Source organism: Galleria mellonella, unplaced genomic scaffold (assembly GCF_026898425.1).
Source record: "Galleria mellonella isolate WM207_F2 unplaced genomic scaffold, CSIRO_AGI_GalMel_v1 utg32, whole genome shotgun sequence".
Taxonomy (NCBI): domain Eukaryota; kingdom Metazoa; phylum Arthropoda; class Insecta; order Lepidoptera; family Pyralidae; genus Galleria; species Galleria mellonella.
In genome coordinates, this window is record NW_026442075.1 from 7,475,627 (window position 1) to 7,684,053 (window position 208,427).

General features: G+C 31.4%; 10 protein-coding genes across 16 annotated transcripts; 5 read left to right on the forward strand and 5 right to left on the reverse strand.

Annotated features, from left to right (window-relative positions):
• Nucleotides 1-39,484: 39,484 nt before the first annotated feature.
• Nucleotides 39,485-42,176, reverse strand: LOC116413704 (uncharacterized). Its single transcript, XM_031914220.2, has 2 exons — nt 41,955-42,176; nt 39,485-41,666 (listed from the first exon to the last, which is right to left on the reverse strand). The coding sequence occupies exon 2, from the start codon at nt 41,652-41,654 to the stop codon at nt 39,654-39,656; it is 2,001 nt and encodes a 666-aa protein (XP_031770080.2). The 5' UTR covers nt 41,655-41,666; nt 41,955-42,176; the 3' UTR covers nt 39,485-39,653.
• An 11,675-nt stretch (nt 42,177-53,851) lies between these two features.
• On the forward strand, nt 53,852-65,231 carry LOC113510716 (regulator of nonsense transcripts 1). The gene is made up of 10 exons (XM_026894224.3): nt 53,852-54,210; nt 54,316-54,503; nt 55,323-55,523; nt 55,991-56,061; nt 56,336-56,403; nt 57,306-57,421; nt 58,020-58,229; nt 58,806-58,976; nt 59,717-59,876; nt 59,968-65,231. Exons 1-10 carry the CDS (start codon nt 54,031-54,033, stop codon nt 61,720-61,722), a joined length of 3,120 nt encoding a protein of 1,039 aa, XP_026750025.2. The 5' UTR covers nt 53,852-54,030; the 3' UTR covers nt 61,723-65,231.
• LOC113510717 (arrestin domain-containing protein 17) lies at nt 65,226-73,608 on the reverse strand. Its single transcript, XM_026894225.3, has 8 exons — nt 73,338-73,608; nt 73,076-73,231; nt 72,533-72,744; nt 70,182-70,364; nt 69,610-69,798; nt 69,157-69,342; nt 68,288-68,387; nt 65,226-66,107 (listed from the first exon to the last, which is right to left on the reverse strand). The coding sequence occupies exons 1-8, from the start codon at nt 73,450-73,452 to the stop codon at nt 65,959-65,961; spliced, it is 1,290 nt and encodes a 429-aa protein (XP_026750026.1). The 5' UTR covers nt 73,453-73,608; the 3' UTR covers nt 65,226-65,958.
• Nucleotides 73,609-73,708: 100 nt separating this feature from the next.
• On the forward strand, nt 73,709-75,584 carry LOC113510697 (UDP-GlcNAc:betaGal beta-1,3-N-acetylglucosaminyltransferase-like protein 1). Of its 2 annotated transcripts, none has more exons than XM_031907210.2 (2): nt 73,709-73,829; nt 74,170-75,584. In XM_031907210.2, the coding sequence occupies exon 2, from the start codon at nt 74,499-74,501 to the stop codon at nt 75,537-75,539; it is 1,041 nt and encodes a 346-aa protein (XP_031763070.1). In that variant the 5' UTR covers nt 73,709-73,829; nt 74,170-74,498; the 3' UTR covers nt 75,540-75,584. The 2 variants fall into 2 exon arrangements, with proteins under 2 accessions (XP_031763070.1, XP_026750001.1); XM_026894200.3 differs by lacking the exon at nt 73,709-73,829 and adding an exon at nt 73,836-74,031.
• On the forward strand, nt 75,213-84,292 carry LOC113510641 (small glutamine-rich tetratricopeptide repeat-containing protein alpha-like). The gene is made up of 6 exons (XM_052896311.1): nt 75,213-75,351; nt 78,582-78,825; nt 79,537-79,690; nt 80,391-80,491; nt 80,868-80,991; nt 82,200-84,292. Exons 2-6 carry the CDS (start codon nt 78,589-78,591, stop codon nt 82,298-82,300), a joined length of 717 nt encoding a protein of 238 aa, XP_052752271.1. The 5' UTR covers nt 75,213-75,351; nt 78,582-78,588; the 3' UTR covers nt 82,301-84,292.
• A 45-nt stretch (nt 84,293-84,337) lies between these two features.
• On the reverse strand, nt 84,338-96,424 carry LOC113510646 (integrator complex subunit 3 homolog). The gene is made up of 5 exons (XM_026894120.3): nt 96,209-96,424; nt 93,423-96,035; nt 92,408-92,533; nt 91,226-91,354; nt 84,338-85,035 (listed from the first exon to the last, which is right to left on the reverse strand). The coding sequence occupies exons 1-5, from the start codon at nt 96,281-96,283 to the stop codon at nt 84,970-84,972; spliced, it is 3,009 nt and encodes a 1,002-aa protein (XP_026749921.2). The 5' UTR covers nt 96,284-96,424; the 3' UTR covers nt 84,338-84,969.
• Nucleotides 96,425-98,658: 2,234 nt separating this feature from the next.
• LOC113510647 (myelin expression factor 2) lies at nt 98,659-109,864 on the forward strand. Of its 6 annotated transcripts, XR_008252986.1 has the most exons (16): nt 98,659-98,809; nt 99,011-99,205; nt 99,695-99,857; nt 100,213-100,312; nt 100,407-100,524; nt 102,651-102,797; nt 103,519-103,860; nt 104,391-104,610; nt 104,727-104,839; nt 105,342-105,477; nt 106,326-106,395; nt 107,956-108,342; nt 108,757-108,909; nt 109,385-109,492; nt 109,574-109,653; nt 109,738-109,864. XR_008252986.1 is itself a non-coding variant. In XM_026894121.3 (12 exons), exons 2-11 carry the CDS (start codon nt 99,023-99,025, stop codon nt 106,379-106,381), a joined length of 1,578 nt encoding a protein of 525 aa, XP_026749922.1. In that variant the 5' UTR covers nt 98,659-98,809; nt 99,011-99,022; the 3' UTR covers nt 106,382-106,395; nt 107,956-109,430. The 6 variants fall into 6 exon arrangements, 1 of the variants encoding a protein (XP_026749922.1); XR_008252985.1 differs by having other exon boundaries at nt 107,956-108,909; XR_008252987.1 differs by having other exon boundaries at nt 107,956-108,909; nt 109,574-109,648.
• A 51-nt stretch (nt 109,865-109,915) lies between these two features.
• On the reverse strand, nt 109,916-122,416 carry LOC113510800 (sodium channel protein Nach-like). The gene is made up of 10 exons (XM_052896387.1): nt 122,247-122,416; nt 120,713-120,791; nt 120,201-120,319; nt 119,700-119,811; nt 118,642-118,814; nt 117,636-117,741; nt 111,334-111,485; nt 111,142-111,266; nt 110,565-110,888; nt 109,916-110,045 (listed from the first exon to the last, which is right to left on the reverse strand). The coding sequence occupies exons 1-10, from the start codon at nt 122,414-122,416 to the stop codon at nt 109,918-109,920; spliced, it is 1,488 nt and encodes a 495-aa protein (XP_052752347.1). The 3' UTR covers nt 109,916-109,917.
• A 26,012-nt stretch (nt 122,417-148,428) lies between these two features.
• LOC113510748 (uncharacterized) lies at nt 148,429-155,889 on the forward strand. The gene is made up of 6 exons (XM_052896319.1): nt 148,429-148,882; nt 151,308-151,614; nt 151,919-152,015; nt 153,024-153,134; nt 153,596-153,766; nt 155,734-155,889. Exons 1-6 carry the CDS (start codon nt 148,429-148,431, stop codon nt 155,785-155,787), a joined length of 1,194 nt encoding a protein of 397 aa, XP_052752279.1. The 3' UTR covers nt 155,788-155,889.
• Nucleotides 155,890-171,531: 15,642 nt separating this feature from the next.
• Nucleotides 171,532-187,646, reverse strand: LOC116412663 (odorant receptor 46a). The gene is made up of 9 exons (XM_031907124.2): nt 187,318-187,646; nt 186,947-187,158; nt 185,583-185,695; nt 183,938-184,013; nt 182,079-182,247; nt 178,461-178,560; nt 172,529-172,642; nt 171,843-171,998; nt 171,532-171,708 (listed from the first exon to the last, which is right to left on the reverse strand). The coding sequence occupies exons 1-9, from the start codon at nt 187,611-187,613 to the stop codon at nt 171,655-171,657; spliced, it is 1,290 nt and encodes a 429-aa protein (XP_031762984.2). The 5' UTR covers nt 187,614-187,646; the 3' UTR covers nt 171,532-171,654.
• Between the last annotated feature and the right edge of the window lie 20,781 nt (nt 187,647-208,427).

Consider the following 208,427-nt stretch of genomic DNA (forward strand, 5'->3'; position numbering starts at 1 on the left):
ATAGTGTAAAGAGATTTTTTTTATACAGCCCAGCACTATAATACAGTATTTAAAATTTTTTGATAAATATGAGAAATATAATAATAATAATACAATTAGTAGTCGTTGATCTTTTTAAAATCACGAATTAGGCCGGTCAATCACATCTGTCAATTGAAAAAAAAAATTAATTAAACAATTTTCAATATTTCTGAACTGTTTTCAGCTAACTAAACCGACTATCATAAAACATGTTTTTTTTCTAAAATCTTAAATTTTCAAGTCTAAAATATCAGTGATAATTTCATAAGAATTTTATAGCATTTATTATTTTTGAAAATTGACAGTTATTATAGAGTTTGTTGGCATATTTAAGGTTATTTTTTATAGAGGAGCCCCTTCCCCATACCCTTGCTTGTCTCTAGAAAAGGCACATGTACTCTCAGACATGACATGAGTTAAGAGTGTGTGCGCATAGTTGAAAGTTGCTGCTCGCTACCTAGGATAGATACCAGACAAATACCTCAACCAGACTCCATAAATACACCTATACTAGAATCTGATCAAACTCAGATTCGGAGATTTAATCATTGTCAATCAAAATGTAATTTGTATCTCTCCATTTTTAATATTGTGTTTTAAAGAAATTATTTTAATTTATTTTTTTCCAAAATCAAAATATTAAGAATATTTAATAGTCGTAATTGTCGAAACTTGATAGTACTTTATATACTTATTGATATTATAAAAAATATGTTTGTACACTTTCACAAAAAAAGGTATTTCAAATTATGCTATAAAGTAGCTTTTTTATGTATAACTATAGTGGCAAAGAAGCATACAAACTCGTCTACACTTTACATTAATGAAAAATATGATTTGCGATGAATGTAAATAAAAAAAATAAGAATAGAATTTAACGAATTTATAGAGAATAAATTCAAAATGAAATAATAAAGAGATTGCTATTTTTTTTTTTTTTTTATTAAAAATACTTGATAACTTGTAACACTATTTCTATTTTCTAATAAAATAAATATAAAATAGATCAATTGGTTTTTAGATGTTTACAATCCATAGAGTGTATATGTCCTAAATATAAATTGATATACCTATACCAATATCCATTGGAGTATATATCAATTTATTATTATTGAAAGTGAGGTAGTAGTGATAAGTATATATCATTTCGCAAAAATAAAAAATATAGAGTGAAGACAAAAGTAAGAGAGTGCCTCTTCATTGTAAATATAAAGAATCTGTATAAAGAATGTATATATATTCTCTTATAGAATAAAAGTAGCTTAAAAAGAAAATGTCTAAGTGAACACACATATGTATTATCAACTTTAATATTCTTTTGATCAGAAAGAGTATTTAGATCAGTACCGACAAAATGATGACCCTTTGAATTATCAAGAAACAATGTGACCTATTATCACCACACCACTTAATAAATATAAAACAAAAAAGTAGCTTCTCTTTATTATACCTAAACGACGTAGACATGTGTTGTGCGTATCTATAATAAAATAAAAAGATCTTGCATGTAACAGTTATAAGAATAAATACTAAAGCGAATCAATACTTTTGTTATATTTATTCAGAAATTATTTAATCTTAATGATGAACAAAATGCAAATTGACTCCTTTCGGTCCTTCTACAATTATATCTATATGTTAATGTCAAGTCTGATACCATAATAAGAATTGGTATATACTATTATGGTGGTAAGCAAACATACAGCCCGTCTGATAGTTATCGGTTACCGTAGTCTATGGACGCCTGCAACACCAGAAATCTCACATGTGCGTTATTGACCCTTAAGAAGCATTATTTCGCTCGTTTTTGAAGAACTCTATGCTGTTGTCTTAAGTGAAAACCACGTCAGGAAAGTCATTCTGTAACCTGAGTATTCACGAAAATTAAGAATACAAAAATATATACATTTATAAATTTACGAATTACAGATTACTGATAATAATGTTTTGTTTGTTTGCAGATTAGATGAATAGCATTGCGCAGCTCTTTATGCACACATATTAACATTCACATATTCAACAAATATGAAACCAAGAGACTTATCTAAAATAACAATTTATAAGTTATTAAACAGTAAGAAAAATATGGTGAACAAAACCTCAGCTGTTTCTCTTGGAGATTATTTATCGCAGAAAAGTCACAAACTCAAATAAAAAAATATTTATTTAAGTTTGAATACATTTTCCTTAATATTATCTACCACTATTTGCATTAGCATCTCTGACATCGACATATCGTGATGTTCGTTTTGATAATTATATCAGAGACGAAACAAAATCTATCATTTTTATAGAGGTTAACAATATTAGAGTCTAAGTCTGTATGATAGGCACTAAGAAATATCGCCGTGAGAATATTCTGGTACATTAATGTTTTGGAATGTTAAGGTAACATTCTGTTCTTAAAAGGTTGGCGGTAAAATAGTATTTTTTCAAAAGGTTATAACACATTATGCGTGTTTGCACTTGAGCCATACTTAGCTTATATGGTACGGGCAACTATAGATTACCGTAAACTGCAAATAGACTACTGGAACTATAAGTTTGTAGTCAATACAATAGATTAATACTCAATACGTATATGTAGAATTAACTATACCAGCGAAATATTTTATATTGTATAAATTACATGTTATTTATTAAGGAACATGAAAACAGTTGTGCTCACAAAATGATAAGATATTATTATTGCTTTAATAATGCATTTCATTGCATTATCGAACACATCTGCGGTCTACTCTACGTAATAATAATACAGTACACTTCAGATAAGTACATATTTATATGAAGAATCGATTTATTCACTTTATAGTTGTTCGCGATCTTTAAAAATATGTATCTATATAAATAATATATAATATAAAATCGTAAAAACCTAATAGTATAGTAATATATATGATTGCGTAAAAGTTAATTTATACATTTCTTTTTTTTTAAATAAGCTAGCGATTAAATGACTGGATAAGTTAATGGCTTTTCTCGTAATAAAGTGGATTTTTAAAATCATTGTATTGAGTCTGATAGAATAACGTTTTTCTATATTTAAGAAAAATAAAATATTTATAAATTTATTATAAACTAACTGTATCCCACGGTTTAGCCCATTTTATACAACCACAGAATCATTAGGTATATAAAATACCTATCTTACATTTAAGGTTATATATACTATCCATGTACCAAATTTCAAATATTTTTGTGTGAAAGGGTAACAAATATTTGTCTAGTGAATCTCTTCTTTTTTAAGTCGGTTAAAATCCGTTATATTACATTATATCTCTAAACTACCTCCACCTTATTTGATGTGATTCATCCGTATAATATATAATACTTACAAGGTACTTCTAAGCCTACCAATATAGGGTGTGATATAACTAATATAATAATTGTTCTAACAAGTGTAAGTACCTTCGCTACAAATGATTCCCATAAACTAATTATAACACTTGAAAACATCTCTATGTGTGGTAGACATGAATTTATAGGGCTATTAGCCAGAAGGTCATTCACAGCCGCTGATGTCACCAATCTCCATTGCGACTGATTTACTGACACCACTTGGGATCAGGGCCTCAGACTGATGATATATCATGTCAGCCTGGTCCTTCAAATATACGCCAAAATAATTAGTTATCGTTAAAATTTCGTAAATACATACACGTATAAATGCCCATATCTTAATTTATGCTATAATTTTTTCTCATCAAATATGTCGAAGTGTAAAGCAATGATATATCCTTACCAATATATGAAAGTGAGTTTGTTTGTTTACTACCTTATACTTTAATGGCTTAATTCATCACTATGAAATTAGATATTATACGTGTTATATGGGATGGAATGGGATATAAGCTACTCAATCAATTAACATATCCCGGTCACGCGAACGAAATCGCGGGTAAAAGCTAGTGGTATATAATAATATGATTGTAATTATAAAAATAATGTAATTAGTAAGCTTATAATCGGACCCGTCTACAAAATTTTTATTGATTTATAATAGTCCCAGATGATCTCGAAATTATTCAAGTATTCTAAATTGAAATTTAAAAGTACAAAATATGTTTCTGGTTAATTTCAACTTCAAAATGTATGACCCGGCATAGGGCCACCCCCTCTTTTCTCATGGGTGTCGTAAGAGGCGACTAAGGAAAGGCGAGGGATGGGCAGCAGCGTCCCTTTTAAATCATCTCTAAAAGTCTGACTGCGGTTGCCAACTGGCTTGCAAAGCAACTACTACAACTACTGACAAAACTCCCCTTATGGGAAAGGCCTATGTCCAGCAATGGACAGTTAACAGCTAAAATAATAGATAACAATAAAAACAAAAATTATCAAGACGATTAAATATTGTTTGGGATTTTTTATTTATATTTTTTTTTTCTTGTTAAAGAATACGACTGAATAAATAAAAATCGCTTAATAATTGGAATATCTCTTAAATTACACGAAAAATATCATAGGAACGAGCGACCACTGTACTAATAAATTAATAATATTATTATATTTGTCAACATCTAATAAATTTAGTCAGAAGTGGCGCCAGCAATAAATGGATTCACCGAATTTTATCTCTTTGTAACTATTATAACTTTACAGAAATCTGGGACCGTAATTAATCGATACAGACATTGAACTTACTAAGAAGATATTTTTCATAATATAAGAAATTATCTCGATTTATTTATTTCATAAAACATCATTTACACATCCCTGGTGAACTCTGCTAGAGCTCAAACCTGGACCTGTCAAGTGAGAGCATTTAGACTCAGCTTGAGTGAAAGATACTTAACGGTTCTGCACTTGGCATACATCTCCTGATGGAAACATATAAGAAATACAAGAAATACGCATGGCCACCACCATTAGTAAAATTAGTTCATTGTATATTTTCATAATAACTTATATATAAAGGAATTGTTTAATTTTTAGCATTTAGCTTATAATCTTCAATGATACTAAGTAATACTAATGTATACTAATTTACATACTAATTTACATAAACTTTATAATAACCGATGATATCAAATGTCATTACTATTATTATGAAAAATTCAGAACATTATGCGACAGTAAAAAGTAAAAAATTAAAGGCACTTTTTTAAAATCATAGTAAAACAATCAAAGTAATAACAGAGAAGCAATAATTTAAATTATTTCAAGTACTATATGCATTTCAGTAGGTAGTTTATTTTAAAAAGTGATTTTATTTGTATAAACATACGAATAAATAAGTTAAAATGTATTGTTAAAATTTTTCATCTGTCAGGTTTTGGTGTAGATAGTCCATCCAGCTGGTACACGTAGGTGGCGATGAGAATAGATGAAAACATGCTAAAATTGGATATCTAATTTTAATCCCAATACAAACTTTTTTTTTTTTTATTTTTTCATATCTTTTTTTTTTTAATTAGATAATCAATAACATATTAGCCCCCATTTTTCATTGTTTAGATTTAATATGCCTCCTTTTAATCAAATACTCTTAAAACAGATTCTTTCTCCTTAAAACATCACCAAAGCCTAACTGTGGTTGCTAACATACCTGCCAAGCGTAGCAACTACTGGCAAAATCCCCTAAGTGGGAGACCTATGTTTAGGAGTAGACAGTCAATGGCTGATATGATTATTATCATCACATTAAATAAATAAGTGAGTAAAATAGGTATGTTATCTAAAAAAACGTGATTATGACGCCCAGCGAAGCCTTACATAAAACCTTATACCCTACAATGTTTCAAAGGGAAGTAATTGATGTTATAGTATCAAATAAGCACCTTAATAACCCATTAATGTTCCACTATCACTATGTGAAAATATATTAACTCTAAAAAGAATCTAGCAACTGAGTATTTCTTGGTATACGTACTTTAACCAAATATAAAAGAGAAACAAAAAATATTTTTATTCTTTATGTTTATCTTGTTTTGTTTTATGTGCCATTTCAGTTACAAAGACATCTACTCTGTACGTCGTTGAAACAATAAAAATGTATGTATAGTATTCGCCAGGGCAAAATTCCAAGATAAATTCATTTTCCATCTCATCATAAAAGCACTGTAACTGAAATTATTATCATCATTATTATCTTTACGCTTGGATGTAGAATATTTTGTTCTTATGCGTTGCGTGCTTTATATTTAATAAACTTTATAAAATAATTAAAAATATACATCGTAACATAATACTTGACAAGTCCTCATTTTATTCTTCGTCTAAAAAAAATTGAATGTAAAATTAAAATGGCAATTTGCAAATTTTCCACAATATCTATACATATGTGTAAAACAATAAAATAAAATTTCGCTTTATGCCTGACATTACATTAACGCAAAATTTAGTGCAAACAGTGATATCCCTCCAACTGTGGCTACATAATAAATACAGTTGGCTCTGGTGCTTACGTACGGATGAGTCTTTTTCGGTTCTGTTATTCATCATGTATAGTTCCGAAGTTTCATAAAAAGTAGGTGTCACTTTCAGTGATGTCATGTGCGTGACAACTTTGATCCGGCGACGTCTCGTCGATGCTCGGAAATTTAGTACTTGTAATGTTATCAGATAGAACGAGAAAGTAAAATGCATTACTTGTTCAATATTTGAAATATAATACTTTTTAAATCTAATGTGCAATAAAGTGTAATAATAATAAACTATTATAATTATTACACTTTAATATAATATAAATAAACTATTTTTTTTTGTGAATCAATTATCTTCAATTTTCTATAAATATGACAGTGTGTGGTCTAATGAAGCTATCAACGGGATGTCGGATAATATCAATTCTCATCAGATGCGATCACGGGTACTTATTACAGCATGACCAATCGGACTAGTTAGACTATTGTATATTTCATCACCAATTATTTCTATGTGAGTACATACCTACGTCTCTTAACCTGTATTAATAATATCAAAGTGTATCTACATCACCCGTCATATACCACGTTACGTTAAATTTATCACATTAAATAATCTCTGAAACAGGTTATCAGAGTATCATCGTCTTAACGTATTAAACATTATACCATCTTTATTCCATTTATGGACTCTATCTAATACGTCTTCCTCTTTCACTGATCCCTATATAAACTATAATACCAGAACAGACTTCTCTTTTTCTCCTTTTGCAGAATTTCATCTTTCATATAGTCCAAAGAAAAAAAGCACGAAAAATTATTAATTCACTCTTGCGCCACCTGCCCATTTCTATCTGTTCTCCTTTAACCAAAAATTGTCTGTAAGAGATTGCCCTAACGATAAACTTTATGTGTATATTTCAATCTGTATTTATGGTACTATATTTCACTTGAATTATTCACTTGTCATTGTATATTTTTATATTTATGGTGCAATAAAGAGTTAAATAAATTTTTAGCAACTAACGAATACATTCCTTCGCGTGAAAAGTATATAGAAATTATTAGAAAGTGGAAATCAGGTAAATAGAATGTACAGATAAATAGACGCATACTTCACCTGCCTCCTGACCATAATCTTTATGATTACTAATATTGTAAATGTGAGTGAGATCATTTTTACATCTTTTTTCACATTTACATTTTTCTTACTAAAATATCTATCTACTCCGACATAAAATTTTGTTGAGAAAAACGAAATAAGTTAGAAGACTTTGTCTGTAGTGCTCAAAGAAATAGGCCAATTTCAACGTAACTTTTTATTTAAAGACTAACCAACTAGAAACTAGAATCTAAGGTACCTAATTAACTATCTGCAACTAGATACGATTATTTAATTTTGGAACTAAAACTGGCCAATGACACTGCAGTAACGTAGCAGCCTTAATCTGATGCTGTCAGCAAGAAGACAAGATACGGACGTGGTTATCAAAAGCGTGATATATTGCAACACAACTCTTTTGGAAAGTAGCAAGATAACATTAACCGGCTTTTAATTACACTCAGCCAGACGGGTCATAGAGTGAATATTTTCGCAACTGAAACAATAGGTAGTCTGGTAGTTCTAAAAACAGTGAGCACTCATTTGCGGGCGCAGTCTGTCATAACATCCCATCGGTTAACAGTCGGCTGAGGCCTGAGACCACTTCAAACAAACTGTAATAACTGACCGCCGATACTACGACTGCTCCAGGAATATGCTCGCTTTTTTTTTTTCTTTTATTATTTACCTATCTATTTATAAACTTGAACACGTTCTTGGCCGCAGGAGATACTGTTGAACGGTTAATCTAAATGTCTAAGTACTTTATTTATATGTTTTGACAATAAATGAGTCTACCATACATTAAGCGCATCTTACACATGTTTTCTATACCATATATTGATTACATATATTAAATATATACAAGATAGATTTATCAATTGACAATATATCAACCTGAAATATTTTTTTCTATTTATCTTTTGAAATCACAATAGAATAAAAAATATAAATTTATGGTATTTATATATTTTATTTTATTCGTGATATGAAAAACTTTTGTTCTATGTTATTAAATTTTACAAATTAATAAACATTATTAACAATTTCTATATTTTGCAGTTACTTCTTTAAACAATTTGTGAAAATACCACTTTCAGCTTAACGAAATTCTTAAGTTACCAACTCATAGAGATCGCCATTAACAATTCATTAGTGAATAATTATTCAAATGAGTAAAAGTTGTGCAAGACACGTCATTTCTATTAGGTATATCTAATATAAAGCGAATTGAGTCAAGACCGGCCTATGACCTATTTCAGTAAGCAAATAATATTTATTGCTTCCGCGTTGCGAGCCAAATAAAACCAATCAACAAGATAACCATATTATTAAAAAATATACTCGCGAAATGTCCTACGCCTGCTACTGTAAAGTGCTTGAATTATATTCGTCGGTTATTGCACCGCTAATTTTGAACTAGCGTCTCGTCTTAGCATCGTATCAGTGTTTCTCAAAGTGAATAATAATAACTAAAATCTATATAGTGAATACAACACTGAATTAGGGTGCTATCTACAACACTTTTTTGTTAATACTCGTATTATAATGATAGAGTTAATATCTATTAATTCGTATCACCACCATTTGATATTCTTGTTATAACAATAATATATAAAATAAATAATTTTGATTGTAATAAAACGAATACAAAGTAAATTTCAAAACTTCTGTATTATCTAGGTCACTATATTTATACTGAATACGTAATAGTTATTATAACGATATTTAGATTTAATAGCCGACAAATGTCTCTGAATACCCCAACGAGGATTACAGCTGTGAACATTATTAACACGTTTATTTTATTTATTAGCACTGGGTATTGATGTTATAATAGGAGATTATACAAAATAAATTACGGAATAAAATAAAATTTAGAAAACATAAATGCTTCTGTAAAAAAAATTGTAATAAATGACCAAACAACAATAATGGTAATAACATAAAATAGATAATGGAATACTATTTAAATGGAAGAATAAATTCTATTTCACTGTGCTTAGTAGTAGTTTCATGAGTTTTCTGTTTATTTAGATACCGCCTAATCTTTGTCAGGCTCTTTGCCAAATTGTATGATTTACAGATTAGTTCGAACGGCGGACGGGAGTGGCGGCGGCCTCAGGCGCCACTTTCATGACTGGCCCGACGTTTTTCAGAGTATGTCAAATGCTCAAAATGTTTTTATTTAACGTCCAATCTGGTCTGCACTGCGGAAACATGGTAGTTGTAATCAAAACTGCGACAATTTAATAGAATAACGTAACGTTTAACATGTCATCCGTACTCTATGTTGGCTGCACAGCAACAACTATAAATAATGTTATGGATCATTTTGGTTAACGAAACCGACATTGAGCGATCATACGGATAATATGGGTTACTCAACCTATTATAAGTATTTATTTCTGAGTATTATTATTACATATTGATAACCTACTTCATGTTTATTTAAATATCTTGCCGAACAGACGTTTTCCTATAAAAATTTTAATGCGGTCCCCATACTTTGAGGTTCATACTATTGGGTCCTTCACCGTGTTTATATATTAATAATAGTGTTCCTACTGTTTTCTACAACCGTGTTATTTTGGTGGCATTGTGATCAATTAATAAAATCGCTTTGAAACACTTATGTTACTCTTAATCTATATTTTAGGTACATATTAAAGGCACGATTTGCAACGTGTTTTATATACTTCGACGTTATAAGTCATAAAGAAATATAAAGTCTAAAAAATAACGAACTAGTAAGCCGGTAAATCAGAGTATTGTACCAACACGTGTATTCAACTCGCACATGGTAACAGAAGTAAGAATTGCAATCCTGTTGTAAATAGCACTTCTAGTATCGTAGTGCATTCGTGATTGGAGTGGCAGACGGCGCCTATCAATTTCATCAATGAGTCAGATTGATGTCGCGCAATTTATCAACGACCCTGCATAACTAATATCGACGGTAATAAATGACAATTGTCAAAATATAAATATCACTGCAGCCCTAACACTGATACCTGTTATAAATAAACTATTTAAGATTTATAATAAAAAATATTTGAAACACTATTGGATTAAACAATTTTTAAGAAAACTATAGTAATAAATATAATTTAGTCAGTTTAATAGCATTTATTTAAAATTTTATGTGCCATTTATAAATTATTATAATAAAATTTATTACTTTAAACACTTTTTATTTTAAATTATATAGACCTTCTTTTGTATAGACATTCTTTTATATAGACATAAACAAATGTTACATACGTTTTTGTAGTAAATCGTCTAAATATTTTTTGAACACCTATTTTTTGCAAGTTTAATTTTTTTTATGGTATTTTTTTTTGCCCCATAATTTTTAACAATAATATTAAGTAGCATGATAATTTAAATTCGTCTAAATATGTCGCTTTTTTATGCAACTTAGAATGGCAAACAAGCTGATGACCCACCTGATGGAAAGTGGTAACCGTTACCTATAGACATGAGCAGAACCATGAACATAACAGAGTATACTGTTTCGCCCATGATACCCCCATGCGTTGCCATCCCTGAGGATACAGGTGTTATTCCTCTATAGCCTGTAAATTCACTGCCATGTCTCATCCTTCAAACCGAAATACAACCATTCAACAAACACAATTGTTTCACTGATAGAAACACGAAGGGGACAGAGGTGCCCAAGCAAACGACTTTTGTACAAAGTCAACCTCTGGTGATAGTTGACATCACTGCTAGATATTTAGGCATCTACAGATTAAATGGCTCTTATTTGGACAGGCTTACATGTGTCTGAATAATTTTAACTTAAATTGATGGTAATAGCACTTTCAGTCGGAATTAAAATAGATATATTTTATTTCCGACAGTGACACAAACTAGTGAAAAAAAAATTTCGATCCAACCACCAAATATTATTAATATTGATAATAAGTAGGTATAACATTAGGTTAATAGAACTCCTTTCCAAGTATATGACTATTACACACATGAGTGTGTAATAGTCGTGCTTAAAATGTTGTGTGTAAAATACATACATACATACATACATATCTGTCACGCCTGTCTCCCATTAGGGTAGGCAGAAACAATGGAACGCCAAATGCTTCGATTCAAACAAACCTCTTTCGCTTCTTCCACATTCATCAATCTTGTCATACACGCTCGTCGGTTTATTAATTTGGCCCTTCTTCAACGTCGCCTCATTTGGTCGACATACGTCCGAAACCGACATCTCCATTCATTCTTGATCGATAAATCTTTCGTAATTCTTCTTTCATCCATAATGACCAAACCAACGCAACATTCCTTTTTCAATTTTTGTCACTACATCGTCTTTCAGTCCACACTTCTCTCTAATCACACTGTTTCTTACTCTATCTTTTAAAGTAATACCACACATACTTCTCAAAGCTCTCATCTGTACAGCATATATATCTTACTTTCATGCTTCTTCTGCCATACCCACGATTCGCTTCCATACATGAGTGTTGGTGTCAATATACCTTGAATTATAGCAAGGCGAGCTTTGCTCGATACATTTTTACTTGACATAATCGAGAGCAGTGCACCGTTAACACTGTTTCCCGCTTTTACTCTCCTCTCAATATCTCTGTCACACTTCCCATCCCTCGTAAACAAAGAACCTAAATATAGAAACTAAAACTCACTTGCTCTACTTTTTCATCTCCTATCATAATCTGGCATGCCGTTAAACTTTCATTCCTCTCAAAACCATTACCTTCGTCTTCAGCATTTATTTTCATACCTTTTCTTGCATACGCTTCATTCATTATAGTCACCATTTGTTTTTCATTCCGACGATGCAAAAAGCACTTGGTCGTCGGCGTATAAAAGAGTCTTAAACAGAGACTCATTCATCCTGAATCCACAATTAGATCCTTTCAAAAAGCAACTGTCCATAAAAGGTTGAACAGCCAAGGAGACGCTACACAGCCCTGTCTAACACCGCGTTCAATGCCAAACCAGTCTGTATAGACTCCATTTATTCTGACACAGGCATTTGAATCCTTATATAAAGATTTGAATGCCCGTATCAAATGGCTGCTCACCCCATACATTGCCAGTGTTGACCACAGTTCATTCCTCTCCACTCTATCATAAGCCTTTTCAAGGTCAATGAAGGCGCAGAAAACCTTCTGATGTTGAGCTAAGGTTTTCTCTGTTATTCATAAGGAAAAATTGATCCGTACATCCCATACCCTTTCGAAACTCTGCTTGCACATCCCAAATTTTACTTTCCGTCTCATTCATCACTCTTTTAATCAAAATCCAATACAATTTTACAACACTAGTTATTCCGCGGAAATTTTGTCTGCTGTGACCCGCTGCCTTTATATAGTGGCACAATAACAGCTTTGCTCCAGTCACCTGGAACACAACCGGACCGCCAACATTTATTGAACAGCAGACACAGCAGGTTTACAATGATTTCTCCTTTTTCTTTGAGCATTTCGGCAGATATTCTATCGAATCCCGCTGCTTTACCAAATTTCATAATCTTCATTGTTCATTCATTACTTCATCCATACTTATATCACTTTCACTGTCAACTTCTTCGTCCATTATTTCATTTTCAACATTCTTTCTTTCACTTCCACGTTCAAATAAACTTTCAAAATATCTCTTCCAATGATCTAAGATTCCTTTTGTTCCGTGATAACATTACCATCCATATCCCTTATCACGCCCATTTTCGGATCTCTTTTTATATATGTTCGAACTAAATGCCAGAAAAGCTTTTGATTAAATATATAAATTTCTAGAGAATTTCCATTCATACTCATCCTTACATTCCTCTTTCTTTTTGCTTACTAATTCTTTAACTTTCTTTTTCATTACATCATACTTCTCTTTTGCAATTTTTTCAATATCACTTACATTACCTTGCATTCTCTTATTAGCTTTGGTAGCTAACAAATCCATCCATGCCTTTTTCTTTAGAGCCACCATTTCTTTCACTTCGCCATCCCACCATACATTCATTCTCATCTTAACATCCTTCCTCTTACTTACACCACAAACTTGAGTAGCTATATCAAAGATTCCGCATTTAAATTCCTTCCAAAATTCTTCTATCTCATAGTTATCTTTCTTCAGTAGCTCTCTAAATCTTTCATTCAATCTTTCTTGATACTGATTTCGAACCTGTTCTTCTGTCAGTCTCTCTACTCTTACTCTTTCTATTTCTGACATACGAACACGTGGACGATGTCGCCATTTATTGAATAAATATTTCGATATCACCAAAAAGTGATCGGTTCCGACATTCGTACCACGATAGACTCTTGTATCGTTTTTCGCTCTCAATCGTTCATCCACAATTACAAAATCAATCATACTTCTCTCAGTTTGCCTTTGCCATGTATACATATGAATCAGTTTGTGACTAAACAAAGTATTAGTCACCACCAGATTTTTCTCCAGGCATACTTCTAATAAACTTTCACCATTTTCATTCACTCTTTTATCTCCAAACATTCCTAAATTCCTTTCATATCCATCGCGACGGATTCCCACCCAGCCATTAAAATCACCTATCAAAATAATTCTTTCATTCTCCTTACATTTAGTCATAATCTCTCTTACACTATCCCAGAAATCCTCTCTGACCTTTGGTGGCTTGGACATATCCGGGGCATAAGCGCAAAGGAGAAAAATACGGGTCAAACCAACTTTCAGTCGTATCCAGAGGAGTCTAGGACTTACAAATTCAAAATCTTTAACAGATGCATTCATTCTCTCTGACAAAATAACTCCCACTCCTTGGCTGCTTCTTTCAGAGTCATTAACTCCAGAAAAGTATATCGGTCATAAGTAGTAATAGAGCAGCCTTTCTTTTTTGTTTCATCTAATTAATACATCAATTCTTCTTTCACTCATCATTAAATATTTTATTTTACTATTCATACCTCCACAAACATTCATCGTTGCAATTTGGCATTTTTGCCCTTTTTTGCCATTTAAAAAAACATTATACATGACATGAAAAATATTTTAACGCATCGCCGTCGATGAGAAATTTGTCCCCCCAGATACGAAAAAGTGAGTTGCACTCGGACGGATTCTCCGGCATAAAATTTGTAGTTGCGTTTTAAATTCTCTTATCATTTTGAAAAAGAACTGCTCTTAACATCGGATAGGGAAAGGAAATAGGTTACATTGGGAAAGGAATAGGTTATAACAAGCTGACGGCCCACCTGATGGAAAGTGGTAACCGTCGCCTATAGACATGAGCAGTACCATGGACATAACAGAGTATACTGTTTCGCCCATGTTACCTCCCATGCGTTGCCATTCCTGAGGACTCAGGTGTTATTCCTCTGTACCCAGTAAATTCACGCCATATCCCACCCTGTCATGGGATGTCCACCCTGGTCATGGGATGTCCTCTCTATTAATCTGTGTGTAAAATGTTACAACAATATGTAACATTTCAAAAAATCTACATGATATAACAACTACAAAAAATAATTGTGTTTATTACAGGATAAAGTGATCATTCTATGACTAGTGAAAGAATATAAATAATTATAAATAATTTAAGTATATACGTACGTATATAAATAATTTAAGAAAGTCCTTACGTTTAAATTTTTTTACTAATTAGGTTACCTTACCTAGTTAGTGAAGAAGGTTATATTTTGCATGTGTACATATATATTTTTGTGCAATTTTTATGCAACATCGTAAAGTGTTTAATATACCAATAACGGATCTGCAATTCACGTTACATTACAGAAATGCCTATCGTTGTTCTATAACGGTGCATGTGTTATAAGCTACAAGACGACAGCCTAAAATAAATATAAAAAAATATAACTAAAAACATTCATCAAAAGCCTGCAAAATTTAACAGATTCAGATTTTTTACTATGTTTTGCCACATTTATATTTTATTAATAAAAGCCCGAAGAGAAGAATAACAACCAACATTAAAAAAAGACGACAAAAATAATACAATATTAAGTAAATTTATAACGTATAGACAGTTTATAACCACTATATTTATTTAATACTGTCGACATATTCCTACAAATAAGACGTATCTAACGGTACTTTATTAATTTGAAATTCCATTATTAACAGCAATACAATGAGTAGGTACCGATATTCATAATAAATTGAATTCATTCCCTCGAAACTCTAAATTATTGCTGTAGACATAGTAGCCTGTTTACAAACAATTTTAAATAGTTTTATTTTGTCTAGCGCCAGATAAGAAGGTTATTTTCGACCGAAAATCTCGGTATTCGAATTGATACTGTTAATTTTTTCTTTTTATTTCACTCGCACAAATATTTGAGAACTGCAATTATTGTACTTTGTCGTTTTTTTATTATTGAACTGAGATATTTCATTATTCAAGTCAACTTTGAAAGTTTTCCATTGTGTAAAAACTGTAAAATCATCCTTATTAATAAATAAATATACAGACTTTTCTCTACAAATATGTAGATAGATAATACAATTTATTTTAATGTATATATGTATATTAATGGTAAAATCCTTACTAAATATATAAATGGTAAAATGAGTTTGCGTATTTGTTTTTTTTTATGTTTTGATTGTTATATTTTTATATGTTATCCGAGCATGTTGTAATACAATTGTACCTCTATGGGTTAAGTACATGATAATAAAGAATATTGTTATTATTATTATTATCCCTTGGCGCCTTACCGGTTCAAATACTAGTCGTGAAATTTTATACACACGTTGTAGGTATTTGAGATGAAGAAAGGCATTAGCTACTTTTTATTCCAGTCATCCAACATATCCCGGTCTTAGTCCATATGGACTAAGCCGCGGGTAAAAACTAGTCTAAAGAAAACTATTTTGACGATATTTTTATTAGTTAAGTTATTAGTTAATAAGTATAATATTATTATAATTTATAATAAATATTTATATTTTTTTTTTTTGGTAAGGGTTATCATAGCATCTACAGAATCAAATATCGTTTTTTATAGATGTATCATAACATGCATAAAACTTGATATACCTAATCATTATATGTGGGGTAAAGGGATTGTTAGTAATAAGTTTTAACAGCCCCATTGCTAGCAATACACCCTATCAGGTCGACCTCTACACGGTTCTCCCTGGGAACCATAGTGGTTAATTCTTGTTCAATTGGTCACTACGGGCGAACTGACCTGCCTTCATCCTTACCTGTCACTCTTCTTTGGTACCCCGCCAGCGTATACCGATAGCGCAGGCGGGGCTACCATTCCATCTTCACATAAAAATCATTCAATGTATACCTATAATACAAAATCTAGATATATGTTTAGAGATAACCCGCTGTAGAAATAATCGAAAATAAAAATCCAAAATGAGGTATGAATTCTATGAATACAACTTATTTTCTATTCAAATAATTTTTTATTTCCCTAATAAGTTACACTGTTCACTGAAACCACAAATACAAATGCAAGTATACAAATTAAAATTCATTTCATAGCCTCACTCTCAACCCATTAATGTCATGGTGGTGCTGTCCTAGCGACCCCTTTCCGAAAAAATGGTTCTGTCGTCGGTCATTCACCTAATGATCTCATCGTCCCAGAATACATCGTCCCAGAATAAAAATCGTTCATTTAGATCAATTGACTATGTTTATAGAACGCTTTCTCAGGCGAAACTAAATGCTCTACTTTTGCCTAGGTAATGTTAAAAATCCTTCCGCTATAATATATTTTTATCCAGATTTATAATAACCTAAACGCGCGCACTAGTGTCTATTGTCGACATTTATTTATGTTAACATCGCTTTACGACTACATACCTAAAAATTATAATTATTCAATGTCTACTTCTTAAAAGACTCATTAAATATGAATACATGCAGTGTATTAGTATTGTGTATAGTGTTTATAGTACATTTCGTGAGCAAAAGGTGACACCATTAGACATCAGGTTGATTCATATTCCAAGTCATACCTAATGAAAAATATTATTAGATATATTTATATAAAAAAGATGGATTCTATTATTGATTTATATATACTTGTATTTAGATAATTTCTTATAAACATAAATATTAATAAGCACATAAACATTTTCCCCTATTTTAAGATACAATTATCCAAAGCAGAAGATAATTTCCTATCGAACAGTAAAAAAGTCCTCAGTGCAAGTAACACTGAGTCTAAATAGACATGTAATACGTAGGAGATTACTTGTACTTTTTAATAGGGCTATAAAAAAATATAACCTTCTTACTAGTATTTAGCAAATTGCAAAATGTTTTATAATTAATTCCATCAGAATTCGTGCCTACACATTTATTGCCAAATTGGTACAGTCTGTTCCACCATAACTTACTAAACATGTTAATCTTGACAATTAGCTAAATTAGTACCACGGCAGTGATATCATGAGGCTCACACTTTATAAAATCATTCTATTGTTACTCTTTATGGATATATGTAACAAAGTATACAAAGAAAAATCATAAAGCCCCGAATATCAAACCAATTTAATGATATTGCAATTTAATGCACATGAATTATGATATTCTTTTTTGTATTTTATCTTTTGTGTTCTATTCTTATAATTATTTGACTGTAAATTTACGTGTGTCAACAGATGACTCAAATCAGATTTTTATCTATTTTTTTATCACTGCAGTACTATAAATTATAACATATCTCCACCTGTAATCAATTGGTTTAACTCTTATCTTCGAGGTAGACTGCAGTGTGTTCGCCATGGTGAGAATACGTCGGATTAGTGTGCGGTTACTACAGAAGTCCCTCAAGGTGACGTATTATCTCCTTTTCTCTTCTTTGCATTTATAAATGCTATAACTCATGTAATTTTTTCTTCCTACCATCTCTATGCAGACGATTTGCAATTATATTTTCATTTTAATCTTTGCAACATATCTAAAGCAATTGACAATATGAATTTTCACCTCCTTAAAGTATCGGAATGGGCTAGATCCTTTGGGCTTCTAGTTAACCCGCGAAAATCCCAAGCTCTCATTATAGGTGATCATCGTAATTATAATGAAAATGAGTTAATTACATATGCCAAGAAAACAAAAATCCTAGGTGTTATAATTGATTGCAATTTATCCTGGAATGAACCCATTAATGGGGTGAGCAAATAGCTATGTTTTTCATGTCATTCTTTTAAACGATTGCGAAAATTCTTACCATTTAAGACAATGCTTACTTTGGCTCAAGTCCTACTGTTACCTCTTCTTGATTATGCTGACATATTCTACCTTGATGCAACTGAAGAGCTTTTGAACAAATTAGAGAGATTGCAGAATTTGTGCATACGCTTTATATATGGTCTGTCAAAATTAAGTTGGCTACCAATTCGAAGGCGTCGAGATTTTCATATAATGTCGTTTTTATATTCCGTTCTATATAACCCTTCTTTTCCCTCCTGTCTTCGTGAACGATTTGATTTTCTAGTTCCCCATGACGTGTCCTCCCGTTCGACGAAATTTCTTATCCTCAAAATCCCTTCACACTCATTTACGCGCTATAGTGGATCTTTTACCGTCCATGCTGCTAGATTATGGAATTCTCTTCCCATAACTATCCGTGAGAGTCAATCCCTAAATATTTTTAAGAGTAGACTTTAAGAGCATTTTCTATCTCTATGAACATATATTTATTTATCTATATATGTAGGTATATTATATGTATATGTGTGTGTAAATATATGCATAGATGTAGGTATATGTGTATTTGTATGATTAAATATAATATATTTAATTTAATTATGTTTGTTTAAAAATTGTCACAGTATTATACACTGCTCTATTCGCTGAGATTGATACATTGGGTTTGCTGGAAGCTCGAGTTTGTACATTTGATTACCTCTGTCATATTCTTATAACTGGTGTGTACAATAAAGAATAAAAAAAATAATAAATAAATTACGAGTATTTTATTAATTAAGAATTAGACTAGATATCTTAATTAATTTGTATTTAATTAAGAATTAGACATTTGCCTAGTATTTATTTAAATCATGTTTGCATAGCTGTTTGGATATTTGTTACTGAACTACAAACGGTTGAACAGATTTTAATGAAATAATATTGTTGTACGTATTACCTTTTTAACTTAGGTATGCAAGCAAATCGGGATGCATTCACAAATGTTCTATAAATAATTTACTAATAAGTAGGTAATATTGTATATGCACAGAATTATTTATCAGTAGTCAATATAATGAATGGTTATTAATATTGATGTATGAAGATTGGCAACATCTTCTGACTAAAAGTATAATTTATATTCCGATATAGAATTAACGGTATGTAACTAGTTTGCAACAATATTTTCAGGTGTAAAAATTAAACAATGAATAAAATTTAAATACGACATTAATAAAAGGATGGCATGTTAATGCCAATGAACTGATGCTACGTCATTGACGTCAATCTATGTATGTCAATAATACTATAATCTGTGCCATAACGTCTGATATATAATAGTAAATATAAGCAGATGGTTATGAAGAAGCATATAATATATCTAAAGTTCAAATGGAACAAAACATTTGTAGCCTACAAAATCCAGGTTATCGCTAAAATCCAAACGTTTTTGACCATGAAGAGTGATGTTCCTTTCAACGTTAAAGACGAGCGTGGGTTAACTGGCTATCCCTCTTAATTATAGTTGTATTTAGTTATATAAGTATAACTAAGAGTTATAGTTATACTATATATAATTAGGGGGCAAGGGATTGTTAGCAATGGAGGTTGACAGCCCCATTGCTAGCAATATGCGTTATTAGGTCGACCTCCACGTGGTCCCCCCTGGAAACCATCGTAAACAATTCTTGTTGAATTCGTCACGATGGGCTAACTGACCTACTTCATCCTCAGCTATCATCCTTCACTGAGTGCCCCTCCGGTGTATACCGATAGCGCGGGTGGGGTAACCATTTCATTATCATTCATTAAATATATATATATATATATATATATATATATATATATATATATAATATTTATATTTTATATTCCGGCGCCTATGTTTCCAACACAGGCGCTGGAATCACTTTTTTTATACCACTTTAACATGAAGGGTGGGGGGGTCTGTCAATACTACAGTGAATAAGTCACTATTGCCACAAGAAAATTGGAAAATTTTATTTATATTTGAAAATTTGTAATAATAATATAAGCAGTTTCTAATTTGCTTAATTTATGCCTTAAATCAGAAGTTATATTAATTCGTACATTCATATGCGAGTATATATATAAAATATACAATGTGCCCCAAAAGCCGACGTCAAGCCGGAATCGGATAACTCACTAAGTTATAATATCAGACAAATAAAAAAAATCTAAATTTCTTAATAACTAAATTCACTACTTTTTTAGTTTATTAAAAATGTCGTCTACAAACCCTGTGACGGTTTTTTCACTCCTATTACTAAAGATACTTTCTTTTGACTTTTTTTATGTAACCCCGAATATTTCTTCTTTAAACTCGATTCTAAATAAAAGATAACTGATCTAGCTTGGAAATAAATATCACTTTTTGCCCAACAAAAAAATCAAAATTAACCAGTTTTAACTAGCCATATTGAAAAAAAAGTACTAGGTGAGTTTGGTAAATAACTTTAAAACTTGGCGTATTTAATAAAGATTCCAAAATGGAATAACACTTGCTAATTTATATCTTAAATTATGTACATTTTTTCTTTTCCTATAAAAACCAGTTTTGAACAAATTTTTTTTCTTCCTTATTTATTATATTCTAGTATGATTAAGATAACGTAACACATTAGTTTTCGAAATATCGTCGTTACAGACTAGTTCTGTTGATATAAGAGCTGCGTGCTTTCAGCATAAACACATAAGTACTTCAAAGTTCGATGTGAGTACGTCTGACCTTTAGGTGGATAGATATTATAATGTAATATACGCCAGTGCACTGATATTACCTATAATAAAAATAATGGTACTTAATATAGTTAAAGTTATATATATACATATATACTAATTTATAGTATTATTTTATAATTATTTAAAAAAAATTGGGAGATTAAAAGTTTGATCTTAGATTTTTAATTATAGTATCGGTTAATAAATGTAAACATTAAGTTTTTTTTGTTACTTTTTTGGATATAGTTGGTACTTAGGAGAATTTGGAATTAAGGCGGAAGAAAGAAGGTTTATATATAATTATATAATTATGTGTTTAACATATTAAAATATGTACTTTCCTATTATAATACTTACACACCTGTTAGTAATATAATTTATAGATATCTACATTCATTAAAAGATAAGATGAACGAGATGAATATTACAATTTATTATTAGTTTATTTAATAATGAATCTATTTAAATATTGAACATGAAGGTCAAGTTCGCGGAACCAGTAGGGAAACACGATTTACTCCGTGGCTCTGAACTAAAACAAGAAACACTGTTTATGCTTCTCTGAAATAACATCGCTCCAGTAGCAGTGTTCCATAGCATCCAATGTGGTTATCGATGATACAATTACCTAGAAACAGCCTAGGTGTTACCTTGACCACTTATAACTTTTTTATATAGATGACTAGATTTTTGCCCGATATTCCTATGCAGAAATAAGCAAACCAATGAAACAGACTACTTTTAGATAGCGTATCAAGAGAAAACATATACCAGATTTTAAGTTAGTAGACCTTTAAGATTATAACTGTGAAAACCATATCCAATTTAGATAAAATTTCTGAGAAATATTGTTTTGGCATCTATTGTTCTTTTTTTTTTTTTTTGAATAGTGAAAATGATATGGTAACCCGGCCTGCGATAACGGGATACGCCGGCGGAGCACCAGTGAAGGGTGATAGATGAGAATGTAAACAGGCCAGTTATTCATCAGGAATTAACCATGATAGTTTCCAAGGAGAACCGCGAGGAGGTCGACCTGGTCGGGTATATTGCTAGCAATGGGATTCTCAGTCTCCATTACTAACAATCCCCTTCCCCGCCAACCAACCATATTAATTTTTGTTAAATATCTGCCATGTACATTATCTGATTAAATTTTAACTAGACAATGATATTATATCAGCAAAATTATGGAATAGTAAACCGGCAAGGTATGGTATACGCTAATGAAGCGTCAGTGGAGGATACTAGGTGAGGAAGGAAACAGTTCAATCGTCAACCTATCGTTACGAACTTGTCAATAGTTTTCCATCACCTATGGTTTCTAGGAAGAATCGGGTGGAGGTTGACCTGACAATGTATATTGAAAGCGTCTAGACTAAACATTTAGTATATATGTATATGATTAAACTATGTATGTATACAAGTATATAGCAGAGAAATGAGAATATTAGGAATATAATTAAATCATGGAAAATGTGTAATAATTACATCTATTTCTCATTTGTTTTTAGTGTTAATGCTGAAAAAATCTAGTGACATTACAAAATCCTACAATACTTACGTACTATGTCTGTGTGTCAGTTTACTAAAGAAAATGTAGGAGAATCTGTATATATATATATATATATATATATATATATATATATATATATATATATATATATATATATATATATATATATATATATATATATATATATATATATTAGATTATTTTCATATAATATTATACGATTTTTTTTAATAACTTGGTATTATGCTCTCATAGCAACAGTTTACGTTTAGTTATGTATTTAATACTGTATTAATTAGCTTTATGGCCTAATATAGAGAAGACCTATGTTCAGTTATTGACTATATGGATAGTTTGAAGTTAGACATAAAGAATCCTTGAACAAACCAAATACCTATAACAATTTGCGCTCAAATTAAATGACTAACAGTTAGAATGTTTCAAATTTGGCACGTAATGCTGAAGTTATTTTATAATAGGCTTGTTAGTGTCGAGGTGTTGCTTGTGCAATCCGTCCCTACACCAGATTTGTACAAGGTATCCATAAGTTATATGTATCAATAATACGTGCCCAAATATTTTACGGTATCGAAGATATTTTTAAATAACACCAGGAATGAAAACATTAATGTGTATTTGAGTAATTTATTCTTTAGTACAGGGAACAATCCCTATATTTATATGTATATATATACAAAGGCAGACATATTGCTAAAAACATTCTCTACCAGTCTATCAGTGGGAGTCGTACCGAGTCAGTTTAGAAATGTCGCCTCGATCGATTAATCGATTTTAATAAATTTGTTTGCAGTCGATAGAATTTACTTCCATGTATTCTTACTCTTTCACCACACCAACCAGAACATAAACACATTGATCTGAATAAAAATAAACAAACAATGCAAATGACAACGCGCGTGAGGGCTGACATTGGATGTCACAGTATAATATATGGTGTGATTGATGTCCGTGGTGTCATTCATATTTAAAGGAGGTTACTAGTTATCACTTTCAATGTGCCTGTCACCCGACTACACAAAAAAAGAGGATATCATTTAACGAGAGTGTGAATGTCCGCTAATGTATGTATATCCGGGTGTTTGATGCAACGTATAATCTAAACGGTATTAGGTATAACTTTTTATACACGGAGTGTCATAGATGTTTTAGAAAAAACCTCAACAATTAAGATAAATTTAATAAAATAAATGTGGAATATAATAAATATAGCGGTCATAAATCTTAATTAAAAACTTATTTAACAACTTTTTCAACTCTACCCTCTACTTTAATTTAGGCATGAGTAAAATCTGTACAATTCTGATATCTATATACTCGTATTAGGCTCCTCTTTTTTTATATAACACAGCGGGCAAACGAACATGCAGCTCACCTGAAGATAAGTGACTACCGCCGCCCATGATCACCCACAACACCAAAGGCATTGCAGGTGTGCTGCCGACCTTTTAAAAAGGAATATGCTCTTTTCTTGAAGGTTATGATGTCGTATCGTTTCGAAAATACTACTCGTGAAATTTCATTCCAAAGAGTGGTTGTGCGTGGAAGAAAGTGCCTTGAAAAACGCATGGTGGAAGATCGGCATTCATCCAGATAGTTGGAATGAAACTTTAATTTAATTTAATTTATTGTAAAAATCAGCAGCAGGTATCAATCCGAATAATTTCTCAGAGCACTCCCCATAATAAATTTGGTAGAAGATACACAGACATGTAACAGCTCTGTGTATTGTGCATATGCATCCTCTAGACTAGACATTAATGGCAGAAAAAAAGGTTTACTCATTTCAATATCACCCATACTAGTTGGATAGATATTTATATTCATTTTGATCTGATTCACTACAATATTATATATTAGATAACCGATATTTTGATATATCTGTTATTGGGTCATTATCTATATATTGTAACTAAATATATACATATATTGTTATATATTATCTAACCCGATTTCAAACGTTTTAGAAATAATCACCCAAAATTTCAATAACCGTGTTGATAAAACAAACTGATCTATACTTATAATAAATCTGTAGAGAGGTCAATTCTGCAATGCAATGCAAAAAAAAATGCAATCAGTAAAATTTTTGTCTGTCTGTCTGTATGTTCGTTATAGAAACAAAAACTACTCGACGGATTTTAACGAAACTTGGTACAATTATTCTACGTACTCCTGGGCAGGTTATAGTATACTTTTCATCACGCTACTATCAATAGGAGCAGAGCAGTGAAGGGAAATGTAGGGAAAATGGGAGAAGTTACTCCATTTTTAAGCTTTCGTCGCGTGTGCAGCCTTAATGGCCACTTTTTAAAATATAAAAATGTCCACCCGTGCGAAGCCGGGGCGGGCCTCTAGTGTAACTAATAGATACCTATATTTATTTATAAACTAGATTGATTACATGGGCCCCTATTTATTTCGACAATCCAATATACATTAGAAGTCAGTTCTGTATGTTACAATGACGTCAGGCCAAATGTTCGTGAAGTATAATTTATTGTACTAGACATTAGTGTATTTAGCTACTTAGCTATTACATAAATAGATACATATAACATGTATACATAATTCTATTTTGCTAAATACAATGTATAATAATTCATTATAATATAAAAATGAAGTAAACTCTGAACCAAGTTTTACATATTTTAATGGCGTGAAAATTGAATGTTAACTCCAACTGCATTATTGATATACGTATATGGAATACCAGTAAATGATGATGGGTAAGGATAAAATCAGGCCAGTGGGTTGATCGTGATGAGTTTACCAAAAGTTAAGCACGTGGTTTACAGGAAGGATAATGCGAAAGTTTAGCTGAATATAAGATATATATATATATTTGTAACAATAAGGCAGTAAGACCTTTTTATTAACAATCCCTTTACCCCAATTTTACACATTAAATATCAAAATTTTATCTATGTCTGTACATTACATATTATTTCATATTAAAGTAAATTAGTTAACATTTAAAATGTATATCAAGCAAAAACTATTATAGTACCAATAACCTTCAGATTTGGACATAAGTGACGTGACCTTTGGCAACGTAGTTACCTACTTTATTCGTTCATTCATTTCAATCATAGCCCATCCTATTCATACTGGTACTTATCCCACTACTAGTATGTAGGTATACAAAGATCATCGTCAGGTATTCATAACATTTTCGATCAACTGTAAGGGTCGTTTAAATAATAATAATATCAACTTATTAAACTATTCAGGATATACTGATTATATCATCATAGTGAAGTAGGGCACGCGTCGCGTCTAAGTTCCGGAGACACCTGCGACGTGTATGTTATATTAACCAAATATTTATTTTCGGAACTTTTCATCGCGAATTCAGTAGCCTTACAACGTGAGCGTAACAATAAAGTATGACATATTAATAAAATTCGGCTACAGACGCCTTTCCGTCGAGTGATTTGCGACAGATCGTTTACAGAATATTAAACAAGATTGAAATTTATAGTCTGGGAACTGCTTCACGTGTGACTCAACTTCCTCGGAACGCATATTGGCATATCGCTCTCGAACCCACTAGATTCCTGAATTTCGTGTCGCGTATCTATTAGACTCAAAACAAACTTTTTGCGTGCGTTTTTAAAACTTCCATGAGGAAAGATTTCAATTCAAATATTTTTTTTAATTTTTTTGGGAATGCCCTTCAATATTATTTGACAATTGCTATAATATTAATAAACAATGTGTTGCAGGTCCAAGTAACATTACAAAGATTATAATTAACATACGTTTCAAATTGTCAGCATCTACAACATGTTAATATTTTGTGTTAAATACCCCTGTAATATGTACCATCATCACCATCCTCATTTCAACCGCTATTTTGCTCAATTATAGGGGGTTTTATGAACGTAACAGAACCCAGAACCATGATTTTTAGAAATGTTGTCTGTACGTTTGTGCACGCTAATCTCAGAAATAGCTTAACCGATTTGAATGCGATTTTCATTAATGCGTTGCGGTTTGCTCCACTTAACGTTTAGTTATGTTTTATTTCAATCGGTTCATAAATTAAAAATGTTATACCAATCTAAAGAACATATAAAATAACCGATTAGTTGAATTGGCTGAAACTTTATGAAGATATTAGGTACGTAATTATCATTTAAGTATTTAATACAATATAAAACCGTATTTATGAAGAGTTACAATAGGAATGCTATACGGGAACTACATAGTTAAAAGCGAGCAACGCCGTGGGAAACGGCTAATTGGTAATATTTTCACTTTGAGTAGGTATGTTGTATTGACGAATTCAATGAGCCTATTAAAAACTTCGTAGGGTGAGCGAGAATTCGAAGCATAATTTTAAGAATCTAGTCCATGTAGCTCTAGCACAAATTAGATATACTCGTAAATGGCTCTAGTGCTACAATCGCGAAAGACACTGACACCCACTAGTAAATCAGACATTCCACACTTAGAAGCTTAGATACATGTTATCGATACGTCAATCATCTATTGTAATGCAAAACAATTCGTCTGATTGACATTTGAAACAATTGAAGCGACATTATATTATTTCCTTTCACCTTATATAGGTGTCTTATCTTAACAAGCTCGTGATTTCCAATTTCAAACATTTACTTTCGTACATGTAATCACAATTATACTTTATATTGTACTTTAATATAATTTCTGCAATTCAGTGCAGAAATCGTTTTGTACATTATGTCGGTTTTAAGTTTGTTTAAAACACCAACGCTCGCATTATGCAAGCACGCCTTCACTTTAATGTACATATGTGTACTGATTTCAGAGGTCTTCAGTTCAATGGGGATTGGCTGAGTAGCTCATTGTATCCATGCTAATGTTATACGATTCATTGCACTTAGATGTAACGTCATTAGGTACTTATACCTACATATGGACATTGCTATAGGTAGGTACTTTATAACTAAGTTTTCGAGAAAGAATTTATTAATTATAAATGAGAAACTTTGTAAGTTTGTAAAAAATTTTAGATGTTAACGTTTGTAAAGATTTTTATATATTTTTTTCTTAATCAAATTTAAACGACTGGGTGCATTTGAATGAAATTTATAGTACATTAAATTTCAAAATAAAAATCTATCCTTTATTAAAAAAATTAAAATGTGATATTTTAAATTGTAATTAATACGAAAACAGCAGGAAATAGCTAAGATTACATATAGGCATTTAATAGTGCTAATACTCATAAATACACTGTACCTGTTGCAAGTACTTAAATATTGTCCCTTGCCATAACACATGAATTTACGTGCAGTGAATATATATGGAGGCTTATACACCAGTAGGTTGAGACCACACACTAAGTAACTGTAAAATATTGACTACAATATCTCTTTGTAATAAAAATAAAGAAAAAACATGCATTATCCCTAACACATATATATTTTCATGTAAATGTTTATGAGTTTATCCATTTTAAACAATAACATCAAATATATACCTACTCTTTATTAATCTTCTTTAATGCCCGTTTTATTTTTTTTTCTCTATCTGATATCTGTTATCTGTTGATAGTCTAAACTCCAAAATGTTATATATCTACAGAAATATACAGGTAGTTATATATAGACTGAAAGTAATATATATATATATATATATATATATATATATATATATATATATATATATATATATATATATATATATATATACACAACTTAGAATGGCAAACAGGTTGACGGCCCACCTGATGGAAAGTGGTAACCGTCGCCTATAGACATGAGCAGTACCATGGACATAACAGAGTATACTGTTTCGCCCATGATACCCCTCATGCGTTGCCATTCCTGAGGACTCAGGTGTTATTCCTATGTACCCAGTAAATTCACGCCATATCCCACCTTTCAAACCGAAACACAGCCATGCAAACACAACTGCTTCACGTTTGAAACACGAATAGGACAGAGGTACTCAAGCAATCGACTTTTATACAAAGTCTCCCTCTGGTAAATATATATATATATATATATATATATATATATATATATATATATATATATTACTTTCAGTCTTATGAAAGGATACCTATTTCCAAAATTTTATTTTTTTATTTTATGTGCATTATAATTTAATAAAGTTATAATTATGGATTAATTATTTATATCCAAAATTTTTTTTATTATTATTTCAAGTGTTAACTGTCCACTGCTGAACATAAACCTTTCCCATAAGGGGAGTTTTGCCAGTAGTTGCCACGGCAGGCGGGCTGGCAACCACAATTAGGTTTATACAGATGTTTTAAGAGGGGCGCTGCTGCCCATCCTTCGCCCTCCATTAGAGTCGCCTCTTACGACACCCACGAGAATGTATGTTAAGTGGTGGCCCATTCTATGCCGGGGTACACATGGTGACGACATCCAACATAATATAATATAAAAATTTTGCTGTAATATCAAAGTGATATCGATTTTCTAAACTCTTATCGCTAAATTGAAATTTCAATTTTAGAGATAAATTTAGAGAATCGGCGTCTTAGAATTTATTCCATTGTCACTTTAAAATAAAAGATATATAATTCAAGATTTTGCTCTTAAAATAAAATTAAATAACTCAACATAAAAATAAACCCTTTAAATTTTAAGAATAAGACGAGAAAAATTAAAAATACAATTGAAAAAGAAGTACCTACGCGACCTGCAGACGACATTCAATAGTCTTCTTGTGTTATATATAAATCAATTTAAATTTAAAAATTTATCTTTATTTGTCGTCATAACTAATAAAGACGTAATTTGAATGTAATCGAGCGTATAATGGCGGTATCATTGAGCGTGGGTAGGGCAGACAACATTCAGATCAACGACTGTGCGCCCATCAATAAGATATACTCCATTGAACATACTTAGGGAAGCCAAATAATATTCTTTAGAGACGTAAATTTTTGTTACATTTGAGTTTAATTTTAATGAGACAATATTAAATAAACAATAATACATCCAAATAGATTGTTGTATACTCGTATACCATTCATTTACTGATGATTATCCTACATAAATATCCTGCTCGGAATAATTTTCATCGGAGACCTTTTAGCAGCTATCAAAAGTAACAGCGTTTTCCTTGGAACATGTTGAATTCATTCACTGATGATGATGATGTAAATTCATTTATAAAATACTAGCGACCCGCCCCGGCTTCGCATGGGTGCAATGCTTATACATTTTTTTTTTTATACAACTTTAAATGGCAAACAAGCTAACGGCCCACCTGGTGGAAAGTAGTAAGCGTCACCTATAGATGTGATATACCTGCCTACTACAGAATGTCCTTATAAACAACGTTTACAGCTTTTTTGTCATTAGATAATACAAACATGATAAAGTGTTAAAGGGCGAAGCGCGGGCTTCGACGCGCTATTATATAGGCACGCGTCGCCGGCCGGGCCGGTACCGCCGCACCGCTATTTCCCTGCATTTTAAATCTGTAATATCTTTGGAAATATTCATTTAGATTACATGCTGTAAAGGGCCATATTAAATTATCCAGGTATTTAAAGTACTTAATTGGATACAAATTAATGTTGTATTGCTGAAAATCATTGCTTTAAAGCCATTTTTTCCCGTAAAATGTAAAGGATAAAAAATGGTTATTGTGGATTATCCTTAACCCTTTCAGACCCAAGATTTTTTTTCTTTTAGATTAAATATATTTTCGTGTTTTGGAGCCAAGCCATCTTGCCGGCACGCACGGCATGCACCAACTAACCGCTAAAATGATTTCTTGGTTTAGAATCTCACTATCATGTTCTTTCAGCTTCGTGCGTAAAAATGAATTGCGCGCGGTTTTAGAATTTTTTTATGTATTTTTTTATGTATGTATTATACATATAATCTTGAATCACTCTATGTATTAAAAAAACCGCTTCAAACTCCGTTGCGTAGTTTTAAAGATTTAAGCATACATAGGGACGGACAGACAGCGACAGCGACAGCGACTTTGTTTTATACTATGTAGTGATAGTGATGATGATTTTTTCTCTAATCTATCTCTATTATTAATCTCTTTGTCTCTAACTTGATCGTTGACTGATATAGTTATACAGCAAGTGGGGATTTTGGATGATAGACGCTGGGGCGATTGCTGGATGCAGTCCGCTCACAGGATTTCAATAAATAAAAATGCGCTGTATTTACTTATTCTTTATGTAGACAACATTACAAAAAAATATTCGGTACAAAAAGGGGACTTGTTCTAAGTCAATCTTTCTTAGACACCTTTGGAAAAATAGAAATGTAATTATGCAGTGTAAAAGTATTGTGGGTAAATAATTACAGACATATAAAAGCAAATTTAACAGACACTCGTTTTATGTTAATAGATAGCGTATTCCATAGTTGTGCGCCCTCAAGAGTGAAGGAGTTAGAAAGAAAAGTTGAACGATGTTGTGGAATAGAGAGAACAAGAGAGTTGTTAAAGCGAAGTCCGAAGTGTATGTTGGGATCACAGAGAATAGAAAAAATGAAATTTGAAGAATTCCCTCTACGCGAAGTGTAAGAACACTCCCAGGCCAATTATCCAGTGACCTATTATTCCCCGCATTATATTATATTAAGAAAATGTACCCACCATGGGGTTTTAAGTGCTAAGAAGTTGGGGTATCTTCCATGGAACAATTCCATAATAACATTCTTTACATAAAAGATATTTACCGGTCACCATATCTTTTCACATCTGCATCGTATATCCGGTTTATCATCCGAAATTATTTCATTTTCACAAATTACTGTAGCGTGTCTTTCCTTATTTTTACATAAAAGTACCAATACATTGTTGGATAATAAGAAATCACGCACAATTATATATTACAGATACAATTAGTGAATATGTATATATATACTATCTATATTTTTATTGTATCCCTACACAGGTATACATTAAAAATATAGTTTATTTTTCCATACAATTTAGAAATTCAGTAAAATAAGAGATCAGATAATATCATCTCCGTGAACACATTTATCCATCAATTGGTAGCCGATAAGGTCAAACTTCCGCTGACCCTGACTCAACCAGCGACCATCTACCGTATCATTCATACAAACTCATTGATAGTATTTATTTATTAATTCAATTAGTATACAAACAGAATAAGCAAAATAGCCGAAATGAGCTTAGATATAAAAAGCGGCGAAGTAATTTGGATTCTTAAACCTAGTGTACATTACGTCATCTACTTGCAAGCTCTATTATTTATAAGAATAAATGGTATAATTTTATGTTAAATGTAATACTCTAAATGTAAATTAGACAGTATACTTTACCTCTAATACTTATATATTCTCTATAAACGATTATTAAAAAGGAATGATAATGAATTTTATCTATACGTCCCCTATGAACTTGATCTCTTACAAAATACGTGATTGTATCATAATCCCAGTCCTATGAACGAGTAATATAGAAGTTAAAGTTTATAAAATATTTAATCTGATAAGACGACAAGGTCAGAAATTGATTAAGTGGATATACTCAATTAGCGACAAGTGACGCACTAAGGATAAGTATAGTGTTCAGTGCTTCAGGATATTATGGACCCATTTTAGTACCTTTATTATATGTCGTAACAATCACATTAAATCCAATGACGTCTTAAGTATAAATTTGGATGATTCCCACGTCACTACTTGTAATGAATTACGAACTATATACATTTAATATTATCTCCAATATGGATAGATAACCGAGGTCGCATCAAACTAAAAAGGAACCTACTATATACTAATACGGCTAAACAAGACATGAACAATGTATGAACGAGGAAAAAAAAGTTGTTACCAAGCACTAACATTTATTAATTTAATGTTACACGATTATATACTAGTTGTTCGAACTAGTGATTTAATAGCGTCACCGCCTCCGTAAAAAATATATTTATTATCTACCTATCAATACTATACTTTGTTCGTAGACAATAGCTAATATTCAACGATTAGATATTTTATTCTTATAGCATTAAATAATGGAATCGTGATTAAAGTTGGAATGCTTGTAGTTATGGGAGCTCGTAGGTAAAAAACAATTATCTGATACCAACGTTGAATAGGGCGGTAACGCGGTATGAATGCGTCGAGACGGGACTCGGGATCTATGGCGCCTTTGTTTTACACTATACTTGCCATACCAGATACCAGAATGTTACCCTTACTAATCTTTACTGACGTTATAAACATAAAAGTGAGTTTGTTTATGGGACAAACTCCACTTTGTATTTATAAATATAATAAAGATAGTAAGGATACCATGTAATTAGCTGACACCTAAGATTTTTTTTTATTATTTATGGCAGAGGTTTTTTTATACAACTTAGAATGGCAACCAAGCTGATGGCCCACTTAACGGAAAGTGGTAACCGTCGCCTATAGACATGAGCAGTACCATGGACATAACAGAGTATACTGTTTTGCCCATGATACACCCCCATGCGTTGCCATTCCTAAGGACTCAGATGTTATTCCTCTGTACCCTGTAAATTCATGCCATATCCCATCTTTCAAACCGAAACACAGCCATGCAAACACAACTGCTGCTTCATGGTAGAAACACGAATAGGACAGAGGTACCCAAGCAATCGACTTTTGTACAAAGTCTCCGTCTGGTCTCTCTCTAAAAAGTTATAGCAAAATTAACTAATTTACTGACTGCTGAAGAGTAATGCATGTAAAGAACAAATGACAACTTAACAATTGAATAAAATTTGTCAAATTAAATATATTCTTCTTACAAATAGTGAGAAACATTGGGTGCGTTAAATTGACCGAGCGCACGTTGCTTGCATGTGTGCAGATGCCTTTTATGAAGTAGTTTTTTTTTCTACAATCCATTGGAAAACAGCAAATAACACTGGGATATAATAACTTCTATACCAGGGGGGGAAAAATTGTTAGTAATGCGAACCACAAATCCTATTGCTAGCAAATATACCCTGTCAGGTCGACCTCTCCGTGGTCTCCCCTGGAAATCATCGTGCTGAATCCCAGGTGTATTCATCACGACGGGCTGTCTTTGCATTCTCACTTGTCATCCTTTACTGGTGCCCCGCCAGTGTATAATACCTTTAGCGCGGGCAGGGTTACCATTCCATTTTCACCCATTAAAAAACAACTTCTATGCCACTCAACCCACCGTATGAAAATAGGTATTATATAGATATTTGAGCATAAGTGCATAAATTTGTACACTTTCTTAATGTCTTACAGTAAATTAAATATTAAAAAAAAATTGTATTATATTTCACTTAATAATTTGTAATTTTGACAAAATATATTTAGAACCAGCACAGGGAATATACCCTTTCGAAAAAAAAATCATCAAAGTCCGTTTATAATTGACGCAGATATACACACAAAAAAATAGACATGAATTTAGAACCTCTCCATTTTGAAGTCGATTTAAAACTTAAAACAGCTTCAGAGTCCTCTTGATTTGTCTAGTCTAAAAGACAAATATATTAAGCTCAATATTCTTACATGTATTAAAATTCCCGTGTCCCGAGGACATTCATTTACCTCAAATCCCGATTTCGCCTAATTTCACATTCATTATTGCACTCATACTATAATTTTCGTTTATTATACCTATCTACATACCCATAAGTCATAATCATCATTACGATCCATCCGTCGTCTACTGCTGAAAGTAGGTCTCTCTCTCACATACAATACACAAAGGGTCATTATTTTGTGTGGAATCTGCACTACTGTATGTTTTAAAAGTATCGATAGGAAGCCTACGGAAAAAAATAAAACCACAGAATATAATAAATTAAAAGATACTATGTAGTAGTAGCTATTTGAATAACTGGAATGTAGTATGTATATATATCTTGAGTTAGCGGTTACAGAACCTCATAGTTGCCAATGAGCCGTGAACTAAATTGTCTGCAAACATAAAATAACCATCTCGTAAATTGTTCTTAATTTAGTCTAGGTAAATACAAATACTGAGTCTAGTCTTGAATCTAGATACAGTTTGTTAACGACAGAGTGCACACGATAAATTGCATAATGTTATTATTACTCGTATCATTCACATTAATGGCCTTGTAGGCTTAGTTTCGGCTAGTCATATAAATATAAATATGTATCTCCTATATTCCTATACTGCAGTGAAAATGAAATACTTTATTTTCAATGGATAAAACAGAATATATTATGATGTCCATACTAATCCTCATACGTTGCTACTCGTCGAGGACTAATATTTTAAACCTCTTTAAATCACTACAATTTCACTGCCGTATCCTGCCCTTTAACGCCCTGAAACGTATCTGCACAATCGCGAGAGAAATGCAAGTGAAACAAAAGCCCCCATACAGACAACTTTTGTAGAGGATCCCTCTGGAATTACACTTGTCAAGTTAAGATTATTATACACATAAACTATGGACTAATAGAGTACACACGCTATCAATGTAATTACAGCTAATTATATGACAGCTCTAATAAACAACGACAAGATAATGTAACTAAATTTCTAACAGTTTTTTTTTTTGTTTTACAAACTTTCACATTTATAAGCACGACTGTCCATACTATAATCATAAATATCCTCCTAAGTTACTCAGTCACACGCAGCAGTAGCAGCAAAGTATACAGAACGCGGTATGCCATGAATGTATTATGAGTTAAGGCGCCGACCTGTATTAATTAATATGACAGTCGCGTAACTAATTATTTCTACGTGTCTACTCTTAATTCCTATTCAAGTTATTCTGTAAGTATTCCGAGAAAAACATATTTTGATTGAAAGGTACAAATAAGTAGAAACAATGGAGTACGTTAATACACCAACGGCTTTTTTAAATACTCACTTACTCAATAATTATTATATATTATATAACAGATTATTATTAATAATTAATAGTTTACATGCTGGCCATTCCCAACACAATTTCTCCTTGTTAACTTATTTAACCTTTATACACATTCATCATATCATCATATCAACCTTTAACTGTCCACCGCTGAACATAAGCCTCCCCCTTACGGGGTTTTGCCAGTAGTTGTCACGCTTGGCAGGCGGGTTGACAACCGCAGTCAGGTTTTAGAGATGTTTTAAGAGGGACGCTGCTGCCCATCCCTCGCCCTCCCTTAGTCGGCTCTTACGACACCCACGGGAAAGGAAGGGGTGGCCTATTCTATGCCGGGACCACACAGCCATATATTTATACACATTATGTAGTCTAAAATACCTATATACCGTGAAGGACCAAAGGAAAGGAATTCTTGGTAATTGAAAATAATAACCCCTTTATTAGTAATAAATTTTATAAGGACAACTTCCTCGTGGTCTCTCTAGAAACCATTGTGCTTAATTCCAGGTAAATTCATTGATATAGCTAACTGACCAGCCATTTCATCTTCAACTATTATCTTTCAGGAGTTACTATTCCATTATCATGAACAATGGACGACTAATCTTAATAATATATATTCTTAATCTCTACTAGTTGATCATAAGTAGTAAAGAAAATATTATCGATGATAGAAAAAAAAAATTAACAGTTTTCTCATCACATATCACGTCAGCCATTATCTGTTCACTGCTAAACATAGGCTTCTCTCATAGACTGCCATAAGGAACGGTTTAGAGCTACCCGCATCTAACATAACATTATGTAACGTTATGTTATATATGTATATAAATGATAATACACATACACAAAAGTCAATATATCCTACAAGAAACTGCATTCAATCACTTGAATATCTATAGTATATATAGTATCATATAGTACTTGAATGGATACATTTAATTAATCAGTCCTAAAGGACTTTAAAAAGTAGAAATTATATTTATATCACTTTTTTTTTTATTTTATTCAAAATTTTATTGATTGATGCTCACTTAACAGATATTTCATTTAAAAACTTGTAGCCTAGAAAAAAGTGAGTTCTTAATTATGAAAATGACTCCAATATACGAGTATATAATTTTTGATATGCAATTATATAAAATTCAAAAAAATTGGTCTGATGCGATCAGTTGGAATCATAATATGTATTGTTCATCGTCATGATGTCATTTATTATATTTTATTTCTAACGCATAATAAGTTATTGTTGAGAAACCATTTTGTTCAGATTTACATACAAATTATATTGACTGTAACATCTATATAAAAATAAATTTGTACGCATGGACAGTTGCTGGTGACACCCTTTATGTGCCTATTTTTATTTGAATCTTTTCCGTAATTACATCATACTCGTATCTACATAGAGTTGAATCACTTTTAACGTATGTCACCATCATCGCAATCATCAGACATGTAAGTTTATGAAGCCATATTGCCTAATATTGCGCTTGTTAACAATTTTTAATATGTTAATAAATAAATCAAATTAAATTGTAATACGTAAAAGATTAAAAATTTTGTTAAAATATGTGTCGACATGTTTCTCTTATTTTGGAGTGTAGTCTCTTCTATGGGAATTGACATAATCATCAAATTCATGACAACGCCTATGGTTTAGTCTACCGCCAATAAAATGATTTGCTAAAATCAAATTATATTATCGATAAAACTGTGAATTCTTTCAGTCATATATCTTTCTCAATATTTTGTGTCTCATCACCATAAGCAATTGTAGAGACAAGACATACACACTTGAAGACACAAAATTAAGAGATTACATTTTCATATCCTTTCCCCTCAGATTACAGCTTTCCAGATTAAATATGAACTATAGCTTATAGATCCTCTGTCTTTGTGGGACTCCAGCTTTACTGGTGACATCACGACTGGCGCCTCTTGTCGCCACCAATTGTCGACAATTGTCTCGTGCTAGTTCCACAGCAATAGCAAACGTAGGTATAATTTACTGCTTAAGTACTTAATAAAATCATTGTGTGTTAATAATCGTATTGGTTTGTATTGAATAAACGACATCGTAAAATTAATGTAGTTTTACTGCCGTAATAAAATCGGCCTCTTCGAAATTTCTTTTTAGAACACACTTTTCTTAACACAAAAGTACAAAGTGACTGAAGGGCATCGTTCTCATCAATCAAGATGTTTGCATCAATTAGCTAAAGTCTTCAGTGGGCTGCAGCAAGGGTGAAATCTGATACTGTTCGAATTGAATCGACCACAGTCGTCTGGCAGTCCCTTTAATTGGAAGTACACACATGTGACATGTCAGCCAACAAAGATCAAGATGATAGCATTAGCCTTCGTGATTTATTAAACTTTACATGTTTGTGTACGTGCAAGTAAGTATACATATGCATATACATAACGTGGTGAATGTCTGAAAACAATAAAAATTTAAATTTGAAATAGTAAATAATTCATCAGTCTAACTTATGTTATATGTTGTATCAACATAGACTACTTAAATTAATTTCTAGAAAAAAAGGAATCTTTATTACTTCATAGGTCGGTCTGTGATACCGAATTGTAGATACCAAAAATTAAATTAAAATGTTTGACTGAAATTTTCGTTAGATGTAAATACAACGTTCTCCTAATCTTAAGAATACGGGGGGAAGAGATTGTTAGTAATGGATTCAAACAGCTCCATTACTACAATATACCCTATCAGGTCGACCTCCACGCGGATTCCTCTGGTTTATTCTTGTTGAATTCTTCACGTTTTCATACTCACGTATCATCTATCACAGGTGCCCCGCCAATGCAGGCGGGCTTATTATATCATTATAATCTACTAGCGGCCCGTTCATACAACATTTAAAAAAGTGGTTATTGTAACATAACGATAATAGTTGGACATATAGTATCGCGAAGTTTTTTGTAGTTATTGATATTTTCTTCAATATTGTGGAACATACTTTTGTTCTATCACCAATAATTTCCGCAGGTCACGCGACGAAAGATATTTTATAGAATTTTTTACACCTTGAGTTACGTTACTAATGTTTTAATAAGTATTCCTTGCAATAAATATAGCCTATGTTACTTAGGGCGAATGTAGCTTTCTAATGGTGAAAGAATTTTGAAATCGACAAAGTAGTTTTTGAGTTTATTCATTCTCTTTATAATATTAGTGTAGATGTAAGGTACCGGTGGCAATTAAGGCCCACCTAAAATAATATTGCTTTAAATCCGAGTGTAATGCGTATAGGACGTCAAAAACATATTGTTTACATAGCTTGTACATGTTGCTGTAATAAATGGTGTAAAACTATTAAGAAAAGCATATTTTTTAATAAGAAAATACACTTTTTAAAAACCCTTCTCAGGGGCCTTATTATACTACGGTAGTATATTAAAGCCCATATAAAATTTGCTTTATTTTCACAGTAAATCGTCTTAAATTTACCTAGAAATAAGTTTAAATAAAAGTAAATTGTTGTTTTTTACTTATTTAATCATTTTCCTTTATTTATTAAACGTGGGCCTTGTTGCCCACTTTATAATTATCGTAGACAATTTAGTTTCAAGGAACTAGTTAGTCTTAATTAAGGTACTTAGTACAATCAGAACATGTTTTGTAACTTTGAAAACTTAAATAATCAGTTCTTTTCTTATTAAACAAACAATATAATTACTTTTATATAAATTTTTAAGACTTAAAATCAGACTCTAATTAAAGGTACCTAATTCAGTTCTTTAGTATCACAATCATATTCCTAAAATAAAAAAATAGACTCTCAAAACAAACAAAAAAAAAATTTTCTACAAGCAAAATAAAAATAAAAACGATTAACAAACAAATTATTTATACTGAGACGGTAAGATATAGTTAAGTATCTTGTTTAATCACAGTCACAGCAATAAAACATATCTTTATCGTCGGTTGACAGTCCGACACACTCTTCATGGTACCATTTAAAACATTGGACACATTGTCGCATGTCCGAAACACGTCCTTCTTTGCAAGCATGGCAGAACCATTCAGATTCAATTATTTTTGACTTCTTAACCTTACTGCTATCTTTTCCAGACTTATTCTTACGATCTTTAGTTTTTTGATTGGCTTTTTTTGATTTTTTCACCTTTATCATCTTATTTTCTTTTAGCTCTTCTCGTTTCTTAAAAAGGTCCCTAGTGATCCGTTGACCCCTATAATTGATGGCTTTTCTTCTTGGTTTCTCTTTGATTACAGCATAGTTTGGAGTTGGCATAAGTTCTTGAAACGGGGATTTAGTTTCCTTTGTTTTAAGACTGGCTAGCTGAGTATCATCGTCTGAGTCTTCTTCGTAGGTATATATATTGATTCTGGAGTGATCATTTCTACTCAACATCTTCTGTACAGCGTCAGGCTCAATATCAGTCTCTGAGTCTGAACTTAGAATAAGAGGACGTTTTGTCATAATACCAGATGTTGATGGTTTTGGCGATAGAGTTGAAGCATTGCAATTTGTATTTTTGCTTTGTGGTACTTTTACGGGAAAGGTTGATGTAGCAATATCAGTTAAAGCCTTTACAGCAATTTGCTTTTCTGGGGTAACAATGTCAGCAATAGTACATTCTTCGTTGTTAAGTATTGATGGTGAAACAGTGTCATAACGTGACGTTACTTCAGGGTACTCTACGTTCGCCTCAATAATAGTTGAAGTTTGTGGAGGAGGATGTTCGGTCAAGATCGCTGGTGCAAATGCTTCATCTGGTAATACATCAGGGTTAAATGGAAACAATCCAGTAGCTCGGAATCCATTTATTATATTTTCATGAATCAATGCCCTTGACCAAGTTTTTGAGAATATTTTGTTGAAGTTCGATTTCGTCAAGCGTCTGTCAGGATTTTGATACATGTATGTCATAGCTTCTTGATCCCAGTGATGCTCAAAAGACTTATTAACGGATTTATCGAGGGGTTGAAGTTCATGGGTTGTGTTACTAGGCAAACAATAAAGCACAATATCATGCTTATCTGCTTCTTCAACAATTGTATAATCCAGGTGCGAGGACGCTCCATCAAATATTAACAAGACTTTCCCCTGCGTTTTATACTTCCCCAAATGCTTGATGAATTCTATAAATAACTCCGTGGTCATACTTCCTTTTGGAGCCATCTTTACGAGAGATCCAGCTGGTAAGTTATCACTATATTCTGATTTTTGTCTTTGGCCTTTAAAGATGATCATTGGTGGGATAGCGGTACCAACAGCATTAACACACATTGCTATGGTAACATTTTCGGCGTGCTCAGGTGCAATCAAATGGACTCGACGAGCTCCTTTTTGCGCCAAAACAGTTTGTTGATGATGAATAGTGAGTCTACACCCCTTTTCATCCATATTATAGAGGCGTTGCGGGTTCTGTAGAATGTCTAATTCCTCATATAGGTCTTTCACTTCTTGGAAATGTTGAGCAACAATAGGACGGTTTAATTTTTGTGCTCTGCCTGGATTCATAAACTGGGCTTTTCTTTTGGAAATTTCTGGGTTCCTTTTCAAAAACATTTTAAGCCAGTCTTTGCCCGCAATGCCAGAGTCTTTATTAAAATTATGCTTAATATCATAATTCTCGCAAAATAAAAATGCTTGTCTCCGTATGACTTTTGGAGTGACAGGTACACCAATGTTAGCAAATCGTATAATGCGTTGTACAAGATCTTTTTCTTGGTCTATTGTTAGTATAGACCTACGACCTAAGCGCTTAATAATACTTTTTGATTTTACATGGTTTCGGAGAGTTCGTCTTGGAATGTTGTAACGTTCAGCTGCAGCTCGTTGCGTCAGCTGCCCTCGTTCTATTGCCGCCAAAGCGGCCCGTAAATTCTCTTCTGTCCACTGAGCTCTCTTTGGAGGCATTTTAATCAAAATCTGTAACAATGTTACACATATATTGTCAGTAAAATTCACATAGTAAATTGACCTAGAACACAAAAAAATCCAATCTGATACTCAAATATAAAGAGGCCAATAAGGCCCAAGTACCGTTATAATGGGCCTTATTAACCTCATGCCACATTTTTACAAAATAACCTAATAAACCTTATAACACTTTCTCTGGATAGGGAAAACCATATTCTTTGTTTTGTACAACACATACTTAAGATAATAAATACAGCATTATTAGTCAATTATTGAATTAAACGTAAAAATACTTACAGTTTCTTGTTATAAAAATTATAAAATTGCACAGTAGCCGACCATTTCATCAACGCATCGCACGTGACTGGCAAGATGGCGGCGCTAGCGACTGCGGACCAATACGGAAACATTCACACCGACATTTTGCACGTGTGCGTAAACTGTGAAGTGTCATAGAAATGTTTTTCCGCAAAATTTTAAATGTGGGCTTTATTACCCCCTGGGCCTTATTTACCTCAGGTACCTTAGATAAAAAAAAAATTAATCATACGTTTGTACACTTTGTATATGAAATTGAAACCAAATTCTACTAATACTATAATTATAAAAAAATGTAAAAAGATACAAAAAGTTGTTTTTCTTGCGGAGCGAAATTTTAAATCATAAAAATTTTTTTTTGTACTTAGCATATCTACCGTCCTAAACATGTATTTTACTACTGTAAAAATATACTATATTTGAGTATGTGAAAATATACGGAGCCTTGTCTAGGAGTTGTCTATAAAAATAACTTTTTCCATTCCCCATCAAGTGCTTGAAAATAATAATCTTTTGCTCATGGTTCTACAAGCAGACCTCCGAGTACTTACTTACCATACGTAATTAATTTTTTCCGTGATAATATTATTGGACTATGACATCCGTGATAATTTTATTTAAAATCGACGAGATGAAAGCCTGTCGACCACCAATGTAACTAGTTGTTCTGTTATAACAATGTATAACAAATAAACATAAATTTTATTTTAAATTAAGTACATCATAATATACGTATGTACACAAAAATAATATGATGAATTACAATCATAATACATAAATAGGTATTGTAGTTGACTTAATCTCAACCAAATAAATCATATTCCATTTTAAAAGGCCCGCAGCATACCTGCAATGCCATTGGTGTTGTGGGTGATCATGAGCGGCAATAGTCACTTACCATCAGGTAAGCCGCATGCTCGTATGCCCCTGTGTTGTAAAAAAAAAAAACAAGTAAATAAAGTCTAAAATAAGATAATGAAATAGTAATAAAAAATAAATAATACATAAGTTTTAAAAATAATATAGTCGATAATTGTTCAATTAAATTTTATCCATTTTAAATATCTACTCTCGCCCTGAATATAAACTTTTTTTTGTAGTATGTGTACTGTGTCTACAAAACAAATTATACCTGATTCCGACTCACACTTGATCTTCTTTTATTATTATTGCCTACATGCAATGCATCAACGAACCATAAAATATGATGAAGATCCAGATCGTTTTATGGAGTTACAGGCGCCTATGTGGCGATTGTGATTGATGTTTTTAGCAGTGTACTGTATGCAGTAATAAACCAAAGCTTTATGATTTTATAAAATTGATTTATGAGAAACAGGGTTTGAACATCTAAATGCTAAAACATATCCTTAAACCTTTTAAATCTGTATATGATGTAAGGACACTGTTCATTTGCCAAAGGTAAATACATAAATTCTATGCAATAACAACAAACACACCTACAAACATACCTACACCTAAATAAGGTAATATCCATTTTTTTAACTATTTTTATTTATTTATTTACTCCAAAAGATTACAATAATAAACTTATTATAAATATAAACAATTACAAGAAATAATTATAATGAGAAAACAATGGGCGACCTTATGGCTAAAAGCGATTTCTTCCATGCAACCTTTGGATGAAGAGGAGTTACAACACAGTTTAAACAGTTTGATCGGAGGCACAATAAAATTCTATTATTTTTTAATATAGAGACATGATACATGTAATAATGTAAAATATATGTTAGTGTATAAGACGGATTTAATGCTAAAAGCATTTTCTTTCAAACAACCTTAAGGGAGTGCTAGAATATTCGAATGCGGTACTAGTAATAATTAATACACATATATATATTAAAATTTACATATATGAACAAGATATAATAAATATTATTGATTTGGTTTATTAAGCGGGCACACACCGATGAGTGCCGGAACAGACTTGTATTTGAAATCGAAACTTCACTAGATCCAGTTTCGATCTGGGGCAAACACAATCTTATCCAATTCAACCCTAAGAAGACACATCTGCGCGTTCACCGCAAAAAGACACCGTTTGTCATATTTACTTACTTTCAAGGCACTTCCTTTGATAATAAGACGAGGGATCCTTGGCGTTGATATATCCAGCGACGTCCAGTTTTGCGGTCATCTGGAGAAAAGGTTAAGACGCCTTCCAAAAAGTTAGAAGACGGTATTTCACGCCAAAACGTTTGCCCCCTATGTTATAAAAAAAGTAGATATATATATATATATATATATATATAGATTATAATAATAAAATTTGAAAAAATACAAATATTCTCTAAATTCTCTTATACTTCCCCATAAAAACCTTTAACTTAATAAATCACTAGTACAGGAATGTTTGTGCATATAAAATTTGGCTATTTGACCTAAAAATTTGCAGATATGGTTAAATAATGTATATTATAGAACTCACAGGAAAAACCACCCAATAAACTGAAACTCTTTGATGATATTTATTTTAAACTGGCTACCTGCCAAGCCGCGGGCATCTAAATGAGAAATTTAGAAGAAAATGCATGGTGTCCAACCTATTTACATTCAATTCAATTCGTTGCCAGATGCGAATTTTTATTTTTAACCAAATTAAAAATATTTATCATCAAAATTATATGATTTCCTTAACTTTATCTTATTAAATTTTGTCGGTTTTCGGTCGACTTTTTATAAAAATCCATCCAAAAATTTTATAAAAGAAATTGTTTTAAAGGTGGTTACATTTTCTTTTTACATTAAAGTAACTGGATCCTTTATGGTATCTTCCGATATCGATATTTTGGACAGAATTTTATTAAATACTCGTAAATATAAGTAGTTGTGTAACACTAGAAATATTTATTTACTAACTCTATACCACAACTTCGTTTACTTGAATAAGAACAAAAAATATCATGAGTAAGTCATTAAGAAATAATAATTTTCTAATTACTAGATTGGTCATTTTCTTATTAAAAATAAGTCATGTATTTAAAAATAAGCAACTTTACTTAGCAATAAAATTTGGCGTCTTGTCAAACCAAGATACAACGGTCGATTCTGCCATTTGACGGTCGAAAGGTGACCTATTTTTTTCTAAAATCAGTGTCCGATGTTTTGGGATCATACGAAAATAACTACCTACTCGTCAAGAGTGCGGATGTTCCAATAGCCGCATTTGGCTAAGCGGAAGGTATTGCGAATTTTATTACCGAACTTGCGGGTAATATCTCTTTTGGTTAAATATGCAACTACAGAGAATATAAATAAATCTGTGACAGTTGATATGCTCTCCTTGATTTATTTAAAATTATTTTCTAGTGAAAACTTAGCCCCTTGAAAAAGGCACATAATGTACTTTCAGACATATCTTTGCATGCCTGACAAGACAAGGCACCCCAGTATTCAAGCGGTACATTCATTCTGTTCAAATGCTGGGCTGATCATCCTGACACCAGATAATTTTGGGGGAGGAAAAGGAATTGTTAGTAATGGGGTCAAATAGCTCCATTACTAGCAGCATATCTTATCATGTCGATCTCCACGCGGTTTCCCCTGGAAATCATTGTTATTAATTCTAGTTAAATTTGTCAGGATGGGCTGCTTTCAACCATATCTGTCATCTCTCTGATGCCCCGCCAGTTTATGCCAATAGCGTAAACAGGGTTACCATTCCACTATCACCCATTAAAAAAACAGACAATCTTAAGGCGAACATGGCCCACTTGATCCGCCCTTAAATGCGCCTGTGCAATATACAATAATGTTTAATAATACGCACGAATGAGTAGAATATACAACTTTAGATCATTTTTATACACCTTAATATAAAGTATCGAGGGCCAAATTGAGAATAGTGATATTTACCGATATTATCAATATGCCGATCTTAAAACCAAAATGTCTTGGTTATTGGGTTTACCATATCATTTGGTGTAATGGGTTGACACTCATAATCTTCTTCTTCTTCTTCTTTTCATTAATGGCAATCGGTCGCTATTTTTACGACCATTTCTGCCGGCGTCATGTATAAGAGGCTCGTACTGGAGATAGAAATTATAACTAAATAATTGGTCTAATTTTGAACTTTTTGGTATAAAGCTGAAAAAGACAACACAATATGAGCCAGTAATAAATATCAATACAAAAATCTTAAATATATGTTTTCTATGAATATATAAAATAAATACATAATATAGAGTTTATAGTTTGATATTATTGTTTTTGATAAAATTTACCATAATCCATAAAATATTGGGGTTTTCAGTAAAAGAAATAATTAAAAGATTACTTAAGTTAGTAGGCTGGGGAATTTGTTCTTTGACAAGTTGTGGGTATAATGGGCTTATACTATTTAAAGGGCAGGCAAAAAAAATATGGTTTACATCACCATCTTCTTGACCACATTCACAAATGGAGTTATCTCTAATTCTAAGTTTGTGCAAAAATACTGGTGAACAACAATGACCAACACGTAGTCTACATAAAATAGAAATGATAGACTTAGGCAACCTTTTGTGTCTAAAGAACCAAGGTTTAATAGGGATAATTGATTGGATCGAAGCGTAAAATCGGCCAGTGTTTTTAGACGAATCTCGCCAACTATTCGTCCACGCATCTCGGAGGTCTTTTAATGGGCATGCTATAAGGTCATTGCAGACGATTTTATCGTGTTTCTGATCTCCACCATTATTGGCTGCAAATTTAGCAAGGGAATCCACGCACTCATTACCTAAGATCCCTACATGAGCAGGGATCCACATCAAAACTATCTCCAGACCTTTATCTGAACACTTTCTTAATTTTGATTTAATATCTAAAATAACGGTACTTCGAAATCGATTTTTAAATTGGTTTCCGCTCAGTAATTGCAAACAACTTAAGGCGTCTGAGAATATGATACTTTTAGAAATGTTGTGCGCTTCTATAAAGTTGCACGCCTCTAAAACAGCCAAACATTCACCGGTAAATACCGAGCAAACCGAAGGGCACTGATATTGCATAGATATTTTCGAATTTTGATAATACACTGCAAAACCGGTAAAACGTGAGTTTGTTTGTTTGGAAGCATCTGTAAAAAACCGGTGGTAATTTGGCCAGAATTTTCCAATATATGAATTAAACTCCGAATTTGCTTCAATAGTATTTTTATGTATACCAGTGTCTATTACGATGTTTGGTTTAAGTATAATTGCTTGAAAAGAGCATTCAAATAGCGGCCACTTAGAAACCCTATTTATGGGGGCCACTTCTGTTAATTCCTTCATTCGTCTATAACTTTTGATAATTGGGGGAGGGTTATGAGAATTGAGAAGAAGGTTGTCTAATTCTGCTACAGTAGCCGATATGGGATGAGTATTAATGAAATATGTTTTATATAAAAATTTGTCAGATAAATATTGTTGACGTAGTAGAATAGGGGGGTCTACACACTCTACCTGAAGGGCATTGCGAGGTGATGATTTCATACATCCCGTTATGATACGCAGGCATTTAGATTGAATAGTCTCTAGCTTACGTATAGCTGTTTTGTTACACGGTAACAGGAGAAATGTCGCATAATCCATCACACTTCTTATAAGGGCGTTGTATACGAGTTTCAGACTGTATGGATGAGCACCCCACCAGACGCCAGAAAGTGCTCTTAATATATTCACATTTTTTTCGCATTTGGTTATAATATATTCCAAGTGAGGCACACCTGTTAGTCTTGAGTCCAAATACGTGCCTAAAAATTTAACTTTTTTGCTTGTAGGGATAAGGACGCCGGCAACTTCCAAGGAGGGTTCAGGAATAGAGCGTTTTTTCGAGAACACAACTACGGCACTTTTGGTTGGGGATAGTTTCAAACCGTGAAGTTCGAGCCATGTATTTAAAGATTCAAGGGAGATTTGCATGGAGGATATGGCGGCTATAATGTCATTGTCAGAGACATATAGTGCTAAGTCGTCTGCATATTGGAGAACACGACAATTATCGTTCAATGAAAGGTGTAAATCATGTGTGTAGATGTTAAATAATAGAGGGCTTAAAACAGATCCCTGCGGTAAGCCCATCCAGACGGTTCTCGTCTGTTGGGGGCCATCGGTTCGTAGAGTAACCTGACGTTCCATTAAAATACTACATATAACATGGATCATCCTTGCTGGAATGTTCAGCTTTTGCAACTTTTGCCTGAGCACCGAAAGAAGAACGCTGTCATATGCTGCTGAAATATCTAGGAATACCCCTATTACGGACTGATTTTTAACAAATGAAGTCCTTATGTCTGTTATTAATATCCCCACACTGTCCAGTGTACTAAGCCCTTTACGAAATCCGAACTGGGATTTTGGGAGAACATCATTATTTTCCACCAACCATTCGAGCCTATTTTTGATCAGGTGTTCTAAAATTTTTAAAAGCGTGGATGATAGGGCGATGGGGCGGTAATTCTCTGCATTATTTGGGTGTTTGCCTGGTTTCAAAAGAGGAATGATAACTTGTGTTTTCCAACTACCAGGAAGCTCACTAGACGTATAAATAGCATTCAATAAATTAAGAAAATATTGTTTTAATGTTGGACCAGCATTTTTAATAAATGAGTAGGGAATCCCGTCAATCCCTGGTGCAGAATCTTGAACGCTAGATAGTACAATATTTAATTCTTCCATGGTAAATGATTCCTCTATGACGTCAATCCCGGTTGGAGGACTGCTCAGACCGCTTAGACACTCCTCCTGAGCTGGGGCTGTTGAGGGAGCCAATCTGTCAAATAGCTTCTCAGCTGTTTCTACTGAGATAGCTGGCGAACCTCGAGGTGCACACGCCCTACGATAGCGATTGACATTTTGCCAAACCAGATTTGAAGGTGTATTTGGCGAAAGGCTATCGCAGAATCGTTTCCAACCTTCCTGCTTCTTCCTATGAAACAGACGCTTTACTTTGGCTGTTATGTGTCGAAAGCTAAGCAGGTTGACAGTCGTCATGTTTGTATTATATGTGCGTTCTGCTTCATTACGTGTCGTTATCATTTGTGTGCAGTCCTTATCCCACCAGGGGGGAGAGGATTTTTTGAAACTAGGTTTTTTAAGTGGGATATTTTCATTAGCGCTCTTTTCAATCATTTCTATCAATTTGGAATAGGCATCTAAAATGTTCTTTTTATTTATTGTTGGTAAAATAGTAGATCTGTCCTCTACCGATTTGTAATATGATTCCCAATTAGCCGCAGATGTACGATATTTCAATAATGGAGCAAGATTTTTTTGCGGGAGCAGTCTAGAAGGTAAGGTTAAAAGTATGGGAAAATGGTCGCTACTGTGCGACAAAGGGAGACATGACCAATGGAAGAGAGATGCTATATCTGGTGAACACAAAGAGATATCGACACAGCTTTTGTGTTGATTCGGAGGTGTTCTGCGGGTTGGGGAACCATCATTAAGAACGCACAGGTTAAGTTCATCTACTAGCTCTGCCAGCAGTGATCCAAAGTTGTCACACATTTCAGAGCTCCATAAGAAATGGTGTCCATTAAAGTCACCCAGAGCGAGAATAGGGGGTGGTACATTCAAAAGTATTTGCTTTAAGTAGGAAATCAGGGAGGGACGGGGGTCAGCTATGTAAATAGAAATAACAGAAATATCCAAAACTCTAACTGCAACAACATTGATATTTTCATCATGAGAGGGGAGATCAATAGGGGAGCAAGGGTGATTGTTATCAACTAAGATGACAGATCCAGCATAGCCATCATGTCTGTCATCTCGGTAGCTGGAGAATCCAGCAAGATTAAAAACTGAACCAGGCTTTAGCCATGATTCAGTTATGGATAGGATTGTAGGGTGGTATTTATTAGTGAGATAAGATAGTTAATGTTTCTTGTTGCGAAGACTTCTAGCATTCCATTGAAGAACTGATAGAGCCATTTTGATAGTTTATATTAATAAGAGACATAATTTTATTTGCAACGTGGTCTGGCATAGAGATATTATTATTAGTAATAAATGCGGTTAACATATTAATTATTAGTTCTAAAGTATCAAGTGGAGTTTCTCGAGGCGATTTTCTAGTGGAAGGAGAGGGGGGAAGGGAGTTATTAGTAAGAGCACTGCCATTTTGCATGAAAGAGGGAAACACATAGCTATTAACAATTTCATTATGTGATTGGCGGTCATATCCAGGTGACAAGGTAGGGCGGGATTTAGCTTTTGACATAACAGTTTTTCTATATGATGTTGTAGTGGGAATTTGCATAGATTGTTCTGATCTGGTTTTAGAAGCAGATTGTATCTGAGAAGAGATTCTTGAAGAAGACTGACTATGGGGAGGATGGGCTATTACATCTGCATATGACCGAGTAACTGCAGGGATTTTTTTACAGGCTTCATCATAATAAATTGCTTGTTCTGCCATCATAGCTTTCACTCATAATCTCTGATAACTTTATCTATGTCAGGCAGTCATTGTAACGTCATTCATTCAACAGTATCAACCCAACATAAACTTCCTTTGTACACACATCAAAAAAGTCAAAGCAACATATACAAATTTCAATTTTACAATGTGTTTTCGCATTAAATCCTTAGTATTTTCTTATTTATATTATTTTTTAATGCTTTTTTTTTTTATTAAACAATAATTTTTTTTATTCCTTTTTTAATAATCTTAATTAACAATCATTACGATTAAGTACTGTATGTACGTAGTACAAAGTAAGGTGCCTAATCAACTAAACTTAAACTAAAATTAAATTGTTGTACAAAAATTGCATAAAAATAAAGTGTGGCCTCCTCTGTTATGGAGAACTTGCTGGCACCGATTATTCATAGAATCGATGATACTGTTAATGTTATCCTGCAGCAATAGCTCCCAATGAAATGAAACATGTCCCATGCATGCTCGATGGGGTTGAGGTTTGGCGATTGTGCAGGCCAAGGCAATTCCAGGATGTTTTGCCTTGCCAAGTACTTCCGTGTGTGCAAAGCTGTATGCCAATGCGCATTGTCATGCATCAACGTGAATTCAGAGCCAAGCGTTTGTGCGAATGAACGGACATAAGGCCTTAGAACACCCTTAAACGTAATTTACAGCGTTCATGTTCTCATTCACAAAAACGAGCTCTGTTCGTCTGTTCTTCATAATACCCGCCCATACCGTAACTGTTGAGCCGTTGTATGGATGCACTTCCTGAACGCACCTCAGTCTTTCAGTATTTCCAGGACGACGGTACACTCTTACCCTTCTAGTAACAGGCTTGAACCCAAATCGAGACTCATCGCAAAATAAAATTTGATCCCATTATTTCCGGGTCCATGTAATGTGTTCCCTACACCATTCATTTCGACGAACGCGATTTCCGTGACGTATCGGTGAGCACCTAATTGGCCGTCGTGCTCGTAGGCCATACTCATGCAGTTGATTTCGCACAGTTTGGCAGCAAACAACAACACTTGAATTTTGTAGCCTTAAACTTATCTCTCGGACGGTTAACATCGGCTGGCGTCTTGCAGTTAGTTGTATGTATCGATCTTGCCGTGTGGTTATACACCTTTCTCGACCTGGGTGCTGCTCAGCAGGATCTCCTGTATTAGTGACACGCTGATGAAGACGGCAAATAACGCTTCTGTTGACACCAAAATACCGAGATACCTGAGATTGATTCCTTCCCGTTTGCAACATCCCTACAGCTCTTTGTATTTCATCTGTATTCAAATGACGTCGCTCCATGACGTAAAAAATGTCTCAAAATTCAAATCTGTTTAAAAACTTTTTTCAAATTATTGTTTAAGTTATAAAATTGATACAGAATACTAAATTTTATTAAGCAAAGAAAACACTATAAAATTCGAACAAATGCATTCGCTTTTGAATTTGTGAAAAAAAAAAAACAAATGATACTCGATTTTGTTTTATAACCAGCCGATACGTCCTCTAGATTAAAAAAGTTTACATAGGTATTACCTACTTGGTAAGAAATTATATAATAATTGATTAATAATTTAAAATAGTATGTGTTGCTTAGACTTTTTTCATGTGTATATTTTTTAACATTAGATAATTGTTTTAATAAATAAAAATTAATCAATTAATTGTTCATAATTCATTTAACACTTGTATTTCTTAAACCTTTTTGGTACGAAGCCCTAAAAACAGTTTCAGAGTGCGCAATTGAAGCATTTGTATATTATACCCCATTTGGACTAATGTAGAGGGTCACAGTGAAAAATAATATTCTTTAGAACAACAATATATATAATACGTATAGATACAAGACGAGACAACCATTTGAATAGAAACAAAACCATATAGAAAAATAATATCAACATATATATGTGGCCAGACTTAAATTTACATCATGGCTACAAAGAAGCTTTCAATAACTGATAAGTCTATTATGAATATTTTTTGGACTTTTTATCAAAATATCATATTAAAAAAAAAAAAACATTTATTTCCCGAGTTCATTTAGACCAAAATATTTCAAACTCTTCCAATAGCATCGATAACTTTTCGATAGCGTTAATAATTATTTAAGATTTAGCACTGTGACAAACAAATGAACAGAGGGGGGAAAGGGATTGTTAGTTATGGAGACTGAGAATCCTATTGCTAGCAATATACCCAACCAGGTCGACCTCCTCGCGGTTCCCCCTGGAAACTATCATGGTTAATTCCTGATGAATTCGTCATGCCATCATCAAGCTAACTGGCCTGTTTTCATTCTCATCTACCTTCCCTTCACTGGTACTCCGCCAGCGTATCCCGTTAGCGCAGGCGGGGTTACCATACCATTTTCACACATAAAAAAAAAAAACAAATGAACAGACAAGTCGCGTCATAAGAGTTCCTTTGTAACATTTGATACGGAACTGGAGAAATCAGAGAAACTATTCGGATTATTACCAACTACTGAATTTCACCGTACTTAATGTAATTTGGATGAGTGACGATCCTCCACTATGTGTTTCTGTAGACATTTTTTTCTATCACCAACCAAAGTACGGAACCAACTTCCAGCACTGCTGCACAAGTCGACCTCCATCCTGTTTACCTAAAAATCACCGTAGTTATTTTTTTATGAATTCATCACGATGGGCCAACTGATCTGCTTCATCGTCATCTATCATACTCTACTTGTGTCCCGTCAAGGTATACCCATAACGTAAGCGGGGTTACCGTTCCACTTACATCTATCATCAAAAAATTCTAAACAGCAGTATTTGGAACAGATACGACATTAAAACCTTCAAAAAAAGAGCATTTTCCTTCTTAAAATGCCGGTAGCACACATAATTTCTTTGATGTTGTACATGACTATGAGCGCGGTAATCATTTACCATTAGGCGTGCGGCATGCTCGTTTGCCCTCTATGGGGTCAATTTTGGAGCACCATTACTCTAAACCTTTATTTAGTTTAGAGAAAAAGCTCCTCAAAATCGACCCCTATGTCAGAAACGAAGAAAAACGGTTAAACAATAGTGTAAAAGTACTATTCTTAGTCTATGCCTAAAAGTGATGTTTGATTACATACCATGATAGCGTATCGTACAATTTTACAATTGTTCTGTTGTTGCTGTCAATCATTATATTTACATTGTTTGTATTACCTGAACAATTACCAAGCAAACAACGTTTCTATTATATTTGATACGTCCTTCAATTGTTTGAATATTATTTTAAGGCATTTTTATATGAAATAACCTATATTCATTTTAATTAATTTTTTTAGTAAAAGTCTTCTTGCTAGACTCTAATCTGTGAATTAAATATCTATGGCGTTCCTCTTTCTGTAACTTTATACTACTTGCATATAGTTTTTTATTGGTAAATTACACGAAACTCACTTTTGATTGGTTTGTTTTACGTCAAATAAAAATATCACCAATGAGCAATGTTTGTAAATGGAAACAAACCATGTGCTAACATGGCGAATTTCTATCGTCCTTCACGAGTCGTTTGTTAAATATTGCGTGGTTGTTATGGAAGTTTCTTTTAACTGGCCTGTATTTATTCTTTTTGACATATTTTCTTTGTTTTATTCTTAAAATTATACATTGTAAAGATGAGTGTCGACGCTTATGGACCAAGTTCTCAAACACTCACGTTTTTGGACACTGAAGAAGCAGATCTTATTGGAGCTGACACACAGGGCTCGGAATTTGAGTTCACCGACTTTACTCTTCCATCTCAAAGCCAGACACAGGCGTCACAACATGAGCATGGTCTGACAACATCCAACCAGGCAAGTTACAACTTACGTGTACTTAAATGGTACACACTTTGTTTGCTTGTTTAACCTTAGTTCAGTTTGATATAACTTTGTCATACGTTGATAATCTTCTTTTAGGTAAATGGCTTGAGTCGTTCCGAGTTGATTTCCAAGGTTTCAAGCGTAACAAATACAATAGCTGAACTACAATTTGAAGAAGAAGATGAAGCTCTATATAGCAGCAAAGAACTGCCTGATCATGCTTGCAAATATTGTGGTATTCATGACCCGGCTACAGTTGTCATGTGTAATATATGCAATAAATGGTGAGTCATAAACACTAATTCTTACAACCAAAGCTTATTTTTATTTAAACTATATAAAAACAAAACTATTGTTAAAAAAATTAGATTTATTGATAATTATCTAAGATACTATATAAGTCAGACTTTTGCTTCTGAGGTCTTCACTGCAAATTCAACCTTTATTTTTATAGACTACGATTTAAAGTTTTCAAAATAAAATATATTTAAATACTAGAAAAATTTGCCATGCATCAACATTGAATATCAGAATTATAGCTTTAATTGCACTTAATTTATTTTAAGTAAAATTTCATAGTTTACCTAAATGATTGTGTTAATTCCCATTGCTTATAAAACATGAAATGTGTAGCATGAAAGTCTAAAAGTTATTATTTAATTGCGCTTCATGCAATAATAATAACAATTACATTTTCCTGATAAATGGCTAAATTCTAATGCAGTATTACTTAAAAACCAGTTCTATGTAAATTAATACTGCACAGTTATACCATATTTTGCTGTTTTTATCTAATTTTCTTGTATTAATTAAGCATATGATTTTGTTATCCATGACTTCAAGCATGAATTAATTATTTACATAAAAAATATCTAGTGTTTGATATCTTTTATATTTTTAGGTTAGAATAAAATATTATGCAACAAATTTATTGAAACATCAAAGTAATATGGAAATATTCAGAATATAAATTAGTTTAAATGTATTGATACTTAATATATGTATATTACATTTTTCAACTCTAGATATTGTATATAGTATTTTTTAAATAATTTTTAAAATCATATTAAGCCCATATAACATGTGTTAAAACTTTGTTCTAGGTTTTGCAATGGCCGTGGTAATACTTCAGGCTCTCATATCATCAACCATCTTGTGAGAGCAAAACACAAAGAAGCAGCTTTGCATCGTGATGGTCCTCTTGGAGAGACACTCTTGGAGTGCTACTCTTGTGGTGCTCGCAATGTGTTTGTCCTCGGTTTCATACCTGCTAAAGCTGATTCTGTTGTTGTACTTCTATGTCGGTAAGCATATATTTAGTATTTATTTTTTTCTACTGAAAGATGATAAGCGATTTCAATCTACTTATAAGCTTAGAAGCCTTGAAAGATGTAAAATTACTTATCATTATACTATAAGAGGAAAAAGTAATAAACTTTAAAAAGCATTACATTTATTAGTCCTCAGAAATGGTAATGCATGACAGATATCACTTATTATATGGTGGAAATCCACTTGTTTGACTATTTGTTTTGAACAACCAAAATGGCAAGGCAATAAATGGCAAATTTAGGCTGAGCAAAGAACAAATTTCAGTGATGATAAATTGTAATAAGTTGAGTTAAAAATACAGTTTGATATAGATAAAGAATATTATGCTTAAAAAATAAACCTTTTAAAATAATAGCAAACAATTTGGTACAGTAAATTTTCTACTAAATAAATTATTGAAAAATAAGAATATGTAATATAATGCTTTTATTAATTACAGTCAACCATGTGCTGCACAGAGCTCTTTGAAAGATATGAACTGGGATCAAGAACAATGGAAACCATTGATATGTAAGTAAGATTTTTTTACTGGTTAACTGTATTCTGTAAATTAGCTGTATAATTATTTTTAATAAATAACAATGGAATTATGATGTCTTACATATTTACTTATACCTGAGTACTAATTATATCTGTATACAAGTCTCATTCAATTTTAACAACATGAATTATTAAATTATCATTGAATACAGTTATCTAAATAACTTAGTAATTTATGGTAATTTAAATACAAGCTTTTTTACATCATCACAAAATATTAAGGTTTGGTTTCAATTTTCCACAGCTGATCGTGCTTTCCTATCATGGCTCGTAAAAGTTCCATCAGAAGCAGAACAAATGAGGGCACGTCAGGTAAGATATAGATTATAAAAGTATATTATCCCAAATAAATTTAAACATAAGTTTTAAAACATACTTTCTATTGAAGGATCTTAACAAAAACATTAAAAAGTAACTAAATTGCATTGATAGCTGATTGATTATCACTTACAATATATCTAACTTTCATAATTTCTACCTATGCATCAAAAACCTAAGTTATTATTTTCTAGGTTTAAAGTCATAGAAGGAGAGGGGTATTTACCCAAAGCACAAAAATAAAATTTAGGCCTCTTGATGGCAAGACGTTTTTTTTTACTAAATATTATATTTGCCTAGAGTCTCAAAATAGCAAATAAAAAGTTATATTGGGTGCTATTTGTCAATATTGCACAAGGAGTAATTACCCCATATATATAATTCTGTTTTAAAGGCTTTATTTACGTCTCTGACCTGAGATAAATAACATAGCAATAACTATATGTTAATAATGTGTTAAAATATTTAGTATTATTATTTACTTATTATTCACCAGAGGGAGACTGTACAAAAGTCGATTGCTTGGGTACCTCTGTCCCCTTCGTGTTTCAACCATGAAGCAGTTGTGTTTGCATGGGATATGGTGTGAATTTACAGGGTACAGAGGAATAACACCTGAGTCCTCAGGAATGGCAACGCATGGGGGGTATCATGGGCAAAACAGTATACTCTGCTATGTCCATGGTACTGCTCATGTCTATAGGCGACGGTTACCACTTTCCATCAGGTGGGCCGTCAGCTTGTTTGCCATTCTAAGTCGTATAAAAAAAAAACTTTATAATATTTCTTGTATTTAACACATTTAAATTGAAAAGGAGAAACAATCTAATAGTAATTTGGTCTGTCATTTCACCCATATCAAGTTACATACATCATCCAATTCACAATGTTTGCAGGTGACACCGCAGCAGATAGGACGTCTTGAAGAGCTCTGGCGTGACAATGTAGATGCTACTTTCCAGGACTTGGAAAAACCTGGTGTTGATGAAGAACCACAGCAAGTTTTACTGAGGTAGTATTTAATACAACCAAAAATTATCTACAAAGTGCCTCTATTCAAATATTACTAAAGGTTACATCTCTGTGAAATTATGTATAGAAAAAACTTTGCGAAATTGAATCTAGTAATTATCTTTTATGCATATATTTCCACAACAAACTTATTTTTCAACGTGACAACATTACTTATTATAACACTGTGTATTATCAGTGATATGTAAAACTAACCATGGTATAGAATATGTAAGGACAGAAATTTGGTAAAAAAAATTAAATAAACAAAAATTTTACCTCTTACTATTTAACAACTGGATACCCTGTGTTATCCATTGGGAGCTCAAAATTTTTTGTTGTTTATCAATCAATGTTGTTTTGTTGGGTAGCAATTTTTATTTTACTGTACTATATTGAAATGATAAAGTTACCATTTTGATTTTTATATCTATACCACTTTTTCTTTATAATAATACTCACATAACTTATCACATTTCATCATTATGGTTCACACCTATTATGTACTGTATTTGAATTCGATAAATTTAAATCCAAGGATAAATATCAACAAATTATTTTATTTTGAATATCTGAAAGTTTATTGGTCTTAATTTTAGATATGAAGATGGTTACCAGTACCAAAATATATTTGGCCCACTGGTTAAATTGGAGGCTGATTATGATAAGCGGCTAAAAGAATCACAAACCCAAGAAGGAATTGAGGTCCGCTGGGATGTAGGTCTTAACAAGAAGACTATTGCTTACTTCACACTTGCTAAAACTGATAGTGATATGAAATTAATGCATGGAGATGAATTGAGATTGAGGTAATGTATTTCCCTTAAATTATAACATACATTATAGAACATTGTGTGGCAACTAATATTTCTTTAAACATATGAATATTTCTAAAAACATATAAATTTAACTGACAGTAATAACCAAATAATGAAGTTAGTGAATCTAAATTTATACGAGTTTTACAAGGTGATTTGAAGCCATCATAATTTTTATTTTATTTTATTATCTTAACCCTGCTTTGCATAATGGTGGAAATTTCCATCGTAATATTGAATGCCCAAAAATTATACAATAAAACAAGTTCACTTTAAGTTGATTGTGTCAGGATCCCTTTTTAATGTCCATTGCAGAAAAAAAACAGCTGTCAAATTTATTTTTTTTAACCATTTTTCCTTTAACTTTGAACATGAATTATATGACCTTGATTTATTTCACTAATAAAAAAAAATAATGTAAAGAAGGGTTAAGTAGTCTGGTATCCAAGAAAACAGATATATTTTTAGTATAGAGGACATTATTTACCTGATATCTATCTGATAGCATGTATGATATCTTTAGAAATATTAAGTATACTTATTAATCGATTAATTTAAATATTTTAGATATGTTGGTGAACTGCACAAGGCATGGGCTGGTGTTGGCCACGTGATCAAAGTGCCTGACAACTATGGCGACGATGTGGGCCTTGAGTTAAAGAGTGGTGCTGGCGCTCCTCTCGACTGCACTTCTAATTTCGTTGTTGATTTTATATGGAAGAGCACTTCTTTCGACAGGTTTCTTTATTTTTATTCTTTATTATCTACTAGCAATCCACCCTGGCTTCACACTAGGGCAATATTTGTATGTGTAACTTTTAAACTGTTGAACACATTTTAGTGGGGCTAATTTTTTACATGTGTGAAAGTACTGCACTAATATTCTCTAAAATATTAAAATAAAAAGCCTATTTAACAATTTGATCTACACACGTTTATACACTTAAGGATAATATACTTTTCTAACTGAAGTTTTCTAAGTAAAAGAATTTTCAAAATCAGATCAGTAGTACTGGAGATTACATCCGAACTTACAAATTTATCTCTTTACAATATTAGTGTAGATATATATTTAACAAGACCCAGATAATTATGAACAAATACAAAATGATAGCTCAATGTTTCTGAAATTAGAGATAGATAACAACAATTATTGGAGACAATATAATTGAGAGTGATAAACACACTAATGATCTATATATACATATATATACATACCACATTGCAGATATCTGTTTATATATATATATATATATATATATATATATATATATATATATATATATATATATATATATATATATATATATATATATATATATATATATATATATATATATATATTGTAATAATAATAATACTCTTTTTTACCTATTAATTTTGTTGTCAAACAAAATGTATAAAAAATAATATATGGAAGATGTTTCCAATAATGTTTTGCAAAGATGTGTTTTATTCCCTTACATTTTATATTTCAGAATGCAATTGGCTCTACGAAAGTTCGCTGTTGATGATTCATCAGTATCCGGCTATATATATCGCCGTTTATTAGGTCATGAAGTAGAGGAAGTTTTGTTTCGCGTCCATCTGCCGAAACACTTCAGTGCACCGAATTTACCTGATCTCAATAGATCACAGGTACTATTTTCGTTTATTTTTATTCCTATTGTATACATATATAAAACCATTAATTATTAGATTGTTGTTTTCATGCTCGTTCTAATTTCAGGTATATGCAGTAAAACACGCTTTACAGCGTCCCTTGTCCTTGATTCAAGGACCGCCAGGAACAGGTAAAACTGTAACATCAGCGACAATCGTCTATCAATTAGTAAGGCAGAATGGCGGACCTGTCTTGGTCTGCGCACCATCTAATACTGCTGTTGACCAACTTACTGAAAAGATACATAGAACTGGATTGAAAGTTGTAAGATTATGTGCAAAATCAAGAGAAGCTATGGAATCATCTGTATCATTTTTAGCGCTACATGAACAAGCTCGCGCACTTGGATCTGTTGATAGCGAGTTACGTAAGTTGACTAGACTCAAGGAAGAAGCTGGTGAATTATCAGCTGCTGATGAAAGAAGATACCGCGCATTACGTCGCGCTGCTGAAAGACGTCTTTTAGATGCTGCAGATGTAGTGTGTACTACTTGCGTTGGTGCTGGAGACCCAAGAGTTGCTCGCATGCGTTTCCAATCTATACTTATTGATGAGGGCATGCAATCTACAGAGCCCGAATGCATGGTACCAGTCGTACTGGGAGCCAGGCAACTGATCCTCGTAGGAGATCATTGTCAGCTAGGACCCGTTGTCATGTGCAAAAAAGCTGCTAAAGCAGGCCTTAGTCAGAGTCTTTTTGAACGGTTAGTTGTGTTAGGTATCCGTCCTTTCCGTCTAGAAGTACAATACCGTATGCACCCAGAACTCTCTCGTTTCCCATCCGATTTCTTTTATGAGGGTTCCTTACAAAATGGGGTTAGCGCTGAAGAGCGTCGCCTGCACAAGATCGATTTTCCTTGGCCGAGACCAGACCGTCCAATGTTCTTCTACGTAACTCAAGGTCAAGAAGAAATTGCCGGATCAGGAACATCTTACTTAAATAGAACTGAGGCGGCTAATGTTGAAAAACTTACAACTCGTTTTTTGAAGGCTGGAGTGCGTCCTGAACAAATTGGTATTATTACTCCCTATGAAGGTCAACGATCTTACCTCGTGCAGCATATGCAATATCAGGGTAGTTTGCACGCGAAATTGTATCAGGAAATAGAAGTTGCTAGCGTAGACGCTTTTCAAGGCAGAGAAAAAGACATAATTATTATGTCATGCGTACGCTCCAACGAACATCAGGGAATCGGCTTTTTAAGCGATCCACGTCGTCTTAACGTCGCACTGACGCGTGCAAAATATGGTCTTATCGTCGTCGGAAATCCTAAAGTACTGAGTAAACAACCACTGTGGAATCACCTCCTGGCATTTTACAAGGAACGACGCGTGTTAACAGAGGGGCCACTATCAAACTTGAAAGAGTCTGCTATCCAATTTGCGAAGCCCAAAAAATTGGTAAATGCCCAAAATCCGGGGTCGCACTTTATGTCGACATCAATGTTCGACGCCCGCGAAGCCATGGTTCCCGGCTCGGTATACGACCGCGCTCGTCCGCTGCGTGATCCATTGGCATACGTGGGGCCGGAGCGGGCCGCAATGCTTCACGCTCCCGTACCGCCCGCGGCCTTCTCGGCCCACCGACCTTTACAACGCCTACCTATAGGCGCCAACCAGCGTAGCGGTAGGAAACGGCCGCCGCGTCTGTCACAAGAACCTCTGTCACAACAACCACCATTGTCGCTATCACAAGGCGCCTCTCAGCCGGACTTCAGCCAGGAGTCGACGGCTCCGGACTGCCCGTCGCAGCCCGACGGCCTGCTGTCGCAGGACTCCACGTACCAGGGCGGATTCCGAGCGCGCTGCAGCCAGTATTGAGAGCGCCGGCCGGACCGCCGCGGGGCCGCACCAGCCGACCGCACTCCTCAGGGGTGGCAGCAGACATGGTTTTGACGAGATACGCCGATGCGCATCGTACGCCTGACCGAAGACGAACCAAATTTGGGTGTAGCAGCAGATAGAGGATCCTGTATTCCACGTCTCGTTAGCAGGGGATTCTTCAGCTTGCGCCGGCGGCGGAATCCGACCGTGACGATAACTACGTCTTCGGCCATTGACCATAATGAGTGTAAACTCGAAACTTAGAAAATGTGTCATGGCAACCTGTTACCATGCGCGGAACGCATTTACGCACCGAGTACCGGTGGGTAAAGTAAATTCATTGTTACATTACAGGGATAGAAAATTACGTAGCACATCAAAAATGCAGCATAACTCAGTGAGTTAAAATTCCTCAATTGAATGAAATTATATTTTCTAAAACATTACTCCAAGGACTTCCATAACTGCACAAACATCAACATTTTACATGTACTTGTAAACATCACAGGTTAATTTGTTTTATGGATTTAAAAATGAATAAACAAGCCTTTTCCTGTTTAAAACATCCATTATTTTCTTGTTAGAAGGTATTTTAAAAGTATTTATTGTATTATTTACAATACAGAGAAACTATTGACATCCCTTTATTGCAATAGACCTGACTCAAGGCCTGCATGTTCATTTTTACGTCTAAATTAATATAAAGTGCTACCTAGAATCAAATGAGACTAAATATTTAACCATCTCCATTCGCCTTTGAAATCATAATTTCTTTAATTTTACTTTGACATAAAGGTAAACTAAGTGTATTAGTAAATATTTTGTTTATTAGGCGATATCTATGTAATATTATGTATATTATACATTATACACTTCATCATTTCTTTTCATTAAAGGGAGGTTCACAACATCTTCATTAATATCATTATGGTATCAAAAAGTGTCAGATCTAAAGTTGTAGACAAAAAATAAGGCTACTTATTGTTTTTCCTTCCTACAAAGTGGCACCTCTGATTAGTACATCGAATTTTATATAACGATTTTTATAAATTTCAACATACATGTATTACCCATTGAGCCTGCAAGAATAACTAATAAGTCCAACAGCAATTTGCATTTTAAATTTGAGGATAATTATGAGTTTCAATATAATATAATGTTATAATTTACAATGTACTTGTTACATTTAGGATATGATTTAAAATTAATGTCCTTTAAAACTGATCAATATGTCACATTTTACAGTGAACAGACGTTAATGAATATAAGTTCAGATTTTATTTATGATTTCCAAAATGTACGATTTTCTAATTCGTTGATTCTGATTTGGAATCGAAAAGTTACCATGAACATGTTCATCGAAACAACCTAATAGATGTGTAAATTCCACCTATTAGCATGTCTATATTTAACATTACAATGAATGAGTACATTAATTTTGGTTGAGCACTCGTAACTATATGACTAGTTACGAATATACATCATTTCATTATAATCTATACTAGTATCCCCGCGACTTTATCCGGTTTAGCGGAACAGTTACTTATTTATTTAGGTACTAGGGTAAAAGTAGCCCATGCTACGTAGCATAAGCTAAATACTAATATAAATACTTACCAATTTTTTTTCATACATACGGCTCACAGTAAACAGTTACCGTAGCCTATGAACACCTGCAATACCAGGAGCATTACGCGCGCGTTGCCGATCTCGAATAAACCCCTTTTTTTTAACTCCATGCTGTAGTATCATGGGTAGTAAAACCTCAATAGGGAGCTCATTCTATAATCTGAGCGTTCTTGGGAGAACCGCGCTGTCGCGACCATCTAGGCTCTAAGCTATAAGGGTGAATTCCTCGTCATTGAGACGAGGTGTACGATGGTAGAAAATAGCTGTGGGCATTATGTTAAACATTTCCTCTGAGCACAATCCATTGTATAACAGATAGAAAACGCAGTGAGGTAAAATCTCTCGAAAGTCTTAAGGCTTCGTATTCATTTAATTTCATGCTGGATCATTTAATTATTAATTAAAGTGTCAAGTGCTAATAACAAACTTACCTACTTGTAAATTAGCATAAAAATTATTATCTATGTAATCCTATTTTAACGCTAGAACGTAACGGAGGATATGTTTAAGATTAGTAATGATTCAATTTAGAAGTGACAAACAAGCTCACCCCTATTCGTACCATCTTAAAAACGCTCACAAGGCATGTTTTCAATAAACATGCAAAGTGGTATCTTCATATGATACACCAGTTGGAGATCGGTTTCCAACAGATGCAACGCCGGCGCTCTTTTAAGGTTTATATATTGATTTACACAAGATTTTTTTTATACGAGCACTGGACATAGTATCTACAGCGCCGACGCCAGCTTGATGTGATAACGATGAGTATTTGGAACATTTGGTAAATTTAATTTTAGAATGTCCTTTTATTGAATTCTCTCACTTTTGACCTACCTCTAGCCCTCTTTTTATTTTCTTTTCTCAAAGCAGCTGTTTTACTGTTTTACTTTGGTGCTTATTATCACTTTCCTCCAGCTGGACAGTCTGTTTGTCATTCTATATTGCATATACACTTGTTACTTCGATAAAAAAGATATGCCAAGATGGTTTACTAATTGTGGCAAATATTGAAAACCAGGTTATAATTCACAAATACATGGAAAAATAAATCATTGAATGATTATGTCAGAGTCCTATGCTATTGCTGTAATTTATTCGTTCGTGAAAATTATTGACTATAGCTTCATAGTCAGTGATTTTATATGTTCATTGGCTCTTTATTTCTCTAATAAAAGAAACAAAATTTACTTTTGTCGTTCGCCAGTGCAACCATTTAGTCTATATTTTGTTCTATATAGATAGATGGATAGATTTATGAAATGATATCCTTTGTGTTATAGTTATAACACGAAATTTATTTAATAAACACGATGGAGTTTGAGACCGAAATTAAAACAATTGAATGTCGATTAATATTGAATGGACGAACCGAAGCCATATGCTTCCAAAGTAATTTTAAAAAGAGGTGCCCGCCTTGTATTTATGTATTGTCCCAACAAAGATTAGTTAAGTACATTTCTCCTTTTTGCGATGAAACGATAAACAATTCTGGGAAAGAAAGATTAATAAATTCATATTAGTTTATACAGTTAAAAAATTGTTTTAACAGTACGAATGTGAACTACAATTTTTATTTCATATATTTGATGCCAATAATAAAAGAAAGCGTGTCAAACAACTCATGATTGTCCTATTAAAAAGCAATTTAAGTTTTTAATAATGAAACTAATATCGACAAGAGAAAATTTTCCCTGTTAATTTATAAGTTCACAAATAATGAAAAAATATATTGTTAAATATTTATTTGAGGCATTATATACATGTATTGACTTAACAATAACAATATCTTCATACTGTCGCTTCGTTGTTATTTTGAAATGTCATTTTTATTTTATATTTTTGTGAAGGAAAATCAATAAAAAACTGTCTTATAACTTTTCGTTTTATTATAAAATAACATGATTATGATTAATAAAATATAGAAGACTTATATAACATCATAATATCTGAATACAAAATTTAATGTCAGTTACAATTTCAATAGTAAATAAAATCTAATTGCAAAAGTACAAAAAACCACTGGCCCCTTGCCTTACCACACAAGTTGGCTAAAAAGATCAAAACTCGAGTGATTTAATCTGCTTTAATTTTACTACAACATTCCAAAGTATCTCGCTAATGACTACCTGCTTAACTACAACTTATAAGAATGAGCTTATCATTTGATCAAACATTGGCTTAGCAACTGTTTTTAATTATCAAGTATATCATTACTCCTATGGCAGAATAAAATTTGCATATTACCTTGAGCAAGCAAATAAAACCCTTAGCTGAATAATATATAAGGTCATTCTATTTTTGTTAGCTTCAATTTCATGCACAATTAGGTACTTTTATCGCTTCTTAAAATGGTTTTCATCTGTTATATCAAATCGCGATTTGATATAACAAATAAGTCATTAAACTGTTATTCCAATCGTAATATTATATTAAACATATACCAAAATATTAGCACCGTATTAAATATAATAATATACTAAAATAAAAATGGTAAGGCAAGCCACAATCACCCTTGTGCTTTTCATTACAAGTACAATATAAAGTGTTTATAGCTTAAATCAAAATATATATCTGGTACATGTTAATAAAGCTTCAAAGTAATTATTGAGGTAGAGGCGGAGGTTGTACGGCAGCGTAAGTTGGGTAATAAGGAGCAAAATTATTAGGCCCAGTTATCTGGGTGTGGTTATTATCGCCTCTGTCCTGGATAGTCCTTGCCATGTATTGAGATTCTTTATATACTGGTTCCGCTGTAAGGAAACAAAATATAGATCCATGTTGTTGAAAATTCACAAAGTTAGCAAAAAGTTATACAACTTCTAATAATTTATGATCACTGTAGTCTATGGACGCCTGCAACACCAAGAACTTCACGTGTGTATTCAACATATCCATTCTTAAATAGCTAATATAATAATAATTTATGTTATGTTTTACGTTAGTATGACAGGTGTGGCCTTTATTAATTGTTACGGCATTCATGAAGAACACATTCTTCATTTTCTATGTATGCTTTTTTGAATTCGCACGAACTAGAGACTACAGTATGAAGTTCTTCAAATTGGATGTATTTGTTTCTTCAAAGTGGGCAACGCACAGGTGACATCCCTAGAGTTGGAACTACATAATAAGCTACAATAACCATTTACCATCAAACGGGATATAAGCTTACTTGCCACCTTCGTAGTATAAGAAAACTTTTACTGTGAAGGCCTTGATAGTAGTCTACATACCAAAGAAAGCAAAGGAGGTGCTTCGTGAGTTCGCACCTCCTTTTTTTCGCACGTATGTTAATTAATACAACAACCATACGTAATATACGAATTGGAATTGATAAAATTTTGAAATTGAAACGAAATTGAATTGACTTATTACACAAGTAACAAATCTAATAAGTAATTACTAGCTGAGAGCGTTTATAATTTTTAAAAACTTCGCTGGTAATGCCACTTGTAAATTTTATATTAGGTCCTTACATATTAAATTAGCTTTTTGTCGTACTGACCACTCTGATCTAAATTATCTCCTCTTTAGTTATGAATTCCAAATTCAAATTTATAAATTCATTTAGCTGATACATTTGAGTTTTGAAAACAGTTATTCATTTGTTTTTTTTTTCCTCATTATTTTTTTCTTTGGCGTCGCCTATTACCGCACAATGGAAAACATGAAATATCGGTATATTTACGAGTATGAGTTCTACCGTGGCACCAGTGCTACAGAAACAGCTCGAAGGATTGATGATGTTAACGGAGCTAGTAGTGCTAAAGAAAGCACGGTACGTTTTTGGTTTTAAAGTTTTCGTTTTGGAAATTTCGACCTTCAAAACCAACCCCGTGGATGGCCGGAAACCAAAGTAGAAAATAAAGAAGAAAAGGTATTGTGGAATCGGATTCATCACAAAGCACTTCAGAGATAGCTGCAGGCTTCGAGGTAAGTGATAAAACTGTATTAATTCATTTGAAGCAAATCTGGAAAGTAAAAAAAAAACTTGAACGATGGGTACCTCATGGAATATTACTTGTGATGAAAAGTGGATACTGTACCCTGTACCCCGTAGTACTGTGTACCCTGGAGACCCAGCCAAATCCTGCCCTAAACTAAAATTGACTCAGAAAAAGTTACTTGTGAGTGTTTGATAGTCCATCAAAGCGCCGGTGTCGTTCACTACAGCTTTCTAAAATGACCAGATTTTACGATTACGGCAGATATCTATTGTTAGCAACTGCAGACCATGAAGGAAAAACTAGCTGCTTAACAACCGAGATTGGTTAATCGCTTTAGAGCACTGCTGCCTCACGACATCGCAAGACCACATACTGTACAATAAACAACCACTAAGTTAGATGAGATGATGAAATGTTTGCGACATTCACCGTATTCCCCGAACCTTGTTCCAACAGATTACCACTTTTTTCCGGAATTTGGACAACTTCTTACAAGGAATAAAATTCAACTCCGATTCGACAGTCCAAACCGCCTTTTAAAGACTTTATTGATTCTCGTCCCCATGATTTTTAATAAAGGGATCAATGAACTACCTATGAGTTGGCAAAAGTGTATAGATAACAACGGTGTATACTTTGATTAATTAATTATATTTTACAAAAAAAAACTCACTTTATATTCCTCCCGTACAAAACACCAATTTCATATGTAAGGACCTAATATTTACTGTTACTTTTACTACTGATTTCACTGTATACCGTACAAGAAAAATGTTACAGCAACATACCACGAAGTTTCGACTTATAAGATTACAGCAGAGTGACAGCAAATAAATTGTCATTTAAAAACGCACTTCCTCTAAATTGACAAGAACGAAAGAAAGTCGTTCTTAGCCAAACAGCCAATTTAATGGTCTTCGCTGCCACTCCATGGATAGCAACCCAATATACGAATATAAAGTCTGTTGTAAATCAATACTCACTAAGTGTGGGATAGAGAGTTTGATAAGGCGGCTGTGCCGGTGCTGTCCCCGGCACTACCCACCCTCCAGGTGTTGGTTCGCCACTAGGTGCTGATGGCGCCTATAAATGAAAGCTCAAATTATTTTATAAGCACTATTAATATTATATAGACTTACACAATAGAATGACTTACTGGAAAGGCAAATGCCTTAAAATATTAATCTCAATTTCGTATATAATTTTATATATGTGTAAGAATATTTGTTATTTATATATATTTATTTGTTTATATATGTAATTTTAGTATGTATATATATCAATAATTACTAGTACCGCCATCGAGTATTCTGACAGTTCCCTATGGTTGGCTGGGGGAAAATGCTTTTAGCATTAAGTCCGACATATACACATATATGTACTAATTAATAAATAAATATTAAGACATTAACCGTGAATTAGGATGATAATTGAATAAATTACACTACAATATGAACATATAGTGTTTATATAAAAATAAAAAAAATATAAAATAAAATTCCACTAGAATTGTTATTAATAATTACAACAATATTAAAATAACAATTTATTTTTCTATACTATACTAATAGGACACTCATACTCGACATTACGTCTCAAGCTTTAAGATTAAGGAATAGCCACAAATTTGACAACTTTGCAACAGCCATCTCTATGGAAAGACTACCATACTATTAACATATAAATAATATACTACTATTTGTATATTAGCCAAACTTAAAAGAAAACAAAAAAAGAAAATAATTCTATAATTCGATCGTGCAACAAAGAACTTCTACTAATGTAAATCATATACTCATTTTCCGCGAGACTTACATTTCATTTCAACACAGTAATAGGTAAAACTACTTACAGTGGGTTGAGCAGGTTGACCCGGTCCCACGGGTAGCACAGCAGGCTGGCTTGGAGAGTACTGGCCGGTGGGTTGCGTCGGCGTTGGTGTAGTTTGACGCGCTAACCCTACTAGTGGCACGGTACCAATGGTCACATATTTCTTATCTTTCATATTCATATGCATACCAGACACGACACATTCCACCTGGGTAATAACAAGTATATAAAATTAGTATTAATACAATTAGTTGTTTAGGAATCAACAATAGTACTCATAATTTTCTCATAATACTATTGTATCACAAAGCCCCCCCCTCCTCGATAATTTTTTCTAAGCTAAAAGCACAAAACGGATCAAGCGTTTTAATATTACTTATTACAGTTTCTTTTAAATATAACATAAAGTTGTTTTTTTATGTCACCATAATAAAAATAATTTTTATTTTTTATATGAGAAAGATGAAAATTATACCTTGAAATCGTAATCTAAATCAATGATGTTGCAGTTCACCAAATTTGATGGAGGTATAGGTGGAATTTCAAGTTGCAAATTCCAATTCTTAGTCGTCCCAGCTGGTGCGGGACCTTCCTGAATAGTTACTATAACATCCTTTGTTTTTTTGGTTGCTGTAGATGGTGACGTGGCTCTGTATGTAACAACCTGCAAAACACTTAGATTTTAATTACAAAAGAAATCCTTTTATCTATTCCTAGCTAGCTAGCAAATAGACGAAGTAATGGAATAGGAGTAAGGAATAGAATTTATTTCAATTGCTATGAATCTCAACAGTTTTCTTTTTGGTAAAAAGTTTTAAGGAAAGATTAATAAATCTTAGGGAACAAAAAACAAATAGGTGATTACAAAGATGGATTGAATAGAATTGCTATCACAAAATTGCTCGCACCATATAAATAGGCCTTAAATGGCACAATTAAAATCAACTTTCACTACGATTAAAAGAAAGCTTTAAAAGTATACCAACATACAAAGTAGAACATTCAGATACAATATAATATAAGCTATTAAAATATATTAATTCGTACCTTTCTCAAAAATATTTTGACAAGATGTACTTGAACATTACTCTTGTTTTCGACATCAACCCGTATAGGTATCACTTGCCCTGGACAATATCCTGTAACCGGAGCTTGTACATCAAGGGACAAAGGGGCAGAAGCACAGCAAAAGCAACAAAATGTCTTTTCCAATTGTATATGTATTGGTTCCTGGTTGCACAAAAAAGAAAAAATATATTTTAAAATACTATATTAATACCTATATTAATATAAAAAAGCAGAAGTTTGTTTGTTTGACGCGCTAATCTCTAAAGCTACTAGTTGGATTCGAAAAATTCGTTTTACATTTGACAGCTCATTTCTTGAGGTTATTCAACATCATGACATGATTATGAGCAAAGTTGCGGGACACAACTATTTTAAATATATCAATAAACAAAAAATTTAAATATTCGTGCTTCACTGTTCGTATGTAAAAGCATAAAAATAATAAATCTATATAACAAATATTTTTTCAAAGAAAGAAAAAGAAATATAATTTTTATATCATTTAGATAAATTATTAATGAAGAACCAATTTTTATGAAATCCTGAATAACTGGTTAATCATAAATGTGTGAAAAATCATATCCACATCAAATCAATATGACAATTCCCATTAATCTGTGACTGAGACCTTATCCCATTATTTAAGTTTTTACGTAGTCCATAAAACATGTTTGTCATCATATTGTATAATAATTTTTCAACATTCATTGTATAACAAGTAATTGTAATGTTAAGATATATTATTTATTTCACATACATAATCATTTTTTTTTCTGATAGTAAACATTAATACCTTCTAAACTAGCTAATTATAAATTTCATAATCATCATAATGACAGTTCGCACCGCACGGCGGTCAGACCAGAACTGAAGCATTGTTAGGGACATAAGGAAGGGGTCCTGCTTTATTACCTTCTAAACTAGCTAATTATAAATTTCATAATCATCATAATGACCTTTATTAACATACTATTAAAATAATTGTGTTAACTTACATTAACCATTTAAATAACGCAAATATATAATACTTAATTTATATACCTACTAACTAAACAAGAATGAACAAAGAATTTTTACCTTTTAGATAGTTTTAAATAAGCATTATTTATTACCAAGATCTACATTATTAAATTTCAAAACAAACAATTTTAGACACTTTTGTATGACTGATTATATAAAAAGTAATTTTCTACTACTTTAAACTGCCTCAAAATTCAAAATGATTGCTTTGAAATATGTGTTAATATAAAATCTATATTTACATTGCACATAAAATATGTTTTTCTATATTTAGTATAATTAGTACAGAAAATTACTGTCTTCTTCTCTCTATTGAAATTAAAAAGGTTTTATTATAGTATTTTTTTTTAATTCATTTTTCAATAAAGACTAAGCTTAAACATACCAGTCTAATATACATTTATTTTCATAAGCAAAATAAGCATCTTAAATTTTATTTTACATATACATATTTATAATATTGTAATATTATAGCAAACTATCCCATATTTCATGGGACACCTATATTTCTTACAAAAATCCATGCAATTCAATTTGAAAATCTGACTGATCTCAATAACAAATGCAAGCCAAATTTAATTAAAATTAAATTATGTTATTAATAAAATTAAATAAACCAAATTTAACTACTATTATGTTTCTAACGAAAAAACCAAAAGATGTTGCATATAAGTAATTTTGAATTTACTGCCATTGCCAATAGCATTATAAATTTACTGATTGCATCATTTGATATAGCTTTCTTTCACCATTACTTTCATATACATTTCATTCACACACTTCTTTCCATTTGCCTTCTTTTGCAAAATGACACAATACTTTTTTTAAAAACACAGGGGGCAAACACCAAACCCACAACACCAACAGCATTGCAGGTGTGCTGCTGGTCTTTTAAAAAGGAATATCTTGTACAAATAGTATCAATGACAATGTATACTTAGTATTATATGCCTACCATTATTCATGTATTAGTTAGGGTGACCTAGTAACTTGTGACACAAGTTCTTTGGATACCTAGTACAAGTGCCAGTTCACCACAAAATTGGATTGTTTTATAACTTAAAGATTTTTGTTATTATGTGAAACATTGAGGAGAAAACAAACAATATTATTATTTATTCAATTAAGTATTATAGAACCAACTTCATTTTTTTTACTTTTTATTAAAAAAGCTATAATTACATTGGATACTAAAATATAATCTGTCTGTCATCCACATTGCACTATAATGTTCCCACCTATAATAATAATTATTTTATTCATTAAAATTTATAACTATTTACTCATGTAAATAAGCTTTTAATACTTACTCTATAAGATGGATTGAGATTTAGATCAAGTGCATTAATAACTGTGAAGGCCATTTTTGTTTCCTGGTCAAATTTCCAAGGCCTGTCTAAAGTTACTTTCACTGTGTACCTGATATATCCAAATTCACCTTCAAATGATGAAGGTAACACAGGAGGCAGTGTACAGGTAAAGTTGTATACTTGCTTGCCAGATGGAATTTCTATCTCATTACCTGAACATAAATATATAACTCATTAAATATTGAAAAAAATTAAATATATTTTGCTTCTACTAAAATACTGTAAAGCCTACTACTATAATCATCCCAGATAAAATTATTATTAGTATTTTTTTTACCAATGTTTACATTATCAATTCTGCAAAAATTGTAAATCCAATCCTTAAGTGACCATAAAAGTTGATAGAACTAAAATATGATGATGATAGTGACAAATAACTAAAATATGATCTCAGTTACATAAAAAACGGTATATATAATGATGGATGATGTCATTCACCCATTATTCATACAGCACTTATTTACAATGATTTTTTATACTAACCAGTATTGCTGCCAAGTAAATAGTATGAAATTTGAAAATATTCTTCATTCCCTGTGTGCATTGTATCTGTAGATTCAGTTTTGCCTTGATCATTTTCTTGTTGCTTACTCTCATACCACTCAGTATGTGCTTCGCCTTTAAATTTTACATGTATACCTTAAACGAAAATTCAATATATATACATATATATATTCTTAATATTTTGCAATACTTAAATACTTGCTACCTTCTTGAATGAAAATAACTTGAACAATACACCTACCTCTGACTTTTTTTGGACTATCAAATACGTATTCAATTCTACCATTAATAGTTTGGCCGGCGTAATAAGTATTGAGTTGGTTATCTAAATAGATATTTGCTTCTTTGATGCCCATTTTGAACAAGCACCAATCAATTTAAAATTCAAAATTCAGTTTTACGTTCTCGTAGGTAAATAGCGCGAATTGAAATTTTATAATATAACACAGATTTTTATAATAATATTATTAAAACGATAAGTCTGTCAAGAAATCACTAAGTGTCACAGAGTAACGACTAACTACCTACGTTAAGAAAATAAATGAATGTCCATTCCATAGTCATAGTAGTGTAGTGTGTACTATCTATCTATATATAAATATGTGTATATTAGACCAAAGATTGTGCCAACTCATAACGTAATGATTCTTTAGACATAAACTCTTTAATCTGTGCTTTATACATAGTCTCTCTCTGATCTATAATCTGTGGTAACTTGACTATTTGCTCTGTGGTAAGTAGTTAAAATGCTCTCACGAATATTCATGACAAATATTTAATATTATAATGTATTAATTAGATAAGTATTTAAATACCTTATTTATTAGATTTTTACCTTAATTAGTGTGTAAATAAACTAAATGTATAACTAAATACCTAGTATTAGATGATTGAAATTAGACAGCCAGATTCTCTGACTCTGAAATTAAATTGAGGTAAAATATTGACTTATAATTAAAAAAAAAAATTGCAGGTTATGTCTTAAGGCCATACACATTTGTTAATCATATCGATCTTTTCAAAACAGAAACGGTCATGTAATGTTATTAAACTATGGTTTTATATTTGTTTAGGTACAAGAGAAGCAAAAACAAAACTGGAATGATAGACTAAAGGCATTTATTACATTGAAAATAATATTCTTATTATTTTACCCATTTATTTCTGCAAATGGGAACAATTAGACGATTTGCCTTAAAGCAAATTATATTTTAAATCTCATTATATAATTGAAATCTTATATTTTAAAGTACCTGAGTATACCTGTCTCTGTTAATTTACATATTAATAACTAGTATTAAATTGTTTATTGTGAAAAGTTACTAAAACGACCGATATCCAGGATAGATGGCTCATTCTAATTATAATGAAAAATGATATGTAATATATTTCATTATATAAAATGGCTGATATTTCTATTATTATTCCAATACATAATGGTGAAAAATGGATAAATAGTTGTATGAAATCCATAAGTGCTCAATCTATATTAAAAACAAAGTTAAAAATAGAAATAGCTGTTTTCAATGATGGTAGTAATGATGGTACAAAACAATTACTTGATGAATGGGCTAAATATTTTAATTCTAATGGAATAAAGTTCATTTTGACCAATTCACCAACATCAAGAGGTGTTGGAGCTGCCAAAAATGGTGCTGTCAAGAGTAGTGTGGGTACTTTTCTTTGTTTTCAAGATATAGATGATATTATGCATGAAAACAGAATACTTCTACAGTGGAGGGCTGCATATTCTAATCATAATGCTCTTATTGGCAGTCAAATATCTCGAATACCTGCATCATCTACACCACGTTTTGTTCATTGGGCAAACACTATTAATTCACTGCAACAGAAACTACAAATATACACATCCAATGGACCAACATTACTTATGCCAACATGGTTTTGTCACAGATCTATTTTTGAAAAAGTTGGAGGTTTTGATGAAACAGGTCATGGCACACCAGAAGATCTCATATTTTTTTATAAACATTTGGATTTAGGAGGAGATGTTCATAGGATTGATGAAAAGTTGGTAATATATAGATACCATGAAGGAGCCACAACATTTTCTATAGATCAGAAAAAAATTAAGAAAATTCAGTTGGAACAATTAGAAAAATGCGTTTTCCCACATTGGGAAAGGTTCACTGTTTGGAATGCAGGTAAATCAGGAAGAAAATTTGTAAGATCCCTAAGTCAGACAACACGTAATAAAGTTATAGCATTCTGTGATGTTGATAAAAAGAAAATAGGTAAGTCTGTTGAATTATACTGTCCTATCAAAAGAGAAGTATTAAAAATATTACCTGTGGTCCATTTTAAAGATGCTAAATTGCCTTTATTAATTTGTGTTAAATTAGATCTCACTAATGGTGAATTTGAAAAAAATCTCAGGAGTCTGAATCTTATTGAAGGTATTGATTATATTTTGTTTAGTTAATTTATTGTTATTAATTAACAATATAATAATAATACATGGTATGTAGTATGTGTGTATTATTTTGTACTGCCATTGACATAGTGTTGCTGTTTTAAGGAATGGATTTTATTAAATAACATACTGTGGTACTGTGTACTGTACTGTGATTAATCAACAAACCTAAATAAAGTTTTAAGTATCCATATTCTACGACTAAGATAAAAATATATTAATCTATCTAAGATATGAATTGTTTATATACCAATTAATATATAAAAATCATTTAGGTATTTAAGCATATAATAGAATTTCTTAGTAATGAGATTCAACAGCCCCATTGCTAGCAATACACCCTACCAGGTCGACCTCCATGCGGTTCTCCCTGGAAACCATAGTGGTTAATTCTTGTTCAATTGGTCACTATGGGCCAACTAACCTGCCTTCATCGTCACCTGTCACCCTACACTGGTACCCCGCCAGCGTATACCGATAGTGCAGATGGGGTTACCGTTCCATCTTCATTCATTAAAAAAAATACCCTTGGGGTGGGGAGGGGAAGGGATTGTTAGTAATGGAGACTGAGAATCCCATTGCTATCAATATACCCAACCAGGTCGACCTCCTCGGGTTCCCCCTGGAAACTATCATGGTTAATTCCTGATGAATTTATCATGATGGGCTAACTGACCTGTTTTCATTCTCATCTATCACCCTTAACTGGTGCTCCGCCAGCGTACCCCATTAGCGCAGGCGGAGTTATCGTTACCATACCATTTTCACCCATAAAGAGAATACCCTTAGGGAGTGCCGTCACTTTCGCAACGGCTCCTAGTCTGAGACCGGGGTCCGCCAATTGTGGCGTCTTTAAAAAAAATACCCTAGAGAGTAACAACATATAAAGATTTTTTACAAATTTTCTATTTTAAATATTAATAGAATTTAAAACACAAAATATGCACTACAAAAAATATATGCAAAATAAGTAAATGATAAAAAAAATATGCCATAGATTAATGAGACTATGTCTAAAGCATAGACACAAGAAACTTGCACAAACAGTGTGACCAGATTTCATTTGACGAATCTACTGCTTGTGGAGGTTAAAAAGCGAAATTCTACCATTAGAGAAAATACTTAAAATTATATTTTTTTTATATCGTCTTACAACTTAAAAACATGAATGTTTTCTTGATTAAACGGTAAAATAATAAAAATAACAAAGAAACCACCATTTATTAAAGAAACCATTTTTTTTTTAATTCTAAATAAAAATATAATTAAAAAAATAATAAAACTTAAAGACTCTTCGTCTTTATGTTAGGAAACATTGTCATAAAGGTGTTTTGAGTCCATTAATTTGATGATACTTCTGTCAGGATCTAATCTGCTACATCCTCTTTCCAACTGTCGTAGTCCCTCTTTTTCATGCATTATTGCCACAACATTCATATTATTAAATCGATTTCGATCTTGATTTTTAATCCTATTAATATCGGAAAATATTTTTTTACTGTGGTGTTTGACAAATGTCGTCATTTGCTTCACAAATCAGGACAAATTGCCATACTTTGGTTTGCTATTCGCATCACAGACTTGGCTAACTTTACTCTAAAATTTATCCACCGTAAAAGTTTCAAACAACGAACTAGTAGTTGACAATAAATTAGACACAGAAACATATAATTTTAATTCTCTATATTCATTATCAACAATTTGCATGTTTTTTGTTGCAACTAAGTTAGGAAACCTTTGGAATATTCTTATCAGAGTTCAAGAATCACTTACACAGCCTTTTGATGATTGATAAATGACAAATCCTGCAAAAAATTATCTTGTACAGGCAGAGATTATCTTGTACCAGAGGTAGACTTTGTACAAAAGTCGATTGCTTGGGTACCTCTGTCCCATTCGTGTTTCAACCGTGAAGCAGTTATGTTTGCATGGCTGTGTTTCGGTTTGAAGGGTGGGATATGGCGTGAATTTACAGGGTACAGAGGAATAACATCTGAGTCCTCAGGAATGGCAACGCATGGGGGGTACAAACATTATGGGCGAAACAGTATACTCTGTTATGTCCATGGTACTGCTCATGTCTATAGGCGACGATGACCACTTTCCATCAGGTGGGCCGTCAGCTTGTTTGCCATTCTAAGTTGTATAAAAAAAAAAAAAAGTCTTTACAGAAATTAGTTACTCAGCTCGTTCAAAAATGATTGACATCTGTTAAGGGATTCTTCAATTTTTGATTCCCATTCTAACGTCATCTTTTAATGATTCCAATGTCATTGCTACGTTTGTAACCAGATATATGTTTTATTTAGGAAGGAGATGCATTCTTGAACTTGGATCTATTGACTGAAGTGGAGTAGTATTTATATAACTTCATAAAGCAACTCAAAATAGAACTCATCATGTTTTGTATGTCTGTTTCAATTTTATTAATAAATGTCTAATCACTTTGAAAAATAACGTTAAACTTGATAATTATGGGTATTATAAAATCTAAAAAGTATTGTCTCATCGCTGTTAAGGTGTTATATTTGACAAAGAAAATGTTATATAGCCGTATAAACTTACCAAATTAGACACAACCTGCTGGCATACTTTCTACAGAAACTATGTCGAATATATAATCTAGTAATGTAAAATTTGTTATTTATTATCTAGTAATGTAAAATAATTGACATATCATATATACTAACCTGCTATGAATTAAGAAAACTAGCAACTGATGGTGTATCTTTTGTACTCTTTTTACTAATTATATTTGCGTAAGAAAAAAAGAGACAACCATATGATTTACAGTTTTTATGTTATCATTCCTTCTATGTAATTTCTTGCTCTTAGGGTACAGATTCCTAACAGATTCATTTAAACATAGTCTCTCTTATCTGTGTCTGATTATTTAGATTTTCAAAAAGTATTCTATTGTGGTTATTCTCTTAAAATATTACTATTATCTTAAAATATTCTTTTCTTTATTATTAAAAATTAATTTAATTAAAACATAATATATAATCAGTTAGATGCAGGTGATTCATTGTTAAAAAGATTTTAATTTAGGAAAATCATGGATGATCAAAAAAAGGGGACCAGTGTCGAAGAACTAAAAACCAAAGGAAATGAGTGTGTTAAAGAAGGAAAATTCATTGAAGCCGTTCTTCACTATACTCATGCAATTAAAATGGATCCTAGCAACTACGTTTTATACAGCAACAGATCATTTGCTTTCTTGAAATTGGATCAACATTACTTGTCTCTTCAGGATGCTAACGAGACTGTTAGGATACAGCCTCAATGGGCCAAGGTAGATTAATTTTAAAAATTCAAAAATTATCTAGATTTCCTTAAAAGTTTTTATCCAACCATAATATCATATTTGTTATTAGAAAAGCACTTAAGTTCTTATGTTTTTAAAATCTAAAGCTCAATTTGATACAACTCCTGTTCATGGTTATGTTTTTCTTCTTAAATAAGTATTACTATATTATTAGTAGTAAAATTTTAGTAGTCTTTGTTAGGTTACATGGAGCCTTTAACTTATGTCTAAATAAACAGTAATATACTGATATTATTTGTGTATTATACCATACTATTATATATATTATTGTAGATATTGTATTATAATATTCATTATGAAACAAAGAGGTTAAAATTATAAGAAAAATTATTTGTTGCGTTATCTCTTGTCATCTTAACAATTTAACCAATTGTCATGAAATTTTTACATAACAAAGTTAGCATTTTTAAATTTTGATTAAATTTAACTAATACTTTATGTATGCACACCTGATTTTTTATGCTTATTTAAAATACTCATATATAAATTTCATAGTAAAAGTTAATACAGATTTTCTTGTTCACAAAATTATTTATATGAATTTACAATGTTTTACATTAAGGGAAAAATGTAGTTCTTAGTTAAAGAGTTAACCTAAATGAAATCCTAAAATAATTGTTTAAAAGTATAATTTGCCATTGACATAAAATGACCATGAATACAATTTCTGTTTTATAGGGGTATTTTCGGCGAGCTGAAGTGGAAGCGGCAAGTGGTCTATATGATGAGGCTATTATATCATATACTAGAGCTTTACAGCTTGAACCACACAACCCTAAGTTAATGGATTCAATAAAAAACATTACTGACATGCAAAAACAGAAACAAAAAGGTAGGATAGTTCTCTTTCAGGCTTTTGGCTTTTTTTTGATGGATGATAATGGAATGGTAACCCCACCTGCATTAACGGTATATGCTGACCAAGCACCAGTGATAGATAACAAGTGAGAATAAAAAGTTAGATCAGTTAGCCTATTGTGATGAATACACCTGAAATTCAGCTTGATGGTTTCCAGAGGGATCATGTGTGGGTCAATCTGATTGGATATATTACTAGCAATAGGACTGTTAGTCTGCATTACTAACAATCCCTCCCTTCCTCGGCTTTTGGCCACTACAGAATGTCAATGTTTTTCTCTTTTGAGAGCAAAGCAACAAACTGAGTTTTGCCTATTTTGTGTAACTGTGGCACATTAACAAAAAAGAATGTTACCTCTTTTAAGTATTTTCTTTTATTTTCTGTTATTTGTGTGGTGTAATGTAAATAAATTATATATCTATCTTTATTTAGTCAATATTGTACTTCACTTTAGTAGAAAAGTATTCCCTTTTGTTCTGCAGGATAGTGTATCTATGTCAGTGATTTTGTCTGCTTTACCTGTATTTATGTCCATCATCCCCAACAATACGTATATACCTAATTTAAAAATACAATTAAAACTTACTGTTTGAATGTTTATTATATTTATTGTTTTGAGTATTATAAATACTTCAACAATATGTGTATAAATCAGCACTGTTTTTTCTTATAGACAATCAAAATATTATATGGATATGCACATGTCTGGGTTTGGCTGCTGGTATAGGTGTTGTTCTCCTAGATTACACATTGACTACAAATCCTACATTAACTGTAAGTTTATTGTTTCACTATTTACATATTTAGTATGTATCTTATATATATATATATATATATATATATATATATATATATATATATATATATATATATATATATATATATATATATATATATATATATTACATAATCTTTATAAATTTGATATAAATAGAATATAGGCAAGATGTTTCAATATAACTTTATGAAAATGTAAAAAAAAATATATTGATCCAAAGATCAGACTGCCTGCTGATTCATAAATGATGATTGATGAATGTTTAATTAATTTAATTTATAACTAATTTGAGTTAAAGTGTATAATAACACATGTCAAACTCATGAATTTATAAAATTTATTATTAATAATCATTATACAAACTTTTTACAGCATCCCCTTAGCATGGTAGCATTCGCGTTCGCCCTCTCAGCTGTAGGTTGGGCGATAGGAAAAGCTGTCACTTTAATGAATACATGGAGTGCAGGCAAATCTTTACAACCTCCTGAGGAATTAGGTATACATATTTTTTAATCCTATACAAATTTAAAATATATATAAAACAAACCACTGAATAGACATATGTGTGCCTACAGGGCCGAGACTAATAGCACTGTATATCAGACTGTGATTTAACCAAATTTAGGTAGATTATGAAGCAATAATAAGTTAAAATTAGATGACTATTCACATGGTGCCAAGTGACTACATATAATCAAATACTCATAGCCGTTAGCGACAGCTATTACACTGTTAGTACAGCATTTCCCATCACATCACTTCTCAGAGAAGCACGCAGCTCAGATGTGACTTATCGATTGACAATTTAAGTTTTCAATTCCTTTGTATTTTTTTATGTGTGTTATCTCATAACTATGTCAGTTCTAAGCCAATTTGGAAAATTATTTTTTTTATCTGATAATACTTACATATTGGTTGCATAGAAATTTTAATCGGTTTAGAAGTTTAGTTTAAAAAAAAGGTTTTATCACAATTGAAGTTAGTTTTTTTTGTTGGTATTTAATTATTAGTTAAAAAAATTATTCTGTTACTGTTTAATTGTTGTGTTTTTAATTGTGGATTTATCTAATTGAACTAACGTGTCTCCATTGGATTTTGGCGTATTCGAGATTAGTTAACTGGATTAACCAAGTCTCTAGTGATAGCTTTTTTAAGCGAAAAATGATATCATCTATTTTATCATTGTCATAGACCAACTGACCTGATTTCATTTTCACCTGTCATACCTTACTGATACCCTGTTAGTTGAGAGTGATAGGGTAAGTTAACATTCTGTATTCATCCATTAAAAAAATCTGCAACTAGTGCTTCTTTTCTAAATCATATTGATACAAGTTCATCACCTGTAACAATCTTCAAATTATGTGAGGATAATTCTGCTTTAGATTTAGCATAATCATGTCAACTCATAACACTATTCCCCTTGAGACTGCAACGCACCATTGAAGTTATGCCGTACCAATGTGAAACTAAACTTCTCACGCGAGCCTTCACTATGTTACCATTCAACTATCATGCATTAAATAAATGTAAAATATAAGGCATAAACCTTTATATATAATTCGCTTATTCTTTTCAATTCAGAATATATTATCACTATTAGCCATTATATACTGATACATGGCAAAGTTCAATTTTAATAGAAAAAAAAATTATGCTTGTACCTAATAAATGTGTAAACATAATAATTTATTATTATTTCAGGTGTAAAAGGGGTTTCAGATGAAAGAGAGTTTATTCCTGAAAAAAAGAATAAATACAGCAAAGCACAAGCAAGACAGAGATATAAACAAGGAAAACTTTAGTTATAAGAATGTATTATATTTAAAATTATTCCTACATGATGTATAATCAGGTTTATATAACTGTGGTTACATTTTAGTAATTATTACTGTGATGTGTTCATGTTTTGAGGGAAAACAATTAAGACTTTATTTAGAAATAAAAGACAATTATTTATCTATCTTTTCACCAGGTCTCTGTAAGGGATGTGATGATAAGATAGATACACGTACCTAAGTATGTATAAAAGACAATTTCTGTTCTATTTACTGCCTATCTACTTTTGTAGATTGTATAACATATCTAACAGTTTTCAATTTCTACATTTCTGCTATTGATCTCTTTTTAGATATTGTTTTAGATTGGCGACAGATATACAGGACTAATTGTATTGAATAATAATACTTGATATACCAGTCTGGAATCCGGTAATACTATTCATTAAAAAAGAATAATTTGCTCAAGAAGCATTAGATGATATCTCGTAATAATTTTTGAATTTTTCATACCAAATCAATAATATAATATGTTTGAAAAATTCGAAAATTATTTTGAAATTGCTATTATGCTTTTTATAGAAAGTTGTGCTGTTTTCGACTCGGTATTGAGAATCATTATGACTAATCTTGCTATGGATAGCAAAATTAAATATTTAGATAGGTATTGAGTATTGTTTATATTGAATGGTAAGGAATTTGATGGCCCACACCTAAAAGTGGCAACTGTTTTAACAAAACAGTATACTGTGCCACTCATAGCACCCCTTATGAGTCGGTATATAATTGAATAGGTAATACCTGAAAACTATTTAATTATAATGAAAACAAAACCGTTGTTTACTGGCTAATTCTTAGTAAGTAGACAATAGAATTACTTGGGAACTTGAAAATTTTCGCAAAATACCATTTACAGGGTACATATATGTATAGATTGAAACCTTTGGGAATTTGGTATTGATGTTGTTGATTGTTGGTACTTTGTTTATAGTCAATGTAAGAAACACTTGTACTATTTCATAATTTTTATTCTTTGGGAATTTGTTAAGAACTATAAAGGGAAGGAAAGCCCTTTTAAAAAAGACAGCATCGCTCTTTGTAATGTCCCCAGGGTTGTGTTATATATATGTATGGTCTATACTTTTTATGTTACTGTGCTATTAATTTTCAATATAGTATAGCTATTCATTAAAGTTTTCCTTTTTTTAGAGATCTAATGTACATATATCGGGACTAATTGCTTGGTGTTACGTATTAATTATAAATGTGGACACTAATTGTGCAGTGAAAACTTACTCTAGAGCCGTATTTATTCCTTTTTATTATTCTAATTTAACAACGCGAGTGTTCTTGAAACACTGTAATTACCAATTGTAATAATGTTGTTTATATGCATTTATATTTTATATAAGACCTGCAGTCTTGTCGGAGAAATTCTTGCCACTTCAATAAGTCTGTTTGCCTCTTTATACGACACGACACAATTTTGATTTTAATTGTTTGCAAAATTTGATATTCCAAAATGCTCGACCTAGTATGGTAATTCATATGTGAAAATTTCGTGTAGTAATGTGCACTCGGTTGATAGTGGATCCCAATTGCATTTAGCCTTTTATTATTCGAGATGTTATGTAATCGGGCATGACCATGAATTTGTATAAAGCACCTTATGTCTTGATATATGGTCGATGTCGTGGAATGTCGCAAACTTCCATAAGGATCGTAAACTACACTTGCCTGTATGTAGTTTTTTTTACGTTCAATATTTCATTCTTTTCTCTTGGAGAATGCTCTCCTCCATGAATGTCAGTTTTTATATTAGAATGTATTTTTCCAAAAATATGTAATTTGTAATTAAATCGGATCTTTTATACATCCTATTTACTTGTTTCTATATATCTGGTTTTGTACTTAAGCCAAAATAATTATATAAGCAGTGTTGATTAATGAAAGATTTATAAAAACGTGTTTATAACTTTTACATAATTTAAAAGAAAATTAAATAAAAAATATCTAAAATTTGTTTTTTTTTTTATATATATATATAAAAGTGAAACTACGAACAAAGGGGAAATACTTTATTGATCTTAGTGTAAAATGTATTTCAAAATCGCAATATGCTTCGAATAAAATTCTTGGTCACCTTATGCTTAAAAGTCGACACGGTAATTAGGATAAAAAAAAACTGTACAATATTAAGGTACCTAACTTTACACATAATAATAATTATTATTTTACGGTGCTAAAATTTACAGTGCATGACCAGTGACTTACTTTTTTATCTGTTATTGGCAAAAGATATGTACATAACCAAACCACTGTGTTTCAAAGGAAATTAATATTTCCTGTTATTTATACACTAATTAAATTAAACACGCGTATTGCAAGAATAGGTATCTTTTACAACAAAAGTTTGGTTTTGCACGCTAAGATGTCACGTCATGCCGAATCATAGATTTACTACTTATTAGTTTGCAGTGCATAAAAATATTAAATTTTAGCAGTACTATCATGGGGCGATTGCAACACAAGACTAACATATGAGCCACGAATTAAGGTACCATTCTTGGAATTGCACCTGATCAATATGATAACATAGGGTAACAATTATACTGTTTTTTACAATACTAATATTTATTGTATTGTAGAGTTGCACTTTGGTGTCTAAAATTACCATTCTTTTTACATGAGATATGTCAATCGCTATCCGAAATGGCCTTCTTTCGACGTTTTGCTTGTTTAGGCTTGACAATTTCATCCTCCTAAAAAGAAAAAAAAAATAACTAGGTTGTTGTGAAACCTCTTTGTATTTTTTATTATTATTTTTTGTCAATGACAATATATATACGCTATTGTTTTTCTTCGCCTGCTTCCATCGTTATCTAATTTTATTTTATTTTATTTATATATTATTCGGAATACTCACATTTTGGCGACCGTGATCAGCGTAAAAATGAAACAGGCATTATTACAAAGAAAAGTAGTACGTCGTCGTTTTACTATGTGTGCTAAACGTATAGAAGATTTTCTAGAGAAGAATGATAAAACAGGTATGAGCGCGGAAATATTAAATATCACCAAAATTTTCGACGAATTAACATTCCTCCAAAACAAATTAATGGATTTGTGGTTGAACATGGAGGAACGGGACGAAAATTTTTTCGATGATGATTTAGAACTGTCCGAGGCTTACACCAGTAAATTCTATTTGTTGAAACACAAAGTCAGCGAGAACTGCAGTCCTGCGGTAGCCCGCTCTTCGGCCTCTGATACTGTAATTAAAGCAGATAGAGAGAGTGGAGAGACTTCCCAAAGGCATCGTCGCCACTTTCGTCTTCCGAAGTTACAGCTTACTTTATTGAACGAAGAGATAAAAAGTTGGATTCCATTCTGGACACAGTTCAAGAAGATTGACTGCGACAGCGACATAGATGATGAAGATAAATTTCAATATCTCCTACAAAGTATTGAGAAAGGTTGTAACGCCAGGAGTTAGTGGAAAGTTTTCCACCCTCAGCAGAAAACTACCCAAAGGTAATGCAACAGCTCAAACAAAGGTATGGAAAAGATGAACTTATAATAGAATATTACGTTAGAGAACTCTTAAAGTTAACAATCGTCCAAAGGAACGATAATTCTAAGATGGCCACTCGTATCCTATATGATAAACTAATGACTCAGATTCTTGCTTTAGAATCTCTCGGCGTGACGCAAGATAAGTATGCCGCCTTTTTATTTCCAATGGTGGAATCTGCACTGCCGGAAGACATATTACGCGCATGGAACAGATGTCAGGCGAACGTCGCGACTAACGATAAAGAAAAGAGTCAGCTGACACAATTGTTACATTTTGTTCGTAAGGAAGTTGAATCTGAAGAAAAAATTAATTTATCACGAGGAGGTTTTTCTAGCGTGGATCCAAATCCTGTAATTCCGTCAGCAAGTTTTTTAAGTACAGCTGTCAGAAACAAAGAGAAAAATGTCGTGCATACTAAAAATGAAATAAGAGAATGTGTATGGTGCGATAAACCCACGCATAATAGTTCTGAATGTAAAAGGCCTATTAAATGGGATTTAGAAGAAAAGAAAGATTTTCTGAAAAAGAAGAATACATGTTTGATATGTCTAAAAATTGGACATCATGCAAAAAAATGTAGAAAATATCCCAAATGCATTGTTTGTGAAAAAAGACATTATCCCATTATGTGTGCCGAATTACCTAAGATTTCAAAGAAGGCAGAAGATCAAGTACTTAAACAGTCTATAAAACCGAGTACAGTTTTATTGCAAACTGTCAAACTAAATTTAGTATACAAAGAGAAAACCATTACAGTGAGAGCCCTTTTGGATTCAGGTGCTCAACGCTCTTTTATAAGGTCAGATGCAATCGAGAAATTGAATATTAAACCTACAGGTAATGAACACTTAAGGCACAATTTGTTCGGCGGAGTAGTGACTAAATTAAAAAATCATAGATTATTTATATTAAATTGCAAAAGCCTCAATAGTAAGTATGAAATTCAAATAGAGGCACTTGAGCAGAGGAAAATATGCGATAATTTGCCAAAGATAAAGTCAGGCTCACTTTTGTCACAACTACAGGATAAAGGTATTGACATCACTGATTGTATTAATGAAGTGACAGAGATTTCTTTACTAATTGGTTCTGATGTTTTAGGTTCGTTGTACACTGGGCGATCAGAACATGTAAGTGACAATTTGGTGGCGATCGAGACAAAATTTGGTTGGGTAATTCAGGGACCTACTTCTGGTACGTATTGTAATTTTACTTCAATACACGCTTGTTCATTTGATATTGATGACCTGTGGAAACTTGAATCAATAGGTATAAAAGATGAGGCGCAGGTTAAAAGTTCTCGGAAGCGTGAGGAAGAAGTTGAGAATTTTTTTAGAGAAACTGTAAACATAAATGGTGAGAATAGGTATGAAATTAGTTTACCATGGAAGGATACAGCAGACATTTTATCTTCTAACTTTAATTTAGCAATAAAACGTCTTCACTCAACTACTAATAAGCTTACAAAATTAGGCTTATTGAACGCTTATGATGAGGTGTTCAACGAATGGTTAAATAGTAACGTAATTGAGGAGGTTATGGGTGATAATATTCAAACCGGACATTATTTGCCTCATCACGCTGTTGTTAAAGAATCTAGCCTTACGACTAAAATTCGCCCTGTGTTTGATGCATCTGCTACGACTAAAGAAGGTGTCAGTCTTAATTCTTGTCTAGAAAAAGGAAGCAATCTTATAGAATTAATACCAAAATTACTTATTCAATTTAGAAAAGGCAAGATAGGTATTATCGCCGATATAAAAAAGGCCTTTTTACAAATATCTATCCATCCAAATGATCGCAAGTTTCTCAAATTTTTATGGTGGGACAACCCTAGCAGCTCAGATAGAAAATTAAAAGTTTTTAGACACCGTCGTGTAGTGTTTGGTGTTAAAACGAGTCCATACCTTCTATCAGCTACTATTCTATACCACCTCGAGAAATATGTAGGCGATACTGCCAGTCAATTGAGAAAGAGCTTTTATGTTGATAATTGTATAGTCAGTGTTAACAATGAAACTGAAATGAAAAAATTCATGAATGAAGCTTTGCACATAATGAACGAAGGTAAGTTTGAATTAAGATGTTGGGTGACTGGCCCTACTTTAGATAAAAATCAAGCAGATACCTCTGTATTAGGAGTTACTTGGGATGCTCAAAATGATGAACTCTATTGTAAAGTTCCTTTTTTCAAACAAGTTACAGATAAGCTTACAAAAAGGACATTGTTATCAATGGCGCAAAGTATTTTCGATCCAATCGGGTTTCTCTGTCCTACCACACTGATACCGAAACTATTAATACAAAAGTGCTGGGAAATGTCTATGGACTGGGACAAAGAACTTACCTTAGAATTGGGAAAATCAGCAAGAGAATGGCTTCATCATGTAAATGCTATCGAAAAATGTCGTATTCCAAGAAGATTGAGTGTATCAAATTTATCTGGTAGCAATAACACCATTCATGTTTTTAGTGATGCAAGCCAATACGCTTATTCTGGATGCGTCTTTCTGCGATCGGAACATGATAATATGGTAACAGTACAACTTGTTCTTGCTAAAAGTAGAGTTACTCCATTGAAACCAGTTACAATGCCGAGACTTGAATTAATTGCAGCTTTGTTAGCCACACGATTGGCTACAGAAGCCAAATTTTCATTGCAGCTGAATTGCAAAGAATACTACTGGACTGATTCTAGCATTGTGTTAGCATGGATAAGACGGCAATCAGGTCTAAATGTTTTTGTTCACAATAGAGTGAAAGAGATTACAGAAAGAAGTAACAGAGATGCTTGGCGTCATGTACCTGGTGAACTTAACCCAGCTGATCTTCCATCAAGAGGATGCAATGCTCAAAATTTATTGAAAAGTCGATGGTGGGAGGGTCCAGCTTGGCTTCATAATTCACAATCAGCGTGGCCCAATTCTGATGTTGCTCCAGATGAAAATGAAGTCAACAAGGAAGTAAAGAAAAGCTGTTTAACTGTGCAAGAAGGTACCAAATTTTCTGACAGACTTCTTCATTTTGGGAAGTATTCAAAAATTGTTAGAACCGTTGCATGGTGCTTGAGATTTTCCAAGTTCTATCGACAGTATAGAAGTTATAAAGATTTTATTGCACGAAGAGGTAGGCCTAGGATTATATACAGCGATAACGCTACTAATTTTCGAGGAGCGAATAATGTCTTAAATTCAATTAATTGGGACGACGTTTCTTTCAAAACCTAAGTTCAAAAGATATCATGGCACTTTATTCCACCACAAGCGCCATGGTGGGGTGGATGGTGGGAGCGAATGATTCGTACTATTAAAGAAATTCTGAGAAGAGTTTTAGGTAAAGCTGCTCTATTAGAAAAAGAATTGATGACTGTACTGTGCGAAACAGAAGCACTTATTAATTCACGTCCTTTAACTTACATAGCAGACAGCACTGAAAATTTTACAGCTCTTACTCCTGCAATGTTTCTTAAGGTAGGCAGTACTTATACAAGTGATTTAGACCAAGCTTATTCATCTAATCTTGCTACTCGTTATCGTTATATTGAAAAAATCAATAGGGATTTAAAACAAAGATTTAGATCAGAATATTTATCGTTATTAACGCAAAAGTATGGCAAAAATAAGAACAATCTGAAACCTGGAGATATTGTACTTATTGGTTCAGATGATTTAAAACGCGTAAATTGGCCCTTGGGTCTCATTTTACAGATATGTCCTGGTGTTGATAACATTGGTAGGGTAGCTCGTATTAAAACGGCTAAAGGCGAACGTCTTCGACCTTTGCAACGTTTATACCCTCTAGAGGTGTCACAATTAGAGGATATTCAGTTTCCACGGCCATCGGGATCAAATGATAAAGTTATTGATTCTAAAGTTGAGGTTGAAAATTGTCCAGCCAAGATTACACGTTCTGGTCGTCCTGTGAAACTTCCTCATCGACTTGACATATAATTTTGTATTTTGTTATTGCGCTGTAGTAATGCGTATGCACAAGGTGGGGTGTATGTTGTGAAACCTCTTTGTATTTTTTATTATTATTTTTTGTCAATGACAATATATATACGCTATTGTTTTTCTTCGCCTGCTTCCATCGTTATCTAATTTTATTTTATTTTATTTATATATTATTCGGAATACTCACATAGGTAAATAAAATTATTAGTTGTGATTATAAATTATTGTAAACGTAATATTGAATACTCGACATCGATATTGCCTTTGTCTCATTCAATATAATAATGACTATAAAAAACAGAATGGGAAATCATATGGATAACAAATTTTAGACAATATTGATCGCTATCTCCGGAAAATGGTAATTACAAGAACTCAACCTTTTTCTTATTTTTTCAAAATAAAAAAGCTTATTTTTGTAGGTTGTTGGCGAGTTAGTCTATTTTTTACTGTCCATTAAATCCATTAAAATTGGTTTAGAAAATTCAGATAAAATTTAAAAAATATTTCTCTTGAAGGTTATGATGTCGTATTGACTCGGAAATACTGCTGCTGAAAGTTGATTCCAAAGAATGATTGTGCGTGGAAGAAAGTCCCTTGAAAAATGCACAGTGTAAGACCGCCACTCATCCAGATGGTTGGGATGAAATTTAAGTTTATTTTAGGTTGTACGATTGTGAAAACCAGAAGCAGGAATCAATCCGAACGATTCCTCAGAACATTCACCATGATAAATTCGGTAAAACATACAAAGCAAGTATAAGTAGCAACGTCTTTACGCAGTTTCTTAGGAAAAGGAAATCTTAGACTTTTTCTAAGATAACCGCAAAACGGGATGTCGCTGGATATATCAACGCTAAGGATCCGTTGACTTATTATCTACAGAAGTGCTTTGAAAGTGAGGAGATATGACAAACGGCGTCTTTTTTGCGAAGAACGCGCTTCTTAGTGTTGAATTGAACAAGATTGTGTTCGCCCCAGATCGAAACTTCCGAGTAAAGAACACAAGTCTATTCTGGCACTCATCAATATGTACTCGCGAGATGTTTGCATGACCGGTATATAATGCATCCCCTGTACTGTCATCCGCATAGCAATGAATATTATTGATCTATTTATAATTACTCTTTGTCATCTAAAGATTGCCTGGAAGAGGTCGCTCTTAGCGATAAGGCCGTTCATTGTTTTCTCAGTGTATTTTTTTGTAATTGTATTTATAATAAGTTTACTAATGTAATCTTTTGGAGGAAACAATAAAGAGTATCTATTTATCTATGAAGTAAGGGCAAAATGTTTAGTGGTAGATCTTTGTGCCATTTATTCTATGATTAAAGTTTTAATTTCTAATCACACAATTATTTAAATCAATTGGAATTATTGAAAATTGTTCAATTGTTTTTGAAATTATAAAAGGTTACGTACCTCACTGTCTTCATTAGATGAATGCAAGTTTTGATTGATAGGCAGCGAATTTGAAATTAACTTTCGAGCTCGCCTTGATATTGGTAATTCGTCTTCCAAAGCTAGACAGAATAAATCACTATATTGTCTCTGAAAATTAAAATTAATATTTAAGTAAAAAATGCAAGTAAAACGTATATATATATATATATATATATATATATATATATATATATATATATATATATATATATATATATATTCAATATTATTTATTAGCAAAAGAAATCACAAAAATTTATGAGGATTTGGCGAAGATATCGTGGTGTAAGATCTAATTGATAATCTAATGATAAGTATTAAATTTCTTTTTTAAGGATTAAAATGGAATTGTAACCTCCCCTGCGCTATCGATATATGCTGACGAACCACCAGCGAGATGATATTTGAGGATGAAAGCAAGTCAGTTAGTTCACGTGAAGAACTCAACAAAACTACGATGGGTTTGCCGCGTGAAGGTTCACCTAATTGGGTTTTTGCTAGCGATGGGGCTGCTTTTACTAACACCCCCTTTTCCTCCAGTATTAACTATTAGATGGATTAACGAACAACAGAAATTGCTCGATCTAGAAACTTGAAATTTTGCAGTTTTCTTAAGTATAAAATGTGATCACTAAAAAGAGCTTTTAGCTTATGAAAATGGAAGGTACTTTAAACTCAGTACTAAATATACTAGTTTCGTATAGACGGCCATTCGACATACGAAACGAGTGTTTGAATGACCTCTATTTAAAATTGTGTTGACATACTTTGGGGCGCTTAACTTGTAGACTTACTAATTAATACACACGAATTTTTTTTTTTGTTCATTATTATATGTGCGTTTTGTAATTTGTTACGATAAACTGAAATTGCGTCACTTTGTAGGAAGTACCTATACTTTTTTTCAATAGAACGTAATGAAAAGATTACAAAGTTTTGTTGCAGTTATTACAGAAACTCTAAATGAAATTAGTAACAAATCGAAACGGTCAATTTACCTATTTTCAATTTGTACTACAACTGGACATCAGCAGATTCGACTTATGGTCCGTTAAATTATTATTTTGTTTCAATTTTCATTAAGATCGATTGAAATAGAATAGGCATACAATTCGGCATTTATACAGTATGTTTATATGAATTTTAATATCAACATCTTACCCTTATACTATCGCTACTATTCGATTGTGCTTGCTGCAGAGCTTTTTGCATACACTGCATATTGAAAATTGACATGTCGTCTTGTTCTACACAACATACCCGCAGTTGCTCCAAGTGGCCTAGTACCTAGAAAATTAATAATTATTTTAAATTAATATTTAATATTAAGTACAATTTGAAATTGACCCCAGAAATAATGTCTAACAAGGAAGAATGGAACAAGAAAACATTTAGCATTGACGCGAAGAGATAATTTGTATTTTACAATTATAAAACTTTTCTGTAGTTATTATACTCTTAACAAATTTAATCTCTTTCTTATATTCGGCTACAATGGATTCTAGATGAAATGTAGGTAAGTCACGAATATTTTTAGTGGGGTGTAAATAGAATAGTAATCTCGCCTGCGCCTTTGGTATACATTGGGGGATAAGTGATAATAAAGATGAAGAATCACGACTGTTTTCAGGATGACTGCGTTGACCTAAACTTGACAGGATATATTGTAAGCAATAAAGATTAGCTATTCTCTAGTCGAGAATGTGAAGATTTATGATACTGAAAAAATATCTTTATCTTGAGCATATTGTTTAATTATTATAAGTAGATAATTTTACTGGCTAGATCAGGCTAGAATTATAGGTAAGTATAATATTAGATACTTATTCGGATTTTGATTCTTAAATCTTAAAGAAGACTACTATCTTATCGAAAATATAGTTTTTTTTCAATGTGTATCATCATCATCATCATATCAGGCATTATCAGTCCACTGTTGAACATATGCCTCCCCTATAGTCTCTCATATGGAAAGGTCCTGTGATCCTTACGTCCACAGACTTCTTATTATATATTTGAAGTTGTCACTCTATTTAGTGGAGGATCGTCCTACACCGCATTTGTCCGCGTACGGAGTCGTCACTTAAGGACCTTTCTTTCCCATCGGCCGATGGTGGTTGTTTTTCGAAATGTGTGTATGGTTCTAAACAAATTATAAGGTAAGTAAAGTATTTACCAGTTCAGCAGACGGAGGAGCATTCGGCGGTATGCTGTGTTTGCTTGGCCGTTTTCTTTTGTTGGGGCTAGTGCCTGGATATCTTGTACTCAACAAAACTGATACCAAATCACCTACTTTGTCCTCATAGTCTTGACACCAATACATTACTGTGGATACAACAAAAGTGTCTTCTTCGTCTATGGATCTGCAGAACAATTGCCGCAAGACATCGGTATTAGGTTTTTCTTGTTTCAACATAAGCAAAACAGATGTGAGAGCCTCAGCATGGTCTTTATAGGACAGCTTAGGAATTATCGGTAAAACATCTTCAACTGAAATATCATGTGCAGTCAAAAGTTGCCAAAGGCAATATTGCTCAAATGTCTCCCAGCCCAGACTAGTAGACAGCATTGTGGTAATGTCGTCAGATTTAAACATCATTAAATTCCCTTGTAATGTAAGACACACTAAGCGTTGTAACTGGCCAGCATCTAATGTCGAAACTATAGCATGCAGCAATCTTATATGATTTTGTGATTGTTCTTTAAATTCTCGGTAAACATCTGGTATCAACCAAACTAGAACGTTCGCGTCACACTCCTGGCATTTTTCAAAATCATCTGCTAAACTGTCACCTAATTTTAATTCTAAGAAATTACAATATTCGCTATACATTTCCGCTTTGAATTTCACCTCTCGTCTTCGTCCCAAATCACGTTCGGCGCGACACTCACGTTCATAGCATACTTTTAAATAAAACAATAAATATAGTCCTACAGAAAGAAATGAATTCTGACTATGGATTTCTTTGAAAGTTTCCAATATGAGCTTTCGTTTGGCTTCAGTCCAGTCTCCAGTCACGGAAAGATATGGGAACATAGAGAATATTGGTGAATTCAATGCGGAATCAAGTTCTGTAGGGGTAGGATTACGACTGACGCGCAAAGGAGGCGCATCTTGGACTGCTGCAGTGAATAGGTCAGCGAGAGCAGCCGGTGTTGGCATTGGCGAGCCACAAGCGTTAAGTAGAGTGGTAGCGGCTGTAGACGACCTTTCATCTAATAGTGTCTCTGCCAATGGTCTTAAAACTAAAGGCAAAGCAGCAGCCAATTCTGGTCGTTCACGTGCACGGACCTCAGATAATGGTAAGTCATCATCATCAGTATCTTCTGCTATATTTGCAGGAGTATCATCTTCATCATCTGAGAATGCGGGTTCATCTGGACCTCCTCTAAGTATGGGACCTCCTTCTTCATTGCCTTCTTCACGGATCCCTGATACACCTTCACCATTTCCATTGCTGCAAAATTCCTTGAAAGTTTCTCTGACAGTTGTACGTAATTCCCTATCTAATTTAGGCGAATCAAACAGTGGTTGTAAATTAGGTAATACTCTTTTTTCTATAATTTGTTGTAGTGAATTAAATATGCCTTGCCTTACTTTATCAGCATATGGAGGATAAAAATTTGGAATTATTCGACATAAAAAATCCAATAAAGTTGCTGTTACAGCTGGATGTGATCTCATAGAATGATGCATGACAAGAATAGCAGGTTCAATGTTCATTATATTATCTTTTTCAGGATCATAAAATAACCAGTCATAAAATAGAGCAAGTTTTGCATTTGATGCGGCTACATTTGATGTACATGTTGTGAGGAGCCATCCTATGACAGCCCACCTCGGAATGATATCAGAACACAGGAGTTCATTTGTAGGATGTATAACACCAACAATGAATCGAATCATGTCACTTCTGAGAGACTGTGATTCTGGAGTAGCAAGATATTGCCGCTGAAACCACTCCTGATACTTTTTATGATGGCCAAATCTTACTTGGGATGTTAGAAAGACTAATTTTCTTTCCATATCAGGCGTAAGTCTTGACTGTAAATATCTTCGAGATGTTCTTGACTGCAGCAGCTGCAGAACATTTGTAAAACTCGGACATAATGATTTAGGGTTCATCAAAATATCTTGCCAGAGTTGGCTAAACTCTGGTATGCGAGCAACATTCTGGAGTAAACGCACCAAATCTCTACCGAGGTTCAATACATCAGCAAAGCGTTCTCTTATTAAAGCAATCACAAAATTAACTTCTTTTTGTCTCAAGTTCATAAGTTGTGGTATGTTATGATCTTCAATTAATCTCAAGTATGTATACACCACCATGCAGATAAGTACTGGAAATTTATCTAACCATACCCGATTTTCAATATAAATATCCAATAGAGATTCTACTAAGATTATATTTTTAGGTGTATTGTCACCTCCTGAAGCATACCGCATTAGATTCCAACAAACACTGTCTACTCCAGTAACAGCATTTCTTATCATCTCCTTTATCAGCCACAGAAGTTGATTGCGAGTAGTGTCTTGAAATTTTAAATATCTGTCTAGTATCAAAGTGGATAGATTGTTGAGTATGCAGGTTAATCCATCTCTAGTGATAAGAGTAAGGTCTCTGTAGCATTTGGTAGCGTTGTGCGGCTCTGTGAGAATAGACATAAGCATTCCCAGTGAAACCTCTTCATGATTTTTGCACACAGCATTATTCAATGCATCATGAGCTTCTTTCTCACTACAATCAGCGACCAACGATTGAAAGTAGTTGTAAGCTCTTTCGTATCTCTGTAAATGTAAAAGTAAAACGTAAAGATAACGGGAAAAGTTTAACAAATAATATATAAATTAAATTTCGCGCCAAGTATACATCAGCGCCACTGTCGTCAATATCAGAAAGTAGTTGTACATGGCTGACTAAACGATTCTTTGTTGGGAAACTGCGAAATTGTACACGGTACCTCCTCTATATCGTCCTTATTTTCTATGGCGGTGCACACAAATAGTTTGGGTGAATTAGATTTGCTCTGCTCCATAATTTGTAATATAATAAAACTACTTAATTTATTAAAATTCTAACGCAGGTTGCCTCCTGCATGGCTATCGTAGGCGAAAAATATTTATGAAGCAATACAATCAAAAACATGAATGTGTGCGTGTGTCACCGTGGAACAAACAAAAAGTTAAGACTTCCCGATAGATAGCGCTTGACGTAAACCGTGTGAACCATAGAACGTTCCATTTCATGAAAATTTTGACACAAATTAATTTCATACGACTAACGAGTATATTTAATTGTGTTGAAAAAGTACTTAAATAATATTCATATAATAAATATATATTACCTGTTTTATAATAAACACAAAACATGAATACTGTTTGAGTTAATATTAGTTCACGTTTATACAAGCAACAGCGGCGGCATCAGGGGGTGGTGAACAGTGCAATCTCCCGGGACCTCGCACTTGTAGGGGCCTCAAGTCAAAACACAAGCATATTTTAAACTAGTTACATTTTGTCTAGTGGCAAGTTGCTAAAACTTCCCAATTTAGGCATTATAATCGCGAATGATCAACCAACACTAAAATAAACAAATAAAAAAAAATGTGAAAAAAAATATAAAATAAGACAGTTTTTTTGAGTCAGCGGAAATTTATTAATAATTTAAAACTCAAATTTAATTTTTTTGTATAACTTGTAACATTTCTCGTTAAACATGACAAATACCTAAATAAAACAACCAGATCTAGTTTCGCATTACATATTTTTTACGAAGGATAAGAGCCGCGCAAAGACCTACCACCCGGAGCCTCGTAATGAGTAAGACCGCCACTGACAAACAATTACTTTGTAAATATCATGCGACTATCGACTACGTGCATATAGTATATTTGTATATAATAATTTGTGTTGTAAATAATTGAATGTCAAATTAGAAACACCAAAGACTTTTTTTAATGGATGATAATGGAATGGTAACCCCGCCTGCGCTAACGGTATACGCTGGCGGGGCATCAGTGATAGATAACTGATGAGGATAATAAAAAGGCACGTCAGCTAGCCCATTGTGATGAATACACTTGAAATTCAGCACGATGGTTTCCAGGAGGGACCACGGGGAGGTCAATCTGGTTGGCTATATTGCTAGAAATAGAGCTCTTAGTCACCATTACTAACAATTCCTTTCCCCCCTAACAGAAAGGACTGTTAAGAACCTCCTTGGTTCAATGGCAGGTGATAAGCATCCTAAACACGCCTGTAAATGTTGATGGATATAGTCTTGCGAGTGACTATATATTCATTATTATTTTATGTTTAAATATTTTATTATAGAGAATATATTCCGTGATAAGTTAAACGTATTTTCTTTTTCCAATTTGTTGATCAGTAGGTTTATGATTGTGTTTAGTACACGACGACTTCAATACGACCTCTTTTCTACACTGAGCCCATAACCTGTAACCATAATAATTGAAGTTTTGCGAGAGACTAATTCATCATCGTTATCATTATCATCATCATATCAGTAATTATCCGTTCTCTGATGTACATAACCCTCCCATATACACTATTATAAGGTATGGTCTTGAGTTACCTACCTAACTGCATACACTGACTCCCGGCAACGCATTTTAGGACGTCGCTCCATCTAGTAGTCGCCACTTAAAAACCTTTTTTCTTTATTGGTTGTCGGTTCTTCGATCTATGTGACCAACCCATTGCCACTTTAGTTTGCTTATCCTTTGGGCTATAGCGTTGCTCTAGTTTTTTCGCGGATGTCCTCGTTTCGGATTCTATCATGCAAAGAAATTCTAAGCTTGATCCTCTCCTAATTAATTACTAAATATTTAGTAGTTTAGTAGAAGGGAGATAATTATTAAATATTATTTTATGTTTAAATATTTACATATGTACGATGTTACAGAAAAAGTATATCGTGACGTTAAGTGAAGTTAAATGAAATTTCTCTTTCTAATTTATTCAACATTTAGTCTATGACCGTGTATGACGTCTTTCCAACAAATTTAAGTAAAAAATATTACAAGAACACAAAAATGACTGATTACTTTTTATCTTAGATAGTATGAACATTGACTGAACACGATAACTGACTGATATTAACTAGTCTAAATAACCAAAATCCTGATCCTGGTCTTCTTTGATACTGGTGACTGGTACAACCAAATGAATATATGTCAATAATAATAAATATAAGTCCTGTGTTAATATAAGTAAGTAACTGTATAAGTGAAATCTACCGACAATTCTGCTAATTCTTACTACCAATCTTTGAAGAGTTCCCTTACTGTTCAAGGAACAAGGTTCAAAGTACGAATATCTTTAAGTATGACCACAGATATATATTAAATTTCTTTTTTTACGTTCCCAGGTTGGTCATCGACATAGATAAAGAATAATACATAAAAGAAAAAAAACATGCCGTACGTCACAAACGGCCATTTTGTTTCCTTTATTATCAGCGTTTCCAAACTTTACCGCGTTCCTTTATTAAATTTATTTTCAATATTTATAGGTATCCTGTTTGTACTATTTAACAAAAGGTAATTTATTTAATTCCTATATCGTGTGTTAAAAAATCCCCTACATGTACTATTTTTATATTTGTCCATATGCCGATTAGTCGAAGCCGGTTAAGAATAACGTTTGATTACTGTTAAAAAATCTTTATTCTACGAAGTAATAATACTTTTATTTTTAATTTTATGGTAAATATTGAATAAGAACTTAAGTTGTATTTTTAGGATTGTCTTGTAATGGAAAACCAAAGAGAAAAAGAGCGGGATAGATCTAGACGAGGGGATAGGCCTTCTAGGTTTTCAGATGTGACCCGAGACCGCTCAAACGACCGGGATCGTCCAGAAGGGAAACGATTGTTCGTTTCTAATATTCCTTACGAATTTCGTTGGACTGAGTTGAAAGATTTGTTTAAGGAAAAGGTTTGTTTTAATCTATTTATACTGTTAATTTCACATACTCGAGATCAAAGTATTTTGTGTGTGTTTATGAGGCTAATAGAAAAACATTTATTATATTTTATTGTTTAAGGGCATTATAGTTTAGAAAGGCATAACATCTGTAACACAAGGATTCCCTAGCACAGATATTATGATACACCATATCTTGTAACTGAAGTAATAAATAAATAAATAAATAAATAATTATAAATAAATAAATAATTATATATATATATATATATATATATATATATATATATATATATATATATATATAAGTGAATAATGAATGTTAATATTATGTAACAATTAATTTATATGTTTTAATTGACTTATTGTACAATTAATAAAACTTACACAATTTTCTTAATTTATTATAATTAGTTGTTATAATTATAATGAGACTAAATAGTTAATAAAAGCATCAAGAGATTCTTTAGCAGCTACCGAATTCATATTTATGTTCTTCAGGTTGGTGATGTTGCCTATGTTGAGTTATTCAATGATGAAAATGGAAAACCAAGAGGGTGTGGGGTTGTTGAATTTACAAATTCTGAAGCAATGAAAAAAGCACTCTTTGTTATGCATAGATATGAATTAAATGGCAGGAAACTGGTATTAAAAGAGGAGACAGGTAAATACAGTAAAATATTACAGTTAAGACTAGCAGTGGTAGTAACAGCTTGGTTTTGAGGTTGACTTTGTGCTTTAGGACTCAACAAGAATATTTATGTATGAATATTGTGTGTTTTACACAAGTGTGTTATAAGTGTCGTGAAATATATATAAGTTCATATTATATTTTTATTTATAAATACTTTTTCATTTTTATATTTATGTCATAATAAATAACATTTTTTCAGCAGTAAAGTTTATGGTTTAAAATTTAAAAAATGCAAATTACTGTAGGTGTGGTTGACAAAATTCATTTAGCCACAATTTGCACATTTGAATTTAAAATCCTAGTATAATACTTTAACTTGTTCTAGGCAATGAAAGAAACAGATTAAATTCTACACGATCTGGGGGTGCAGGTGGCAGTGGCAGTGTTGGTGGGGGCAGCAGGAATCCTAGGGATGATAAAGATGGGTAAGATTGTTTTCTGTGTATGTAATATCTGAATCAAAATATAACTATTATTATTTATTGTTATCATTACTTTTCAATTTATTATTTCTTCTAGATGGGGTATCAACAAACCTAGAGAACCAGAAAATTTCAATACATATGGTCTAAGTTTACAATTTCTTGATTCCATTAATGTGCAACCACCACTTGTAAAAAAAGTTTTTGTTGCAAATGTAAGTAGTAAGTTGTACTTAATTTATTAAATCATGAAAACATATATTTTTATTGTATACAAGAGGGAATAGGTAGATTTTAATACACTTAGATTTTAATTTTTGCGCCTTGGTATTACACATCATCATCAGGGAGGAGGGGGAAGGGTTTGTTAGTAATGCAGACTACCAGGCACATTTGTAACAATATACTATCAGGTTCACCTCCACTTGATCCCCCCTGGAAGCCATTGTGCTGAGTTCTAGGAGTATTCATCACAACGGGCTAAGTAACCTATCTTTTCATTCCACCTATCATCATTCACTGGTGCCCTGCCAGCGTATACCATTAGCGCGTGTGGGGTAACCACTCCATTCTCATCCATTAAAAAAAATTCACATAAACATCAGAAGTTACACAAGGGATGACATAAGCACAATTCATTTACAAAATTTATTATGTACAATAAAGATTTTACAATACAAAACAATATTGTATTGTAAAATCTTTATTTGTTATCTTTATAAAATGTTTATGGTGACATTTATTACTTTCATTCATGATTAATAGTTTGCTATTTTCCTATTGCCAGTAGTATAAACAATAAGTAAAGCACTTTATGTATCTTCTTATTATAACATAATACATGTTATTATATGTGGGACATATAAATTAATATGAACCTTAAAGTTCGAAAAAGGAACACAATATTAACAAAACAACTATCTTTGGGGAATTAGTTTAGAGTATATAGTAATTCTATCAACAATTCCTAAAGAAGGTTCAGTTGACTCTAGGGGTTCCATATAAAAGTCAGCAGGGATCTGTGAAATTTTATTTCTATTATTATTAAATAATATCGCATTTGAGTACAAATATTTTGAAATGCAGAGTGCAGAATGTGTTTTTAATTTGCAATTATTTTATATGGGGTTCCATAAAATAAATGATGGGTGTTCTGTTATCTTAAAAGTTTAGGAATCCCTGTCATAGATATTTAAATAAATACTGTAAAATCTTTATTAATGTTATAAACGTGAAAGTGAGTTTGTTACCACATAGCACTTTACCAACTTAATCACTGTGTAATTTGGTATATATATACTATATGGAATGGAGAATAACGGAGGCTACTTTTTAACTTGGTTAATGAAAGTTTCCAAGTTTGGCAGACGAAGTTGCAGGTATAAGCTAGTTAAAAATAAAACCAGTTTACAAAAATCATAGACATAGTATAACATACTACATACTGACAAACTGGCAAGGCAGTCACAAAAACGAGACTAGAAAGTGATTACACTAGTGTGTGTTTTGTAAACTTGTACATGATTGGTGATAGATCTGAATTTGTATGGAATTGAAAAATAGCAAAAATGCATATATTTGTTATAATTTTAATTTTATTAATTCAATGTGGGACATTCGAAACTTTACTTGGTTTAATATAGATATTTTTTTCTATTGATTCTTGTATATTTCTGATTGTTCTAGAATATTGTCTTTATAGATATAAATATTTACAGCGTATGTACATGAAAAATGTGCAATTTTGTGGTTAATTTTCCTGATTTATTTATGTTTAGATACTTAATTCTACATACACTTAATTCTAACAAATTACATTCACCTAAAACTAACTCCACTTCATAATGTAAAAATAATTAGCAATTCTTCATACTCCTGTCAAATCAGGTTTGAGCATATATTGTGAAAATTATTGTCCTATTGTCTGTCTTGCTTTAACATATAGATTCTTATTTTTTCTATCATTTACTTTGCCAATCTATAATTTTAATAATCTAAGAGAAAAATAAATAAACTAGAAACTCGCGGAATAGATGCCATGAAATACATTCGTAATTGATGAAGTATAGCGTAACATAATGAAATAGAAACTAACAAAGAATGTAAATTAGTTGCAAAATTGTATAAGTATTGTGTTAGATTAATGTGATTATAGTGATTGGTTACATTTTTGCTTGACTTATAAATACTTGCTTTGGACCACAATCCGATCTATTGAAATTAAAGCCTCAGTAAATACTGTAAGCAGTTATTGCTTTAAATTGGGTACAGATGGAAAACTCCTGATTAATTTCATTTGAAACATCTCTAATAATATAAGTGCAACTATTTTTAATTTCAGCTGGATTATAAAGCGGATCGGCCTAAAATAAAGGAGGTTTTTAAAATGGCCGGTAAAGTGCGCAACATTGACTTGGCTGTAGACAAAGACGGTAATAGTAGGGGATTTGCTGTTATCGAGTATGATCATCCAGTTGAAGCTGTACAGGTATATTATTCTAAATAATGATTTTAAATGTGTTTTATTATGAATACATTAATAATATATGATTTGTCTATCACATGAGTGTCTCTTGTCTCAGACTACTGATTACACAATGAGAATTGCTCACAACTTTGATTAAAACTATGAATATTCACAATTCTCGAATGAATTGGTTAGAGAATTCTAACAAGAATGTCAGGCATCGAGGTCCATACAAGCTCTTTATTGTTCTTTCTCTTGATTATAGGTCTGGATAGATACTCCATTAGGCTGAAATCCCACTATAATGCCGGTCTTCGTTCACTCTCGGTCCGATCTCGGTCTGATCTGCGTCTTGTATAATATTGTTACATAAGAAACAATTTGCATATTCAAACTACAGTTTAGTTCTGTTCCGATGGATCTTAAATTGAGAGTGGAGTGAGAGCGGGTCGATTCTACCATTATTGGGGATTCGGTCGTATAGTGGAAGCACCGATAAATAAATTTGCAAATATATTTATAAATTTCCAGATTTGTAATATCATTGAGATCGTCTTTGTATATTTTACTCAATTAGGGTTCGTTATTTACAAAATTAAACAATTTGATTTTCAAGAGATATATCCAAAGAAGCAAGACTACTCTTTATCCGCTCTTATATATTCTAGTTATATTGATGGCTTGTTTTTATAATTTTTTACATATATATTTATCCATCTTTCTATTTTGGTTTTATTTACAGGCTATATCAATGTTTGACAAACAAATGTTGTATGACCGAAGAATGACTGTTAGAATGGATCGGGGAGTATCTGATAAGACAGAGTTTAGATTACCAGAGGGGCTGAAAGGCATTGGTCTGGGCTTGGGTCCTAATGGGGAACCACTGAGAGATGTGGCTAGGAACTTACCACAGACTAATACACCAAGTAACTTGAGTCTAGCAAACAGTAATAATACATTGGGTACAAGTGTTTTGGGTGGTGTACCAGCTGCTGGAGTTGCTTTGAATGGTCTTGGAACAGGATTGTCGGCAAATACATTAAATGCTAACTCTGCTTTGGGTGGAAACTTGGGATTACAGGTATTTTTTTTATTATAACTCATTTTAATATGTAGATTGGTATTATTACATAATTATTTAGTGATAAAGGTTGTACTTACATATTAAGAAAAACGCTATTAGCAGAAAAATAAGTGCTACAGCAAGATTGATTACTAAGCTGACATGGCTATAAGGCAGCCGTATAGACTACATATCAGACCATCTATAGAGAAGAAAGGAGAGTAGGACAAATGCAGTGTAGGACGACCGAATCAGAAACACAATTGTTTTTTTAAGATTGACATATACTTACAACAATGTCATACTTTGTTATGAATGCTCTTAAATGTGTTGCAGGAAGTCAGTGGATGTCGGTTAATTAGGATCGTCTCTTATGCTTATGACAGTTTATGATGCAAGCCTATGTTCAACAATGCATATTTAACAATTATATCAAGTGATTATTATGAGGCCCATTTAATTATATTTTATATTATGCTCTGTAAATTACTAGGTTTATTAAGTAGTTATAAATAAATATTGACTAAAATAATTTTAAAATGTTTCAGGCACTAGGTTTAACTGGACTAGGTGCTCTACAAAATCAACTATTACAGCAGGGTTTGACTGCAAATGATTTAGCCACAGTTTTGACAGCACAAGCCAATGTCAATACTGCTAATTTAGGCCTGGGCAATACTGACTTGGCTGGAAATGTTCTTGGAAACACAGCTTTGACAAATAATGTCTTAGGAACAAGCTCGGGTATGAGCAGTGGGCCACTTTCAGGTAAAGAACTTAATATCATATGATATATTTGATCACTTTAGGTTAGTTTAATTTTCTTTTGGCACCTAGAAAAGCATTATCAATGAAGTTATTTATGATATTATGCATATTTTTAGGTACAAACCGGCAATTAGGTGTGTCCGTTTCCGGCCAAGGATATGGTCGTGGTGACCCTGTCGGACAGTCAAGTGGCAGAGATAAGCAATCCGACATGGTTATGATCACCAATGTATGTAAATTAACCTTTAATAATTGTTAAATAATAATAAAAACATCAAGTTACTTAGTCCTCAAGTAAAGATAGTGTCAAAACTATATCTTTGTTTAAAGACTAATGATCTAGACAATTCAGATTTCAATTTGATAGTTCTAATGGTAAATTTAGTTATTAAAAATAGTTTTGATGGGCAGTTCAAAAAAGAGGAGTATAAAAATATTATTCCAATACTGTATGAAAAGAATTTGAAACGGGAGGGATTTGTACTACACATTCTATGATAATACCATGTTGGGATCAGGCTGTTTAAATCAGTTGATTTTTTAATAGACGCAAAATAGATCGATATCAAATAAGTAGTGAAACTTTTAACCACAAACACTGACTTTTTGTCACTGAATAATTTATATTATGATTCTCATATTTTTGAATACATTTAATTCTATATGGGCAATGTCTTCTCTTTTAAACAAAATTTTTGAGATGTTGGCATAACATTTAATATAATTTTTAGTTACCACCGACAGTTACTTGGCAATTGATTCGAGAGAAATTTAGTGAGTGTGGCGACGTGAAATTCGCAGAAATGACTGCCCCAGATACAGCTATTGTTCGTTTCCATAAAGAGTGGGACGCAGAGAGAGCCATCAGTATCCTTTTAACATAATAATAAATATCACCATATTATAGCTATATTTTTGATATAATTACATAAATTTATATGAAAACTAACAATATTATAAATCTTTGTATTTTTCTTATTCAATCTTGCTTAAACTTCTGAACGGATATAAATGGCATTTGGTACATGGATAGTTTATATTGTAATATAACACATATGTGTTTAATATTTTGTATATTAATTCATACAGGCAAAACCGCGGGAAATGACTGGTAATAAATAAGTTTTAGGCAGGGATAATCTAGTGTTTTTTTAACGGATGATATGGAATGGTAACCCTTCCTGCGCTATCAGTATACGCTGGCGAGGCACCAGTGAGCGATGATAGGTGAAGATGAAACAGGTTAGTTAGCCCGCCATGACAAATCTAACAATAAATAAATCACGATGGTTTCCCGGGGGGAACCACGAGGAGGTCGACCTGATATAGTATATTGCTAGCAGTTGGGCTACTAATTCCCATTACTAACAATCCATTCTCCCCCAATAATTTAGTGTTAATGTCTTCTAGCTTTATTTAATATATGTTAATAACGGCAAATAGTATTTGTATTGTTAGCAATACACAGGTTAAATTGATCCCCACATAGTTTCTTGGAAAGTATCGTGGGTCAACAGACTACTTCACCCTTATCTATCATTTCTTGCTGCCTAAACCAATCGCGGAGGTGGGGTAACTATTTTATTTTCATTTATTTATATAAAAAGTCACGTTACTAACGTCTTCCTAGTTCCTGTTATATTTTTTTTATTTATAGTTTACGTATTTAATTTTCTGTGAGTGTTACGCAAAAATTCCTTAATTTAAAAATTCAGAAATGTTTGACCGGACACGCATTGATGGCCGAACTATCGACGTTCGTTTCTTTTAGAAAAAATGAAAATGGTAAGTTTCTAATATAGAAAAATTAAGGATTTTTATCGTCGTTAGCGATCGCCATTACGGATATTTATTTTTTACTTTGCCAAATATATGGTTCAGGATGGAGTTTGTTTTGGATTTCTCAATAGAAGAGTTCGCAATTTTTCTTTGCCATGAGTAGATTTTTCCTGACATTGTATTTTATATACATGTATGTTGTATGTGTATATATGTGGCCAGAGTTGTAGTTGCTAGGCTGTAAGTTCATGTGATGACGATCGTTGCGTTGTATTTATCCAATGGTTATACTTCACAGATTGGATAATAACGCATTTGGCTGGATTTGCTTCAAAATTTGAGCCTTGAGACGAAATATACGATCAAAAGAACTTGGTTCTTGTATACATTTTTATATATTAGGGTTCCGTAGCCAAAATAGGTGCCTTTAGAACCAGTCTATTGTTTTACTTACTAAAATGACGTTAGGTGTATGATGATTTATTGGTGACCCAAGACCAGGTTGCTAGAGATTCTTGGTTTTTTCATCCTATAAATTGTACTTGATTCCTCTAATTTTATTTAGTAGGACAGTGTGATCTAAAAATTTTACAATGAATATAAATATCACAAGTTAAACTGTATTATAATTATTTATATCGGCTTTTCTTATGTATTCAACTCTGATCCATCTATTATAAAAATAAATAATTAAAAAAATCTTAGAAATATTACATTTTCACACCATAGAAAAATGAGTAACATTTTATTTTGAAAGTAAAAACATTATAGATTATATAATATCAAATTTTATTTTAATATTAATCAAATAATTTCCGGATTTAGTATTTGTGTCGATTCTGTTGCCGCTGGATGAAAATTTCAGGCTGAAGAAAAAAACGTATGTTTCTCTATATCCAAAGTTTTTAAAAAAGATACGATCTACTTTCAGAAAACAACTGAAAAATAAAATAAGGAATGAATAGGAATATAATGAAAAACAGGATGGATTAAAAGGGATGGAGTGATTAAAACCATAAGAATAAATAAGATGGCTAGTGTTTGTTATTTGTGTTGAAGTGTATGCAAATATTATAAAGGTGCTAATTAGTGTCGTTTTTAGGTTTCATTTCGCTTTTAACTTTATCTACCTTTTTTTTCTTGAAACTAGGACAAAATAAATTTCCTCAAATATTTGAGTCTCGTCAGCGAGTATGACAATTATGTGGAGGGACCTTATTAGCAGTTCTGGAGTATATAAGCGTCAATTTGACATTGTTTTAGTATTATTAAAAATAAGTTTTCGATTTAATGAACAGATTGGCTATGGAACCCTACCGAGTGCATGCATATACGTTCTCTTGGTCGATGTTTATATTATTCACCAACGCAATATTATGAAATTTTGTTTTGAAATATATTAATGTAGTACCGGAAGATGGTATCTTTTATAAATCCAAAATTGTGATAGTGCGCTTTTACTGAAAAATCTACTCATATCTTTTGGTGATAAAAATATTATAACACATGTCTTTGGTGTAGTTGTCCGCTGTTTTAAAGTGAAATTGTATGTTTTTGTTTTTTCAGGAATATGTCGTATTGAAGTCAATCTATTGTGGGGTTTGTACAAATCTCGGATGCGGCATAGTTGAATCTTCGTTTTGTGTCTGCTAGAAAAGTGTCGACTTTTGGTTGACATTCATATAATCTTATCAGATAAAAACTTGTATTTTAATTTGTATTTAGCATAAGAGTCTTGATGATTGCTGTATTAGGTGTAATTAATTAACACAATAAAGTTTATTAAAGAAGACGAAAAAGGTTTTTTCAAGTCCGTGTAGATTATTATAAAAGATATTATCTGTATTGAAAATGAACCCATAAAAGGTGCTGTAGTATCGAGACGGGATGCCAAGTTATTTACTTATAACTGTTTTGAACTTGTAGGTGGTTGTAATGCTGATTATAGTATTGGTTAGTTATTGACATATTCGGAATATTCAGATAAATATGGTCTCATTGAATTGTATAACCAACAGCAAACAAACCTGTTGAATTGTCTGGATTCGTAGGGAGCGGTCCCTCGATTCTTAATGTTCACATGAGACATTGCCTCTAATTGAAAGGACAAATGGCGTCGAATTTTATGCATTTTCATTCACTTTCATTTTGTGATTCTTTCTAGATTTAATAGCTGTTCGTTTATAGTTATATAATGTATATAATGGGTTTAAGGATGCCTATCGTAAAATGTAATGATAATTTGTGGTGTTACAAACTAGAAAGGTAAACGAAGTTTCGTCGCTTGATAACTTTAATTGTACACTAATTCGAACTTCAAACAAGTATTACGATCTACGTCGGTGACCCACATATCGTTTTGCTTAGGCGTTTCCCGATTCATTTCTGTAAGATATGATACCGTTGGGGAATGCCAACTAATAATCGTCTTTGGAAGAAGGTGTCTTTTGAAGATCGAACTTTGCTCAATGATGACTTCACTTTCTACGATGTGTGTTTGAAAAGATGTTGAATTTTATGGTAAGTTTCTCTGTCATCGAATGGACATTTTTTGTTTTGATGGGTATGCATGGGGTTTTTGGTGGTTATTAGTTCTACATGAAGGAATAATAAATTGAAACTTGTTGTTTAGTAATTATTTTCTTTATTATTCTACCGATTCTTATACACGACAAATCTTCTGCGGATCTTGAAAGTATATGGTCATTCAACCAAATACAGTTTTTTCTTAGAATCGTGCTTTGAGACATCACTGGTGGCATGAAGATTTATTGCGTCGATTGTCAGAAGACGTCAACGATTTCTATGGCTTATATTGTCGATATGACCATTGCCCACTTCCAAACACTTTGTAATGATTACCACTAGGCGATGTGTTGTTCAGTATCAGGGCTTGCAACAATTTCTCTAGTACACTTTGCGATTAAGGAAAAATAATTTATACTGTTGTTACTTTTTAATGCTTCAATATAATTTGTATATGTGTAATTTCCAGGACAATGAAAATCTAAAGATTTTAAGAGGATTGAAAGAAGACAAAATGTTTTGAAAGGAATGTATTCAATTATAAATTGCTTGCTGGAAGTCGAGGTAAATAATTCAGGTGAGTAGAACTTGTGTTTAATTATTCTAGTAGTATGTTTTGAGTATGTTTTGTATGTATATATATTACTTTCCATTTCAGACAAGCGAAAATTGTGACACTGCTTATTACCATAAAACATCTACATTATTTTGGTATGTGTGTTACGACGTGTTGGTAAGGTTATTATACTAACAATACTATTTTTCCAATATCACTTGTTTTTATTATTACATTATACTAATACAATGTACTTTTCATTTCAGGTGTGTAAATATGTATATAAGCGATGTTTAGGATAAGTATAAGTACTTTTTTGTAACTGAAATAGTTTGTATAATAATCTCCTAAAAATATGTGCCTAGATATGAAATAAATTTTTATATAAGTTAACGTTGTATAATTTAATTTTGATTATTACCCTTGTTCTGTTTTATCCATTTAATCTAATTAATTATACATTTAATGTGCTGTATTACTAAAAGACAAAGTAATTTTATTGCTATTATTAATAGTTCCATTAAGGAAATTATAGATGTTCCTAAACACAGATTTATGACACCGCCACTCCTCACTGTAACAATGCGTTGATTGAATTACGGTCACATAGACAAAGAAAGAATAATAGCAATGAATGTATTAAGAATTTTTATTAGTGCTAATCTAATAATATTTATTTAATTGGAAAATAGTTAATTAAACCCTAAGTATAATTTATTAACAATAGTTGAACAATATTTCTCTTTTATTCCTAATATTTATTATGTACATGTTAATATGAGGTTAATAGATAAGGAATAATACTGTGAGATTAATTAAAAAATTAAACTCGTTTATACTTGTTGACAGACTTCCAATCCAGTAGTTATTAGAAATGAATATTTAAAATACTTTATCATGAATAAAGGTTTCTTTCATAATTTTATAGAGTATTTTTAAACAATATTTACGTATTTATCATTAGACATTTGTTAATTTATTAATCGCGCATTTCGAAGTGTTATTTTAAAAAATATGAACAAAATTATCATTTCGAGTTTTAAAAACATTGTTGTTACGTTTAAAATGTTTTATAGCGCATTGTTTTACTTACAGATCATATCGTATACGCTGAATATGATTTCCCTCACAACTCTGACTTTCGGAAAAGAAGATACACCAATTCTTAATCTTTTGTCACCTTGACTTATGTAGATTTCCTGTTCTTTGAGATAAACATCTTTTTCACAACTATCGACACAGCCGCAGTCGCGGGGTGATCTTGGAAGTCCCTGTTTATTTACAAATTTATTCCAAGTATTTTCGGAAGTAGATAATTTAATGATTTCCATTTTATATAGTATAATACATTTGAGTTCATAGAGATCACATATTTTTTCGTAGTCTGTACATGGAAGAGAAAATAGGCATGTAAGTAGATGGGTATTTATTTATTTAAAAAATATTATTAATAATATAAAATATTATTAATTAATTACTATCGAATAGATGTAGGTTACCTAGAATAAAATGAGCGTTTGTTGCAAGTTGCCACTTCTTGGAATGTATATAAGAGATAGTTAATCTACCTACTACTACTTTCCAAAATTTTTCATGAAATCTTGTACCTATAGAGTAGCATATAAAATTAATATTTATTATTAATAACTAAGAAACTTTTTTAAACTTACTCATATATTTATAGAAATGAGGCAAACAGTTGCATAGTTTCAATATCATTTGAATTCTGCACTCTAATATACAGTGATTATAGGAATATATAGGATATCTTTTGCTTATTGGTTCATCTAAAAATCTGTAAAGTTAAATGATTATTTAACATACATACTTATAAATTGACTAAACAAAGAGATTATAATCACCTGCAATTTCGATATGTTAGGGGTATATTTCGCAGTTTGTTGGATGCGCGGGTACTCCGCACTTGTACCCCTAAATATGTAAAGCCTTCGAGGTTTATAGTGTATGATGGCGTAGTACTTAATACTATCTCGTTAGGGTGGTGAATATAAACCTGTAAAGTTTTCAGAAATTTGAGCCGATGGCTCTTTTATAATAATAATAATAATAATAATATAATTTATTTGCTGAAAAACACGGTATACATATGTTAGCAATAATATGTTAGGAACAGGCGTGTTTTGCCAAAACAATGGCATGCAAAATTTTAATATTTATGGTAACTTCTTTTCTACTAAATACTACTACTACTAATACTATCAACAAAATATTATTTATGTGCTTATAGAGTAGAATTATTCTTTAGTCCAACAAGTCCTTAATTGAGTAATAACATTTGTCCAAAAGCCATTTGTACAGTGTGTTCTTAAATTTTGTCAGTGTTTTTATATTTATAATATCTTCGGGTATATTATTAAAAATTCTTATACACATATTATAACAATTTTTTTGATAAATCGTAGTCTTAGGAATTCTGTTTAATACTAGTCTATTTGGATTTCTTCTATTTCGCGGATAATGTTCTTTGGCAGTAATAAAGCTGTTTATATTTTTCTTAACAAATACAGCTGCTTCATAAATATACATGCAAGCTAGTGGAAGTATTTTATATTTTTTAAATAGTGGTCCGCAAGACTTCCATGGTGGAAGGCCGCAAAGAGCACGGATACATTTCTTCTGTACCAAGAAAGCCTTATTAATGTCTGTGGAATTACCCCATACTATTAAGCCATATCGCAATTGTGAGGCTACATATCCGTGATATGCCATCAGGGTTGTTTTCTCATCAGTAGTTTTACTTAATCTTCTAAGGACATATACAAATTTATTTATTTTGTTACAGACCTTATCTATTTGGGCTTTCCAGTTGCAATTATAGTCCATTTTGACTCCAAGAAATGAGGTTTCATGAAGTGACTTGATGCTTTCGCTGTTATATTTTATATTTAGTCCAAGTTCAGTTTCACCTTTGTTTCTAAATTGAATATATCCAGTTTTATCAAGATTCACAGTAAGATTATTCTCTTTAAGCCATTGTATGATGGAATTAACTGTTAGGTTAATCTCATCTTCAAAACTTCCCAAGTTCTCTGAGTCACATGTAATAGTAACAGAAATGTCATCAGCGAATAATACACATTCATGTTTTGTAACCTTAGGTAAATCATTTATATAAGTAAGAAATAATAAAGGCCCCAAAATACTTCCTTGAGGTACACCGTAGCCATTGTGCTTACTACTTGATTTATATGATGTTAATACTGATTTTTTATCCAGACGAATAATTTCCACATGTTGATATCTATTTGCCAGATAACTCTCTAACCAACTATAAGCTGGCCCCCGAATACCATAGGAGTACAGTTTGCTTAAAAGTACTTTATGAGATACACAGTCAAATGCTTTTTTCATGTCAAAGAAAAGTATTACAGTTTTATTTTTACTATCTATGTTGTCAATTATATTCCTTGTCAAGTTATAAATAGCCAATTCTGTCGATTTATTTTTTTGAAAACCATGTTGTGCATTTATTATTACTTTGAATTTTTCGAAAAATACTGTGAGTCTGTTATGCATAGCTTTTTCAAATATTTTTGCTAAGATAGTAATAAGAGTAATAGGACGATAATTATGTATAAGCAGTGGATCATCCTTTTTGTAAATAGGTTTTACAACAGAATACTTTAATCGAGTCGGGAACTGTCCTTGTTCAAATGAAAGATTTATTAAATACGTCAATATAGGTGATATTTCTTCAGCACAATCTTTTATCACTTTCGTACATATCTCGTCATATCCCTCCGAACTTGTGTTATTTAAAGATTTTATAATGTTATAAATTTCAAACACAACGTATGGTTTTAAAAATAGAGTGTTGCTAAGTGTTGTGTTCTGCATTTTAATAAAATTTTGGTCAGTCTTATCATTTCCATTGTTTTGATTTTTATATGTCAAATCAGTATAATAATCATTGAATATATTAGCAATTTCTTTCGAGTCAGTTATAATTTTTTCGTCAAATTTTATTTCGTTTATATAATTATTATTAATAACCGAGTCAATTTTATTCTGTATGATTTTCCAAGCTGTGAGACATTTATTCCTAGATTGTTTTATGTATTTATTATTTGTAATTTTTTTGGATACAGCTATGCATTTTTTAAGTTTTTTTACATAAGACATATATTTAATTTTGTTCTCTTGATTGCTGTTTCTATAGTATTCATATCGCAATGTTCTCTTTGTTTTGCAACTCTTTCTGAGACCCTTAGTAATCCACCGTGGTGTTCTATTACTATTTGTTATTTTTATAATTTTTTTAGGAAAATTTGATTCATATAGTAACTTGAATGTATCATGAAAATTATTAAATGCCTGATTAATATCATTTTCACAAAATACGTCTGAAAATGAGAGGCTGCTGAGATGATGGCGAAACTTAGCAATGTTGTCCTGGTTATATTCTCTGTAATATTTATACCAGACTATAGGAGTCCTCTTATGGTTAGTCGGAAAAGCTAACATTTGCGCAGTTTCGTGATCTGATATATCCAGGTATAACAAGTTACTTGTACTGTTATGTATATTGCTAAATATGTGATCAATGCACGAATTTTTCCTTGTCGGCCCCGTGATGTGTTGTATTAAGTTATAATTTTTTATTAAGTCTCCAAGTAATTTAGATTCTTTCGATTGTATCAATGTATTTATATTTAGGTCGCCCAATAATACTATTTTCCTGGTTACTTTTCTATTAGTTATATGATACAAAACTTTGTCTAAATTATTTATAAAAATAGTGGTATCGGAATCTGGAGTTCTGTATAAGCAAATAATTATAAGATTTTGATCGGGAACTTCTATGCCGCAACATTCAAAATGTCTTTCAATAGCAGAACTGCTCAAAACCGGTATTGGTTTTACTTTTATTCCTTTTCTAATTAATATACATACGCCACCTCTCTTTTTATTCTTCCTAGAGAAGTGTGAGGCAAGTTCATAGTTGCGCATATGAACATTTGATTCCTGACCATCCTTCAGAAAAGTTTCGGATAAGCAAATTATGTCAATATGTATTTTCTTAGTTAACATTTCAGCAAGCACTATCTCCAAATCATCAGACTTGCTCAATAAGCCGGCCACATTTTGATGCATAATTCTAAAGTAAGTTTCAAGAACGAAAAAATCCTTTATTTTCTTTTAGAGTAGTCTCTTTTAATTCCGTCACATCTGCTTTATTTGTTGTATTATTATTTTTTTTTCTAAAATAAAATGGAATAGTACCTTTTTTCGGAATAATTTTTGACGTATTATTGTAAGAAACTGTTTCTTGTAATTTGGGAAAGTAATAGGGGATTGTTCCACGTACAGGAAATCGTCTAGAACGTTGGATAGGCTGAATGGTACTCTTTGCTTGTTTGGTAGGAAGAAACGTGTTTTCATAGTCAATAGTATCTATAATAAAATTAATCTTCCGACACATGTTATATAAATATGCTGTATAGTATTCCTTGTTTTTTAAATTGATGAAAGTAGAATTTTTAAAATTTTGACAAACATGACGCAATATATAATTAAGATTGTTTACATTTAAATGTCGATTTTGAGATACACTGAGAACAATTACGTTACACATTCTAGTTAATTTCAAGATATTACTTAATTCAATCATTACTTCAAACGGATTAGTGTCATTTTCCCCGACTGAAATAATGATTTTGTCGTATTCATGAAAACTATACAATTTACATGTCTGTGTTATTTCTTCAGTCAATGCGTTTGGTTTTACAAATCCTGTTATTTTATATTTCTTGTATTGTGTGTTCTCTCTTGTGTTCATGAGTTTTTCTGTTAGCCCTGCACATTGATTTCCTCCAAAAATATAGATGTTGCTACTAGGTTTACTGTTTGCAGGTTTATTAAAATTTATATCCTTTTTAGCCTTTTCTGAGAGCACTTCTGATTTTTTCAGTGCTTCATTTTCAGATGGGGATGTATGAACAGTATTAATTAAATCCTTATGAAACTTTACAGTTGTTGACAGCACTGAGTTTCTTTGTTTTTTCGATTTACGAGAACTAGCAGCACGTTTTTGCGGTGTAGATATATTGTCCACTTTCACCATTTCATTTAAGACGTTAATTTTCATCTCTTTTCCTTCCAAAATTTTTTTAAGTTTACTATTTTCCAAGTTTAAATTTTCAATTTCTTCATGAGCGCTAGCCAGTTGCGTTGTCAGAAGACGTACTTCATCTTTCAATTGCAGAATACATGTGTTATCTGTAGGCGTCGGGAGACTATTATAGCTGGTATTGTTATAAGTAGAATTTGAAGAAATTGAGTCATCTGTTATGTTCATTGGTATATTATCGATAGAAATACTACGTTTATGGCACCTTCGTAGATGAGTTATATTTTTTTGTGATTGCTGCACTTTCTGAATTTTGATAGCGTTTTTATCCACACTAGTTGTAGCTTGAAAATTGGAGGTATTTGTACCAATAGGAGTGCTTTGTTTAGGTATGTTTTTTTTTAAACATCCGCTACATTTCCAGGTGTCTTTATTTATTTTGGTCATGAGAGTAAATCGCTTTATGGATACATTAGCACATTGCAGATCGTATATCAATTCACATGAGAAACATTGAAGATACTCTTTAGTTTTAATGTCATAAGTGCATTTTGTACATAATAATTTTTTCTTTCTTGACGACATATTTGTCTTAATAAAAAAATAATTAAATTATAAGTGTTCGAAAATCCTTAATATATTAACAAAAAGTAATCATAGGTGCAGGATTCGATCCTAAGTCCATTCGTTACCAGTAACCGTAGTGGTGTACCTTAACCCTCTAGGCTACCGTAGAGCTGCGAGTACAGTTGAAATTAAGTATTATAATAGTACTTTTTCAGTTCGAAGTCGTTATTCAGTTATTGAATTTTAAATATCATTATTTTATTTTTGCACTGTTTTTTTCATGTACCCACATTTATTTTATCTGTTTTCAATTCTTTGTTTATTTTATTCAAGACACTTTATAGATGGTTTTACACTATTTATATATTATTATTCTTTCTTTGAAGAGTTATTATTCTTCAGTTTAAAACTTGTTTGGACAACTTGATGATATCAGCACAGCACCTTTCGCTAATTTAATTTATATTATTTAATACTTAATATTGCGACGAGATAACATTATCACATAATCTTTGTATCTTATTACAAATATCGCACACTATTTTATAATGCTTTAGATATTTATTTATTTTTTAAGAAATATTCAACACAGAGATTAACTGTTATGTGAAGGCAGTGTTGCCATATTTATAATATATAATAGGCAATATGAGGTATAATAATACAAGATAAAACTTTAGATAAGGTTTATCGAAACCATTTTGTCCAATTAGGTGTATGATCTGTGTAGCCTATGAACGTCGGAGGCATTGCCTATGCTATGTTGAGCCTTGTGACATGAAGGCTCACATTACCTTATCATTTCATTGCCATTGCGGTTGATTCTGAGGCGCCGTTTTTCTAAATCTGTAAATCTTTTTCTAATCTTCTAACCTAAAATTAGAATTTGATATCACAATGACATCTTAATTCTAATATGAATTAAATTTCTGATAGATTTCTATCAATATTATAAATTTACTTTATGACGGTCCAGTCTATTCACACTAATTTCGTGAATTTATCATATTAAAATTAAGAGACAGTTTAAAAGAAATCGCGCTTCGGAATCAAACCTATTGTCTTCTTTCGATTGGAATGATCGACCACAGTACGCAAGAAGTTGTTTACCTCCCGTAAGGGTTAATTTTAAATTTTCATTTATATTCGTATTTATATTATTACCTGTGTAATATTCATCACAAACGGTCAAGTCTTTAACATGAAAGATTTAACCGCAGATACACAGACAAGTCGACAAATACACAAATAGGAGATATATTAGAAGAACTATCAATTTCGATTTATTAGCACCTTTGTTAGGTACACTCAAAAATTATTGCAGAAATATTATTATATAAGTAAAGTAACATTTGTGTGTTTGTAAACAAATTTGAATGGATATTGATGATACTTTTACATCGTGTTGGTCGCATATTAATTTTGTAATTTTTGATATAGCTATTTTTTGTTTGCATATAATTTTAAATGATTCCATAGTCTTTTGTATTTTGCATTACTTGTTACCTTGTAAACGTCAGCGTAATTTGAAATTTGGGAGAAAAAATCTCTGTCGTAAATTGAGAGATCAATGTTTTTTTTAACATATTTTATGTCGTCGTTTCTTCGCAAGCTGAAAATAATAAAAATACCTTCATCCTTATCATTAAACATTCCAGATGTAAGAAGAAAGAATATGTTTAAAACATTTAAAAATTTTCTACCTAACATTTGGGAATATTAAATACTAGTTTTTACTCAAGACTTCATTCATCAGAAGATATTTTACGGCCTGGAATAAAAAGTAGCCTATATGCTTTTCTATCCTATTTTAGTACGTGTATACCAAATTTCATATCAAGTGGTTAAACCGTTAAGGCGCTATTAGATAACAAACAAACAAAAAAACTCACATAATTATAGGATAAGATTAAAAATGTATCATGTAACGAAGTAATTTGAGCTCGTATTTATATAGAATGAATTTTTTTATAGAAATTATATAACTAGATTCTTATATTTTGAAACTAAATGTAGAATTTGTATCAACTATACAAAGTTAACAATTTCTTTAAAAATAATATCATAATTCTTTGTTCTGATTATCATCATCATATCAGCCATGGTTTAACTGTCTTTAACTGTCCACTGCTGAACATAAGCCTCCCCCTGGAAAAAGGGGGTTGCCAGTAGTTGTCACGCTTGGCAGGTGGGTTGACAACCGTAGTCGGGCATTAGAGATGTTTTAAGAGGGAGGCTGCTTCCCATCCCTCGCCCACCCTTAGTCGGCTCTTACCACACCCACGGGATAGGAAGGGGTGGCCTATTCTATGCCGGAACCACACAGACTACTTGTTATGATTAATATATTCATAATTTTATCACAATTTAAAGATGTTTTATTGTACTGTAATGGTGGTTATTGTTTGCCAAGGGGTGTATATTCTATGATATAGTAAATAGGTTGTAATTATAATATCGCAGGCACTGTTTTTATTTATCCACCTATATATGATACACTTGTATTACTTACTCAGGGTTATCGAATATAGCAACATTAGAGTTGATGACGTGGCACATTCCCATTTCTGTCATGGATGATTCTACTGATATAGGCCAGTTAGTGTTCGTGTTTATCGAGTTATTATTTATTTTTTTACCTATAGCAGTTATTATTTCCATATAATCTTTTGGGTATATGATTTTCTAGAAATTTAATTAAAAATTACAACAATATAAAAAAATGCCTCGTAATAACATTAAACATTGCTCAATGTTATCCATTATGAAAAATAAAATTAAAATTTGACATGTTCACGACTTTAATCTTGATTGGGATTCATAGAAGAAGCATAGTCGGCTGTTGTAGTTACTGTATGAACAAAATATGCCCATTTTAATTTTTTGTTTCCTTCCTGATACGCCATCTAGCACAGGAGAAATATCTCAATATGGTGTTACAGCTACGCAACAGTAAAGGTTCATATCAAATCGACGTTGGTATTTTTCACTAAACACGGGGATTGTTTTTAATGAGGAGAAATGAAACGATTACCTCGCCTGCGCTATCGATTTACATTGGCGAGACAGAAATGACGAATTCAATAACAATTACTATGGTTTCCGTGGAGAATTGCGTGGAGGTCGACCTAACACGATATATTGCTAGCAATGGGGCCGTACATCCCATTACTAATAATTCCTTTCCTCTTGATCCAAGAGAAAGCTCCTGTCCTTTATCGGGTTACTCGGTACCTCTGGTTTGTATTTTTTTTTCGTTGGCGTGAGTGCTGTCATAAATTTGTTACTCAAATCCATAAAATGAGACGGGAACACCAGAATTCTGGCACTAATGTATGTTGTTAAACTATCGTATTTAATAGGCGTTTTTATAATTTACAATACTACGGCACGATATTGTACGATTACTATTTACCATCACAACATAATAGAAGAGTGAAATGTATCCATTTTTGCTGTGGGTTGCGGTACGGTATTTACAACATCCCGTCCTCGCTATTGGGTACGGGTGATGGGAGGAATTTAAATTTAAATGCGAGGGAGTACCTGTTATCAGTACTTGTTACATACCTCAGATGTGTTTGTAAATTGTGCGCTTAAGAAATCAATTGTCTCTAAAGATATCGAAGCGATTGTTCTTAATTGTAAATTTATATCCACTCCAACAGAATCCAGGGTTTCGCTAAATACAATAAAATATGTATTAAGTCTTATAGTACTCGTAAATGTATTTTAGATTTTTATTTGCTTTATTAAGGAAATATAGGAATATCATTGTGTTAGACTTCATTTAAGTTGCTGAATTCATTTAAATGTGTTTAGTCATGTGCGATTAAAAAATACATATACCTACCTCCTTTTTTAATTAATAAACTATAATTTACAAAGGTTTTACAAATATAAGTGTTTTTTTTTTGTATCAAAAAAGTGGAAAACAAGCATACAACCTTTTGATAGTAAACAGTTACTGTAGCATATAGACACCTGCAGTATTAGGAATATTACTTGCAGTTTTCTGACCCTGATGGAACCTTAATAATCATGAATGTAGGATGGTTAAAAATAACTTACTTGACCAATGTATTTAAATCATCTTCGTCTATTTTTTCCAATGGACATAATGTTATGGCTGGATATGAAATATTCCAATTGAAATAGTCCTTTTCTACGCTCATAACTATGGGAGTATTCTGAAATTATTACATTAATATTATAACTATTTTCTTATTTTATTATTCCTCTTAGGTACCTTGAGTTTCGTATTATTTATTAATTTACTCTTTATTACACCACTTAAGGAATTAATTATATATTATATTTTCGTATGTATATCGGAGGGTCATGATTCAGTCTCACCTCAAATCTAGGCAGGTACCTACTTCATCTATTTTATATTTCGACTTTCGTTTTTCAGTAATTCTGATTATCATCTTGGTGAAATAGACGTAACGAGCCAAATGATCTGGTTATATTCTCACTAGTCATTCCTCAATGGTACCTCACCAATGTAAACCAATAGTCTAGATGCATTTACCTATTTACAGGTATGATTACAGTAAAAGGCAAAAGTTTGTAATACTTACGACATATCTAGTATATTGAGTTAAGAGCAATGATGATGCTAAACCAAGGCAGCACACGAAGCTGGTCGTCCAGAAAGCCCTGCAGGTATTTTGTTTATTTATCGCTTAGGTAGAACCTCACTCATAAAGTTTAAATTGTTGCGACCCAAATATATCTAACTGGTTGAGAAACTATGTTTACTACTGGGCTTATACAACGTATAACTGAAAGTAAACAACATGAAACAACTTTCCCCAGAGAAGGTCTCCGAAAGTCGGATTACGAAAAATAATCCTTCGTACAATTCCCGCGGTCAAATGATTGATTAATTGATTGTTAAATACCTTATTTGATTTCGTATTATACCCTTATCGTTACGTTTTAAGTGATTTCAAAAAGAAAAAGCCTATCAAGTTGTTTATTTTTTGCGTGTGTGTTACGCGATATTTCATTAATTGAGTTTAACATTGCTATCGATAGCGTTTCCCATTTTAATTTCTACATATTAATTTGGTGACATAATAAATAAATAAGGTCAACTAATTTAGTCATTATTGTAGCAGCTGTCTATTTGCTAAGAAAAATCTTGGCGCAACAGTAAATGCGTTGTATACCTACTCGTATTGTTAAGTCCGCGATTTGAATCTTAATCGATCACTTCATGTAATAAATTTTTATAACCTGCTTCATGCCTGGATTGTAGCCCGCAGATATTGTTTTTTTTTTAAATATAAAATATATATTCGTTTGACAACATATGTATGGAATTTATATACTAAAAAAAAATATAAAATATTACCACCGTAGATATAATTAGTTTAGCGTAATTAATATACTGTTTAAATTAAAATACGTGTTTGTTAAGCATGTTTCCATTTAAACACTGCATTAATATTTTCGCACCTGTAAACTTAGAACTAAGATAACAATGTGCAAAGCTCTGTTGAAAGTGGACAAAGTGCAAATAAAACAGATTTACTTTGCCCAGCGAGTTCCGTATAGTTGACTTTAATCCAATATAGATAAGGTGCACCCTACTGAAAGATTTTTATATCGTTACAATATGAGATACTTATATTATAGCAATAGGTATAATTTTATGAAAAAAGTATCGCGTCTAGGTTCAATGGGAATCACATGAAACATTGTCTCTAATCTTGACGTCTCTGCTTTATACGGCTAAAGGTTCCTTTTTATCATTTATGTTCTATGTATAGTAGTTCAACAAACATGTATATGTATGTATTAAAAAATTTTTTTTTCTAAGTGACCGAATGAGTGATAATCATCTGAAGCTAACAATAAATATACTCACATATATACATTTACACTTAAAAGATTTTGTTTTGCATTTGATTTCATTCAAACGGATTTTTTTAATATGCTTTGTTTAAATAGGTAATACGAATTAAAATTTACAGGAAAATTAATAGCAGCAATATTAATATACAACTGCGTTGGTATCTCATTTTTAGAATTGTATAATTAAATAAAAACTAACTATGTAACTATTAACTATGTAATTAATAAAATTATATTTAAGTAGGTACATACGTTTCAAACCAATGTGTATTCTTTTCAACAATATAGGGCAGACCATGCGTACTACAACTCCGTAATTCGTTTCCTAAATAGTTGATTAGTTTCTTTTTCTTCAGCTTCCTTGCGTAATTATCACGTTTCGTCTTGAATGTTTTCTTTTCTTTTGCTCTCGTATCCTTCATGATTTTTGTAGGTTTCCTATAATTTACTTCTGAGTAAAACGTTATTGTGTATAAACTTTTCGAATAAACATCAAAATGAACATCGATACCGAGTTTGATGTCGTTACATTAAAAAAGAAAAACGTCATCTATGGAGTTGGCTTAGTTTGTTTTTTGTTAAATTTAATTTTGTTAGTTTGACATTATTTGTTTATTTTAATGTATTCGTGTACATAATATAGAGTTGTTACAATTATTATATTTTACATAGAAACTATGTAAAATATAATAATTGTATCCAACACTTATATATCATGTTTGTATATTACAGTAGTATTTATAGATTGTTATATTATTTATATTATACTAGTTTTTACCGAGATTTTGTCCACATGACCTGGATTAATTTTAATGATTGGGATAAAAAATAGCCTATGTAATCAATGAAAATGATACCATAGTCATAAATTGGTTGAGCCGTAAGTAAGGATGTAAAATTAATTGTATCGTGTGACTTTGTTCGCATTAATTAGAATGAAAATATTCTTTTATTAATCTGGATTATGGTTCCTCTGTCTACTAAATTTCATTGGAATCGTTCAGACGTTTGTGACGTGATTGTAAAACACATCAAAACGTCTTTACAAACTTTCATTTACATATTCGTATACTAGTAAGATAACCAAAGTAGCAAAGTAACCTTAATATTTCATCATTATTAAGCATCCAGGATAATGTTGTTATGAACGACGGCTAAGGTAAAGCATGTAGGTAGTTAGTTATTAGTTTGTCATTAGTTAAGTATTAATTTCTTCATTGTACATAGATACAGAGTTACTTTTTAAATTTGGAAATATAAGACGCAGGCTATTCGCAATGAATAACAGAGTGAAGCATTTAGTATGAATGGTGGTATCATATTATAAATGTAAAGCTCTTGGGTGTATTGTGTTCAGAGATGTAATTTGTAAAGATGTTTGGATGGTTGTTGGATGGTTTATCACTCAATCATGCTAATATGGTTTAACACTTTTAAATGCAATTTGGAACACCGATTATAAGGATAGGTATTTTTATCCATTTATATGAACAATGATGCGAGGTACCTATATTTAATCAAGTAGCATATATGCTGAAAATATAAATTATAAATTTTGCTTTGATAGAGGTAGGATAAACAGATTTACCTGTAATTTTTATGTAGTTTCTATTAGGAATCTCGTCTTCTATTTAGCCTTTTAGCTCGGTGCCCAATTTAGTTAATCAAGTTGAGTGCAGCTGGTAATGTGGTGTTTGATTCCAAAGTTAGCCCACATTTAGTCGTTTTAGGACACTGTGATGGTCGTAGGAATATCAACAAAATTAAGTTAATTTTAAGAGCTACATTGAATGTTCTGGAAAATTACAAGTAATTTACTTTTTATATAATACATATTTAGAGGGAGAAAAGGAAATAATTATTTACAAAATGGATTAAGCAAATTATTATGAACAAAACTGCCAAATGGGGATTTACAATTTATTAGCAGTTAAAGACCGTGTAAAATGGAATAACATCATAAGAGAGGCAACAAACACCTTTCAAGGACACGACCTTCAGTAATGAAGAGGACGAAGAGAGAGAGAGAGCAGTTAAAGAGACAGTTGTTAAAAGTACTATTAAAATATATATTTATTGTACAGATATATTTCCCTCTCTTTTTTTTAAGTCTGCTGTCTATTTTCCTTAGATTTCAAGAAGTTTAAAAATATCGGCAGATTGCTTCTCCATACTTTTTTGTTCAAAAGAACAAATATATAGATATTCTATGTGATGAAACAATATTTCTATTGTTTCATCACATAGAATATCTATTGAAAAATACAATACAGATTGGGCTATGTATGATTATAATAATGTGCCTATTATTTGAATTATGAATAAAGAATGTAAATGGACTTCTATTTAACTTTGATTTAACGTAGGTACCTATTTATCGTGTCAGCTTCAATTGTTAGGTATTAATGATAATATTGGTTCATAATTGCTTGAAAGTTTAGGTAATTTATACATTAAATAATACTTATAATAAAATTATTCGCCGTCTATTTACATTGTAAAAGCCAATAAACTGGAAAAATAATTAAAAATTATACCTACTTAGTATTGAGTGTGATGAGGCCGGAATGGACTTAGAAATTAACTTAATTAAACCATAAGCTTTTAATTTCTTCAATTGTGCTTAATGAAAGGTCTAATGGAGAGAATCTCGGCAAATGAGCTGAGCAAATTTTGTTAATAAATGTTTTACTTATTTCTAATTATCCTGATAAATTTTAGTTTACGTACCCGTATTTCTATTCAGATTTTTTTTTATTTTTACATTATAATATTAAAAATACGAAAATTTTCTTTCTGAATGTAAAATAAACCTCATGTCATAGTGTTTCCATAGTCATTAGCTTTTAGTAAATGTTGGTATTGCTTGACACAAAATACTTGTTATTAAATCAATTGATACCAACAAAACATAATAACAATAACATTGTACATTCGGACCTTTTTTATTTATTGTACTTTTTTATATTAATTTATTTATTGCCAGTGAAAGAGAAGCTTTGAAGAATTACCACAATTATGCACGAAGCTGAATTGGCGGGAGTATGAACAAAACCATATGTATTTTTTTTTACGTTTTGAAGTGGAACTAATTTTAAATGAACGTAGTTAGGATTAAGTGTGCTGTATCTAAGTAATACGTTTTAAGTATAGTTATGTATATATTAGTACACTTGAAACATTTTAGTTATTTAAATACAATATTTAGAACCGTAACGAATATTTTATATATATATATATATATATATATATATATATATATATATATATATATATATATATATATATATATATATATACACAGTAACATATTGATTTTCAGCCATATATTTGAGGTCATTACTCTATAGCGTCAATATCTAAGTAATTTTTTATTTTTTTTTTGATAAGGGTAGCATTTCCGATTAAATTAAGTATATCAAGTTAATATTTTAGAATAATTACTATGGATTTCGAACAGAATAAATAAATCAAAGATATATTTTTTGTTGTCATTAATGTTTCTCAATTTGAATATATTTTTTGTACATGCATTTTATAATATATTTGTTAACTGTGAGCTACTTTTGATGTTTTTTATTACATAATTTGTACATACTACGTATAGTTGATTATATGTGTACTGAAGTTAGGTAAATAAATTATAGTTAACTTTTAATATTACCAATTGTTATATTAAGTTGTTTGAAACTTTTGAGTTTGTATTTACTTATCAGTGTCGATAAATCATGTAATGATAGAATGTGCATGGCGCAGCACTGTTGTCGTATGTTTACACGCATTTCACACACGCAAGTGTAATCACTTAATCGTTTCGTTTTTTGTTATTACATTTCCAGTCTGTTAGTACGTATTAACATACGTATTAACATAGTATAACTACTAAGTCTATGGGTTATATAGCCAGATATATCTGCTTCATGTATTATTTTAATTTGCAATTATTATTTGTTTAGTAGGAACAAGTCAAATATCAGTATACAGATGCTGTTTTATATCTAGTAAGTATGAAACATAGCATTTATTATTACTATACAATGTTGAAAAATACGAAGAAACAGAGAAGAATTAAATACGCCATATGTGAAACATCAGTGTTTGTTTGACATAGTAATTGAGACCTGTTACTTATTGATGGAACCTTTAGTAGAGCGCAAGTTGCTAAGTGGAGCTTACCAGTTTTCATCCCTGTGGGGAATCGTATCATTACGGTAACGAACTATCCAATTTGACTAATTTATAATTTATTAGTAATTTGTTGGTTTAGAATATTCCGTTTAATGACAGGCAGTAATTAAGCAATGTTTCTCGATCACCAATCTAAATTAAAATTAATATTTACTCAATACGTAGATATTTGTGGAGAGATATAAAATCATTAAGATTTTAGTCATAAACTCTTAGCTGTAACAGAGTACAAAATGATACATAGAAAAGTTTATGGGTATTCATCAGTTACATTACATATAATCTTAGTACACAATCTGAACAAGCATACTCGTATACTTACCAACTTACCTACATTTATCGTAACATTTTGTGTGTTTCTTTTAATTGTTTTATGTGTATATATAAAAACTCATGGTGTGTTGGATAAAATGGAGCGAATGTGTGTACATAATGTATGTTATATTATAGAATAACTAGAAATTAATTAAAAAAAAATTGCTTGCTCCGTTTGAATATTTTTTTTAGATAACGGTGTAATTATATGAGGGTGTAACCTTAGGGTGTAACGTATATAGAGGAATCAATAAAACAGTAAACATATTACACGTCAGTGATTTGACGAAGAGTAATTTATTTGTTTTCCATAAAACCCACGAGGGTCGTTACAAAGCAAACGCTAACTTTATCAGAATGCCCGTGTTGTAGTCAAGAATGCCCTAATCGGCCATTTGCTAGCGTTAAGCTCCTATTTATTATCGTAACTAGTGGAGTACTATCGCTTTCTGAGAGAATTGAAGATCGTTCTGTGTTTCTTACATGGCCATTTGTCTGTACCCTCTTACTAATTCAACAAAACGTGAGAGCTGCCGAGATAACAACTTCGTTTTGGAGATTCTCGATAGAATAGTTCGATTGAATATAGCTTTTGTATGCCTTTTACACTTTGAATGTCTGAAATGAGATATTTACGAAAACATTTCAAATTGGATGAAATATCTCCCCATATGTAATGCAATGCTCTTGCAATATGATATCTTATTTCTTACACATAATAATGTGTAAGAGAAAAAAACTCTGAATAAAGTGCTATACCAAACCCTCTTACCAGAGGGAGGAAAGTATGTTAGTAATGCAGACTATCAGTCTCATTGCTAGCAATATATTCTGTCAGGTCGAGTTCTGTGTGGTCTCCCTTGGAAACCATCGTGACTAATTTTTTTTGTATACAACTTAGAATGGCAAACAAGCTGACGGCCTACCTGATGGAAAGTGGTCGCCTATAGACATGAGCAGTACCATGGACATAACAGAGTATACTGTTTCGCCCATGATACCTCCTATGCGTTGCCATTCCTGAGGACTCAGATGTTATTCCTCTATACCCTGTAAATTCACGCCATATCCCACCCTTCAAACCGAAACACAGCCAAGCAAACACAACTGTTTCACGGTAGAAACACGAGTGGGACATTAATCAATCAAATATCAGATACCTACACAATCAAATCTTTCCTGTTTATATATATATACGAGGTTTGTCCGGAAAGTACGTATAAAAGTTTTTTAAAAAAATTATTTTACAATTATTCAGGTAAATCAATTTTATCCCCTTCAAAGTACTCCCCCTGTGACATAATGCACTTGTGCCAACGCCGTTTCCACTGTGAGAAGGCTCCTTGAAAGTCCTCTGGTTGTAGGTTTCTCAGCTGCCCCGTCGTAGCTTTTTTTATCTCATTTATGTCCCCCAAATGCCGCCCCCGAAGTACCAATTTGGTTTTTGGGAACAAGAAGAAGTCACACGGGGCCAAATCCGGCGAATAGGGAGGGTGTTCGGTCACCGTAATGGAATTTTTACTCAAAAACTCACGGACAACAAGAGAGGTGTGGGCAGGGGCATTGTCGTGGTGAAGAATCCAACGCCCCTCTCGCGCCAATTCTGGACGAACTCGTGCCACACGAGCTTTGAGGCGTCTGAGCACATCGACGTAGAATTTTCCATCAACTGTCTGGCCTGGAGGGACGAATTCTTGATGGACAATCCCCCGAACATCGAAAAAAACAATCAACATTGTCTTGACATTTGAGCGGGATTTTCTTGATTTTTTTGTTCGTGGTTCCCCGGATGTCTTCCACTCTTTGCTTTGGGATTTTAATTCGACATCAAATTCGTAGAACCAAGACTCATCTCCAGTGATGACTCGGTTCAAAAAGTCACCATTCTCTTCGGCTTCCAACCAGTCCTCACAGTAAGCAACTCTTCGTGATTTTTGATCCGGGGACAAAAGCTTGGGAACGATCTTGGCGCAAATTTTTTTCATTTGAAGTTCGTTTCTTAGAATTTCGTGGACCACGGTTTTGCCCAAATTAAGCTCTTCAGCCACCTGTCTGACCGTTAAACGACGGTCCCCATTAACACAAGTTCGAATTCTTTCCACGTTTTCGTCGGAATGTGAAGTGGAAGGACGTCCTGAACGTGGGTCATCTTGAACGCTTTCTCGGCCCTCTCTGAATCTTTTTAGCCACTTGTGGACGGTTGGTTCCTTCACAGCATCATCCCCATAAACTGTTCTGAGATCGGCAAAAATTTCACGGCCATTCTTGCCGAGTTTCGAGAGAAACTTGATTACGACGCGCTGCTCTTCAACGGAAGCGGGCTCCATGCCGACGGGGTTTCGTTAAGAGGTAACTTCACAGATGGCGTGACAAGCCAGTTCGCACCGCACGGCGGTCAGACCAGAACTGAAGCATTGTTAGGGACATAAGGAAGGGGTCCTGCGCTTACCTGGCCTCCCCACTCCTCTTTCTCGCATTCCAGAACACTTTTATACGAACTTTCCGGACAGACCTCGTATATATATTTTATATTAGACTTGTACTACACTATACTTATTGAAAATCCTTTAATAAATCCTGTAATATTGGTACAATAAAATATTAAATGATAATAATATAGAAATATTACATTACATTAATAATTATTAAGATTACAGTAGCATATGTACATCAGACAGCATACAATAAATATGCCCAAGTATAGAGTCGTCAATATTTGCCATACAAGACCAAATCGTAATGACACGACAACATCAATGTGACATACTAAAACAACCAGTAGACTGAAAGTGTCGCTTATGTGTTCATAAAGATGAAACAATACAACACATCATATCGGGGTGCGAGAAATTGGCGGGGACCTATTATGTCAAAAGACACAATAACCTTGTTCAGTATCTGGTGTCTGGAAAAAAACACAATATACAGGTTTCTGATCTCTGGTGGAAAGAAACTCTCACCCAACCCCATGTTAAAAAAAACGAGTCTGTTAAGATCCTGTGGGAAATGCCCGTTCAAACTGATGTCACCGTTACACACAATAGACCAGACTTAATATATATATATATATATATATATATATATATATATATATATATATATATATATATATATATATATATATATATATATATATAGATAAAAATAATAATAAAACATACTTAATAGATATAACTGTACCATCTGATTACAATATAGGAGCTAAGAAAATTGAAAAGCTAAGTAAATACCATCTTCTCAAAACTGAAGTCAGTCGTTTATGGAACACACAAACGATTATCATCCCGATAGTAATAGGCGCAACAGGAATAGTAGCTAAAAATATTCAAAACTACATAAATAAGCTAAATGCCAAATTTGACACCACAATCTTGCAAAAACAAGCAGCCATTCACACATCAACCATACTCAGCAAAGTCTTAGGAGATACCGTATTCGTACAAAATACACAAAATTATCACACTCGAGACACACCAGTCACCAACCACCCAACAGGCAACTAACACACAACACTCAACAAACACACCAGATTCATCCAACACAATTCACCACAAATTCAGTATACACTCTAAAGAGAAGGCGAGGTAGAAAACGAACATAAAAAAAAAAAAACTGGGGCATATGTACCTTTTTTCCTGTGGGTTATAGGACGGGGTATGTTTTTAAGCTGACATAAGTCGAGAAGATGAAAACCAAACATAATTAAGATTACATTCGGGATATTAAAACCATTTAATTAATTAAATTATTTAAGTTAATAAATAACTTAATTACAATGTATGTTTAGTTTCATGAAGAGTACATGAATATTTTACAGGAGTCTTAGCGTCGGTTAGCCGAATTTCCTGTCACTTTGGCAGATGTGTTAAACCCATTAACTGTGTCGTATATCTTTGATATTAATCTTATTAACAGTATAATCAAAATTTAATATGCGTTATTACAAAATACATTAATTATATGTTATAACAGTGTTTATAATAATTTTTATTGTTTACGGAATTGTATTTAGGTAAAAATGTCTTGTCAACTAAATGGAGGGCTCTAAAAGAAAAAAAGTGTAACCGTGAAGTCTGTGAAGTTAATTCGGGCTGTGTAAAGTCAATTTCGTACACAATCGGTCTGCCACTGGAAATACCGAATAAGAATAGCAAGCATGCTGACGGCCCACTTGATGGAAAGTAGTAACCGTTGCTTATAGACGTGAGCAGTACCATGGACATAACAGAGTATACTGTTACAACCATGATACCCCGATGCGTTGACATTCCTGAGAACTCAGATGTTATTCCTCCGTACATTCATGCCATATCCCACCCTTCAAACCGAAGCCACGCAAACACAACTGCTTTCGGTTGAAACATGAATGGGACAGAGGAAGCAAACGACTTTTGTACAAAGTTTCCCTCTGGTACCTCGGTTCACTTCTACAGAGCGATGGTGAATTAAACCGAACAATAAAGCACCGAATTAACACAGGATGGATGAAATGGCGGCTAGGTTAAGGCAACTAAATGTGATTCGCGAAATTCCCTTAAAATTAAGGGAAAAATTTATAAGAGCATAATCTAGTTTTCTTGTCTTGTACGGATCAGAATGTTGTCTAACAAAGGTGACGGATAAAAGGTGATTGTATGTAGTTGAGATGCGAATATTGAGATGGATGTGCAGTTTGATAAGAATGAGCAAATTAACCGTCGATCTATGTATAGACACGTGACGCGTAGAGATAAAGAGTATGTATTAAAAAAGGTATTAAAGGTAGAGAAAGTCCAAAAAGACATATAATGTGTGAAAGATGATATGGCCAGAATGGTAGTGATTGCGGAAATAACTGTGAACAGAAAATAATAGAAAAGAAAAATATATTACCCTGATAAAAAGTAAATAATAACTGAAATAAGGGTAGAAAGATGATAATACCATCATTTCTTTTTTAACTCATTTTGCAGTTTATAAATTCTTGTTTATTTATGTGTTAATATATTAAGACTACGGCAGTTACGAGTCCTCTGTTTTGCTCAGATCTACTAATGACTGGATTCATGGATTTGTTGTTCCATAATTTTTTTGATTTAAAATTAATATTATGAAAAATATTGCCTGATATAGACTCGAATGTACTGTATATTCCTTATTCAACCAAGTTAAACCAACAAGAGGTCAACTGGTACCAGTTCATTACTCTTTGTCGAAGTTTCTCGGTCGTTCACAGCTTCAATCTCCGGTGTTGCACGAGCTCAGCACATAGATTACTTACCGAAAGCTATTTAAAGTTAAATAAGAATCTAAACAGTCCTAGGACTTTACGTCTTCCCATGTTTGGTTCATTAATTATGTTTGTCTTAATTTAGGTAAATACTGAATAATTTCCAAGTATATCTATTATCTACTTACATATAATAATATAATATAAATTGAATATTTCATCAAGATTAACCTCATTGTATGATACCTAAAAGATATTTAGGTATTTGAGTTTCTGATGAATGTTTTTTCACTACTTTATTTTGTTTATGACATTTTACATTTAATTCATCAAATTATGTTTTCAAGACGTTTAAGTTTCTTGTAAATAATTCAAATGACGACATCGATCATTCAAACTTATAGCAGCTTTAGAGGGTTGCGAAAGTTAAATCAAGTATTAAGATTGCTATTATAATAATTTTGCAAGTGTCAGAGTCCCATCAACTCGATTTGTCTAGCGAGTAACTGGAAAATGAATCCTCTTTAGGTCAGTATAGGTATAGTTATAACACGAAAATAATAAAATTGAATTCATTGAAGACGAGAATCCAATTTCGAATTTATTCATTCTTATTTATATAGGTTTATGTAACTGATACAATGAGTATTAGCGTGTTTATATTAGTAGTACCTACATGTAGATAAGTGGCTAACGTATTATTTTTATTATACATTTCTTTTAATGTTAGCAAGTAGATACTGTATAGCTTTAGTTTGAACTCAGATAGATACATTTCCTAAGCTCGGTCAACTGGTAAAGAAATTCATTAATTTTAAAGTCCCTTAGTATACCGATTTGATCTTGAAACAACTGTTATTTATTTTGAAAGTTGTGAACAATTGAATATGGTAGTAATTTACAGACACAAAAATATATGTAAATATGTATATGTTCCGCAGCGGACAGTAGACGGTTGATGATGAAAAACACAGATAAAAGGAGTTCTATCATCGTTCACTTCATCTAATCTGAAGCTTGAAGGTTATGTGGTAATTCATACTAAAATAATAATTTTAACAATATAAATTACTACCTATTGAGTATCTTTGGAATACTACTGTCATCTTTGAGATTACAACGCTAAGTATCCACTGGCTGCACTAGAATTTGTGAAGTGTCGAGTCAAGATGTCTATTGGTGTCTCATATCTTTAATTGATAGCTGAAATCTGAACTTCAAAGTCTAGATTCTAAACGAGAAATTTGTGGTAATATTCTAGACTCTAGAATATCGCTGTGAAATATATATATATATATATATATATATATATATATATATATATATATATATATATATATATATATATATATTGTCTTTTGTTGTTGCTTAGGAATATACTATATTTCTATTTTTAAATGAATAAGTTACGGTAGATTTCGGTCAGAACAACCTTCAGTTAATGGATCGGTCAGTTGGTGGCTAGTGTGCTCAGAAACCCCATAATTTGGTCTCCCTCCATCACCCTTTCGATCCATTTGACTTATCGACATTTTGACTACAAGGGTTTACCCTTACGGTTATATATTGTTGATATTTTATATGTTCGTAGGAAGCATTTTGTTTTCTTTCTTCAAATAGATTTTTCTTATTTCAGTTAACTATATCAATTGTTAAAAAAGTTATACAGTCAGAATTGGCAGCGTATATACATATTTGTCACGTCTGTTTTCAATTATGATAGACAGAAACAATGAAACGCCAAATGCTTTAATTTAAAGAGACCTGTTTCGGTTTCTCCACATTCATGTAAATTGCAATATAACAAGAAAAGATTAATAAGCTGTTTGCAGGCTCGCAAACTCTACCTCGATCTTAACATTATAACCTAGCCACGACCACCAAAATGGTGAAATTAAGGTTGAACATGTGACGTTTTAACTGTAAAAAATATTGAAGAAATCAGTCACTATATATTGTCAAATGGAGAAAACACAAATTTATGAATATAAAATTGTATGAATTTTGTAGGTCATTGTTTGTATATCGACATCCCTTGCCCTAATTTCTGGCGAATATGAAAGGGGCCTCATGTAAACGCTTTTACTAAACTTTCCTAATAAAATTTATAATTGAGTCAATGATCTATGATACCAATTTATGTTTCGAATCAATTATACTACAAGCAATTTATTTATGAGAAGCAATTTTACCCTCAGCCATATTTATTATGGGTTTTCATTTAGATCATTTTACATTATAATTAATAGGATGTTGTACCTATAGAGTCTGGTTTGTTTTCCTGTTGTTGTACTTATTACTAACGTTTGATCATAAACTGAAATTGTGCTCGAAGCGAAACAAACTGGCTGAGTTGGCCAAAACCCTAATTAGACATCAAAAGGTTAATTTACTTCTTTCTACCAAATTTGAAAACGACAAACTTGTTACTAATAGTTTAATTAACTTTTAGAAAATCATATTTATATATTTTAATTGTTCTACTTTTATGTAATAGCTTTATCTAATTATTAGATAGATAGAAAAAATATTATATTGGATTCTAATATGATAATATTTTTTATAAATATTATAAATGTGAAAGTATGTTTGGTTCTTACTTGTTCTTACTACGCTCCCCAGTGTCATAAATTGTTTAACCAATCACTATGTGGTAGGGTGGAGAAGAACACAGGCTACTTTTTATCCCATTCATTCATCTTGGCCACGCGGATTACGTATTATTTGTTATTAAAAAGCAAATAAATATTTAACTTTTACTTTATTCTTTAAGATCCATACTTATCGCTATTGTTAGTCGTCTATGGTGTTTATCTATAATAAACCATTTTAGCTTCTTAATTATATATGAAAACCTGTATAGAGAATAAATTTATTTATAGTAGTAATTAAAGAAAATTTTTTTATTCTTTGACTTAAAATTTATAGGCTACATCAGTATTTATAATATCAGTAATAATAAAAATAATTATTTTAGACAAGACTTGCGTTTTAGGCTATTGATCAAATTTTTAGGCATATTTTATTGTTAGCTCGTATTATACTCGTATCAGACTTTTTTTATGTGTAATGTTATTAATAAATGTGCTTGTTAAATTATGAAAATATTAAATCGGCAAAAACATTAACGATATAAAGAAAATGAATTTGTTTTATTCAATCAGTAACCGACTAATAATATTAGTTCCATAAGCAAATTTTTATTTTATTTAAAACCTGTAACGATATGAAATCGTCGAAAAATAAATTCGTCACGCTCGATTTAACTTTAATATTTAAGCTGCCGGGATTAAAAAAAAAATATTAATTTAAATAACATTAGTCTCTAAGTACTTCAAATATTTTAAATAAATTACGATTTTATTTATTAATTAGTGGTACTTAATGTAAACGACTTATAAACAAAATTAAATTTATTTTACATGTATTTTTTTATGCAACTTAGAATCCTAACAAGCTAATGGGCCACCTGATGGAAAGTGGTAACTGTCGCCTATAGACATGAGCAGTAACATGGACATAATAGAGTACACTGTTTCGCCCATGATACTCCCCATGTGGTGCCATTCTTGAGGACTCAAGTGTTATTCCTCTGTACCGTGTAAATTCATTGGCATATGCCACTCTTCGAACGAAACAGCCATACAAACATAACTGCTTCACGGTAGAAACACGAACGGGAAAGAGGAGCCTAAGCAAACGACTTTTGTACAGTCTCCCTCTGGTATAGAGGTAAGGAATTAGATTGGTATTGTACCAGATTGGTGACGTAAAATTGCGGTTAATAATATTTACTCGCTTGCTTTATTTCCTATGCAAATAAAGAATTATATTATTATTATTCGTTTACAACAATTGGTTATATATGTATATATAGTCATATATATTGATTAGAAGTATTCTAATAGGCTTTGCGTACAGATTTGACAACTTCAAGTCACCCGAATATGCCGGTTTTCGTTAAGATCTTAGTACTCGTATCATAAAGCGGATATACCACATATATACATGATTATGATATCCGTATGTACGTACTACCACAGATATTCCTATTGTGAGGTATTAACGACCAATAAAAGACAATAGGTTTATCACATGTACCTATGCTTAACGGTAAATTTAAAAATTTTACTGAGTTAAAGGCGATGAAAAATTGCATTGGAACGGGAGATAAGTAATAACGTGTTCCACGCCACAACAAATCTACAGAAAATGGATATGTAGTTTTTTTAAGAAATAAATATTTATTTAAAAAATACATAGGCGTAATAATACATTTAATGGCTAATTATCATTTTTTGAAAGTATATACGAGTAAGTGCGGTCCGTCCCTGCTTATGTTTTAAGGCTTATAAAGTTCCTTTGAATTGGGAAATCAAATCCCAGCAGTGGATGGGATCGTTTAAGCAAGCAAGCTTAAACTTCTTTGAAATATAAGTAGGGGTTTAAATCGGCTTATTTAAACAATCCATATAAATAAAAGTATACTATAATAAAAGTTTTAGATAACTATATATATTTTTTTTATAATGAATATGGACTTGCTTTATCTACAATATTGACAATTGATTCACAATTAGGTTGCGCAATGAAGATTTTCTTATATTATTATGGTTTATTTATTTTTTCTAGAAAGTTATAAACATTTGTTATACCAGTTTACAAATATATTAACTTTATTATTATATATTTTTATATAAATATCTTATGGTTAATATTAGAAAATTTTAATTGAATTCGGCAAGATTTGCAAAAAATTTGGATTCAATTAAAACGAATCCGTATATGGGTTGAAAATTAAAAAAATGACAATACTAATTGTATTTTAGTATTAATGAATGATGATTCCAAATAACATCTCAGCATTCTTTAATAAATTGGAAATTAGAATGAAATTAGTACACAATAACGACAAAAGCAAAAATTAAAAAACGCTATACTTAAGGCAAGAAATCTATCTATATAATTTTGGAATAAAAATGTATACCAATTTCTTAATTGTTTAAAACCAGATCCCCAAAAACTCAGTTTTTCATTTATCTATATTGACCAATGTTAAAGTGTATTTTGAAAAAGAATATTTTATTTTATTTTATTTAAAGTTGGAATTCTCTAGATAGGTATTTAAGTCATAAAATATATGTGTAGTTCTAAATTTTTTTAATGAAATATTCACTGGTTTATTCAATGAATATATCTTGTTGTACTTGCTTAGCAATTTTACCAAGAGTTTCTTAAAATGTTTGTTGTTTAGTGACACTCATAATATTGGAGTGGATTTGAACGTTATTTCTATATTATACTGTAGAACTATATTCCAGATTAACTAATGGGATAATATTTTCACGCGGCCGAAGTCGTGGATTATGGCATGGATATGGTAAAAAATAAAAAAGGACTGTACTTGTAATATTAAATTAATTTTAAACAAATGAAAATTTCATTTTCATTCCCGAATTGGTTTTCATTGAACGTTAAAACTTATAAAAGGCTTCAAAAGGGATTTATGTTTTATAATTGGATTTAAGATTAACAGGGGTATAGTATCATATGCGCACTGTTGTATAATTAATTTGATACGTATCTGCTTTGATTTTTTTATGGATTTATTATTAACCACAGTCTAAAGGACTCTCGTACACTATTGAATGTGCAATACAAAGAGGATGAAGTCTTACCTGATGGAAAGTTTGATTAAATAAATTGTTAAGAATATAATGTGATAACTGCAATATATAGGTTGACATATACAACGCCATTAACATTACAATGGCATACATCATGGGTTCATGAGGTAACATGGAATATATAGTAACTACATATATTTATATTTATACGTGCCCGTCGTCATTTTTCCTCAGATTTGTTACTTAGTGTTACATAAAATCGCTTGAGTTTATATTTTTTAGTCTTTAGTTATGTCAGAATATCATACATATTATTGACATGACATATTATTTATGTCAGAATTATCAAATTTTCAATCTTAAAGCAATAATTATTTAGTATTTTACTCTAAACAATTATCATCAGTTCGGTTCTATATAACACTCTAGAGTATAGCCATTTAAAAATCTCTTTTAAGAGTATTTTAACAGTATCTTGATAAAATAAATCTTATTTATTAACATTTAATTTATTTGTCTGTAGAGAATAAAACGATGTCTTTCAGGTAGTTTATGTATTAAGTATTGTCAATAGTTTGGTACCATACAATTACACTTATTGACTGATTGAGCAATGAACATAAAGTAAATATAACGCTATCGTAAAAACTTGGAAAAGTTATTTTACGAACAACCAAAAACCATCCGGGTTTTAGTTGCTTTAGGGCCACTTGTAGACTTTATAAAATGTGTAACTATTGGTCTATTACGTTTCTTTCTAAGATATTTCTCAGAAAGAATATAGAGTACCTACGTGTTTATGATGTTACGCAGAGTGTTGCTAGTATCATTGAGTTCACGTATTTTAATCAAAAACCTAATTCTAGAGAATGTTTAGTAAGCTACGAAAGCAGTATAAGTGTAGTGATATAGGAGCGTGCCGAAGTGCATATTCACTGCACATTTGCTCTGAATGTGCAATAACTGACGAAATAAATCTAAGCGGTTCTTGCTTTCGACATTGGATTGGTGTCGACTATTCTATACCGAGGCAGTTTGCCATTTTCAATCCATAGTTTGTCGAGTACTTTGATTTCGATATTTTGAGCTTAGTACCATTAGATGTATACTGGTGGTGTTGTTTGCAAACCGTTTGTAAAAAGACAAGAAATTGAGAAGTAACAATGTGCAACTGTAACTTTTATGTGTAATCTATAAATTGACATGTGTGTGGTTGTGTGATTATTTCATTATAATTTGTAAGCGTATATCCCCGTAGGAACATAATAGGAATACAATGTATTTGAAGAGGTAATTAAGAGAACATAGTATAATACACTAACGTAGGGTAAAGAAACTCAAAACAAAAAGTTACATTAAGCCGTCTGACTAGTGTGATAATACTCTTATACTTTTTCTCCCACTTATTTGAAAGATAGATTCATTAAAGACTCTCATTTTCTTAATCTCTGTTTATCTCACAATATTCTGGATTTATGTCCAATTCTTTTACCGTTACAGTCATCAGCTTTTGGAATAAAATCCTTGCAGATCTGTGAGAAAAATCGTGTAACTCTATTTTCATATATATATATATATATATATATATATATATATATATATATATATATATATATATATATATATATATATATATATATATATATATATATATATATATATATATATATATATATATATATATATACGTATTCATTATTATTTATGTATCACGTCTGTATTTTGTATTAAATATATATTTATAGTTTGTTTAGTTAGTAATAGTTAGCTGGTAGATAATGTTATATTACTCTGCATTTGTACAATTGTTTATTGTACAAGAAAACATAAATAAAAAATAATACTTTTAAAGAGAAATCCATGCTAAGCAGTGGAATAAGTAAAGAATGAAACGAGTTATTAAGTGTAAGAGTGCATTTATGAAATTAAATACGCAAGACCTTATGCTATTTGTTAAAGCTGTTATCTACACTAATATTATAAGAGGAAAGATTTATATTTTTGTGCGTATGTTTATAATGAATAAATTTAAAAATTACTTTTCCGATTTCAAAAATTCATTCAAAAATTTTGGGTAAACTATATTTAAAGCTAAAAAAGATAAGGGATCCTTACTAAAACTTTAGTAACGTTACCCAAGGTGTAAAAAATGCTGTAAAATATTTTTCATTGTGCGCTGAGGAAATTATTGGTGATAGAACAAAAGTATGTTCTATAATATTGAAGAAAATATCAATAACTACAAAAACTTTGCGATACTATATGTCCAACTATTATCGTTGTCACAATAACCACTTTTTAAATGTTGTAAAAATGTGGACATTCGCACCGGTGGACCCGTACGAAGCCGGAACGGGCCGCTAGTAGATTATAATGATATAATAAGCCCGCCTGCATTGGCGGGGCACCGGGGTCTAACTATTATCGTTATGTCAAAATAACCACTTTATACATTTTAAAAGTTGATAGAAATACGGACCAAAATTACAACATGTTATTCATATTTCTGTTTAAATCCTTATCCAAATAAATCATATTGTTTTCAAAACTGTTTCAATTTATGTAAATTACTTTTTTAAGTCATAGATATAGAAAAAATACTATTTTAGCGGTGCGGGAGACGGGCAGGTGGGGGCGGGCACATCTATGAAATAGGTAGCTCTACCTTATCATCAGAAAAAAATGTAAAATGTTGTAAAAATGTCCAGCCGTGCGAAGCCGGGACGGGCCGCTAGTAAGTTATATAATATCAATTAAAAATCCACTTAGTATTAACATTTACCATTTACTTAAGAATACATTACTTAATAAATAAATAAAATATAAAACGAAAACGATGACTAACTACCACGTTTTACTAATTTTAACTCCTGTATTTTATTTATTCTGTATTGGCCACATTTACAATAAACGTGAAATGAGAGCCAAGTTCAATATGACGAATAAGCGATGTTTCGACTCCGCTGAAAAAATATTTGAAATAAAAATGGGTGCCAAGTTCTATTTAAAAAACTTTACAATTTACAAGTTGCAAGAACATGCAATATTATAAAATGAATTTATATAACAATTTCTCGTTTCTTGGTACAACTACCATGTTTGATAATAGGTATTATAAATTCTTAAATTTTTATAGACAATTATTTACACAATACTATTTCGCTTGGGATGTAATTCAAGTTTAAGATTTTGTTTGGCTGATTATTAAATAACTGTGTCAAATATTATGTATGTAAGTTAAATAGGTTTCGAGTTTTTTTTTTTTAATGGGTGAAAATGGTATGGTAACCCCGCCTGCGCTAACGGGATACGCAGCCGGAGCACTAGTGAAGGGTGATAGATGAGAATGAAAACAGGCCAGTTAGCCCATCATGATGAATTCATCAGGAATTAACCATGATAGTTTCCAGGGAGAACCACGAGGAGGTCGACCTGGTTGGGTATATTGCTAGCAATAGAATTCTGTCTCCATTACTAACAATCCCTTTCCCCCTAATAGGTTTCGAGTTGTGAGGGTGTCAAAAGAAGCTCTAAATTATTAATGTAATATTACACTCGGCTGCTGCGTTGCAAGTTTCTTCTTCTTTGAACTTGGTTGAATACGTTACTAAATTCGGCGACTTGCTGGACTTGCTGGTTTTACATTGAAGTCGATGCAGTTATAGAGTACCATATCATTTAGTTGCATTAGTGTCTGTATACCAGACAAAACATCAGAATATGACTACAATTTGAAATTATATAAAGTCGTTAAGCAGTGTTTTATGTATAATGATAGCACCGTATAATGGTTATTTTTAATTAGATATGAATAATGACAAGCTTGGTGACAGGATTTTTTATTACACCTACAATATAATTTGACAAGCAACACGCGTGATGGTAGCTAGCTGTGTATGTACTGGTATATATTACTGTATATCATAAGAAAATTACGTATGTCAGCTAACATCATGTTGTCACATTGTCTTGCCAAGAAATGTACATAATCTTATATAAAGTGCTACTTTTTAATAAAGAAATAATGATAAAAAACTGCAGGAACATATTTAATGTATAAGAAATTAATAACTGACTGTCTTTCGAATCTATGCACATATAAATATTTATTTATTGTTTTTCAATAAAGATAGCTATCTCAATTACGTATATGTAGGTATATATTTTTGAGATTATAATAGAATTCGTTACCAGTTGAACAATTTTATGGAGAAAGTTTATTGCTGTGTACTTTAAACTTGCGACTGTATATTGTTACCGTACATCTACTTCTATACGGTTTAACCGATCGCAGCGAAAATAAATATATAAACAGGACAACACCAGATTTGGTGTTCTAAGTTACGATTCGATTTTGAGTGGTGATTACGAGAACATACCTACGATAATAACGATCATTTAATTGATATGAAGATAATTCACTAGTTATTCTAGTGGCAGTCGACAAGTGCAGGTAGTTAAGGACATCACTGATGTCAATATGCCAGCCAATTACAGTCTATTTCCATTCAGAGTGCTACACACACCCGACAGCGCGTAACCAGTGGACCTACGACGCGTAACCAGCGAATCTACGACGTGTCTACGGCACTCCACAGCATTTTACGATGTACGCAATTGACGTGTATTAACATATGAGACTTGTCTAGTATTTTATTTTATTTTAGATAAGAATGACAAATTTGTTATGGAACCAACACGTGGAGTTTGCCCGTACGGGATCGCTACTCAAGAAACTTTATTTTCTATTGGTTGTCGGTTCTTTCAGCTATATGGCCCACTGTCACTTGAGCTTTTTATCTTTCGAGCTATGTTAGTGATTTTGGTTATTTTGCGGATACCGTCATTTGGGATTCTTATGAATTTCTTGGTTGGATTGGTTGATTTGGATTTCTTATGGAGTCATGCAAAGAAACTACAAGCATATTTCTCTCTATAACCCGCTTGTTAATTTGAAGCTTTTGCATACCTCATAATACACATTAATTCTGTAGGAACATGTTTCGGTTCCGTATGTCACCACAAACTGGAACACATCTTTGTCTTCAAGTTTTCAGGCATTTTGGATGAGAAGATGTGACATAGTTTTCCGAACGTAGTCCAGTCGAGTTAAATTCGTCGGTCTCGGTTGAAATTGGACTTATCTAGTCGGACAAGTTCTCGCACGTATATATACTCGTCAACAACTTTGAACGTTTTTAATCATAACCTGTATAGGTAAAACATGGACGTTAGACATGATTTTAGTTTTGTCTACGTTCTTCTTAAAACTTATCTTTTGAGAACAATTATTGAGGTTAAGTCGTCCAGGAAAACCGTTATGATTATTATATCGTCAGCAAATCCAAGGTGAGTATTGGAATGTATTCGCCATTGATGTTTATATTATATCTTTTCCCCCTTCCCGTTGGTAGAAGAAGGTACTGGTTTCAAGAATCATATTATCTTCCCCCTATCTTCGGACTTCAGATAATTCTACAATATCCGAGTGTAACTAGTTTATCTCTTCTTCCAGTTTTACAAGCTTCTTGACAAACCTCCAAGTTGTATTATATGTTGCCAGGTCCAGTCGTTTTTGTTGGCAGCCGAATCTTTTCAGGAGATTCTTCTCATCCATGCTCCACCTTTACCATGACCGCTACCTTTGTCAGAAATAGCAGTGCCGTCGGAGACTGGGGGCTGTTTCTTTACGATGTTTATCATTGGTGGGCTTTACCTGTAGATGTCATGCTTGGTAGGCGGGTTAGCAATTACAGTTAGGCTTTTGATGATATTTTAAGAGGGGCATTGCTGTCCATCCATTAATCATATGCACCTTTAGTCGCCTTTTACAATATGGACGAGAAGGGATGGGGTGGCCTACTCTTTGCCGGAATCACCCGGTACATTATAGTATATGATTGTAAATTCAAATTATAAAACTCGAAAAATCACTAGATATTTATAATAATTTATAATAACAGAAGTTTCTTAAGTGTATACTAAGCTAGGATTTGTGTAATTGATTATTATTTATGCATGCATTCTTACTAAAAATTTTATTTTAGTACTTCCACTATACGCCGCGTAGAGAATTTGTTAAAATAATATGGCCTGTAGGGATCAGATGTTGGAACTTTTTCCTTGGCGTGAGATAATGCTCGGGTCCGTCGAAAAACACTTTCTGTACGTGACCCACACACTTTATCCTCGGAAGTCTTCCATTGATATATTATTGTAGGTATCGGGCAGTCTATTCAGACATCTATCACGGTTAGCTGCTCCTGCTGTGGGAGTAAATCTCTCTAAAGAGAATTATTGCTCATTAGCAGTACTTTGGCATCATTTAAAAGGTGAATTATTTGTATTTTGCCAACTTTTAAAGGTAGACTTAGTTTTATTACGTACTAGTTTTTACATACGGTTTTGTCCGAGTTACAAAAATACGTTTATTGACCGGGATAAAAAGTAGTCTATGTACTTATTTATTCCAAATATTATTTTATTGAGATTGAGTTATTAAGGCGTCAAGAGGCAAACATAAATAAAAAAGTAACTTTGCATATTTATAATTGATGTAAAAAAGTTTTGATCTTAATTGGTGTGACAAATTCAAATTCGTTCAATTGTATTGACGTGTCGAAGTACATACATCGAATACACTGTGTAAACCATTGTAAAGTAAATAAAATATTATTTATGACTCTTGGTGTGAGTATCGGTACCGCTCGACATATTTTTTTGTTTTATGGTTTCAAATTTATATGTTTATTTTTGTTATCTATATCTTTATGTCAAACCTGTATTAAGTCAAATTAAAAGGTGGGATATAACACGAAATTTTTTTCCAATCTTTAAACATATTACTGACTGTAAGAATTGTTATCATAAAGAAAATTTACAAACATTTTGTATTGCGAAAAGTACCTCGAGCAACCTACTGGTCCACTCAAACTTTGCTTTGCATAAATAAAATTACCCTAGTTATATATATAACTTCGATTGTGCAATATTAAGCATGGCGACCGTTTCCAAGCAATAAAGCTGTATAACAAATTACCAAACAGTTTAAAAACAGTTTACAACTGGAGAAGTTTTAAAGAAAAGTTATTCGCTCTCTTTCATTGAAAAAGAGTTAAAGTTGATCGACAAAAATTGAAACAAGATTAAATCTGAATTTCAATTAATAAACAAAATAAGAAAAGAATTCCGAAATAATGAATATTATTATTCAACTAGCGGCCCGTCCCGGCTTCGCACAGGTGGACATTTTTACATTTTAAAAAGTGGCCATTAAGGCTGCACACGCGATGGAAGCTTAAAAATGGAGTAACTTCTCCCGTTTTCCTAACGTTTCCCTTTACTGCTCTGCTCCTATTCATCGTAGCGTGATGAAAAGTATACTATAACCTGCCCAGGAATATGAAGAATAATTGTACCAAGTTTCGTTAAAATCCGTCGAGTAGTTTTTGTTTCTATAACGAATATACAGACAAACAGACAAAAATTATACTGATTACATTTTTGGCATCAGTATCGATCACTCATCACCCCCTGATAGTTATTTTGGAAATATATTTTATGTACAGAATTGACATCTCTACAGATTTATTATAAGTATAGATGAGTATTGTAGGAATTGAATTTGCAAATTACGGAAGATTAAATAGCGTGTGAACCTGTTACACTACTAAGGTTACCTACCTTCATAATTAAATTATGGAAGAGTTGGTATTTTGTTGTTGTATATTTATGTTCCGTTTACAAAGCTACGTTTAAATAAATCGTTTTTGAAATTTGAGAGTTAATGCAGACGTTTGCAGTGTTCTCCTGAACCCTCTTAAGCAATATTTACGTAACATTAGGGATTTGAGTTTAGGTGTTATTTATGCATAGGTGGATGGGCTATCGACGAAGCTTGAATTAAACCAGTTTCCTCGGGTGTACCGCTGTGATTTATCGTACTACAATGAATAGGCATCCAACTGGGATACGTCGGTGTCGGCGGGCGCCCCTTCCGAGTACCTATCTTTACAATTGTAATCCCTGCGCTCGAAGTCGATAGCTTTTGTATTTCGTGTTGGCATGTACGAACTAGCATGTTTGCTTATTTTGTATTTATTTTATAAAGATGTGAAGCCTATATACTAGTTCTATTAGATTATATTTCTTTATTTGTGGATCTCGCTATATCACGTATAATATGTTTTTTTAATGAATTGTTAATTTTTTAGACCCAAAACTATTATATTTTTAATTATTATTTATCATTATTTTTATTATAAGGTCGTATATTTTATCCATTCAATACTTATAACTTCACACAAAGTTCTTTACGGGGTGGATAGTGAAAATTTTTTTAATAATATAAGTTATGAATCTCAATAGTGAATAGATCCTACTAATATTATAAATGTGAAAGTTTGTACAGATGTTTGACTGTTTGTTACTTAATCATATATATAATATATATATATATATATATATATATATATATATATATATATATACATAGGATATTTTATATGCTGATCCATGTGGACAGAACGAAAACGAGATTATGATTAGGAAATTAATAAATACATAAGTATGTAATAAACTATTAAATTGGTTCCAAGTAAACATACGTATTCATATTTAAAACTTTTCCAATCGAGCCTTTCCTATCCGGAACTTAATAGACATGTAAATTAGGATGCTCTAGGACTAATCCCCATAAAAGCGTTAAAGCTGTTTACAGTTAGCTCTCGAATAGTTTTGTTATCCTTATGTGTACGTACCTTCGGTGAATACGAATTGGTAAAAGGGCAAAGGTGTATTATTGGTCAAGCAGATTTACTTCTACTTACTTCTACGTGATCAGGTCGCATACTGTAAATCGTTTAAGTGTTTTTCGCTGTACCGTCTTTATTTCTCTTTATAGGAAAATACACTTTTAAGATTGTGGAGTTTGTGTAGCATTAGAATATATAGTGTATAATGTGTGAAAATGCTTTTTTCTTAGATTATATAGATAGAGCATGGAGTCTCAAAAACGGGTCAGCTTTTTGTCAGGTAAATTAGTTGACTTGTTTTTGTATCAGTGTTCTACATATATACGCACATAATGTATATTGACGTATCTATATTTAATTATTAATAAATAAAATAATTTTTACGTAGATATTAAAAAGATGCAAAAATTATAAAATAAATATAGAAGTTACAAAGGAAACACTCATAGCTATTTATCACATAAAAATGTATGAAAAACTCGCTTTCTTTGAAGCATTTGTATGGAGACACTATCTATATAATTTAAGGCCTTTTTATATATCTGATAATGGGTGTACTTCAACGTTTACCTACTTGAGAAATGAATTATTACGATACTACATGGGTTGCCATATTTGAGAATTACGGTGCTATACCTTTGCATTCTGTAGTTTTACTGTTATTTTTCACCCTTTAAATTGATACAAATATGCGTGCACTGCTGCTTCATGGTAGAAACACGAGTGGGATAGAGGAAGCTAAGCAGACGACTTTTGTAGTTACCCTCTAGTTTTCTCTATATTCATGTACGTCTCTGAAACATGAACCTGGAAGTCACGGGTAAGTGTAATAGATGAATCGATGATCGATATTGATCGATCGATGACATATCGTGTTGGCAAAGAGTGTCATATGATAGAAAAGTCGGTCTTCTAATGTGCGTTGTCATTTGCTTTTGATTCATCAGCCGTTAATCGACAACTGCTGAATACAGGAGTCTTCCATAACGGAGGGTTTTGCTAGTAGCTGGCAGGTGGGTTGGCAATCGTAGTTAGGTTTTTGGTGATGTTTTAAGACGGATATTGTTGCTCATCCCTCGACTATGAACTTTTTTTAGTTGCTTCTTACGATATCCACAGGAAAGAACGGAGTAGCCCATTCTGTGGCGGAACCACAGGGCTGTTGCTTTTGAGTCATCATTATCTCAACCATTATCTGTCCATTGATGAACCTCCACCATAGTCTGTTATAAGGATCGGTCCTGAGCGACCTGCATCCACTGACTCCCTACAATGCATTTAAGGTTGTCACTTCATCTAGTGGGGGGTCATTCTACACTGCGTTTGCCCGTACGGGGTTGCCACCCAAGAACTTTTCTTTACCATTGGTTGACAGTTTTTTGAGCTATGTGACCAGTCCATTACCATTTCAGCTTGCTTTCCTTTGAGTAATGTAGGTGACTTTGGTTCTTTTGTGGACAACCTTATTTCGGATTCTTACACGCTAAGTCACTCCAAGCATAGTCTTCTCCGTAGCTCACTGAGTGATTTTAGTCGATTAGTTAACAAAAAAAAAAAGGATACAGATGTGGGATCAGAGAGATGTGGGTTTAAATCTCGTCGAATTAAACTGTCGAAAGAAAAAAATCTTTCATTAAAATTTGTTGGATAAAGGGTTACGCATCTTAAAATGTTTTCAAACATTATTATGCTATTAATAAGGTTTGAAATATAATCTTTTTAAAACGTAAATAAATTAGTTACTTTTATCTATTTTGCGATATTTTTATTTGCCAAAAGCACTATCGTAATAATAATCATCTAGTTAATGAATTAAAGCAAATTGAGGTTGATTTATACAAATATACACACACACTGATTTCTATTACGGACTAGCAATCAAAACGTCATTTATATGAATATGGAGCTTAATTGAGTATACATGTAACACCCTTGACATTAATTAACTGCGTAATTAATTAACCACGAACAATATGTCACGAATACAAAACTTTCTCAATTTTCTGTAACGGAAATTAATGGCCGTCCGTTATGTGATTAATAATTTAATACTCTTAATAATACGAAAACAACATAAATTGCTCGTGGCACTTCATCAAAATATAATTATGTAAAAACTATAGAATTCCCTTTTCATTTATTTCTCATTAAATATTTTATTGTCTAATGTTTTTTTTTATTCTCGTGTAAAAAGTTCAACGGCTAATTAACAGCTGTACCGTAAAAACATCTAATTAAAAGATTTTTTTTTGTTTCGAACGCTTCACTTCATTTTCTTTGACATATTGCGATAGTAAGCACACAACAATTATCAAGATTTATTTTTTACATTAAATAACAAAATGTTCTACAACACGAAAAATCTGTTAGGGGATGTTTGCAAGTATATGTATTATGCTGGCACTGGAAATTATTGGTACAAAAATATATACCACGAAACTGTGCCTTACAAGTTGTATACCGTAGTGTCTTTTTCTATTTACACTACAATGATTTTTCTTGAAAACCTCGCCGCGTTGTTCGGTAACTTTCCAGAAGTGGAAAAGAATTCGGCCAACATGTTTTTTGCTATACACAATATAGTACTCACGAAAATGTTCCTTTTATTGTATCATAAAAAATCTATAAGGAAATTAAACTTTGAAATGGCTACTGTTGGTGAGAAATTAGAAGAAAAATATTATATGAGACGTCAGGAGTTAAAGGCAAAAATTGGAATTATGTCTTACGTAATATCAGTTTATCTATCCTTGTTGGCGTATGGTGTTGCGAGCGCGAGGAGGGTGTTGGTAGATGGTAAATATTACAACTATTTATGTAATTTATTATAATTCTTATATAGCTATTTATTCGTGTCAATTTATATTATAATTAACTTTTTTTTTACATATATTTGTGTCTGGAAAATAATTTTTAATTACAACTTAAAATGCAGTTTGAAAAAATTATCTAACAAAGTTGTTGGAATTAATAAATTTTACAATTCACAAAATTTAAAATTGAATTTTTAAATTTTGTGAATTGATTGTTATGTAGTCTCTCAGAAACAGAGTGTAAGAGGCGAAAAGTCCATGAAAATATTATGCCAGTTTGCCTTATTAGCATTACCGAATCATAATGGGCCCCTTTCATTCAATTTTGTGTCCATAACATTACATGGGTCGGGTATAAGGGTTTAATGGATATTGAGAAGTACTATATGATTACACTTTTACTTATCACAGTATAGACTAGCCTATAATGTGAAAAAAAAGTAGTCAGCTATTTTGAAAATTTAAAATATAAGTAGATACATATTTTTTTGCTTTTTAAAGGTTTGTGTATAATCATTTAGTAACGTTAATATATTATTATTACTATTTTTATATTATTTAAAATAATATTTTGTAATAAATCAATCATAAGATATACATTTACGTAGAGCAATTTAAGTAGCACCCATTGATAAGTATGATTTAGAGATGAAATTATATATACCTAGTCCAACCATATGTTCTGTTATAAATGAAAATGCATTTTTTATGTAGTAATGTAATATTACTAAAAATTTTTCCTATATATTTATTAAAGTCTCAGTAAAAAATAAAAAAATATTCTATTCGAAATGGCCACCATTGGCTTTTATACAGGCTTTTAATCTCTCTGGCCAGGAATCTATGGATTAACGTATTGTTTCTAAGGGAAATTTCGCCATTGCTTGCTCCAAAGATTTTTTAAGAGACTCAATGTCACCTTGTCGTTAGAATAGTCCATGTCCTCTAACATTGACCATGATTTGAAGTCTAAACGATTGAGGTCTGGGTTAGGTGAGGGCTAGTCTTCAGCTCTTATAAAATCCGTAACGTTGGTTTCAAGCCAGGCTTGGGTAATTCGTGTCATGTGACCAGGTGCAGAGTCCTGCTAGAAAGTCCACGGCATTGTTAAAAAAAACATGTATTGCTGAGGGGTTTCACAATACGATCCAAGACTGTATCTTGATACACTTTGACTGAAGTTTTCACTCCTTTTTTATAAAAGTGTAGTTTTGTGACTCGTTGGTAAGACACGCCGTACCAAACCATCACTGACGCAGGATGATAACCACGTTGTACTTTTTCGATCACGTCAGCAGTTTCTTTAGAACTGTGAGCGTATACTTTATCATTTTAATTACTGTAGTGTTCTTCAATCGTGAAATTTTTTTCATCAATAAAGAGGATATTTTCACCTGCGTATCGCGACAGAAGGCGTTTTGATCAATCCACTCTCTTTAGTTGTAAAGATTGATTTAGGGCATGTCCTGTATATCGAGAATAAGCACCGAGCTTCAGGTCTTGTTTTATATTACATGACAGAGTCCTAGCGGAAATCTTCATTGCTCGCGATAAGATTTGTTACTTCCTATCGGGGTTTCGACTAATTCTAGCTTTAACAGCATTAACAACCTTTGTAGTTCTAAAAGCACGCGGCCGCCCCGATATTTTTTGGTCTTCGACAGAGGAAGTATTGTTGTATCTGTTGATAGTACGATATATGGATACGAGATACGGCTGATATCAAGCTTTTGAAGTGTCTGGAATATGACCTATGGCATACTCACTTTGTGCAAGGCAATCACTGCAATCCTATTTTCTTTAATACCCCATTCTATATTATAATTTGATAATGAACATAAAAAATAGGTAAAATAGCGCGAAATCGCAATAAGTTTTAAAAATAATAAATGTGTTCCAAATTCAAAATAATTTAATGTTGAAACAAGAAAAGTTTTTATGTAACAGTATTTATGGCCAGACTAGTTATATTATTTATTGCACTAAAACATACAGCAATAAAAATAAATTAGTAAAAAAGTAAGCAAAGGCGAAGTTATCACTAAAAGAGATTTCTTGCAGTCAACCTAATATAGTGGCAAAGGAGTGTAGTGAGTCGGCAGTAGTAGTGCCAAACAGAAAATTAAATAACAAAAATAAATATATAAAATATGTGCATATCAAATAAAAGAGAACACAATGATGACAAAGAAAGTCTTATAATCAATAATAGTAGTAATGGAAGTAATGAAGGGAAATTGGAATGATAATACAATTTTAATCTTTTCTGGAAGGAATTGATAGAAGGAATATTTTGAAGATTCACGGGAAGTTTATTCCACAGCTGTGCACCACGAAATGTAAATGAATTATTCGATCTTTAGAATAAAAAATATATATGTATAATTTTTATTCTAAATTTGTTTCAGGTGTACCTTTCTATACGGTTGTAACTTACTTACCATATTACGAAGACAATTCGATCATAGCGTCATTTTTCCGTGTATTTTTCTATATAACTTGGCTGTATATGATGTTACCGATGATGTCAGCTGACTGTTTGCCTATCACTCATCTCATCACTATGTCATATAAGTTTATTACACTGTGTCATCACTATGAACATATAAGAGAGGAATTTGATCATGATATATTGGTTATAGATAAAAAAATGGCTATAGATAAGCTCAAGACTGGTTGTTTAGAGGGAATATTAATTCATCAGAAACTGTTATTGTAAGTAAAAATAGTTGTAGTAAATTTAATTTATGCTGTAACTCGAACACCACTAAAAAGAAGTCGTAGTCAACTTCATCCGGGTCTTAGTTTAGAATTTCAAATCGAAGCTTTTAAAATATTTGTTCCCAGTTGTGTTTGTAGGTAGGTATTAGCTGGTAGCTGTATTATTAGATCCTTATTTAAAATTGGTATTTATACTACATTGGCTTGTTTTGTATCGTTCCATTAGTATTTTGCTGTATAAAATATATCTATATAATAATAACTAATACTAATATACTTATATACCTATGTTATCTAGTTTAGCTGATGAAATACATCGTGTTTTCGGAATAATAATGTCACTCCAAGTTTGCGAAAGTTCCGCTGTGGCGGTTTTACTCTTATTACGTTTAGCGGTAAGTAACTGATTCTAAGTTATTGTTATGCATTACATTAATGTAAAAATATGTAATATTTTAATATATTTTAAAATTAATTAATTAATTAATAACTTGTGGCAATGAGCGTGTAGTGTTACGCTAGTGTTGGGGTTCATTACGGATTTATTAGCATCAATGTTCTAAAAAAGAAAACTATTTAATTTACGTTCACCAGTGGCAACACTCAAGAAATGTCTCTGACTACTCCATTAGGGAATACACTGACAACAGGATTTGATATTATTTTAAATTTAAGCATAAAAATGAAATTGTAAAGATAACATAAGGTCCACATGGAATTTTATCAACACGTTGGCAATATTTTCTCACTGACCTTGTTAACCCGTTAAACAAAGAAAGTGTAATAGTCTGGGTATTTCTGATGCACTCAATTAAAAGGATCTGTAGTTCGTTCACAAAGCTACGAACACAAGGATCCTGTGAAATTAGAGTCCCTACTCCGAACGAAATAAAGTTAAATTCGGAAGTCATGACTCCGAACTTGTTCATGTTTAAGTTTTTAGTTGGCTGTGTCGATCGACTACTTGTTTGAATATAAATATTTATTAAATATTATTTAAATTTAAACAAACAAAGAATTATTAAATTAATATGGATATGTTTTAATTTTATTTTGTGCCCAATAAGATAATTTCGTATAGGTAAATAATAAAATCCCAGTAGACATATTACAGAAAACCATGTAGTTTCAAGCTAAGAAAAGGTTCTTCTACGGCTACTAGTTAATTATTAGAAATAATCTCTTTTCTTAAAAATAGATACGTATAAATAGCTGGATAAATACAAGCAGATATACTCGTGAATGTTTGTATTATACTATAATCGAACATCTATCAAGGATGTCAAATATAAACATAGTAGGCATAAAAATTTTGGGTTCTCTAATTTTTTTTATCATATGCAATATTTTTGCTATAATTAACATTCTATTTAGATAGACCTATGAATTAATCATTATTCCAGCTCTCACCTCATATGGATTTGATAAATGCTTTCATGACCTACACTTTCGTTGGATCTTTGTTTTTGTTGTTGGCGCTTAATCTTTGGAATGCGGGAGAGGTAACTTATCAGGTTGGTATATATTATCAGTAAATGTTAATCACACCGATTTATTATTAATTTTATAGTTAAGTTAAAAATTTGGTTATTATGCAAATTCATTTTTAAACACATGATAAACCTAAGAGTTTTCAATTAGATCTCAATAATATATAAATAATTCAGTAAACAATGAGGTAAGTAGATTAAGCTATATGTATAGCTAAGACTACTATTACAATTGTCTACTTCTATATTAGAACGGTTAAAATATGAAAAAACATTATTATTTTGTATTTTATTAGGTACCATAATGTATAACAGTATAAAACAAATTTAAGGATGGTTCGAAGTGTGAGTGTAAATGTATATGTGTGTGATGCCATTTTTTATAATGTTCTTATGTTCTATTAGAAAATACTTATCTACATACTAATGCTAATAACCATTTCAAATTACATTATCATTAAAAATAATTCATATTTATCCCACAGGCGTCACTATTAGCGAATTCTATATTTTATTGCGGGTGGCACCTCAGCAAACTGGAAAATTTTCGCCAAGATATCAGACCACTCGTATTGATCAGCTGCGCTCAGGCACAGAAGCCCTTGATACTCAAGGCGTTTGGTATACAGGATTTGTCATATGAAACTTTTGTTTCGGTAAGATCTAATTATTTACGTCAGTAATGATAGAGAATATTTGCAAAATTATTCATAATATGGTTTCGGATATATCACACAGGCCCATCTAGTTCTTTAAGCTAAGCAGATCTTATATTAACTATAATAACTGATTGGTATTTTTATAATATAAAACTTTTTAATTATAAAACCAATATAATTAATATACCTAAAAGCATTGTAGAATTAGTTTAAATTCTAGAAAAAGAATTCACATAAAAAATCGTGTAGGAATAAAATTAGCTAGACTAGAGGAAATTCCTTAAAGCATACATATCAACATCATAGTTTTAACATTCTATATTCATTTGTGTTCTGAAATCATAGACAATAGTTTTTTTTTTGGTAAAATTACAAATAAAATAATTGGTATTTTAATATTATATTGGTATTTTAAAAAATAACAAGGTGTTGTTGTTACGGTAGCATTGTACTTTTAGCGAAGTATTTTGTTTATTTATTTGAAGTATACAGATAAATTTATGCTATCTTTGTATGAAATATATTCCAATAATATTTTGGTTATAACTGAATTAAAATTTATGATCTGGTGAGTTTGCATACCCACTCTTTTTATGTATTTCGTTTGGAGCATATACGAGTAAGTATTACGAATGAATACAAAACTCGCTATAGATCTTGGACGATGTTTTATTATAGAAATGCGAGTGAAATTGATCTATTTATGTGTTATACTGTAGTAAAAAAAATATGGTGTTATATATTCTTATATGAAACTATTTATTCGATATTTCAAATTGATAAAAATAATAGTTACTGAAATATAATATAGACAGACGGACAATTTGACAAAGCCACATCATAAAGGATTATTTTTAGTCGCAGTGTTCTTATTCATAATAAGGGTTCATTTAGTAGTTTTCTTTAAATAATTGCCCAATTTGATTTATTAGTGAATTTCCGGGATTCTCATAAAAACTGGTATTATTATTATTATTATTGAAAGACGGGCTTTTTCAGTTAGAAAAACCTGTGACACAAAAACTAAACTTAAATAGTGTATATTTCAAATATGACTAATTTTCGTATTTTAGTTGTGATGTCGTTTCCAACAATACAATAAATAGGACTGTAGGTTATGTCTATTTGTATTGGTCAGATCGGTCTGTCCGTGGTCAAAATTATTTGTATACTCGTATATAATAAATTCTTATATAAATATAATAGTATAAATTCTACTTAATTAAGAACTAGATAGCATTGTCTATATTCCTAAGGTATACTTTTTAAAACTATTTGGAAAATATATAATATGATGTAGTGTATATTTGTGTTGCCTACATATATGGACTACATCACTGACATTATAGAATATATTGTAAAGCGAAAAGTAGCCCATTAAGCTTTGCTTTTAGTAAAGATTAGGGAATTATGCCGGTGAACCCATTAATTTTACTGCTTTATCTCAGCCTATAAACCAGAATACAGCCAATGGGAGTACAGCCGCTTGGCAGCAGAAACACGAGTGCGAAAGAGGTATCCTAACAGAATGCAAACTACTTTGAAAATGAAAGAAAATTTGAAAAAATATTGCATTCTGTTTATTTATTTTTTGAAGATTCAGTTAGTTGTAATAAGAAATTATTGTTTACTTATTGGTAATGTAATATAGTGCGATTCTATGAAACCTTGCGCTCAGATGAATCTATAGCACACCTTGTTATTATTTTTAAAAAGTCATAATGTCAATAATTCATAAAATTTAAGATTGCATTGAAGTGTGTATGTCCTTTCTATTACATATACTTTACAATTATATCATCATTACTATATCTATTACCATTGTCCCAGTTTCCTACTATTTTTAATGTATCCTTTCTCTATGCAAAATTTACACTTAAATCGGTAAATCTATACCGGCTGAAAATGTTGTTGCTTTTATTTAGCCATAAAACTGCTTTTGAATAATTTTATTATTTTTTTAGGTTGCCAGAATGACTTATTCAATTTTCGCAGTATTTTATCAAAGAGGTGAATAAATAGACTAATAAATATTGCGACGGCGATACGAAAACAACTTCAAAATGTTACACAACGAATCTGTTTTTCTAGATATATACATCTAGATATCAATATTCAAATGTCCGGTATTTATTTTGTAAATGTACGTTTGTGTATATTCTGTTATATGTACGAAAGCCTGGAATTTAATTATTAATAATATAATAAATATAAATGAATAAAATTACGGTTTTTGTAATAAAATAAACCAATTATACAATTAAAATATACGCCATTTTTAAAGAGTAAGCTGTTGTCGAATGATAGCAGATTTTTTGCCTATTTATAAAAAAAAAATATAATAAATTGCCGAGTTTGTTTTTTATCTAATTGTAAAAATTAAGATAATTTTACTATTTTATCTAAATATTCTACACAAAAGCATCGGCACTGTATTTATTGTCACTTGGGTGCGGTTTAAATAAATATACTTCGCGTAGTTCAAGTTTAGAATTCTGGTAAAGAACTCTTACTAATATTATTATTTAAAGTTTGTAAATATATTTGTTATTTTTTATAAAATTTGGCAGCTACCTATTTCGGTAACGCGTATAAAGTCGCGGGTACAGTTAGCAGATATATAATAAAAAGATGTCAAATGCATTTAGTTACGTTCAATGCTACGTTTCGCTATTCGCACAAATTTTTTATTCCTTTAATAGTATTGTTGGTGAATACTTTCACGGTTCGTTTTATTTCAAACTGCAACGAAATCAATCCGCACTAAATTAAAGCAGCAAGTTTTGTACAAAATGTCTACTACTAAATTACTTTTTAGGGTTCAGTTCGTAATAATGAAACAATGTTTTTATACAAATTAAAATTAAACTTATCAGCCATATATTATATAAAATTAGGAATCTAGTTATGACAGCATACATGCTTAACAATTATAAAATCGTAATGTGTCTTTTATCTACGTATCTTAAATATCTCTTTTAAAAATAACAAAAAAAAAAAAAACAGAAGAGAATTAATTTCTGAAGATTCAATTTCGTTTTTATTAAGAAAGTTTGGAAGCACCTGTCGATGGCGCTATCACCCACTTCTTGATGAACCTAATCTCCATTTAATTTACAATGGATTTAAAACCGTCCTTCCTATTCTAAATATTAAATATAATTGTTAGTCGTTTATTTTACTCTTATCACAGTTCAAAGAAAAATTGCGTGCAAATATTGAATACAAAAATTACAATAATTTAATATTAAAATTTTTTGTAGCATTTAAACATTACGAAACTATATAATAATAAAATAACGTTAATTTAAATACAATTCTATTAACAAATCAAGGATAATAAACAAAACTATTAAAACATTATCACGCACTAAAAATCATAAAAAGAAAAGTGTGTTTATAAAATTTGGGTGGCTGATCCATAGACAAAGGCAAAAGGAAAATTACAGACATAGAAAAGTGTAGGTGGTCCATGTTAGACTCTAATATTTATAAAAATACCGGTCTATATATAAAAAATATTAACATTGTATATTTACATGTATAACTATATGCTTGTAGAATTAATCTAAGGGGAAAAATTACACAGTAATATAACGTAAATTTTTACAAACAACCAAATTCTTTTACACTCTTATACGATCACGCTTGGTCAATTTGAGAGGATTTGTTATGGTCCCATATGTAATACTTTATTTTAATAGAAGTTCAATAAATCACTATATAACAAGATATTCTTATGTCATTCGAATTCCAATTTCATAGACGCTAAATCGCTTCTGTAATGTCAATACTCAACTCAATAGAGGAATCAATACGTTACAGTGTAATAAGGTCCCAAGAGGCCGACATAAATTAGGAAAGACAACAGAAATTTAATATCAGCGGTAAAGATGTAATTTTACGTTAAAGTTTCGCAATAGATTGCTAACTTCGGCTCATTGGAACTCCCATTCAAGATAGAGTGTTACCGAGTGTTACTTTCCCCCTAAATCAATATGCTTTGAGTGAACAATGCTGTACTGTTCAGGTAACTTGTTCCATAGATTTATATTAAGTTATTGTAGAATCTTATACATTGCTTGGCAAGTATTTATTGTGATAATTATGCATTTGGTAATGTAAAGAAGGTTAGATTAAATGACAGTTGATAATCACATGCTATTCATGACTAATGTTATATGACTAATACCGTGAACAACAATTTTTTTCAAGAATGACATTGCACAGTAATACCAAACATATTTTCAAATTGAGATCTTTATATTTTAAATGGGTTAAAAATAGAGTCAGACAATAAATTTAAAAAGTATCAGTTTCAAAACTTTGAAATCTATAAAAAAAAAAATAATAGATAAAAAACATTTCAGAATTGGGTCTAGTCTAGATATAGTCTTTAAGGTTTGCGCAGATGAAAAAGGAACATTTGTAGAGTGACAGCCGTGTAATTACCTACTTGTACAAACACACGTGCGCTTTGTAGCGTGTAATTCAATTTGCTCTATTATGGCGATCAAAAATGTACACCAAGGATTGTTCTTCGTCCTTACCTTTCTGTAGTTTCCTTTGTAAAGACTGTACCTATCTAATATAAGTATATTGACGGGTAACAGCATAGCCTTCCAATAACAATGAAAGTGCGTAGTCCCATTAGCAGTTCGATGATCGTCGACCAGTTAACTGTACCTATTTGTCCCTTCATTTCATTTTATGTCTAATAAAATTCAAGTTACTTACGCATTTCCTAGAATGTAATTTTATGTGCTTTTTATGGTATTGGAAATAGCGAGGCACCTACTTTCTTTATTGAAAACCATAACATCACATATTATAATATAGGATTCCATGACGCTGTGAACATTAGCAATATAATAGATTGTTATGATGTGAAGAGAAACATTTGGATATAAAACACAGAACACAGTGTATGTTTATTTTAAATAAATAAAATATAATAAAATTTGATTTGATACTAATTCTGTAATTATTGCTGTAGTATAAAATCCGGTAATAATGACAAAATAATACCACATTTTTAGATACGTGATTTCACTAAAATAAAATGAGAAAGATTGAATCTTAATAATACAAAATTACGAATAAACTTATGTTTTATAAGGTATAAATGAAAATTTCAGGAACTAAATAAATTTCCATTGCTATGAAAAAAATTAAGTTATACCTAATTTTGATTAAATCTGAAAGAAATATTTTTTTTATTATTTATTATTAGATTGAGTTTAGTGAAATGACGCGTCATTAAAATATGGTAGTATTTTTTTCATAACCCTAGGATTTTCAGTACGAAAATGTAATAGTTAAAATAATTGTTGTTATTAATTTCCGTAATTTTGTGGTTATATCTGAATTTTACGAAATTCCAAATATCTTGATTTCACTGCCATTTATATACTGATCAGTTTAGAGCACACTAATTGATTACTGCTCATAAATCAAATTAGGAGACGTAGTAAACGTATCCTTATGTATTATAAATTAATTTCGCCCGACTAGATGCTATCTAAACACCTACTGTGTGGGTTTATCTATAAATTAGTTTTCATACTTGGCGTATGTGGTAAACAATCTTGGTATGCCATATTGTTATTATTCCTATTTTTATACACTGTTATTTTATGATATAAAATGATATGATATGATATGAAAATTAAACAACTTTTTGCGCCCAAATCTGATTCGCACTCGATCAATGTTTTCGCGAAGGACTTTATTCATTTTACGATATTCACAGGTCTATATTTATGCAATATGACGTCACATTAGCACAGTTTATGGAAGGTTTAACGGGGAACACCTACAGCTCGTTAACCTCCCCTATCACTGAGAAATAAATTTTGCCATGACGTCAGGTATTCAGATTAAGCGAATTTATTCATAAATCGTTGTAATTTCTTTTAAACATTATTGTTAAATTAAAATCTTTATTGTAAGGACTAATATGAACTAATTGCATAATAACCATAAACTATAAATATCTATATAGAAGAGATAGTTAATTTAGATATATAATTAGACATAAGTAATTAAAAAATGTAAACTCCGTTAGTTTTTTGTAATTTTATTTTTGTACTTAGTTCTACCGCCTGTACAGTGGATTGTGCTTATAGGAATTATTCAATATGATGCCCACAGCCACTTTCTACTATCGTACGGCTCGCCATCGACAGGGAGTTCATCCTCATGTCCTACAGCCTCAATGGTCGCGTACTGCGCGGTTTCAGAGATGTTTCCTCCCACGAACACTCAGGTTGTGGAATGAGCTTCCTGCCGAGGTTCTCCCAAGAGACTACAGCCTGGAGTTCTTCAAAAGGGGGTTAAAGAGGTTTCTTCAGGATCGGCAACGCACGCGTAATACCTCTGGTATTGCAGGTGTTCATAGGCTACGGTAACCACTTACCATCAGGTGGGCCGTATGCTTGTTTGCCATCTCAGTGGAATAGAAAAAAAGGTATACAAAATATGTAATAATAAAGCTATTCAGTCGTTTAAGCGTGAAAGTTGGTACTCTTGTTTAAACAGCTAAATTTATTTTAATTAAATTTAGTACATATATATTAATTATTCTAGACCGTGAAAATGGCTCATTTTTAACATTACAAGGATATGTAGGAAATTATAATTAATGAACGTAACAATGGGTAAATAAGAAATCATTCCAATGATGACAAGATAAAAGAAAATCAAATAAATTTGATGTCGGAAACAGAAAAAGTACGTAATCTATATGACAAATACGAAGGACTATTCCCTCGGATCAGGAGATATGGATGTCATTAATTTAAAACAAAGTATACGGTCCCTGGAGGTTTCCAAATGGATCAGGGAGTATTGAGGAGCCGTAGAAAACGTTTGTTTGATAGATTGAAGGTATTCCAACATTGTTTAGAATTGCAGATAGGTAGGTTATGTAAGTATTAGGTGTGTTCATTTATCATCCATGATGTGAACTTTTATCTTAAAAATAAGTTCATATAATGATTACAGAACTTATTTACATTTTTCGTTAGTTTGAGTTAATCTGAAAAATAATGGTAGTGGAATTAAAGTGTATTTACGTAAATCTAAGAATCTGCTCTTTCTACATCAGTAGAATAATTAAGCACAGAAATTTTGTGAATCGAAAATTTTATAAAATTTGAGAATTAAGATTCTCATATTTGTCACAACTGTTGTTAAGATGCACCGATTCACTCTTTGAATGAAAAGAATGTTTTCGATTGTATTTCGTATAAGTAATTTTACAAGGTAAATATTATCAATATCGATGTAAGTATTTGATGAAATAAACAACAAGAAAATTGCTAATATTATTATGAAGAAGAAAGTAGATTAAGAGAAACTGGCGAAAAGATGTGTGAAAGCTTTTAAGAAGAAAAAATTATTACGTTAGTTTTTATAACAAATACCCAAACAATTTTATCTTATGTTTTACTTTTTATGAGTGAAAATGGGATGGTAACCCCGCCTGCGCTATCGATATCCGCTGGCGAGGCATCAGTAATAGATGATAGATAAGGATGAAGGCAGGTCAGTCGGCCCCTTGTGAAGAATTTGACAAGAATTAACCACGATAGTTTCCAGGGGGAGCCGCGTGGAGGTCGACCTGATAGGGTGTATTGCTAGCAATGGGACCGCTCCAAACCATTTCTAACAATCCCTTTCCCTTTTACCTTATATTAGCAAAATGATACAAATAAATACGAGATAAATTGTTGGGCTTTTACTTTAATTATTTTACACAGTCTATCCACCTCTTTCTCCGTCACAATCTATCCGTTTTCTTCTGCACTTACAACCGTTCGTGTTCATATGTAATACCTTTTTCTCTACATTCTCTTTTTCCCAGCACATCACATGCCTATATCATGACAAATGACTACTTCTCAACGTCTTTATTATTGGTGGTACTTTCAAACTTCCTGTTATATATTCATTTTCGATCTTATAAATTTTTGTCTCATAAATAAAAAAAAAATAGAAATAAATTGTTAAGTAAGAAACTTAGTTTTTATTAGTTATTATTAGTGATTAGATGATCATAAATGCTACAGTATACGAGTATAAAAATACCATATCTATATAAATTTTGTCATGTAATTTGATGACATCTGTGGCACAGTGGTGGCCATACTGCTTTCCTTAATGAGGTCTTGGGTTCTATTTTCGGTTGAATCTGCTTAGAAAACAAACTTTTCTATATTGACTTGGGTCTGGACATGTTGGGTTGTACTTCCAGATGTCCCTTGACTGTTTCTCATAATAGAGGACATCCTAGTTTAAGAACTAGGCAATTGGTATAATTGTATGCAAAAAAAGAACATGATACTCGTAAATGATAAAATAAATTAGATATAAATATTTAAATAATAACCAAAAAACAATATTTTTCGGTGTTTTATTTTTATACCTATTCCTTTTCAATATGAGCGTACCCACTTACCTATGCTGTTGATTGGTTCAGTCACCGTCAAAAATGTGATTTTCCTGTCCGTTGGAGTCTGATAGGAAAAGATTTCGTTTAACTATAATATAGATATCAGTTATGTCGTCATGTAAAAAGTTTATATCTTACTAGTTTCTAACCGTGACTCCGTTTGTTGTTGTTGACTGGGATATATTGTTTGGCCGAGTTAAAAAGTAACCAATATACATCTCCATTCCAAATACTACGTGTATATCAAATCTTATGACAGCTATTTCAGTCGTAGGATACCAATAGATAACAGAAGGGTAAATACATCCATTTTTACACTTATTAGCAAGCATATATAGATATAAATAAAATAAGGCAGCTGTAAAGTGTAAATAATTTTAACGTATTTTTGATATAAAAGATTTTAGAATATATTAACTATATGTCTATTACTTTAGGTATCTTGTACACAACTTGGTTATAGATTTTAAAATTACTAATTCAGTTTGAAGCGTGTTAAGCCTAAGCCTATGCCTTTCTCCATTTAATGTAATTGCTAATTAGAATCTGAAGCTCTTCTTTCTATTTAATCATCGCATCGCGCATAAGTTTTTGTCTATGTTTTTGTGGCATAATAACTTGCAAACGTATGGACCAATTTTAATGCGAATCTATTTTTAAAGTTTTATTTAATCAGGGTGATTCATATATATTTTAATAATTTTTGTATTATGTTATTGGGAGATTTAATTACAAAATAAATACTGAATAGCAGTAAATGCTGGTCAGGAGTTTTGGTATAGAGTATTGTTTAAATAATTGCATTACAACATTTTCGATAGTTAACATTAGTAACATTTTATTCTTGTATAAGGCTATTAATCAATGATTGGAGGTAGACAGAAGAAATTAAGGTTTGTTTTTTAAAACAGAAGTATAAAATTTTATCGTTGATGTTTTTAAATAAATAAAAGATGACTAATTTAGTTTCACAATCTTGAAACACATCAGAATTTAATATCGTTGTTACTGTCGATATAGATTACGCAAATAGTCAGTTGTTTTGTCGTTAAAAGGACACTTCAAGACTCGAACATCTATAGAAGAATTCAAGATCAAAATCCTTAGTACATATAACATTTACGAGGTAATCTCAGGTAACTTTAGAATGCTTTAGGGAACTGAGCGAACTGAGGATGTTATAAGTTAGCTAAAGGATTTTTCGTAAATAAAAAGGCAAGTCATTGTTTGAATCTAGATAGTAAGTTTTGTAACAGTTTATCGTTATTGCATTTTCGTGTCAAATTTATTTTTAAATCTTGATGTTTTAACGTACGAAGTTCTAAATATAGAAGTCACACTAAAATATGATTTTAACTTTAGTTATTTTATGCACAAATGCATAAAATTTTTGAGTTCTGCATTGGTAAAATAGTCTTATTGGACAGATAGTCCTTCAGCCAAAAGTTGGCACTTATCCAAAGTAGATATTGCATCTCTTTCGGGTCGCACATCCGAACATCTGTTGTAACAATTAACGCGGGCTAGCGTTTACTAGCTTGGAACGACAATTAGCAATGTGGGTCCTCCTGAATGGAAACAAAAATATCATGTAAAGTTTACTTTGTTTTCTTTAGGTATTTATATTTTCATGTTGCATGTGACTATAACAGCTATAACAGGGTTATCGCTTTGACCGACTTAAATTTCACTTAATTTGGAAGCTATATTTATGAGTAACATGACCTATAGTTATTAGAAACTTTGTACAACATTCGTTTGTGTAGGTATGTCTAAAATCACCAGTTTATTTTATATTTGGAGGTGTATTATCTAAAAAATTAAGACTATTTTTTACATATAAGTATACTCGTATTTTAATGGGTTGGGCAGAGAATAAATATTAAATAGTTATTAATATATATATTAATTCTTGCCAGTTTAGATTTGTTTTTATATTTATTTGTAGATCAAGTAAGTCGATATTGCAAGTATAATTACAAATGAACATTGCTTACTTATTATAAATTATCATAATAAATATATAAGTTATAAATTTTAATATAAAATTCAATAATTTATACCATCTTTTTTATAAAAGAAATGGTTTTTAATTACATTATTGTCTGTGCGCGTCTGATAGTTTTTTTTTAATTTGAAAGAGTCGGTAATATAAATCTCAAACTAATTCTTTTGGTTTTATGCAAAAATATTAAATTATCATTTTAATAAGAACACCTCGCACCATCAAACACTGTTATCTCAAATCAAGGATGCAGATTAATTAGAGCTTAATGTATACGAAGGAGACAATCTTTGGTTTTGATTACAATAGCGGAGTGAATTTTGTTACCAAATTAGTCTGGCTTAATGCATTTGTTACGTAAAGCTAATTTAACGACAGGTAGCGGCCAACGCGTAATCTGGCATTTCTCAGAATAAGTAATGACAACTGGCTTCAGGCCAACGTTAGAGATATTGAGTATAGGACCAACTTGATTGCAGATAATTGGGTTGTATGGATAGGAGAAAATCGTTTAGGAGTTTAGTGGTTCGAGTGTATATCTTCGAGTCATAAATACTGGGTGGGGAAGTAATCCTATTAATTTATTCTTATTTATATATCGAAACTATATCCTCAGTCCGATGATTGTTTTAATTTTATCTGGAACTTATTCAGAGTGGGTGCTTGTTACTAACAAAAATGAATCCTAGTTATCTGTAATAAAAATTATTATTATTATTTCAAATTTCTCCGCTTTTAGCGCTGGTAAATATGACACTTACGGGTACGTGACCATTATTATTGTTATTTATGTTTCAGCATGCTACTTATGAAATATTCATTGTCAGAAATGAGAAACATATTAAATTTATAAAGTTTACGTTATATATATATACAAATATTATTAAAAAATGAACAAAAGTTTTAAAAATAACTTGATATGATTAGATATCATGCTTTTATGTATTTCATATAACAAAATGAGCGCTACTAAATAGCCTGAGAATAGCTACTAAATAGATACATTTTTATTTGGATATAGGTATATGGGAAGTTATATTTATTTGCAAGGTTTGTGATTTGTTATGTCAACCTCACCAGTAGACAGTGTTGATATTATGATATACTTCTATCAATATTGGTCTAGGAATAATGATGAATGATGATGATATCGAACATCAACTATATCGATGAACTGTCGCTCAACAAAAGTACCCATGCTATCGTGTATCACGTATAAAGAATGTTTATTTTGTATTCCGAACTTCGGCTATTCTTGGGGAAAAATGTTCCACTTTTTATGTGCTGTTATGCTTAATTTGGGACTATATTAGCGAGAGCTGTTGATTATTTTTATTAGTATCTCAGTATTTCGTACGTACTGATAATAACTTATGAAGGCGAAAATTAACAAATATAAAAAGTTTTTTTAAAGATTAAAAAAAATTGTTTCATACATATCGTATGTACATATATTTCGTAACGTAATTACTAAAAAAACAATAGACAGTGGCAATTTGAATATCGAATTGTTTCTGTTATTACTTATACGAAACTAAATTAGGTAATGTAGATTTGTTAAGTTATATGTTTAGTTGTCTAACTTTAACGTACACATATAAACAAGTTTATTATAACAGTCCAAGAGTTGTTGATATGGTAGAATGTATGATAGTAGGTACATAAGTAGAAATTTTCATTAATAATGGTTGTATTAAGGGATGTAAGGAATATAGACATGATAATAGAATAACTGCAAATCATTGATATATAAAAAATCTTAAGATGTGTTTTTATAATAGATGTTACTATGAGTATGAGAAATAACAAGAGGCCGGATATAGTCTCGTTCGCCTATATTCATAACATCATCATCATCATCATCTTCTTGCCCTTATCCCAATTATTTGGCGTAATATGACTTTATTCATATTAAACAAGGTTTTGGCTTTTTGTTTTACGACCCGTCACTTGCTTGACGTCAGCCCTTCGTAGGAATGCATTTGTTGGTGGTATCCACCACCTACGGTACGGAGGAAAGGATTGATTAGTAAGGAGAGGGACGTTGAGAGTGAGTAAAGGAAGTATACCAGTATTCTTATATAACAGCGAATAACATAGTAGCGAATACATTTCTCGACAGATTAAAATTATTATTAGTAGAGATTAAAATATTTATGGTACGGTAAAATAATGCAGTTTATTTAATAGATTGTATTTAATTTTATTATTTAATTATCTAGCTAGAATTTTAGGTTTTTAAAAATATCTGTCACGATCTTCGATAGTCAGTTAATTGCTAAGACATTATTTTTTTGAAATATTATTTAATTTATAATATTAAATTAGTAAAAAAGTCTGACGTAATAACGTAATAAATATAAATAAATAAAATAAACGGTTTATGCTATAAAATTAACATAAAACTTTTGGAAAATTATTCCATTTAAAAATAATTGTAAATCATTTTTACGAAGATTGCAAAGAGGAGATTGTAAAGTTTGTAAAATAGTGTTATAAATTATGTATTTATAAAATATGACCTTTGTGATATCCAGTTTATATTTGTTAATTCTACTCACGTTTTATTTTCATGCCATCACTTAATAAAGAATAAGGCTAGTAATTTGTATAGGCGAAACGAATATAGGCGTGATAAATTTTGTTTATATTACTCTATTAATAGATTTTGTCAAGACAAATAATATAGATAGGGTCTATTTTATACACTACTATATGAAAAATAATGTGCGTGGTACCAATTGTTCGTAACCAATAAAGCCAGTTTGCATGTTAGCTCCAAATACCCAAATCTATAGATTTATCACCGTTACAAAATTCAGATTAGAGTCACGCGCGGGCTCTTTAGTCACAGAGCACTTGTGTCCTTAATACGGCTGGTAAATGTCGGCTGGCCGTTCGCCAAACAGCTCGATAATTTACCATCGACGGGTTGCATGCAAATTTAAGGCCCATTTCTTATTTCTCATTGGAATTTGGAACGAATTTTCTGAACGGTAAAACTTAAAAGTGGTGTTATCTGACGGAGTGATAGGGAAGTACACGTGTTGCAAACTTGTTTGCAAGCTGCCGATAAAATTGTTTTACTTTCTAAATCCTTTCTAAAATTCTTATCTATGTTCTTATCTATGTTAAGATATTAAAGTTTTATTTTATTGGTTTATTTTTTTAATAATTGTGATCTTATTTTAATCTGTTCTTATATCAATTTAGTTGGCGTTGATAAATAATTTTGAAATTCCAAATTACGAACCAATCTATTTGCTTTGATTCTATAGTTTTTGAAGGTTCAGAAGTGTTGACTAATGAGCATTGTCAGAGAAATAGTTTAGAGAATGTAGATTCTTTCACTATTTCTAAAAGAAATTGTACTCTATACTTGTATCATAATTTATTCTGCGTTTAATACAAAAACCTCCTAAAATTAATTTTGTCGAAAATTAGGTAATTTATTCTAAAAGTGAGAGTTTAAATTAGATAAATCTGGATGTAAGTGTTTGGGTGTTTAATAAATATTGAAGGTAGTTATAAATTTGTAAGTGTAACGATACATTTTGTTGTTTTTTGGATAAGTAAGATTTCATATCGTAATTGTAACATACATTGCTAAACATGAATTATTCCCATAGATAAGTTATTTATATATGAGAATAATTTATGTTGCTATGTAGCAAATGTAATCCAATTTAGAAGCTAGGCTAATCTGTTTGACACGCTAGTCTACAAAGGGCTGATGATTTCAGATGTATGCTATTAGGTATTCATGAATTTAGCTCACAGTAAATCATTCCTATTCATGAAAAGACATAATAAAATATTGTCTTAAATATTTGGGGAGTAGCTATGTAAGCATGTGCAATTCGTATGTTTGAGAGTAGGAATCGTATCGGTATACGCTGGCGGGACACCAGTGAAGGATGATAGATGATTATGAAAGCAGGTCAGTTAGTCCATCGTGACAAATTCCACTAGAATTAACCACGATAGTTTTCAGGGGGAACCGCATGGAGGTCGACCTGATAGGGTGTATAGCAATGAGTTAATTCATAGAGCCTATTACTAACAATCACTTTCTCCGCTATATCCATAATTTTTTTTAATGAATGATAATGAAATGGTAAACCCATCCACGCTATCGGTATTCACCGGCGGGACACCAGTGAAGGATGACAGATGAGGATGAAGTAGGTCAGTTAGCTCATCGTGACGAATTCAACAAGAATTTGTCACGATGAGCTAACTGAAAGTTCAAGATGGTTTCCAGGGGGAACCACGTGGAGGTCGACCTAATAAGGCATATTGCTAGCAATGGGGCTGTCAAAATCTATTGCTAACAATCCCTTTCCCCTCCCGCTATATCCATCATTAGGTGCGTTCATTGCGATGAATCTTATGACCCTGACAAAATTGATAAGGTTAAGCAAGTTTTATATAAAATTCGAACACAGGAATAGATTCTGTTAGATATGAATGAGATTTGGTTTTGAAATTACTACGCATGAAGGCATAAGCAATTGTTATCACTTTTTATCACTAAAGTCTTATCTTAAAATGGTAAAAGAAGTATCTGAATTTAATATATATTTGTTATTATATTCTATTGTTATTGTGTATATAATATTAAAACTAGAATAAGCTAACGCTGTGCGTAGCAATTTACTTTGTACAATTTTAAAACAATTACTTAGTTATAAAGTTTCTTATAGAATATATGTATATATAGCCTAAATAAATAAATGTTTACTTTATTAAGTAATAACTTTGTAATGTAAAAAAGAATTACGTCAATAAGCAGAAATGATGAATGTTTCCATTAAATATTTTTAAAGAATATCAAGGCATGTAATCTCATTTCCCTGGGAGGATGTCTGGTATAGCAATTTCATTAGTCGCAAAGAGCTCCAGGACGAAGTGTGAACTCCTCATTCATTAGTGCGAAGTTATGCGACCCCATAAGCTGAGCGTGACATGACTTTATCTTGTCTTACAATAACGTGACATTTCTGTTTTCATTGCAAGATTCAATGCATGCTGAAATTATACATGCACTTTTAAATTACGGTGGATATATTTTTAATGAACTACTCTTGTATATAATAAGGTTATCCAAACTTTCTATTACTATTATACAACCTACTATTTAATAATAATGATAGTGTAGGTATATTTAAATACGTAAAACTCCTATGTACAATTTACATAATTAGTTTTTAATTTGTTTATAAAACAACTAATTTTATAAGCAACATTTGAACTTAAATATTAGATTTGTCTATGTATTTGATTATATTCATATACGGGATGTTAGTAAGCCACGTATGTTTGATGACAGCATTAATAGTTTAAAGCAGTGCTGTCAGTGTGGCGCGCTGGCAAATTAGTTGGGCAAGTCTTCATTCATTAGAACCCAAGTTGTGTGGTTTAACTTTGACGGCTGTTTGGATGACTCAAGTTATATGAATTTATTGTAATTTTCCTACAGTTTGGAGATTTAATGAGATGGTATCTCGACGTATGTATCTACCATTACGTGCGGTGATAAGTGTTGTATATATATGATATGAGAATATAGCAAATTATGATTTCTGACTGTTTCAGAGTTGGACGTTTATATTATTTGTGTGTTTCAATATATGTTATGGATTCTTAATATTATTGTAGATTAATTTGATTTTAAATATGTGAATGTTTTAATATGACTTAGAAACAGATCTTTAGAGACATGGTAAATTGCCTGTAGACAATTAGACAAATAGTATATTGCAGTAGACATTTTAAAATAGGTACATTTTGTCATAAAAGACTGTCGTTCCCGAGCATTAAAGTAATATGCATTCATAGGTATTTGTAATTTCCCCACCTTGTTTATTATTTGTACTTAAAATTTACAGGGTACAGAGAAATAATACCTGAGTCTTTAGGAATGGCAACGCATTTAGGGGGGGATATCATGGGCAAAGCAGTATGTTATGTTATATTTATGGTTATGCTCATGTCTATAAGCGACGGTTACCACTTTGCTTCAGGTGGGCTGTCAGCTTGTTTGTCATTGTAAGTTGTATAAAACATATTATTGTAGCAATATTACATGAACTGTTGAAGATTTTTAACGACTGATATAATAATGATGCAATAAAATGTTAAAACCTTAAAGGGAAAAATTTACAAGAGTTTAATACTGCCTGTCAGATATAGGTTGGAGTGTTTGCTAGCAAAGGTGACGGATGAATGGCGACTGCATGCACCTGAGATATGAATGTTGAGATGGATGTGTGGTATGACAAGATTGGACAAAATTTAGAATGAGTATATCAGAGGAAGTTTGAAAGTTGCGTCAGTGATAGAAAAATTAAAGAGTAACTGTTATTCCTGATGTGATGTGCAGGTATGAGGAACATGTTTTAAGAAAGGTATTAAGTATGATTTTGGATGGCTATAACGGTAGAATAAGATCTAAAAGGACACGGAGGGACTGTATAAAAGATAATATATCCAGAATGGGAGTAAATGCGGACAGAGAAGAATGGAAGAGAAAAACATAATATCGACTCCAAATAATAACTGGGATAAGAGTAGGAAGAAGACGTTGAAGTAAACGTTAAAATAATAATAAAACTTTATTTTTCATATTTATTGACAACAAAATTAGTCGAGTGGCCATTGTCACATTGCGTCTAAAGTACTTAAAATTAAAAATTAAACGATTACGTATTGATTGATGTCAGAGTTGGGTTTTATTGAAACAGAAGGAATTTCCTATAAAAGTGCCTGATAAAATTTATTGGGTGCTTCGACCTATGTCACGGGCACGCGGAGTGCTGCCGTCGTCATTTGCATGGGAATGTAATCAATTTGCGTTTCTTTTGTTTGCCGATATTTTTATGGCTTCTACGGAGAAACGTATTAAATAATTAATTACTGGATTATGCATGTTTTCTTGTTTTGGTGTCATTAGCTAGTAAATATTCGTGTGGTTTGTTTTTTTCATATCATTGATGTGGAAAATCAACATAATAAATAAGCTGGTGGTAAGCGATTGTCGTAGCTTATCAACGTTTGCTATACAGAAGTATGTGCTTTGCTATTATGCTTATCTTGCAAAAACTTCTATCTCTTTTTTGAAGAACTTTGTGCTGTAGTCTATTGGAGAAACCTTAGCAATGAGCTCATTATATGACGTGGGCATAATAATAATCTTATATTTTCATAACCTAAGCTTTCATTCGTAAGTACTAACACTGCGCTATACATGACAATTTCGGTTTAGTGGTATTAGACAATTGCAGATTTTTAAAGAAGGAAATAAAAATAGTACTTAGCTGTTGAAGTGCGTAATTTATTAATTATATGTAGTATATTGTATTGTATCCAGCGACACTACTGTGTTATCGTAATAATTCATGGTTTACATAAAAACAATCTTAATTATTTCTTCATATTACTCATAACAGCAAATGCTTTATAGGCCCAGTTAATGAGCTGAAATGGAAAACGTACTTATTAAACATTATTTTTTTATAAAGAATATACATATTAAGTTACGAAATATAAAAGAGAAATTTATAAGTATGAAAATTGACTTGGTATAAGAATATATAACAAAATAGTCTTACGACTGTATATGTGTCGAGAGATAATACGAATATTTTTCCAGCTGTTACTCTAAGAGGGCGTTTGCATCGTTCTAGAAATATTATAATATATTTTCTAGTCGCTGCGTTAGTTTTTAACCAGGGACCTTCGAATGCTGCTTGTCTGAGGTCAAGGCTCTGCAAAATATATTGAAAATTGTTATACACAAGATAAGTTAAAAATATCGTATTAATGTACTTATTTGGGTTAAGAAAAAATTGCTAATACAAATTGATTAAATAAAATAATCTTTAACATGACAATAAATAGATTTTTATTTGTAGAGCTTGTACAATATACAAGATCACGACGTTGAAAATGTTGTTTATACATTTACATAACGATACTGTTGATTGTATCGTTAAAAAATAACACCCACGGACATCTCATCATGGTCCTCGGGAATGGCAACCCATTTCTATTATTCTGAGATGTTATGTACCCTGTAATTGTACTACCCTTCAAACTGAAACACAACCATGTAAATACAGTTGTTTAGTAGAAATACGAGTGAGATAAAGGGATCCATGCTAACGACTTTTGTACAAAGTCTCTTTCTGGTAAAGACATGTGAGGACAAATGTAACTGTATCGTATGAGTATCTGAAAATTCAAAATGAAGAAATTTCCTGGAAGCTCTTTGTTATATTGTGAACTTATAATGTACCTTCCATATCAACTCGTCTCCAAACCAGCATAGTATAAACACTTCAAACAACATGCATGTCAAGTAAATTGCCATCCACATTATTTGCATGGGGTGACTGGATGGGTTTTCGATCTGGAATTAAAAAAAAAGTGCTTAAGTATATAAATGTCTATTTAAATAACCATAACCTTAGGTATTAGTAATCAGCTTACTAATAATAATCTATTTAAAATTTCAATGGATGATAGATAACTTCTGTTGACCTAAACTTTTTCCATTTTGATTGAGGACTTCTTATATGATAAGAGTCATTGAAGTCTAGAAGAATTAGGAGAGTCAGGTTTATAACGGCATTAAATATGCTACTACTATTTATTTCCCGTGGTTTTGGTTGCGTAAATCAATATAAAGTAGCCTATGTATTAAGTTAGGATACAAGTTATTTATCTAATTTTATTCAAATCTAATATATGTAATAATGTATGTAAATATTGAAACATTGTTATATACTATTATATGTATACTTGCAATATTAATAGATTGAATATAATTATTACTTGTATATTTAAATTATTACGGATATATACGAGAATATATAAATGTAAAAATATATTTCTTTTTTTATATCTCACAATGTTTTACTATTTTACTGATGACATTTAGTGCTTATCATTACTGACAAGTTACAGTACAAGTTGCATAAACTAATATATAAAATGTAATGAGTTGTTTATAGAAGTTCGTTTACATTTATAAAATGCTGGAAAGCAAATTAGTTCGTTGGTATCGGTTTGATTGTTTCTGGATGGTTGGTTGGTTTTCAGAAAATTTTTAGTGAACGCCTAAGACTGCGATTTGAGATTAGATAATAATGCTGTAGAGTGCTTATTTAAACTAATTTTATTAAACTTTTAAATATAAAAATTTCGATGTTTGTATGTTTTTATATTTGTTCCTCAATCAGTCTTAAACAGCTAAATGGTCTCCAATAAATTAGATTTAAATTAAATATTTTATAAGTAAGTCTATATTAACCTAGGCAAAGTCGCGTATGTAGCTATTAATAAGTTAAACACTTCAAAACAAATATGCTAAAGTAAAAAATAGTATCATACATATATAAAGCATATAAATAAAGCATAGACTACTACAAAGATAGACATTACTAGTGGGTTCATAAAATATAATAATAGTATAAATGTAAAAGGAAGTTTATTTGTTTGTAATTTTCTGGAACTTTAATGGCTAAGCCAATTGTCACGATATTTAGTAATACATGTTCTATTTGGGAAGGAAAAGAAAATAGACTACTTTTGTACCAATCAATCAATATATCTCAGTCACGCGAACGAAGCCGCGTGTAAATACAAGTTACAATAATGACACATGATGAATAGAACTTGTAAATTGTTAAACTAGCAAGGAACTTTAACAGAAATAGGTTGCGATATTGTTTCAGTTGTCTACTAGTTAACATTCGTAGCACCTGCACAACTACTGTTAGGGACTTACTTTCCACCGTGAATTGGGTGGCAGATAATATTGTTATCCGTTCAAGATTTCGGTATCCCGCTTGGCTTTGCGAACACAAAGGACAACTTCGGCGGTTTAATTGCTTGAAACTTGAACAGATATACTGGAGAAGTATTGTAAATTAAGCTTGAAATAAAATTTTAATCTTTTTCTAAGTTTTTGTTTTAATGAAATAATAAAACAGGAAGTCTTATTGGATTGATGGTTGTTGTTTAAATACGATTTAATAAATGATATCGGTCAAGTGAGTATTGGTCGTATACAGTGACGATTCTGCATTTAAAATCCTTATTTATATCATAAATGTAAAAGTGAGTTAGTTTGTTTGTTAATTTATAGAGCCTTAAATAAATAAAGCAAAATAAATAAATACTTAATAACAATTCAAGAACCAAAAGAAAAAAAAGAAAAACAATTCCATAATTGGACCCTATTTGTGGTTAAAAACCGGATTATGTAACATGTTTGATAATTATTCAAAAACTGTACTAGTTAGAAATATCAAAAAGTTTTCTAACATAATCTTAGAACATAATATAATTTGAAAGAGGGGAAATTTTGAATCCCGTAATTCGAATATCTAAGATCCTTTCCAAAGAAAAAAAGTGTATAAATAAAGTATATATTTAATTGCTTCGTTTGAAATAAAGTTGAGTTGGAAGTTAATATTAACAGCAGTAGTAGTCATTTAAATTAAAGCTATGTGCAGACAAATAATAAAATAACACTGTAAGTATTTCTTTTTATCTCTTGGTACGGGACTCAACAAAAAAGTACTATATAGAAAGTAGAACCATTTTGAGTGTCAGTTTGATTGACACGACTGTTTCAACTAAATGCCAACAGAGTAATGGTTTATACCTATACGAATATGTTACTAGAAAGAAGCTTCACTATCGTGGAACCTATTTTCTCTTGTTCCCGTGGGAATTTACTAAAACGGTTTCTTAGTGAATGTCTACATCACAAAGGAATCCTGCAATATTTCAAGCTCGTAGGTTAGTTATAATACGTTCCTGAAAACGTCGTAATTTTTCATAATATAAGTAAATATTACAAATATGTCTATCCTATTTTTTTTTTTATTTAATTTGGCATTTTGCTAATTTTTGCTAAGTATTAATTTAAGTGCACAAATTTTTGTGAAATTATTAGTGGTGAGATCTAAATAAAAACAATCGCTTTATATAAATTAGTAGATAAATTATTATCAGTAATACTAAAAAGCCTATGTTAATCTCTGTATGCATGTATATGGTAATACGAATCCTGTTTCTTACAGGACAGGCTTAGCCTAGTGTAGGAATTAATGATGAATTCTGTGCTTATATAAACATACTTTGTTAAATAAATATATCTTTATTTTTAAGTATTATAAATGTGAAGGTTATAATTGTGCGCTTAAACGACTTAATAGATTTTAATGAAATTTGTTGTGCTCAATAACTCTGGCTGCTAGGCATGGGTCTCTTCTCCTAGAAGAAGTTATTAGTATACTATTAATAGTTTTGTACCCCTAACTGTCTTTTTAGGGGGGAGAGGGATTGTTAGTGATGGAGACTGAAAATCCCATTGCTAGCAATATACCCAACCAGGTCGACCTCCTCGCGGATTCCTGATGAATTCACCATGATAGGCTAACTGGCCTGTTTTCATTCTCATCTATCACCCTTCACTGGTGCTCCGCCAGCGTATCCCGTTAGCGCAGGCGGGGTTACCATACCATTTTCACCCATAAAAAAAAAAAAACTGTCTTTTAGTAAATTTGTTATACAGGTGGATCATAATAGAGGCTAGCTGTTTCTCGTGACTTTGTTTGCGTGCATCGTTATAGAAAGCATTCTATATGTTAACTTAGGATATGACCTACTCCTGTACCAAATTTTATTAAAATTCTTTCAGCCATTTAAGCGCGATTGAGTAACAAATATAGAAACATTTAAACATTTTAACAAACTTTTACAGTTACAACATTAGAAGGATCAGTATATAATAATATTTTTAAATATTATTCATGCGAATAAAGAAACGAATAGTAACTAGTATTTATTAAGAATAAACTGTAATAAAACGAAACCATTATAAATAAAAGCAATTAAAGCTGAGATCAAGCTCTTCTTTCCATGTATATTGTTTGCATTGTCTTCGCAACTTGTGCGACGGCGACAAATTTGTCAAAGAAAATAAAATTTTACGACTTCTCTCAAGACTAAACTCTAGACTAGTGAGACGTGATTACTTTCGAAGTTATCCTAAGATATCGTTAGTAAGCACGTTACGTTATACAGGTACAATAACATAATATTACCTTTACTTAACATTTTTATATTTTATCTTATTTTTATGATACTTTTAATGGCAAAATGCTTGACAGCCGACTTGATAAAAATCATAGCTTTCGCTTTTATGTATCACACAATACTGTCCATGGCATTTACATGCTTTTTTAGAACTATATCTCCGTACTGTTCTTCAAACCGAAATACAGTAATGCAAGCATAGTTGTTTCATGGCGGAAACGCGGGTAGACATGGGACCCACGCAAACGTCTTTTGTAAGAAGTGTCTCTCTGGTATTTTTTATATACGGAGTGATATAAAAGTTAGCCTTTAGCAGTATTAAAAGTGTTTTACTACCGAAACTAATTATTTTTTTCTATGATGTTTTTTTTGAAAATTATTATATGACTAGTTATGTCCACGAGTTCGTCTGTTTGATCGAAATAAAAAGTAGCCTATGAACTTTTCCATGTCCAATACTATGCGTACGTATATAAAATTTTGTGATCATTGTTTAAGCTGTTATAGCGTCAAGAGATAATAAATAAACGTCACACTCAGATTAATATAAACTAAAATCTACATATTAATTAGAGTTTATTATTTTGTCTACCGTTTATTTTTGTCATAGATGTAAGTATGTACGGGTAATATGTCACGAATATTGAAATATACACGAATGTAATCTATTTGTTGTCTGTTTTATTTGTCTTTTGGCTATTGTTTGTTATTCACTTGTCAACAAGTAAACGGTAAAAAGGGAAGCAATGAAATTTCATATTTTTCCTCCCAAGGGCAATAGGTAATGAGTTGCTTTGAGCGAAGTACACGTTCCATATATGTAGTGAAGAAGTACTTACGTGCATATTACTTTTCTATTTGATATAAAAAAGGGTTAAGTAAATGTTAAAACCATTATGATGACGATGTAATAAGCGTAAAATCATACATGCATAAATTATATAAATGAACCCTTTGCGTGAATTAGGCTAATCTGTTAGTGGTTATATATTGTTTTATTATTATATGAATTTGAATGCAGCAGCTCTATAACACATTAGAGTCAATCCTGAAACGCCATTTCTCTAAACTAAATTAAATCAAATTTACATTCGATATCACAGCGAAACCTTTTTATTAAAGACTGTTACGAACTAATTTTCTAATATATTTAAGTTTAAAATTATTATAAATGTTCTTTACCCAAAGGTTGTCAGGAAGAGATTTTTTAGGGATAATGCCGCATTTTGTATCACTTCTCATTAATTAAATTAATTGGTGTAAAAATAAATATATTTATGCTGATCCATAAAACGGTTATTTCGCGAAATAATCAAATTAAATTAATAGGTTAAGAGATTGGTTTAGAAAAATGACGCATCAGAATCGGGATTGCATGTAGAAATAAATTCACTATGTGTTGACTACCGATTATAACAATTTGCCACGGCTTCTATTGTTTATACTACTTGAATGATTATATGTACGAGTATATTTTTCAAAATATTTGGTTTTTATTCTACAAATTTAGGTAATTATTATATCATATCATACTCAGTCATAAATATAGGTATATCATATACTATCGGTCCAACAAGGCTTCGGTTAGTTATCATCAAGTTAGTAGTTAATTATATAGTCTAACTTGCTTATAATGTAGACTTCTGTAGGTATATAGAAAGGATTTCTAAAGTGGTCGAGTAGTTTTTGAATATATTCAGTACTAAGAAATAAATATATAATTAAAGTGAGTACTAGTACTATACTGTTTACACTTCTTATTGTACGCACACAGCCCGCTGGTAATGAATAATCTTTTCCACTCAAGGTTGGCTGGAAGAGAACTTTTAAAGAACTCACTTGTTTTACATCTTCATATAATATAAATTGTAACAATGTAATTTTTGTGTACAATAAAGTATAAATAAATTTATAAATGAGAACAATACAGTGTAAGCAGGATACTGAAATAATTCGTTTAATTCTAAACTATACATACCATTGTTAAATTTTTATATTTGACATAGAAAGTACATTATTATGAGTCGATATTAAAACTCTATCAACTTATAAAAATATATTGAGAGTGTTTTAATATAAAATACTCATAAAATAGATAATTAAGGAATGATACTCACCGATAAAAACTGAACACCTATTAAACAAAGTACCATGACACTTAACATGAATTGCAGTGCTGAAGCTAGACTGAAGGCGTTTTCTATCATAGACACATATCTGAAAACAGGAAAATGTATTGTTTTCTTTATTTTTATTATTGTATCTATTACTAGCTTATTGTTATTTATTTAGGGATAAAATTGCAAGACTATTTGCGAGTATATATAATCTCTTCTCCATTCATAAACAGAAAACTAATTTTATTACACGCGTCTCACTTGAAGTATGATCCCTTCCATATAAGTACCTATAAAAAATTTGTAAATATGTAATGTTAAAAACCAAAGGCGGTGTAAGGCGTGGGTGACGTGGGCTACCGCCCACGACTTCGCAGTCTGAGAGGCTTCGCAGATTTCAGTAACTTTTTTTTAGAATTTTGTATTTTTATGTTTGAAAACCGTCATTTTGCGTCACCAAAGAACTTCGGGTATTTATGTTGCTCACATCCTATTTGGGTCTTGTTCTATATTCGAAGCGTGTTTGTCTATTAAAAACCATACAGATCAAAGAGGTAAATGTAAGCAAACTTCTGAAACGTATGAATTGCTAACATTATATTTATAGTAATCTCACATATACATTTTACTTTCTACATTTTACGTCTCGGATATAATTTAGTTTTATCTAAAATTTAGTCACTAGATTTTAATAAAGAATTACTAGATAGCCGATATTAATTTCAAATTGTAATACTTATTCCTGCAGATTAGGGCTCATTTAGGAGGACTAGAGGACTTAGGAGTCTGTTTTAAATCTTTATAAAAATATTTTTTTTATATATGTATATTGAATATCACATCTTTGGAATTCACTTCCTAATAACTTAAAGATGGCACAATCACTGAAATCCTTTAAAGCAGGTATCGTAAATTTTTATTTTGAAAATCTCTCTTCATTGAGCCAATTGTGAATATATATACATATATACATAACAAATCTATGTATTTGTTATGTATATATGTATGTGTATGTATGAGTGTATATATATATGTGTGTGTAGATATGTGTATGTGTGTATGTATGTATATATTTGTGTATTAATGTTATATTATTATTCATGTACTTTTATTATTTACATATGTAAGTATATAGAGCTGTTTTTCTTGTATTATATATTAAATTTTTTTACTGGGTATTATTATCTTTAATTGTACGGTTGATAGTCTTATACATTCTACAGTTTTCTTTTAGCTTCTCAAAGGATGACTGTAAGAGATCCCTTTATGGGATAAGTCCCTCATTGTATATTAAATCATTTATTAGTGTTCAATGTGAATTATATACAATAAAGATTTTACAATTACAATTTTTCCTTTAAGGGAATAATTATGGGTACATTTATAATTTTTATTATATTTTTTTTACACACGAAGTTTTGAAAAACCTATATTAAAGAAACTACTCTAGACATAATAGAACAAATTTAAAAACATACACACGTACATAATGAAATTGTGAAACAACAATTTTTTTTTGTAGTTCAACACCTTCATCAACATCTCTTAACTTTTTATGTCCACTACTGAATGTAAATTGCTCTCAAAGATAGATTAAATACCAAACAGAATAACCTTGAGAAATTTGTAGGTATACTGTAGGTATTTGTTTTCTGTTAAAGCTGTTATGCTCAATTTTCACCTTCAAAATCACGATTCATACGTCAGTTTAATACCTAAATAAAATATATCGGTCTATTACTTGCTCCACATGTATTTTGTCAAATTGCCGACGTGAGAGGCTTAGCGTTTGACAGCGTTGTCAGTGGCAGCCGATAATAAACCCGCTTTATTCATGTCACCTCTAACGGCTGAATTTTTGGTTGTTTTTTTTTCACGCGCCATTCAGTAGATATTAATGGTGACGTATCGATCATTGTGGATTGTGTTTATGAGAACTGTAAGTAATAATTTTCATTACACCAATGATGCATATCTCTGAAATTATATTGTTGTTGTTGTATCAGCCATTAACTGTCCACTGCTGAACATAGTCTTCCCCATAAGGGGGGCTTTGCCGTTAGTTGCTACGCTTGATAGGCGGGTTAGCAACCGCAGTTTGGTGATATTTTAAGAGGGATGCTGATATTTATCGCATTCTTATCGATTCAATATATATTATATTTAATCGATAAAAGTAATGCTTCAGATGGGACAGTCAAATGTATTTTGTCGTCGGCGACGTGAACGAGATGTTCATATAAAATTAATAATAATGTTTGGATATTATTTATTCGATCACGCTTCATTAGATACGACGGATTTGAGCAAAATATCAATTCTAATTTACGCAGGCAGAGCCAGAACATGTATTATTACATGTATTATATGTGTTTATGTATATTACATGTATTATAATATATTTAAAATAAAACCAGTTGCTTAAAATAAATGTAGTGTATAACTGTATATAGAAATAGTTTTCTACAGAATATAAACATAAAAAAAAAAATATAATGCACAATTAAAAATAAACGAAAAGGAAGATGTCTAAAAGTGGACCATTTAAAAAAACAAAGATGTAGAAATCCTAAGTATTATATTACTTGCATTTATACTCTGATAATAATTTTACTATAATTGCAGATGTAGTTATTTAATAATATCTCTATAAATACGTATCTAATAATAATAAAAAACCACAAAATTTTGTAGAACTTGACATTTCAAAGTTATTGTTAGAGATGCTTCGTGACAGCTATTAAATCATAACATAATTCAGTCTCTAAATTAAATAACGGATGACATGTTAAAAATCTTATATTTATATTCAAGTAAGTCTTACTTCACAATATTATTTTGCCTTGGTCTGATATTTATAGAGCTTTTAAGAAGTTAGATAAGTGATTTTATTGTGACGGTAAAATATTCAGTATTATTAATAAGCAATGAGCTACGGTCTTTCTCACGTCATTATTGTCATAATCAGAATTTACTTTTATTTAGCATCTACTAAAAGTGGTAAATTTTTTTCGGGACTTATCAAAACTTTTTTTAGTTAAACAGTTCCTAAAAATCTAATTTTATTACTGATATTTTGTCATAGATTGCATCGCGTCGTAGCCATTTGTAAATATATGAAAGTTTTTAATCAATTATATGACGTTAGTTGACGAAGAGAGACAGTCTTTAATTTTTTTTTTTAAAGTATAGCTCCATAAAAACAGTAAAAAAAATCTTTTCAGACAGTTCTTAAACTCGCTCCTTTTCTCTATTTCAAGAAAAGTCTCAATCCCGTACAAAGTGAGTGCAATCTGCTCAAGTTAGCTACGACTCATTTCTTGTGATATTAGGTATTCACTTTGATTTTTATGTTGTTGAAAGATATAATGTTGTCTGCGTCTGTCTGTTTCTAAGCTTAACTTTTATATATACTAGGTAGGGATAAGGGTTTCATTGTCATTTAGGGGACTTTTTAAAGAAAGGTTTGTGGTATAATATGTATTTATTAAACTTTTCTATAAGTACTCTTACACTCGTGCAAAGCCGATGCAGGTCGCTAGTATAATATAAATAAATAACAATACCGTGACGTCATGTCATGGACTGATGAGTTCTAAAATAAACATTTTAATTTACCTTATGATGCTGTTGTGGTGTATAATACAGTCTCTGAGAACAGTACGTATGTGGTAATCTTCAGACAATGCTCCGGTGGCTTTATGTTCGTTAATAGCCCTCTTACGTCTCCTTTCTGCTACTACGTCGAAATTACGCAAGTTAAATGCTAATATCTCTATCTGTCCAACTGTAATATGAAAATGTTTACATTTATGAGTATCTATAGGCATATTTCTTTTTATGTGATGGTAATGGAATGGTAACCCCGCCTGCGCCATTGGTATACATTAGTAAGGTATCAGTGAGAGATGATAGATGGTGAACGAATTTATAAAAATTATTCACGATGACTTCCAGGAGGAATCCCGTGCAGGTCGACCTATTAGAGTAAACTGTTAGTAATGCAGATTATCAGTCCTATTGCTAGCAATATATCTTGTCAGGTTGACTTCCACGTACCCCCCCCCCCCCCCCCCCCGGAAACCATCGTGCTGAATCCCAGGTGTATTTATCACGATGAGCTAACTGATTTGCCATTTCATTTTCACCTGTCATTCTTCATTGGTGCCTCGCCTGCGTATACCGTTAACGTGGACGGGATTGCCATTTCCATTATTATCAATGATCAAAAAACAGGATATATTGATAGTACTGAAGTTGCTTGTCCCCATTACTAACAATCCCTTCTCCCTTCTTCACTGTAGGTATATTAGATAGAATAAATTCAGTGTATTTATTTATAGATACAGAACTATTTATTAATATTTAAGTCACAATAATGTTATAAATTAATAAGGTTTGCAGAATCAAAGATTGACCTACATAAATTTCGTACCACGGTGTTTGCTAGTATATTTATATTTTTTTATGTTATTTTTTTACGGCAAAGGAATAGAGTTTATTTTAATGCGTGACCCACTAATCCATTTAAAGTTGTTCTCTTTGTAACTATGTATATACATACGGTAAGGGTATGAAAATACAAAACTTTGCGTTTTATTCATGTAAAAACCCGATGTTATAAAAACGCTCAGTGTATTGATATGAAAATAAGGTACATTTTTATAATGGTACATTATAATAACAAAATTTGATTGGAGATGGGTCAGCGTTCAGAGTTGGGTCAATATAATAATAAGAAAGGTTTTAAAAGTACAATTATGTATCGCTTCATGTAGTCCCTTTAGACTGGATTCTAGTTACAATTAGTTAAACAAGTTTAAGTTTTATAAATTTACAGAGTAAAATCAAGAGCATTTTTAGCAGAGAAACTGAAAGTATTCGTAAATGTATATTGGGTCGAAAAAACGACAAAGAAAATTAAGAGTCTATACGAGCTCATGCCAATATAAATTTGAGAGAATACGTAGTGTTAATGTGAGAATAGGTATTAGTAGATTTGGATTCGTATATATTTAAAAATAATTTAGATGCGCTACCTTGTATTTCGGAATCTCCATTTATGAATAAAAAATATGATAAAAAAATTTACCACCCGAATACTCAATGTAACAGAATGCGAATAATTTCAATATCACCCAGTACATAGGTGTAAGGGATTGAACATCGCAACGCTTATTTAAATACACTATCGAGACTTAGTGAGATGAAAAATTTTGCAGGTAAATAGTACCTATATACCTGCTTCTTTATTGCCGACGTTTCGACATGGATTGCACCACGTCGTAGTCACGACAGGGCATGATAACGAAAGCATAATAGTGTTATTAAGCTAAGATATTAGATTTAAATTATTATATTACAGTATAGTATATAGGTATTACATAATTTAAAATAAGTAGACGCGTGAGTGCGATAACCACAATTTTTGTATAGTAATTTTTATTATAAAAAAATAATAAAATATAGTGCCTCACTTGTAGATGCGATGAAAGCAGCCAGAATAGTATCCATAACACCATCAATAATACAGGTCGCCGGTTTGTAGTATATCTGTGAAAACAATAATCTGTTGTATTGCTAAAAGCGTGTATTTCAATGTAGACGGAGATTGCAAGCATCGTGTTTCAAATTGCACCAGCTACGCCCGCTATTTTGTATTCGTAACCGGGACATGTTGATTGACCGGGATAAAAAATAATTTCCATCTTTTCTCTATTTATTTACCATTGCATGATATCATCTCCGTCCTTGTAGGGATCAAAATCAAACTACAATGGCCCAAGTGTAATATTGTACAGGATCACCGCGCGCTTCATTTATCAAAGTACGAAGCTACAGATAAATTTTTAATATTACTTTGTAATTTTACAATACATTGTACTTATGTAGTACTATATGTAGTTTATAATGTGGTGGGATTCTTTTTAGTTTATACTCTATATTTATTTTTTAGTTTACTCATATTGGCCAAGCACAAATTTACTATTGGTTTATCTAAATTCTTCCTTGGGTTATTTGTACCAGCAATCTTCCATTTGTAACGATCGATAACTAGCAAAGGCTAATAGTGACAAGAGGTAGATTTTACCAGGTAGGATTTACTTACGGTGTAAAATCAACTATCCCTTCAGCCGTTTTGAGTTGTTGATTAATATACGAGTACACCGTTGGGTTACCGTTTGTAGATATTTATAAAGTTACACTAATTTATTTTAAGAAGTGTAATTGTATTAGAAAGTTATATTTAATAGTTTATTTTAGTGTTTATATATGTACTATAATAAACGTCAACAAATTAAAATTAATATTACCCTTACTATAGCTATAATATAATATAGTATTTTAATGTTATATTGAGGTAATAAGTATGGCAATGCAGAAAAAATTGCGGTTTCAATCGTGAATAAAATTTTTATACAACTAACATGTGGGTAAATCTATCGATTGCAAAAAACAATAAAATTGGTTTAGAACTGGTGATATGGTGTGAGTGGGTAACAAAAATAAGCGAATAGTCGAGAACTCTCCTGTTGTTGGCAACTTGGTCAGCCTTTTTTATATATTTGTATTTTGATTTTATTTATATATGTTTTTATACTCTTTTTCTCAATTTATTTAAATGTATAGTTTTCAGTGGCGTTTATTTCTTTTGTTCTCCAGTTAAGTTTTTGAAAATTTCTGATAATTGATTTATATGTTGGAATATTTCAATAGATTTTCCTTTTAACAGATGAATTAATCTTAACAAAGTATTATAATTATCAGTCTCAAGTTTTTCTTTTATTTACTTAGTAATACAATAGTTACAATTTTAATTTATTTTTGTTGTACCATCGAGGAAGAATATTAATCAAAAATAACATATGTTTTCTGGTATCTCCATCATACTCATTCTATACAATATATGATTTGTGAAAAAACTTAATAAATATAATAAATATACGTAATTTAATATACAACTCAGCTAATATATAAAGTAAATAAATGGCAATTGGATTTTATAAGGTGAAACGTATTTCTCGCTTCTACGAATTCCGTACAGAGTTTTTTTCGTTTATTTTTTTCATAAAATTTTTACCAAAAGGGAAAGTAATTTTATTTATTTTAGTATATACTCACGTGATGAACGTACAATATTTGGTAGGCGGGTGATGTGTAAACATTAAAATATGGATATTCCACGTTCGTTGGTAAAATGTCGAAATTTTCTGTTATTGGCATTATTATTCCCACTGAAAACCAATAAAGTTCAATAAAATCGTCTACCTACGTTTTAATAAATTGATAATTGAAGTTTGTGAAAGCACCTATCAAATCAAATAGTAATTAAAATATATTTTATTTTTTCTATGATATTCAGATGAATTATGTGGTTTCATTTCATTAAGACTATTTAAATATATATTAAATTTTTTTGAAAAGTAATTTTTTTTTATACCACTGAGGTGGCAAACAAGCATACGGCCCACCTGATGGTAAGTGGTTACCGTAGCCTATGAACACCTGCATATTTATTTGACAGATATTTTATTATTTATTGTAATTCTTACTGGAGTAACTTTCACATGATTTTCAAGTGTCATGTAACCTGAATGTTAAGATATGTAGAACCGAATACATCTATATATGCAACCGGATATCGGACAAGGCACTCAATCGTACTCAAAACATAACCTGAAGTCGTAATCACATGCAAGCAAATATACACACTATTTGCCTACATGAAATCACCAATATGTTTAAAGGTGTCTATGTATTCAGCAGGTGCAGCTATTGTGGCCAATTCTGTACTTTATACATAGTTTTTAATGGAACACGTAGAGAGGAGAACAATGCAATTTTATATAATACAGTGGAGGAATCAAGTTGATTCGCACAGTTTTTACTATTCTAGATAATAAAATACTCGTTACATATTCAACAATTTTTTTTGTGATAGAGAAGTAAACCAATAGAATAGATATCTTTCTGTTCTGTTTTTGATATTTTTTTGAATAAAACCACATATTTATCTAATAATTTTTTACTCTTACGTTAGAGTTTTTACTTAGGCAATGAAATCGAAATCATTTTCATTCTTTCAGGGGTATCTTCTACTAGTGAAATTGATTTTTTTTCCCAAAGGAAAATTAATGTATAAATTGATAAAAATTTAGCGCCTTCTATAAAAAGTTACTATATACAGTAGTTATTATGGGATGACTTTTGATTGAATTTTAGAATTTCTGCCGTAAATAAATTAGGGCAGAAATTCTTTTTGACCTAATTTATTTTATAGTACAGACATAATCTTAGTTTTACGTACGGTTAACGCCTTCGATTTTACACTATATTTATTGTGAATAAACTTTGATTATTTATGACGAATATCCATATAAAGAAATATTAAATTTCAATAAAATGTCAACGGTGTACTAAGTATAAACGGTTTTAAATTGTGTTTCATATATTTCCTGTTAAAGTAATTGCCTAAAAGACTTTACCTGAAACCGCGCCAACGCACATTGTGGAATAATATGTCATCACAAAACGTGCTGTTTTTATACTCTTCCGTATAAACTCTTTGTGTTCCGCCTCCACAGGCTTAAATTCCTCACAATACAAATATTTTATTAGATTCATCACTTTATCTTTATTCAACCAAAACACAGCTATTTTAAAATATGTGTACATTTCGCTTAAAAATAAATATAATCTGTAATCAAACGAAATCACAATTTTGAAGTCATTACAAAATTTTTGCAGTTTAAAGTTGAATAGTTATTAGTAAAAATGCATTATAATTAAGATAAGAAACAAATATAATACATAAAAGTAAACTTAATATAGTTTACAAGTATATAGATATAGCTACCCTTCTGCAATGTCGCCAATATTTTCCTTACGCTTCAGCAAATAAACGACCTCTCCTATTCCGGGCAGAAAACACACCAGCCATAAGATGATCAGAGTATATATTATCTGAATCCAGAAAAGAATGTTTAAAGGTGAGAAATTGTTGTACCACATGCCGTAAAATTTTAACCAATAAATATGAATGGCGTGATATAATTTGGGGTCTAAATCATCCCACGACTCTAGCACCCCGTACGGGAGTACTGGCAACAATGTAGATAGTTTATCTTTAATATTTTTTGTAAGGATTTTCATTTTTCCTTACGTATCGAAACTGGAGTAAAGCCTTTGATGTGTATTATAAGAATGCCTCTTGAAGCTCATCATATGCCTTTATACAAAGCAAAGGGAGAGCGATGCCGCGACGCTAAGTGGGTATTATACATTATTTTGTGAGCCTCATTGTTAAGAGGAGGTACTTCACAGGCAATGTATTAAAATTTTTATAACAGCTATTTATGCATGTGTTATGAAGGTGTGTTGTGCTTTATGAAGATAGCATTCAATCGGTAGGATTATTTATTTATATATATATATATATATATATATATATATATATATATATATAATAAATATATTAGTTTTTATTATTCAGTAATTATATAATAGTATGTTTGTATATACTTTATAAAACTATGACCAATGACTGATTAATAGAAGACACACAATATTACACGAGCATGAAATTGCGTACATGATTTTATTATTACATGTACGAGGCAAGTGAACACTAAAAAGGGCTTTCTAAGAATTCTCATGAGAACGAAGAAGGTGAATTATTACTTTTTTTCAAGAAGATAATGTATTTTTATTACATAATGTTAAAATATAACAACATGAAATGTTATCTCTAAGTATACATTTAGAATCATCATTATTATTATATAAAAGAAAAGAGTTTATTTCATAGTATCAAAATATAAATATACATACGATCACTTTGTGTTTGTGGTGAATATAAGTCAATATGGTTATATTAAGTTGAGTATTAAGAATGAATATGTAAATGAAAAAAAAAAATGAATAAAGTCTATTAAGAACGTATTAAAAAGAATCGTTAAAACAAACGACTATAGTAGTGATGTTATTTTAATAGAATGATATGTTTAATTTGTTTATTAATAATTCTGTATTTTACTAATATAAATTTCGCAAAAATAATAATGATTTTATTCATGTAATAAATTTTACAAGTATTTAAAAACCTGTAATAATAATATGTACCTTAAAGGAGTTAACTTAATATGTCGCCGAAAGCAATTATAATAATTACAACAGCGATGTAATTACTGCTATAAGAAAAGACACCATTCTCTTAACTAGGGATAATTGTGTTTTCAAAGAGGTTTTCAGACAATAATAATTTTCTAATACAAAGAGGGTAAATTAAACGCAAAATGTTTAAATAGGTAAAAACTTATATTACTATGTTATAATAATTGTAGGTATTTAAGTAAACACTTTTTTTTATAATAAGAGATTGGTTATGGATACAGCATAAAAGACGTTTTTGAAGTTATATAAATATGCATATATTTTTAATACTTAATGAGTTAGAAGTATTAATCACTAATTATCATACATATACATATAACAGTTTATTACATGTTAGACTAATTATTTAGTATCGGAGGGAGAGGGATAGTCATGTACTGTCATTCTTAACAATATACCTTATCAGGTCGACCTCCACGCGATTCCCCTGAAAATTGTCGCGGTTAATTCTTCTTGAATTCGTCATGATGGGCGAACTGACTTGATTTTATCATTATCTATCATTGCTCCTTGTACCATGCCAGCATATACCGATTGCGCAGGTGGCGTTACTATTCCATCATCACCCATTTTAAAACAATTATTCAGCATAAAAGCTAAATCTCGTATCAATTTTATTCATTATTATGATTTATTTTTATTATAATCTATTTGATAGTTTAATATTTATAGATCCTTACCTTTGTCTACAGACACACTAAGTGATTAAGTATTATTATTATCTTTTTCACAAAATAAACATTATATATATATTTTCTCTTGAAGCAGTAATACATAAATCATCATCATCATAGCAGACGTTAATTGTCGACTGCTGAATAATTGAAAATTGCTGTTGATTAATATCGTGTTGATATTATATTCATGTACTTCATACTACATATACATACATATTTTTTGATAGATATGATATGTTTAATTTTAACTAGGTATTATTTGGTTTTATCATTAGCTGCACGGTTGCACTCTTGAATTTTTTATAATTCACTTTCAGTTTTTCAAAGATTGAATTGTAAGAGATCCCTCTATAGGATAAGTCCGTCATTGTAGATTAAGTTTTAATACGTCGAATGTAAATTATGTTTTTTTATGCAACTTAGAATAGCAAACAAAATGACGACCCAGGTAATGGAAAGAAGTAATCGTCGCCTATAGACATGAGTACTACCATGGACATAGCAAAGTATACTGTTTCGCCCATGATACCTCCATGCGCCGCCATTCCTGAGGACTAAGGTGTTATTCCGCTGTACCTTGTAAATTTACTATCATATCCCACCCTTAAAACCGAAGCACCGCCATGTAAACACAACTACTTTAAGGTAGAAACACGAATGGGACAGAGGTACCAAAGCAAACGACTCTTGTACAGTCTCCTTCTGGTATGTGTGTACAATAAAGATTATACAATACAATACCATATATACCCGTATAAACATATATTTCACATTTCGCTCCTAAAGAAAAATAATCAATACTAGTATATTTAATAGATAATAATATTTGTGTCTAATTGTTTCATATACACTCATAACATCACGTTCATCGTAAACGAGATAATTTGTTAAAGAAAATGTCTTCGCAATTTATCATTTGGTTAATGAGGAGACCTTACAGTGCTGACGCGCGTTGAATGATCGTTGGCTTATACAAAATATATTATGTAAAAAAGTGATAAAATATGAAACGATTTATGTGATTCGCACAAGGGGCGGTCGAATTTGCATAATCACCGTTCGTAGGCCGCACAGAAAATGAAATACGTGATCTAACAAACAATCCTGCGAAAGTTACAAATAAAAACTGCTCTCTGTTTGTTAGATGGTCGGTCATTATCATTTTGACTGTTTTAGCAAAAAAAAAGATATTATATGATTTTCCAATATTAAAAATTTCCAAAAGAGTAGACTCTTTCCTGGAGTAATTTTTCAAAAAATACACAATTTTTAAAATTATCTTTCAAGTTTAGAGAAATTATTGATTTCTCTACCTATCTACAAGTACAATCTGTGAGTACTAATTCTTTAAAAAAATATAATTTTTACAATGGGGTAACTACCCAATTAATGTTATAAATATGAACGTTTTGATTGTTTGTTATTTCTTTCATCGAGGTCTACCAAAAGATTAATTAACGATCGTGTTAATTGATGATATTGTGATAAATAAAATAATATAATGTTTATGATACTGGTACTTAATACTGAACAGTATTGCCAACTTTACTTATATACTATATATGTATTCGACTAAGTATGAAGTTTTTATAACTAGTTACACTTGTGTCTCGTTTAGTGTCCTTGAAAACTTCAAAAACAGGTAGATCTTGCTCCAAAAATAATACGATTATAGTTTAAAAAATTAAATATTTAGTAATATTACCATTCTTAATTTAAAACGAAAATGTAAAGCTCTCAATAATTCTCAATAAACAAAGAAATGCTTTATATATATCACATTAAATATTTGAATTTAGAATACGGGGTCATATGTCTGTGAGTAGATTTTGTATCATATCGAGTGTTTTATTGTTCCTCAAAGAAAAAAAGCAACTTCTATATATATAAAATTAATATTAAAACAAAATGGCGGTAAACCCTAAGGATTGCAATAAGAATGATCGAAATCGGTTCTGAATTACGACGTAACGGAGTGACAAAATTGCGTAATATACAAAAAAAAAATACAGGCGAATCTACTCCGTATATTGCGTATTCACATCGACAATATGACATAACCACACGTTATGTGGCCTTTACTCAAAGAATCAATTTCGAGTAAAATAGAAAATAGTCTTGCGTCACCATATGTTACGTCGTGTTATTGTTTGTGACTTCCCTACAAGTTATTAAGATACTGCACTTTATTCTATTTATTTATTAAATGGGAAAAATTTGTAACGTGGAATATAGAATGGAGGGATAATGTATGTTTGTTACTCATTCACGCAAATACTACTGAATAGATTTAAATAAAATTTGGTACACGAGTAGGTTATATTCTTAGATTATAGTTATATCCTAACATTATATATTAATTCACGTGAATGAAGCCGCAGGATATACGTAGCATGTTATAATATAGAGCAGTACATACAGATATACGGCTTTCTAGTTGCAGCAAGAGTACATTAAGGTAGAGTCAGACCATGCGAGTGAAGCCTCGTTTCGTTTTTCTCCTATTTTTACCTATAATTTGTTTACTTCAAAGATATTATTTGTACTCTTTATATTTTTAAGACCATTCATTTTTTAAAAGAATACGTAAACCGTTTCTGTTTTAGTCTAACTCCAGCTTTATAATCAAACTGTTGTTACTGGCCCAATGAAAGTATATGCAGATGATGTGAGCGCATTTTCATGTATTCTCATTGGGCAATACTTCTAACTAACGACAGTCTTAACTATAATGTGCGCAGGCTTTTAGGTACTTTTGTACAGGGATGTTTGCTAATTGCGCCTCTAATTGTAAATGGTATAAGCTCTACGGTAGTATTAGAAATAACTTAATTATCTATCTCTGTAATCTAAAGTGGATTAAAGATGAAGTCCTGGCAAGTTTGACTACCAGTAATCTTACTGTCGTTATCGTTACGCTGTAAAAACTTTGCCACGATTTCACCGAAATAAAACGGCATTACACAATGTACTCACAATCTAGATCACGTTTATTATAATTGTAGATCGTGAGGGTGGAAATTTCAGTGGGAACGGCGAGGTAAGTGTTTGAAGACATTTAAGGTATTTGTATCGCTTACAATTCTTCTGTGAACATCCGACGGTTGCTCAGACAAATGGGTCGTTTTCACGCGATTCGCCACCATTAATTAGAAACAACGCGTACTTCCCTCCCCTCTCTGATTGCTATCTGTCAGCGAACACGCGAATGCATGTTCTCCAAACCATTCACCACCTCCCGGTAGTTCACTTCGTAATCGGATTTCATGTTGCATTGGTGATTGATCTACATTTTTGATTGTTGATCTAAATTTTTAAGCGACTTCGACGTGTATTTTTTATGTATATCTGTGTTACATAATATCTTCGTTAATTAGGAACATTTTTATTTAAGAGGCTAAGGATGGATTATTAGTAATAGGGATATAATATTCTATCAGATCGACTTTCACGTGGTTCCCTCTGGAAACAATCATAGTTAATGCTAAATGAATTCGTCACGATGAGTTAACTGACCTGTTTTCATTCTTACCTATCACCCTATACTGGTGCGCCGCCAGCGTATACCGAAAGCGTAGATGAGGTTACTATTCCATTTCCACTCATTAAAAAAACCGCAGTTAAGTTTTGGTGATGTTTTAAGAGAGACGCCGTTGCCCATCCCTCGACTATTAAATTTCCTTAGTCGCTTGGTACGACACCCATAGAACAGGAAGGAGTGGCTTATTCTATGCCGGGACCACACAACTTGTATATTTTAATATAACTATATATTTATATTAGAGTAACCGATGAAATATATATCAGTATCGATATAATGGTAAAGTTATTTGATATGTGGATGAGTTGATATTATTATAAGAAATATTCTTTTTAGTCAGAAGAAGAAATAGAAATACTATATATAAAATATTATAAATAATACTTGAGGGCCACAAGTGAACTGTTCGAATCTATTATCGGAATTGATATTATGAAGACATATTATTAGACATATAAGAAAAACGGAATCTCTTTGGATATTTTGTTTATTTTCTTAAAAGATTTTTGCAGGAAGAAAAGATGTATTATTAAATGTAACAAAGTTACAGACTTTAAAGTTTATTAATAACCTAAGACACTTAGACCCTTTACAATATTATATTAACTTTAACAAAACTTTAATATCAATCTGTGTCTGATATAAGCCTTCAAATAATGTGTAATAAATTGAAAACTTTGCAAACGATCATAGTTCTGAAATATCGTTGAAACAATTCTATAGCAGGGGACGTTTTTAGCTTATAAACTTTGCTGGAGTATAGTTTAAACTTAGTATAAAATATCATCAATTCACTATTATAATTGAGTGAGAAAGAACGGACAAGAAACTATTGCTTTATAAATATATCGAACAAAATATCAATAAAAAACACGATGTAATAGCACTTAAAATTGATAAATTTGTAGAAACGTCGTCATCTCTTAAAACAGAAGTTAAACTAGATAACAGTTTTGTTTGCTAAGAAGTAGATGGTTTGTTTACAAGACGCAATAATTTATGTTGTTTAGGTGTGGTGATCGCAAACGCCCCTCTCGTCATTAGTGTTAGCTGAGACGCGTCACTGGCTAATTACAAAAGATTGATGGAGACACCGTCCTCGTCGCACTTAACTATAAAGTAAGGCCTGTCTTTGCTACCTACTTTTACTCTCTTTGGAAGTCTGTACTCATGTTTAGGAATTATAAAATACTAGGTACAAGTTGCTACTGATAATGTTTTTTTTTAAATCTCTTTTAGCTTTTATGACCACAATTTGGTTAAAAAGAAATCACATCAGTGTTTATTTCATACTTATACTTATTAATTTAGTAGTAGTACATCATAGTATACTATTTCTTACTTGAATGGGACTACACTCTAGTATGGTATTCATAGTGTTTCATATACCACATTGTTTCTTACATAATAATAATATACGACACAGCGACCGTTTTGAGGACGAATTATAGTTTCGATCAGGGTTTATTGAATATTAAAAACAAAAAAGTAGAGCTATTAATGGCACTAAAAAATGGACATGAAAAAAGCAAACACATAGACTGGTTTTTTTTATTGCTATAATTTTATAGCCGCCATATTTATTTTATATCTACTACTGCCGTCGTGTGACATGAAAGCATTCCCACAATTAAAAAGAATATAACGACACACCATTTATGTATTAAAATCCATCAAGCCATTTACATTCTGCGTATTAAGGGTAAGGTAAGGTTTTAGTAACTTACTAAAATCATTGAAGAAAAATACAGAAACTAAATATAAGTATTCTACAAAACATTTTGTTCTAGAAAGTGTCAATTGTGGTTATTAAACTAAATTTGATTTAAAAAGATTTTAAGTGATTACTTAATACAATGTTTTTATATTAAAAATTAACAAAATATGAGCGGTCATCGGCAACATGCCACAATGCGCAGAATATAGGTTACCCGTTGCGAAAAAGATCTGAACATAGTTCATATACAAAAATATATAAGCAATCGTGTATAAAAGCTCTTATTTGTTATGAGTGCTGTATTCAAGTCTCATATATTGGGAAAAGTAAGTACTGTATTTTATATATAGTCTATTCAAATAGAACTTAAAGAAAAAATAATCCAATCAAGTCGAAATTGAAAATCGACACATCGTAATAAATCGAAATGTTCAATCACTCGATTTTGTATTTGTAACTATTGAAAACCATCGAACTGCTCAATCGGTAACGTGACTATTGAGTCACGTTAATTATTCGTTTGTCTACATTTTCATTAACGTCTATTGAAACAAACTATACGTAGGTACTTTTGAATTTTGTTCTAAAGCAATTGTTTTAGAGATAGAATAACAATAAAAACATTGACAGAAGAAGAACAGTGCTAAGTCAAAATAAATAATTTCTCTCAGTATGTTTAGCGCGGAAGACGAAAATCTAAAGTTAAAGATATCAATAAATAGCTTAACATTTTATAGTGTAATTAAATAAATTAATAGTAAATGTTAAAATAAAAATCTTTAATTTGGGTAAATTAGTTAATTGAGAGGTTTTTAATATTTTCAGTATTAAACTGATATTTATTGAATTTATAATGTAATTATTTATTTAATTCATAATATATTGAAAAGCAATCGAAACATATTATTAAATATACGATAATAACTATGGAAGTAAAAGAATAATTGAGGAGATTTTTATAACAGAAAATTATTTTGTTTCGTACCTATTAAAGTTGCAAAAGACCGCGCTTATAAGAAATTTTTAGATTTCTCTTTTAGACAGCATTCTTGAGAATAGCTACAAGAGCTTTTGAAATCATAAGTTAATTGGAGTGTAGTTTTTCAATGTTGTCATCTTATGAAATATTTTCCTCCAATTAAAAATACTATAACTAATTGATATTCACAATTTTACCTGTCTATATTTAGTTACAATACTGTTAAAAAGTATTTTTTGCGCCTGGATGATGAAAAATTCGCTCCGTTTGGTGTTGCTTTTCAAAATAAGCGTATATTTAAAACGTCAGAAATAAGGCCGTGAAACTTTGAAAATACCTACGGCATCTAGAAGTGCGGGGTACGGAATGGGGGTGGTGGGGATGTGTCTGTTTTGTATACGCTCTACAACATTCCTGTACTTTGGTTTTATAAATATGCAGCGCTGTTTTGTGGCCTTCTACGGTTCAACGCTAAGGTACATCTGTTTTTGATGTTCAACGGTGACGCTAGCAGTGCCGAGTGAATTTTCAGTAAGCGTGACGCCTCCACATTCTTGGGTTTGTTGCCAGGCAAATTAAGCAAATTATAATGTCCTATAACTTATAAAATAACAAATGTGTTGAAAGTGACGGATAACAAAGTTATTTATTCTGCAAGCGTTTCAAGCTATGATTTCACTTCGCATTTAGTAGAGGAATATTAATGGATTATTACGATAATGATGATTGATTGGACATATGTATATAATAACGAATAACGTAGATGTTCAACGGTAAATTTTCGCACCTCAGTTTATATTTATTTATGGGTACTTCGGTTGACTGAAAGAAATTCCTATTATTTGATAAGTCCGCTAATGTACTTATTTTTTTCTTGAAAGTTCTTACAAACAATCAAACTCTGTCATAGACTGCCACAAGAAACTATCCTAAGCTTCTGTATCTATGGACCTTATGCTATACATTTTGAGATCAACGCTTTATCTTCTCTACGCTTCTCTACATTTCGTTTGAATGTATGAGATCATTAGTTGAAAACATTTCGTTCTTATTAGTAGTCTATTCAACTGGCTTCTTCTTCGAATATCATGATTTTGAATTATTTTGAATTAATAATAATACTGGTTAAAATAACATAGTGCATTAAGTTAATACCAACGCAAAATGTGACTCCAAACTATTTAAGATTATATCACAAGGGGATAGGTAGGTACTATTAGAAATCCTATTACACTTCTCTGCTGAGAATGAATATTAGGCAGTCGCTTTAGCTCCCCGTCTTTTCTTAAATATCAATATTTGTCAATCTAGGATAGTCTGAAGATATTGGATTTTAGTCCTTGCTCTTAGCGCTTATACCTCTACGTTTACGGCAACAGGCGTAAATGAGAAACAAAAGTGAATCAGAGGAGCTTTCCGTTTCTTTGTTGGTATAGAATTCAAAGTAGAAGCGACATGAAACGAAGAGGGTGTGACGTTACAAAGAGCGCTCATCAATCTTCATTAATGAGCTAACGACGCAGTTGAACTGGACTTTATTGTACGGCTTTTAAAACGGTCTACAATTACAGCCAATATCAATAAAATGAAATCAAAGTATCGGTAATATATTGATACGATGATTTTTAAATACCCTTCGAAATACAATATAGACCATTTAATATAATCCTATTATTTTGTGAAAGACGGTAGGTAAGTGTCCTTTGTAAGAAAGTTCTTTGAATTAAAAAAAAAATGAATAAAGTCAACGGAATTATACTCTGTATCGATTTTTTTGTATATTTTAGTGACTGAAAATGAAATGATAACCCCACCAGTGCTTTCGGTTTACACGGTTTCGGTTTACATATATATAGAATTTTTCGCTAAATATTATCTCTAAATATAATTTTAGTATTCAATATAGATTTATTTAAATTAATGAAATTTAAATAATTAAATGTAAAATTTATTTCATTTATTTAAATTCTTATGTTTTATAGCGGTGCTGTGGTCTTATAATAATAATAATTTTTATTTCAGACTTACATCCATATTATATATTAGTGTGATGTTATGATACGATGGTTTGTTATTAAATTTATCCATACCGTCTATAGATGTAATGACAATTATTGTATTTTTTTTATTTACAATAAATACCTTTAAATATAAAATGATTATATCAAACTTAAACAAATAAATGGTGCGGATATAACGTAAAAAACGATTTAAGTAAATCACTGAGAATAAAGCAAGAAAAACATACCATTATTATGGGGATATAAATACAACTCTTGTACACATACACGAGTGTTATCAAATGCTTCGTGAAAATTAATTGCTTGGAAAAATTGTGGGCTCCATGCCTTACAAACACACTTATCATTCGGAATATCTACTGAAGCTTTTATTTACCTATAGCGTCAGAGACAAGAAATATTAATGCGAATCCAGTAGATAATAGATTTAATTAACAATATCAACTCAACTACAAATCGATGTATGTGTAGTTAATACCAATATCTCCTAACTGACATTTATATAATAGTTGTAGGATTTTTTTTAACTTACATATTTTGTTTATATTTGTTTTTTTTTTTTTATACCACGAAGGTGGTAAACAACAAACACAAACTATCATGAATGCTCTTCTCTCGTGGTCCTTCCAGTTCTAGAGTAAGGACACACGGGTATGCTACTCTGGCCTTCCGAGCCACTACAGTTTCTGATCAGTACCTCCGTAAATATAGTGTCTTCTTTTTATTTTCCCCCATAAAACCTTCATTCTTTGTCTATTAACTTCCTGTACTCACTCTTAAAGTATTCTTCCTTTTTTCTTGATACTTTCCTATGAAGGAATGATACGTTATGAAACGTAGGTAGCGAATACCACCAACAAACAAAATTACAAGGAGAGTTGAGACTGAGTTCTTGAGTTGAGAGGGAGAGTGGACGTCAGGCAGGTGGCGTGTCGTAACACTAAAAGCTAAAAGGTTGAGTAATATGGATAAAACATAATAACTTTGACCCCAAAATTTATATAATTGGGTAAAGAGTATAAAGATGATGATGATAATGAAGGTGGAGAACAGATATACAGCCCATCTGATCGTAAACGGTCACTGTAGGTTATGGATGCCTGTAACACCGAGATATCATGTGCGTGTTGCCGGTTCTGAAGAAACTACAATACACCCTTTTGAAGAATCCCAAATAATAGCCTCTAGAAAAAACCTCGGTAGGGAGCATTCCACAGCCTGGGTGTTCGAGTTAGGAGATATTAGCGATTAACTGTTGAAATATAGTAAAACCATAATATAGAATTTGTCTTAGATGTTATTTTCTGCTTTGTCTGCGTAAATTATGATTATAATGAAAATTATGATCTTAAATTATAAAATATGGTCCATCTGTATAATTTCATTCAAATTTGTTTCCCTGTAAATCATGAGCAATAAACATGCACACGTTTACAAACTTCCACATTTATAATATTAGTTGAATTTTCATTTCTTACAAAATAAAAGCAAAAGGCAAAAATATTTTGTATTTATATTTTGTTATTTGACCATAATGCGTTCTCAACGCATTATGGTCAAATAACAAAATATTTTCCATGTGGTAATAGAGAAAGTATACAATGTATTATCATACTTTATACCTAGGATGTCATGAAAAGTGACTAAAAGAAGACACAACAATGTAAGAAAAGCTAATTAAAGACTATATAATCTAGCCCTTGTAATAATATAAATTGATCTTATTTTAATTCAAGTTACGTACTTAATAATATGCCATAAACTATAGGTATGTATCAAAAGGAAAAACAAATTTAATATACTAATAACAGAAGTGTGGATATAGGACCATGAAACAATAAAATAATTGTTTCGTGCCAAAACAAGAGTGATGAGACTCAGGTGAGAAACATAAAAATACCTAAGTGCTTCTTACTTTATTATAGATTAAAGTTGTTTTTACGTTATAAGAAAATAAAGTTATTGGAAATAAAAAAAGTCTGCCTAGTAAACTTATTTTTTTTATTAAATTGAATTAATTATCGTAAAATATAACAGTAGTATATATAAAGAATATACTTAATAATATTAATAGTTGTTAGTAAAAATTGTTTGTGGAACAAAATCTTAATTTTTATTTTTTTAAATTCTATTGTTGTAATATTGTTCTTATAAAGTTCTTTTTATTTATAATTGTATATACTAGGTGCATTTAATAATAATGAAAATCAATTACCAATACCTAGATATTTTCGTTTCAAAGTACTTTTTTTAACATGCAATGCAGTTGTATTCTTTTGTAAGTCAGGCTGTCATTGCTGCCTATGGAGCACGGCATATACGGAAAAACAATTAAAAATAGCTCTGTACAGTTAGAGTCAAATCAATATCAAATAACTTGAAAAGTTCAATGTACAAATTTATATTTTTCTGAATATTTACACTGTCTCTATAAAAAAAAACTAAATATAGAAAAGTATTATAGCAGTTGCTTTAGACACTTTCCGAACTTTTCCCTTGTTGTTTTTTATATGATAAATCTCTCGTTTACGCATTGCCTTGTCAAGAGCTACGTTGAATGAATAAGTTCCATTTATATTAAGTACTATTGTTACGGTGTGCTGGGTAAATCAGAACAAGATGTTATTTTAAAATTTGTAGGACATTGATTATATTATGAGCAATTATTATCTAAATGATAGACTTGCAATTGCGTTTGAGTTTTGATGATGTTGCATTTTCTATGTCGGTTCTTTGCACTCATGTTATATTATATAAGTAATTTAGTATAAAAATGCAGTCAATAAGCAATAAAAACTACACGCAGATATACTAACATTATTAATAAGTATTTACTTACATATAGTTCTGTTAATATTCTTGGTAAGTATTGGTGCAGTGCACTCACATGATGGACAATTCCTTAGGAATGGCATGGAAATTAAGCAGACAAACTATAGATCAGTTGCGTTCGGAAATGTCAAGGATAAGAATACTCATGCATATAATAAGATGCCTTATTCGCATATTAAGAAGACGTCTCAACTATCGACTTCTCCAGCCTCGGAAACTTGCCCGTTGTGTGATAAGAAACCATAACTTACAAGGATGTGGGAATTAGGCAACTCCCTGATGAATTTACCTGAGCCTAACATGATGCATATTCAATGCAATCGATTATCACTTTTTCAAAGAATTACAGTAATAAAGAAACAATTTTGGCGTCAATGGAAATTACAGTATTTAGCAGAGTTACAAAGTGGTCCTAAATGGATGAATGTTAGGAAAAATATACAGAATGGTGTCCTTGTTATAGGTACAAATGAGGTTTTTCCTTCCAGTGTTTGGTTGTAGGGAAAAGTAATTGAGACATGCTCTAACCGGGATGATGATCTTGTGAGGTCAGCCTTGATAAAAACCACTAGAGGTATCTTTTCAAGGCCTATCAATAAGCTGATCTATTTGACATCATATGGTAATTAATTTTATATAAATAAATATTTTTGTTTACTTTTATTTCTTGTAGAAGTTAATAATTTATTTTAAGCATTTTTTTATTTATAAATTCTTTTACACCTTTTTCTAAGTGGAATATGTTCAAAATGAACCTTTAAAATACATTGATAGATGTAGTCTTTTATAAAAAAGAAAATTGTAAAACAAATTAAATATAACAAAATATTACATTAAGTCAACAGACAGCATTTTTACTTACAATTAAATATAATTAACAAGTAATAATATATACAACAAGAACCAGCATTGGTGTGAGCACTGGGTACAGAGGAATAACACTTGAGTCCTCAGGAACGGCAACGCATGGGGGTTATCATGGGCGACACAGTATACTCTGTTATGTCCATGGTACTGCTCATGTCTATAGGCGTCGGATACCACTTTCCATCAAGTGGACCGTCAGCTTGTTTGCCATTCTAAGTTGTATAAAAAAAGCATATTTTACGAACATAAAACAACCCTGCATAATGTGGGCAATGTCCACTAGTAGAATGCCACAATCGTCTCCCGAAAAGTTCGGTAACACTTATGTATATTTGTATGTTGATTGCAACGTCTGCATTTGTTTGTCTCAGATTGTTGAGAATCTTCTGCTCTGTAATGATAAATACAATCAATTATTTAAAATTACAATTAAACCGCATAGTTTTATTGTAGGCTTGATTGTAATTTTCATGATCTGATAATAGAAAAATAATGAAAGAAATGGCAAAGAAATCTTTTTAGCTTTTCAGTTTTTGGAATGTCATGTATATAAAGATTGAAAAGTACCAAAAGCCAATACCATAATAACAATAATATATATTAAAAAAAGAACCAAATGTAACATAATTGGTAACTCCTTGATTCTTTATAAATTGATAATATATTATTATTAAGTATTTATTTATTAATCAGTTCAATATCAATGAATTGTTCTAAGTGTAAATGCCGGCGATTGCTATGTTGGACACCAGCGATTTATACTAGCTAGCTAATTAAAAATGTATTGTTATTTGTAGAAAAACAAATGGAAAAAGTTTTTATGTATTATATATTTTACATGTATTATGATTATGTTAGTGAAATATAAACATTTATACAGTAGTCCTCCAAATTTTAACGAAAATGTTATTGGTGAATGAAAGGCCTGTTTATATGTACAAATAAAATAATGGTTGAAGTGTAATCAGACTTTAGATTATTTAAAAGGTTTGTTATATTTTATTAGCCTATTTTTGTTATTTTTCTAGAATAATGTGGCTTACTTTTAGTGAACTTTTAGAATTTATTCAAACTAATATTTTAAGTGATATATATAATACAAATAATGTATTTTATTTTATCTTGAGAACAATGTTTTATCCCTTTTTTAATTTTGAAATTTCCAAAATCTTTCTTTTATTGTAATATAGTAGATTTTTTAATACTTCAGTAGTTTCAGCTTATTAATTATTGAGACTCTTTATAATATAGAAAATACATTATATTGTTTTTCTTTACAAACAGATACTAACTACATATGTAGTGAGTAGAATTATTATTCAGTAAGTATACATGAAGAAGTTCTCACGTTATGGGGCTAACATATATTATTTATTTACTTTTCTGAATATTGTACAAAGTTTCTATCGGCCCATACAATTTTTTCCTTTACATTTAAAATTTTCGATTATACTTTTCGAGAACATTATACGAGTATATTCTCGTGAGGCGGAATTTCTGAAAACTTTTCCTTTTTCATGTTTAGACGTAGTGAGTATAGATTATTATACATTTTACTTTTATCAAATATGCGATTTATCTCGAATTAGGGTAGTAGGCTGTGTTATGTCATATATGTTAATAGGTGTATATTTTTACTGTCAACTCACAATTGTACAGAAAAAGTAGAAGACCGATATCAGAAATTTTATATTAATTAACAAAATTTTAATTAATTTACTAAAAAATTATGACAAGATAACACTGCTGCCTAAGACATGTACTTCCAAAAAAAATCGCAACTAAAAAAAATAAAAAATAAAGTGACCGTTAAATGCATCAAAAACACTAACGGTATCATAACTAAATAAATATTCTATTCTTTTCATTTTTGGCGATTTCGTGTTACTGTACTATATATGCTTGTAAAGAGCAACGAATTTCCCCAATATTCTCAGGGGCAAACATAAACATGAGCTCAGGGACAAGAAAGTAATTAAGATTGTGGGTTTAATAAAACCAAAACTTTTTATAGAGTAAAACAGCTTTATGAGTTTTTTCCCATTATGTAATTATGTTTTAATGGCAAGATTGTACTCTCTTATAAGTACTAAATGAAATTAGTAGCGTATGTAAATAATAAGAAAAGCGATATCAGTTCAGTAGTAAAATTAGGAAAAATGTTAAACCTGAGTACGAACAATTATGTTGTTTTCATATTAAAAATTAACAGACTTCCAAACTTTCCTTCTTTTGTAATCCAACCCTTTAGGGTGATGAATTCCAAAATCCTTTTTATTAATAATTTATTCAATATACTTATTTAATACATGGTACATTTATGTGCTGTATCCAAAGACCTCTTAGGGTTTATCTAGGTATCAGCGAATCGCGAGTATTGGTACATACAATAGTTACTATATTGATTTTTATTAGGTTTCTTATTACATATTCGTTTTCTGTTTAAATTTGTTTTTTATGGCTTATCTAACATTTGCTATGAAATAATAAGTCATATAAGAAACATAATATTCTTGCTAAACTCAATTGCTCGTTTGTTTTCCCTCCGTTTAGTTTTTTTTTGTAATAGCATTTGTATTGCTGTTTGTGTGTAAAAATTGGAAATTTGCTTTATCAGTTTCGTCGTGGTAACAGCGCTACATAGACAGCACCACAATAATAACGAGGTTTATGAGTTTCTTACACCTCGTTGAGGTACTTCAATTTAGGGCGTAATAGTGTTTTAAGAAATAAAGATCTTAAAAATAGCTCTTGTTTTCAAATCGATAATTAAAACAGACTGTTTATATGAAATCACACGAATAGTACAGCAATAAAATCGCTTTTAAAAGAATTCACTGTTTGCCTTATTTATATATTCTGTAATCACCATTTTGAATTGATATGATAATGATGATGATATGATGTTAGTTTACCGTCAATTCAAGATGGTGATAGTTTATTGTCAATGCCAGGATTTATTTGGCTTGTTGATAATATTTTCTATCACCAGAAAGTAAGTTGGAAAATTAAATTGAGAGATAAGTGTTGGTTAGATTTAAACTCGTCTTTGAGTGTTGACTCTTTTTTAAGTTTTCTATTAATTTTACACTTATTCATAAATAAATAGTACTTACTTATAATAATAATATTTGCTTGTTTTTAATAAATTTTATTCGTGTATTAAGTACTATAGCTTTGATATTATGTATTTTGTAATTTATCACTGCCGTCTTTTGACAAACTGGAAATATTTTAGCTCCTTTTGTTCTCGCAAAATAAACCACAATAACAGAAGCAGTACAAATCAGCTGAACGCGGCAAATGTTACCATTTCCAAGGGAGAAATTCTTGTGTAAAATATTTTTGAAATAAATGCGAATAAATAGGGCTTGAGAGATTAAAAGCGGACTGGTTGATATATGGGAAACGTCGCGAACACCCTACCGCTAGGATAGCTAGGGAAGCAACAGATAAAAAGAAAATGTGATTTGTAAACTTTGCACTCTATTTTTCACTTTTAGCTTATCGTATGTTTACCGCTGACTCCACACAATACGTCTATTTTACTTGTAAGTTTTGTATTTCAACGAATAAATAATAAATCACTAAAGTCTAACAACTAAAACTAAACTAAACTGCCGTAGTAATTCAGTCCAGTGACGAGTAATTTGAAAAAAATACTCGACTAAAAATATTTCGTAGTTCAGACACGTTACCTACTTAGCAATTATTAAAGCAGTCTGAACTAGACATAATATGTATAGAAATTTTGTTTTAGAAATGATATTAGTAACTATAGATTAAAGTGTATGTGTAATTTAGGCGTAGTTTTAGAAATTATTCGAATTTGTGTTGATTTTAGTCAGTTTACCTAGTAGATTCGACGCAATAAATGTAAGTATATAGATAAAACATTGTAAGGCAATACGACCCAGAACTTTAGTGTATCCCTACAATGAATTTAGATGTTATTACAGCACAGTTTGCTATTGTAATATATTATGTATAATAAGACTTTGAATTCCAATTAATGGAATTTCTAATAATGGGATTAATTAGTAAAATTTTCAAGATTTTGCCATGATTTTACCATAGATGCCATGATAATTGTGTGCTCTGTAGGTATTTAAAAATTTTCCTAGAGTTACTGGTTTCTTTTTTATTTGGTAAAGTTTATATATTTTCCATCGATTAAAAAAAATTGTTTCAGGATTTGACTGTGTTTCTTTAAAAGTATAATGTGCCATATTTTTGCCTATTTTTTTGACGAGTTGTAGAATATATTGTCAAGAATTCTTTCTATATTTGATGTGTTTGAATTGTTTGTATTTAAAAGTGATATGATCAAGTAATTTCAATAGGTATCATGGTAATTAAAATGTTTTTTGTTTTTTATGTTCAAGTCATTTAATTTACTAGTGTTATGATACAAATAGAGATTAAGGTACAAATCATAAGTAACATCAAATCACTCTGTTAACCATTAATTAACATTAACCTAATCATTTCGTATTCCCTTGTGAAATTTGAGCATTTCGTGTAACAAGGTAGGTAGGTGTCTGGATTAATCCTAGTTGCTACCTAGCTTACGAGAAATCCTTAGAATTAAATGACTGCTTCGATAAGATTACCAAAATGTAAAAGTTATGTACTGTTTTGAATATTGTGTAGGCTTTAATAGCTATAATTATAAAGAAAAAAAAAAATGTTTGTATATACTTGAATCATCAATAGCTGAATGTCAATAACAAAAAGCGATTATAAAAAAGTTAATAATTTCCGCATAATAAAATAATATACATCAGAGTCCAAGGAAGGGAATATTTTGTTCGCGATTAAGTTGAATTTTAAGTGGGAAGTTGTGCCCAAAGTACTAATGGAAAAGTTGGGAGAACTTGGGATGAAGTAGATCTGGGGAGGAAATTCGCTCGTTAAAATTGGTGAGAAGATTGTTGTGGAATGTAAAACACATTTTAAACGGATCGGGTGAATTTTTGTCCCAACAACAATAAATAAAATTATCCCTCTTTTATATAAGTTACTTTTACTTTAAGTGTTGAAGTTTTTGTATAGAGTTGTAATTATTGTTTACTGTTTATTTTTTAAAGTATGTCTTGTAATAAAGGGTTTATTTGTGAAGTCGTATAATTTATCTAAATCTAACATTACGTTTTGTATTTTTTTTTGTATTATTATATCATGTTATAAACATGACACAATGGGATGGAAAGGGAGCATACTACTTTATATATCTAAGTAAATTTATGGCTATCTCATATATAATAAAAACACCTCTAATAAACCAAAATAAGTTAATTATAGTGATTATGGTAGATTCACCTTATTTAATGTATAGTGTCTTATATTTAACAACACATAAACATCGACAAATACCTCTGACCACTCCATCATATGTTCGTGAACATATATTTTTTATTTCTGATTTCATAACAGCATATTTTAATAATTATAACTACAAAAAAGTGATAGGAAAAATGTGTTCTTTTTCTAGAAGTTCTCTGATCGATTTTTAATAGAAGGATTTAGATTTTAAATAACCTATGTAAATCTTTATTTTATGAACCCAACAAATTTTTAAAAAAGTAGGTTGTTTAATATTCAACTTTATTACAATTTTGCAATTGTCCACAAATTGTTCATTAAGAAGAAAACTTGTTCTACTAGTACATTTCCGCGTCGTTTGTGAAACAATTATTTCTCAGTGTTCTCAAAATGAGACAGTACTACGTCCCAAATTTTCCCTTGGGGACATCAAGACAGAATACCGAAAAACCGGAATGTCCCAACTAAAGTTGTACATGCGGTTGCATTATGTATTGCTTTATTTTTTTTTATTTTTAACATATACTAAAACCGTTTTTAAGTAGATACTATTTGACTATAATAATAAACAATCTTATATTATTTTATAAAATTAATCAATTTTAATTAAAATTTAAGTATAGGACACAAAAATAATTAAACAGTTTTCACGATAAAAAATATTTTACGTTGTTAATTTTTAACATTATTATTTTCTTAAAATCTAAAGATATACATGTGGTAGTTTCTGAATTGTTATATTTTTTTATTAATGTAATTTGGTGCATCAGCGTAAGTGGGTCTTTTAAAATATGCTTTAATAATGTTAATACAGTTGGATAATACGTACTAATCACGTTAAGACAATATCATGTACTCAAAGTTTAAGATTATTTGGTGTAGTTCCTCTTTAGATTAATAATATAATTTCTCAGTCAGCAAATGGTTGAATGAACGCATCTGGATAGAGTAATAATGGTGAGATGTAGCGTCAGCACAAATCATAATACTGTGGCTTATAGGCTTTATGGATTAGATAAGTGTATTTTAAATTTATTCGTTTTGTGGCAATTTTGGTCTATATAAATATGTCAGTGTGACAATTCAAGTTTTTTTTTTTGTTATAAATAATAATGGAGTGGTAACCTTACCAATACTATTGGTATACGCTGGAGAGGTAGGTGGCGGGATGATAGGTGAGAATGAAACGATGACTTCACAAGTATTAACCATAATAGTTTTCAAGGAAGGCTGAGAGGAGGTCGACCTAATACGGTATAGAGCTATGGAGTTTTTAGGCCCCGTTATTAAAAATATCTTCCCTCCTCAATTAATGTGTTCGTGTATTAAATAATTTATACTGTATACGTAATATTTATATGGTTTAAAATTTAGTAAACATGATACTTGATTAAAGATTTCTCCAAACTTAGTGCAGTAAATGCAATGAGTAGGTATGTAAGTACAATAGTGCTAAAAAAAGCTTGTTTCGTTAGAGCAGTTCATTAAGGGGGCGCGGTACTGGCTTAGAGTTCGTGAAGCTTGCGCTTGACCTAATTAGTGTTGCGTCAGTGTGACTGTGATGAAAATACTTTTTCGTAAGTTCTTTGTTTCTATAATATTTTACTGCCATGTACTACAGTAGTTAAAACAACATGCCGGACAAATAATACTTAATTATTTGTTTTTTTTTTTAATACACTTGCATTTATTTTTTCTTATTAAGTTCAATATATTTGTCGTGCATTGTGTAAAATTTTTAGAAATCATGTAGACTTCAATAAATCCAATTTCTTCGAAAATTGTCGCAAATCTGGTGTCAGATAACAAAAAGTTGTTTTTTGATATATACGAAG

Bases quoted from the DNA above. Each gene is read 5' to 3' on its own strand.
- LOC116413704 (XM_031914220.2), bottom strand. From the start codon at position 41,654: ATGCCTCCAAAGAGAGCTCAGTGGACAGAAGAGAATTTACGGGCCGCT.
- LOC113510716 (XM_026894224.3), top strand. From the start codon at position 54,031: ATGAGTGTCGACGCTTATGGACCAAGTTCTCAAACACTCACGTTTTTG. The intron at 56,404-57,305 runs GTAAGATATAGA...CAATGTTTGCAG, and splicing joins AACAAATGAGGGCACGTCAG to GTGACACCGCAGCAGATAGG. The intron at 58,977-59,716 runs GTTTCTTTATTT...TTTATATTTCAG, and splicing joins AAGAGCACTTCTTTCGACAG to AATGCAATTGGCTCTACGAA.
- LOC113510717 (XM_026894225.3), bottom strand. From the start codon at position 73,452: ATGGGCATCAAAGAAGCAAATATCTATTTAGATAACCAACTCAATACT. The intron at 72,745-73,075 runs GTTAGTATAAAA...ATTTATGTTCAG, and splicing joins TTTACTTGGCAGCAATACTG to GTAATGAGATAGAAATTCCA. The intron at 69,343-69,609 runs GTATAATTTTCA...GTTATTACCCAG, and splicing joins ATTTAGATTACGATTTCAAG to GTGGAATGTGTCGTGTCTGG.
- LOC113510697 (XM_031907210.2), top strand. From the start codon at position 74,499: ATGGCTGATATTTCTATTATTATTCCAATACATAATGGTGAAAAATGG.
- LOC113510641 (XM_052896311.1), top strand. From the start codon at position 78,589: ATGGATGATCAAAAAAAGGGGACCAGTGTCGAAGAACTAAAAACCAAA. The intron at 78,826-79,536 runs GTAGATTAATTT...TCTGTTTTATAG, and splicing joins TACAGCCTCAATGGGCCAAG to GGGTATTTTCGGCGAGCTGA. The intron at 80,492-80,867 runs GTAAGTTTATTG...AACTTTTTACAG, and splicing joins CTACAAATCCTACATTAACT to CATCCCCTTAGCATGGTAGC.
- LOC113510646 (XM_026894120.3), bottom strand. From the start codon at position 96,283: ATGGAGCAGAGCAAATCTAATTCACCCAAACTATTTGTGTGCACCGCC. The intron at 96,036-96,208 runs GTACCGTGTACA...TTACATTTACAG, and splicing joins ATAAGGACGATATAGAGGAG to AGATACGAAAGAGCTTACAA. The intron at 85,036-91,225 runs GTACGTAACCTT...TTTTCTTTTTAG, and splicing joins CATCTAATGAAGACAGTGAG to GAGGATGAAATTGTCAAGCC.
- LOC113510647 (XM_026894121.3), top strand. From the start codon at position 99,023: ATGGAAAACCAAAGAGAAAAAGAGCGGGATAGATCTAGACGAGGGGAT. The intron at 99,858-100,212 runs GTAAATACAGTA...AACTTGTTCTAG, and splicing joins GGTATTAAAAGAGGAGACAG to GCAATGAAAGAAACAGATTA. The intron at 102,798-103,518 runs GTATATTATTCT...TTTTATTTACAG, and splicing joins ATCCAGTTGAAGCTGTACAG to GCTATATCAATGTTTGACAA.
- LOC113510800 (XM_052896387.1), bottom strand. From the start codon at position 122,416: ATGAAGGATACGAGAGCAAAAGAAAAGAAAACATTCAAGACGAAACGT. The intron at 118,815-119,699 runs GTATGTAACAAG...TTAAATTTCTAG, and splicing joins AATTTACAAACACATCTGAG to AAAATCATATACCCAAAAGA. The intron at 110,046-110,564 runs GTAAGTAAAACA...GCATTGTTACAG, and splicing joins CAGCGTATACGATATGATCT to TGAGGAGTGGCGGTGTCATA.
- LOC113510748 (XM_052896319.1), top strand. From the start codon at position 148,429: ATGTTCTACAACACGAAAAATCTGTTAGGGGATGTTTGCAAGTATATG. The intron at 148,883-151,307 runs GTAAATATTACA...AATTTGTTTCAG, and splicing joins GAGGAGGGTGTTGGTAGATG to GTGTACCTTTCTATACGGTT. The intron at 153,767-155,733 runs GTAAGATCTAAT...TTATTTTTTTAG, and splicing joins CATATGAAACTTTTGTTTCG to GTTGCCAGAATGACTTATTC.
- LOC116412663 (XM_031907124.2), bottom strand. From the start codon at position 187,613: ATGAAAATCCTTACAAAAAATATTAAAGATAAACTATCTACATTGTTG. The intron at 185,696-186,946 runs GTAAAGTCTTTT...ATTGGTTTTCAG, and splicing joins GTGCGTTGGCGCGGTTTCAG to TGGGAATAATAATGCCAATA. The intron at 178,561-182,078 runs GTAAATTAAAAT...TCCTGTTTTCAG, and splicing joins CACCACAACAGCATCATAAG to ATATGTGTCTATGATAGAAA.